The sequence below is a fragment of the Ursus americanus genome, chromosome 5 (assembly GCF_024610735.1).
Source record: "Ursus americanus isolate L20-20 chromosome 5, mUrsAme1.1.p, whole genome shotgun sequence".
Classification (NCBI taxonomy): Eukaryota; Metazoa; Chordata; class Mammalia; order Carnivora; family Ursidae; genus Ursus; species Ursus americanus.
In genome coordinates, this window is record NC_142131.1 from 1,610,974 (window position 1) to 1,899,331 (window position 288,358).

A 288,358-nucleotide genomic window follows, 5' to 3' on the forward strand; every position below is an offset into this window, starting at 1 on the left:
CCAGGGTGTTATAGATGACACCGTCAATAGTGTCATAGACCATATACGCCCAGGTCCCTGTCGCTTGGATTGGGACAGCTTAATGACTTCAATGGATATTTTGGAACACTTTGAAGAGGTATTTATTTGGAAACATTACTTCAGATTGTGTGTGTGTGTGTGTGTGTGCGTGTGTGTGTGCATGCAGGTGAGAGAGAGCTTGTGGGTGTGTGTGTACCTACTTGTATTCATTGTATTCATTGCTTTGAGAGTAAGTAGTCATGGCAAAGATCTCACAGGGGAATCCTTGCTGCCTTTTAAAAAGCTTGAGTTTCCTCCTATTAACTAATGAGTATTAGTCAGAACTGATCTTGTAGTCAGAACTCCCCTTGCTGTTTAAGAAACCGTCAGCATCTTTAATTGTAAAACTTAATTTGCGGTTCTGAAGTCTAAGATTCTAAAAGCACTACCATCATAGTCAGGTTTCTAGGTAATCGTATGTAGCTTTTTCCATTAATGTTAAGCCAAAATCCAAGACCAAAGGTAAAAATGCCACCTTAGGCATTAGAGAACGATGTAAACATAGTGGGCTGTCCTCTTTTTCTGTTTTTTGTTAATTCATTCTTCCCATGTTTGAATTTCTTTATTGAAACATTTGGTATTTTAGTCCAAATGTTTGTGGATTTTATCTTAAACACCTATAGTCTATACGACCCACTTCCATGTTGAATATCCGATAGGGCACAGGGCCACTGCACTGAGTTAGAGATTTAGATACTGGGTAACTTACCTCTTTGTATTTTGATCATATGCTTTATTCATGTCCATACAGTGGCAGTGAGATTTAGAATAGAGATCTAAACCTATCAGAATCACTGTAAGAATTATTATTAATAATAGTTATAATACATTTTAAATGAATATTAGTTTTTTACCCAGGGTTAACTTATGATACGTGAGTCCATCTGTGTTTCCTCAGTGGTAGCACCCGTCGCCTGTTCTCTTTCAGAATTGCTGTGTGATGCGCTACACTACTGCTGGCCAGCTCTGGAACATAATCTCGCCAAGAGAGTTTGTCGACTTCTCCTACACTGTGGGCTATGAGGAAGGGCTTCTGTCCTGTGGTAATGGTCTCCAAACCTCATACTTTCATTTGTTTTAAATATTTGAGTTTTCTTGGGTGGATGTTTCTGTGTGAGATATGTTTTTAGCCTTCACACTTGTTTTGTAATCACTAAGCTTTGCAAATGCTACATCCTAGGGATTCAAATAGCAACATCAAGAAGGGTTTTGAAACCTTCCTGGTAAGTTTTTATTCCCAGTTACGGGGTGCCCTCCAGGTCACAGCTAACAAACATGAATCACATGGCTGCCTCTGAGAGAGGGATGTAGTAAGTAGATTAAGTCACTCTCAGAACACAGCGTCTTAGTCACATCCATAGGAAAAGTAGACTTGGTATGTGTTAGAATATTTTTTATTCCTTAAGTTGTATACTTTTTCTTTTAAAAATGAAAAATACCGCTATTAGAAGCCTCCTGCTTTCTAAATTATATCTATAGGTAAATCAATCTTTTTTGTGTGTTTGGTATACACACAAGTTGAGTTGGCAGTTATAGGTAAATATCTACTTGTTTTCTCTTAACCAGCCAGTACCAAAGTTGGATGTGGCGTAGTGCCTTTAAGGAGGAGTGGTAGTACCGTAGTTTTGATTTTTGGGCCCCTGAGGCCTGGGTGCTACAGCCAAAATTCATTGCTTCCAAGGAGTTACCAAGATGACATACTGTTACCTATTCTGATTGGATTAGAACCTTCCCCATTACCTACCTTCTAGCCCTCTGTCAGAATTCTACTTGGTAATTATCTTTTTCATTCTTCCATGGTCACTCTTGGGGCTTAGTTTTCATCTACATGGATAAGAAGAAAAATATTTGAACAAGAAACCTGATAATATTACTTAATGAGAGTTGTTAGACTAATCTCAGTCACTGCTAAGGCATTATTTTAAAATTTCCTTGTAGGGCTAAGTGTTGACTGGAGTGAAAAGAGACCAGAATTTATTCGTGGATATAACCATCCCTGTGGTTGGTTTTGTGTTCCGCTTAAAGACAGTCCATACCAGAGCCTTTTGACAGGCTACATTCAGACGGATCTGCGTGGGATGATCCCTCAGTCTGCGGTAGATACAGCCATGGCAAGCACTTTAATCAACTTCTATGGTGATTTACAAAAGGCCCTACAAAAGGCATAATACGTTTAAACTTGTAGTACGGTAGTCCTCGAATCAACTTTTTCTCTCAACTGCACGGCCTGTGAATGTCATCTTTTCTTCTTTTCTGTGTAGCCTATAGAAAAATTTGAGATGATTTGTTGGTTTATTTTATTCCTAAAGTAAATAGTTACCTAAGAGAGGACATTGCCGTTTTCTTAGACAGTGATCTGCACACTGTTCGGTACAGCAGTATGTCTAAGCGTGGAGAGTATGACAGATGTCCATGAAGAAGGAGGTATTCTTCTTTGACCTGAACTCTTAAGAAACCGAATATTGCCTCAGTATGAATATTTTGGCTACTTGGAAATTAGAGAAAGCACAAGCTTCATGCTGTTAGTTAGAATCATCTGTTTTAGAGCTTTATGAACATTTTATAAGTTTTAACTATTTTTGGAAGTTAAATATTAGTGCTTTACTTTTGGTATGCTCTATGAGTTTGCCAATATCTTGGACTAAAGAAAAAGCTCTTTATGTTTTATAAAGGTGAACTTCATTATCAGTTGACTTGTACTACTTTAAGTATTGAAAAAATCAGAAATAGAAAAAGTATAGATACAGTAAGTATAGATACAATTCAAATACAATTGTTTTGATACCTAGATAACATTATTTTGTGGATATCTTTAAAAATGTATTTGTATCTTTCTGTGCGTTTATTTCAGAAGGCTTAAAAAGCATTTATGCTTGGATAAGACAATACAAAGAACTGCCAAATATGTGCTGGGGACACCACATTGATTGCATTGTGTGAACTGGTTGGTGGTATCCTAATTCACCAACAGCAAATTGTCTAGAAATCAAATTCAGTGAGTGTTTTTGTTACCGTTTTTTTTTTAAAGATAAGCCCTCGAGAAATAGCTTTTAATTATGAGAAGTATCCGATATTCTGTAGGAAAATAATCAGATTTTCAGTCTTTCTTATTTGATCCATGTTCACATTTCAGTTTTAAAGTATAACTCGACCCATCAAGTATTACTAACTACATCATAAACATTCACAGTTGTGACGGAACTTCAGTCTGGAACTTTAACAAATACATTCATAGATTTGTCCACATGTCTGCATGAGTCATTTTATAACTAGCATGGACTATAATAGGTCCCTTGATTCTGTGGCTGCCTTAAATGAAATTCCTGAATGATTTTAACATTCCAGATGATTCTTTGGCTTTTGAATAACCACCTGGTTTACTTCTACAATGAGACCTTGAAGCAACTCAGTATATCCATGCAAATTTGTTTGTGTTCGGGCACACGTCCTGAAATCTGTCTTCCTGTTCAGTGTCAGTTCTTTATGTGGTACTTACTGTTTCCATTGTTTTGTTTCTTCTTCTTCTTTTTTTTTTTTTTAATTAATATGGGTTTTTTTATATTCTAGTATTCTGTCTAGGATGGTGAAATGCCAGCAGATGTCCAATTATAGGGTGCCCAGATTGGGTGAGGGATTTGTGATAAGATTGCCTGAGCTGGGTGCTCTTGCTGCCTAAGCTGGGTACCCCTAAAGAAAATAAACTGTCCACTCAGTGACTCTCATGTTCTCTTTGTTTTTTTCCACTTACACCTCCAATTAGTGATTACGTAATCCACTATTGAATTGGACCCATTGCACATAAAAGGACCCTCATGGAAAAATTTTTGTTTTAATATTGAGTCATATGATAGATTGAAAAATAATATTTGAATCACCTGAAATTTATATGCAGCTTCTAGATGGCACTTTAGACCTGCTGCGCACTTTTTTTTAAAAAAGAGCTTTATTGAGGTATAATTTGCATGCTGTACAACTTAACTGGTTGTAAGTATACAATCCAGTAATTTTTGAATACATTTATAGTTGTGCGGTCATCACCACAGTCCAGTTTTAGAACATCTCTGTCAACCAAAAGACCCCTTTTGCCTGTTTGCAGACTCCTAGCTCACCAAAGTTTAGCACAGTTGCCAATATACAGAAGATGAAAAAGAGTAGAGTAGGTTTTATCTGGTTTTGTTTTTAAGAGTAGAGGCATATTTGATTCTAAGCTCAGGCCTTTTGTGGTAATGTATTAAATATGTTATCTCAAATACCGTAATTATACAAAAATTTAATGATATGGGTTGGGATTTATATTAACATATAATTGAGTCTGCTGTTTCTGTAGCAGTGTTATAGAATAGAAAAATAATGTGAGCCATATACTATGTAATTTAAAATTTTCTAGCAATCACATTAAAAAGATAAAAAGAAACAGCTGGTGTTAATTTTAATGATATAGTTTATTTAACTCAGTAGATCCCAAATATTCCCATTTCACCATGCAATCATTGTAAACACTCATTAAGATAGTTTACATACGTCTTCTGTACTAATTCTTTGAAATCTGGTGTGTATTTTACTAATTAGGATTAGCACATTTTAAGTGTGCATTATCCACATCAGGTCAGTGGCCTGCATTGAATAGCACAGATCTGCAGTATATGTATTAATTCATCTTTTTATAATATGAAGTAATGATTTTCATGGAATTACTTAAATACAAAATGTTTTCTGGTCTCTGGAGCCTTCAGTGCTTGCTAAATGGGGACTTCTGAATGTTAGAAATAAATCAGTTTGTAGTTGTTAATAAAATAAAAATAATAGCCAAAAGAGCTTTTCTTTTAAAGATAATTAACTTTTCATAGGGCAGTGAATGAAACAAAAATGTAATCTGCCTTGTTAGGTGGTTGATGATTTTCTCTAGCTTATAGCTAGTTTGCATTAGAAACCTATTTACACAGGAAATGTTGGCATAGTACTGTTTCCAGTACACATTACCTATTTTTTTAAGGACATTAGTTTCATACAAAAAATCATAATTTATCATAAGTGATACTTTTGCATGAATTTTTAGTTTGTATTGATAACTCTTGATTAACCCTTGAAGTTTAACGCAATATTTAGCAGAAATAATTGCAGGAACTTCATGTCTGCAGTGATGTTAATACGAACTGCTAGAGTGTCTTCATTTACCGTTCATCGAGGTTGGATGTATTTGAAATTGTAGATTTCTACGTGTAAAACATCTCCCAGTAAAAATAATTTTCTTTCTTTTTCTCCTTCCTCCTCCTTTCTTTACTAACTGAAGGGCGTATTATCAGCACTCAGTTTGAATTAAATTCACATCTCAAACTAAAAACTCTGTAATTGAGGTTGCCTCTGGAGAAGAAAGGAACACATTGCACAATGTAAGCCCTTAATTGTCTATTGAGCTTTTAGGTATGAGTAATTTCCTTTGATGTAGATAAGAGCTTTACCTGTTGACTCAAGAGCACACTGGTGCCCCTTGAATCAGTGGTTAAAATCCAGATCCTTTTACTTACATGGATACTGCAGCTCTCTCCACCTTATGGGTAAATTGTGAAACCCAGAGAAGTTAGGGGACTTTACCAGGTTTCCATCAGAATGTGTGTTGGATAATCACTCGTCTGGTGTATCTCCCTTGCCTTTCTTACTTAACAGCTTCTAGAAGATGGGATCTGAGCATACAAGAAACATAGGAAGTTGGAATTTTAATTTCTTCATTATTTTGTTGTTTCCAAAGATTTTACATGTATAAATAAAAGTTCATCTCGTACAATTCAATAAAAGCTATACTATATATAGATTTTATTTTTTAAAAAGTTTATAATTCTTTTATGAGTCAATATGTAAAACTTGAACCTTTAATAAACTAAAAGCATGTTTTAATATAAATAAACTGTATTTTTAAATTACTATGAAAAATATCAGAATAAATTACTAGACACTCTTATCCTCATTGATATGGTCTGTTTAAGTTGCTTTAACCTTCAGTACTGAAAAACAGTTTCATATATGTGAACTTAAAATATGTAATTTAACTTCCTATATTCTTACAAAAGAAAAATATAAACTGGAAAATAAGGATTAATAACTCACATGCTAATCTCTCACCAAAGTCTCATATAATATTAGCCCAAATACTGCTGAATTTTGATTTGCTATTACATAGCCAGGATGATGATGAATGTGTTCTTCCCTTATTACAGTAACATATACACACAGGGTTTGTTGTGCACATATTTAAATAACTATGCTAACTTGATTAGGAATTGTGATCATTTCATTTGAAGTTGAAGAAAGCTGGAAGTGATGACACAAAGAGACTCGATCTGTTACCGGAAAGTAATTATGGATGCTGTGGGCAGGATGCAGTAGAAGATATGACTATTAAATGGTTTAAACAAACTGAGTTATTTTTCTCATTTAATAACGAATCTGGAGATAGGTAATTTAGTGTTTTATCAGCTCAAAGATGTCCAGGCCAGAGCTTCTGCAGTTCTTACCTTTCTCTCATAATGATAAGGTGATTAGCCCTGAAAATTACATGCGCATTCAAGTCAAGAAGCAAGGGAAGGCTTGGTGCCACTCATTGGTCCTTTTATCAGGAAAGCAAAAGCTTTCCCAGAAGCCTCCACTTGCTTTCCTTTCCAGTAGTCTCTGCCACATGACCACCCCTTGCTCAAAGAGTGGTTGGGGAGGCAAGCATGAGAATTTCCAGACTCTTGAACAGAGGGATGGTGATGGATGATTCTTTGGGTGGTCAACCAGAGCATCTCTTAGTGGATCAGCTCTGGGAAGTGGGTAGAAGGCTCCTTCAGATGTCCATAGGAAAGTGACAGACTACCAAAATAGAAATGAAAATAGCAAAGTAGTCATTCGCTTCATGAAAAATTTATTGGAACTCTTTTACGTGGCAGACACTACGTAGCTTTCCGTAGAAGCAATGGCGCTTCCTCTGTACATTGTTAATTAATGGCTGGTGTCACATGGCATTCAACATGAATGACCTTTGTTTCTATTACCCTGTAATATTTTCAGAATACGTAATAGAATTATTATATTACGGAAACTATAATAATAGAATATGTTATTTTATTCCTCTGGAGCAAAGGGTCCACTTCAGATGAAGGCTTTCTATAGTTATCAGATGACAGGAAATTGCCGGAAAACACAAACTGCACATGTGTCCCAGGAGGTGGAGGGTGGAGCTGTGCTACCTGTGTTAGCAGCTGTACAGGTAATTGGGGGCTGTACTGTTCTGCTGGTAAAAATAATGGTGGAAGCATAGAGTAAAAGTACTTAAACTAGGCTTTTTATTCCTTATTTAGATAGTATTCTTTTTCAGGAGCTTTACCTTCCTACTTAGGTTTCGCTTTTGTGACATCCCTTAAATACAAAGCAGCTGGTTTTTTATTAAAGGAAGTGGTCCAGAGATTGTACTAAACCAGGTCGAAATAAAAATATGTTTATATAGTTAAAAACGGACTTGCATATGGAAGAGGTTTTTATTTTTCTTTAGCATTTCCCTCAGTTGAGACATCATTGTTTAGGATAAGTGTGTCTTCTCGACAAAGCAAGGATTTTGGACCTAATATGGTAGCAAGCTACAGTTCTGAGAGTAAGCCCCTTCCCCTCAAATATTTCACACAGATGCTTGCTCACTGATTGAGCGGCCAAGCTCAAGACTTGCAGTGCTCTTTACAACTCATGCAATTGGCTTCCTAAGAGTGAACGTGCACTTTTTGCCTCTCATTCTCAGGTCCTGTAGGTTTGCAAGCCTCCTCATGAAGTGACCACTAAATACCACTTGGCCCAGGAACTCCCAACTCCACATCAGCATTATTTCCTTAGGATAGCTTTTCCCCAACACAGAAAAGGCTTTATGTAGTACTACTGAGAAAAGAAAAAGAATTGAGACTGAATCATTATGCAGCTATCATAAATGTGTGTGGAGATTATTTAGAAATGGTTGTGCTTTAAGGACACGTTGGTACAAAAAGTTACAATACGATGACAAGTCTTCGTATTGTAAAAAAAGTAAACTAATGCTAGAGAAAAAACAATAGTGCTGGTCTTTGGAAGGTGTATTATAGTGATTTTCTACTTTTCTGTATTTTTAAATTTTTATAGTGAAAAATCAGTTTTTCTATGAAGGATTGCATTTAACTTTTATCCAGTGAACTGACTGCAGCAGTGAGAGCACTAGGCTAGGAGATGGGCCACCCAGATCTGTTCTCTTCCTTGCCACTAAGTGTGACCTCCGATAAGTCATGACCTCCCTGGGTGTCACCTCTCTTTAATGAAATGAGCTTGCTGGATTAAATGATGAATCAGGTCCCCTTTTAATTTTAATGATTTTATGACTTCCATGACATCACCGTATAGGGTTTAAGGATGCTATGAAACTCACAGTATAATTTTATCTCGGAGGATGGAAAAACGATTCAACTCACGATGTCACATGTAAGGAAAATGTCCACCATGTCACGCTCGGATAGTAGCAGCGCTTCAAGTCACAGAATGCAAACTTTTGGTGGCTCTTCGATGATTTATTGTCACACCGTACATGCAAACTGCTTTACAGATCCCGCAGCAGTCGGGTATGCGCTGCTTTCGGCATGCTCTGACACAGCTGGGCGCACTTAACACAGAGTAACATTGGCCCTCGTGAAGGTCAGTTTCAACAGCCTACCAACATCCATTTTGCCCCATGTCACATATTCTTTTACGTTCCTAGGAAACACCAAGAAATGGGCATGTTTAGTCCCTTACGCAGGTTATCCAACCTGAGTCCAAGAAGCAGAGTTGCCTGTGGCTCTCGTGCCGTCTGCCCTAGGCTCTGGGCAGCTGAGAGCGCCGAGGACTCTGTCCCATCTGTGGAAGCAGGGACCCACGGTCAGTCACTGCCACTGAAGAATAGGGAGGCTCCATCAAAAGCAAATGGGCATGATTTTGATGAATTCTCTACAAACATTTTCTGTATTTACATTACGGCCTAGGTCAGCCTACATGTTTATCTAAAAAATATTGTAATAGATCTCTGTATGAAGGAGTCGATAGCACCATTTTGACAAATTTTAAAATGAGAAGTTCACAGCTCCTTTTTCAGTACTTTTCAGTCAGACATTGGGAAGGTGGCCTGTGACCTTGGCTGTGTACACTGAAATTTTTATACTTCTTCTTTGTCCCCCAATCCTACATGCACTTGTTTCTAGTTAATGACCAGCAGTCTAAACTACTGGACACGTAGGTTCCCTGTATATGATGGTATTCCATCAATCAAATCCTCCATGCTTCTCTGAGCTTATGTCCCGTTAGTCCAGGAAACTTTTCAACAACCTGCAAGTACAAATTTTTCCTCTAGGATAAACGAGGAGAGACATACCAGCTCATTTCACAAGCCTGAAAAACCCTGGTAGGAAGTATTCCTTTCTCAGTGCCTGCTAACGTGGGTTTTCTGTGCACTCACAGTAGCTCTTAGCTTCTCTTTGTATCTCTTAAGACGGTATCTGTCTCTGCTTCTTTTCCAAGACTTGGATCATAGTCAGCTTTGTCCCTTCTTTGTCCCAACCTTTGTTGTTTCATTGGCCCTGAGGAGTCATGCAGCCATTCACTAATCACACAGTATCTGAGACAAGCAAAGTGGTAGGACTACTAAAAGGATGTAATCTGACTCCAGTTGGTAAATACTTTTTAAAGATAAGTTTCTTGAAGATGGATGTCAAATACTGCCTGCAGTGAGTGATAAAGGGATTTATAGAAGGCTGTGTAAAGAGGCAAAAGGGAGGGAGAGGTAGAAGAGAGGCCTTGACAGGACCAGCGTGATGTTTGGGGAAAGCAGTTGTGAAAATTTCACATTCTGTTGTCTGAGACCTAACTTTTTATTATAAGTTATCTCGAAGTCTAAACTTTCAGGTGTGATTCTATCCCAGTGGGGATCACCCTTTCCAGTCTAATAACTTAAAGGTCAAAATAACTGTCATAGAAGGAAGCGTGACGTGGGCCTCTACTGGCAAAACTTCAGCAAGTGGTTAGGTCATTTTCTAGAGTTCCAGGGAGTTATTCAGATATTGGAGTTTTGCAAAGTTTACTCAGAAATCACTCTGATTGTTGACTCTGCTTTGTCAGTGGAGACCTCGCCAGTGCAGTTTTTGCTTTAGTGACAGAGGCTTTGCCTCAACGGATGACTTGAAAAAATGTCTTTGATATATTGGGCGATTTTTATTCTATTTAGGAATGCACTGAATTGGCCAAACTCCATATAGGAGATTACAGAGGGCTAGATGCTCTGAGGAAATGGTGCACACTTATCTACCCAGAACAAGAAAGGAGTTCTAATTTAAACTTTGCCCAAGATCCAAGACTTTCCTGCAGACTAGTAACATTTCCCTATAGAGTCTAGTCCTTCACACTGGTGCTGCTCCTTCACCACTGGGCCTGGCATTTCTCCACTCTGTAGATTTCTCAGGCAAACCTGCCCCCTTTTTCCTCCCTCCCTGCAAAGATTCTCCCCATCCTTCAAATCCAGCCTGTGTTCCCATGAAGCTTTCCTAGATCAACATTAAAGGCAGAAGGGAGTTTCTCCTTTCCATCCCTAGGGGACTTGACTGCCTGCTTAGATTTAGCAAAGGCTATGTATATACACCTGTTCTCTCCCAACTACAAAGCTCACTCCGAGAGGGGAGCAGTGGGCTTAATTCATCTCTGAACTCCTCCATCGTACATAACTGTTTCTCCGTGAAAGTTTACTAGGAAACTGGGTGCCTGCAATGTCCTGGGAAGCTTCGAAACTGGCACATCATTTTCTTAAAGCATGCTTGTGACGTAGGCCTGATACCCCCTAAACTAGCACTACTGTTTAATGTCTGGTTCTGAGAGGAAACTTAGCTATTGACTTTGGTCTATTCATTTTTAAGGGAAGCAGGTGACCCAATTATTGAAATGTAGAAATGTGAATTTAAGTCTTAACAACTGCCTTCAAGCTCTGACTGATCAATAAAAATGAGCAGGTGGGAGCATGAAATCCTAATCTTTTTATCTCTTTCCTCTCCTGTTCCAGTAAAGTCTCCTTACACACAGGAACCATGAGGAAGGAGCAGACAATTCATCCTTTTCCCCCCTGAGTTCTATAGTGTATCCCAGTGGCCCATCCTATTATAATCACTGCAGCAGTTTAAAGAAAACAGCATATTATTTAGTTAGAGTCATGATATCATTTTAGATGTTCCTAATAATAAGCTGTTAATAGGTTTTCTATGCAATACCTCATTTGTAAACTTTTGGCTACAGATGTTCAAGGTCAACAAAGGTCATACATGCCTACATTTCTCGATATCTGGGTTACCTGCTTCCCCTAAGGCAGATATTGTGGAATGAATCATTTCTCTGTGACAGAAATAGACTAAGAGAAGGGCCCTTCTTGGATTTCTAAATGTGTAAGAAAAGTAAAAGCAAGCATTTATTCAAGGCCCTCTCTTTTTGAAGAAATGAAGTATCTCTCAGAAGATCATGGAGATTGGGCGGATTGGAAAGTAGCTTCCTTACATAAAAGAATTGGCTGTTTGCCCGCCTCTGAGCTATTGATGAGCCCGCCATTGTCACTGAAAGCCACATAATAAAGCATATTACTTCTTTAAAATGATTAAATGAAAATGCAGTTGATATAAATTATCTAAGAACATTCTGGAAGATTCAAAAACAAAGCGCTCTCTTATTTCTTAGTTTACTAAAGTAACATCTGAAGATTGACTTGAATGTGAGCAAATATCAGTGCAAGATCATTTACAGGATTTTAAATATAAGGATCACATTTCTAAAACATGCTCAAAATGCTAGAAATCTTTTTAATCCCTCTCTCTTAACCAGGTCAATTCATACTCTAAATTTCTTTTTTCAGGAATGATACAATTTGGAATTTTTAGTGCTGTAGGGATATTTCACTGTTAAGTTGTACGTACAGCACAGTTACCACGAGACCATCTGCAAAAGAAACAAAGCTCTCCTAGCTTCCTCTGGGAATAAGAACCTTAAGCTAAGTGCAGGAAACCATGGGAATCTATATTCCTAGATATCAGCAAAAAACCATGGCGTGCCATGGAAGCATGAAAGACCAGGGTCATCAGTTTTTGTTTTTTCTGTAAAGAGTCAGATAAACCTTTTAGGCTTTGCTGGGCCATCCGGTTCAGTCTCTGTTGAAACTTCTCAACTCTGTCCTAGTAGTGTGAAAGCAACCAGACAATATTATAAATAAATGAGCATGGTCGTGTTCTAATAAAAACTTTATTTATAAAAAACAGGCCTCTGGTGTATTTGGTCTGTGAACCATAGTTTGCCTGATTCCTCAAAATTGTTCTTTGCAGATTTAAATTTATTTCCTTGGGTAATGATGTGGAAATTGCTTCTTAAAAAATGTACATATAAGTTTGATATATGTATCATAAAAACCATAGATAAAAGAATGATTGATATTCAAATAAGAAAGTATAAACAGTAACTTCTAACTCATGTACTAATAATAATACCTTTTGCCTGATACCCTTAGTTCACTGGGCATAAGGAATTACTTAACCCCCTGTCTGCTGTTCCCACTCAGTGAACTCACAAGAAATTTTAAAATTTCAAGGGAAACACACTACTGTTATGTTGTTTGGGTTTAACTATTTAATAAATGGACATGTTAGATAATTTTTTTGGCTTTGGGAGGACCATGAAAATAATACTGAGACTAAGGGTGTATGAATAGAAACACCCCGAGAACTTCTAATGCACTTAGTACCCTTGACAATAAAAGGTGAACAAAATCATCACTCACGAATGTGCGTTACTGTCAGGTGCTGCGTGATAGGCGATAAAATGGGTCAGGTTAGCAGGAGGCAGTTACAAGATGACAGTTTTCAATTTATAGTCATACCTACTTATATCTTTTACAAACCAGATGAACTACTAGACATGGTTCAAGGAAAGGACAAAGAAAGGACCAACCTAGTAAATTTTTATCCACAACTGACTGTCAGACTGAGAGCACTTAGGAAAAACCTCAGCTTTCAAAAATTCTAATGTGGAGCCTATTGTATTTGAGTGCCCCCAAATAATCTTTTAAATGGAAAAGAAAGACTATTTTTAACTGGCTGAAGATTCAATATCTGTCATTTTTAACAATGAGTCATAGCAAAGATTACACAGATGTAAACATTCCATATTCATGGGTTTTCCAGGTCAATCTTCAAAATGTGCTGAAAACAACTATTAAGAACAAGCATGATTCTGTAGCCTTAGCATTGCTGTTTAGTTTCAAACTGAATTCTGGGCCACCAAGGGCCCCTCATTTCTCCAACAAGTCTTGGATTCTCCTTCCAGGGTCTTAGAAGATCTCACAAGCCAAGAGGGCAGCCTGACGGCCAGAGGATGGAACAAAACATTGATGTGGGACAAATGGTAGCAAACCAAGACATTGGAAAGAGTAACTGGTGGAGTTCCATTTTTTCATTACTGAATAACGGCAATATACCAATATTCAAATAGCATCACTTTCAGTCAGAGCATGAGAAGAGGTTTCTTTCCATTTGGCTCATCTGAGCTCAACCAGGTCAGACACCTGGAGTCTTCTGAGCAATGTCTGATTCCTTCGAAGGAGTCAGATGGTCCGCTCTCATTCAAGGCTTCCATCTTGCTCTAGGTGGACCTCTGGGCCAGGTGACAGGGAAAAGGCTGAGTCTCGAAGGAAGTTAGAATCATGCAATCAAATCCTCTAGAGTATATCACAAGCATTTATGAAAATTGGAATTTTGAACAAGCCAACATAAATTAGTCAAGTTTGTTATTGCTCTCCAAGATAAGTATATAAATGGCTGGGCTTTGTGAGCTGAGATTATATTATCTGATCTCAGGCGATATCTGAAAGGAGTAATAATGACAAACACCGGCCCTTAGTAGATCAGAATGTAGAAAGAGGAAATGCTGAACTTGGTAACCATGGTGGGTAGCGGATATCTCTCCAGTGGTCTTTTTTTTCCCTTATGTGTCAAGGAGCCAGAAACTCACCCTGAGTTGTGCCAGGGGAAGAAAAGGACTTTGAAAAGAATGTATAGAAAATCATTGGGTACATTTCTGCTTATCGTATGTTTATGAATATTATAATGCTAATATTGTGTTTACATGCACATAAATGTTTTTAAAAAACACAGACGACATACATAGAGTCTAGCCATTAAGCAGTATTTAACCACTAAATCCTCAGATGTTAGCAATGACCCTAATGAGGAACATATCCATGATGAACATTAAGGAAATTGGAATATGACCTAATAGACAGTAATTGCAAGGATATTACAAATCCTATTTTGTAGGCAAATGTCTGGAAACTTTGCACCATCTAAAGTAGACCTACATAACCAGACTGAATGCTCTGCAATGACAAGTAAATTACATAATGGCATTGTAGTTATGTAAATGACTCTGCTCAGTATATTTATTTCAATTTTATGTGGAGTCAACCTTCATCCAGAAAAACCGAGTGCTGATTAACTTCGTTGACTTTTCTTTTTTTTTTCTTTTTTCATTTGCTTTGCAAGAACAATCCTAAAACTGAATAAATGGTTTACTAATTTTATTCTTCGCCTTTCTGGCATTTACTTCTGTTTTCCAATTTGAAATGCAACCAGATGCTTCTGTGAATTATGAAACAAAATGGTTCTCTCTGAATCTTCAGTCTGTAGGCAACCCACCAGCAGTTACCTTGCATGTGAAACTGGAAATAGGGGTTGCTAGACATTCTAAATTACAAAAATATGTTTAAAATACTATGTAATTGAGGTCACAGTAAAAGGCAAGCTATTCCTTTCTTTTTTAAGTTTGCCACTAAAAATGGCTATAGAACCTTGAGGATTATTCTAAAATAGCAGTATGTAAGAAAATTCTAAGCTTTTTGAATCCATGTATAATGGCAGTGTTGATTAAATCGTTCTAAGGAAATCTAAAAAAAAATGCCTGCCAGTGGTCATTCCCATTTTGGGGGTTATGGGATGATATCATCATCCTCAACGTATAATCCTTATCATGCAAATTTATGTTTCAGTAGATTTGTAGAAAGAAAGATTGCCTGTTAAAAAATGATGCCCAGCTTAGTCCAGCCCTACAAAATCCTATTAACATTTTTTGTGCAGTCCCTCCTGAAGGGGGACCCATGGTTTGCTCACAGTAAATTTTCATACACAAGAATACTATTGAGTATGGCAGTACTCAGGAGACTCTAGCCGGTAGTCAAGATTCCAGGGCCCAAAGAGCGATTTGAGGGACTGTAGCCAACAGACAATTTTGCAATTGCCCAGGAAAGTACTGTTTTCTAAAAGTCGTGTTGGGAAACATCCCTTTGAAGCACACGATTAAGCAGATGTGGCCAAGAGTTTTTACGTATTTCAGTCTATGACACTCTGAGCCATCTTCTCTTTGGCCTCCTACCAGCTCATCCATGGGAAACTGAGGCAGCTCAAATCCAAGCATAGAAATCCACGTGTCACTTTGCTTAAGAAGTACCGCAGAACCGTTTTGCTCCAAAACTCAGCCACTGTCACATGTGGCTGTCGAGCACTTGATGTACTAAAAGTGTAACATGTACTCCTGGTTTTGAAAACAGTGTCAAAATTCAAAATATCTCAAGTTTTCACATTGATTATACACTGGAATAACAGCACTTGCTCTAGGTGATACCTTCCACAATCATATTATTCTAATTTCTACCCTATTTATGTATTTGTGGGACAAATGAGCTCTTAAAGTTTGAAAAAAACCACTGGGATTCCAATTAGACTTTTTAAAATGGGGAAATAATTCAAGATTGTCTTTTTTCATGGCTCCTGCTACGCGGGGCCCAGCGGCGCAGTCAGGACTGAGGGGGAAAGGACAGGACAACTGCCCTCGGTTGGAGCAGTGTGGGGGGGGCCGGAAGGGGCAGGATGTACTGATCTCCCACTAACTGCCACTTCTGAGAAGACCCATTTCCCTCTCTGCTTTCCTTTTCCAATATACGGGACACTTACCCTGCATGTCTGTGAAGTCTCGTTAGGAAAAGTACACGGGGCAATTGATCTTCTTACATGGAAATGTTGATGCTTAGTGAAAAAGGCAGTCTTAAAGGTTAAAAATAGTGAGCCCTTTACAACTACAAATATGGAAATTCTGAGATAGGATAAAGAGGGAAGGAAAGAAATGGGGAAAGAGGATAAGTATCCTCTGCAAGCTAATAAAAATAAATCAAAACAAAAAATATTCTTTTGAGCCCAGATGAGGGGCTTTTTCCTCTATGTTGGTTACCTGCCAGGCCCCTACCTTGTTTTCTTCTCACGAGAATAGTGTAGTAAAGGAAGATTTGCACTTGGAAAGCAGAATGTCTCCCAAAGTCCAGTAGCCCCCAGGAAACGGAGATTTAATTTCGTTTTCCAATTTCATAGTTTTGAGGAAGAGCCAAAAGAAGATCTTTTTTGATGAGGATTTTTCTGTGACAGTCATTTTTACTGCCCATCGTTTTGGTCTTTGAGAATAATTCCTTTTTTAAAACTGAGGACACTTAAAATGTGATGCATAATTTGATAAAAACGTTCACTTCAACTCAAACTAGAAATAAATATGAGGTACTTGGAATTTAACTGTGTTTCCTATAGGGGAAAAGTGTTCATATGAAAATCAAAGAAAAATACTTTGAAAAAAATCATGGTGAAGTATTAGGTCTAATGTTATAGCTTCTCATGAGTCTGATTTGAAACCAGTGCTTTCTTTTCATTTTTTAAGGTAAATAAAACCTTGCACTGTCCTAAATTTCTTGGCATGGTAACTAAAACCTACACTGTAAAATTTGAGGACTTCTACTCCAAGTATGAAAAAAAAAGATATACCAGATTTTCAGAAATATCTTTAGTTCATAAGCAATATATCTAGGTAACCATCAATTGAAGGAAAAAAGGACTTTCATAAACAAAAGTTTCCTTATTCTAGTAAAGTCAATAATGAACGATCTTATAACGGGATATTATTTTCACTCTATTCAGACATTTTGTCACCAGCCTGTGGGGTAGATTTTTCTAAATATTTTAAACTTGGTAATTGTAGAGTTTATCCAGAAAAATGTCACTGTCTTTAAAGTTGTACAAACTCACGAATAAATCCAATTTTATCTGAAGATGACAAGCAGTCAACCTTTGTGAGTGTAAGTCCAGTTCTTAGCTCCTTTTCTTCCCTCAATTTCTTTAGCCCACCTTAAGTGTTGTCCATGAGAAAGAAATTGTATTAGCAGGGGAAGGAAGGAATACATCCCTCAGCAGGAGTTTGTAAAATATTTTCTCCAAGATTGTAAAATGGCAGGATTTTGTGATCGAACATTTTTGGTTATTAGTAATATAGTAGGTATAAATAAGAACAAAATAAGAAAGCATTCTCTACACAAGCTTTAAGGGCATTTTGTTTCATTGCCCTTAAGTATGCTTCAATTTCTTACCATTATAAGTGGGATTTTTTTTTTTTGTATGTATCATAAAACTGTAGCCTGTAATTATCTCCTTGTAAACAGTCTGAACACATTGGACAGTTTGAGCACGTTGAAAAGTATGATTTTGTGAATGCCAGGGGGACACGTCTTAGAGCACTACCTAATATCAGTTAAGCAAGAGTCCAAAGGAATTACTGCTTTATGAAGAAATCCAAAAGATGTATGATGACTAGGTTTTCAAAGCAAAAACAATTACTAGTTACTTTAATGTGTGCTACTGGTCCCTGAACATGTATGTTTTTAAATGTTATGTTGTGTTTACTTGCAATTTCAAATTCAACTCCTCGGCATTAGGTATCCATTACATACCATAGAAGACACTATTTTTTTCATAAAGCAGTCACATGCATGAAATTAGGATTACCAACTGATAGATTTTTTTTTTTTTTCTGCACCTAAAAAAACAGAATCACTATGGTGCATACCATGCTTCCATACCTTCCTTGCTGAAGGACAAAATGCATAAAGTGCCAGAATTTGGCTTCAGATTGGAAAGAAGCCACATCAATACTCTGGCAGGATTGCATCATTCTGCTGAGCTCCAAATCCCAGAGCCGGGTTTTCTTGCCCTTCTTTGGGGGCTGCTGCTTCCTCCATGGTCTTCAGCTTCTCCTCTACTAGGCCCTCCTCTATTTCCGGGTCAGCCACCTTTACGCCATCCTCTAGTGCCTTGGGCACCACGTTGGTGGCATTGGTAGCATTTCTATCAGCATCTTTAACTTCCCCTATGGCCTGTACCTTCATCAGCTTGGCCTCTGCCCCCTCAACTGCCACTTGGGCCCCACCTCCTTGAACTTTCTCTCCTTCTGAAATAGATTTAACATCTTCACTGCCATCCTGGGTCAGAGACGGTGCTTGGCTGGCCTTCTGGCTGTCTTGGATGCTGCTGTGGCTGCTGCTGGCGCTTCCCAGCCGGGAAGAGGCCACGACGGCTTTCACTGCTGCCTGATTGGAAACAGAAAAGCATCAGGTGTTACTTTCACTTAAAATCCCGAATCAGAGCTCAATCTCAGCTTTGCATTTAGAGACTTTGTTTTATCTGTTTTATCTGTTCAAAGTATTCCAAGATGGTTGAATGAAAACTTGGAGAATGAACAGCAAAATCTTTTTAATTTCAAGCCTACTGTATTTAATCATCTGGACAAGTGAAAGCTTGGATAAATGTGTTTGCCCCTGGATTACTTGTTTTCAAATACTTTGGACTTTGTTTCCCAAAGTATTTATTTCATGGAACACTAGTATTACGAAACAAACAAAAGAATTCCACGGTCATGTTTGTTTGAGAAGTCTTGCGTTAAGTCAAGGTTATTTAATCCATGGTATTTCAAATCAGTTTGACCACACAATCCCTAAGGTTTATTTAGTCTTTATCAGCCTGTCAGTGATGGCTGAATAGAACATTATTTTTGACCCTCAGTTGTTCTCCTAAATCCTCTGCAGATATAGTCAGTCCTAAACACCATTATGTAAGAGAAAACCATCTAATATATATGCCACATATATTCTATATGAAGATATATTTTGGATATGTCTTATATATATCTATCATGTGAATTATATTTTGGATATATCTTATATATCTATATGATATGAATTACAGTTGACCCTTGAACAACATGAGTCTGAATTGCAAGGGTCCACTTGTGTGCAGATTTTTTTCAATAGACACATTGAAAAATTTTTTGGAGATCTGAACAATTTGAAACCACTCACAAAGTATGTAGCCTAGAAATACCCAAAACATTAAGAAAAAGTTAGGTATTATTGTAAGAATACAGCACATAATACACAAAACAACCAAAATATGTTTTAATCGACTGCTACCGGTAATGCTTCCAGTCAACAGTAGGCTATTAGTGATTAGGTCTTTGGGGAGTCAAAGTTACAGGTAGATTAACTGTGTTGAGGAATTGGTGTCCCTAACCCCAGCATTGTTCAAAGGTTAGTTGTATTTTAATTTTTATCAAGTATGGGCATTTATTTACATTACAAAATACAGTTTTTTAAAAAGTTTCCCAATTTTCACACATTCAGAAAGAAGGTAACTTTCTGAATAAGTTTCAGTTTCCTGAGCAATGCTGTTCAAGCAGTTCAGTCGTAATTAAGTAAGAAGCAGTGATAATATATTTGGTGAGTAAATCTCAACCTACAATACATTTCCCTTTATTAACAGCGAATTCTTATGAGAGAATAACATGACCTTCAGTTGGGATTTCAAGGCAGGATTTTCCCTAGTACCACAGGAAGTGAATAATATTATTAGATGAAGAATAGTGGAATCATCTTTAATAGTTCAAGCTAAGAGAGAGATTTTTTTAAAAAACAAAACACAAAACGAAACAGCAAAACAAAGCAGATCTTACCTTAAGCTTGCGCCGGGCATTGAACTCTTGGAGCTTCTTTTGGGCAGTATCCATGTGCACAAAATTGGCTGCTTTACCTGTGACCCATGGGTGCTGCAGAGCTTGGAAGGTAGTCAGCCGTTTCTTAGGATCCAAAACAATTAGTTTTCTGACCTGAAATGATAAAGAACCACAGATTTCTTAGGGAGATTTTTATGGTGACCCAGGCTTGCCCCTCAAGGGCACTTCTAGGTCTTATTCTATTTGCCTAGCAGTACCACTAATTATACATTAAAAAAAAAAGTTTTTAAGCCCTCAGTGGTCACTGTAAGGACAGTCTCAGGTGGCAGTGGCTGAGGGGGTCTGAGAAGACAGTCGTGTGTGCCACCTGAGAGGCCAGAGAGGCACGCGGCTTTCCAAGGGAGGTCAAAGAAACAGGTTCTTGGTTGCCTGTGGACTGGAAGCTCTTTGAAGGAGAAAGAGCGTCTGAATAATTCTAGGCTGCACTTAGCACCACTTAGAATTCAGAACTTCAGATGCATCTCAGTGGGGATGGAATCATTGTGCATTCATCACGCTTTCTGTGGGGATTTTTTTAAAAGATTTTATTTATTTGTCAGAGAGAGAGAGAGACGGTGAGCAGGGGGAGCCGCAGGCAGAGGGAGAAGCAGACTCCCCACTGAGCAGGGAGCCCCATGAGGGACTTGATCCCAGGACCCTGAGATCATGACCTGAACCAAAGGCAGACGCTTAACCGACTGAGCCCCCCAGGCATCCTATCTGTGGGGATTAAATGGCAACAAAGGGATAGTACCATAGGCTTTATGCTTATTCCATGGCTCTGTGATAAAATTCATTCTAATAACTTGAAGGTTTTGAAGGAATAAGCCAAGTGCTAGAGTAAAAGGGTGTCAGTGGTTTAGGGCCGTGATTTGCTTAAAGGATTAAATTCAACCCAAGGCAGATCATTCTGGGAGGTTGACCCCTGCCAATGAACAGATAATAAACTGCCAGGGAGATCAACAACTGAAGTAATCCCTGGCCCTGGGCTCAGAAGGAGTGACCTGGAATGAGGTAGAGACTGTTTAGAATTAGGAGGCATGTTCCAGCCCTAGTTACATCTCTTCCCTACTTTTGTGACTCTGGACAAAGACTGACATATGAATTGAGTGCCTACGGACAGTCTCCTACACCCTTTTCTTACATGCTCTCTTTTCCACTTTAAATCCTTTGTAAATACTTTCTTATGTACATATAAAAATGTTTCAAAACTTGTGTAATTCTTTCCAGAACCTTACCAGCTTGGAACTATTAGCTCCAATCCACAAATGAGGGATGGAAGGGAGCTCAGAAAGACTTAGTGCCTTAACTAAGGTTAGACAATTTATAACTGGTTGGAGGCCCTATTCTAACTCTAGTCTGTCCTCCCTCAGAGCTCATTTCGTGGCCACTACACCGCAATTCCTCCAAGATCAGTCCGCCCCTCTGGCCTTCATCTGCCCATGTGGCACATGGGGACTTGGGTGGTGTAAGGCCCAAGGTCTTTTCTAACTCTGCTAAGCTAGGAAGAACTGAATGCAGGCTAGTGCAATCGGTCAGTAAGTCAAATGAAGAACAGGTATCTGGTTCTCCTCTTCTTTTCTGTGAAACTTGCAAAGAAATGTGTGTTTGGGGTATAGAGAGACAGAATCTGTAGAGGGCAGAGATGTGAGGCTGCTTAGGTTAAAAATCTGAGAGGAGGTGGTGGGAGGTACAGATGATTAAGGAAAAAGAATGCACAGCAGTAAATAAATATCTGATTGCAGTCAGAGCTGTCACCTGTGGGATACATGTCCTAATAATTTCATATAAATGGTACCTAATCCTTAACAACAGTTCACAATGAGATCTTTTCCTCCCATTTTCCAATCATCTTCATTTTCCTCATTACCATCCTCCTCCTTGTGAAAATACAAAGAATTTACTGAAAGTCAGTATGTGCCCCCAAATTCCCACCTGTCAACATGAATCTTTACATTTGAAGATATCGATGCACCGAACTGCTGAACTTGCTGAAGGTCAGTGACCTTGCCAAGATTCAACCCCAAGCCCTGCCATGACCCTACAGCTCCCTTACAACACGAGCCCACCACTCATCGGCACTGTTTCCCTGCTGAGTTCAGAATGGATGTGGGTGCTGGTGATAAGTACACATCTGTGGTACTCAGGGATTCCTTTCGTGCTGAAGTTTTATAAATGTATTAGCCCAAAGGTAAGATTTAGCTGAATGAAGGAATATCACAGCTAACCCTCTTACCCACTTCATTTTATTAGCGATGAAAAGAAATGGAAGGAGGGGTATATAAAGAACTGTTAAATGTTAGTTGGTGGCAGTCAGTTAACCTGCATTATAGCCCCTAAGTCTCCACTGAGAGAAAGGTACTGGGATCATCCCAGAAAAAGAAAACTAAAGCAGACAGATTAGATAACAAGCCCCAGGTCACGCCTCTAGGTTATGAGGAAGAGGGCCCTTGAATCCAGGTATGTCTGACTTTAAAAATCCACAGTCTACTTCCTGATTCATCGTTTCATTCAAAAAAATGCTACTGAATCTGTACTATATGCCCAAATGTTACTAAGATCTGGGCACGCATGCCTCGACCTCTCCCACCCAGACCTTACGATCTAAGTAAGGAAGCTCTTTCCACAAGTAAATGTAAGTTGCAACCATCGTGAAAGAGTAAGTCCGGAGGGCAACAGAACAATGTGGCAGAAGGAACGAAGCAACTGTGGGAAGGAAGGACTGCTGAAGTGGGGCAGACAAGGCCACCGGAGGGTCTCAAGTGGCAACTAGGGCTTGACAATAAGAGTTACCCACGCAAGAGGAGTGTGCGTGTGTGTGTGTGTGTGAGAGAGATGGTGGGGAGTGAGAGGGAGGAAGGCAGGAGGGAAGAACAGTACAAAGCAGAGGAAAGAGAAGCAAACTATATCCTGAGCTACCCTGATGAGGGACTGGTAAGTCCGGTGCCCTGGAGTGAAGACCGTCAGAGGCCAGTGCTGTGAAATAGATGGCATGGGCAAGGCGACAGATTCCTGACCAGACCAGGCAGTGCTGTATAGATCTGCTTACAGATTTTGGATTTTATCTTAAGAGCCTCAAAGCAGGAGAGTGATAGGATGTGATTTATTTATTAGGTCCTTCCCCTGGATCCTGTGTGGAGAATGTACCTGTACGGGGCACAGAGGTGGCAGGAAGGCCACAGGGTAGGGTGTGGCAGTGGTCCCGCAGGAGAGGACAGGGCTGGCCGGGGCAGTGATGGTGAAGTGGAGGGAAGTGGATTCAAGAAGGGTTCAGGAGTGTGGGGCCTGGCTTGAGAGAGGAGTTGGGAGGATGGCTCCACACATCGGACACACTGCCTCTCTGCCTGGTCATACTGAACAGTCAGTTCCATGAAAGAGCATGGATGGGAAGGAGGAAACGTTTGGAGGAAAAAGAGCATTGGCTGGAAACCTGGATCACTCCCACTGGGAAGCTGTGTGACTCTGGACAATCATTTCAACCTCTCTGGGCTTCAGCACCCTCAACTTTATTATTTTTTTACTTACTTATTTAAGAGAAAGAGAGAGAGCATGTGCGCACAAGTGGGGGGAAAGGCAGAGGGAGAGGGAGAAGCAGACTCCCTGTTGAGCAGGGAGCCTGAGGACACAGGGCTCGATCCCAGGACCCTAAGATCATGACCTGAGCTGAAGGTAGACACTTAACCGACTGAGTGACCCAGGTGCCCCCAGCATCCTCAACTTTGAAATGAAGTAAAGACTAGATGACTCATAAGACCCCTTGGGTAGCTAGCCTTCTGTGGTTTAAGAGTCAGCTTTTAGTTATTTCTGTGTAGTTTTTCTCTAGACAGCTGATGGTTAATACTTTCATTGCATGCAAGTATCCCCTTTATTTTAGAACAGGGAGACCATCTCACCAGAATGTATGCCTTTCCTTTATGCAAACTTCAATATTAGCTTAAGCAAGAACCCAAGTAAAACAAGCGAAAAACCAAACAAAATGAACTATCAGTAAAGTGTAACTTTTTTATGATGGCAGTAAGGTATGATGATGGGCCTTGTGCTATTATTGGGATATTTCAGTAAGTTTGAACCTGTCAAGATGCAATGTTGTTTTATTTGAAGTATAATCAAATCTAGGTAATCTAGGCAAGCCATGTTAAAATGGAATTCTAAATTATGTTTGAACTCACCCAGTATAGTTGGCTTCAAAAGCAAGATTCTACACTGACTAGGTAGTAAAATCTCACTAATTAACACTGCAGTAATTTTCAGTTTGTGATATTCAGCAAGCGATGAGTCAAGCATATCTGTTTTTCATTATGTACAAGGAAATGCATTAGTGTGCATTGTTTTATTAAAAATACAATTATTAAAAGGTACAAATTTTAAAAAGGACACTGCCCATTAATTAGCTAAAAAGGAATGTCAAGATTTTAGCTCATTTTGTTTTGGTCACACTTACCAGGTCCTTGGCATTTAGAGATACTTCATCCCACCAGGGGGAGATAAAGTAGTATTCACAATTCAGAATTCTCCTGAACATGAACTGATCACCTCTTTCATCATAGAATGGTTCGAATCCACAAAGTCTAGAAGGACAAAAGAGAGGGAATAAAATGTCTTTAGAAGCTTAAATGTATTTCATCAATTTTTTGCAGAAATTCCAGACTGCCCTTTTCACACGTTCCTGTTACAAATGCACGAGTGTGTAACTGCCTTGTTACAACTCACTTTTGACTGTATAAATACACAATCATGTCCTCTGGAAGTAAGAACAGATACCAAACCAATTTAGAATTTCTACAAAGAGTCTATAATAACATCAATAATTATGACACAAAACAACAAGGATAATAGCTAACATTATTACAGGCACCATGCTAATGATTTCCTGTGCAATTTTTTTCACCAGGAATTGAAAAGACAGATTGATTAGAGTTCCAATTTACTAGCAAGTGGAAGAATCAGGATTTTTTTCCGAGCTTTTTAAGGATTATTTATTTATTTATTTATTTTTGTGAGAGAGAGAGAGCATGCTCGAGCACGGGTGGGGGAGGGGAAGAGTGAGAGGGAGAAGCAGACTCCCCACTGAGCAAAGAACCCAGTGTGGGACTCGATCTCAGGACCCTGAGATCATGACCCAAGCTGAAGGCAGACGCTTAACCAACTGAGCCACCAGGCACCCAAGAATTAGGATTTTGAGAATAAAGAGATTAAGAGGTAGACAGAAAAGATTTTTCAGTCATGTTTATTCAGCCTTATTCACTGAATTCCTCCATAGAAATGAGTCGAATATTAGATTTCCATCCCACTCCAGTTTGGATTTCAGAGTGAACAAAGACAGGAAGTAAGACTATTGTCAGGAAATGGCCTTTTAAAACTTGACACAGTAAACACATGCGGCCAACAGAGACAAGCAGCCAGCATCAGCGCAGCCTCGTGTGTGACCCTCACTTCTGTCCGTCTTAAAGACCCATGCTCACCTTCACTTTCCACTAGGGGTCATCCTACAAATGAATGGGGAAGAGGGAGAAGGGAAATCGAGAACCATCTCTGGCATCCTAAAGGGAGAGAGGAAAAGTGAGTTGCTGTCTGGGCCCACCAAAAGCCTCCACTGTTCACAGACAGGTACAGGTTCTGATATCACTAAGGACGGAAAGGAGACTATAAAAAATAAGTCACCCACGGCACGTGTTACACTCGACAAAAAAATGGGGGAAAAAGAACGAACATGTTAAGAAACATTCTCCCAAAGCCTTCCTTCGAGCTGGTCTGGTGGGTGCAGAGCATGAAATGTTTGAGTGTATTCTAATGCAGTGGGTTTCTAGAGAGAAGCACTTTCTCACATCGTTTGCGCAGGAAACATCCTATTGGGAGAGTCTTTGTCTCTTTTAAATATTCTGGAGCCAGCCAGGAAGAGACCGGGCTTGGCAGTGCTGAGTCTCAGACGAAGTGCACCCTCTTGTCCCACTGTGGCGGGCTGCAGAGACTTCTGCTCCCACACACGGAGAGAAGGGAGCCCACGTCCACACCTTCACCCGGAGGTAGCTCAGCCTTCCGAGGCCCAACGGTGCCACCCACAACACTAGAAAAATATAGCTTATTGTTGGTTAGTCATGGAGAAAGTAGCCAATGTTCCAGGCTTAGTTTAAGAAACTCTTACGTTTCCCCTTCTGGAAATCTAGAAAGGAAAAGGAAATTTCAGAAGGTACAGTACTCAAACGCCTTTCTCACTTTTCAAACACGCCTGTGAATCTGTGCACTGGTGGGACAGAAGTAAAAAGTTGATGTCACATCAGCCCGAGATGCTAGAAATGGAAGCAATGGACACAGAGCAACACACACACACAGTGCAAAAAGCCTTCAGAAATGGAAATATCTGAATGATGACAATGACAGTTTAGGAGGATATTAGGCGTATACAGAAGTGTGAATGTATACTAAGGGGACCTCCAAGCCATGGGGCAGAACTGTAGTGCTGAAAGCTGAAAGAGAGAGTTTGAATCTCCGATGTTATCTGATTCTGACTCTGACCTGAGCGTTGCAATAGTTGCTTTTGTCTGCAGGTACAAAGGGTTTAGGTCTAAAAGGTAGAGGGGTCAGAATTTCTGTGCGAAACAACAAAATGGCTTTCATTTCCAGTCTACTGTCATCCTTAGAAATAGCAAGGTCATAGCACACAACAGCCTTATGGAACTTTTAATAATAATAAAGGAGATACATAGGTCCAATGGCACGATCTTGGAGAAGTATCCCAGTGAACCTCGCCTGCACTTCATCAATTATTAATGAACTACAGATTAACTAAAACAACCCTGGGCTTCGGGGCTGACAGAAGTGAGGCCAGCACTAAAGGACGTTAGCTGTAAACAGCACTGATAATATATTTTCATTTGGGAGCTACCACCGCGCACTTTGAACGAACAACTACTAATCAATGACCTTAAGTGAACCAGGGGAAAGGACCTTGACTGACATTTTTTTTTTTAAAGTAGGCTCCACATCCAGTGTGGGGCCCAATGTGGGGCCTGAACTCACAACCCAGAGATCAAGACCTCAGCTGAGATCAAGAGCTGGATGCATAACCAACTGAGCCACCCAGGAGCCCCAGGACTTTGGCACACTTTTAAAATTATATTCAGGGCCGTGATAAGATGTTTCTCCAACAATCACATTTTTTTCTCTTCATCGGCCCTGGTCAGTGACCACATCATGGCATTTTACCCCTTCCATATTTCAGGTTCTCAGGGTGAATGTGATGGAGTTTCTCCATCTCTCTGAGCTCTTGTACATCCTTAATGCTTCACCACCCCCATCCCCAATCACATTTCAACATGAAATTGCAATTGGTTGGTCACACCGACATTTTAGTGGCAAATCTGATTTCTTATTTTCGTGGTTCAGTTTTTCATTTAATATCACTGAATATGATATGCCACCTACCTAATTCAGGAGCCAACATTCTCTTCCCAGTATAAAAGTGATCTCAAATGTAAGCTGAAAGAATTCCATGATGTGGCCTCGGGAATTCATTTTAATGAATTAAGCACTTACTATGGCAAACACATTATCTTAACAGTTTTGCACTTTCATAAGAAAAAACATGGTTCTCTACCGCTCCAAATGCTTTTCAAGCTTTAGTATATTCTGGATACACAAGGAATTCAACGCTGAAACTACCTTTTTTGTTTTGTTTTGTTTCGTTTTTAAGATTTTACTTATTTATTTGTCAGAGAGAGAGAGGGAGAGAGCACAAGCAGAGGGAGCAGCCGGTAGAGGAGAGGGAGAAGCGGACTCCCTGCAGAGCAGGGAGCCAGATGCAGGACTCATGACCTGAGCTGAAGGCAGAAGCTTAACCAACTGAGCCAAACAGGTGTCCCTGAAACTATCTTTTGACATATTACATAGTAGCAGATGGCTATTTACTGGGTTGCTTGTTAAACTTTTTGTCTTGGTTACAGATGACTGAATATACCCAGGTGAAAGTAGAGTTTACTAATTTGTTTGGGGGTACCCTAGTTACCTTCTTCTAACCCTTATTTACCTAAACACTGCACTTTCTAAGATCCCTATTAAATTAAAAAAAAAATCTAAAACCTCTTTCTGCTACAGACTGAATTGTGTCTCCCTAAAATTCCTATGATGAGAAGTCCTCAGGTGATGGAATCTGGAGATGAGGCCTTTGGGAGGTAACTAGGGTTCGATGTGGTCATGAGGGTGGGCCAACTTCATCCTTAGAAGAATAGATACCAAAGAGCTTACATTCTTTCTCTGCCCTATGGGGAAAGAGTAAGAAGGCAGATGTCTGCCAGCCAGGAAGAGAGCTCTCAGCAGGACTAGACCTCCTGTGCCCTGACCTCAGACTTACAGCCTCTGCAATGTGAGGAATGAATGTCTGTTGTTGGAGCCCCCCAGCCCGCGGCAGTTTGTTATGGCAGCCTGACCGACTAAGCCACCTTCTTTTATGTCCTGTAAAATCTCTTTATGGATTTGAATATCACAGGTTCCAACAAGTAACTGTGCAGTACCCTCCAAATGGCAACCAAACCTACTTGTCTGGAATTAAGCTCTGGAACTCATTGATATCTTGCTTCTGTGGCTGCTCTTCGGCAGTCTTCCCAGACACTCCTCCATCCTTGCTTATCTCCCTTATGTTCCTGGGCAGTTCCATCATCTCTTTGGCAAATTTCCTGAAACCCGTGTTTATTAGTAGACAGGAGCTCAGGAAGGACTTCGGATACCAGAGAATGAGAGATTGAGCTCATCTTTTTTCTACCAGAAAAAGGTTTCTCTGAGTTTACGATATTAAACTCAATGTCCTTCAGGACTTAACAGAGACAGAAAACAAAATGATAGCCAAATTGCATTAAAAACACTGCTGACAAGAAATGTACCAGTCTGGAATTGCTTAGGAGAATAAATAGCCGTTTGCCCTTTAAAAGGGGCTAATACTGTATTTTGACGAGATGCAACTAAGTAAAACAAGAGCAAGGTTAACAGATGGACTTGAGTTTCACACTCATTACTATCATCAAACGGTGAATTGTTCCCCAAATCTGCTATACATCGCACTGCAGAATGAGGCGCAGAAAAGCCCTGGACAGAAGGTCTGGCCCCAAGAAAATCAGAGGAGAAAAAGCGATGCTTACTTTCAGAAAAGTCTATCACTAATTACATTTAGTATATTGTACAGAAATTACAAAAGTCAAAAAGTACTCTTGCTTTTTATGAGGACTCTAAGTACCTACGAAATATTACAGCAAAGGCAACAGTACTCATAGAGATGCTTTTCTTCACTTACAAGATGTAGGTGATTATTCCTACAGACCACATGTCCACCTCAGGTCCATAGGCACAGCCTCTAAGAATTTCAGGTGCTGCAGAAAGAATGGATATTGTGTTAAATCGGACTTAATATTTAACATTTACATCTCAATAACAAGCAACAGGTAAGAAATTAATTAACACAAAGTTCAGAACAGTTTTGTAATCAATTTTGTCTCCCCAAACCAAAGTAGGAGACTACAAATTCTTAACATCGATTTTAGTGGGAGAAATTAAAATCTGTGTTTGGGCGTGCATAAAAGTAAAGCTATTAACTTTGATAGTCCACATTAGAACATCATTCCAATTAGATAGATCTGTTGTAAAAGATCCCTTACTTCAAAGGGAGCTTTGTATGCAGAGAAGAAAGAAAGACAAGTTCAGCGGAGTAGGGGAAACATGCACAGTGATGCTACCTTGAGATCTAGACCTGCTTGGAGCACGGGGCATCCATGCATGTGTGTATTTGACCGTGTGCAGGGCAGGGAGGAGGGTGGATGGTGGGAAGGACTGAGAAGCCTCGAGGGCTGGGAGGCTGAAACAAGAGTTGGAAGGGATCCTGGCACACGCCCTAGCACTGAGAACTACACGTAGTCACCAGAGAGCAGCTGTCCCCAGTCAGTTTGCGATTATGAACAGAGAAAGGGGCCTCCTCTGTGCACAGTGAGCCTGCTCCTATTAGCCCTGCTCACCACTGTGAAAATGGAAGGTCTTCTCAGCCATGAAACAGCCCTACAGTATAGGATGATGGGATCTGTTCTGTTGGAAGTTATGTTGGAGCTGTGAAAATGGGAGAGTTAACTGGGTCCAATCGTTTGCACCGAGAATTGGAGGTGTTATTTGTTTGCCTGACAAGGAAGAAAAAAAAAAAAAAAAAAGAAGTGAGAGCTTTACAATCCATGCAGAAATAAGGCTCAGACCTATAGCCCAGAGCGGCCTTTTCCTATTTTGAACAAAAGTGCTGTAGATGTCAGTGGGGTCCCTGAGGAAGGAGCTGATTGATGGATGGTGAGGGCTCCTTGAGGGAGGCTTTGGGGATGGGGGCAGCACAGTCCTTCCAGCCGGAAGTGGGAGAGCAAGGGAGCTGGATCCCCTGTCTATGCAGGCTGGGCAGGTCATACTCAGTGTAGACTGTCAAAGTGAGCTCTGGAAGGAAGCAATCCTCCTGGGACTTTGGATGTGATTTAGGAGAAGGAACACAGTGGATTTCCCACTGACGTCTTCCCATACTACTACCCCCCCTCCCACCCTTTTGCAATCAGGATATTCCTCCCCATAGATACTGTGTCACATAAAATACAAGAGGTGAAGAGCCCATATGGTGAAATGAGAGTGTGCAGTGTAACACTCCAAGCAGCCATTCAGCAAGACGAACCCTCTAAAGCACGGTATCTGGGGCCAGGAAGTTTTTCTCATCTATAGGCACATTATTCCTAGAAATTTTTCCTCTTAGGATTTAATTAGCATAATTAAGAAAAATGCACGCTCATTGCCAACACCGTTCACTCTGTCGGGTTAGCTTTTCTTTTCCATGGCAATCTGGCCCCATGCGTGGTTCCTTTGGGCCCCAACACTGAACTCCCACTTGCAAATGCTTTGCTGATCAGAGTTCAAAGGAAAGTCGGGTTGGCCGCCACTGTCAGGAGGGCGTCTGCTGCTGTCTGTGCCACGGGGAGGTACTCCACTCAGGCAGCCAAACGCATGCACACTTAGTGCTGTCAGCCCTTCCCCACTCAGGTCTTCACGCAAGTCCCACACGGACGTTTAAACATACAGAACTATGTCAGGGACAGTGTTTTACATTTTCTGGGACTTGTTTTTACCTCTACAATCGAAGTGAATTGGATCAGCTGGTGATTTCGAGTTTACTCTGAGTTTTAAGCTGCTAACCACTGTGGTATTAGCAGAGGGATCGTTAGGGACAGTTTACGCAAGAAGAGAGAACCGGCAGTCTACTTCCAGAACCTGCCACACTCCCACTCCTCCCTTGGGAGCGCCTACTATGTGTGCTGCCCCGTGGGCTCCTGTCCCGCTGGCTCTGGCTCGGGCACAATCAGCCCTCCCCTCCCGCGCTGTCCGGAGATCAGCACGCTGTTGCAAAGGCCAGGTGCTTTTTCTGGCCCTTTTTTCCAGCTCCCGGGCTAAGGCCCCAAATGAAGTGAATACCACGGAACAAAATTCTTTCTGAATCCACTTTATGGGGCATGTGGGTTTCTTACCTGACATGGCAATATCTGACCTCCCTTCCCAGCACAGGGTGCAGCCTTACCCTCCAGAGGCCATTTGGTTCCTTGTAAGTCATTCTTAGGCTGCAATGTGGGCAAACTTGTGGTGTGAAAAGCTAAACTTTCCCCGGGGAGGTTAACTGAGACAAAAGGAGTATAGACTGTTTTTGCTTTCCATATTACATTTCTCTTAAAAGGAACTTATAATATTTACTAATCATTATACAAAATTTAGGGAAAACAAACTCTAAGCACCTAGACTCAATCAGATCCCATTCACAGTAACCTTTAAATATTTGCTAGTTAACGTGACCTTGACTTTAGGACCAGCAGAACATACTTTTGTAATGTATCTGAACCCTTTCCAAGAGCGAAAGATTTCTAGAATAAATTGCAGGCTCCAGCATACCAGCACGTCAAGTCTCCTAGGTATCAAATGTTCTTGTGGTAGATTCTACAAATTTGTGATTTTCTTAAGGTGAGAAATAGTTGATTACTTCCAACTTAGTTCAAGAAAAGACATCAGTTGGTTGGCCTTCTAATGCTATAAGCACTTCCATCTGTCCTTCCCGTCTTTTCTCCCCTCATTGCCCAAACAAACAAACAAACAAAATGAAGTAGGGGACAAAACCATTTCAAGGTGTGATCCAGTTTTTAAAAAGGTATTTAAAATAATTTAGAATTATCTTTTCTAAAGTAGTAAATAATCCTTTATTGATTTTTCTGGCTGTCTTCTAAGTGGGTTCAAGTTTTCTGCCACTTCCTAAACTTACTTATCCTTCATGTTATTGCTCATTAACACTAAATGCTAGGGAGCTCCCAGGACACTTCATACTCTAAGCTCCAACACAGAATAATTTTGGTAAATGGTCTTAGAATGGCCAAGATACCAGACTTTACTTTTTAAAAAGCAATTTTAACTGAATTTAAAATTTATATTAAAAATTCAAACTTTAGTGATGTTTATTTATCAATATCCCACTCAGATCTCAGAGTGCTGATTTTTTGATAAGATCATGGTACCATTAAAACACCTAGAAACTGAGAGTCCATCTACAGACTGGGATGAATTTCATTTTCTTAAATAAATTCACTGTAACCAGTTCTAGGAATGATCCTACATAAAAAGCATGGGGTATGCCCTATGGCACACGATAGGAACCACTGATGCTAGGTTTCCCCACTTTTCCGAAAGCTGTAGGAGAAAAGCAGAGGGATGACTCTGGTCACTGACTGTACCTTCGTTTTGTCAATTCCTCCTGACCTATTGAGTTAAAACTACAGAGTGGCATTCTTCACCAGAAGACTTCCTTCCAACCACTGTTAGCTGTTTTGAGAAAGACAAATCCAAAGGAGAGTCAAGTCAATGAAGTCCACAGGTTCATTCATTCACTCATTAACCAAATCATGAACTATTTATTTATTGAGTACCTGCTGTATGACGGACACTGCCTCAGGTGGTGCTGGGGGAGTAATGGGGAGTTCAAGAGAACAAGTGTCTGCCATCATGGAGCTGACAGTTTGGTGGGGGAGGAAGACACTGATCCAGAAAGCCACACGAAGAAATGCAAAGTGGTAAATGGAAGGACTTGGAGGAAGGGTGTCTCTAATAGAGGGCTGACCTGCTCAGAAAGATCAGGGAAGGTGAGCAGAGAAAGTAAAGTTTAAACTGAGATGTGAAGGGCTAGAGAACTTAACCAGGCAGAGGCAGAGGGCAGTGCATGAGGGAAGAGAGCAAACTGGGTTGGCTGGAGCAAGCAAACAGGCAGAGACTTGATGGCAGGCAGGAGCAAGGGGGCTCGACGAACTGGGGCAGCCAGGTGGCGGGAGCCCAGCCCTGCGCACAGCCAGGTCTCAGTGAGATGAGCCCCCGAGAGGCAGCTTGAGGCCAGACCGCAGATTCCAGTAGGTCACGGCTTTTGTGTGTTTTTAAGTTCTCTCTAATGGTTTTGTCTTAGTGATTCCCAACATATGGGAAAAAAAAATCTATTTCATCCTAAAGCCTGAATCTGACTTTGTGGAATTACACCCCCTCCTACAGCTGAGGGAAAACCCCTGTGGGGCTTTTCACTGTAGAGCCTTGTCTCTGGAGACCACAAAAGTCCACGGCATCTAGAAGTCCCTCTAAACTTTGCCTCTGAGGAGTGAGCACTGCAGAAGGAGGAGAAAGAGGGATTTATCTGAAGCAGACGTGCAGTGTTTGGAAATTGTCTCCCCTCACTGTTCTGAACGTGGCTAGGAACCCAGAGGAGAGGGCAGTCAGGGCAGCCTCCTGTAGGCAGCAGTGCCCACAGCCGGAGACACTCTACACCGTGCCTTCCTCAGCACCTGTACAGCGTGTGGTCCTTTGTCAAGGTGTCGCATACATTTGGTGAGAACGGGGCACAACATTTTAAGCTCTGTCAAGTGCGGTATTGGCTTTGACAGCACAGAAGACAGGCAACGTCCCAGTGCAGTTTGCTAAGCGTTGTAACGAAGGTGTGAATCAGACTGGGATTCAGTTGACATGTTCCAGAAAGGGGGTTGCCTCTGGCTAGGAGCAGCCTTGTCAGTTCACCACAGTGAATCTCAGAGGAGTTCCATGCCACCATGTCATGGTGTGCAAGGTCGAGAAGGGCTGAGGAGGCATTCGGGGTGTCCGTTGCTTTGGTTATCTATGACTTGCTAGTGTAGAGCAAGAAAGAAGTTTGAAGGATATTTTAAACCCAAGTGATACACTGTGTGTTCTAACACATCTTTTCCATTTTCCTGGGCTCTTGATCTTTTACACCACAAATACCAGTCAATCCAACTCGCACTTAACATTTTTCATTGAAGCTGTTTAAAACAGTCTTCCTTGCCTCACAGATTGCATGATATTTCTCTTCATATAAATCTTAAAATGGGTGAAGAATGATAACCTGTTTATTTTCCTCACCTTATTTTTTTAATAATACCCTGAAGAGAAAATCAAATATTTGAGAATACCTAAGTACTTTTGGAAGAGGAAAAAATAAACACAACCTATTTTTATTACCCAGGGAAAGCTTCATTTCTATGAAATTCACTTTTCTACGATCCTGCAGAGCCCTCCCCGCTTAGAGTAACCACCGTTTGTTCCGGATCTTAGACTGAGTCTCCCGCTCACTTTAGAGTTGTGATGGATGCTGGCCCGGGAGTAGCAAAGAGGTGTTCGTTGTTGAAAAGTTCCCTTTCTATTTTTGTGAGATGAGATGGAATATCAGTAAATAAACCCAGCTCATCCTAAGATTAATATCACACAAGATTCTCTTTTGGATATGGGGATACAAAGTGATGGCCGTGGACTCTGAACTCTGTTAAGTATGGCAAATACTACGTTTTTCTCTAAAGGAGCTAAAATCTTACTGATAATTATCACTAATAATTCTTTTGAAATATTTTTATTTTATGCATATCCTTTCTGCAACAACATTCTAAAACGGAATACTTTGTGGGTGTTCAGGGCCCAAAGAATACATTTTAAGCAAGTCTCCTACCCACTTGTCATCAGTCACCCTTCCTGTGACCGCTTCTCCCCTACATTCCGCCCTCACATGTGTAATAATAGAGCAAGTCCTCGGCGCTGTGAATTCTCTGGCACGGCTGGGTCTGTTCTTGAAGTAGTCGCTTCCGGTCATGAAGAGGTAAGCACAGAAAGTGATTATGGTGCGGGGGCCCAGAAGCCAGGGATGACCAGCACATTAAAAGACTGCTTCTAAAGCAAAGAGAACATGAAAAGTGGGAGGATGATGTTGGTGACAATCTCCTTAGACTCAATTTTATAGGCCAGGCCAGAAGACATTTGGTTAACTTGGATTGGACTAAGGGCTTGCCACAAGCCTCAACGCAGCTTTACACACGAAACATACAGACAGACCGTGTGGTAATACCGGTAATGCCATACACCACACCTCTGCTGGGTGATGCAGAAAGGAGCAGGACTCTTTCTCCCCTTCCCTGCCAATGGCCCTGAATCCTGAGACACGAGTGGGTCAGCCTCTGGGGCCGTTTCTGAGGCCAGGGAGGCAGCCCCTCCTACTGCGAGAGCTTCGGATGTTGGAATATTGTTTTGTACATTGTGCCCCGTATCTGTGCCTTGCTGCGTCCATTCATAACTCCTCACTCCCCCTTTGATGCCGCTTCCTTCACTACTGATGTTCTATGAATAATAAATGTGGTTCCTTCTCTCCCGCTTGCTGATGGGATGTTGCCCTGGGATCAGTCTGGGTTGTTTCTTCTTCTGCGCTGCGCATGTTGGAGAGTCTCGTGACTTCACACAGCATCTGTATGCTGGCAGGGCCTACGTTTCTATCAACAGCCATGTCCCTGCTCCTGAACTTCAAACATATATATCCTTCTGCCTACGTATCACTTCCACCTGGATCTCTCGCAGGCCCCCAAATCAAATATCAAATGTCAAAATCAACAACCCCTTTGCTCCCAAAGTCCTCCCCATCTCAGTGAATGTGAACTCTATCCTTCCAGCTGGAGCTCTTTGATCCTCTCTCCCACCTATTATTTCTCCCCTTGTCACTGCACTCCACCCAACTGCCTCCTTTCTGGACCTACAGACACCTAGGTGTGTTCCTGCCGTGGGGTTGGTGTGTTCTGTCCCCTGTACCCGGAATGTTCTTTCTGTAGAATCCACATGGTCTGCTCTCTCCCTTATCTCTTTCAAGTCTTTGTTCTTCTGCTCCCTTCTTCAGTGAAGCCTTAGCAGATCAACCTGTTTGTGGCAGCCCAGGCTCCCAGCACTTCCTATCCTCTTGCCCAACTCCATAGAAATCATGACCTCTTTCTATATATTGACACATTCATTTTGTTTATTATTTGTCTTTTCCCACTAAAATGCACCACCCGTAAAGAAGAGTTTTGTTTGTTGGTTTGTTTCATTGCTATATCCCTAGCACCTAGAATAGTGCCTGGTGCATAGAAGTTCAATAAATATTTATTAAATGAAAAAAGGACTGAGTATCTATGCAACTAAAGTTCCACAGAATACACTTTGTTTAGGTCAGTACCAAACCAATACAAATACCCCGCGAGGCTTATCTTCCTCTAGATTTAAAACTTCCAAGACAGCTTAAAATAAGCCTGCACTCCACCAGCAGAGTCCCTGTCCTCTGCAAGGTCAAGAACAAGATGAGCTATGGCCTTTCCTCACCACTCCTTTGTCTGTCTCCAGCCCACTTTTTTCCTCTGCCTGGCACCTGATCATTCGGATCAAGTGTTGTATGCGTGCCTGGGACAAGCATATGGTGGCTGGTCACACAGCCTATCTCAGGGAGAAAGAAGGACCATGGTCACGAAAGGGAGCTGGACCCGGGCACGCTTTCCCCACCTGCTCAGCACCCTCTGCTTGCTCTCACATCCCCTGCTCTTTCTCATCGTCAGCTAGCCCCATAGGAACCCCACGTACACACACCAGCCTGTCAAGCATTAAGTTACAGGCCACGCAATTCACATTGTACTATGTACTCTTCCGTTTTTCTTAAGTTCACTATAAAAATGAAGTCATCGTTGTGGGTATTTCATTAATTCTCATCCCTCAGATTACCAATATAATACTCTTATTTCATCTTAGCTCTTCAGTCCTCTAGAAGTGAACACAAATACATCTTTTATGAAACTATTATGAAAGCTTATATTTTAGATTATTAGATTTACTTCTTTTACTTCACTTAAATTTTCCTACATTGGTCATATTAGTGTGTGTTCATGTAGACAGAAATCTCTTCTGTCTGACTCCAGGCTGCTGAGAAATTGTCTTTAATTTTGGTATAGGGAACATAAGAAGCTATTTCTTTAAAACATAACAATGTGGGAACAACATAGAAATATCACTCTTATGTGACCCTGGCAAATGCCAACAGAAAATAAATTCTGAACAGCTTCTAGACCCTGCAAATAGAATTTGAGTAGACTGGTAGAAATATGAACATATATGGTTTAATTAACTAAGCTTATGAATTAGAAATTAGTATTAGACAGAAACACTCTTTTATCTCACCCTTTACCATACATACTGTTTTCTTTTCTACTCTGACAGCTTGTCCTTCCTTTCTGTGTTTGACATGCGTAGGGTGAACGACCACAGACTTCAAGCCTTAAATAGCTAAACCAGTCAAGACATTTTGGTTGTATACATCGTGGCCCATTTATTAGGAGCCATGACCTAATGGATTTTTTTTTTTTTTTGCTTTTGCATTTTTATTTTTTGGGTTTTTGTTTTGTTTTGTTTTGTTTTTTGTTGTTGTTGTGTTTTTTTTTTTTTAGGACCTATTTCTTTTCCCAAAAACAAGATGTGGAGAATCTTTTCATGGTTATTTCAGAGCACTACTCATTGATTTAATTTATCTGGATCACAGATTTTAATTTTCTGGCCTGGAGTTTATTTTCAACTGGGCACATTTCCCAGGAAGTAATGAGTATTTGCTGAAACACACAGCATCTGTGATTTTTCTTTTGCAATTCACTTATAGGAGAACCCTCTGTTATTAATAGCCTGGGGCAAAGGTTCTATGAATGAAACTGAATGGGTGGCTTTTCACTTGTGTATTTCCTGACAAATGACAGACGGTATAATATAAACACCCACTCCCTCAAAAGATGTAACTGAGAAAGCCTTGCAGTAAAGGTAGAAACTAGACCCAGTGTACATGAGGGTAACTGACCTGGGATGTAATCACCCTTAAAACAAGCAAGGAAACGAGCTCACACCTCTTCCTCTCCGTCAATTCTATGGGCTTCAGATACCTTTTCAAGTCAAATGTAAAGTCTCTGTGTATGTCATGCTTCCTGTAGGATGACAGTGATTGCCACCAGTCTTGCACTTGGGTCTCATTTCCAACTCATTCTATCAATGGGCAGTTTCCTCCCCACCTAAGTATTCTCAGAGGAGACCCACCAAACCCATGACAGTACTTATAAGGTGTGTGGGGAGAAAGGCTAGAACCGAGGGACCCTCAAAGGGGCTTTGGCCTGGCCTATAAACAGTCTGTTTATAAGAAAAATGAATAGAAATATTATTGTATTAATTTTTTTTAAAAAAAGTTTAAACTCTGCATCTTTCCTCTGTTCTAGGTCATCCACCCCCTGTGCCCCGGTGTTACCGTAACTTCCGTTTTTCCCTAACTCAGACTTTCCAGTGTTTTCTGTCTTACTACACACAGGTGTATTGTTAACATTCTGCCTCCAATTCTACTCCCATTGAGTAAAATTTAGTGTATTTCCTTCACGTCCAGAGTATGTATGAATAAATACATGTTTATTTATAGATAATTTGGACCCTGATCTTGTAATTAAATACATCAAACTTACTTGTTTTTGACTTCCAAGCCTGCCTCAGCCTACAGAACAGTAATTCCATGCATATGCATAGCACTTCAGAGCCTACAGAGCACTTCTATCTTCCCCCTCTCAATCCTTCCTCCCTCTACCCCCTGCTTCCTTTCTGCTTTCTCGGCCTTTTCCTATAATATAGCAAATTACTGCTTCCCGGTGAGCCCCTACCTACAGCACAGCAGAAGGATTGTCTGGATCACATTCAACCACTTAATCCCCTCCTTCCCCATTACGTAGCCTCTAGGGTGATGTGGGTATCTGCAGAGAAAATAAGTAGTAAACGGAAAATAAGCCTCCATTATTAGATGGCATTGTCTGTAAGATGGGCCTGTTTATGGGAACGACAAGAGTCTGAAATAGTATTTTTATAATCATTTTACATTTAAAAAATAAACGACTGGATGTAGAACAGATCGAACACATTATTCTGAGAAGCTGTTTATGGGAGTAACAGCACCCTGTGTGTAGATTTCTGACATCAGAAGGACAGGAAAGAGAATTTATAATAGCTGTTTAATTTGTCTTCTATTGAACTCTTTTCCCCCTCCAATCCATCTGTCATAATGTCATTATCAAGATATCTGTAAGATACATATTTTATTTTAAAATATAACTACCCTGATTAAAAACCTTTGCTGGATCACTATTATCTCCCAAAGCAAGTCTGAATTCCTTAGCCTGATTTATAGATTATTTAAAAATATGGTCCATCCTATGTTTCCAAGTCCATCCGTACCCCCTGTACCAAAGACTATATATACTGCAGTTGTGTAAAATGACAAAGTAACCAACAGTCCTTGAACTTGCCAGATGCTACCACTCCTCAATGACTTTTCTCTTCCTTTGCCTGCTTACAAAGAACACCTCGTAGCTACCTCTTGACTTGTTGAACTCCTACTCAACCCTCATAGTCCAGCTCAAATGCCCTCCTCTGTAAAATTCTTCCCTCCTCCCTGTATCCTTAAGTCTTCAGCTCAGACAAATACAGAACTTAATCATAACAAACTTTGATTTATTGTGTATGGGTATTTCTTCTTTAATAGCCCATGAAATCCTGGAAGGACAAGACCATATGGTGTTCACTCTTGTAATTTCAGTGTCTAACATGGGCTTCAGTGCTCTAACATTCAATCTTCATTTTATCAGTGAGTGAATCATTCACTCATAGAATGAGTATTCTGTAATGCTGTAAGAAAGAACTCCTCATCACTTATCAAAGCCACTGAAAGGATGCTACTGTAAGCTCTTCCTGAACTTCCCATTTCGGGGCTGCTAATTCTCAGAGAATTTCTCCAACCAACCTATCTTTTTGGAATACTGTGTGTTTGCTATTAGATAATGATTACTAAACTGCCCATCAGCTTTTTTTCTTTTGGGAAATCCTTACTTTGTTTTATCATTCTTTCATCAATTCTCTTTCAATGTTTCTATCGATTGGTCAGCAGTTAGTACTCACAAATGGGCAACCCCACCTGGCATGTGGTACTAAATTTGGGGTTCTTTTTTCCTTCATAGCCTTGGAGGTAGGGAGGCATGAAAGAAATACAGGAAGACAATAAATAAGGACATATGAATTAGAGAAAGGGGAAATATCTATGGAACCTTTAGAAGGAAATGGTCATGGACAGGTTGTCAGCTAACAGTTCTAAGGAAAAAATATAAAAACAAAATGAAACAGGAGGATGCCTACAGGGAACATGGTGTGGTTCAACGGGTTTTTTTCCTAGGAATGGGAATCCTACTCTTAAGTGTGTGGTAGAGCAAGTGAGCTGGCTAATGCAATACTCATACTTAGTAAAAGAACCCTGAATTCATTTGGGGTACCAACATGTCCAGCCAAAGGACACACTGCCAGCCTTTCTGGCAGTGTGGAGGCTGTAGCTGAGGACAGGCCAATAAGATATAAGTGGAAGTGACATGGAGTGTTAGCAAGTCTATTTAACAGTGAAAAAGTATATCCCCCCCCCTTCCTGTCACATAGAATGCAGAATTAATGGGTGATTTCAAGCAGCCATTTCGGACTCTGAGGATGCATTCTAAAGAATGCTAGAGCCAGGCAGAAAAGGTCTGGATCCCTGGTACCGAGACCTGCAGAGCCATAGCTGGAGAAACCACCAGAACTGCCTTTCTCTAGACTTCTAACATGAGAGAAATCAACCTCTATCTTGTTTAAGCTACAGTTACTTGGAGTTTTCTGAATTTACTCCTAATTGATAAACTACTCTTGTTGTCAAGAAGTTTAAGATCCAGAACGAGAGTATTTGGCACAATGTAAATATTTAATAGAAAAATAGGCATACTTAATTCTGAGTAATTATTAGGTTAATGGACAATTGAGGTACAAGGAAATAGTATTTTAGATTCACTAGGGAAGCTAATTAGTTGAAAGCAAAATTAGAAAATGTTTATGTGACTATGGAAACATGGAGAAAGATGAAGAAGAATGCATAAGTCTATTAATACTGATTACACACACTTGGATTTTTACTTCTTACAATGATCAAGTAACACTTTGAGATTTAAAACACTAAAATAAAAAACATTTTAGGGGCACCTTGCTCACTCAGCATGTGACTCTTGATCTTGGGGTCGTGAGACTGAGCCCCACATTGGATTTAGAGATTACTTAAAAATAAAATCTTTAAAAAAAATATTTTAAGCTACAAGTAATAACTGATAAACATTTCTATGAAGGAAAATTACATTGATTTTATCTATATTGCTTTTTTGAAGAGGGAATTCTATAAATCTGTTTTCAGGCCCTTGTCTACCTGGATTTTCATCTCTGACCCATAACAACCAGATATGGAATCTTGGGAAAGTCATAGTCTGGAACTCAAAATGAGAATGTTGGTAAGTGAACTTTAATTCTGTGAATTTAATCATACATTCTCTTCAGTGGATATCTAATTGTGCCTTCTACAGTCTGATTTCTATGAATTCAAAAGCTGCTAAAATGAGTGAGTTACGTGGTTCTCGGGTGTGAGGACTGTCACACAGTCCATCTCTAGAGACTGGGGGACCCTGGTGGGGAACCCCATCTGAAGCCCTTGTCTTAGTAAGGTTAGGTGAGTGACATCAATGAGGACTAGGGACTACCCCATTCTCCCTGATGCCCTATATGCCCTCTGAATTAATGACACACTCTCTCCTCACACACCCTCCCAAATAAAAGCAAATAAGGAAAGTGACTGAGGGCTCATGGCTCTATTTCTAACCAGAAACAAAGCTGTTTCCCTGCCTTCTTTCTTGGTGACTGTCCTTCTACTCCTAAGTGGGTTTAAGAGTAGCTACTGCCCAAAAGACACGTGCAGAGCATCCAGTCCTTGCCTCCTCGGGCTCCCACTTTCCCTGTTAAGATGGGTGCCCCAAAACCAACATCACTGAACCCTTCATGCAGAAAAAGAGGTGGTCTGAGTATCATTTACATGTGCCTTCCTCATGGAGACTTGCATCACATTGTAAGCATTTTAAAGATGTATTTATTTATTTTCATTTTTTAGAGACAGAGAAGTGGAGGGAGAGGCAGAAGGAGAGGGAGGGGGAAAATCTCAAGTACGTTCCCTGATGTGCGTGGAGCCAGAGCCCGACACGGGGCTCAATCCCACGAACCTGAGCCGAAATCAAGAGTCAGACCAATGACCAACTGTGCCACCCAGGCGTCCCCCACATTGTAAGCATTTTAAATACAGATATTAGGAGTTAAAAAATTAGATCACTAAATAAAAATAGATTTCACATAACAATAAAAGTAAATATCAGTATTAAAGAGCATACCGCAGTACCCTGGGGTTCCACACACTGTCTTCATGAGTACTTGATGTTCCACAATTTTAGAGAGTCCAAAATCAGCTAACAACACAAGAGAAAAATTTAATGAAACAAGTCTTTTCTCAGCTTTTATAAGATGACAGAGTACTTCTGTTATTCAAAATCAAATGGACTCATTTGTTTTTGTATCTGATGATGGAGGAATGAAGAAGGGGACCAGTCACCTGGGAGAAGAAACTGAAAAATAATAATTCGAATCTTGCTTTAAACTGGAGAAAAATATGATTCCTAAGTACGTTTTGTGCTCTCCTCTATAATTTCCAGCTTTTAGCAAATAAACTATTTGTTCTTGAAGTAACAGTTGCGATAGATATATTTTGTATAATGTTAACTCTGAGATTTACGAAACAGTAACTCTAAAATACAATATAGAATTAGGGATACAGAATTAGTAATCCATGGGGAGAAATCAAAATACAAAAATTATGCTTTCGTGGATGTCAAAGACATGAACAGAAATATCAAAAGGCTCATTCTGCTTCAAAATAATCTCATTCCTTAGTGTATCTGATGGATACGGATTTACTCTCATATGAGGAACAGAACGCTTGTTTTGCAAGAATCCTCTTTATTTATTCCTCAGAATATTACTGAGGTAAAACATTACCCAAAGCTGCTACCATTATAGTCTGTTTGCTGGGCTACTTCTCTCTCACTCAGGGAACATCAGGAAACATTCAAGGCCATTCTTCAAGAGGGGCAGGTGCAGAACTGATGCCATTTTAGACTTCAAAGATAAACACACATTGCCACCGAGGTGCTGATCCCTATCAGGGAAAGCAGCAGGAAGTCCTTCAGAAAGAAAGCCTCTCCTGTCTAAATTAGTATCTATCCATCCATTTAAAGAAATTTCTTTAAATATAAAATCTTTGAAAGTGATGTCAAAGGAAATGGAAGTCTCCCTGCTGTTCCCTGCCTTTCAGGAGTGATTACAAGAACAAGCTGGCTGCCTAGCAGGACTTCCGTATTTTTTCTTTGGGTTCTTGCATTCATAAGGCACATTATGTTGTCTGGCTCTTCCATGATATGTATAACTTAATTTTCAAAGGTGTTAACACTTCTAATGCGGTGCACTTATCACAGTAACATTATACAGGCCCGCGCCAAAAGAACAACATCTTTCAGAGGATTTAACACAGATTCTGCTATGGAGAATTCCTGTAAAATAAGTTCTGTTATTATTATTTGCAAATGAAAAGACAGGGGAAGTAACATTTAATATACTTTTTTCTAAAATGCTGATTTAAAGAACTCTTTGAGTAGATTGGAATTTCACAAATTCACCTTTGTAGTTCTTCAAAATGCTTATTGGGAGAAAAAACAAGGTTCCTGGAGTCAAGTAAAACTTGGGAAAAGCCTCACGATACACTAATTTAGATGTTAGTTTACACATTAGCATTTTTAGAGTTCTGGGAAGTCCTGCAGAAATAAAAAATCTTGCTTAAGTTGGCATTTCCTAACTGGTTTGACCAACCTTTGCACTTCCACAAACACTCCCATCTCCCCCAAAGGGAATTAGAGTATTTACTCTTGTTCGCTCAGCTGAGGAACCAGTGTTCTGTGGCCTGCGCTCCGGGAAATACAGACCTCAATTCATCTCTGTTCATATGAACAAGTGACTCAGATCCTAAATTCACTGATACATACTAAGCATTTTGTGTTGAAGTCCTTGAATATCTAAAATTAAGCTCCAACTAATTTATGGAATAAAAGTAACAAAAAAGTGTTTCGTTATCTGTGATTTTCTTCTATATAAACTTACGTACGAAATACACCATCACCTTCTGAAGCCCCTGTCATTTCTAAGAGCTATGTTTCCTTTGTGTCCAGAACTTCTAGGCACTGATTCCAAATGAATATATCAGGAAAGGACTCAGACTTCCAAAACAAGGCATTATTCCTTTACAAACACCGAATATCCAAGGAAATTAAATGGAGGCAAAACTGGATGGAACAATATTTTAAAATTCTATGGAATAAACTTCTTCTGCTCTGGGAAAGGGGTCATAAGACTTCAGGAAATGTCCTCACCGATTTTGAGTGGTGCATCGGGGGCTGGAGTTGCATAGAGAAGATTCTCTGGTTTGAGATCACGATGGACAATCCCATTTTCATGTAGGTACTAAATAGAGAAATAACGGAGTAACATTCCAGTAACTGTATTTATGGTCCCAACATTTATGTTTAATCTTTTCAGAATCAGAATAATCTTTACTATGTTATGTGATTCCACAACACACACATAAGATGATTTAAAAATAAACACCATAAAGGAAAATAAGTTTTGTACTATACATAATTCAAGAACAGCTTATATACAGTTACCTAAAAGTGAAATGCAGTTTAAAGTGTATAAAACCAATTGCCAGAAATAAAATATTTACTCCTCAGAGAATATTAGTTGCAGTTCTCTTTATGCGTATTACCATATAAGTTCAAATCCGCTAATTATTATTATAATAAAGTCAAGGTTCTGTGTATTGAAATTTGTCTGGTTTATTATCTGAATAAAGCATAATTGTATGTGTCATTTTAGAAGCTTACAACCATAACAAAGACTTAATAATTATTGCTTGAACAGGCATTTAGATGTGAGTAATTATTATAGAGGACTATCCTTAATATGATAAATATTGTTTAAAGATGATAAACGCTCTCACAGGTTCTTCTGAGGATTAGTAAACCCAACCGTCAATATAGAGTCACATATTTGAGATGATCTTAAAGATCGCTTCAGGCAACTCATTTTATTATATTTTAAATTATTTTGTAAATCATGTGTTATCACACATGTAACACACTCTTACTGTGAATGTGGAAGTCTTACCTGATCCTGCTTCCCCTAGTCTCAGATCCCTCTCCAAAAGTAATCACTCATCACTTTGAAATGGCTTGAACGTTTTTCTATGAATTCACAAATACGAATATATGTATGCAAGGAAATACTCCTGATTTTTCCCTTTACTTACATAAATGTATGACTAATATTAATTTTTTACACTGCTTTTTTTTATTTAACAATATCTCTTTGAAACCTTTCCCACAAATCACTACAGCTTATTCTATTTAACACTTGTGTCCATTTTGCTGAATGCATCGTAATTTATTTTGCTAATCCCTTTTTGATAGACATTCAAGTTTTTAAAAATTAATAATAATGCAGCAATAAACCTTCTAGCACTTGGATATTTGGGTGTTTTTGCTTGTGTTCCTCTAGGACAGATAGCTGGAAGCAGGTCTGGTGGGGTCAAAAGGTCGATTTAAAATTTTTAAACTCCATCCATATTAACTCACACAAACAGTGTGGTCATGTTTTCCAAACATCTTTACCAAATCTGCACTTTTTTTTTTTTTAAGAATTTATTTATTTATTCGGCAGAGATAGAGACAGCCAGCGAGAGAGGGAACACAAGCAGGGGGAGTGGGAGAGGAAGAAGCAGGCTCATAGCGGAGGAGCCTGATGTGGGGCTCGATCCCGTAACACCGGGATCACGCCCTGAGCCGAAGGCAGACGCCTAACCGCTGTGCCACCCAGGCGCCCCCCAAATCTGCACTTTTAACTTCTGCTGAGCTGCAGTGTAAACACTGTATCTTAGGTTTGGTTTAATTTGTCTTTCTCTGTTTACTGGTACAGGATATGCTTTTCGGTTTTCCTCTTCTGTAAACTGCGCATTTATATCCTTTGCCCATTTAAGAGAAAAAATTGCCAGGGTACCTCAGTTTTTCTCCTTTCCTAACTCCTAGGGGAAGGGTGGGAATCTTTTTTTCTATGCCGAGTAAGAGAAGGTGGATAGCTTCAGGGTCACAATTTGTGGTGCTTGACACGTCTCACTTAGTGACTGGGGAAACAGGAACTGATATCCAGCTCACTCGTGAAAAACAGAGGTGGTTAGAACAGGGGAGTAAGAAGAGAGGGCCTCAGTGAGATTCAGCTGCCCTCAAAGAAGAGCTGAACAAGTGTGCGCATTTCTCACACGTTCAACGTGGGCTGTGCAGAAGGGAACCACGCGAGTCTCCCTGAAGAATGTTTTGTGCTGGGGGTGATGCCATCTCGTCTCAGCATTGCAGGAAGCAGAACATGAGGGGGGTGGCACAGGTGGTTGAGGAATCACTGACTCCTCAGAGTACCTGAAGAGAGAGAACTGGCCTGCAGCGGGTCTCTGCAGAGCCATCGATGGTGTCCCACAGGAAAGAACATCAGGCATTTGTCACCAGCCACACCCAGAGACCACAGACGCCAGACTGTAACTGCACCAGTCTGGGAAGACCTTTGCTAACCCTCCCCCTCCTTCCCCTCTCCTCACGGTCACCCTCACAACAACCCTCGAAGGAGCACGATCAGTTGGTGGATAAAGAGGAAGAGAAGAAACTAACAAGTATTCCTATCCCCTCTGTTTACAAATTATAGATCTCTAAGGTCTACGTTGGGGGAAGTTGGATGACTCTAAAATTTTGGCCTTTTTCTTACCCAAGAGTGACTGGAAAAGCTATGGAAATGGCTTGAAATTTTGTTCATGAAGGAGAGGAATGGATTCACAGAGTTGATTTGCCAGGACAACTGTGAGACAAAAGAAAGTTGCTTTTGTTACCAGGTCGAGCTCACTCCTTCTAGTGGATAATTATCACGTGTAGACAATAATATCATAAATGCCCAACACACTTACTGTGTTCCAAGCACTATTATAAACATCTCGCACCTATCAACTCGTTTAGTCCTCGTAGCAGCTCTGTGAGGTAAATCATATCAATGCTTGCTCTGCAGATGAGAAAGCTGAGGCACAAAGAGGCCAGAGACATGCGCAATGTCACAACCAGACACACGGAGTTGGGATTCAGACATAGGCACGTGGCAGTGGAACCACGGCCTTGCCCATTAGACGACTCCCAAGCGGGTGCTTGATTGTGTAGGGTGGGCATGAGAGGAGAATCATAGTGAAGGAGAGGAGAGGAGAATGATAAAGGAGTGGGAAGGTCATGGGAAGGGGAGGATCGGGGAGAAGGCAGAGGGCCATGCTCAGCCTTAGTGACACCCAGGGAAAACCCACCAGACCCCTGAGAAGGAAGATGCTATAACTTGCAGAAGCTGAGTTTGAAGGCAAAAATGCAAGTTTCTCATATAGTTGTTTTGGGAACATACCTAAGAACTGCAGTTTGGGATCAATGGAAAATATTGATCTCCCCCACTCCCAATCTAACCCAATTAAGAAGCTCCATTGCTTTGGGAAGAAAATGACACCAAAAATAGCAACACAATAACAACAAATGAGATAAACTTACAAGCGCTGGTTTAGCAAAGTACTAATTATATAAAGATTCTCATTAAATACTGTTCTGGCTTTCTCGAAGAGAAATGGTAGTTTTGTGTTCTAAGTCCAAATTAAAACAAAACAAAACAAAACAAAACAAAACGACACCATTTGGCACTCTGTAGAGGAGAGCTAGACCAGATAACAGAAGAAAAATTTTAGAAAAAATAATAGATTTAGGAGCTATGCACTAACAAAGGAACAAATTTAAAAACAAAATAAAGTGATGGAATACTGAAGGTCATGGGCTTAAAAATATAGGCAGGAATCATTTGCTATAAACTACTTGGTGTAGAAAGATTATGAAAAGTCGAGATATAATCATGTACACGTGTGGTAGGAGGCATTTAAATGTACTGACTGACAAAATGGCAGGAGTCACTATTTTATTTTTGTTTAAATCCACTGATTGCCTTTAACCAATAGTTAGTATTTTTAACTTTTACATTGTCTCAAGTCAGGAAGCCAAGCAAAAAGGAAAACGTGGAATATGATCTTTTGTCTTCCCCCAAGAAGATACAATTGTTAGAAGCAGCAACACTTTGAAAGCACCAGTTCTCAAACTTCTTGGTCTTAGGACCCCTTTATAGTAAAAAAAAAAAAAAAAAAAATATTGAGAATCTCCAAGAGCTTTTGCTTATATGAATTATATCTAACATTAGTTACTATGTTAGTAGTTAAAACCAAGAAATAAAAAAATTACTAATTTATCTAAAAAAACAATAAATTCATGACATATTGACATAAACATTTTCTAATAAAAATATATTTTCTAAAACAAAAAAATTAATGATTGCTGTGCTATTGTTTTAAAGTTTTTCAAATCTCTTTAGTTTCTGGTTTAATAGAAGACAGCTGGATTCTCCCATCTGCTTCTGCACTGTCTACTGGAAAATCACACATGATGCGCACTCTGAAAAATTCCACCGCACTTTCACAAGTGAAGGGAAATGCTTTCATATCATGACAAAATAGTTTTGACCTCACGGACCCTCTAAAAGGGAGGTCTCAGAGACCCTCCAGGAATTCTTAAACTATATTTTGAAAACTTTTGTCTTAGAGCATCTGAAGACATAAAAAGGGCAATTTAAGAGCTGAATAATACGCACAGTGCCCTTTATTTTCAAAGTGGGTTTTAAATGAAATACACACCTCTAATCTCATCGAGAATTAACCTTATCTGACCACATCAAGATCACTATCCACGGAAAAGTAAAAGAAAAGAAATCGAGGGAGAAAACGCCCCTCAAAATTGTGTACTCAAGGGAAATTGTGCAAAGACATTTTATAATATTGTATCAGTCATATAGAACTGATTAAAAAATACCCAATTATGGAGAAAAAGAGCCCATCAAGATATTCTTGATCTTAGCTACAGTTTACTTAAATCATGGATACAAATAGACAAAAGGGTGGGAAAAATTGAGAAATGAGATAATTGCATATTCTAGAATAAACTAAGTGTTGAAAGTAATCATAATTAAAGTAAACAAAGGCAAGCAATAACATTAAAAATTAAACACCACTTTGGAAGACCTCTAAAACCTAACAATTTAATGGAGAAAGAAATAATAAATCTGACAACTCCAGCACCTAGTGAATCTTGACTAATCATAACCTTTATTAATCAAGTATTAAAGAACAACAGCATGAGAGGCGCTGTGGGGGAATACCCCCCAAGTACACCTATATTAGCCGTGCGACCTGAAAACCATCTGTCTGCCCTGCAACTCCCAGTTTCCCCATCTGTAGCACCCACTTCAAAGGTCGTACTGAGAATCAGAGGTGAGGCATGGAGGCACTCAGCATGGAGTGGATATTCTGTTCTATAAACAGTAGCTGCTGGGACTCTATCACTGTTGTTCCATGTCTCTTGTACAATAAATTACAATCAGAAATCCTTTGAGACTTGCTCTTTCCTGAAGTATCAAAGGACACTTTGATCAGAAAATATTTGCTTTTTATTTCATCACATTTTCCTCTTCTGTTTTGGTGGCCAAAAACTCAATGCACAAGCAGTTTCAATTACAATTAACTAGCCTGGTTTGGATACATTTACTTCTCCCTCTCTGCTTTTTAAAAAATTCCCTTTTCCACTTTAATAGCTTTATTTTGTATGTGTTCTTCACTTAATCTGCCACAACTCCTTTTCCCAAGAAGATGCATTATAAATTATAGAGTAACAGAATGTATTCTGTATTAGTCTTCTTCACCCTGGAAATAGGTCTAAGGGAAATACGAACTGAAATTACAATATTTGTGTTCAGAATTTCCAAGAACATTTAGAAGATATAAAAGGAAAAAAGTATATGGCGATTAGGATTTGAAACATTCTTACTATACCTTTTCTCCATTAGAAGACAAGGAATTACTATGATAAACAGTATTTGTCACTGATAAAGAGTTGCATTTCCAAGCCCATCGTTCTGCTTATGGTCCATTCTCCTCCTCTGGCTCTTCTCCAGGAGCCATCCCAAGCGCTGCTTGGGATCCTATTTCACCCCCCCCCCCATTCACAGGCACTGCCCCATCACTTCTGCCTTTTCTCCCACTTCTCTCTTGCTATTCCCTCTTTCTGCCCTTTCATCATATACATAGCTCTAGACTGGGTAGTATCACCACCAAAAAGAAAAAGGAGAAAGAAAACAACCATCACCTCCATAGTCTCCCAAATACACACATTCCCGTCCTGCTCTCGCTGCCCGCAACTATTTCCTACTCTTCTAGGTCTCCACTCAGAGCTTCCATTTTCTTCCCTCTCCTTTTTCTTCAACACATTAGAATTGTATTTTGGACCCCATCAAACCCAAGACACACTTTCTGACTCTTTATTTGACCAGTTTGGCCTCTGAGCACATGGTCTTATCTCTCATTTGGACTCCCATTTCCTGGGGCTCTTGCCACACTGGCCACCTGGTGCTCCTCGCTCTTTGTTCTCCCCTCAGTCTCCTCCCCCAGCCTCTCGTCTCTGACTTGCTCAGCACCTTCTGCTTTTCCTTGGTTTCCAGAGTGAGTTCACTGAAAGCCACAAATAAAGGTATTCTTCAAGCTCAACATCTCAAAAACTAAACTCATTATTTACCCTAAATCTACTCCTGCACCTGTATTTCCAAACTCAACAAATGACATCATCCATTTGACTAAGGCAGAAACCTGGGTTTACCCAACTCCTCCATCTCCTTTACCAACACATCCAATCCATGATCTATGACCATAGGTAGCTGTCCCTCCTTAGTGCCTCATGCATCTACCTGCCCTTTGTTCCCACTTAACTGCTCTTACCTTAAGCCAGGCCACAAACATGTTTCCCTATTAATTACTCTGATGACTAGCTTTAATTACCAGCTTCCCAACTTCCAGGGTTGTTCCCCTGCAGCCCATGCTCCACAGTGGCATGAGAATAATTTTTTAAAAGTGCAAATTTGGTCATATCATGCAGCTGCTTAAAATCTGCAGCATCTTTCCATTGCTTTGGTCATGCAGGGCAGCAACAGTGTCGTATTTGATTTTGTATCCCTTGAGAGTCACAAACTCTCTAGGGGTCAGGAAGATACCCTGAAAGAATGAAGGAAGTTGGCAGAGTGTAAAATAAAAGGAAGACATTGGGAAGTCCCAGGGACTGCATCTGTCCCTAGGAAGCATGGCCCTTTAAGAGGCAAAGGAGACTCAGATTGAGCCAGCCGTTGTCCCACAGGAATGCAGGCCCTACGTTGTTAGCTCTTCTGATTTTTCAAGGCAAGACAGAAATTCAGATTTTCTGATGTAAAATATTACAAATTTTAAATGTTGGCACTGAAATTGAAAATTTTAAAAGCCTGAACGTGGTATAACAAAACACCCTGCAGTCTGTGATTCCTGCTTTGGAATTTAAAACAGGCCTTGGCACTCAGTAGACGCTCAATAAACATCTGGGAAGTATGTGAATAAATACGCGGATTTTTTTCTGACTCTGTTTCTTAAATTAGATCTTTACTAAGACTGTGCCGGTAGCCTTCTCTTTGGCTATGAACTCTCCCTGAGCTTGTCTATTCCCTTCCCTCCAGCTACTTCTTATAGCCCCCAAAAGTACACATGTGTATAAGCAAATCGTGTGATAGGGTTATAATTAATTTTAACTTTTTCTTCTATGAAATTTAACTATAAAAATGATATATTATTTAGGCAATGAATTTTTAAAAACATAAATTTTATCTAGGTGGCAGGCATTTCATGTTGGCTTATTTTGAATACCAGGCATCTGCTCTGAATGACGTGCTCTGAAGAGGAATAGTTACACCGAGTTGGTAACTAAAGACATGAAGCCACTATATTGCTAGCAGTTTAAGACTGTAAACAGTACTCCATGATAGTATCCTAAGAGGATGTCCTAGTTCAAACTGTTGTTTTCTTAAGCTCCAGGACCTATCTCCACCTGCCCAGGTCTCATTTCCAGCTGGCTGTATCACGGAAACCTTAAGTTCAACATGTCCAAAACTGAACTTTTGGCCTTCTTCCAGCCCTGTTCTTTCCGTTCTTCCCACCTCAAAATGTAATGCCTCGGTGAACTCAAGTGTTCAAGTCAGAAACTGTTTCTCTCCTCTCCCCCAGTGCCTCCATCCTACTCACAGCAGAGTATTGTGAATTCCAATTTCAAAATGTCTCCAGAATCGCCCTGCCTCTCTCCGTGGCATTGCCATGATCTTAGCTAGACCACCACAGTGGTCCCTTAACTCTCTTTTATTTCCAACATGGCCCCACCTTCGACCTATTCTCCACACAGCAACATAGGAAATCGGGCCATTTCTTCTCCTTGGGAAGCTCTTCAGTGGTTTCCCATTACTTTACCTCAGCTTTTGAGGCATTGGTCATCTGGCTCCTGCCTTCCCCACCAGCCTCATATTCTGCTACTTTCCCCTCTCTTGCTCTGTTCTACTCATACTGACTTTCTTTCAATTCCTCCCAAGCCCAAATTTTATTCCCACTTCAGCATCCTTCTCTGGTTGCCCCTCCTCCTGGAATGCTTCTATACCTTTTTTTTTTCTTTCTTTCTTCCTTTCTTCCTTCCTTTCTTTCTTTCTTTCTTTCTTTCTTTCTTTCTTTCTTTCTTTCTTTTTTTTTCTTTTTCTTTTTCTTTTTCTTTTTCTTTTTCTTTTTTCCCAGCCAGCCCTCCTCATCCTCAGGACTCAACTTATAATGTCAGTTCTTAGGGAGGTTGTATCTGTCCTTCCAAACTAACATATGTGCCCACCCTTATATGCTCTCATGGGTGCCTCCTATTTTTCTTTACAGAATGTCTGTTTCTTTGCAAGCTTTATGTTTAGGATGCCTCCCTCACTAGACTAAAAACCCATGAAGACAAGGAAATTTTTATCTGGTTCCTCAGATATTTAGTTTCTTGTACAGTGCCTGGCACTAAGTATGTACTCAACATATAGTTTAGAATGATCAATAAATAACTCAGTTTTCCTATAGGCATATATGTTGTTCTACTTTTGAATCATTAACTTATAGATACTCAAAGAATGGTGGTAATCTACAAATGATATTCTTTTGCCATTATTAATCTGTAATAGAAGTTCAAATTCTCATGCTTACATTGTAGCAATAAATTTCCACAGCAACATCACTTCATAAATTTAACTGAAATAAGGCTCAGCATCTGTGTGCTTATGAAACATACGATACTTATTGGATAATAATACTTAGCCACTTCAAAGGTGCTATGAGATTTACAGCATCACTCTGAGAAAAGCCAAAACCCAGTAAGAACATTTTAACTCTAAGATCAGGCAAAAGGGTTTCATTCTCATAATGACATCTTGAATAATTATATAGTTTTTGTTCTTCTGTAGTAGCGTTGATAGTTATGGCTGAATTAATTTCTTCACATCCTTTGAAGGTGATCTGAATATCCAACACAACATATGCCTCAGGGGAGTTTGGGCAAGGAGAGTCGAAAATTCATCTGTTAGTTTTCTCTTCAGTTTCCTTCATATCTCAAACATTCATAAGTTGTACTTGCCAGTGTAAGAAAATGGAACTGAGTAGCGATTTGGCCAGCTATAAGGACATGTTAACGAACAATGGGCAAGCCGAAGTCCTTTGTTTGTAAATGAGGGCACCATGCTGGGCCCTCCCTCCAGTGATTCCCTTGAAGAGCACTGAGCCTGCTGCTGTCCCCGAGTAAGGTTCCCATGCAAGCATCTCTGCTTTAGATTTGGGGTGTGGCTTACAAGTGTCTAGATAAAGCAAAGCTGGGGGTTTTGGAGTAGCGATGGAGTAGCTAGAGTAGCAATGTCATGGGGAAAGGAAAGAGGATACCAACAGAGAGGATAATTAGTAATGCCACTGGGTAGGAAACCTGGGGTATCAGGTTAGGGCACTTGATAGGCAAAGAGGTCATGAAAAATAGACTCCAGTTCTTGTTTCTGATTTTGGTATGAGTCTCCTGGTGTGCAAAGTCAGAGTGAGGTAACAGGGGTACTTTCAACAGGCTAGAAATTCATATTCCTGTCTATACATAAATATATGTGCATGTTATAAAAGTCTACTAAGTACATATTTGTAAGAATGGTCTACATACTACTAGTGGGAAGTATAATTTTATCTATACTATTTTGCTTAGATTCAAGCAAAAATCTAAAACATTCACTCAAGACTTCAATGAAACACCATTTCTTTCAAGAGCACTTATTAAGTAAATGATTATCATTTTAAATTATGCATTATGCAAAATATCAATGGAAAAAGTAATGTGTCCTGATTTAAATAGACAAGTCTCATGCTAAGAGAGTACAAAAAAGAAAACTGAAGTAATGTACATGTAATCAACAAAGAAATTCATATATAAAATGTTTTTGTGTATAAGATCAAAGAAAGTGCATGCTGTGGGACAACTTTCTGAGGGGCTGTTGAGAATGTTTAGAGACGGTAGGCATGTGATAATTTCATTCTCTTATTTCTAATGTATATGGTCAGATTTTGGGAAAGATGAGATTTTAGGAATGGGGGCTATGAAATGGGTTGACGGGTTAAATGGAGGTCATATTCAAGAGATAATACATCACTTGGAAAAAGGTCCAAAAATCATCTGCAGTTACAGAGAAAGAAGCAGCAAATGCATTGTTGTAATGAGAAGGAAGACAGCAGGTTGGAGCACAAAGGAAACACAGGAGCTCCTGAGACTGAATGCTCTGGTCAAGAGATGATAAGACATGATAAGAGTAGGAAAAAACAAATGTTGGAGAGGATGTGGAGAAAGGGGATCCCTCCTACATTGTTGGTGGGAGTGCAAGTTGGTATAGCCACTTTGGAAAACAGTGTGGAGGTCCCTTAAAAAGTTAAAAATTGAGCTACCCTATGACCCAGCCATTGCACTACTGGGTATTTATCCCAAAGATACAGACATAGTGAAGAGAAGGGCCATATGCACCCCAATGTTCATAGCAGCATTGTCCACAATAGCTAATTCGTGGAAGGAACTGAGATGCCCTTCAACAGATGACTGGATTAAGAAGTTGTGGTCCATATATACAATGGAATATTACTCAGCCATCAAAAAGAGCGATTTCTCAACATTTGCTGCAACATGGACGGGACTGGAGGAGATAATGTTAAGTGAAATAAGTCAAGCAGAGAAAGACAATTATCATATGATTTCTCTCATCTATGGAACATAAGAAATAGGAAGATTGGTAGGGGAGGAAACGGATAAAGAAAGGGGGGTAATCAGAAGGGGGAATGAACCATGAGAGACTGTGGACTCTGGGAAACAAACTGAGGGCTTCAGAGGGGAGGGGCGAGGGGGACTGGGATAGGCTGGTGATGGGTAGTAAGGAGGGCACGTATTGCGTGGTGCACTGGGTGTTACACAAGTAATGAATTATGGAACTTTACATCAAAAACTGGGGATGTACTGTATGGTGACAAACATAATATAATAAAAATATTATTATAAAAAAATAAAATACCCTTTCCTTATTAAAAAAAAAAAAGAGTCCACAGAGAAGCTGAATGAGCAGGACTGAGGATAAATGCAGGAAAGTACTCTAGGCTCAGGCACAGGGATGAACTTCCTCACAAGGAAGAGGGGGTTGGAAATATTATTATAAAAGATGACTGTACTTCAGATTACCATACATGCTTTATACATTAACAAGTCAAGAGTAGATATTTGAGGATATATTACAGAAAGAAAGTTTCCGGATGCAAGTAAAATGTACATCGAATATGGCAAAGAGTGAAAATCTATACATTTTTCTTGGAAAATATTTATATCCACAGATATATAAATGGCTCCTAAATCACATATGCATTAAAGTAGAAAGTAGAATTAAAAAAGGAGGAAGAAAAAAAATGCCCAACATATCTTACCATTTGGTCTTTCAAAAAAAATGCAATCACCAAAAGCTCAAACTCTCTTTTAAACAGACAAAGATAATACTGCTGCTCTGAATTCAGGGGGTGTCTAGACATGTAATTAAACTCTCTCTATGGTCCTAACAAAAACCGTGTCATTGTGTAATGAAAGCTACTGCATAGTAATTTAGTTTAATTACAGCTATGCTGTGTTCAATGGGCTGTGTGTGGCTAATTGATAATGTCTCGGGAGTTGGTAGGAGGAAGTTTGAATCTCTTTAAAAATCTAACAGGACAAAGAAGAACCAGTCATTAAAAAAAGAAAACGGTATTCTGACTATAGCGCTCCTTCAGGAAGAAAAATTAAACTGCATGAATTTGTTCTTCTCTGCTCCTCGGAAAATCCAGAATCAATACTTATAAATTTAAGAACTTCAAAGTGAATACTCTACCTTTGTGTCATATCTGCTTTGGAGACCTACCACTACCACTGCCTTCATGATTGACCTGTACTCTTTAATGCCTTCAGAATTATCAACAGAGTATACGGGAAAAGCAGTAGGTGACTACTATCTCCCATGACCAGATCAACAGGCACGGTTAGGACTGGCTGGCGGTGAGATCTATGGTAAGCCTCGATCTGTAGAGCATCCCAGGACCAGAGGAATCTACCTTCGGCAAAGTAGCCAAGTGCCGGGGCTTCTCATTTATTAGCCAATTGCCTACATTCACATTTATTTCAGAGTCATCTTTGATGCCTCCTTCTCTCTCACTAGTCTTGGCCATTTAGCCATAATTCCACTTCCAAAATACATCTCACATCTATTCTTTTCATTTACACTGTTACCACTAAGTACATAGTCCTATATATTCTCTACTGGCACTATTAACATTTGTCTCCCAACCACCTCCACCCACATCCCCACACCTAGGTCACATTTCTAAAACACAGATTAACTCATGTCAATCCTCTAGCTTTAAAAAAAAAATATGGTTTTGATTTGAATTTCCCTGATGGCTAGTGATGTTGAACATTTTTTCATGTGTCTGTTAGCCATCTGTATATCTTGTTTGGAGAAGTGTATGTTCATGTCTTCTGCCCATTTATTGACTGAAATAAGTCAAGGAGAGAAAGACAATTGTCATATGGTTTCACTCATATGTGGAACATGAGGAATAGTGCAGAGGACCACAGGGGAAGGGAGGGAAAACTGGGAATGGGAAGAAATCAGAGAGGGAGAAAAACCATGAGAGACTCTGGACTCCAGGAAACAAACTGAGGGTCACAGAAGGGATGGGGGTGGGGTATGGGGTAACTGGGTGATGGGTATTAAGGAGGGCATGTGTGGCGATGAGCACTGGGTATTATACGCAACCAATGAATCGTTGAACACTACATCCAAAACTAATGATGTGCTTACTAGATGCTTGCTAACTGAACATAATAAAAAAATAATAATTTTAAAAAATAATAAAAAATAAAAACAAAAACATTCGGGGTGCCTGGTGGCTCAGCTGCTTGAATGTCTGACTCTTGATTTTGGCTCAGGTTATGATCTCAGGGTCATGCTGGGCTCTGCACTAGGCAGAGAGTCTGCTTGGGATTCTCCCTCTTCCTTTCCCTCTGCCCCTCCCCACTCCAGGCTTTCTCTCTAAAATCAATCTTTAAAAATAAATAAACATTATAAAAACAAAAACCATCCAGGCTTAAGGGCTCCTCATTGCCTATAAGTTAAAGTCTCATATTTTCAGTATGAAAATAAAGGCCCTTCAAAATTTGCCCCCAACTTCTGACTGTGCATGATCTTGGGACAATTCTTAACATACACTAACCACATAGACTTACTTACTATTCCTGAATCACGCCACACATATTCCCAATTGGCTCCAAGATAATAATAATCTTTCATGTGCCAAACTGTATTTTCTAAAGATTCTTGCAACAGTATTACATATCCAAAGCTCTTCCAGGATCTTGCCACTTCCCACCCAGAAGCGAAATCTAATTCCCTCTCCCCTGAATTTGGTCTGTGACTTGCTAGAACCAACAGAATGCAATGGAAGTGACCGTGTATGATTTCTGAGGTTAGCAGATAAAAGCCAATGCAGCTTCTACCTTGTGTGCTATATACTCGTTTTTAGATCCCTAAATTGCCACATAAGAAGTCTTAGGATTCTAAGGCTGTGATGCTTTAAGAATATTGGGCAACACGGACAAGCTACGTTATCAGTGTTCCAGGTGACAGTCAGCTCTGTAACCTTATCAATATCCAGAACGATGCTGAAGTCCTGTATGGCAGACATTTCAAGTGACAGGCATGTGAGTGAAGACACCTCTAAATGATTCCTGTTTCCTGCCATCAAGCCACTAAACATTTGAGTCTTCTCAGCCCAAACTCCAGACATGATGGAACAGAGACAGTCATTATTTCCACCATGTCCTGCCCAAAGTCCTGACGCAGAGAAAATGTGAGCACAAAAAAGTGGTTGTTACAAGCTGGTAGGTTTGGGGACCAATTGTTAACACAACAACAGCACCTGGAACACATCATAACCCAGATTACATACCACTTCCTCTGTGAGATTCTCCCTCTGATATTTTCCTCTAATCCCATAAGCAAAATAAGTATCATTTTCTCTGCTCCTCCCAGTAGCATTTTCTTCATATCCCTGTAATACTCTGATATTATTATCATCACAGTTAATTGTGTACTTGTCTATCAAAGTAAGAGATAAACTCCTTGAGAGCAGGGATTATTTTATTCACCTTTGTACCCACAGACTCTAGGCAAAGGGTCTGGTATATTTTTCATAAATGTTTGTGAGAAAAATGTGTGAAAGAAGAAGTGAATGAATGAATGATCAGAATTGTGGGTTGAATTAGGCTCTATGACAGGCATCAACGAACAGACACAAAATCCCAGGGAATAGCTAGAACTCATTCTTAGGTCTAGCACATATTGGCACTTTATTTAACAAATAAATAAATAAAATGGTGGAAGTACTGAGTTGAGACAGGAAACAGCTCCTAATACCTCTGGATTAGAATAAACGTCCTATGTCCATCCAGTTCATAATGTTGTGTGGCTCTGTGTTCAAGAAACTTAGTGAATTCAACTCATCCTGCTCTTTGTTTAAGGCAGTATCAATATAGCTGCCCTTGGCCAGCGGGCTAGAGAGTGAATACAACATAAACCAATCAGTTCGATGCTATAGTGTATGACCAAATCTACTCTAGTACTGTAGGTATGCTAGTGATCAATTAGGCTGTGTATGTGTAATGAAGTCCTTATTTTGCCTTCACTTTTGAAAGTTATTTTCATTGAGTTTAAAATATCAGGCTGCTTTTTTTTCTTACAATACTTTGATGTCTTTTACTTACATTATTTCTGATGAAAATTTAAAGTCATCCTTATCTTTGTTCTTCTGATGTAATGTGTCCTTTCTCTGGCTACTTTTATAGTATTTTACTTTAGTTTTAAGAAAATTGAATATGCTGTGCCTTGGTATCATATTCTTCATATTTCTTGTGCTGGAGATTTGTTAAGATTCTTGGATGTGTGGCTTTACAAGGTTCATTAAATATGGAATAATTTGCATATTATTTCTTCAAATATAATTCTAACTCCCATCATTCTTCAATGACTCCAATTACATACATGTAGTTATATATGTAGTGTGTATATACATGTGTGCATATATATGTATACGTGTGTATGTGTGTGTGTGTGTGTGTGTGTGTGTGTGTGTATTTGAAGTTGTTCCAAAGCTTACTTATGTTTTGTTCATTTTGTTTTCAGCCTTTTTTCTCTGTGTTCCACCTTGGATAGTTTTTAATACTATGTCTTCAAGTTCACTTTCTTTTATTTCAGAAATGTCTAGTCTGCTGTTCATTACATCTAGTACACTTTTCATCTCAGCTACTGTAGTTTTCATCTCCAGATGTCTAATTTCAGTCTTTTTAAAAATAGTTCCCACATATATATTTCACATCCTCACTCTTTCCTCTACCTTCTTGAGTATATGGAATACAGTAGTAACAACTGTTTTAATGTCTCTCTATACTATTTATTTCATTTGTGTCACTTCTATGGCTATTTCTTTTGATTCATTTTTTTCCTCTGCTTTCATCCAGTCTCACTCTGGATGTGCTTACTGCATGCACTTCTCATAGTTTTGACTGGGTAAAAGACACTGATTTTATCATGTTGGGTGCTGGACAAATACAGATGTATTTGTGATCTTTTTTAGTTCTTTTCTGAATGCTGTTAAGTTGTACTACTTGTAAATAGTTTGATCCTTTTGAGGCTTGCTTTCAAACTTTGTTAAAACTGTCTACTCTGCCTACTGGAAACACAAACTCTTCCCATCCCTACGTGAGCTGCAAGCATTGTTCCCTCTAATCTGTGTTTCTTTCCCTGGCCTTAGGTAGTTTCCTCAAATGCATGTGCTGATCAGAACTCACCAGAAGATCTGGGGGGAAGGGTATCTGCAGCTTTCCAGAGATTTCTCTCACAGCAGCTCTCTCCTCTCAGGCACTCTGCTCTGTGAACTTCAGTCTCCTTGGCCTTCCAGACTCTATTCTATCTCAACCTAGGGAGACTGTGGGGCTCCTCTTCGTTTCTCCTCTCTACATGGCAGCCTGGAAACTCTCTCCAGGCAATTGTAAGGCTCATTATTATTTGTGCTCCCTTTTTCAAGGATCACTGTCCTGGGCTGCCTGATGTCCAATGTCTGAAAACCATGTTGCTAAGTTTTTGTTTTTTTGCTTCAGGGAGAGTGTATATTAGTCTCTTTTATTCCATCTTGTCCAGAAGCAGACATTACCACCATTACTGCAGAGATTTTAAATGTTTTCTAAATAATATTCTACTTGATATCTAGAATTGGAATTATCCTCAATATTTGAGACCATTTTGAATCTATTACTGCTACTGGTATACCAGTTAATGCAGCTAAAGGTGTTACGGAAAGAAAAAATGACAAATGTGAGAAGCTCTGCACTTAGTTCAATGTTGATCAAAATTTCTACGGTATTCATTTATAAGTTTCTGAGGTTTCCTATAGTAAAGAAAAAATAATTTCAGCTTGCTACTTGGTTAGAAAGAGTTTCTTCCCTTTTTGTGAGCCCATGGGAGTGCTTGAGAGAAGTGCCAGATGTGAAGTGCAGCCAAAGTCTCTTATATAGAGATATAAAGGATAAAAATCACATTAAATAAGTTAGAGAGGCAATAGTGCTTGGCTTAGAGATAATCCTCTGGAAAATTCTTAAATCTATAAAATAGTTGAATCAATGTTTTAACCATTAAAGGCCATATTTCCTTTCAAGTAAAGATGAAGTGCTTATTTATTATATTCTACTCTTTATACAATGTTTACATAATTTATTATTTCTAAATCTTTTAAGATTAATAAAAAATGAACATTTACCAAAACAGGAAATAATTTTTAATAGTTTCCACATATGATGTAGATGTATTGATATGAGGAATTAAATAGAAGATTATTCATTTTCAGATACTAGTATCAACAGTCCATCTAGTAATTACAGTATTTCAGTGATGCTCCAGAAAATTATAAAATAAATAAAATTTGCCTATATATGGTAATTGCTCAGAGATTTTCTATGCTTTATGACAATTACAAAATCTCTTGATCTTCAGAGATAAAAGTGATCAAATGACGTATCGTGTTCTGTGACATTTCATTTTAAGAAAATACAATTTTATCAAACCTCTGAAGGCATCAATGTGTTGAAGTTACTTCTAAGACTTAAGTAGCCTGAACTCATCTATACTTTAAAAAATATCAAGCGCCTACATTAGAATATTAAGTCTTATTAAAGAAGGTTTCAGATTATAATAAATTTAGATAATCAAGGTGTTTTACAGGCAAATTCTTTTAAAGCCCTCTCTGAAGGATTACTCAAAGAATCCAAGAGCCAGTCCAGACTTTAAGAGATGATTTAGAATGGGAATCTCAAACTCAAATACTGCTAAAGGAGGGGCAGATAACATGAGAGTGAAGTGGGCAAAACTCCATTGATATTTAAATATTTTTATTTAATAACTTCTCTATAGCACTTACTATGTGACAGGCACTGTTCCAAGTGATTTACTAAATATATCAATCCTATTATATCCTGCATGTATTATATTAATCCTTCATATAATATTAGTATATATAATTTCCATTATCTCCATTTTACACATAAAGAACAGCCCACTTAAATAACATGCTGAAGTTCATACGGGTAGTAGCAGTTTAGGATTCGAATCCAGAGTCTGGCCTGGAATCTGTGCTCTTACTCACTAGGCTGGGAAACAGTGGATTATGGTAAATGGAGACAGTATATCCCACCTCCAAAGTTTTTCACACTATTTGAAAGCACTGGAAGCTACTATTTAAGAGTCAACCTGGTTATCAGCAGGCTCTGGAGCCGTGTATGCCAGGTAAGACCAGTCTGAATAATCAGCCCATGAGTGCTGCATTATATTGTGACCCTCAAAACACGGGCATAAAAGGGCAACTACTTGTAAAGAAATACAATAATTAAATGGAAGTTGAATTCGGCTAGAAAGAATTGAGTAAGAAGTCTTCTACCCAATTTCTTACTATTGACTCACATCAGGGAGGTTTACCTTTTGATGTTACCATCGTCTGGATATTGATAAAGTTACCGAGCTGACCGCACCTGGAACACTTACATCTGCGGAGCTATTATTATTCCCACCTACACTTGTCCTAAAAAGAATGGAATATGCATTTGCACATATTCTTAATTTATTTGAGACAGATTTAATTTTTTAATTATAGCATGTAAAGTGATTCTCGTTATGTCAAATATGTGGTTTTCAAGAGATGAATCCAAGAGTAAAAAAGCACAGGCAAGCATAAAGAGGTACACCAGCTGCAAAGCACCTGTGTCTTTAAAAAAGTGTGAATTTTTTCCTGCTATGTGATCTTTAAAACGGATGTACCTCACTTGTCTCGTTTCACTGCTGGCCCTTGCGTTCTTGCCATGCTAAGGCCTCTGTCTGCTCCTCTGTGTCTCTGGCTTTGGGTCCTACAGAGTCTACAGCAGTTACTGTAGAGGAAAGCAGACAGCAGAGGACTTGAGAGCATAAACTCTTAAGTCATCTTTGGTTTTGTGTTCTAGTCCTGATTCTGCCATGAGCCAGCTGTATGATCTTAGAGAAGCTGCTTAATCTTTCTGAGTTGCAGTTTCTTTATCTGTGAAATTAATATGAGACAGCCTCGTAAGTAGGAAGATTAAGGGAAATGAAGTACATGAAGCTTTTAGCTAAAGCTTGGTCCACAGTAAGTACTGAATAACACGTGGTAATGATGGCTGGTTTACTATTACTGAGGTAGCCCTGTGTGTTCCAATTACATTCCTCTCAAGATTCTTCTTTCAGTTTTCTAGCAAAATCTAGCATAAGCATTTAGCCTCTTTACTAAATGGCCTATTAAATGGATAAACAGAAGGTATGAACACTGTGAATGGGTGTGTAATAAGGCTCTTTCTCAATGATATTCAACTTAAAATAAGGTGGTATTTCTGGAATTCTGCAGGATCCAGAGCCATTAAACCTGCTAGGTTTCTGTAACAATAACTTTATAGGCAAAAGTTAGGAAGATAATTTAAAAGTTAGAGACGCTTTGGATGAATTGCAATATTCAATGGAATATTTCGAAGGATAAATCACACAGATGGTCAGAACCCATGACACGTTCAACATATTACTCATAAAAAACATAAGTGTTTCAACGTTAAAGTGTGAGGAGTAGAAACCAAGACTAGACTGTAAAATGTAGGTGTGAGAAATTTTGTTTTCAACATGGAGTTTTTCCTGTATCTATCAGCATGTCAAGGTCTAAGAAATTAGGTATCTTTTCCAAAACAGAGAGAAATACGCCACGTGTATTTATTTAAATTTTAAAATACGTTATATTCCATGAAAAGTGCTCTCCTGGAAAACTGGATTAGCGTTATCATTTTTGAAAGTAATGTGATTTTTGAAAGTAATGTGATTTAACAGTTTATTGAATTATTAAATGAATTAGAAGTCCAGTTGTCTTTTAGAAACCATGGATATAAGGCCAGTTCTAAAATATTCCCAGCACTCAAAATGTTGGGATCCTAAACAAGATTTTGTAAACAATTGGATTCAAGTCAACGAATATGTATTGTGTTTGTTATGTGCTATGAATACAAAGGGGCGTAAGGGGTTTGTGTGTGTGTTTGTAAGGGGAGGTAAACGGCAGAGGAAAAGGATGACAGATACAGATGAATAGATCATTCCTAGCCTAGAGATAATCTGCCTCTTTCAGGAGACAGGCTCATGTACAACTAACCAAAATACAGGGTGGCTACTGTTATACACCAATGGTGGAAAATGCATGGGAGTGCAGGGAAGAAGCAGATTTGCTGAAATTCTGAACTTACATCTCCCAGGAAGAAAAAAAGATAAAAAGAAAAACAAATCTATGCTTCAGAATTTATTAAAGGTGAATGGAGGAGGGGGAAGAACCTTAGATTAAGGTTCAGAAGTTCCCTAAGAGGGGCGCCTGGGTAGCACAGCGGTTAAGCGTCTGCCTTCGGCTCAGGGCGTGATCCCGGCGTTATGGGATCGAGCCCCACATCAGGCTCCTCCGCTATGAGCCTGCTTCTTCCTCTCCCACTCCCCCTGCTTGTGTTCCCTCTCTCGCTGGCTGTCTCTATCTCCGTCGAATAAATAAATAAAATCTTAAAAAAAAAAAAAAAAAGAAGTTCCCTAAGAAATGGGGGAATGAAGCATGAGAGACTATGGACTCTGAGAAACAAACTGATGGCTTCAGAGGGGAGGGGGTGAGGAACTGGGATAGGCTGGTGATGGGTAGTAAGGAGGGCGCGTATTGCATGGTGCACTGGGTGTTATACACAACTAATGAATCATCGAACTTTACATCAAAAACCAGGGATGTACTGTATGGTGACTAACATAATATAATAAAAAAACATTAAAAAAAAGTACATATATATAAATTAAAAAAAAAAAAGAAGTTCCCTAAGAAATGGGCCAGAGAGTCATAGAAACTGAAATAGCTCAAATGTTCCATCTGATTTGAGTTAAAGAGATAAGTAGAGAAAATTATCCAAAGCCTACAAGATTGCTTAAGTTAGTGGACTTTTGTACAGACTGGAACTTAAAAGACCCAGAGTCCCAAAGGTTGATAAAGAAGACTTGTATACATGCCTGGCAATGTGGTCAAACCTAGACTGGGAGTTTTGTACAGCTGTGCAAAAGCCAATTTCTCTGAGCTTTGGTTGGTACATAATTGTAAAATGGGGGAAATGCTATAGCTGCTTTCCTCACAGGAAACAAGCTGTGGAAACTGACACGCACCTGCTCAAGTTATGGACCTTCAAGGATAAAGAAGGGATTCTTAGACCCGTAGGCAGAAAAAAAAAGTAGACCATCTCTAAGAAGGGAAATATAAAGTTGGTGTCAGATTTTTGCAAGGCAGGTTTCAGTGCAAAGAGACTACAGAGGAATGCATACTGACTGTTGAAGTTAGAACAAAGTGTCCTGCACTATATATATAGTATGTATAAAAGTATGCAAGTATAATGTGGCCATAAAAGTCATGAAAGAACTCAGGGGATATATTGCTGCTACAACTTTCTGGAAACAGGAAAAACAAACAAGCAAAAAGACTCAAAGAAAACAAACAAATAAACAAAAAATCTCACATAAGAGATAAAGAGAATAAATGAATAAATAAATGAATAAATTCAGCTACATAAGAAAAAAAGAAAAAGAAATGTGGTAAAGGGCTGGTAATGGGCATCAAGTCCATTAAAATGTAAAACCCAAACAAGCAAATTAGATGCAGAATATAAATGATATGAACCTTACCAATGTAAAACAGAGAAATGACAAGAAAGAATTTGAAGGTGGAGGTCAATAGAAGAACTCTATGTACATTAATTTCCTTATTTTTCTCAGTGGAAAGTATACTGCTTAAGTTTAATGAAATATAAAATTGAGGTTGAAGGATGTTTTTTAAAGTTATAAAAGGAAAATCACCAGAAGAACTAAAAATATAAATGCATACACAAGCTCACTAAGCTTACATCGAGATATGGAAGCAACCTAAGTGTCCTTCCAGAGCTGGATGGATAAAGATGTGATGTGTGTGTGTGTGTGTGTGTGTGTATAAATAAAATGAAATATTACTCAGCCATACAAAGACTGAGCTCTTGCCATTTGTGACAACATGGATGGACACAGAGCATATTATGCTAAGTGAAATAAGTGAGACAGAAAAAGACAAAGACCATATGATTTCACTTATATGTAGAATCTAAAAAAAACCCAAACAAACTGGTGGCTGTGAAAGGACAGGGGGTTGGAGGAACAGGTGAAATAAGTGAAGGGGATTAATAGGTCCAAAGCTCCAGTTATAAAATAAGTCAGTCACGGGGATGAAGGCACAGCATAGGGAATACAGTCAATAATACTGCTCCCCTGAGTCGAGCTGGATAGGTACCAGACCAGCCTGAACATCCACGGAATCAGCCTGTGACGCACGAAGATACATCTGGATCTCTACAAATGAACATCTCCAGCGCTGAGTATTGAGGTACGAAGCGGGGAGCCGTGAAACCGCGCACAGATATCGGAAGATAAACGGAAGGGGGAGGGAGCCACCGCATTCAGGTGCCGGGAAGCAGTAGCCACCTGCATGGGGGAGCGGGCGGACTTACGGACCGGCACCCGCGAGAGAGCAGACTGGGACCGTGAGCGGGCAACGCGCGCCACCAGACTGAAACGGAGCTCCGGTGTGCTCACTGGAACCACACTGAGACCGAGAGCTCCGGGAGCGTGCAGGGGCGGCTGGCGGCGTTAGAAACACAAAGGACAGAGACGAGCCGGCCCTGGAAGTGAGGGCAGGGACGCCGGGTGTGGGGCGCACATCCCGGGACGCTGCAGGGTTGAGCAGCACCGACAGAAACAGAGTTAAAGTGGCCAGAACATCAGTGGAGAACGGTCCGCGATCCCTCTGTTCTGAGACAGAGGCTGAAATCCGGCCGCTGCTGCTCTGACTCTCAGAAGAGGCACAGCAAACCGCCAGGGAAAGCCGCGAGAGAACAAAAGCCTGGAAATACCGGCTCACAGTGTACCCATCCCCATTCCCCCTCGCAGGGGACACGGAGACTCTACCCAAACAGGGTTGCCTGAGTATCGGCGCGGCAGGCCCCTCCCCCAGAAGGCAGGCTGAAAAATCAAGAAGCCCACATCCCTAAGATCCCTATAAAACAAGGGCGCACGCCCTGGTCCCGGTCAATAATTTGGGCTCGGGACAACCCCGCAACCTCTCCTCTTCAGAATAACGAGAAGGAGAAATCTCCCCCAGCAAAGAAAAGACAATGAGTCTGTGGCCTCTGCCACAGAACTAATGGATATGGATATAACCAAATTATCAGAAATGGAATTCAGAGTAACAATGGTCAAGATGATGTGTGGACTTGAAAAAAGTATTAACGAAAATGTTAATGAGAATATAGAATCTCTAAGGGCGGTACTGAGAGCGAATCTGGCAGAAATTAAAAATTCTATGAGCCAAATGCAGTCAAAAATAGAGGCTCTGACGGCCAGGGTGAATGAGACAGAAGAACGTATTAGCAAATTGGAGGATGGGTTAGTAGAAGAGAAAGCTAAAATAGAATCTGGACTTAAAAAAATCCATGCTGAAGAATGTAGGTTTAGGGAGATTACTGACTCAATGAAACGTTCCAATGTCAGAATCACTGGCATCCCTGAGGGGGTGGAGAAAAACAGAGGTCTAGAAGAGATATTTGAACAAATTGTAGCTGAAAACTTCCCTAATCTAGCAAGGGAAACAAACAGTCGTGTCCAAGAGGCGGAGAGGACCCCTCCCAAGCTCAACCAAGACAAACCTACATCACGTCACGTCATAGTGCATTTGGCAAATATTAGATCCAGGGATACAGTATTGAAAGGGGCCAGGGCAAAGAAATCTCTCACGTACCAAGGCAAAGGTATCAGAATTACATCAGACCTGTCTACACAGACCTGGAATGACAGAAAGGGTTGGGGGGGGGCATTTTTAAAGCTCTTTCAGCGAAAAACATGCAGCCAAGGATCCTTTATCCAGCAAGGCTGTCATTCAGAATTGACAGAGAAATAAAGACCTTCCAGAATCACCAGTCATTGAACAATTTCGTAACCACGAAACCAGCCCTACAGGAGATATTAAGGGGGGTTCTATAAAAGTAAAAAGGCCCCAAGAGTGATACAGAACAGAAAGTCACAATCGATAGAAACAAAGACTTTACTGGCAACATGGCATCATTAAAATCATATCTCTCAATAATCAGTCTCAATGTAAATGGCCTGAATGCTCCCATAATGCCACAGGGTTGCATATTGGATAAAAAGACATGACCCATCCATTTGCTGTCTACAAGGGACTAATTTTGAATCTAAAGATACATTCAGACTGAAAGTAAAGGGATGGAATACCATCTTTCAGGCCAAAGGACCTCAAAAGAAAGCTGGGGTAGCAATTCTCATATCAGACAGATTAGATTTTAAACTAAAGACTATAGTTAGAGACACAGAAGGGCACTATATTATTCTTAAAGGATGTATCCAACAAGTGGATATGACAATTATAAACATCTATGCCCCCAACAGGGGAGCAGCAAGATACACAAGCCAGCTCTTAATCACAATAAAGAGACATATAGATAAAAATACACTAATAGTAGGGGACCTCAACACTACATTATCAGCAATAGACAGAACACCCATGCAGAAAATCGACAAAGAAACAAGGGCTTTGAATGCCATACTCGATGAGTTGGACCTCATAGATATATATAGAACACTAGACCCCAGAACCAAACAATACTCATTCTATTCTAATGCCCATGGAACATTCTCAAGAAGAGACCATGTTCTGGGTCACAAAACAGGTCTCAACTGATACCAAAAGACTAAAATTATTCCCTGCATATTCTCAGACCACAACGCTCTGAAATTGGAACTCAATCACCAAGGAAAAATTTGGAAGAAACTCAAACACTTGGAGACTAAGAACCATCCTGCTCAGGAATGATTCGATAAACAGGAAATCAGAAATCAATTTAAACAATTTATGGAGACCATCGAGAATGAAAACACAACAGTCCAAACCCTATGGGATACAGCAAAGGCAGTCCTAAGGGGGAAATACATAGCCATCCAAGCCTCACTCAAAAGAATAGATAAATCTAAAATGCAGTTTTTATATTCTCACCTCAAGAAGCTGGAACAGCAACAGAGGGACAGGCCTAATCCACGCACGAGGAAGCAGTTGACCAAGATTAGAGCAGACATCAATGAATTAGAAACCAGGAGTAGAGTAGAGCAGATCAACAGAACTAGAAGCTGGTTCTTTGAGAGAATCAATAAAATTGACAGACCACTGGCAAGACTTATCCAAAAGAATAGAGAAAGGACCCAAATTAATAAAAGTATGAATGAAAAAGAAGAGGTCACAACCAACACCAATGAAATTGAAGGATTATTAGAAACTTTTATCAACAGCCTTATGCCAATAAATTAAGCAATCTGGAAGAGATGGAGGCCTTCCTGGAAACCTATAAACCACCAGGACTGAAACAGGAAGAAATTGATTTTTTAAACAGGCCAATTAATTATGAAGAGATTGAGTCGGTGATAAACAACCTTCCAAAAAACAAAACTCCAGGCCCGGACGGTTTTCCTGGGGATTTCTACCAAACATTCAAAGAAGAAATAATACCTATTCTCCTAAAGCTATTTCAAAAAATAGAAACAGAAGGAAAGCTACCAAACTCATTCTATGAGGCCAATATTACCTTGATCCCCAAACCAGGCAAAGACCCCATCAAAAAGGAGAATTACAGACTGATTTCCCTAATGAATATGGACGCCAAAATCCTCAACAAGATCCTGGCTAATAGAATCCAACAGTACATTAAAAGGATTATCCATCATGACCAAGTGGAATTCATCCCTGGGATGCAAGCGTGGTTCAACATTCACAAATCTATTGGTGTCTTAGATTTTATTCAGAAGGAAAAATTCAGAAATCATATGATTCTCTCAATAGATGCAGAAAAAGCATTTGACAAAATACAGCATCCTTTCCTGATTAAAACTCTTCAGAGTGTAGGGATAGAGGGTACATTCCTCAATCCCATAAAAACCATCTATGAAAAGCCTACAGCAAATATCATTCTCAATGGGGAAAAGCTGGAAGCCTTTCCCTTAAGATCAGGAACACGACAAGGATGCCCACTCTCGCCGCTATTATTCAACATAGTACTAGAAGTCCTTGCAACAGCAATAAGACAACAAAAAGGGATAAAAGGTATCCAAATCGGCAAAGAAGAAGTCAAAATGTCTCTCTTCGCAGATGACATGATACTCTATATGGAAAACCCAAAAGAATCCACTCCCAAACTATTAGAAGTTATAGAGCAATTCAGTAATGTGGCGAGATACAAAATCAATGCTCAGAAATCAGTTGCATTTCTATACACGAATAATGAGACTGAAGAAAGAGAAATTAGGAAATCCATGCCATTTACAATAGCACCAAAAACCATACGTTACCTTGGAATTAACTTAACCAGAGACGTAAAGGAACTATATTCTAGAAACTATAAATCACTCTTGAAAGACATTGAGGAAGACACAAAAAGAAGGAAAAATATTCCATGCTCATGGATCGGAAGAATTAACATAGTTAAAATGTCCATGCTACCCAGAGCAATCTACACTTTCAATGCTATCCCGATCAAAATACCAAGGACATTTTTCAAAGAACTGGAACAAATAGTCCTTAAATTTGTATGGAACCAGAAAAGGCCCTGAATCGCCAAGGAACTGTAGAAAAGGAAAAACAAAGCTGGGGGCATCAAAATGCCAGATTTCGAGCTGTACTACAAAGCTGTGATCACAAAGACAGCATGGTACTGGCACAAAAACAGACACATAGACCAATGGAACAGAATAGAGAACCCAGAAATGGACCCTCGGCTCTTTGGGCAACTAATCTTTGATAAAGCAGGAAAAAACACCCAGTGGAAAAAAGCCAGTCTCTTCAATAAATAGTGCTGGGAAAACTGGACAGCTACATGCAAAAGAATGAAACTTGACCACTATCTCACACCATACACAAAGTTAAACTCCAAATGGTTGAAAGAGCTCGATGTGAGACAGGAATCCATCAAAATCCTAGAGGAGAACATAGGCAGCAACCTCTAGGACATCGGCCAAAGCAACCTTTTTCATGACACATCGCCAAAGGCAAGAGAAACAAAAGATAAAATGAACTTGTGGGACTTCATCAAGATAAAAAGCTTCTGCACAGCCAAGGAAACAGTCAAAAAAACTAAGAGGCAGTCCACAGAATGGGAGAATATATTTGCAAATGATACTACAGTTAAAAGACTGGTATCCAAGATCTACAAAGAACTTCTCAAATTCAATATGTGAGAAACAAATAAACAAATCATAAAATGGGCAGAAGATATGAACAGACACATTTCCAATGATGACATACAAATGGCTAACAGACACATGAAAAAATGTTCAAAATCATTAGCCATCAGGGAAATTCAAATCAAAACCACACTAAGATACCACCTTATGCCAGTTAGAATGGCAAAAAGACAAGGCAGGAAACAACAATTGTTGGAGAGGATGTGGAGAAAGGGGATCCCTCTTACAATGTTGGTGGGAATGCAAGTTGGTACAGCCACTCTGGAAAACAGTGTGGAGGTCCCTTAAAAAGTTAAAAATTGAGCTACCCTATGACCCAGCCATTGCACTACTGGGTATTTACCCCAATGATACAGACGTAGTGAAGAGAAGGGCCATATGCACCCCAATGTTCATAGCAGCTCTGTCCACAACAGCTAAATCGTGGAAGGAGCCGAGATGCCCTTTGACAGATGACTGGATTAAGAAGTTGTGGTCCATATATACAATGGAATATTACTCAGCTATCAAAAAGAACGATTTCTCAACATTTGCTGCAACATGGACGGCACTGGAGGAGATAATGCTAAGTGAAGTAAGTCTAGCAGAGAAAGACAACTATCATATGATTTCTCTCATCTTTGGAACATAAGAACTAGGATGATCGGTAGGAGAAGAAAGGGATAAAGAATGGGGGGGTAATCAGAAGGGGGAATGAACCATGAGAGACTATGGACTCTGGGAAACAAACTGAGGGCTTCAGAGGGGAGGGTGTTGGGGGAATGGGATAGACCGGTGATGGGTAGTAAGGAGGGCACGTATTGCATGGTGCACTGGGTGTTATACGCAACTGATGAATCATCGAGCCTTACGTCAGAAATGAGGGATGTACTGTATGGTGACTAACATAATATAATAAAAAACATTAAAATAAAAAAAAAGGCAAACTCATACTACTGACAGGATTGTAGACTGGTAAAGCCTTGCAGTGTAGCAGCATCCATAAAATGTATAAAATGAATATATTTTTTGTCTCATAGAAGCCACTTCTTAGAATGTATCTTAAAGAAATATTTTTATTTGTGTGTAAATATGCCCACAAGGATATTTATAACAATATACTTTTTAAAATTGGAAAAAAGTTACATAACTATCTAGAACCTGGATAATTTATAGAACCCATAGTATGAAATAAATTACCCTGTAGGAATTAAAAGAATGAAAAAGATCCATATGCACTAAAATGTGGTAGATGGAATTATGGCTCCTAAGAAGACTCCATGCTCTCATCTTTAGGACTATGAACATGCTATGTAACATGGCAAAAGGAACTTTGCTGATGTAGTTAGGGTTACTAATCACTTTGGCCTTAAAATATAGAGATTATCCTGGATTATCCAGATGGGCTCAGTGTAACTGCATGAACCTTTAAAAGCAGAAAGGGAAGGCAGAAGAGTAAGTCAAAGAGAGTCAAAGTATGAAAAGCATCTGATGCGAGGAGGAGTTAAGATGGCGGAGGAGTAGGGGACCCCTTTTTCAGCCGGTCCCGAGTCGAGCTGGATAGGTACCAGACCAGCCTAAATAACCACGGAATCAGCCTGAGACGCAGGATGATGCATCTGGATCTCTACAAATGAACATCTCCAGCGCTGAGTATTGAGGTACCAAGAGGGGAGCTGTAAACCTTGCACGGATATCGGAAGATAAACGGAAGGGGGAGGGAGCCGCCGCGTTTGGGCGCCGGGAAGCGGCAGCCACCTGCACGGGGGAGCGGGCGGACACACAGAGGGCACCCGCGAGAGAGCGGACTGAGACCGGTGAGCCGTGAACGCGCGCGCCACCAGGCATCTCCCGGAACACTGGAATCCCGGTGTGCTCACGGGATCCAGACTGAGACCGGGAACTCCCGGAGCGCGCGCGGGGCAGCTGGCGGCTGGCGGGCCACCTGCACGGGGGAGCGGGCGGACTCGCGGTCGGCACCCGCGAAACAGCAGACTGAGACCCTGAACCGGGTGCGCGCGCCACCAGGCTTCTCACGAAACTCCGGAATCGAGGTGTGCTCACCGGGCATAGACTGAGACCGGGAGACCCGGGAGCGCGCGGGGCAGCCGGTGGCTGGCGGAATTAGAAACACAAAGGACAGAGACGCGCCGGCCCTGGAAGTGAGGGCAGGGACGCCGGGTGTGGGGCTCACATCCCGGGACGCTGCAGGGTTGAGCAGCACCAACAGTAACAGAGTTAAAGTGGCCAGAACATCAGTGGAGAACGGGCCGCAATCCCTCTGTTCTGTGACAATGCAGCCTCTGCTGCTCTGACCCTCAGAAGAGGCATAGCCGGCCGCCAGGGAAAGCCGCGCGAGAACAAAAGCCTGGAAATACCGGCTCAGAGAGTGCCCATCCCCATCCCCCCTCGCAGGGGACATGGAGACTCTAACCAAACAGGTTTGCCTGAGTATCGGCGCGGCAGGCCCCTCCCCCAGAACACAGAAGGCAGGCTGAAAAATCAAGAAGCCCACAACCGGAGGCGCCTGGGTGGCGCCGTCATTGAGCGCCTGTCTTCGGCTTAGGGCGTGATCCCGGCGTTCCGGAAAGGAGTCCCTCATCGGGCTCCTCCGCTGGGAGCCTGCTTCTTCCTCTCTCACCCCCCTGCTTCTGTTTCGTTCTTGCTGTCTGTCTCCCTCTCTCAGATAAGTTAATAAATAAAATCTTTAAAGAAGAAGCCCACATCTCTAAGATCCCTATAAAACAAGGGGCACGGCCTGGGACCCAGTCAATAATTTTGGGCTCTGGAAACCCCGCAACCTCTCTTCATCAGAATGACAAGAAGGAGAAGCCCCCCCCAGCAAAGAAAAGACAGTGAGTCAGTGGCCTCTGCCACAGAAGTAACGGATATGGATGTAACCAAATTATCAGAAATGGAATTCAGAGTAACAATGGTCAAGATAATGAGTAGACTTGAAAAAAGTATTCAGGAAAATATTACTGAGAATATACAATCCCTAAGGGCGGAAATGAGAGCGAATTTGACAGAAATTAAAAATTCTATGAGCCAAATGCAGGCAAAACTAGAGGCTCTGATGGCCAGGGTCACGGAAGCGGAGGAAAGGGTTAGTGAATTGGAGGATGGGTTAATAGAGGAAAAAATAAAAATAGAAGATGGTCTTAAAAAAATCCACGCCCACGAATGTTGGCTACGGGAGATTACTGACTCAACGAAATGATCCAATGTTAGAATCATCGGCATCCCCGAGGGGGTGGAGAAAAACAGAGGTCTAGAAGAGATATTTGAACAAATTGTAGCTGAAAACTTCCCTAATCTAGCAAGGGAAACAAACATTCGTGTCCAAGAGGCAGAGAGGACCCCTCCCAAGCTCAACCATGACAGACCTACACCACGTCACGTCATAGTGCAATTCGCAAATATGAGATCCAAGGAAACAGTATTGAAAGCGGCCAGGGCAAAGAAATTTCTCACGTACCAAGGCAAAGGCATCAGAATTACATCAGACCTGTCTACACAGACCTGGAATGAGAGAAAGGGTTGGGGGAGCATTTTTAAAGCTCTTTCAGAGAAAAACATGCAGCCAAGGATCCTTTATCCAGCAAGGCTGTCATTCAGAATGGATGGAGAAATAAAGACATTTCAGAATCGACAGTCACTAGCCAATTTCGTAACCACGAAACCAGCCCTACAGGAGGTATTACGGGGGTTTCTATAAAAGTAAAAAGGCCCCAAGAGTGATACAAAACAGAAAGTCACAGCCAATACAAACAAAGACTTTACTGACAACATGGCAGAATTAAAAGCATATCTCTCAGTACTCAGCCTGAACATTAATGGTTTAAATTCTGGCTTCAAACGCCACAGGGTTGCAGATTGGATAAAAAGAAATGACCCATCCATTTGCTGTCTACAAGAGACTCATTTCGAACCCAAAGATGCATTCAGACTGAGAGTAAGGGGATGGAGTACCATCTTTCACGCAAATGGACCTCAAAAGAAAGCTGGGGTAGCAATTCTCATATCAGATAAATTGGATTTTAAACTACAGACTATAGTTAGAGATGCAGAAGGGCACTATATTATTCTTAAAGGAAGTATTCAACAAGTGGATATGACAATTATAAATATATATGCCCCCAACAGGGGAGCAGCAAGATACACAAGCCAACTCTTAACCAGAATAAAGAGACATATAGATAAAAATACATTAATAGTAGGGGACCTCAACACTCCACTCTCAGAAATAGACAGAACACCCTGGCAAAAACTAAGCAAAGAATCAAAGGCTTTGAATGCCATACTTGACAAGTTGGACCTCATAGATATATATAGAACACTACACCCCAGAACCAAAGAATACTCATTCTATTCTAATGCCCATGGAACATTTTCAAGAATAGACCATGTTCTGGGACACAAAACAGGTCTCAGCCGATACCAAAAGATTGAAATTATCCCCTGCATATTCTCAGACCACAACGCTCTGAAATTGGAACTCAACCACAAGGAAAAATTTGGAAGAAACTCAAACACTTGGAGACTAAGAACCATCCTGCTCAGGAATGACTCGATAAACCAGGAAATCAAAAATCAAATTAAACAATTTATGGAGACCAATGAGAATGAATATACAACAGTCCAAAACCTATGGGATACTGCAAAGGCAGTCCTAAGGGGGAAATACATAGCCATCCAAGCCTCACTCAAAAGAATAGAAAAATCTAAAATGCAGGTTTTATATTCTCACCTCAAGAAGCTGGAACAGCAACAGAGGGACAGGCCTAATCCACGCACAAGGAAGCAGTTGACCAAATTTAAAGCTGAAATCAATCAAGCAGAAACCAGAAGTACAGTAGAGCAGATCAACAGGACTAGAAGCTGGTTCTTGGAGAGAATCAATAAAATTGACAGACCGCTGGCAAGACTTATCCAAAAGAAAAGAGAAAGGACCCAAATTATTAAAATTATGAATGAAAAAGGAGAGGTCATGACGAACACCATTGAAATTGGAAGGATTATTAGAAATTTTTATCAACAGCTATATGCCAATAAACTAAGCAATCTGGAAGAGATGGAATCCTTCCTGGAAACCTATAAACTACCAAGATTGAAAAAGGAAGAAATTGATTTCTTAAACAGGCCAATTAATTATGAAGAAATTGAGTCAGTGATAAACAACCTTCCAAATAACAAAACTCCAGGCCCAGACGGTTTTCCTGGGGAATTCTACCAAACATTCAAAGAAGAAATAATACCTATTCTCCTAAAGCTATTTCAAAAAATAGAAACAGAAGGAAAGCTACCAAACTCATTCTATGAGGCCAATATTACCTTGATCCCCAAACCAGGCAAAGACCCCCTCAAAAAGGAGAATTACAGACCGATTTCCCTAATGAATATGGACGCCAAAATCCTCAACAAGATACTTGCTAATAGAATCCAACAGTTCATTAAAAGGATTATCCACCACGATCAAGTGGGATTCATACCTGGGATGCAAGCTTGGTTCAATATTCGCAAATCAATCAGCGTGATACATCATATCAACAAGAAAAGACTCAAGAACCATATGATCCTCTCAATCGATGCCGAAAAAGCATTTGACAAAATACAGCATCCTTTCCTGATTAAAACCCTTCAGAGTGTAGGAATAGAAAGTACATTTCTCAATCTCATAAAAGCCATCTATGAAAAGCCTACTGCAAATATTATTCTCAATGGGGAAAAGCTGGAAGCCTTTCCCTTAAGATCAGGAACACGACAAGGATGCCCACTCTCGCCACTATTATTCAACATAGTACTAGAAGTCCTTGCAACAGCAATCAGACAACAAAAAGGGATCAAAGGTATTCAAATCGGCAAAGAAGAAGTCAAAATGTCTCTCTTCGCAGACGACATGATACTCTATATGGAAAACCCAAAAGAAGCCACTCCCAAACTATTAGAAGTTATAGAGCAATTCAGTAACGTGGCGGGATACAAAATCAATGCTCAGAAATCAGTTGCATTTCTGTACACGAATAACGAGAACGAAGAAAGAGAAATCAGGGAATCCATCCCATTTACAATAGCACCAAAAACCATACGTTACCTTGGAATTAACTTAACCAGAGACGTAAAGGACCTTTATTCTAGAAACTATAAATCACTCTTAAAAGACATTGAGGAAGACATAAAAAGATGGAAAGATATTCCATGCTCATGGATCGGAAGAATTAACATAGTTAAAATGTCCATGCTACCCAGAGCAATCTACACTTTCAATGCTATCCCGATCAAAATACCGAGAACGTTTTTCAAAGAACTGGAACAAATAGTCCTTAAATTTGTATGGAACCAGAAAAGACCCCGAATCTCCAAGGAACTGTTGAAAAGGAAAAACAAAGCTGGGGGCATCACAATGCCGGATTTCGAGCTGTACTACAAAGCTGTGATCACAAAGACAGCATGGTACTGGCACAAAAACAGACACATAGACCAATGGAACAGAATAGAGAGCCCAGAAATGGACCCTCAGCTCTTTGGGCAACTAATATTTGATAAAGCAGGAAAAAACATCCGGTGGGAAAAAGACAGTCTCTTCAATAAATGGTGCTGGGAAAATTGGACAGCTACATGCAAAAGAATGAAACTTGACCACTATCTCACACCATATACAAAAATAAACTCCAAATGGATGAAAGACCTCGATGTGAGACAGGAATCCATCAAAATTCTAGAGGAGAACATAGGCAGCAACCTCTACGACATCAGCCAAAGCAACCTTTTTCATGACACATCGCCAAAGGCAAGAGAAACAAAAGATAAAATGAATTTATGGGACTTCATCAAGATTAAAAGTTTCTGCACATCCAAGGAAACAGTCAGAAAAACTAAGAGGCAGCCCACGGAATGGGAGAATATATTTGCAAATGACACTACAGATAAAGGACTGGTATCCAAGATCTACAAAGAACTTCTCAAACTCAATACACGAGAAACAAATAAACAAATCAAAAAATGGGCAGAAGATATGAACAGACACTTTTCCAATGAAGACATACAAATGGCTAACAGACACATGAAAAAATGTTCAAAATCATTAGCCATCAAGGAAATTCAAATCAAAACCACACTGAGATACCACCTTACGCCAGTTAGAATGGCAAAAATAGACAAGGCAAGAAACAACAATTGTTGGAGAGGATGTGGAGAAAGGGGATCCCTCCTACATTGTTGGTGGGAATGCAAGTTGGTACAGCCACTCTGGAAAACCGTGTGGAGGTCCCTTAAAAAGTTAAAAATTGAGCTACCCTATGATCCAGCCATTGCACTACTGGGTGTTTACCCCAAAGATACAGACGTAGTGAAGAGAAGGGCCATATGCACCCCAATGTTCATAGCAGCAATGTCCACAATAGCTAAATCGTGGAAGGAGCCGAGATGCCCTGCAACAGATGACTGGATTAAGAAGTTGTGGTCCATATATACAATGGAATATTACTCAGCCATCAGAAAGAATGAGTTCTCAACATTTGCTACAACATGGACGGCACTGGAGGAGATAATGCTTAGTGAAATAAGTCAAGCAGAGAAAGACAACTATCATATGATTTCTCTCATCTATGGAACATAAGAACTAGAATGATCAGTAGGGGAAGAAAGGGATAAAGAACGGGGGGGTAATCAGAAGGGGGAATGAAACATGAGAGACTGTGGACTACGAGAAACAAACTGAGGGCTACAGAGGGGGTGGGGTGGGGGAATGGGATAGACCAGTGATGGGTAGTAAGGAGGGCACATATTGCATGGTGCACTGGGTGTTTTACACAACTAATGAATCATCGAGCCTTACATCGAAAACCGGGGATGTACTGTATGGTGACTAACATAATATAATAAAAAATCATTATTAATAAATAAAAAAAAAATACACTTAAAAAAAAAAAAAAAGCATCTGATGCGGCATTGCAGGCTTGAAGATGGAGAAGGTCCAGGGTCAAGCAACCACAAGGAACTGGATTCTGCCAACAAATCCAATGTGCCTGGAAGCAGATTCTTCCACAGAGCCTCCAGAAAGAAATGCAGCCCTGCTCATCCCTTGATTTTGCAATGGAGAGAATCTAGTCATGTCCTGCCTAACTTCTGACCTACTAGAACTAGGAGATACATAGGTGGTGTGTCGTGCTTTTAAGTTTGTGGTACTTTGTTATGCAGTGATAGCAAACTAATCTATACAAAGAAAGATTTCTAAGACATATTGTTAAGGGAAACAAAATAAGAGAGCAACATGAAAAAAGAAACGTATCTGAGTCTACAGTATATTTGTATTTTTATGTGCCACGATGCCACACACAGTCTCAGCCACGGCCGTCATTCCTCCTTTTTGATTGCTGATCATTGTCTGAGCTTGTTTTCTACGGTACAGCAAACAGTTTTGAAAACCTTTGAAAATACTTGTTGTAGCTAATGCTTTGAAGTAGCATTATTGATTTCCTAACATAAAAACCAGGAGGGAAAAAAACAGGAGAAAAGAATAAAAGGAAGAGCATGAAACACAGAATAAGTGCTACACATTAAAAAACAAACAAACTAAAACACTTGTCAGTAAATGAGTCTCTGAAAGGCCTAAAAACCAATGACATTCAAATTTATCCATGTGTCTGGGTCAACCTTTGGACTCCTGATTTACTTTCCCATGGAAACCACGTTTGGGGTTGATTAGATTAAATGCATTATGTTAGAAAACTCATGCATCACACACTGATTATTAAGAGTAGGTTGGTCTCGGTGTAACAGGCAGAATGCTAAGAATGACCACGCTATGGAGTTAGCCCCTATATTCAATGCTCTCCCCTGTGAGTGTGGGTGGAATCTATGAATACAATGAGGTAGCATTCCTATGATTTTATTAACTTAAATGTCAAAAGGGAGATTATTCAAGTAGGCTTAATCAAATCTCATGTGCCCTTGAAAAGCTGAGAGTTTTCTCTGGCCTGGAGCAGAAAAGAAAATCAGGGAGTCAAAGCACCCTAGCTGGCTTTGAAGACGGAGGGAGGTGTGTGCCGAGAAATGCAGGGAGCCTTTGGGAGGTCCCGGCTGAAAAGCAGTAAGGACACAGGGGCCTCAGTCATACAACCACACTTCAGTGAACTTAGCCGACAACCTGAACAAGCGTGGGAGCAAGTTCCTCCCAGAGCCTACAGAGAAGAGCCCACACGACTAACATTTTGATTTCCGCTTTGTGAGACTCTAAGCCAAGAACCCATTAGAGCCCACTGGACTTCAGACCTACAGACCTGGGAGAGAATGAGTTGTTTTAAGCTGTTAAATTTGTGGTAATTTGTTAGTAATAGAAAACTAATACACTGAGTATTTTGCAGTAATGGACTAACGAACATAAACTTCTGGCACACAAGTGCCATGTGTTTCTTAATGACTCCACAGTGATAGGGGCTAAATATATGCGCAATAAACATTTGTAGGTTGTTTGGTCAGCTGGTGAATGAGTGCATGAGTAAATAAATGAACGAAGATCTTTGGTCATTCAAATCATCCAACAAATGTTTACAGAATACCCAACATGTATCAGGAAACATTCCTATTACATATTGGCGTGGGGTTCGATCCCAGGACCCTGAGATCATGACCTGAACCCAAGGCAGATGCTTAACCCACTGAGTCACCCAGGCGTCCCATATATTCTAGTTTCAGACAAGAATTCAAAGTTCCAGACACTAGAGTTTCTCATATTGGAGGAACAGAAGGTCACTGAAGCACCATGAATGAAAGTTCATGGAGAGAGAGGACCATAAGGTCAGCAAGGAGGCTTTCCAGGCAGGACTGTGAGGGTCACACATAGAGGGTGGTGAGTCTGATGGGGGGACAGCGGAGGGTTAAGTGGGGAAATGCTATGGTATAATGTACGCTTTTCTCTTATAAATCAGGAAGGATCCCAATGTTCAAGCAAAGTCCTTTAAATATCACAAAGTAACTGTCAGGAAAACTGATGACTACAGAGATGACAATACAATAATCTCCAACATGTAGGTGTGCTGTATCAAATTTAGAGCTGAAATTCTTTTTTTTTTTTTTTAAGATTTTATTTATTTATTCAACAGAGATAGAGACAGCCAGCGAGAGAGGGAACACAAGCAGGGGGAGTGGGAGAGGAAGAAGCAGGCTCATAGTGGAAGAGCCTGATGTGGGGCTCGATCCCACAACGCCAGGATCACGCCCTGAGCCGAAGGCAGACGCTTAACCGCTGTGCCACCCAGGCGCCCCTAGAGCTGAAATTCTTATTATACTCTCAGTTCAATGTATACAGCCACATAAAGAAAACAAAGACAGTGTAATGTGACTCACCCTTGTCTACATCCCAAGTTATATATGTAAACTATTCATTTTCCTGGTGGACATCATTTGTCAATATCATTATGCAACATATATACATTTATATATATATATATATATATATATTTTTTTTTTCCTCCCCAAGATTCATCTATTCACTTGAGAGACAGTGAGAGAGCAAGTGCGAGTGGGGAGTGGGGGAAGGTGAGGAGGAGCAGTGGGAGAGGGACAAGCCAACTCCATGCTGAATGGAGAGCCCAACATGGGGCTGATCCCATGAGCCTGAGATCATGACCTGAACCAAAACCAAGAGTTGGATGCTTAACTGACTGAGCCACCCAAGCACCCTGCCACTTATATATATCTTTTTTTTTTTTTTAATTAATAATGATTTTTTATTATATTATGTTAGTCACCATATAGTACATCCCCGGTTTTCGATGTAAGGCTCGATGATTCATTAGTTGTGTATAACACCCAGTGCACCATGCAATATGTGCCCTCCTTACTACCCATCACTGGTCTATCCCATTCCCCCACCCCACCCCCTCTGTAGCCCTCAGTTTGTTTCTCGTAGTCCACAGTCTCTCATGTTTCATTCCCCCTTCTGATTACCCCCCCGTTCTTTATCCCTTTCTTCCCCTACTGATCATTCTAGTTCTTATGTTCCATAGATGAGAGAAATCATATGATAGTTGTCTTTCTCTGCTTGACTTATTTCACTAAGCATTATCTCCTCCAGTGCCGTCCATGTTGTAGCAAATGTTGAGAACTCATTCTTTCTGATGGCTGAGTAATATTCCATTGTATATATGGACCACAACTTCTTAATCCAGTCATCTGTTGCAGGGCATCTCGGCTCCTTCCACGATTTAGCTATTGTGGACATTGCTGCTATGAACATTGGGGTGCATATGGCCCTTCTCTTCACTACGTCTGTATCTTTGGGGTAAACACCCAGTAGTGCAATGGCTGGATCATAGGGAAGCTCAATTTTTAACTTTTTAAGGGACCTCCACACGGTTTTCCAGAGTGGCTGTACCAACTTGCATTCCCACCAACAATGTAGGAGGGATCCCCTTTCTCCACATCCTCTCCAACAATTGTTGTTTCTTGCCTTGTCTATTTTTGCCATTCTAACTGGCGTAAGGTGGTATCTCAGTGTGGTTTTGATTTGAATTTCCTTGATGGCTAATGATTTTGAACATTTTTTCATGTGTCTGTTAGCCATTTGTATGTCTTCATTGGAAAAGTGTCTGTTCATATCTTCTGCCCATTTTTTGATTTGTTTATTTGTTTCTCGTGTATTGAGTTTGAGAAGTTCTTTGTAGATCTTGGATACCAGTCCTTTATCTGTAGTGTCATTTGCAAATATATTCTCCCATTCCGTGGGCTGCCCCTTAGTTTTTCTGACTGTTTCCTTGGATGTGCAGAAACTTTTAATCTTGATGAAGTCCCATAAATTCATTTTATCTTTTGTTTCTCTTGCCTTTGGGGATGTGTCATGAAAAAGGTTGCTTTGGCTGATGTCGTAGAGGTTGCTGCCTATGTTCTCCTCTAGAATTTTGATGGATTCCTGTCTCACATCGAGGTCTTTCATCCATTTGGAGTTTATTTTTGGGTATGGTGTGAGATAGTGGTCAAGTTTCATTCTTTTGCATGTAGCTGTCCAATTTTCCCAGCACCATTTATTGAAGAGACTGTCTTTTTCCCACCGGATGTTTTTTCCTGCTTTATCAAATATTAGTTGCCCAAAGAGCTGAGGGTCCATTTCTGGGCCCTCTATTCTGTTCCATTGGTCTATGTGTCTGTTTTTGTGCCAGTACCATGCTGTCTTTGTGATCACAGCTTTGTAGTACAGCTCGAAATCCGGCATTGTGATGCCCCCAGCTTTGTTTTTCCTTTTCAACAGTTCCTTGGAGATTCGGGGTCTTTTCTGGTTCCATACAAATTTAAGGACTATTTGTTCCAGTTCTTTGAAAAACGTTCTCGGTATTTTGATCGGGATAGCATTGAAAGTGTAGATTGCTCTGGGTAGCATGGACATTTTAACTATGTTAATTCTTCCGATCCATGAGCATGGAATATCTTTCCATCTTTTTATGTCTTCCTCAATGTCTTTTAAGAGTGATTTATAGTTTCTAGAATAAAGGTCCTTTACGTCTCTGGTTAAGTTAATTCCAAGGTAACGTATGGTTTTTGGTGCTATTGTAAATGGGATGGATTCCCTGATTTCTCTTTCTTCGTTCTCGTTATTCGTGTACAGAAATGCAACTGATTTCTGAGCATTGATTTTGTATCCCGCCACGTTACTGAATTGCTCTATAACTTCTAATAGTTTGGGAGTGGCTTCTTTTGGGTTTTCCATATAGAGTATCATGTCGTCTGCGAAGAGAGACATTTTGACTTCTTCTTTGCCGATTTGAATACCTTTGATCCCTTTTTGTTGTCTGATTGCTGTTGCAAGGACTTCTAGTACTATGTTGAATAATAGTGGCGAGAGTGGGCATCCTTGTCGTGTTCCTGATCTTAGGGGAAAGGCTTCCAGCTTTTCCCCATTGAGAATAATATTTGCAGTAGGCTTTTCATAGATGGCTTTTATGAGATTGAGAAATGTACCTTCTATTCCTACACTCTGAAGGGTTTTAATCAGGAAAGGATGCTGTATTTTGTCAAATGCTTTTTCAGCATCGATTGAGAGGATCATATGGTTCTTGAGTCTTTTCTTGTTGATATGATGTATCACGCTGATTGATTTGCGAATATTGAACCAAGCTTGCATCCCAGGTATGAATCCCACTTGATCGTGGTGGATAATCCTTTTAATGAACTGTTGGATTCTATTAGCAAGTATCTTGTTGAGGATTTTGGCGTCCATATTCATTAGGGAAATCGGTCTGTAATTCTCCTTTTTGAGGGGGTCTTTGCCTGGTTTGGGGATCAAGGTAATATTGGCCTCATAGAATGAGTTTGGTAGCTTTCCTTCTGTTTCTATTTTTTGAAATAGCTTTAGGAGAATAGGTATTATTTCTTCTTTGAATGTGACCCAGTCAATAATTTTGGGCTCTGGAAACCCCGCAACCTCTCTTCATCAGAATGACAAGAAGGAGAAGCCCCCCCGAGCAAAGAAAAGACAGTGAGTCAGTGGCCTCTGCCACAGAAGTAACGGATATAGATGTAACCAAATTATGAGAAATGGAATTCAGAGTAACAATGGTCAAGATAATGAGTAGACTTGAAAAAAGTATTCAGGAAAATATTACTGAGAATATACAATCCCTAAGGGCGGAAATGAGAGCGAATTTGACAGAAATTAAAAATTCTATGAGCCAAATGCAGGCAAAACTAGAGGCTCTGACGGCCAGAGTCACGGAAGCGGAGGAAAGGGTTAGTGAATTGGAGGATGGGTTAATAGAGGAAAAAATAAAAATAGAAGATGGTCTTAAAAAAATCCACGCCCACGAATGTTGGCTACGGGAGATTACTGACTCAACGAAACGATCCAATGTTAGAATCATCGGCATCCCCGAGGGGGTGGAGAAAAACAGAGGTCTAGAAGAGATATTTGAACAAATTGTAGCTGAAAACTTCCCTAATCTAGCAAGGGAAACAAACATTCGTGTCCAAGAGGCAGAGAGGACCCCTCCCAAGCTCAACCATGACAGACCTACACCACGTCACGTCATAGTACAATTCGCAAATATGAGATCCAAGGAAACAGTATTGAAAGCGGCCAGGGCAAAGAAATTTCTCACGTACCAAGGCAAAGGCATCAGAATTACATCAGACCTGTCTACACAGACCTGGAATGAGAGAAAGGGTTGGGGGAGCATTTTTAAAGCTCTTTCAGAGAAAAACATGCAGCCAAGGATCCTTTATCCAGCAAGGCTGTCATTCAGAATTGATGGAGAAATAAAGACATTTCAGAATCGACAGTCACTAGCCAATTTCATAACCACGAAACCAGCCCTACAGGAGGTATTACGGGGGGTTCTATAAAAGTAAAAAGGCCCCAAGAGTGATACAAAACAGAAAGTCACAGCCAATACAAACAAAGACTTTACTGACAACATGGCAGAATTAAAAGCATATCTCTCAGTACTCAGCGTTAACATTAATGGTTTAAATTCTGGTTTCAAACGCCACAGGGTTGCAGATTGGATAAAAAGAAATGACCCATCCATTTGCTGTCTACAAGAGACTCATTTCGAACCCAAAGATGCATTCAGACTGAGAGTAAGGGGATGGAGTACCATCTTTCACGCAAATGGACCTCAAAAGAAAGCTGGGGTAGCAATTCTCATATCAGATAAATTGGATTTTAAACTACAGACTATAGTTAGAGATGCAGAAGGGCACTATATTATTCTTAAAGGAAGTATTCAACAAGTGGATATGACAATTATAAATATATATGCCCCCAACAGGGGAGCAGCAAGATACACAAGCCAACTCTTAACCAGAATAAAGAGACATATAGATAAAAATACATTAATAGTAGGGGACCTCAACACTCCACTCTCAGAAATAGACAGAACACCCTGGCAAAAACTAAGCAAAGAATCAAAGGCTTTGAATGCCATACTCGACGAGTTGGACCTCTTAGATATATATAGAACACTACATCCCAGAACCAAAGAATACTCATTCTATTCTAATGCCCATGGAACATTTTCAAGAATAGACCATGTTCTGGGACACAAAACAGGTCTCAGCCGATACCAAAAGATTGAAATTATCCCCTGCATATTCTCAGACCACAACGCTCTGAAATTGGAACTCAACCACAAGGAAAAATTTGGAAGAAACTCAAACACTTGGAGACTAAGAACCATCCTGCTCAGGAATGACTCGATAAACCAGGAAATCAAAAATCGAATTAAACAATTTATGGAGACCAACGAGAATGAAAACACAACGGTCCAAAACCTATGGGATACTGCAAAGGCAGTCCTAAGGGGGAAATACATAGCCATCCAAGCCTCACTCAAAAGAATAGAAAAATCTAAAATGCAGTTTTTATATTCTCACCTCAAGAAGCTGGAACAGCAACAGAGGGACAGGCCTAATCCACGCACAAGGAAGCAGTTGACCAAAATTAAAGCTGAAATCAATCAAGCAGAAACCAGAAGTACAGTAGAGCAGATCAACAGGACTAGAAGCTGGTTCTTGGAGAGAATCAATAAAATTGACAGACCACTGGCAAGACTTATCCAAAAGAAAAGAGAAAGGACCCAGATTATTAAAATTATGAATGAAAAAGGAGAGGTCACGACGAACACCATTGAAATTGGAAGGATTATTAGAAATTTTTATCAACAGCTATATGCCAATAAACTAAGCAATCTGGAAGAGATGGAATCCTTCCTGGAAACCTATAAACTACCAAGATTGAAAAAGGAAGAAATTGATTTCTTAAACAGGCCAATTAATTATGAAGAAATTGAGTCAGTGATAAACAACCTTCCAAATAACAAAACTCCAGGCCCAGACGGTTTTCCTGGGGAATTCTACCACTTATATATATCTTTTAAAACACTTGGATGTCCTATTAATAAAATCTGAGCTTTGATTATTTTTAAGCATGCAGTGTATAGGTAAGCAGTTCTCTACTTAACCTACCAACTGCTTAAACATAGTGGGCAAAGACCTGACATTCCAGGAAAATTTTACAGATTGATAATATATAGGGAAGTATTTCCTTCAAAAAAAAAAATGAGCAGATAGGCCTCTGTAAACTTTAAGTAAAATTATCTGGAGAAAATACCAAGATTCAGAAACCATGGAAGATTAGTATTAAATATATAGCATGTGAAATACATTAGAATTATACCATACTTCTTTCATGAGCTAAAAATAAAGAGGATATAGCACAGAGGGACCTTAAATTACATTTACAAAAGGTAGAATGATAAAGTGGGACACTGGAATGAGGAAGGTATTCTTGGCCTAGGTCAAAAAAACACTTTGAAACCACTAATAGTTACTGAAAACTTTCTTTAAATTAGGCAAAAAAGTTAACAAGAATTGTTAGGGTGTCTAGCACTGCATACATTGCAATGGTGTCTACATTTCTTTAAGTCTCTGGATGGTCATGATTCTCTGAAATTTACAAGGTAAAGAGAGGTGAGAATGGAAGGAAGGACGAAGGGAGAGAGGTTGAAAGAGAGAGAGAAAGAAAAACAGATTAAGGGGAAGGTTCCACGTAGATGGATCGGAACTTGTGTACAAGTATTTTTCTTTTCTGTCGTCACAATATCTGGGTTTCCAGCTGGCATTTAGTATTTTGGAGCAAGTGCTACGGATGAATGTTTGTGTCCCCAAGAATTCAAATGCTGAAGTCCTAGTCCTCAGTGTGGTGGTATTTGGAGGTGAAGCCTTTGAAAGTAATTAGATCTAAGGTCTTGAGGGTGGAGCCCCATGATGGGATTAGTGCCCTTTTAAGAAGATGAAGAGACCAGAGCTCATTCTCTTCCTCACCTGAGGATACAGAAAGAAGGCAGCAGTCTGAAAAACAGGAACAGAGAGCCCTTACCAAAAATCTGACCATGCCGGCACCCTGATCTGGAATTCCCAGCCTCCAGAACTGTGAGAAATAAATATTTATTGTTTAAGCCACTCAATCTATGGTATCCTGTTATAGCAGCCAAAATAGGTTGAGATAGCCAGGACTACTCAACACTTAAGAACTGCCCTGCCCAAATGACACTAGTGTCCCCATTGTCCCCATTGAGAAATTCTGCATCTCAAAGTAAGGGTACTTGAGTAAACTGGACTTCAGTGAACATTCCGTATTCAGGAGCTAAACACTTGAGGTGGGATGGAAGACAGTGATTAAAATAAGAAAATCCAGTTAACCTTCTGTTTCTATGACTGGTGTAATGTACGTAGGCTATTATCTAGGCCTGTGCCTGTATGTTATTTGACATCTTCGTTGAATTATGTATTTCTCACTTACTAGGCAGGTAAAAATATTTTGTAAAACTTTTGCAGAATTTGTTTCTCAATTATTTAATAATAATAAAATCAAAATTCCATGTTCAAAGAGTGAAATTAACAGAATATTATAATATTCCTAAATGTTCTCCTTCCAGAAATAAAAAAAAATATTCTACCTACTTGAGAGAATTATTCATGTGTTTCAACACAACTTCCGAATTGGCCATTACCAAAATAAAAATTCATTTTTATGGGGCAAAGACATTACAAGTAGTAGATTCACAATGCACCATATAACATAAAATAGAACTTCACACCTTCAAGACTGGGACTACTTTAGGTTTGGGCAGAGAACTAATACCAGAGAGCAAGGAAATAAATTTCATGGTCCCATCCCCATCCTCCAATAAACAAACAATGGAAGAATAACAGAGAAATGGTTAACTAGAGTCTAACCGTAGTCACTCTACCATCCTTGGAGAGAAGCACATTTACAAAGAAAAGATAACTGTTCACCTTCAAAGCACAATACTTTGATATTTTCCACACAATCATTCTTTCTTAAAAGGGGATCACTGTCAAAGGAATCTTTCCAGCCGTGAGTCCTTACCTTGTAGCCTGTAGTAGGTAGAGGCTATCGTACATAAATTATATCGATGTAAAGAAGAGACTGTCCTCCTAGAGACCCCATTGTGGGTGGTAGAATTCTTTGCTCAGTTTTTTTTCTGAATTTCAGCTTTTCAGAGCATTGAGTATTAGAGGAACAGAATATATATATATATATATATGGGCAATACGGTGTCACAGGAATGGAAAATAGGCCAAGTTACCGATTAGAGTAAGGTTTGTTTAAAATAAAAAAGGTACCGTGATAATATGATAATATCCTTCCCCTTATGGTCTGCTTATACACACCTGTTTGGAATAAGCATTTCTAAACATAATTAAAACTTATGTTACCTTACTTAAAACTGTATTCCCTTATAGCTTGAATTCCCATCTTTTTCTCTTTCTCTTGATTCACATTACTCTTCATAGGTCATCTATAGACACAGAAACAATACATGCCTTTCCTGACCTTGTAAGGGTACTGTGAGTACTTCTCTATCATTACATTGTTTCCTTTTTTGTGCTTTTTTTGGATACTGCTGTCATTAACTAGACAATATTTCCCACCCTTTCTTGAGATTATCCAATTCTCCTGTTCCAAAGTCAATGAATCTATGAATCTCATGCTGTAATCAACAGAAACCTGCCAGAATAGCTATAAATGAATCTGTAAAGACTATCACCCGAGGTCGTCAAACACGAATCAGATGTCATGTCCATAACACTAAAATGGGCTTTTGTAATAGTGAAAACACTCACCTCAATCCTGAGAAGAAAGATAATTTAGATGTTCTTTTTTAAAATCCTCTTTGCCTTGAGGTGCCTGGGTGGCCCAGGTAAGTGTCCCAGTTAAGTCCCAGGTTCTGGGATCGAGAGCCCCACGTCCTCCAGCTCCCTGCTCTGCCGGAAGCCTGCTTCTCCTTCTGCCACTCCCCCTGCTTGTGCTCTTTGTCAAATAAATAAATAAAATCTTAAAAAAAAAAAATCCTCTTTGTCTTGTTAATTCTTCCAGGCAGGGACTGTCTCATATTTACCTTTCTATAGCTCTCCTGGGGACCTCCAATGAGTGCTGTACGCAGTGAATACAATCACCCTGCTCTAAAGGCTTTGGCTGGTCTCTTAAAATGTTTGTTATTTTTGCTGTTGTTCTATTCATCATTAGTTCTCAGCTAGATGAGAGGGAAACAGGAAAGGTCGAAACACAGGTCATCGGAGGAGCTGTGAGACTGGATGGAAGAAAGCGGAATAATATCTCACAGAGCAAGTGCGCAGAGGCGAGAAGAGAGCTAAGTTAACGCAAGTGAGAGAGTTTTGTGAGAACTTCTTATTAAACCTCTAAACTGCTCTTCTGCATGCTCCCTGCTCTAGATTATTTTTCATTATCTCCACGTCTTCACATACGTAACATTCATTAATATCGACCAGGAAAATTCAAGGGGAATTCTGAGCTTAGTTGGTTAGCACATTTCATTCATATAATCACAACCCATGTCCCTTCAGATGTTTTTCAACTCTTGACTTGACTTTGCCATATCTTCCTAACTGGCCTCACTGCTTTTGGACTTCATGCTGCCATCAGGTCTCCTTTTACTGTGAAGAAGTTTCCCCAGAGCCCACAGGCAGACTGCCCATCAGAGCTCATTGAGAGGTTAGGGGGAAGATGGTTTAAAAGTGTCAAATAATATAAAGTTGATAATGTGTGTATTACCCATTAAACCTATAAATGTTATCAAGCATAGTACTTGGTATTAAATATAGACAATCATTTATTTCAATGCTGCTGTACTTGTTTTGATTTCATTGACTTCTAGAACCATGCAATGCACATTAGTAAAGACTGAACATTTTAGATGACCATGAATAGCAACAGGAACTTTGAGAATTTATTTTTGTTTTCAAATAAATTCCTGTACCATTTATTAAGTTATTGTCTCTCAACTGTAAATCACCCTTCTATAATCCACTTTGTGAAGCTGACACGAATTAGAAGCCACTTTTCCTTCTTCTGCTGGCTTCCTGTTTGGCTCTGCCATTAGACGGCACTAGAGAGAGAGGGGAAGGCTGGGAGAGCGTGAACGGACTTCTTGCTCAGTCCTATTTGCTTTCTGTGCCTACCTTTCTGCTTGTTATTCCCATGCACCCTAAAGACACGTTTTCACCCTGCAGTGCAGATCATTCTGGTAGTAGCTGCTGATTGCAGATTTTCCAATGCTCGCAGAACCAACCAGGTTCCTCTCTGGCAACACCAGCACTAGCTGGCTAGACTACCAATCTCATCAATGAGCTCAACGGTTTGAGTGCCAGCTTTGGGGGCAATTCCTTTAGGTCAGAGACTAGATACCAGCACAGCCAAGCAGTGAGCCTTCATCACACCTCCTTTTAAATGTCTACGTTTTAATCATCTCCCACTCTTTGTTTTGTTCGCCCCAGTCTGAGGGGAGGTTGCTTCCTGCGATGCTACCTCCGTGGTACCTAAGCTTAGTATTACACTTTTGCCTTTCCAGTTCTTCAACATCTAGTCATCAATTCTTTATCAATTGACTCTTTAATATGGTAAATCTCTTCTTTTTTAGGGGAAGCTACAGGTTTTAAAAATTTTTTACCAAAAGAAGCCTGTACTATTTCATCTTTTCCTGCATCCTTATAATCACGTCCACATCCTGTTTTACTTCAATCTTGAGATGCCATATTGGTGTCCATAACTTTCAAGGTTTGGATGCTTTTGTTTGCAACTCTTCACCCCCATTATCACAATCTTTTAAAAAATTCTAACCCAAAATCTATGTGCTACGGTAGTAGACATATTTAAGTTCTTCAACCATTTCCTTCTATTTTATTAAATTCAATATATACTCTATATGTACAAGTTTCTCCAGGCTCTCAAGTCATGACTTTGAAATTAAGACATACCTAAGAGAACTATGACTAGCAAAAGATGGAAAGTGGCATCAGGAGCGGAGAAAAAAGGGAGATAGCGATTTTTTTTTGGAAACAGAGGAACAGTAGGATATCGGGGGGACAAGAAAAGAACAGGAGGTGGTGGCAACAGTAAGAGATGTCAGAGGTGATGGAATATTCCCTGGCTATGTTTTTTAAGTAAATGGAAAAGGAGGGCTTTAAGGTTTGGCATTGTGCTTTATGACAGATAAGGACATGATGAACCTTCCAGAATGTCCAGATTGACCTATACCATCTAATTTGGGACTACCTGGAATTCATTTCAGGAAGATAGAATACTCAAGAAGGCTTAATGATCTGCCGTCAAAGACTAACTGGATGAATTCAAACTTAAGGAGGGAAACATCTTTCAAATTCACTTAAAAGCTTTCAAAAATTCTATTTAAAGCTAAAAAGCAGAAGGAGCAAGATTATAGTCAGACAAATACTGTGAAATATTTGGGGCAAGAATTAGGGTGAAGTGGGGAGGAAGGGAAGGATTGCCAGATTTGTTACCTAAGGGGTATAATTATCCCCATAACATATTTCCCAAGAACTTTTCAATCTTTAAGCTTTCTCCTTCTGTGCTTTCAAAACCCAGCCTAGATATAGTCTCCTGAGTGTGTTATCCAGAGGAAATGTGAGATGTATCACTGATTACTTTGAGTTCCCAACTGTCCTATTTTTAAAGCTATCTATAGCTATGTAGTTGACAATAAAATATTTCATAAATGTCAACCACTTCCCACAAGTTTTAAATTGCTTGCTTTCTACCTGTGGAACACTTAAGGAAATGACTTTAATTTTTTTTTTCCCCTCTAAGTTAATCCATAGTTGTAGCAATCAGAGAAGATTTGGTTTTTATAAAACTTCTTTCAAAGAGTGACTTTAATGTGGTAATTTATTTTTTTGCTCTTACTTATTTCTCTTTATTTTTCATTTTTTTGTTATTTGTTTTAAGTTTTTTTTTTAATTCCAGTTAGTTAACATACAGTGTAATATTAGTTTCAGGTATACAATACAGTGATTCAACACTTCCATACATCACCTGGTTCACCTGGTGCTCATCACAGCAAAGGTACTCTTAATCCCTTTCACCTGTTTCCCCCATCCCCGTCCATCCACCCTCCCCAGTAACCAACAGTTTGTTCTCTATAGTTAAGAGTCTGTTTCTCGGTCTGCCTCTCTCTTTTTTTTCCCCCTTTGGTCGGTAACCTACTTATTAAACTGAAACTTTCTGAGTAGGTAGAATAACAATTTTCTTTTTGTTTTAAATTGAGTAGACTACTCAATCCATCTTTGCAAATCTGGAATAGAGTTGAAGTCTAGTCCCTCTTTTCTATGTGGGGTACCCTATCTGGGGCATCCCTGTTGGGGGCCCTTTTATTCCTTAATTGGTGTAACTCCAATAGGTGGAAGAGTCTGATGCGGAAAGCATTCATTTCTCATTCACTGAATGAGGACAGAGCTCTCCCAGTCAGCAACCTGAGGTATCACTAAATTGAAGCATGCCCACTGTGATAAGCCAAAAGAATCAAGAGCTGACCTAAATGGATGGAGGCAACCAGAAAGAACATATTGAAGAAGGTGCATTTTGAATGCCAGGAAAAGAATTAAATGATAGTAAGTTAGCAGAAAAGAATCTCATGAACGGGAGCAAGTTATGAAGAAAGCTTTGTTCATATGAAATGAGTAGAAAAATGATAACAAGGATGTTTCACTAAACGTATCAGTATCTAGAAAGACAAAACGGTTAATAGTGACTTCCTATTTTGATAAATTTTCAGTTACTTATTTGGTAACTGAGCAGTGACTACCGTCAGTTGTTTCTGATTTTAGTACTTAGCTGGGGAGCAGACATCTGTGTATAGATTTACAACATCTAATACACCTTTACATGAATGTACTGAGTCCAAAGTTGTTTATCCTTTTCCCTTCATCTTATTTAGTCTTTCCCACAACTCTGTTAGATTGAATATTATGCGTATTTTCCATGAGGAAACTGAGGCTCAAAGATAACTTAGTGACTCGGGCCAAGCTCACATATCTAGAAACTGAACCCTGCTCTGTCTGACTCCCAAAGTAATCTTAACTGTTACACTAGCTGCCTGCTGATTTGGGTAAAGTGATGGTGGGCCACTGCCAGCACGTTTACTTAACTAGATAATCTATTGCATGTGGTAATGAAGAATGAAGTTTTTAAATGCGTACTTAAGAAAGGCATAAAATGGCCATTATTGAACTCAGAAGTGACAAGATGAAAATAGGGACTGCAAAAGAAAATTCTAGACTTATATCTTTAAGCCAGGGACTGGAAGCAACTAGAAGTGGTATTGTTTTGTTTGTTTGGTTTCGTTTAATAAAGCACATCAGGAGCAGTCACGGCATGGCAGGGAGCAGGACTAGGTTCATGGGCAGTAGAAGGAAGACCCAACTAAAGTTGGGAAGGTGGATATGAGGGGAGAAGAGTTAAAAATCATTCCCAGGGGCACCTGGGTGGCGCGGTCGTTAAGCGTCTGCCTTCAGCTCAGGGCATGATCCTGGCGTTATTGGATCGAGCCCCACATCAGGCTCCTCTGCTATGAGCCTGCTTCTTCCTCTCCCACTCCCCCTGCTGTGTTCCCTCTCTCGCTGGCTGTCTCTATCTCTGTTAAATAAATAAATAAAATCTTTAAAAAAAAAAAAATCATTCCCAAATTGGCAAGCTTAGGAAACCAGGGATGGTAACTATACTGTTTGATGAAAAATCTGGAACGGAGTGGTTATTTAAGGTATAATAAGAGTATGAATTTGAAATTCAATATTCATATAATCAGGGGTTGCACTATATATTTAGAGTAAAATTTCAGGGCAGCCTCTCCAGCTTTTCTCCACCCCCAATTCAAATTTTTTATACCCCACCATAGCAAAAAGACCAAAACACTTTTATAGGAAGGAATAATTTGGAAAGACTGGGCTATAAAGCCAACTGAACTTGGTGTTGATAGCGCAATCATGGATTTGATTAGACCATAGATCTACTCTCTCTAGCAGTCCTATGCAGATTGTGGAGACTGTTTTTTTCCTTTTCATCGGTGATAGATAAGCTAGTTAGATGTTAGAGTCCCTCCTTTCCTTCCTTCTTCTCTCCCTCTCTCCCTTCTCTCTTCCCTCCTTCCTGTTTTAGTTGGGGGTAAAATTCACAGGACATGTGCTTTTGTCACTATGGCTGGTTTCTCAAGATACTGAATGATGATTTTAGTTATATAATTGACTGTAAACAATGGAATATATCTTAATTCTGGGTATATTTTATACATTTGTCTCTTTAACCCTGATAAACATTTCCCCTTGGGCTTCATTCCTGTTTGTTCAGAGAATAATTTGTTCCGACTTCATATTCAATAAATGAATCACCAACGTGTTCCAGCAGATATTAGACACCATTGAATATATGGGAAGGTTTTCACCAGCAGAGTTTGTTTCATCTAGGCAAATTTTTCCTTATTAATTCAATCCAACAAGCTTCTCAAAATTATATTTTTGTGTAAATGTGAGTGCATGTTTCCACCATTAACTTACAAAACTTTATTCTCCTTAAAAGCATTAACTTATATTTCTTCCTTAAAAAAAATTGTCAGAATTTTTCACTTGAATTCCCTTATTTCTTGTCTTGAAAGAAAAATCAATAACCTCTATGCTCCCAGATCTATATTTATCACGTTCCACCTTCCTCCACTTCCCTGCCAAACAACAAAAACAATAAACAAACTCAAGAAATGGAAAGAGAGAAGGACCATAAGCCCCAAAGTCTGATTTGATTTCATAATAATGGGAAATTACTTGAACAGATGTATGGCATTATATAGGAGAACTGCATCTTTCAGAGTGGGAGCAATCAAGAGAAAATATAAATGTATTCAACATACTGTCTCCAGAGTATTTCATACTATTTTGCTGTAAATGTTACGGCTGGTCACAGACATGCACTTGTTAAGGGACGATGCTGTACAAGGAAAAGGTTACCAAGAGTTATGCTATTGCTGTCAATTCACACTTACGGCAACTGCCTCCAGGATTTGTTTAACAGCATCTGCAGCGTCTCGCTCACTGTAATATCCCTTCTCCACAATCCTAAAAAAAACCAGGAAATGCTTCTCAGACACATGCATTCAGGGCAGTGGATGTTAAGAGAAGTTAACTGAATTAATGTAAACGTGCCAGAATTAATGCTGGGGGAAATACTTCTACAAACTGATACTCTAGAAACCTTGGGTTTCTTTAGGAAAATGAAACACATTTATTTTGCCTGGGCTTGAACTGGCCATCCTGAGGACAAAAAAATTCTTTTTAAACCCTGTACTGGGAATCGTGTTAAACATATACCAAGCAGGCAACATACCATGAACCATCCCATGTAATTGTCACACAGTGTCAATAATTATTAAGTCATGGTCAGTGTTGTTTTATCTATCCACTCAATTATTTCCCATCCTCTTTTTTATTTTAAAGCAAATATCAGGCATCACATAATTTCATTCATAAATAAGGAGTTTGTCTCTAAAAATATAAAGGACCTTTCAAAATTCGTAACTACAATGCCATTATTATGCCTATAAATTACAATTCCTTAATATTTTCAAATACACAGTGTTTCAAATTTCCAATTGTCTTGGACATGTTGAAATTTGTTTGTTTGAATCTGCATCCAAATAAGGTGCACACAATTTGACTGGTATTTGTGTCTCTTATCCTCCTTTTACCTGTAGCTCCCTGCTCCTTACCCCTCCCCTCTCCTCTCTCTCCATCTGGCTTTCTGTTCCAAATAAATGACTTGCTCTTTTTGCATGGAGTAGATGAGGAAACTTTCTTTTCCTTTAAGGAATCTTTCTTTTATTTTTTTATTTTTTTTTTAAAGATTTTATTTATTTATTTGACAGAGATAGCCAGCGAGAGAGGGAACACAAGCAGGGGGAGTGGGAGAGGAAGAAGCAGGCTCATAGTGGAGGAGCCTGATGTGGGGCTCGATCCCACAACGCCGGGATCACGCCCTGAGCCGAAGGCAGGCGCTTAACCGCTGTGCCACCCAGGCGCCCCAGGAATCTTTCTTTTAACTTAAGTCTTTTCCATTTTAATTTCAGTAATGTTTTCCTCAGTTAGAATGCTTTGTTTTCTTCCACGGCTTTGGTTTTTCTTTTTGAGGGGTGTGCAATTAGACACATCATGAGTTTTTCTACTTTTGATTTCTATTGTTCTTTCTTCTATAATTTTCTTAATTTTAGTATTAAGTAATATTAACTTTAATATTCTGTAGATCATGTTATACTTTCATCTGTTTGTGGGCATATCCTCCTGACATGCTGATTTTCTGTGCTCTTATAATCATTTTGTATTGCAGTTGATGGAGACACCTGTCTGTTGCTGCTTATTTTTAAGCAAAGTTGGTTTTCTTAACCTTTTTGATAGAGTGATAGGTCAGACTATCTTTTCTAGTTTCATGGCCCCTGACTGATTGTTTTCATGAAGCATTCAAAATTATGACCTCAAACTTTCTAAGATCTCTTTTCTATCTGGAACTTCATTCCCTTGCCTCTACGCATCTCTGCTCTGGTTACTGGAGTCTCTTCTCAGCAGTTTCTCCTCATGTACACAAGGGGGCTTCAGATATTAGTTTCAGGAGTTCACAGGGTCTTGACTGCATTTGTCTCTTCAGACCTTACTGTGGGTGCAGCCCTTGTGCTTCCCAGAAATTTGGAAGGCAAAAAGCCCTCACAATTTCAGCTGTTCTTGTATTGGCCCATTCTGCTTCTCAGTGATTTGGAGGCTTTGGAGATTTGAGTGTTCTCCTATTCTCGGGTTCATCAATGACCTCTTGCTTCCTCTAACATAGATGCCAATACCATGGGGCTCTTGCAATCATCATTAGTTTGTCCTCATTTACTTGTTTTCTAGGCTCCATGGGGAAGCCTTGTCACCTGGTTTTGTTATAGATATTGTCTGTGAGATTCTGACAAATATCTTGTATAGGGATATTTGGGACAACTGGAAAACCACACTGTTGCTGTTTCTATCTTCCCAAAGTTTCAAGAGAAAACACATTTTTGACAGCACTGAAGATTACCAACTTGCATAAAATGTTTTCAGCTGACAAAAAGTTTATGGTGAAGACATGTCTGAAAAAGGTCAATTTAAAACATATAAGAAACAAAACTTAAACATTTTTTTATAGTTTTGCATTGAAATTTTTTAGACTGTTAATATTTTAAGTAGCATATTTATTTCTCAGAAAGTTATCTTCCTTTCTTCTTTTTTTTAATGTTGTGGTAAGAAGTAAGTTCTTGAGGCAGCTGGAATTAAAAATCTATAAAAGCTGGAATTAAAAATCTATAAAATCTTTCCAAAATAGAGGATGGATGATGCAGAAAAGCAGAAAAAAACAGAAATAAATTAAATAATATATAAGAAGATACCTTTATGACCATAATTATCAAGATTCAAAAAATTATATTGATGCAAAAATTTCAATTATTTTTTCTATTCAATTATTCAGAACATTGTCAAGAAACACAAACCCATCATCTTTTCAAAGGATGAAAGATGGAATATCTTTCCTCACCTTTTTACTCATTGGATACCTGTTCTGTACACATTTCAAATAAAATGTGAAAGTGGGTAACAATATTCAGGGAATCATTATTATTCAGTTCTTGAAAATCAATTTTCAGATAATATTTCCTTTCAAGATCACAAATTCTTCCAATTCACGAATAAGTTACATAGACTACTTACTAAACATTTAATTGAAATAATTACTTGTACTATACTTTCTGAACATATTAAAATTAAGCATGAGAGAAGAGGAAAAGAAGGACTACTGTGTCAGGGTAAGTTGAGAACTTTGGCTACTATTACACAATCCTCTGCATTTTGTTCTAAATGTGGATTTTGTGATATGTCCATCAACCAATTCAAATGTAATCGGTGTCTCCTCTGTGTGTGGCACCTGCACTCTCAGCAGCTTGGCTGTCTCCAGTCCTGTTAACAGAGGGAGTTGTTACAAAGATGGTGGAAAGGAATGGCCAATAGTTAACTTTCTTTCCACCTCCCTTTCTTCCCAGAAGAGGATAAAATCAGTTACCTCCTGCCCTGCAAAAAACAGTGTGGATTTTCCCCATGGCCACTTACCAAGGCTAGAGCTTTATTGCAACCGTTTTGTGGTACCCCCCTAGGGGGTGCTCCTCATGGCTTAGTCTAGGCAAGCACTACTCCTTGGGGTTGTATAGAGCCAACTTGCACAACCACGTGCAGCCTCCCTGATGAGAAATCCTCCTTGTCTATCAAATACAGGAGTTCTTATGAACATCATTACCTCTTAGAGAGGCAATGCTTCACACACTAGAAATTCCTCCCTATATTTTGATTTATTATGACTTCTCAAGCTTTGGCCCAAATATGATGTTTATACATTTTCATTTGGGAATAATTTAGAGTTCAATGCTTGTGTTCAGAATATGACCTTGTGTGTGAATATCTAGGGACTGGCTGGATAAAGGACTGAATTTTGGGGGGACCTGTTTTCAGGTGTGAGAGAGGGAAGAGTAGTGGGTATAAGAATAGTTCATGGAAATCTCATTAATTTTCCACAGTATAAGTTAAATTAGTAAGATATTTCAGCTTGTTAATATAAAGGATGCATTCTAACAGATATGTCCATTCATTCATTTATTTAATAAATATTATGGAATGACTGTTATGTGCTGGGCATTTAGAAGTGAACCAGACATGGCCTCTGCACTCATGGGGTTTCTCTTGGTATAAGCAGACAGACAACAATCGACACACTGTGCTAAATGCTGTGGCAGAGGTATTAGAAAATGACCCGAGAGCTCAGAGAGAGGACCAGTGATCTATTCTGGAGGCTGTGCAGGGTGGGAAAAGGATTCCGGAAGTAGCTATATCTCAGCTCAGACCTCAAGGGTGTACAGAAGTTTTCTAGTTGCAGAAAGGGTGGGGGCTGAGAGTGAGGTAGGTGTGGAGGAGCAGTGACTGGAGAGGAAGAAGACTGTTCTAAGAAAAAGGACCAACACTGTAGTGAGAATTAGAGAGTGCAGAGGGCATAGTGATAGTCAACCAATATTTCTGTCTAACATGAGCCAGGTATTTGCTGAATCTGTAAAGAATAAGATTTGGGTCCTGCCCCAGATGAGACTGCGGGTAGTACAGAAATTATTAACAAAACATCACCACGGATGTACTACATGTTATACTGAGGTTTGTACAGCCAAAGGATTTACAAATTCTCTTGTCAAGAAGGTCTCTAGAGCAGATATGTGGGACAGGAGCATAGAATGCAGGTGCCTTCCCCACCCCATCCCCAGGAGCTACACTTGCCACAGCTTAGCCCTACTATTAGGACTTAACCGTGCCTCTTCCAGGCTCCTTCTGCTCCAAGGGATTTTGTTCCCAGTTGATTTGTTCATCAGAGTGTTACAGAGTTAGGTTTCTGCAACTCAAAACATTCAACTTTGAGTATTTTATCAGTTGCGCTACCAACCAGGACATTCATGGGTGACTAGAAAGATCAGTAACAGTGAACTTCTCAAGTTGCAAAGGCAGGTTTATAATCTACGGCTAAGACTGCAAGTGAAGACATCAGTGACCAAGCAAAGGAAAATGAAGTCTTGCAATCCTTTTCATTTAGGCATGACTACAGTAGGTGTGTTTGGCCAAGGCCTTCTGCAGGTTATTGTGGGAAAATTCTTAGCCTTCTCACTAGATTGTTTCACCCACAGGGCCTACCTCCAAGCCTTGCTCATAGTGGGCAGTCAATAAATATTTGTAGAATCAATACTAACTGCCAAGTGAATGGGTGACAGAGGAATTTCAGACCATGGACATGTGAGCAACTTCTTTGCCTGTGTTCCTTCTCATGGGAAACAATGCCCCGGACAGGGAAGTGACGCTCACTACAAGAACCTGGCTATCAATCCAGAGGGAGAGCAGCCATACAGAAGCTCCCAAAGCAAATGCACCAAGTAGAGAGGGTGTTGCTGGTCTTAGGAATACATTCAGTTAGTACCTAGATATTATTGTAATAACATGGTCTTTTTAGAAACTTATTTTGAAAAAAATCAAAGTGATTCAAATTCAGCAAAATACAGCAAGCATTTCTTTCACGAGGCAACACGTAACGATTTCTACATAAAATTTAATTGGAATTTAAAAAAAAAACAAGTTGCCACGTATATATAGCCAAGGGTTTATAGCTTGACATAAAATATACTAATGCCTTCAATTTGTTGGAGCAATGAAATATTCAATCATTGTAAGGGTTTTAGAGCTGTAGAAAAAGGACACTTTTGGTTGATAGTTTGGTTTTTATATTTAAACATACTTATTGCTCTATTTCCCCTTAGATTTAGCAAACTAATCTTCCTTTTCATGCTCTATAAAATAATAAGAAAGCAGTTAAGATGTTACCAGCATCTTAAGATTGTTTTCAAAGGTCCAGGGCCATGAAGTTTGCTGCTGTGCGGCACAATTTCTCATCGTTCCTCTGTGAACTGGGCTAGAAGACTCGGGGGTAAAAACAAAATCTCTCCTAGGACTTTAATCACAACAGGACCCAAAAACCTACCCTGAGCTCTCGTTTGCATAGGTTCCTCAGTCACTAACAGGCCTAGCTGACATCTGCAGATCTGGGAAGGAAGTACAACGGGGATAGGTTCCCAGGCTGTGATTCTGGCTTGCACAGGCCTTCTTCGTCCTGGACGGTGCCTTTACTGCCACCGTTGGCCGGCCGTGTGGGAGTGCGTGCCCCTCCTCCCCACAGTTGGAACTGGTTTCCTTCTCAACATTTTAAAATTGCAGGGCAAAGCAGCACAGGCAATGCCTATTTCTCTCCACGGATCTGCCAGAAAATAAGACTTTTGTGCATTTGTTGCTGTCACCTTAATTGCTGCAAATTGAATTGAGCACATCTCCAGCTTGGCAGTTAGCACCGGCGATGCAGCTGAAGAGCTCTAATCTGATCATACCCTGAGGCCCTCAGACTTCCTGGCACGGAGATTAGAAGCCCTACTTCTCCCCCCACCAGTGATAGCTTTTTCTCAAATGGAGGTGCTATTAGATGACTATAGGTTTTTGCAAGAAAGATACTGGTCTGATGACAATGTGTACTGAAGGATCAAACGACATAGGTTAAAAGCCCCAAACAGGAGTTTCAGGAACCAAGTCTTAAGGGCTGCCAGTACATCAATCCTCAGTCACATACATTAAAGTGAATTCTGCTGTACCTTGTGTAAATCTATCAGTCCTTTATAAGCCTCATTCACTGCCTTTTCACATTTCATTGATGGCATCTTAGCCTATATTGATGCTTTTTCTAAGAGCTCTCCTGAAGAGTGTTAAATTCATATGCTTAAAAAATAGTTTCAAAGACACTAGTGACACTGTTAAATTTGAAAGCCAGGGAGAGAGTGAGGGAGTTGTGCATGCTGGTCGGGGAGGTGACAGTGCAGGAGAAAGGGGAGGTCAAATCAAACTACAGACCTGGGAATGGGCCTAAGGGAGCCCTGGCCCAATTCTCTTATACTGTAAATGAAAAGCCTGACTCAAAGATGTAATACACATTGTCCAAGAGCACAGTGTTTATTCAGTCATTCATTTGACAAATATCTAGCAATTGCTTGCTTTCTGTCTAGAACAGCTTCTAAAACAGAGACTAAGGAACTCATTTCTAGTCCTGCCAAAGTGCTCTGCTTTTGGATATCCCTTTACCCTTCCCTCTATCCGTTACTCGCTAATTTCTGATTTCTCACTTAAAATTCAGCTAAAATATTCTATTCCTCCCTGAAGCCATTTCTGCCTTAGAAGACCCCCTGATTTTGCGCCAAAAGGACTGTGTTTATATCCCAATTATACCATGTATCATCCCCACATGAAGACTTATGCCAAATCTGTGGCCAACCTCTAGCAAATATGAAGTATCTTATGATATGTCTTTTGTGTACAGATTCTTATTTTTATTTCCTTTTTAGTTCCTTGACCTCATTTATTTATTTATTTTTTATCTTGTGATATTGTGGTTGCTTCTGTAAGCCCTAACACATTTTGGGGAGATGATGGTAGTATTGAAAGATAGTATTAGGGTCCACATAGCATTTTTACTCTCCCTCTTCAAGACTAGGAGCCCACTGAAGGTAAAGGCAATGTGCTCTGGTTGGCGTAGTGGTGAGAAGGGAATAAAGGTGGGTGATGAAGCCAGAACACTAGGCTGAGGCCAGATTACCTTGTTTCGTGTGCTATGCTTAAAAGAACTGACTTTTAGGGAGTAGGTTTTTGGGCTGATCTGATCAAATCAGTGCTTTAAACATAGAGGGATGGAAGACAGTGAAATTAATGCCAGTTAGGAGTCTGTGGCAATGGGAAAGACAATGTGAAGGTTCAAAAGGGCACAGGCAGTGGGAAAGGGGAGAGAGAATGGATCTGAAAGCTGCTCAGAGAAAGAGTTCTGGGGAGGGGGCTGGGCAGAGTGAGAGGAAGGGGGAGAATTCAATGCTGACCAGCTCAGATGTTAAGTCAACTCAGAGGTAGGAGGAGGAAGCAAGATTGAGAGTGGAGGGAAAACCAAAGATACAGATGTAGTGAAGAGAAGGGCCATATGAGCCCCAATGTTCATAGCAGCACTGTCCACAATAGCTAAATTGTGGAAGGAGCCAAGATGCCCTTCAACAGATGACTGGACTAAGAAGATGTGGTCCATATATACAATGGAATATTACTCAGCCATCAGAAAGAACGATTACCCAACATTTGCAGCAACATGGACGGGACTGGAGGAGATTATGCTAAGTGAAATAAGTCAAGCAGAGAAAGACAATTACCATATGGTTTCACTCATTAATGGAACATAAGAAATAGCAGGAAGATCAGTGGGAGAAGGAACAGAAGAATGAACGGGGGGGGGGGGCGTAAACAGAAGGGGGATGAACCATGAGAGACTATGGACTCTGGGAAACAAACTGAGGGCTTCAGAGGGGAAGGGGGTGGGGGAATGGGATAGGCTGGTGATGGGTATTAAGGAGGGCACATATTGCATGGAGCACTGGGTGTTATACGCATATAATGAATTATGGAACACTACATCAAAAACTAAGGATGTACTGTATGGTGACGAACATAACATAATAAAAAATTATTATAAAAAAAAGAGAGTGGAGGGAAGAATGCTGAGTTCATTTGAGGACATACTGATCTAGAGGTGCCTATGGCATGTGCAGGTGAAAATGTCTAGCAGATTGTTGAAAATACAGTTTTCATCTCTGCTGAGACAACAGTCAACAATGTGGTTGATACCACAGGAGAGTGTCCAATTTACCTACAGAGAACGTAGGAAGAACTTTAGGAAAAGGTGGACATTTAAAGGATGTAAAAAAGAAAAGGAACTCAGGAAAAAGATTAAGAAGGAGAAAACCAGGGGCATGTGGGTGGCTCAGTCAGTTAAGTACCTGCCTTCTGCTCAGATCATGATCCCAGGGTTCTGGGATGGAGCCCTACTCCCTGCTCAGTGGGGAGTCTACTTCTCCCTCTGTCTCCCCCTCCCTTGTGCTCATGCTCGCTCTCTCTCAAAAAAATTAATAAAGTCTTTAAAAAAAGGGAGAAAACTGAAAAGGTAGAATAAAATCCAAGGGAAAAAGAGACAATGTCAAAGACTACATGAAAGATATGGAGAGGTTTAGCCAACAGTGTAAAATACCACAGACCAGACTCTGCAAAAACATACAACCTCCAGCCTCAGTAGATGCTTTGCGTTCCTCAAAAATCCTTATTTTTGCCCTAGTCTGTTCTCACATTCCCATTTACAAACTTCACCACTTCTTCCCACAAGCGCCTAGTCCATTGTCCCCCAGCCATTGTTAGGAGGTAAATTTCTCTTTTCCAACAATATTGTTAAAATAGAGACTAATAAGTCTGAACTACTTAAACCTCTTTCACTCTCCCCTCCCCCAGCACACTCCCATTCCCAGCCCTAAGCAACCATAGCTTTGCTTTCTGTCTCTATAGATTTGACCCTTCCTGAAATTCATATAAATGGAAACATACAATATGTAGTCTTTCCTGTTTGTTTGTTTGTTTTTACTTAGCATAATGTTCTTGAGGTTCATCCATATCAAAGGAACATTCCTTTTCATGGGTGAATGGAATCGTACATTTTGTTTCTTCATCTGCCAGTTTATGTACAGTTAAGTTATTTTCTCTCCTGGAACACAAGCGCTCCACGTGTAGGCATCCACCCAAGCCTGCTGTGCTGCCCCTGTGGAATTTGCAGAGTGAAGGGAAATAACACAAACTAGCTGATGTCCATGATGCTTGCTGTGCCATGAGCAGTCAAATCCTTCGTCTCTGACCCAGGAGTCTCATACCTTTTTCCAACACCCACGAAAGTGTAACAGGCTAATTTACTAGTTTGTAAGTAGAGCAGAATTATATCCCAGCCCCAAGAGTAAGTCCTCTTTGTTCTTCTTTTGCAACATTGTTGTGACTACTCTAGGTCCTTTGAGCCTTCTGTCTCTTGAATCTTTCTGCTTCTGAAGAAGAGAGAACTTTTTCTATTTTAAACAAACCCTTTTATCTGACTCCAAATCTTATTCCCTCTGTCTTCCCTGGGATATTGTTCCAAATATAAGTCCCTCTCACACAGATTTTCCTACCTCTCCAGCTTGTGGGCTCCTTCCTGCCAGCAAATTAATGTGTTCCCAGTGTGCCAGCTTAAAATACTTAATAAGCCTCCAATTATCCTGTGTCTCCTACTACTATCTCACTTTTATCCTTTCCTTTATAGCCCAGCTTCTAGAAAGACTAGAAATTTAGTCCAAATCAAAGTATATGTTTTCTTTACATACAGCCAGATAAAACTGCATAAATGAGAAGATGTATTTAAATTTTCAATGGTTGAAAAACAATTATATACATATTAATATTTAAGTTAAGCCAACACTCAAGTAAGACAAAGTGTTACATTACTAATTTGAAGTTTTATTTTAAGTATTAAGAGTGTTTGCATTTGCTCACATAGCAGCAGCATGACATGGTAGAATAATCATATGCTTTGGAGTCTGACATACTTGAGTCCAATCTCATTTAATTATTGTCGTAGACCAAATATAAGCTGAGTGACCTAAAAGTAGTTAATGGACCTCTCTGGTCCTGGTTATCTGGTCTATAAAATGTATATATCAAGACCTACCTTGTACATGTGTTACTGTGAGGATTAAATGAGATCATGGTTAGTAAAATGCCCCGCCACTGCCAGGACCCCAGCAGGCACTCAAAAATGGCCCTCGTTATAGTGACTAATTATCCTTTTTAGACAACCAGATTTTATAGATCTTCACTTTAAACAAGTACATCAATGACCAATTTTTGACACAACAGTCTATAAATTCAGATGTACTCTGCATTTGGTTAATCTCAATACTAACCATGGCACAACTCTACGGAGACTGGGCAAGAAAAAACCCTAAGTTCTGTTTCTGGATTTTTTTCAAACGGCAATGTCCTGAAAATTCCATTTCCACCAACAGTAGGAGACCTGAAATGCTGAAGTAGAGATGACTCTAAGGACTGATACACTAAGACTCCGTCAGATGATTAATAGGCTAAATGCATAGTCCCCAAACATAACCACTACCTCTCTTGCTTTTGGACCACTTGCAGTTTTTACAAAGAATATTTTCAGCTTGGAAAACTGAAAAAAAAAAGTTTGTAGTCAAATAGACCTGAGTTTCAAGCCTGCCTTTATGACTTAATTTCCTCAGTTTATTCTCTTGAAAAAAATAGAATAATACCTCAAAACACATGAAGAGTGATTGAGTGGGGCTAAATATATAGCTTTGCATAGGACCAACAAATACACCATGATTCTCCATAAATAAAATAAACAATAGTTTACTCTCTTGGAAATGATTTGAAAGGGACTAACTGGATTCAATAAGAAAGACAGCGAGGCTGCATGAGGAAGCAGAGCTAGACCAGAAGACAGTCTGGCTGCCTGATTTGGGAAGATCATTTACCTTTCCTCATTCTCAGTTGCCATATCTGTAAAGTGGGGACAATGCTTTTCATCCTCCCTACCCCAAAGGATTGCTATAAAAGAGGAAAACATAGTGTCTGGGAAAGGACTTTAAAAACCAAATATATTGATTTTTTGTTCTCAGCAACAGTGGGGGAGACAAGCCTCTAGGAAAGAACAATGAAAACAAGCTAAATAACATATTTTTTTAAAAATATATTTGAAGACATCAGAGAGTTACCAAGGAAGTGAAGGCTTCAGGAGCCAAGATCCAGGAGAGAAGAAAAACCCAGCAAAGCAAACTTAACACTGGATGCCTCTGCTTTCCCTTTAAGGCATTTACTGACTCGACATCAGTAGCAAACAGGCTGAGAAGACGAACAAAGCTTCTGGCCATCTCACAGGATGGAGGGAACAGAAGTTGGCATTTAGGGTCTGTCAAGAAAGGGGGCCCTGGAACAATCTCCTGACTTAAATTGGAACCCTTAAAGAGCAAAACGCTATGAGTAAGAGTTGACAAGAAATAGATCTGCCTTCAGGAACCCCAGCTTTGAATCAACCCAATATCTGATTGGATTAAAGTGATCTGCTCCTTACCTTAACTGCCTGCAAAAGAAAATCTGCTTTTTTGGAAGGTTACAACATTTCAAGCCTCATACTCCAAAATCTTTTATGCATAATGTTTGGCATTTGAACAAGCATAATCAGACAAGCAAAAACCCAAGGAGAAAACAGAAAAAAGACAAGTTAAAAAGCCATAATATATTCTGATACTGGAGTCAGACAAAAGTCAGGAGAAAAAATACTTCTTCAAAATTTTAATCAGATCAGTGTAAGGCTACTGCTAAATAGCTGCTTTAAAATACAATCATTTTCTGAAAAAAAAATTTGAAAACTTACTCTTAAAGCAAACAACCTCACATTGTATCCACTTAAAAAATGCAGTGAATTTCTAAGAATTATGATGAGATCGAGAAGGATGAAACAGAAAAGCTCTAGAGCTTCCTTTTTCCCATGATATCATAACTTTGTAAAGGGCTTTGGGGAGATTTTCTTGGACACAAAAAATCACTGACTTTATTCCAAAAATTTTAATCAATTGTCCTATGCAACTTACTATTTATATTCAACATGAAACAGCAGATTCCACTTGGATTTCTACTATGCTTATCACTAATTTTAGAAGCAACATGGAATAGATTTTTTGCTAATAAAATACAACCATTTTGACTATAAAAGACTAACATAATTATTTCTTCATCAATTGCTCCATTAGTTCATTCATTAGAAACTATTAACATCATCATTAAAACAGGAATGGATTTTGATCACAATTAAATAAATTTAGTTTTGACCTAAGTACAGGAAAAAGAGACCATATTATGATTTTTAACTCTCAAGAAAGAAAGCAATACATGGATAATAATGCAGGATATATTTTAGGCTTGATACAATTTTAAAGATAACTATAGAATTAAGTAACCTAATGGAGAAACCAAGTTCAAAGCAGATATGGCAACAGATATGTGGACAACAATATTTGAGGGGAAAAAGTCTATGATCTAAGACCGCTAAGAGTTTATAAGTGATTGAGTGCTTTACTGGCTGTCTGCCATTCTTTAGATATCTTCGGTTAAATCTGAACATTTCATCCATTTATCTCTGTAAATGAAATTTATCAACAATATTTAGTTTTTCATTTTTATCTAGAGCTGAATTAACTCCATGCCATCACATCAACCAGACTACAAGATGAGAGAACCAGAATCTTTTCAAGAAAAAAAGGCTGGAGAGGGACAGAAAGAGACTTGCTTCAAAAATAATTCAAACAAATAGAGGTAAGTAGGTAAATAGTAAGTGCTATTGGTAGATGACAGCTTTAGTGTGACATTCCTGTCCTGCAGTTATTTACAATTGAAGAACATAGTGTTTCTCTCTGATAGACCACAATTAGCAGAGACATATGTTAGTTCTCTTTTAGAGAGACCCTCATGGCTCCAAAGGCATCAGGATCTAACTATAAATTGACCCCGTTAATGCCTAAAGAAGAAATATGTCTACGAAAGAGTTAGCTATAGAGGTGTGGAAAAAGAAGCCATATCTGGCCAATTCCTTTTTTTTTAATAATAATTTTTTATTATATTATGTTAGTCACCATACAGTACATCCCTAGTTTCTGATGTAAAGTTCCATGATTCATTACTTGCATATAACACCCAGTGCACCATGCAATACATGCCCTCCTTAATACCCATCACCGGCCTAGCCCATTCCCCCACCCCCGTCCCCTCTGAAGCCCTCAGTTTGTTTCCTAGAGTCCACAGTCTCTCATGCTTCATTCCCCCTTCTGTTTCCCGCCCCTTCATTCTTCCCTTCCTTCTCCTACCCATCTTCCTGATATCTGGCCAATTCTGGTAACATTCAAGCAAATTAGACCAGAAGAGTCTTCACTAAGCACAAAGGGAACATGATGATCTTAGAACAAAACTATTCTTCTGGTGGATCAGTGTCTCGGGTTTCTTAGCAGCGTAGAATCCCTTCAAATTTGTTCTGAGTTTCAGAGAGGTAAGCAAATCGCTCTAGCTTAAGTATTTGCCCTTTAAGTCAGGATCTGGACCCATGAATCCAAATGACTATCAGCCAGCGCCACAGAAGGACGTCTTCAGGCCGCTGAGATCCACTTCCCAAAGTTGACTCATTTATTTGTAAAGTATGGATAGACTTAAAATGTTACAATCTTTAATGTCTGATAATTCATATAACTTGTTCTGAGAAAATGTCAATGTATATATGAGCAAAATCATGTATCTGCTGAAGATACGTGTGTAGCGCCAATCAAACGGGACCACTTTTACTCCGCGCTATCAGAAGATCCGAATCTGCACCGGGGAACACTAAAAACAGACAGAACCTTTGAAAACTAACACGAATACCTTTGGAAGCTCTTGAAGCAGGCAGCAAGCTGAACCAGGTAGAGCTGGGGTGGGGAGGAAGGGTAGGAGTGCTTCTTCCCAGACACATTCTAACCCTATCCCCTGCAGATCTTTCTCCTTGGAGTCCATTCATTATAGCAGTTGCTCATTCATTCAGCAAACATTTATTGAGAACTGACTGTGCTGCAGGCACTCAGGCTTTATCAGCAGTTCCCTCAATCTTTCTCCTGTCTTCTTTCTGCACCCCACTTCTCTCTTAACCAACAAAAACTTTGTTATCAGTGCACAGCTTCTAACCATTTCTAAAATGTACCTACTTAGTCACTCTGTCTTCTTCCAATTCCATTCTTTTTTGATTACCTCAATGAGCACAGCAAAGGGCTGCACTTAAAACTGAAAGGTTCTGTCTCTTGTACATAATGTTTGCCTATATTACGCTCTACCAGATTTCCAGACCTGCTCCCTGGCATCCTCAAACTCTGCCTTGAGTGATGAGCATATGACCAGACAACTAAAATTGGCTATAATTGGATATAACAGAACACGTTTTACTCTGCATCTTAGAACTCTAAACAGCCTAATAGAGAAAGTAGGCCTAAAAATAATTAGTTGAAGAATATTGATTTTTATGAGCTTTTGAATCCTAACAGAGAATACTATTATTACATGTTTAACTTCCTACAATTTTCATCAAATATTTTCTCATGAAATATTCTCATAAATGCTACCATTTAGCTTAAATTTAGAATGACTCTAGAAATCTGTTTTTATTGGGAAAGTAAATGTTTGCAACTGATATTACAGTGTTTCATTTTTTACTCACTAAGCAACACAAATTTTCACCTACCCACATCATAGCAAGTAACACACTCTCTCTATTCTGTACTCCTCTTATGACTTATTTTAGTAGAATTTATCAAGTGGCATGATATGTCATTATGAAAATTGTCAGGAGAAATTTCCCTTTGATACCTTTTGGTGCCTGGAAGCAAAAACTGTCTCTGGTTAGATTTCTAGAACCAACTCACCTGTCAAACAGTTCTCCTCCTGTGACCAGTTCCAGGACCAGACTGATTTCTGTAGGGGTTTCAAAGATCTCTTTCAGTTTTATCTGGGAAAAGATAGTAAAAAATAAATCATAAATTCCTTATTTTCAACTTTCTAGGAAAAAGCTAACGCTATGACTACAACAACACTCTCTGTAATAGTAATACATTGGACCATCGTCAATAAAGGTCTCACATTCTGATAACAAGCAGCCATCTGTCACTCTCTGGTTGTTTTTATCAGTTACCTCATTTCCTTAAAAGTCCTTTTGAGTTTTTATGTTTATCCTTTTGACAGCTAAAAGATACCTGTCTTAGAAACACTTCCTAAATTTTGCCAAAACATCACAATTTCTGAATTGTTACAGAATTAAAAAACAAAAGCAAGAAACAAAACTTCTTGAACTATTTGAAAGCATCATGGTTCCTCGTGATGTAAATGCTTCTTTCTCCTGAACAGGAACCTGGTTTGGGGTTTGAAGCAGAACAGGACCAGGTTAAAGTCTATCTATGGAAAGGTTATCTCTCAACAGCAAAAAAGTTGCTGGTGGATAAAGGGATCCTCAGAAAAGTAGCAATGGCATTGATTTGATTGATTATAACAGGGTTTTCATCATATTCAGATAATCCATCCAATTTTGGATATTTTCCTCAATATACTGGAGAATCTAGTGACCAGAACTGATCTATATTTGGGGAAAATTCCACACTGGCTTTTCGTTGAAAGGAAAAGATGGATAATGTAAAAGTGGTGATTGTATGTGGCAATTTTTATTTATTACTTACCCAAAGCTCCTTCCCCCTACTTAATTGTAAACAGACTTTGTTTAGGGAAGCAAGGTGCCTAGCCTCAAATTACAGATCATTATTGGTCTAAGCTGTTTACTATAGTTCTGTTCCCCAATTTTCCAGTCTCCTGCAGTGAAGAGTGATGGTCTTGTGGCCAGCTCTGGCCAATAAAATCTGGAGAGAATTCTGCTGCAGCTGTAAGTTCTGGAAAAGCCTCTCCTCTTCTCTTCATACCCTGTTGGTGAGGCCTTTCTGATTCTTTCTCTCTAGAGTACAGGCCTGAAGACTTGTGAAGACTGTGGAGCAGCCATTTAGGACTGTGAGGGAAAAGCATTGAGTGTGGAAGACGTCTAGGTCCTGAATGGCATCACTGAGGAGCTGAACCAATGCTAGCAACAGCCTGCCTTCTGATTATAACATAAAGAAAATACTTGTTTAGACTACCATATTCAAGTTTTCTGTTATTTATAGCTGCCTGCATTGCTAACGCATACGTTAAGTTTTAAGCACTTTGCTTGGAGCCTAAGTACTGCAGGTTAGTCATCCTCCTGGACGCTGCAATTTTCTCAAAGAAATGAGTAAAATATTTTCTTTAAGTAGTTGGCTCAATTCAAGTTATGGACTGGAAAATGATTTTGCTCTTTTCACTTCATTGGCTCAAGAAAGCTTTTGCCAGACCTTTCCCTCAGCGCCTTTGTCTGGACATAGCCTAGAGCACAGCTTCTGAGGACATTTTATTTTTCCCATTCAAGTACATCATTTATTTGAATCTTCACATTGTTTCTGAAGTAGATATTCTCTCAAAGGAGACTGAAATGACTTTGGAAAGCAATGCATTTTCTTCACAGGCTTTTTCAGCAATGGCATATTAATAAGATAGACACACAAAAGGGAAAAGCCAGTGTTTTATTAGAGTGAAACAAAACTCTTCAATTTTTAGTTATCCTTTCATGCATGAAAACAAAAATGATATATATGGCTGATCAGTCCATTTTGAAACTCTTTCGAGTGGTATTATTTTTAAGATTGATTCAACTAAAGAATTGAAAAATGTGATCAGACTAGGACAGGAGGTAGGCCACGGTGGCTACTGATTGGTGGTAGAAGTATCTCCTTCTCGTTATCAGCACCGGCAGCAAAGAACAAAAATCCCAGTCTACAACTTTGAAGATTATTTGCAATAGTAGATTAAAAACCACTTACAATGTTTGGATGTGAGAGGCGAAGAAGAACTCCTATCTCAGTTCTTACGATTTTTTTGTCCACCTAGAAGGCAAAATGAAAGAGAGAAACTGAAAAGAAACTCCCACCTTAGAAATGCCTTAACTGTAGCAGAGAATCAGAAATGGCAATAACCACCTGGGTGAATCAGGTAATTGGCAGACAGGCTCATTCTTAAGCTTTTGTGTGTCTTTCCTCCCCCCCCCCCAACGCCTTTTCAGTTGTATGTCTTCCTTCTCTGCTTCAGACATAAAGTAGAACTAGTTACAAATGTGGATCACAACTTGTCAAACCTCTTGCATGGCCCTATTTCAAAAATCACTGCTCTCACCACTGAGGCACAGGTTCATATCAACCTGTTTCCTCCTCCTCTTCTTTTCTTTTGTGAATCCCTGTCCCAAACCCACTGGAGCTGTCAATCACTTCACCTGCCTTTCTCACACAGAGGTGGGCATATCACGCAGCCGAATCAATCAGAATTCTCTTCCCTGGCCACCATGATTGGGTCAGAGATATCTGCCAGACCTGAGTCATCCCAATCAGGGCCCTCCCCAGAAATTTTGCTCAAATAATCAAGAAAGAGGTATTCTCTTTTTCTCTGAAATTGTGACAGCAAAAGAGGATAGAGTCTGCCACTACCAGTGACCGTTTTTAATACTCTACTTGTATCAAACGAAAGATCTGTGAAAAAGATAGGCATTGCTAGAACAGGCAGATGACACTGACAGATCTCTGCCAAAGAGTTCTTGCCTCATGCTCTAGTTCAGTTTCTGCAGATGCTTATGAAGAAAAAATGTGGATACAGATTACCTTGATTTTTTTAATCATTTTTATTATTTTTTCCAGCTTTACTGAAGTATAACTGGTACCCAAAAAAATCACACATAATTAATGTATATAATTTGGTGAGTTTGGACATATGTATATGCTTGTGATCACCACAAGGTAATCACATAACCTCCAAAAGTTTCTTGAGTCCTTTTGTGCTGCGTGTGTGTGTGTGTGTGTGTTTGTGGTAAGAACACTTAAAATGAGATCTACCTTCTTAACAAATATTTAAACACACAAGACTTTATTGTTAACTATAGGCATTATGTTGTAAAAGAGATCTCTGGCGCTTACTCATATTGTACAACTGTAACTTTATAACCCTTTAACAACTCCCCATCTTCCCCTTCACTCATCCACTGGTAACCATGATTTTGTATTTACTTCTATGAGTTGGACTATTGTAGATGCCTCATATAGGAGGAATCATGCAGTGGATGTTTCTATCACAATCTTCTCTTCAGGTGAATAAGGATTTCCTCACTATTACAAAATAAATCTATTTTTCATTATTACATAATGTTTTTAAAAATTTTAAAATGGTGCATGAAAAGCCAATCCGAAGAGAATACGCTGAGTGACAAAACCCGGACTACAAGTCAGAGCGATGCCAACCAAGGAAACCAAGAGCAGGTAGATTTGAAAAGGAGAAGCTGACAAAAGAGAAATGGACAGATAAACGAGTGATGTGTCATGACAAGACAAGACTGAGGTCAGTAAGTCTTCCCCAGAGAGAAACTCAGGGTCACTTGCTATCTTTTTGAAATGAAGTCTGAGTTCCTAGATGGTCCTGCTTTGGGAAGTGATTCCTCCACAGGTATCACATCTTGAAGGTCACACAGGTGTGCACCTTCACGCCACAGCATCTCACATCTTTCCAATATTCCTCTTGTTCCAGAAATTAGTGTTTCATTCCCGCTTCTGACTTCCCCCTCCAAGCCCCTGGGAAGGCCAAGAGAGGGACTGAGCCCTGACCTTGCCACTCAGAATCAGGGATGTTTTTCTAGAAAATAACTGTCAAGTCCACCACAAAAGTCATTGGGCAGCTATGCGAACAGTCATTATTGCAACCTGAAATTAGTCTCCAAGTGCTACTATAACTAGCATCTTCAGAAGCATCAACAGATGGATTTAACACGTCAATATTACAAAACTGAAACCCATAAAACTACCTTCACTATTTACAAAATACCTTGAAGAATGGTAGTTTTTTGTTACTAACAATTTACAATTATAAAATATATAACGTTTATTACTAAAATTCTAAGTTAGGGGATGTATTTAGCCTAGGTTCCCCAGCAAACCGATGTGAGGCAAGGATCAACATGCTGGTGTTTTATTTGGAAGGTGCAGTTAGAGCAGGGACACAGGGACATCCAGCAAGGTGACACAATGCAGTCAGCACACTGGCTACTGTGTCCCAATGAGTTGTAAAGAAACAGCAGGTCATACGGGCAGTTGCATCCACCTGGCACACAGTACTTGTCCCGAGGAGCTGTACCAGGCCATCATGCCTTGAAGAAGTTCATAGGAAGGAGAGAGAATTCACCTGCCTTGGAACCTACTTCTCCTGTTGCCCACAGGTGAAATCTGGCCCTGCGGTGGTAATTTTCCAGACTCTTAGGCTGCACATACAGTCTCTTCGGCAGTTGTGATGCCATAGTCCTCCTCATGAGGTGTTATATCTCATTCAAATCTAGAAGCGGCTGGAAGGGTCAGAAGTTTCAGGTGTGTGTCCGGTTGGCCAAACTGCACGCAGTGGACAGAGCGGGCAATCCAGCTCTCCCGAGTCCGGAAGACTGGTAGACAGAAGGACTCTGAGGAAGCCCAAAGGAGTTGGTCCAGTCACAGTGCCTTCTTGAGTGTTTATCTGTCATAGAGTAAGCCAGATTGACAAGCAGGGATTACAGTGCTGCCTCTCTAAATTTACGGAATTTTACTGCTAATCATTAAGGGCTTTGTCTTCCACTTATATTGTTTTATTGTTCTAGTTGCCAACTTGAAATGGATTGGGCACATGGGGTTTTTCTTAAAACCTATTTTGGCTCCTCTATTTAAATTGCCCTAAAGATTCAAAGAAATATCTACTTTCATCCTCATAAAATCACCTTTGAAACATCCAATTTTAATGGCTTTTGAAATACTTTCTTTTTTTTTTTTTTTAAAGATTTTATTTATTTATGTGACAGAGACAGCCAGTGAGAGAGGGAACACAGCAGGGGGAGTGGGAGAGGAAGAAACAGGCTCCCAGCGGAGGAGCCCGATGTGGGACTCGATCCCGGAACACCGGGATCACGCCCTGAGCCGAAGGCAGACGCTTAACGACTGCGCTACCCAGGCGCCCCTGAGATACTTTCAATATAAAACATAATTTTGGAAGATTATACATAAGAAAAAATTAATAAAACAATTAAAGTGGTTATTATACAGATGTGTATAGTTTTCAAAACTTCACAGAACTCAAGTCTTTCCTTAATATTGAAAGAAATCCCAATTTTACTATCTTTCTCCATGTGGGGAAGAAAAAGAAATGGGTAAAAGGCATAATTCTAGAGCAACATCAAAGAAAAAGGCTCCAGCACTGGAACAGAGTTAATCAAACATGGACCCTTCATTAAGATAGACAGCAGATACACTCCTGTGCTGGGGATGAGAAGGTTGTAGAAAAGAAGGGGGAAAGGATTGAAAAATATGTGAAGAAGAGATAATGAGGACTTAGGGAAAGAAAAGGAAACGAGTTTCTGCACTGTGGGAATGATGCATGAAGGCAGAGGTGGTAAAGAAATTGAGGAGAAAAAGAGGATTTTTTAACACCAGATTTCTGGTGGACTTGAGGCACCTGGGCATCTCAGATGTGGACTCTGGGATTTTACTTATTTTCTTTTTAAAGATTTTTTACTTATCTGTTAGAGATAGAGACAGCCAGCGAGAGAGGGAACACAAGCAGGGGGAGTGGGAGAGGAAGAAGCAGGCTCATAGCGGAGGAGCCTGACGTGGGGCTCGATCCCACAACGCCGGGATCATGCCCTGAGCCGAAGGCAGACGCTTAACCGCTGTGCCACCCAGGCGCCCCGGACTCTGGGATTTTAAATACTCTTGGTGAGTTGGGGTAACCTGTATGAGTAGAGACTACTACTCTGCTTCTAGGATTCAGTCAAGTACATTTCCACATCAAATGCTCAGGCTCATCTCATGTTCTTTGTGGGGATTGAGACCATAAGTCTTGTCGCTCTATTCCTTCTCTGGCTTCTTAGGCTCCTTTGTGGTTTGAGCAATGACAGAAGAACATAATGTGAAGTACAGAATTGTGCTCCTCAACCACTTTGTGGAAAAAGGCAAAATACAAATTATTAGTGAATAAATAAATAAGCAGACAAGTGTCTTTTAATTTTCACAATTCTCTTCTGCAGAGCTTTGCTTAATTTAGCATCCTGTTTTCTGACATATCAACAAGTATATGTTGGCACTAACATGCTTGGTGAAAAGACTTGACAGCTGGCACTTTGTTAAATTCAAGAATGACAGTCTTAGCCTACAAGGATCTAAAAACTAAGAACTACTGTTTGAACATGCAAAAATAAAATGTGGTACACAGATAAAAATACTGAGGCTGGTATCTTCAATAACTATGGAATTTTAACCAAGTTAAAATTATTCCCTTTATATTTTTGACCTAATGGAAACCTGGACATCTCATGATACCTTACTTTTTTCATCATCTTCTCAAGCAGTGTCTTATTTTTGTCCCAATAGGAAATGTACCACAGGGTCTGGAAAGATAGGTGTCCTTCTTGTTCCCCATTGCTATACCTAAACCATTTCTCCTCCTTTGTCCCCCTAAAATCTCAGCTGTTTTGAAATGTCTGCCATCAGCCAACATGACTTGCAACCTTTTTTTGTTTTCGTTATCTTCCTATCTCGTTATTCATCCAATACTGAAGATTTCAGCATGTTTCAGCATCTTTATTTCAACCACTGATCCTGTCATCATTCTTAACAACTTCAACTTTCACGTGAATGATCCTATCAACATCCTTGCCTCTAGTTTCTTTGCCATTTCTTCAAATCTAACGATTTCTTCCTCCACTCTTAGTAAACCATTCCCATGGTCATATCCCAGGCTTTATCATTACCATCAGTTACACCACTTCAAAAATACTGATTTGAAACCTCACACTCTCTGCTTTCTACCTCTTGTCTTTTCAGCTCTTACATAAATTCCATGGTCCATTAGGAAAAGCACTGATCTGCATAGTCTCCCAACTCCTTTGCCTTATCTTTTTCTGTTGGACTTGCCAGGTAAAACCCTTAAATTCGTTAAACTCAACTTTTCTTTTACTCCACGTCTGTGTCTGAACTGGTGTCTGGAATAAAATGTACAACAATCGACTGGTCTCATTTTTAATTTATGACCCCAAATCTCAAGGGAGCCTCAGCTCCCCACTCTGCAACAGAACACTTTACACTTTCTCTCCTCTAATATCCAATACTCCCTCCTCCCTTCACTCTCCTATCACAGCCTTGCTTCTAATCCACTGAGAAGGTATAAACAATACAAAGAGAACACAATCTTCTCATCATCCAATCTGTCAATCTATATACATCTGTATCCAGTTAATTTCATCCATTTATTCCACAAATATTTTTGAGCACCCACTACATGCAGATGTTATTTTGGGCATGAGGATACAGCAGTGAACAAAACAGATAAACTTCCTAGGAATTTTATGTCCTAAGAAGCTTCTGTTCTAGTGAAGATAAAAAGAAAAGAAGAAGTAAATAAATAAAAGGTCCAGAGTTGATAAATACTAAGGAAGGAAAAAAAAGGTAAAGGACATGGGGTGGTGAAGGATGCTATTTGAGATGGATGGTTAGGAAAGGTCTCTCTGACAAGGTAACAAGGTACATAGCCACTTGGAGTTGAGGAAGGGGTGTTTCAGACACAGAAACAGCAAACACAAAGGCCCTCAGCTATGAGTGACAGCAAGGAGGCCAAAGCAAAGTGACAGAGGAGGAAAGTAGTAGATGATGATGGAACCTCCTCATGACCAGGAGTCAGGTTATAAAGAGCCGTGTCAACCAGGTAAGAACTTGGCATTTTAGTACAGGAGAGGTCAGACACAACTGGAAGGTTTTGAGAAATGAATGACAGGATCTTAGTTAAGTTTTAAAAGGATACTCTGAGGTCAGCCTGGGTGTCTCAGTCAGTTAAGCATCTGACTTTTGATTTTGGTTCAGGTCATGACCTCAGGGTTCTGTGACTGAGTCTCACATAGGGCTCCACACAGTGTGGGGCCTTGAGATTTTTCTCTCTCCCTCTTCTTCTGCCCCTCTCCCCGCCCTCTCTTAAAAAAAAAAAAAAGATGCTCTGAATCTTACAGAGGTGAGGATAATGGAAAGAGTCAAAGCAGGGACATGCAATAACAAGTCAGAGCAGTTATTCCAGGGAGAGATTGTGGAGGTTTGGTAGGGATGACAGAGGTATGAAGCAGATGGATAATTTTAAGGAAGAGAAAACAGTATTTGCAGATGGACCGGCTATGGGATGTAAGAGAAAGTAAAGTGTAAAAGTTGACTACAAGTTTTTCAGCTTCAGAAATGGGAAACATAAAATTGCCGCTTCCTGAGGAGGGAAAACTAGGGGAGCAGGTTCCGAAAGATGCTCGCAACATTCTGGCCCTGTCCGTGGTACTGAACTCACCTACTAGCTGTCCTCTTTCATTCCAGCTCACTAATCATCCAACTCATCTCTGAAGAAGCCAAAATCTTTTCCATTTCTGGGCCTTTTCACTTTGTACTAGATAGTCTTCTTTCTTGAACGCTCTTCTCCCTGATCCTTCAGTGTGAGTTTGGACCCAGTAGAGAGGAGAATGAAAGGGGCAGCGGCACACTGGAGGTGATGGTTCAGGGGTGGAGGCAGTGATGAGCATTGGACATGATGGGATGGGACAGGAAGGAGATATTAACTGTAGAGGAACCAATATCTTATTTTACATTTAACAGTGACTAGCATAATACCACCCTTGTTCTCACCAGTACGGGAAGACAAACTCTAATAAAGCATGTCAATCAAATAAGCTTGGTTTTGAAAACTGTGAAACTCATTTTTTGATAGTTCTGTTAATAGCCGCCTCCTACTCCCTGTAGACTCTTAACTGGCAGGGCAAAAAGGAGAGAAGTAGAGCTTTCCAATGGAGGAGGAGCCCGAGGATAGGAATAGAGTTTAGGCAAGACAAGAACGGCTCTGTGAAGTTCAAACCAGAAAGAAAGATGCTTATATTTAAGAACGTGAAGTCTCTATAGTCAAGTAGATTCAGAACAGGGCAGCCTCCTTCAAGGGAGGTACCTCGCTCCCTCATTCCTACAGTCTAAAATCTAAGCCTTTCTGCTCACAGATGCCAGAAATTCTTTCACAAGGAACAGCCTTTTATTTTACAGTGAATGAAACAGGCTTAAAATATTCCTGGGAGAGATGACAAGCTGAACAAGTTTATACAAAAGATTTGGCTCATGCTAGACTCTCACTAGAAACAGATTTGGCTTACCACAGAAAAGAACGGAGAAAACACCATATATAAAGTAGAAAAGACTTCACATCTTTCACCAGCTCTTTTCCCATTATTGCATCTTTGTATCTCTCCCTGGGATTAAGAATATATGGGGGCAAACCTGATTTAATACCTCTTATCCTTAAAGAGACCTCATCCCTCTGTGCCTCACCTCTCTTCCTGCATTCAAGGCATTTCTCTGCTTCCCACCACAGAAAAACTCTCCAGAGTTGTCTCTGCTTTCTTTCTCCACTTCCTCCACCCACCCCCTTGTATTTGTCAGTGCAACCCAGTCTGGCTTCATCCCAAGAACTCCTCCAAACTGCTCTTATAGAAAAAAAATCAGTAGCCTCCTTGGAGGAGCACTTGGAGCCAAACTACTCATCTTATCCTGTCAGCAGCATTTGATATATTTGATCACTCCATTCTTCAAATAAAATTGATTATTCCATGTCACCATTCTGGTCTGGTTTTTCTTCTACTTTAAAGGCTGCAGAAGTATTGAAATACTTCCTAACTAATCTCTCTGCTTGGATTCTTACCCTTTACAATCATTCCCTCTGCACACAAGCCAGAGTGATGTCTTTATAAATCAGATCATGTCACTCTCCAACTCAAATGGCTTTACTGGCATTCATTGTGCTTAGAATAAATGCAAACTCTTTACCACGGACCATAAAACTCTGGGCGGCTTAGCCTCGCCCTTTTGATCTGATGTCATTTTTCTCTCTACACAGGTCCTTCAAGCACTAGACCAGACTCCAAAGCCTTTGCACTTGCTACTTCCTCTTTCACAAGACCTTCTGACTTCTCAGAGAGTACCTGAGAGGCCTTCCCTGGACACTCCATCAAAAGTGACTACACATACATACACATTTATACATACACCATGAATCATATCACTCTAATCTATTTATAACATTTATAATATCTATGTTATCATTTAATTACTAATCATTTTTTCTTTTTTTAAATTTACATTCAATTAGCCAACATACAGTAACAGAACACAAGCTCTATGACACCAGGGTTTTGTCCATTTTCTACACATCAGTATTCCCAGCATTGTTTACCAATGCCTGGTATACAATAATCTGTTGAATGAATGAATGAATGAATGAATGAATGAATGAATGAAGGATGAAGCTAGTGTTTGCATACAAGAGATGGGTGGCTCAAAGAAAAGATCCCTGGTTTCACAGCTTTGGTTAGTTGAGATTAGAATTGCTTAGTCCGTTCTCTTGTCATTCGAATCTATATGCCATTTTTTGTTGTGTTATTGATACTAATAGAGTGGAGAATGCCTTGCCCCCAAGGTAAATGAGGAATGTTCCAAGAAATAATAAGTAAGAGTAAAAGCTTTGGTGGAGTCACTGCAGCAGAGAGTGATGTTTCATGTCTGCTCCTCTTCGCCACTATAGGATACAGAGCTTGTCAAGCTGCCAAAAGGAGGCCTGTTCTTCAAACAGCACAGCATGCCTTTATTTGGGTGATCAATGCTTTGTATTAAACACAATGAGAGAAAAGATTAAAAGAAGAGGAAATGATGAAAATCAGAAACTGGTAGCCACGTGAGCTGGAGTGCACTATGCGCTCCTGAAGGAGAAGCTGGGAGGTCCTTGGGACGGGCCGCAGAGAAGTAGAGGGATGTGACTGCAAATTCTCTGCTTTGTCTCTGTGCCTGCTGGGGGACAGTTCAAAGGAAAGCTTTGCTGGGTCCTTACTCCCCTAGATTCCCTGATAAGGGCACGTCAACACCAGCACAGTCAGATCCATGCAAAAAAGAAGTTGATACCCTGTGATAAAAAAAGGAATGGAATGTCAGCCTCCCAAATTCTCTTTTTGGGGGCATGTTGCCAGGGCTGGAAGAAAATAAAGAGGTAGTATAAATTTTTAGAGAAGTATCATAGCCACAGTAAAAAAAAAATGTGAAATATAAAACATAAGAGTGAGGAACAAACCCACCATTGTAACACAGCCATTATTAGCATTTTCGTTCATTTTCTTTCAACTTTTTAAACTCTGAGTGTTTCTTTACATACTCAAATATGGAGAGATAGTTTTGTTTAATTTTCATGAAAAATACCATAAAATTTCATGGATACCTATCATTCACAAGCAGAATATAAAATACTTTCCTAATGCTCCAGTGTCATCAATGACTATTTTTATCACTAGATACTTAGGATTTCTTAAAATTTGCTACTAATATGAATAATTCTGTAATGAACGTCCATGGTTGTACTTTACTTTAAAATGCAACTTGAATTCTAATTCTGCCATTTACAGTCCTTGATAAAATCACTTATCTTGTCTGAGGATTATTTCAATTTCTTCATAGATAAAATAGAGATAATAACTGCTATCCACAATTGTTGTGGATCATTATTGTAAGGAGGAAATGAAAATATATGTGAAATCTCCTGGCTCATGGTAGATGTACAGTGCTTTTCCTGAAAGGATTTTCTAAAAGTAAGGTAAATATTTGCTAGTGTTCTATTTTTAATTTTCTGTGTTTTCCCATAAAAATTACTGTAATTGAAACAAACTAAATTTAGAAATATTGGGATTTATGAAAGTGCCAGTCCTACTAAGGAAAAATAAATTTGAATATGGTTTAGTTCCCCTTTTCTTCTAAAAGTGAAAGACAACTTCATCAAAATCCTAAACTATAGCCAATATAATCTTCTTATTTGAAGGTGATCAAAGAGGGGAACTGATATCTGTTTGCATTTATATTTAAATGCTTTCCTTCACCTTTTATGAAGATTGGAATAAGAACTGCACTACTTTGGTTAAGCTCCACAGAGATTTTAATACCAGTTTCTTACATTTATTAACCACTATTGACTTCTGAGGTCACATCTGAGTTATTACAGACCTGGGTATCAGCAATGTCCTAATTCTAATTTCTATTAGAAATTAACAAACTGCATCATTCCCTTTTAGTGCTGAGATAGGGAAACTGAAGGAATGCATAAAGACCTGCTTTCTGTTCCTTTCCCTACTTCTGTTCTTGCTAGGAGCTGCACCCCCACCTTGCACACACCTCAACACATGTAATGTAAGAAAAGGAGTTAATGATTTCTCTAGAACAGATAACACCTAAGCAAGACCCAGGTGAGAAGAACTGGATGCAGCTATCATATACATATTTCAGATCACCAGCACTGGACATCTCAATGTCAAGGCCCCCAGGCTCCAAGGCAGAGGGCCCTCTTGGGCCCTCATCCTTGTTCTAGGTGGTTCTTGGAGGCCTGAGAAGACATGTACATCATGATTCTCAATAAAGAAACTCCAGGCCCCAAACGAAGACGAGACTTCCTCCTTTCCTTTCTGAGTCTCCCAGACACTGTGCCTGCATTCTCTCTATATCTTCAATAAACTCTGCTTTCACCTCTTGCTTGCTCACATTTGATTTCTATCCTGCACACAGCCAGGGACCCTCTTGGCTCATTCTGCAGGACCTCTCCAGGTCCCCGGACCCAGCCTGTCAGCATCAGTACCTTTTAGTGGTTTTTATGTGGTCAAGGCAGTGCTTTTCAAAGTACTTTTAAAATTACCAAGAAGGCATGGAAACACAAAGTTTAGTTTTGATTTTGTATTCTTTTTAATTGGGCAGCAACAATTCAGGTGAAAAATTCCCAAACCATGTGAAGTGAGGGGTAGGACTCTGTATACTCTAGAGGCTCTGAAATATCCATTTAATCCTAAAACTAAGTGATCATCTATTGGTTATAAAACTGACTAGTTAGGCATTCAAAAAGCTTGTGACTTTGTAATCAGCCAAATAACAAAAACAAAAAATACTCTTATAAACATTACTACTTTAAATGACCCCAAAAGCAATATAATCATGCTCTGGGGCTGGAATTATAAAGAGATAGCAGAAATCTTAATGCTTTAAGGTTTGGGAAAAAACACCATTGTTGATATTGCTCCAGCAGTATTCTTCCTCTGGATTTGCCTCCCTTGCTGACAAATCATCTTAACATAAGTGAACCCCAGATCCTTACTTTTCTGAAGAGACCAGATGCTTCTAGAAATCTGAAGCTCAAGTGTGTCAGCCCAGTTCTACTCAACATCTTTTTTTTTAGAGTGATGTGCACATCTTCCATCTACTCCCATTAGCTTGTCCTTAAGTCTGTTCTGGGTTACACGGCTCAGAGTTTAAAGGTCCCATGCATGAGTAATTGGGTGGACATGCACAACTTTCCATGATAATGCCCTAGCATTGTTTGTTTTCTGATACTTTCCAGGACCGTCAGGGTTCAGAGAAGGAGTAGATCCATGCACTGGGCTGGTCTCTGATTTTGCGCTGCCTGGCTGGTCTGGACCTGTCCCTGAATATCTGACCATTATGTGACCCTATGATGTATCCCCAGCTGTCTATAACTGATGGGGCCCTCACCTGGTCAGGGGTATAGTGCACTCAGCAGCTAGTGACGGCTGTGGCGCATGGGTACTTCATCCTCACTGGAGAGACCATGACCCCATGGGTTACTTAAGCAAGCATGGAAAGAACAGGGCAAGGGAGAAACAGCTCTGAGACAGATAAACTTACACTGAATATCTACCCTAAAGACACTCTTTTAAACTGATAGAGACTCTTAAATGAGGAAAAACTATGATTTCTTTGACTGGAAATTTTAAGTATTTTCCCCCAGATATCCAGGGCACCAGTCTTAGAAAGAATTTTAATTGTCATAGGAAATAGAGGATACCCTAAATTTTTTTGGCAGATAAAAATGTGATAGGTAAATTTTGATACTCATCCACATTCCCCTTCATAAAAATGTCAAAATTTAAAAGATGATGATGGTGATCTTGGATCTGTTTTATCAATGCAAAAAAATCATTCACAGCTTACAGTACTTTATTATGTATGACCCCCGACACTGATCACAATACCCAAATGTGTCCTCATGTTACTATGGAAAAATAGTTCTAGACTATTATCTAAAAAAAAAAAAAAAAAATCTTCCCAATGACAGCTTGGTATGTTGTGGGGAAAAAAAGCACTGTAGATGTAACAACCTATTTGATACATTTTTCAGAATTCTGCGGTAGAGATAAATATGAGAAGCTTTAACTGAATTTATCTTGTGATGCTGACACTTGCAGCAGAGAAGAAACTGGAATTCCATACACATAGCCATGCCTGGGGTCACTGCATCCCATCTACCACTGAGACAAAGTGCAAAGATTGATATCAAGCATTACACACTCCCCAGCTATTCCCCTTTCTTTGTTAGTGAATATTGTGTGCTGAAACTCATTAAACTAAACTTTTAACAGCATTTGGAAAAGAAGTATGTTGCTTGTGTTCTCTGCACATAGGGAGTATTATTTACCTTTGTTTCAGTGTGACTTAGACATGCACTCAGTGTCTCTGCCAACAAAGGCTTTCATCCTTTACCAGCTTAGCAAGGAGCAATATCCAGTTTCAGTCTCAGATCTAGACCATGATCATTCCTACCTTTTTTTGTCTTTTTTTTTTTTTTTTGGTCTTTTTTTCTATCAGGACCCAGCTGGTATAAATAGAAAGGACCCAGATTTGGGACTCAAAAGTACTGGGTTCAAATTCTATATGCTATTGTTACTTTGGACATGTCTCTTTTCTAAAACTCCCACAGGGCACTTTGTGTTAACAGGTGAATGGGGCCACACAGTGTCATTAAATGAGAGCACCATTCTTATCAGCATTATACTCCTTTACTGTTAAAACTACTGAAGTGGCATAGGGCGATTTGAGGATGCTTACTAAAAAAAAAAAAAAAATCGATAATTCAGTACTGAAAATTATTTGGATCTCTTCTAATTAATATCCTCTGCACATAGTCATTCATTTCCTCTCTTTTTGCAGATTAGTGGTTTTGGATTTCCACAACTTGATCCTTTTTCTTTTTAGCCTTCTTTCTCCCCTCTCTTCTTTTTTTTTTTTTTTTTAGAAGATTTTATTTATTTATTTGACAGAGAGAGAGGCCATGAGAGAGGGAACACAAGGAGGGGGAGTGGTAGAGGGAGAAGCAGGCTTCCCACCGAGCAGGGAGCCCGATGCGGGGCTCGATCCCAGGACCCAGGGATCATGACCTGAGCCGAAGGCAGACGCTTAACGACTGAGCCACCCAGGCGCCCCTCTCCCCCATCTTCTTACATTGTCTGGATGGATGCAGCTTTGACCGTCATTCTACATCATACCATAAATATAAAAATCAAAATTTATTGAAATGTTTTTCTCTGTTAATACTAATACTATAGCTTCTCCCCTTCCTCGTAAGCTATGAATCCCGTTTGCTTTGTGGCTGGTAGGCTGTGCTCCTTTGGGCTCTCTCAGCAATCTGGCTGTGTGTGGTCCATTGGGTATCACTCCCCAGCTCTGATCATCCGACCTCAGCTTCTCTCAACTTCCATGCTCCCGGCACCTCTCCTCTGGTTACAAGGCCTTTCCCATTCAACTCTCTGAGAAGTTTCTAGTCTCTTTCTTCTACTAGGATATGGCAACATCAGCTCTTCCTGTAAGATTTCCTGTTTCTGGCTAGCTATGCATCTCCTTTTTCTGCTCCACAGCCTCCATATAAAGGGTGAAGATCACTTTAGACCAAGCTGCCCACTATTTATAAAAGCACTAGAGGTTTAAATGTGATCATCTGAGTAGATGGTGTCACTGCAAAATGTGTTTCCTTTCGGGCAACAGCACCTGAGCATGAGCCTAAATTCTCAGTCTCTCTTTCTCCCCCACCTCTCACCACCCTTCACAGCAGCTTGACTGAATACGGTGTTTATTTTTAAAAAGGCAACAAAATACTGATGAGAGATCAACATAATGAGAGGACAGATAAGCAAGCTGGATTGTGACATATTCCAGCAGCATTTCTATCAACAAAGAAAACAAATCAAACTGCAACAAATAATTCTCTGCAAGAATGTTCAGACTTCCAAGTGGATCTCTGAATGGTAAAGCATACAAATCAGGCCAAGTTTTTAGCATTCCACCCCACTACCTTTTTCTCTTGTAGACACATACTTGTCACAAACTGAATAGAAATATCCCTGTTCCTATTCCAGGAAACCTGGCTTAATAGTTCCTATGAAAATCAATAGGTTTCAATGACAGAATGCTTGAAGAAGTTTCACTTCACTTGACACAGCTTGTTATCTGCAAGCTACTTTCCTTAATGTGTTCTGGGACATCAATTGGGCCCAAAAAGTCTATTTGAGCTACTGATTTATATTCTCCTTTCCATCACTGACCAAAGGTGACCTTGACTTCACTTTTACAGCACATCCATGAGTGGTTAAAAGTGGCTATGGCAACATTTAATAGATGCATATCTTTAACCCAGATGGACCCCAGACATCTCTCTTACATACATCACAGCAAATGAAAAATGAATGGCCCATGGTCAGTTTTCTGTGTTCCCAGAGGCTAGGGAGAAAGAGACTAGAGCAGATAATCCTCAGTTTACCCATTGGGATAAATGGTATTATCTCTATTTTAGAATGGAGGAACCTAGAAATGTCCCCTAATGGAGATGATCCGAAGATTCACCTACCAAGAATTTGGGAGAAGGCCTGTGTATATTCTGTAACTTAATCTAGAACAACCTTTCAAATTCTCCTGCAAATCATAGTTATACACTCAAAGAGTTAACTCATAAGAATATAAGGAAAAATGAATAGATATTAAATACTAAATCATAGAATGATTAGCAAATCACAATGGGTGTTTCTTCAACTAATTGAGAAGAAGATAAAAGGCCTTTTTCATCCTTTAGCATTTATGGAAATTCATAAAAGTCAAAGGCATTTTCTAGTAAATTATTCAACAAAAATCCTTACAGAAATTGATAGGTAACTTTACATTCTAATAACTAAAATATGACAAAATTTAGACCTGAAACAGCTTCTACACTGTGGATCTATCACACTGCTCCAACGCGAAGAACCAGAATAGAGCCATGAGGTTGAAAGCGTTCTAAAACTAGCAATCATGAGCATCTAAGATTTGTTTCTGTAGGAGGTCACAGGATCAGAAATTTTTATTTAGCGCCACATTAAATTTGATTGATAATGGTAGCAAAATATATACCCATTTTTAGCATAGATTTCAAAAGCACTCTAAAAACAATATAATTAATCTTATTCATACAGAATGGCACAGTGTGTCGGGTGCTGCTTACTGCTCAGTTTTAAATGAAGCTAATGAGGACATCAGAATTGCATAGAATGAACTGGGTACTATCATAACATAAAGTGTCTGTGTGGACCCTTTATAATTAATAATAAGAATAATGTTCCCGTTTATAACAAGCTTCCTGGGTATTGAGAAACATTTTACACAAATTATCTCACTTTAAATCTTTACTAGGACACCATGAGCTAGATGTTCTTAAAGACATTTTACAGATGAAGAAACTAAGATGGAGAGACTTATACAATTTGTTGTAAAGCCACACAAGTAGTAAGCGGCGGAAGTGATTCTGAACTCCATCTGTCTGGCTCCAGAGCCCATAATCTCACCCCACAGCTGCGCAGCCATTAAGGAGAGTCAGAATACCTATACGTGCTGAACTGGCACGCTGAGATTGGCTCTCAGACTCACAAATTCTGAATTTGCATACCGAGATTAATTCTTAAGACTCAGTACTGGGTATTTCATGAACGGGCATGGATTTTAGAGTAAGCTGAATGCAATCTCTTCTAAGAGCTGAGCCACATAGCTAAAAATTCCATCTCAATTCTAGAATTGAAATATTTGTCTCCAAAATTCCAGGGACACTATAAATGATTAGTGAGCATAATTCTCTTGAATCCCAATCAGTTCTTCCTCAATAGGAGCCATACTGATAGGGCTGAAGTGTGATTATTTAGATACACCCTGAAGTATGTACTCCTCAGGAAGAAAGGTAAAAGCAGGTGACTAACTCCAGAACTAGTAACTACATGATCGCCGTGCCATTCTTCAAAAGTTGTGATCCCATTTAACTCAGCAAAATTCAGTCCAAACTGAAGCTTCCATCTGCTTAATTTGTTCAAACTCTGACACTTTCTTGAATCTGTTTTTCCCATTTTGCTCAGTTTTAAGTTCAGCATGTTCAAAACCCACGTTATATCAGTAAAAAGGTTCCGTCTTCGCAGTTGTGCCAGGCCGGTGCGGCCAGAGTGGCAACGGCAGAAGCCGCACCGCGTCCCGACGGCCGCGGCTGCGAGCCCGAGTGACGCGCTGCAGGCTGAGCAGCGGACTGAAGGGCAGATTGCCGAAGTCAAGGATGGTGATGGAACTACAACAACAAAGGGACTGGGAACTGTGATGAGGTCTCTGGGGCAGAATCCCCAGCAGCAGAGTTACAGGATGTGACTAATGAAGATGATGATGGTATCGGCACAACTGACTTCCCGGAACTTCTGACAATGATGGTAAGAAAAACGAAAGACACAGACAATGAAGAAGAAATTAGAGAAGCATTCCGTGTGTTTGATTAGGATGGCAATGGCTGTATTAGGGCAGCAGAACTTTGCCACATGGTGACAAACATGGGAGAGAAGTTAACGGATGAAGAGGTTGATGAAATCATCAGGGAAGCAGATATGGATGGTGACAGCCAAGTAAACTATGAAAGGTTTGTACAAAAGATGACAGCAAAGTGAAGACGCTGTAGAGAATGTGTTCAGTTTATTTGCCTTTTCTCTGTTTGTAACTTATCTGTAAAAGGTTTCCCCCGGCTGTCAAAAAATACACGTGTAGTAATTAGAACTTCATTCCTCCATGTTTTCTTCCCTTATCTTACTGTTATTGTCCTGAAACCTTATTTTAGAAAATTGATCAAGTAACATGTTGCATGTGGCTTACTCTGGGTGTATCTAAGCCCTTCTGCACATCTGAACTTAGATAGAGTTGGTCAAATGAGGAAACATCTGGGTTATGCCTTTTTTTTTTTTTTTTTAAAGATTTCATCCATCCATTTGACAGAGACAGAGATAGCCAGCGAGAGAGGGAACACAAGCAGGGGGAGTGGGAGAGGAAGAAGCAGGCCCACAGCGGAGGAGCCTGATGTGGGGCTCGATCCCGCAATGCCGGGATCACGCCCTGAGCCGAAGGCAGACGCCCAACCGCTGTGCCACCCAGGCGCCCCTGGGTTATGCCTTTTTAACTAGTTTTCTTTGGGAACTGTCAGCATGTTGTTAAGTGTGGCGTTGTAACTCTGCGTGGACTATGGACAGTCAACAATGTGCGCTTAAAAGTTGCACTATTGCAAAACGGGTGATTATCCAGGTATGCATACACTAGTTTTTTGTACTGCTGGTCCTGTACCAGAAGCATTGTCTCTTATCGTTACTTGCTTTTAAACTTTGTTTTAGCCACTTAAAGAAAATCTGCTTAAGGCACAGTTTGCCTCAAATCCATTCCAAGCTGTATATTTGTTTTCCAATAAAAAAAATTACAATTTACCGCCCCCCCAAAAGTTTCCGTCTTCTAAATCACGGGTTGTCCTAATAGCTGAGTCTGTTACAACCCTTTAATGCCCCCAAGTTGTTTATCTGAGGAAGTAGCTTAGTAAGTCCTTTTCCCTACTTCACTTTCTTTTAAATATCACATGAAATGAAGAGGATAAAGGGCCCATGAAGGAAGGAAAAAAAAGTTAGCCTTGTTCCCCTCTCCCTTGATTCATGTTCACGGTACAAGTTCCACTGATATCTGCCAGTCACTTAGCTCGTATATGTAAGGCGATAAAGAATGTACAGGACACCAAAATGACACTGCCTGTGAGTCTGTACTTGTTTCAAAATTAAAGTTACAAAACACACCACCTTTTTCCTGAGAGGAGAGTGTGGATGCCACTCCAAGTACGAGGACCATGAATACTAGTGGAAAAAAATTAAACAAATACGTGATTACGAAAGCCTTTCATTTTCCTCTCTTGTTTACTTTTACTGTCCTCAAAGCTTCATCTTTATTAATGACACAATGAGATGAACAGATATTGCTTCTGGAAACGTCCAGGTTTTTCAGTAGGGTTAAGTCGGTTCAACTATTTTCTGGCACTTCAATACATCTATAAATAGAGAGAGTCACTGGTGTTTATCATAACATTTAGAAACTGCAAGATTTTGAAATGCTGTTTGAATGCCCAGAAGAAACGCTAAGTTATGATAAACAGGATGTCAGTGTTGAAGTAGGTTTTAACCCACATTTTTGGTTACGAGAATTTTCATATATACTGAAACGTTGAAATACCAGCATGGATGCTAGTATATTGTCCTATATTTAATAATTGTTGATTTTTGCCATATTTTCTTTCTCTCCTCATATGTACACACACATGCACATACTTTTTTGTTGCTTAACTATCTGAAAGTAAGTTGCAGGCATTATAACGTTGGTTAATATGTATTTTAATGTATACTAATTCTATGAAATGTAGTTATCTATATATAAAGTACATTGTATTATATCATATATAAAATATATGACAATTAAAAATATTTTTAATTACACATTAATTTCCCATAAAGATATGTTATTAGTCAAAATACTCAATTGTCTAAACATGACAATTTGTGTTTCTTATCAGTATTAACTCTGTCCTGTACCTGACGACCAAAGAGATATGGATTTCTCCATACGGGCTGGTGCTTTAGTCTGTCTTCCTACGGGTAAATTAGAGTCATTGTCTATCACCCAGACATGTGAGTGCCTAATGGATTCTCAGTGACGAACTGGGAGTAAGTCTCTTATTGCCAATGTAAACTAAATCCTTCCTCAAATATCAAGTATGAGAAAGGTACATAATATTGCCACAGAATAAAATTTGGGTAAACTATCTTGAAAAAGTATTTAAAAAGAGCCTGGGAAACAGGATTATTGTTATCAAATAACTGACTGTAAAAAGAGATGGGAAATCTTTCTTGGACTTAAAGATGTTCATATATGAATTTAATCACCTATAAACCGGATGAGTTTTCTTAGGTTTATTAACTTTCTTGAATGTGACATAAGTTTCACTCATCTTCAGATAAAATATTGAATGGCATATTATGAAATTCACCTTGGAAGTCGTGTCTTATAGATAGTATTATGGGTAGAACTGTGTCTCTTCAAAAAAGATATGTTGAAGTCCTAACCAGCAGTACTTTTGAAAGTGACCTGATTTGGAAATTGAGTTGTTGTAGATATAAGTTCATTTAAGATGAGGTCATAGTAGAGTAGGGTCAGCCCCTAATCCAATAGGAATGGTGTCGTTCTAAGAAGAGGAAAATCTGGACACAGACAATGCACAGAGGGGAGATGAAATGCAGACACATAGGGAGAAGGTGGCCACATGACAATGGAGGCAGAGATTAGAGTGATACATCTGCAAGGCAAGCTTCTGTCACCAGGAGCTAGGAGACAGGCATGGAACAAGGTCTCCCTGAGCACTCCCAGGAAGAATCAACCCTGCCAAAACCTTGATTTCAGACTTCTGGCTTCAGAACTGTAAGAGAATTAATCTCTATTGTTTTAAGCCTCCTAGTTTGTGGTATTTTATTACACCAAACCCAGGAAATTCTCAGAGATAGATGATAATAGAGGACAGAAAGATAGATAGATAGATAGATAGATAGATAGATAGATAGATAGATAGATAGATAGACAGACAGGCAATCTTTCAGACCTTTTAGGTTTAGGTCTAGTCATAAAATGAGGACTTGAATTATCCCGTTAGGTATATAGTGTCCCAAAGTTATTAGTTGAACCTTGTAAAATTGCCATTTTTGTAGGTAAAAAAAAATGATTTAAGAGAGGCAGTTTTATGTGGCTCAATCTAATAAATAGATTGCATAAATAATTCAATTTCTAAAGTCCCCTTTACCCTGAAAGAGCAGATCTTTAACTGAATTCACTAGGAAAATACTTTGTTTTCCTTGCATTGCTTTTCTTCTGTAAAGAGATTCGTAGGCTTCATTCATTTCATTTAGATAAGGAAGTTCCGTCTTCATGAACTGTATGAAATCAAACACTGGAGGCAATTGCTTTTTGAGACTTTGTCTCCTCTTTCTCTCATTTACACATCTCTGTGCATGGTTTATTCTGGAGACAATGCTGGAGATTCCGTCCAATTCACGTTCAAAGCTTGGGTTTCTCCAGGGGATTTTCTCTCATCCCATTTGGCCCAGCAGTAACTGTGTTTGACAACATCTGCCTTACCGCACCGCTCTGCAGCTCCATCTGACACTTGGTTCCTGTCCACGTTTTCTTCCCGCCTGTCTTCTGAGGAAGATGTTTCCATAACAGAGGTGGAGAAGAGAAAACGGCAAGGGCAAACCAGAGCTTTACATTCCCAATGAATGAGTCACAAACCCACCAAATGTCTTCACCTGCCTCTTATTCCAATTCAACCAAAGATTTTTGACAGAAACCAGTATTTTCTAAACCAGCCCTTTGTCCTTTGGGATTCTGAGCATTCATATGCCATTTCTGAGTGTTTCTTCTCCTAGACATTCGTTCAGCTAGTCCCTTTCAAAGTTTCTCAACTATGAAAACAAAACAACCACTCACAAATTTTACTGATAATTTTTTTAACCAGCAAGAAACAATACAATCAAGTCCAAAAACATCTCTTGTGTGACCACTGCTAAAGCATGCCAACTTATTTTCATAAAAAGTAGATATTTACTTGGAAGTTCCATTTCATTAAATTTTAATAATTCTTAGTTCCAATAAAAGTTACGACTATCAGAAACTGATTTAAGAGAAAATTCCAAACCTTATCAATCAAAAGATTCCTCTACATTCTGGAGTAACTTAAATCATTGCCTATAACCAAATAAGAAATACAGAATATAGGATTTATAGTAGCAACTGTCACTTAAATTATTAAATTATTCTTCAATTAAACTGTCTTTGTTAGTTTGTTCTGGCTTTAAATTTTAACAGATTGTTTCAAAATGTCATTCTACTTCTACTCAGTTGAAAACCCCATGCCATTATTCTATTCTTCATTATATGAGATTCTAAAGTTTCCCTGTGCCAGACCATACATAAACAACTGGTGATATTAGAAAAAAAAAAAATCCCTTGGTTTAGAGAGGTATCATTTGATTTCAAAATTTATGATACTTCTCTTCTCAGCATACTTTACAGCTGGGTTTTGAGAAGTATATATATTTCACATCTGTGTTCACATAGAATTTGAGAAAGGAAGAATGTGCTATCAAAGAATACGTGGTGTTCTGTGGTTTTATAAAGGGAAACCGTTTCAAGGCAGAGAGTAGCACTGCACTGCAGAGACACACACTCTCTGGCATTCAGGGACTGCCGTCAATGCTGGTGTTAGATGCTGCCATTTCTATCGTGGACTCTCACCTGCTGCACTTCTTACTCATTGGAGACGAGCCTGAGTAACTTTGCCCCCTCGCCTCACCTACGAGTATATGGCAAAAAGAAGCAATATGAAAACCCAATCCTTCCTTCTTGTTCAAATAGAGACTTCTTAAATGAGCAGGCTCAGTCCTAGAAAGAACAGCATTTGTCTAGTTGCACTTCACTGAAGCAAACCCAACATTTGAAAATCAAATTAGAAGCCGATGACTCCTTTCACAGGTACATCTATTTGTGTTTCATTTAGGTATTTTTTTAAATAGCAAGCGTGTCTAGTATATTAACCTGTGATTGGAAGTTCTGTATCTGTACACATATAAAGCTGAAAACATGACCGGTATACAAAGTACACCAGGTCTACCAGCCAGCTCTAAATGTTTCTTCCTACCACACTTCTCCCCACAACCATATTCAGTCCGAGATCCAGTCACTTTCAAAGAGTCACACAGTTTCCGTCAGAGAACAACCCATTTGGCTGCACTCTCAAACTCAATATTTAAGTGAGTTAGCTGCACACAGTTCTCTGGCCTCTTTGTCTTGTAAATCAGGGCTCCCGGCTTCTCCAGGTCACAGATCCCTTAGAGATGCTGTTATATAATGAAATAAACTTACTGTTTTCTTTAACACTTTGAGAGCATAAGGCTTCTGCGTCCCCTTCTGTTTGCATCTGTACACAATGGATGTAGCACCCCTTGAGGGGGAAAAAGACAAAAAGAAAATGTTATGCTCTGGACATGAAATCAAGGGGAAAGCTTGAAAATAAGTCTCTCCTGCAGTTACCCTCATAACTGACAAGTGTTTATAAGTTCTACTATAGGACCAGCCCAAACGTATTTTTTTTCTCAACTGAATACTGTTTGCTCAGAAAAATTCTAAGTTTTTCAGTCTGTTCTCTTCCTCCTGGCCCATCCCTAGCCAAGTAACATGCCCAGGGCTGCTGCATTTGGTAGGCTCTGAAATAACCTGGGTCCTCAGGTGAACATAGTTTTTGGGTGACATCCACCAAATTTCAGAGTCCCTGAACTTTCCTAAAGGTATGTGTCTGGATCAAGGAGAGGGTTTAAGTTCAGCACGGCGCTGTAAGGGTCAGGACAGCGAGCACTACTTGGCAAGGAACAGGGGACCTTCTGAATTTACACCAATTCATTTGGTGCCCTGGCATTCTCCCAGTGCCAACATTAGCCCCACAGAGATTCTGGCTCTTTCATCTTGGTGAACACTGCCACCATTTATTTACAAAATAATTATGTGAGATATCCAGGGGAAAATCTTATAGAAATGGTTAAAGATGTAGAGAGGAAAAATAGATCTACCTTTCTATAAAAAACTCAAAAGAAGTACAGAATGTTTTTTACCTGTATGGGGGAATGGCAAGAAGGGACTTAGTAGCTGTCTTCATACATGTGTGAGGTTACTAAAAGAAGAACATTAAAGAGCAGAGAGCGTGGTCCTGATGGTCCCTCTCCTCACACAACAGCAGGACAATGAAATAGAGACAAAAGAAGCCCACAGACCAAGCAGGCTTAAGTTACAACCTCAGAAAGAGAACTTTAGATAAATCTTAAAAAAAGATCAGTTGAAGTAAATCTGTCACACTTTGAAAATTAGGCCAAAGGAACTCTTATGACATATTCAATCCTGTGGTTCTGAAATTCTAAGTGAGCAGAAAAGAATTCTAAAATCAAACATATTCCTAGCTGCCCATTCGCAATCTGTTTTTAACAGTCAGGAGAAGACAGGAACTGGTGGTATATGTGCTAACAGAGAAAAAAAATTTCAATACATTTTTTATAAACTTTGGTAAGACATAACATATACACAAAGAAATAAAGAGTTTTAGAAATGGAATAAATGGAGGTAAATATAAAATTCAACTTTATTTTTAGTTGTCCAAAAGATATATCTAAAGCAAAACTACTGACAACGCATTGTGTTCATAGCATATGTAAAGGTAAAATGTATGCCAATAGCACAAAGAATGAGGGGAGAAATTGGGAAAATAATATTGGGTTCTTATACTACATGTTAAGCATTATGAGATTAGTTAACAGTAGACTTTGATTAAGTAAAGATTTATACTGTATAATCTAGGGCAATGAATAATTTAAAAAATCAATAATAAAAAAATTATGAAGCTAGAATAGAATAATCAAAAATGAAACGTGAGGGAGGAAGAAACAAAATAAAAGACTAAAAAATAAAATAGCTAAAAGTATGGTGGATTAATGTGATTAATCTGATCACATTCGTAATTACATTAAATATAAACTTTTATAAACACATTAATTAAAATAGAGATCATCAGATTGGATTGAAAAACCAAGATCAAATTATATGCTGCATACAATAAGACCATTTAAATATAAAGGCAAAAATAGGTTAAAAATAAAATTATAGAAAAGAGATACCATGTAAATACTAATGAAAAGAAAACAGAAATAACTATATCAATAACATGTCAACCAGACTTCAGAATAAGTATAAAGATACATTACTTAATTATGAAGGGGTCACTTTCCCAGAATGAGACGTAGCAAATGTAAATGTGTATGCGCCTAACAACAGCGCTTCAAAGTACATGAACCCAAAGCAACAGAACTGATAGGAGAAAAAGACAAATCCACAAACACAACTGGAGACTTCAACACACCCTCCCAGCGACTGACAGAACAAGTAGACGAATTGTTACCAAGGATAGAAGACATGAATATTATTAACTAAGCCAACCTAATTGATATTGAGAAAAAACTACAAAAAAATAGCAGAATATACATTTTCTTCTAAGTTAGAAGATTTACATCCAGACTTAGTATAAAGCTACAGTAATCAAGAGAGCAGTGCTGGAGAAAAAATAAACATGAAAAAAATGGAATGAAAAAAAGAATCCAGAAATAGTCCTAAACATATAGGGCCTGTTGGCAAAAAGGCGATTTGGTGGAGAAAGGGTATTCTTTCCAACTATAAATAGCGTTGGAACAACTGGATACCCATATGCAAAAAACAAACAAATAAGTAAAACAATACAGAACAAAACCTTTACTTAAACTCACACTGTACCAAAAAATTCTCAAAATGAATCACATATAAATATAAAACCTAGAAATCTAAAACTTGACCCAAAAAAATGGAAGAAAATTTTGTGATCTTCAGTTAAGCAATGATTTCTTACATACAGAACCAAATGCACAATGAATCAAAGAACAAATAAATAAATTGGACTTAATCTAAATTAAGAATGTCTGCTCTTTGAAATCCATGATAGGGAGAAAATTTTTACAAATCACATATCTGATAAGGCACTTGTATATAATTACAGAAACTCAAAACCCAACAATAAAAAATAATGGATTTAAAAATGAACTAAAGATTTGAACATATACTTCATCAAAGAAATATATCGATGGCAAAAAGCACAAAGAAAGAAGCTCCATGTCATTAGTCATTAGGGAAATGAAATTAAAACCACCACCAAATACAACTACATACTTAGTGGAATGCCTTAAAGAAACGAGAGAGGGAGAGAACCGTGGACTGGCCAGGACCGCAGAGCCAACACTCACACACTTTGGAGGGAAGGCAAAATGGTACAGCCACTCTGAAAAACAGCTTGGCACTTTCTTATAAAATTAAGAATACCATACAATCCATCCATCTCACTCTTAGGTATTTGCCCAAGTTAGATGAAAGCTATGTTCACTCACAAACGTGAAAACACAACTTTAGAGCAGTTTCTTAGTAATCATCAAACACTGCACACTCCAACATCCCTCAACTGAGAAACGGATTAACAATCTGTGACACATCCATATAGGGGATACAACCCAGAAATAAGGAGTGAACTAGGGTGCACACAACAACTTGGATGGTTCTCTAATACCCTAAGTGAAAGAAGCCAGGTTCAAAAGACAGTGTTACTCATTTACAGAATATTCTTGCAAAGACAAGACTATAGGGACAGAAAATAGATCAGTGCTCAGGGATGAGGGAGGGACTGACTACAAATGAGTATCAGAGAATTTTTTGGCAGGATGAAACTTGCATATTTTGCTTGTGGAGGTGTTTATACAACTATATACATTTGTTAAAATAGGTAGAAATGTATAATAAAATTTACTGTATGTAATTATACCTTGACAAAAATACAGTGAAAAACCTTTCCAAGAAAACCATATTGTTCAAAGGTAAGATTTTTTTAAAAATTACCAAAATGCAGCCTATAACATTCAACCTAGTCTATTTTTACTTAATAGTACCTGATGACATTTAAAAAAAAAGAAGAAAGGAAAAGAAAAAAAAAAAAGAAATACAAGGGAAAGTGATTTGCAGACACTGAAGAAAACTAAAGCTCTAATTTCCATTTTTATAACAATTGAAAAATTAATATACTCAAAATTCATGTAAATATATTAAATATCCTCTATTGCTTGATTTCCTTATCACATTAAATTACCTGTCAATAATTTCAGTATATAAATCATTGTCTTAGTAAAAGCCTTCCCAAAATTTTTAACAAAATACCTTCTTAACTGATCAACCTCAGGATACCCTTATGCTTTTAGAAATAACTTAAAAAATGTTTTTAAATTTTTTAATATTTTTGTATATGAGGAATCCACTAAGAGAGTCCAATTTTATTTTGCTAAGTAATGGACTTGTTAATATTAACAGATCTTTTAAATTTTTCCACATTCATTGAGTTATAATTGACACGTAACATTGTGTAAATTTAAGGTGTACAATGTAATGATTTGATATATGTATGTATTGCAAAACAGTACTACAGTAAGACTAGTTAACACATCTATCACCTCACATAGTTACAATTTTAGGAATAACTTTTTAGAGGATGAAAAGTTTAAGTTAAAAAAATAGAACAGCCAAATTAATTTATATGAAAATAACATTTCAGTAATTTCTCTAAAATATAACCCATGTTCTTTGCTGAAATAAAATAATTAGCTTAAAGAAACCATGTTTCAGCATGTTTATATAAAAATAAAAGTTATTTTACACATTAACAGTAAATTTTTAATACACAAAGGACATTTGTTATAATACTGTATCCACATTTCAAAATAGATCATATACAGAGAGAATCACCATAAAATTTTCTGATATAAAGGAAGCAAGGAGATTATAGTCGAGGATATTATATTCATGGAATTATTCAACAGGAAAAAAATAAGCCTCACTACTCACATCTATTCATTTACAATATATTCTTTAACAAAAAAGGCCAAGAAATAAATAAATTATTCCATTTAGAATCTTTTCTGGTATGATTTTGTTAAGAAAGAAAGTCAATATCCTTTTGGAGTCCGAGCTTGACTTCTACTTTCACATTGGTTTTCTTTAACAGAATTTTTTTTAAAAGGTATCTATTTGTTTGTTTGTTTTTGAGAGAGAGAGAGAGAGAGAGAGAGACAGAATGCCTACCCACGGGTGGGGGGACGCAGGGGAGGGAGAAGGAGAGAAAGAATCTCTAGCAGACTCCCCACTGATCGCAGAGCCCCACTTGAGCTTGATCTCATGACCCTGTGATCATGACCTCAGCTGAAATCAAAAGTCAGAGGCTTAATCGACCGAGTCACCCAGCTGCCCCTAAAAATTGTATTTTGAAGTAATCTCCACACCCAATGTGAGGCTCAAAGTCACAACCTCGACACCAAGAGTTGCACGCTCCACCAACCGAGCCACTCAGGAGCCCCTTTAACAGAAATTTTGGAAAAAAATATTTTTTAGCTCTAGCCTTGTCTAATATGGCTGGTTATTAAGAAACAAAGTTAAAGGCAAAAAGTTAAAAATGTAAACTACCATGTTCCATTGCAAAGAAAGATAAGAAAGTATTCAAACCCATAATGTGTTCATAAACACCATGTACATTATATGTACTTGATAATCATAATGCTATGTATATGCTATTATACACACACTATAGATATATTATATATATATAATGTATCATACACACATTATATATATTATATATAATATATACATATATAATATATAATGTATCACACACATTATATATATAATATATACGTATATAATATATAATGTATCATGCACACATTACATATATATTATATATATAATATATGCATATATAATATATAATGTATCATACTCACACACATTATTGCCCCTGTAAAGCTGTTAAGAAGCTTGATATTGGTACCCAGGTGCATGTCAAACTTGAGATGTGGGGAAAAGCTCCAGATACAATATTTATGTATTTGTCTGAGAACACTTCAAGTACAGAGCCCCTTGCTCCTACCTTTAGGAGTACTTAGTACAGAACAGGGGGCTTGTATCTTGTAATTCACGTGTACACGCTCCTCATAGCCAACACTGTCAGCTGGATTCACATTAATGTTTTAGGGAATTAGGATGAAAATGCATAATGTTAAGGTAATTTAGAATTACGGGCATTCTTCCATTAAGAGGCTAACAATCAGTAATTGGCTTTCTGGGGAACTGGGACATTTGTGATTTGGGGGTTGAAGTAATAGAGCTTGGCTTCACTTGCCATCAAACCTACAACTTGCTCTTTGGATACAAGAGAACTTCAGATACAGACTCTCTTAAAACACAGAAGTCTGGAAGGACTGATGACTGCTCTGTTGCTTGGCCCCAGGTATGTCTCTGTAATGATATGCTTCATAGCCACGGAAAATTGTCTCTGCTAAGTGTATTAAGCCTCATAAGTTATGAAACAGTTTCATTTTTTTTTAATGGGAAGGGTCTTGAAATGGTCAAAGAATCTTATTATCTTTCTCTAACATTGAAGGTGCTTGGTTAACGAATAGAGTTATGTCAAAATATTAATCACTTTTTTAAACATTTCGATGCATTTATTTCTTGGTTTGTTTTGTTTTGCACCTGATTTTTAAAATTTTTTATTTTCAATATGTGTATGTGCTTGCAGGAAAGCTCCTCCTAATGCTCATTATGGAAAGGTTTAAGAACAAGGCTGTAATTCATACGAACTGTCAATCATATGCTGAAAACATAATGTGCACAACTCTATACGGCATTGTATTTCTTCTACGTGATTGACTTGCTATTATTTAACAAGCCTATTCTTTTCATTGATTTTTTTTTTTAGATTAGATGAATTGTTAAAGAAGACTGGTTATAACCTCAAAATGGATTCTTCCTGGGGGTGAAAGTAGAGTCATATTCAGAAACAGGAGCCTGAAAAAAATCAAAGTCTCTAAATGTTTAATGTCAGCACACATCCTGCCCTGTTCCAGTGACAGTTTTTCATTGTTTCATTCTCCCTCCCTGTCAGTTGCAACTCCTCAGTGTTCTTCAAGACTTTAGTGTTTCAAGATGTGCTTTGGTCACCAACGACAAAAATAAAATCTGAACCTTAAACCAACAAAGAACAGGAAAAACTGCTGAAATGATTTAATTACTGATTTGGCATTTTCAATCCACAACTTGAAGAATGGCTAACCTTTAGAATTTAGAAAGTTGTTATTAGACCTGGAAGTTTTCCAAGTCAATTAAATTCCACAGTCCTAAAGTAAATCTCAAAAATTTCATGTCAAGGAATGACAGTAAACCCCAGATTTTAAGAAGTGCTCAAGGCCCAGGGTTTAATAAGATTGGGTTCAGCATTTCAGTCTATCCGTAACTACACTCTCCGTTCCCTGCTTGCTGAATCCTGCAGAGGTCAAGGGCAAGCACCCCACCTCAGGCATCAGGGTTATAACCCAGCTTCCTACGTGGGGACTTATATGGATCATAACTCTCCCTGACAGACTCGCACTTGTTGTTTCACCCTGATTCCCGCTTGCTCTATACCCACTCCTTTATGTCTAATTCTTGACCAATATACTCCCTTCTTCAAGATCTACACTGGCAAGTGCTTAACTCTTCAAACCATGAACGACTACACTCTCTGCTTGGTGAGCCTCCAGTTTCTCACAGCCCTGCTTCCCTAGTTAACAATTTCTTTTAGTTGCCTGACAGCACCTAGCTGTGACTTTGTTCCTACTCCAGGATCTCTGCAATGACTGGCTTAAATATGACTCCTTTTGTTTAAAAAATTTAACAAAGCCCCTGCCCTAAGAGAAAGTAAGTGCTTAAGAAGCTTTGGAATCCAAATGCTGCATTTTAGTACAATAAAGCAAACAAAAATAGTTTCAAAGTATCAGGTTGTCTTATACATTTGTTCTCAATCAGAAAGTAATGTAACAGTAAATACTGTGGACATAAAGGGTCTTAACACTCAGTCCTTCCCTTTGTTTGCTTTAAAATATTTACTCCCTCATATGTTAGCCATTAGAATCAATAAACCACACGCCTTACGAAGACTTTAAATTATTTTTCTTTTCTCTGAACTTCCTGTCAACCATTTCATGCTACCATACATTCTGAGGACCGCTATGGCTCTTCTTTTTTTCACCTTTCTCCTCCATTCCCAGACCCATTCCCTTCTATTCCATATCATCTACTATAATATATCTACTATATTTATATGTATCCATCTAATCCAACTTTTGTACCTTCACTTAGCTTAATGTACTATTGTTTTTGTATACTATTGGTCATATGTATTTTTTCCAATTTATTGAAATATGATTGACATATAACATTGTGTAACTTTAAGGTGTACGACCTGTTGGTGTGATACACTTACATACTGTGAAATGATTACCACACCAGGGTGAGTTTAACACTTCTATCACCTCACATAACTACCATTTCTTTTCGGTGGTGAGAATATTTAAGATTTACTCTCTTTGCAACTTTCAAGCACATAATATTGTTAAATACAATCACCATGCAGTACATTAGGTCCTCAGAACTCACTCATCTGATAACTGAAAGGTTGTACCCTCTGGCCAATATCTCCCCATTTCCCCCATCTGGCAACCACCATTCTACTCTATTCTAGGAGTTCAGCTATTTTTAGATACCACATTATCAGTGATATACATAATATGTATCTTTCTCTGACTTATTTCATTAGCATAATGCCCTCAAGGTCCATCTACGTTGTTGCAAATGGCAGGATGTCCTTCTCTCTTCATGGCTAAATACAGAAGTAAATAAATAAATAAACATCTTCTTTATCCATTCAGCTGTTGATGGGCACTTAGGTTTTGTTTCCATATCTTGGCGATTGTGACTAATGCTGCAGTGAACACGGGAGTGCATATTATCTCTTCAAGATCCTGATTTTGTTTCCTTTGTACACATACCTAGAAGTGGGATTGGTGGACCATATGGTAATTCTATTTTTAACTTTTCAAGGAACCTCATACTGTTTTCCACAGTTGCTACACCAATCTACATTCCCACCAACAGTGCATGAGGGTTCCCTTTCCTCCACATCCTTGCCAACACTTATCTTTTACCTTCCTGATGACAGCAATTCTAATAAGCACGAAGTGATGTCACATCGTGGCTTTGATTTGCATTTCCCGGATGATTAATGATGTTGAGCATCTTTTCATGTACCTATTAGCCATCTGGATGTCTTCTTTGGAAAAATGTCTATTCGGTTCCTCTGTTCATTTTTAAATTGGATTCTTTGTTTTTTGCCTTTTAATTCAAGTCATTAGTTCATTATTAATGATAAGGTTGGGTTCAAGTCATCCATATTGCTATTTGTTTCTTTTGTTCTTTGTGATTTTTTTCTATACTTTCCTTCTATCTTTTGGATTTAGTATTTTAGTATTTCCAGTATTATATTTTATACTTCTCTTGGCCTTTAGGGTATACCTCATTGTTTTATTTTTTTAAGGGTTGCTCTCAGGATTCCAGTATATATCCTTAACTTATCATAGTCCGCTCATAAGTCTGTTTAATACTGTAAAATATAAAAATCTCAACACAGTAACTCCATTTACCACCTTCCCTTTCTTCTCTATCCTTTGGGCTACTGTTGTCATACATTTTATTTCTACAATGATTTTACTTTGCTTCAAATGGTTAGATGTTTTAAAAGATATTAAAGGGAAGAATGAAAAAGAGTCTTTTACATTACCTACATTCACCTATTTCCAATGGTCTTCATTTCTTCCTACAAATCTGAATTTCCATCTGGCATTATTTTCCTTCAGTCAGTCCAAAGATCTTAGCATTACTGGTGGTTTGTGTGCTGACAATAGATTGCACAGTGTTCATTTATTTTAAAGTGTCTTTATTTTACTGTCATTTTTGAGAGATTTTTTTTCACTAGATGTAGAATTCTGGGTTGACAGGTTTTGTTTTGTTTTGTTTTGTTTTAGGACTTTAAAAGTGTTCCACTATCTTCTTTTTCTTTTTTTTTAAGATTTCTTTTGAGGGAGAAGGAGAGAGAGAGCTCACACAAGCGCGGAGAGGGACAGAGGCTGTGGGAGAGAATCTCAAGCAGACGCCACACTGAGCACAGAGCCTGGTGTGGGGCTCAATCTCACGACCCTGAGATCGTGACCTGAGTGAAAATCAAGAGTCAGACCCTTAACTGACTGAGCCACTCAGGTGCCCCATGGTTCACTATCTTCTAACTTCCATTTTTTTCCTGATGAGGTATTAGCCATAGTTTATATCATTGTTCCCTGTATATATCATGTCATCTTTGGTTGCTTTAAAGATTTTATCTTTAGGGGCACCTGGGTGGCACAGCGGTTAAGCGTCTGCCTTCGGCTCAGGGCGTGATCCCGGCGTTATGGGATCGAGCCCCACATCGGGATCCTCCGCTATGAGCCTGCTTCTTCCTCTCCCACTCCCCCTGCTTGTGTTCCCTCTCTTGCTGGCTGTCTCTATCTCTGTCAAATAAATAAATAAAATCTTTAAAAAAAAAAAAAGATTTTATCTTTACCTTTGGTTTCTGGCTTTTGGCTATGTGCCAAGGTTTTGTTTTCATTTATTATGCTTGCTACTCAATAAGCTTCTTGAATCTGCAATGTTCTTTACCGAATTAGGAAATAGTTCACCTACTGTTTCTCTAAACTTTTTTCTGCCCATTTTTTTCTCTCCTCTCCCTCTGGGACATGTACTGCATGTATAGTAGCCTTCTTGATATTTTCCCACGAATTACAGAGGCTCTGTTCCTTTTTACCAATTGTTATTCTGTTCTTCAAATTGGATCATTTTGATTGATTTGTCCTCAAGTTCACTGACCCCTTCTTCTGTAGCCTCCAATCCAGTCTTAAGCCAATGAATTTTTAATTCAATATAACGTACTTTCTAATTTGAAAATTTCCATTAGGCTCTTTTTTATAGTTTCCATTTCTGTGCTGAGATCCTCTGTATGTTTACTCATTACGCACTTATTTTATTTCATATTCCTGAATGTTTGTACCATAGTTGTTTTATACTCCTTATCTGCTTATTCCAACATCCGGGTCATCTCCAAAGTCTGTGTTATTGACTATTTTTCCCCCCTTGATTATAGATCCATATTCCTACTTCTTTAAATGTCTAGGTTGGTTTTTTTTTTTTTTTTGATTCTGTGATAGGCATTTTTAAATGATATGCACTAGGGAGTCTGGGTTACATCATCTTTTTTTTTAAGATTTATTTATTTATTTATTTATTTGAGAGAGTGCACACATGAATGGGGGCAGGGGAAGAGGGAGAGGGAAAGAGAGAATCTCAAGCAGACTCTGTGCCCAGCATGGAGCCCAATGTGGGGGTCGATCTCATGACCCCAAGATCATGACCCAAGCCAAAATCAAGAGTTGGATGCTTAACCAACTGAACCACTCAGGTGACCCTGTATTATCTTCTTTTTAAGAAGAGTTGCCTTTTTCAGTGGCAGGCAGTTGAACTGTGGATAAATCTTTTTAATCCTGTCCAGTTTGGTTTTATTTGTTGCTAGAGCAAACCTATTTGATTTTTGTTCTTGGTCCAATGTCATGGTCTTTGCTCTGGGGGTGTGGCCTATACTCCCAAGGTGTCACCCTGTTCAGATTTCAAACAAATATCTGAGGTGCTCAGCGAAGTCTCTCCACCTTGGCGTGGCCACAGATCCAATGTCTTCTAACAGTACATGCGTATCTTTCCTCTGATAGCTCTGTGGCTCCTGCTTAGTCTCACTGAACCTCACCATATATTAACCCCAGTTAGAGAACCATGGTGAATGTGGTACTCACCTTGTATTTCCCTTCTCTCAGGAACCGAAGTCCTATATGGCCCACTGTTCACTGCCTAAAAACAATTGTGCCATGCATTATGGTAATTTACGTAAGTGTAAGTGTAGTTCCTCTTACTCCATCATTGCCAGAGCAGAACACCTCCTACAGTCTTTAATTTTTGTCTATTTATCAACTTTGAATCAGACATTATTGTTGCAAAAAAGAAAAACTATATTTATTCTTTATGTATTTATTAATAGTGCATTACAAATGTTGACAAAGCATGTGATCGAAGGAGATTAGTGAGTGACAAGTCTATAAGAGAAGAATTAAGAAATTGCTTTTGGCATTCCAGGCAGCTTTCAAACATCAATAGCTTCTGTTATTGTTTCTGAAGAAGAAAGGAATTTTGAGGCATGAGATATAATTTTATTACGTCAAAACACTATGGCCAAGATTTTTTCCTGTTGAATAGATGATCAAATAGACATATTTTAGGACAAAATAACTAATCCATTTTAGATCACAGGCCTTGAGACTGCTCTAAAGGATCCATGTGGCTGGAAGCTGTACCAGATGGTCGCTACAGACAAGGAGGAGATTTCATCTCTCCCAGCTGTGACTTAGTCTGTCACTGGCATTTGGCAACATCTAGCATCTAACACTATGAAACTGTCAGGATTAGATATCAATACGATCACTCCTTCAACAAGTGGCTTAGCAGGGGCAGGGCTGGGAGCTTATTTAACACATAGATGTTTGACCTACAAAGGGTTTTAAAAAATGTTGAATGTCTTGCCAACATATAAATATTGAGGGATTTCTTTTAAAAAATTCAGATTTCCAGCTTCTCTTGAATCTGGCAACACTAATTTTTAAATTGTGTCTAGTAGTAGTTGATATGACCTAAGGAGCAAATGATTTTTAGAGAGGACCTGTGGTCCCTTAACAGCTTTATGCATTTATACCACTGCCCAGATCCTGTGGCACACATGTTCGCCTCTCCCGACCTAATGAACATTCAGGAAATAGGAATAGCTGGTAACCAGAGCAGATGAATGTTTAAAGGCTCCTTTCCAGAGATGTAGGTGGGATTATCAATTCCTAGAACATATTCTATTTCTCTGCTTTAAAATTCAGTTTAGTGGTTTAAAGTCCTCAATTATTATTCCAATTCACTGTATCAAAGTCACCATTGATTTTAAGAGGCAACATTATGCTATGATCACTAAAAAAAAAAAAAGAAAAGAAAAGAAAAAGAAGAGCTGTTTTTGTTTAACTGTGACAGCCCATGAATTGAAGAATGCATCTTGATGGCAGAGGTGTTGAAATGTGGAAAACTGTGCATTTTAATATCAATCAAAAATGGTAATTTCATATATGAATAGCACACACATGAACAGAATGCTTTCTAGTTTACAAATCAATTTCAGTCTCTTCATTATTTCCATCCTCACTGCCATTGTCTTTTAAATAGGCTCCAGGCCTCTAGTCTCATTCCCTTCAGTCCTCCTCCAGTCCACTAGCAGGACAATCTTTCTAGAACAGAAATCTGCCTGTCTGTCCTCTATGCTCACTATCCCTTTGACAGGGAGAAGGACCCAGTTTTCTCAGCACGTCACGTGAGATCGTTTGGCATCTGGTCCTTCTCTTTTCTGTTTTCACCTTCTCTTGCCCTCCCCTTTGTATTTAGCAAAACCAAATTCACCGAGTCTTGGTTTCAGTCACCTCTTCCAATTTTCTGGCTAACCAGATTTTAGTCGTTCTTTAATTCAGCACAATCATCACCTCTTATGGGATGCCTTCCATAGCACACATACTACATCTTTTCATTTCATTCTGGAGTCATTTGAAGCTAACATGGTCCACTTCTCTGCCTAATATTTGCCTTGTGATTTACCTGCATGCATGCCTGTCTAGACCAGAGCTTGCAAATGGCCATCTCATAAGTGGATTCCACCCTTCACAGATACGCTTTGCCTACAAAACGCTTAGACCATTTTTGTAATTAGATGTTTACCTTAAAAATACGGATATTTCACATTTTAAGAAAACCAAGCCTAGATACAAGAGACTAACATTCCTGGATAACCACAACCAGCTGAAGCTGGCAGAGACTGCCCCATCGAGACTAGACATGCTTTCTATAGTGTGTCAGGAAACCCATCAGTCCCCCTGGTTTGTAATATGTCCTTTCACTCATTTACAATACAGGCCTAGACTCAGTAAGCATCAGAGTGTGCAACTTTGGATATAAACTGTGTGCTCCTTGCATTAAGCAAATATCCTATTGATCTGTGTCCCCTGGTACCCAGCCCAAAGCCTGATATATATAGTTGGAGTTCAAGAAATATTTCATGTATTGAATTGACTAACCTGATATGATAATCACAACAGTCTACCAAAGAGGCAAGGTAGGTATTATGATTTACGGTTGATAAAGAAACTACAGTTTGGGAAGTTAATGTCTTGCTTAAAAAGACATAATTCATATGAAGTAAAGTTAAGACTGAACCGAAATCTCTGCTCCATGTCACAGGATTTAGCCCTAAGACACCCAGTCTTTTGTGCCTACCTATCTGGAAAGGTCATGAAACCTGCACAGTGTTTCAATGAATAAATTAATTACTACATTCTCTATGTCCCTACCTTCACAGAACTTACTGTGCATTGCTGTGTATTACAGTTAATTGTGTGCACGTGTCCCCCTAATGTGACTTGAGGATGAAGGCCTATGACTAGCCAGTACTGCTCATACAGCAGACCTGTAACACTGGCTTGGAGGATTTAGAGGAATTGAACGAATGACTCTCTGTCCTTTGTTATTTCTGTCATAACAATGCCTTAAATCCCACACAAAAGGAGCGAAGGGAAGAGGGGAAGAAGAAGAAAAAAAAAAGCAGAAAGGAAAGAATGGAGAGTATTGTTAGAAAAGAAGAAAAATTAAAATTCAGTCAAGAATCCACTTATACCTAATTACTGTTTCCCATCTCTATCAACAGTATTTGTCATGATAAAATAGATAAATTCATTCTATTTCTAATGCATTTAGGATTTAAAAGTTTTGCTTACATTATTGTCCTATTTACTCTTTCAGATATTTGTATCTGTTTCCGCCAGGTCACTGCCACCTCTCTTTGTTAATGGTATCATGTGTTTCATTAATGCTGGATGATTTGTTTCATTAGTGACATTTCATGACAACGTAAGAGTCAATCTTACGATGAGAAGTGACGCTGCTCTTGTGGACAGTGGTGTCTAAGTTGAACTGACTCTAAGGGATAGCACAGGTTGGTATTTATACAGTCTGTTGGGGGGGGGGTTCCTCCCCTCAAAAAACTTATAATGTCTTCGTCCCTCTTCTACTTAGGTAATACAGTTCATATGGGGAAAAAATTACTATTATTCATAGTTATGTTAAGGCAATCAACCTAAAAGAGTCTTATGATCCATAAGCAGTACTCAATGAACCTCATCTACCCGTCCTAGTAAACAGGAACCATATTTGGGGTTTTACTATCTGACAACTTCTGGGCCTGGCGCAGGGATACTACCCAGCCATGTGGAGCATGGGAACTATGAATTCAGCTAGCCATATAGTTTGCCAACTTTAAATCCAAATATAGAAAGCTGATCACCTTTTTTCCAGCTATTACTTAGTAAGCCATTTTGTGTCATAAATAACATACTTCCTCCTAATGTAGTTACTAAATTAAGTAATACACTTACATAAACCAGTCATTACTATTTATACTTATCTTCTTGCCATAAATGAAAAGCTAGGGTTTGAAGGGATTAAGTCACTGTGTCAACTGAATCAAGTGCTTCAGTTCTCTCTGCATGTCGTACAAATCTGCCCTTGCTTCTTAGCAACCTACTGTCATAGCCTTCACTAAAAGATACCCTTTCAATACTTTTCATGCTTTTTTCAATATACTATTCCACTGGTTTTAATATTGTGGATTCTGGGTTTATTTGAAAACAAATGTAATTTTGCATTCAGACAATATAGGGCATCTTGTTTAGAGATTAAGGATTTCAAAGGGGCAACAGCAAAGCTTGAAACCAAGTATAGAGCTCCCTGAGTGCAGGAACCCACACGGCTGTACAGCTCACAAGCCCATGAAGCTGGCCTTGATCAGAGGGAAATCATTTGGCCTCTTTGACCCTCAGATTGCTCATCCACAAAAATGACCCAGTCACACTTGCCTTATCCCTCTCATGGTCGTTGTACGGATCACAATGAGATAATAAGTTCAAATGCTTTTGTAGACCCCAAAACACTTGAGAATACGTAAGTTTGTTTTATAAAGTTACTGACTGATGGACATGATTCTTTTTCATTTATTTAACAAATATTGTAAAACACTTCCTACAGGCTCAAGCTTGAAACAAAAGAGTACGTTCATTCTCTTATGAAAATGCAAATTCTTTCTTAAGACAGCTTTACCGTGATTTTACATCAATTGTGTACTTTGGGAAGTTACCAATAAAATACCCCTGAAACAAGAGTCTACCAAATAGATCTGCCTAAATGCAAGTGGATGCCTTAAAACTAACCTGAACCGTTTCAAGTTACTATGTACTGTAACTCTGAAATTTTACATTCATTTTCTGGCACATCCAGGTCCTGCCTCAGCCTGCCTCCAGTTTTACAAGCATCCCTAGTTTCTGGGTATAAATCCTCCTAGCATGTTAACTTATCAAATGCATTAATAGGCTCTATTTATTCCTTCTTGCTGATATCAGAATTTATAAAGAGAGAAGACTAACGTTTCCTCAATTCTGAGTTCTTGTGTCTTTTTGGCAGAATTTCCTATATCCTGTGGGAAGAGGGTTTTTTTGTGGTTTTTGTTTTTGTGTTGTTGTTGTTGTTTCAATGTCTCTTCTGTAACTTTCCTGCATTTTGCTTTTGGGGCAAAAGCAAAGGAGACAAACCTAAACTAGCTAGAAATTTCAAAATGAATTCCTGATGTTTTTGATCCTCAAAACACAAAACATACCAGGATCCAATTAAAAATGACTCAATTTGTAGTGTGGAAGTGATTATCTTTACTTTTTGTTCTCGTCTTTGCGCTCGTTCAGCCTTCCAGGGAACACTTAAATAGCTTTGGAATAGGTTAGAATATTACTATTCCTATTCCTGAAAATGTAATGTTAATTAAAATTATAGATTCCTTGCTTCTAGTGATTTATCAATGCCAGTAAAGCACTGAGACACTACAGGTTCTGAACTCTTTTTTCTTTTAATAATACAACCATGATGTAACCTAAGAAAACTATTTTCTTTTTCTATTTTAAAACAAGTAATTTAAACAAATAATGGAATTCTCTGGTTGAAGATGACACTATCTATGGCTGTAGAGGAACCTTTGCTGTGCATCTTCACGCTTTTATCTCATTATCCATTTAAAGCTAACGGTGTACAGAGCTGGAGGAAGATCAATCACTTAACTTCAGAGTTAAAAGAAAAAGCCACCTCGGGTGTCCTAATCTTCAAAGAAAAAGCAAAGGAAAAGGAGGTTACAACTGAGAATGTATTTTCAAAGTCAGAATGGGCCCCTTGGGCAAATGTCTGAGGGGTGAGACTAAATGACTGGGAAGCGCAAAGTGGGACAGCAGCAATCACCAAGTACCCTGAACTGAAACCACAGAAAAGGAACTGAGCAGATGCCCTCTCTTCTCTAGGGGACTGGCGACATCTCCTGCCCTGTTCCTGGTGGAGTGGGAATGGCCAAAGGAGGTCGCGGAAAAGGAATCAGAGTATTAGGCGACATGCCAGGGCACTGATGTGATTAGGAATGATTGGAAATCCCTTAGGGGAATGTCAATTTCCTCTTATTATCAGTAATGTTTGCTTAGGGTCATAAAATAATTTGAGTTGGCCTAAAATGCAATCTTTAATGGTTAAAATGTAGTGGTCTATTCTGCTTCCTGCATTAATTAGAAATGGCATCTAATTATTGCCTAATGAGGCAAACGAAATGATAAGCTCCTTTGTGCCCTCTTTAACTTTAATCCTAGGCTGCTGAGCTGCTTCCTGAGGAGAGCAGTAAAGCATGTGTAACTTACACCAACGAAAAGGATCTTGCCTATGGCATTACAGCCCCTGCAACCATTCAGATGGCAATCAAAATTATGTACTAGATGAAGCTGCCACTGGCTGCAGGCTGGGAAAAACAGGATGAGCCTTTTCAACGAAACAGGCTAGCATTTGTCTAAACATCACCAAACAGAAATTATTTTCTCTACACTAACATTTATTTAGCTCCTCCTATGCATCTTGGGGGGAAAAGGATTACTGAGTTTAAGATTTAGAGAAAAAGAGACAAGGATGAGGTAATAATGAGTTCCTTCATATGTAAAAAATGGAAATCATAATCAACAACTAAGGTTGTCATGAGGATTAAATTAAGTATTTTATGTGAAAGATCCTAGCACAGTGTCAGGCACAAAAATGGAGCTAAATGAATTTGAATTTCCTCCTGTATCTGAAGACTGTATTCCTCCCAACTGAAGACTACCCTAGTCAGATAGACACAGACTCAGTAATAAAGCAGAGTCCCTGTTCTGTTCACCACCTTACAATGTTAATATTTCAAATTAATCTGAACAAATCAATAGTCATTAAATTGAACAAGGCAAACAGTACATAAAATTAAAGTAACTCACTATTTCTCTCCTTAATCAATTGAAAAGCTAATGCTAGCAAAACTGCTAATTATCTGGCGAACAGTGACTTTTCTCTTTGACTACTAATTCTGAGGAAGAATTAAAAATTTTCAATTAATAATTTTCTTCTTAAAGAACTCTGGCCAAAAGGTCACCCAAATGTATATTCAATTCATGAGGTATGGAAGAATGTCCCAGCTGATCCAGCAATAAACAAGATAACAAAATGTTTATCAGGATACGAAGTGTCGGGAACAGAAAAAGCCATGCGGAGCCATATATGTTATCCATTTTTCTTATCATTCTGTAATTGCACTCCCTTATCATTGATAAAATACTTTTTTATATCAAATCCATCTATTTTGGAAATGACATTTCTTCATCTAGATTGATATCACTTCATCAAAATGTTAAGATTGAAAAAGCTCTTTCAAGTTGTTTGTAGAATTTCTGGTTCTTTTTAAGAATTGCTGGTTCTTTTTAAACACAAATTCTTCCATATTGGTAAATGTCAATTTTCCCCATTTGTATATCGTTCATTATGAAGATGGAAATAGTGATTTCAACATATTGACATTAACAAGACATTTATTTGATGATCTTAATGCTTTTCAACCACACTCAAGAACAGAAAAAAAAACACAAGAGTATATTAGAGTATATCACTTATCGATAAGTACTAATTAATTAATTCATTAGCTTCTGTATATTTTTAACTATCAGCTTTTTAAAGTGTTCAAAATACAAAAGTATTCTGAAAAGATGATGGAACATATTTGTTCCTTTTCTGAATTAAAGGCACTATCAAACTTAGTGGCCAATTATAAAGCAATTTTTGGAATGTAAAATGTGTATTATGGGGCACATGAGCAATAACTTATGTTCACCAGAAGAATATAAAGCAATACAGCCTTGTGAATACAATGAAGAAGACCAATACTTTATATTCAGTAATGGGCTTCACTACTATAAAGTTGGGTTATGATATACTATTTATATATCATATAAATGGATTTGTAGATTCACGATCGCAAAAATGTGTTAGAACTGTACTAAAATGGCTTTCCATTATGTGGATTTTGATATGCTATTGGTCAAATCTTATCTGGATTTGGACAATGATGGCAAAGGTGAGCCTTCATGAGTAGTTTCAAGAGCATCAAAAGGTATCACTGCCTTCCTCGAAATTACACAATCTGGGGGCACGTGGGTGGCTCAGCTGGTAAAGTGTCCGACTCTTGATTTCGGCTCAGGTCATGATCTCAGGGTCCTGGGATCAAGGCCCACATCGGGCTCTATGCTTAGTGGGGAGTGTGCTTGAGGATTGTCTCTCTCCCTCTCCCTCTGCCCTTCCCCCAGCTCCTGCTCTCCCTCTCTCTCTCTCTCTCAAATAGATAAATCTTTTTAAAAAATTACACAATCTGAAACTAGCCAAATCCTACATTTAAGAAATTCCACTGTAGATACTGACTATATCTCACATATTAAATAGATGCATTCCTCAAAATAACACAATTGTTTAATACTGGATTACTTTATGTGTTAATTTTTATTATATCTTTGAGGAGTGGTTTCTATAGGGAAAAAATCGTACTGGGGGGAAAAAGACACACACTTAAGAATTCTATATTTACTACAAGGAAGATTCTGCTCCTATCATTTTATATGGCCATACAATTACTGCAAGAAATTACTTTTTAAAAAAGGACAATTAATTCATATAATTTCACATAACACTTTAAAGAGCACACATTAAAGTCAGGTCCCATTTTACTGTTTTCCCCTCTGACTTCAGTACAGTGAAATATCCAAGTAGCACATAGTTACGGCTGTAATCTGTGCATTTTGTAGAAATCCTTACAGAAGAAATTCACTTAAAGAGGATGTTTTGTATAGTTTAAATGGTAAAGAACAAATAGCCAGCATGTATTGCGCCTTACATTCCAGGCACTGTACTGGCTACTTTGCATACACCATTTCATAACAATAACCTATTGGAGGAGATGAAACAACTAAGGTTCAGAGAAATAAAGTAATTTGACCAAGGTCACAAAGCAAGTATGTGGTGGGGAGGAAGAATCTGATGACTTGCATTATTGATATTTTTAAGAAAAGTCACGTGGCTATTTCTATTTCTTAAGTACAATGACAGATTAGTTGAAAACAAAGACTTTCTAACATACCTTTCAGTAGAAGGGAAAAGCATTTCAAGTTTTAATTCTGTTAATGAAGAGATCCCATCTCTCTTGATTCTCTTACTTAGTCAAAATGTCCTTCTTGAGTCTCTACCTAGGTATGCTGCTAGAAGACCGAGCGACATAAGGAAGAAGCTCGGAGAAAATGCAATGGTAGCTTAAAGAAAAGTGATGAATTAGGGAAAGCTTCATAGAGGAAGTATCATTTGACTACCTTTGAGGGTAGGAAAAACTTACCAGAAAGAGATGACGGCAAAGGCCATTCTGGGCAAAGGAAGTGAACTCAGTGGCTGGGATTGAAGACTCAGTCCCAGACAGAAAGAACAGTGAGAGCTCTTAGGCTGGCTTTTCCATGACATGGATGAGGAAGCAGTGTTATGTGAAATAAGATGAGGCCAGAGTATAGACAGTTAAATGCTATGATTGGGAATATGCTATCAATCGCTTAGGCAGAGGGAAGTTACTGAGGTTTCTGAGCACGGGAGCAATAAGATCAGTGCTGTAGGAGGATAAGGGATGAGGGGTATATTGGTGGGAGAGGGACCAAAATCCAGGAGACTGCTGGGGAAGCCATTACAGGAGCAGAAGTATGGAGGAGACAGGTGGAAGCCATGGTAGTAGGAAAGGAGAGAAGGGGAATTTGTAAGACAGATTTCAAGTCATCTCTAGGAATGATTAGAAGTGGGAGGAGACAAAGACAGCTGAATAAAGAAGTCAGTGATGATTAGATTTGAGCCTGAGCTATTGGAAGAATGGTGAACAAAGGAGAAAGAATAAGAAGGAGGTTTTAAATCGGGTTCTGATATATGGAGTTTAAAACTAAAAATCCAGTCAATATGTTCAGAGTGGAAAAATTTGCAAATCATGTGACTACAGTTAATGGCTGATGCCACAAAACAGGGTAAGTGTAAAGAGAGAAGAGCTTTCATGAATACCCTCCAAACAAGACGGAGTGATCAAGGGAAGAAAGAAAACTTTCTTTTTCTTTTTTTTTTTTTTTTTTAAGATTTTATTTATTTATTCGACAGACAGAGACAGCCAGCGAGAGAGGGAACACAAGCAGGGGGAGTGGGAGAGGAAGAAGCAGGCTCATAGTGGAGGAGCCTGATGTGGGGCTCGATCCCATAACGTCAGGATCACGCCCTGAGCCGAAGGCAGACGCTTAACCGCTGTGCCACCCAGGAGCCCCAGAAAGAAAACTTTCTGAAAGCAGCAATGTTAAAGTTGCATAACTAGACCTTTATTAAAATTATCTATGCTAAGTAGCTAGAGTTAAGTTAATGGCTCTCAACTGGGGGTGATTTTGTCCCCACCACGTGAGCTTTCTAAATCTCTACAGACATTTTTGTTGTCAAAACCGAGCGAAGCAGTGTTTTCTACTGGCTTCTAGTAAGTAGAGGACAGGGATGTTCCTACAATGCACAGAATGACACCCATCTCCCCCCAAAGAACTGCTGGCCCAACACATCAGTAGTGCTAGGGTTGAGAAATCCTGGCTTAGGATGAGACTTACCCAATACAGACTTGTAAAGTTGTTTAGGCAGACAGTTGTGTAGGAGGGCAACAATTGTCATTTGTTTAGGCAGACTAGAAGGGACATCCATCTGGTGTAATAAAAGTTTTCAAATCCTCCATACTTAGTCTAAGTTAAAGTTGAGCTTTAAATTTGCAAAGAAGTTAGTTTTTTTTTTAAAGAGTAATTAATTAATTAATTATAGAGAGAGTGAGTGTGTGTGTACTCATATGCTTATGAGTTACTCTAGATCAGGCATTGTACTACGCCCCTTACATGGATTATCTCATCTAATTCTCAGGACAAGCTTATGAGCTAGCTATTTTATGCCCGTGTACAGATGAAAAGATTAAAGCCCAGAGAGGTTACTTACTTGCTCAAGGTCATACAGTTAGTAAGAGGTAAGGCTAGAACTTGAATCCAGTTGTCTCTAGTGTTAGAGCCACTGCCTGTAACCACCATGGTATCTGGCTTATTGGGTAATTCCTCAAAGCCACAACCTCTGGGTGTCTATGAGGAGTCCACTTTGGTCTTAAAGTCCTGGCACCCAGCTGCATGAGAAGCATTTGTGCAATGCTGCAGGCTGCATCACCTTGCAATGAAATACAAGTATTTCCTGGAATGAACAAGTTCTTTGTACCCAAACTCATAACTTAAAAACCAAGGAATCTGCTTTGCTTTAAAGAGAAAGAACTAACAGTTTTAGGGCAGAAATCCATCTCATATTTTTAGTTCTTTGACTTTTCCAAAAAACAGTGTAATTTTTAATCTGGCTTTCTACATATACCAAGAGAATCGGCCGTACAAAATGCCAGAGAAACAAAAAACAAAAACAAAATAGCAACAACACAACCCCAACTCACTGCTGCTGAAGACTGAGAAGCTGACAAATCATCCACATTGATTCACTGCTGGAATGAAACCAAAGACGACAGCAAACACAGCTGTTTTAATATTTACAATTAGCAGGCTTTGAGAAACTTCCCAAGAAAAGCAGGGAATCCTTCAACTTTCTTTTGAATGACAGCTCTGCCACGTGAACAGAGGGTATGATGCTAACTCTGCAAAGCCTGGATATTCCTGGACACATTCTGTGGGGTTCACAGATTGTTCAGAACAGACTAGCCTCTGAACCATTATGTAGTCTTTCCACCCTCTCCTGCACTATTTTTCCTTCCAAACAGAGCATGGTTTAACATATCACCTGTTTAGAGATTTTCCATACAAAGCTCAATTCTCCTTCCAACAAAAATCACAGAGGCACAAGGCATGCTGTATGGTATGCCAATACCAGCACTCCCTCAGCAAGTCTTCTCCAAAGCCAGCAACGGTGCAGGTGCTGGCTGCCGCGTGGCAGCAGGCAGCCCCCTCCACAAGTCAATTTTAGAAAATCTGAGGAAGAGGAACTAGAATAATTTTTTTTTTCTTTTTGTCTTGGACCTAATTCCAACCTTATGCCAGCTAAACCGACGCCACATTTCCTCACCATAGCAGAGAGGGTAAGCAAGGTGTGGAAGGGGAGATCTCAAGTTTTCACCTTCGCCCAGGCGATGCTCTGATTAGACTGATGACTGCCGGATTCTTTAGTAACATTCTCTCTGCACATAAACTTCACAATTTAAGTTCAACTGTATTTTAATGTCATTCTTAGAATTGGTATGTATGAGAATCTCAAATGCTTGTGAGAGTAATGCTCACCACTGCTGTCAGAGGAACACAGCTAAGGGGACTCATCACTACCCACAGACCAGAACACTAGACAGAGCTTCCCAAATGAATACAAAAAACTGTTTTATGTCATTGAAAAGGGAGTATGTTTACAATGACTTAAAACAGTTCAACTACTATTAAAAAAAAAAAAAAGGCCATTACACTTTTTGTAGTTCCCTAGATCTTTAAGTGACAGTGTCAGAATATATTCTTAATTTTAAAGCTATAATGTGTTCAGTAGGTCAGAGATTACTGGAACATAAAAAGTAATACTAGCTATCATTGTTGAGAAGTTCCTATGCACTAAGTGCCAGGCCTGGCACCCTGTAAGCCATCTTCCACACTGCTGTCAAAGTAACTTTGAGCCACAAAGATGATCGTGTCATACCCCTTTTAAAATCTTTCAGTAACTCCCTACTATCAATGGATAAAATCTAAATTCCTTAGCATGACATATAAGACCATCTATCAATTGGCTCCTGCCTACCTCTTTTGCTATTAGTGCCTATAAGAACTTTGAGCCTTACTGAACTTCTGGCAACACCCTGGCACCCCTCGCTATGTAGCACAGTATAATTTATGTATATTAAAAGCATATTTATACATAAAACAATTCATTTATAATGATACTTTAATTTCCAAAGATGTTCACCAAACACATTAGAATAGATGCTTACTGGGGGTGGAGGCAGGGAGGAAGGATGGCTGGTGGAGGGGGAGTAAAGCACTAAAACCAGAGGAACCTTGCACGGCCTGGAATATAGGACGCCATGACTGAGGAGTGTGGTTAACTCAAACCTGCACCAAAAGCAAGGAAGCTGGTTATGTCTTGTTAGACTAAGTACCATGTATGAACCAGGAGGGATACTCAGGAAGGTGTCAGTAAACACTCCCCAGGTTGTGAACAGCAGGTCACACAAGACTGAACCCCGTCCTGTACCCCTATTCTTAATCTAAGAAACTGTTTATTTCCAAGCACTTCCAAGATTGCCCATTTATTTTTCTGCAAGTCAAGGCACCAGCCCATTAGATATCCTTTACTCAGCCTCTGCCCTCAACTCCAAATGGCACTGAGGCCACCTCTGGTCATGGAGATGGAATAAATCTCAAGTCCTAAGTCCCATAACCAGCTTATATTTATTTCAAGCTCACTTTTTAAAAATGAGAAAAGTTAAATGGAACAGAGATTTTAAAGAGATGATGGTGGTGATTGAAGAGCACTGAATGCAGAAAGAGCAAGTTGGAGTAGACAAAACCACCTACCTATAGCAAGGAGCATGGAGACCACAGGTACCCCCAGGGGAAGAACTACCACCACTAAGCAGGCAGTAAACAGCTCAGGACCAAGGTCAACACAAGAAGGGCCAAAAGTCAAAGCTCATGCCTTGATCTGGCTTTAAGTTAAGGAGCTTTAGCCTCAATGAGTTTTTATGAGGATAGTTAATTGCAGCAAAAAATGGGCTCACATTCCCTCCAAGAGTAACCAGGGGCCCCACAGAGGGAATGGAGTGTTGGCCCCAGACCCTGAAGAGTTCCACACAAATGCAGGCCTTTGATCATGCTGCCCTCTCTGCCCTTCATCCAGGAGAATTGATAAGACCATTCAGGTGGCAATTGATTTGGTGTGGATGCTTATTAACAATAGAGTATTTTCAAGTTGCCAAGCCCTGAAATTGTTAACCTATGTGTCCTCACAATGCCCTGAACGAACAGCTGTCAGCCTTGTGACACAGTGCCACTCTTCTGTGTGTGCTTATTTGTCTGAACTCACAAGACTCAAAGATCCTCAGGTTCAAGGGTCAAGTCTTATTCATCCATGTCTCTGGCATGGATCACAGGCACCCAGGAAGAACAGTACATTTTTGTTTTATAAAGAAGTGAATCAGTTGATGAAGTTAAACAAATATAACCATTACACAGATAAACCCCATGTGTCAAGTAGAAGGTCAACACTGTCTCAATTATATTTTTCACCGACAGTTAAACAAATGTTACTTTCAAATTACTGGATATTTAATTTTCCCTTTCCTTTCAAATAACTAACCGGGTTTCATTTCGAGGTTATAGTAGGCATTTTTAATGAGTTCAATAACGAGGGTTAGAGCCCAGATGATTAGTTATTATTTCCCATTGTATAAATGATTCCAGGAATATTTTACATAATCGACTTTTGCTAAAACCTGAGTCAAGCAAACTGAACATCTCTAAACACATCATGTTCTCCCACTGCACTGCAATTCAATTCCCAAGATGTTGTGCTCTTACTCTGGATTGATCTTCAAAGAGAATGACTCTGAAAATTAAATTGTAAATTTAATCAGCAAACTATGTGACCTATAGATAAAGATCCATAAATAAATAATAACTACAGTAAAATAAATGATTATTTTAGAAGGAACACAGATTATTTTATAAAGCAAAATATTCTTCTGTAACTACTATTATCACCCGCTTATCTTATAATTCTATATGTTTGGATTTTTAAACCCTGGGTTTTTAATAATTAAAGTATACTTAGTAAATAGGACAGAATGTGGTCTATAAATATAAAATTCTTTAGGATTTCCTTTAGGTCTAAAGTCAATGGTAGTTTGAAGGTTTAAAGATGCTAAGGCTTTACAATGTAAGAATATTCATTCTTCAGTAAGCATCCTCACCTAATTCAAATGCCAATTGAATAATTATATCAAAAGCTCTTCAGAATAAATGATCCTTAACTGAACAAAGAGACTTCTCTCTTTCTCTTATGAAAATCAATTAAATGTAACATTTTTGCAAGTGAATTGCAGAAAGAAAAATAAGCAATAGAAGAAAGAGCATGCAAAAAAATCACAAAACACCTACAATGGCTTGCACTTTCAGCCCAGGTCTAAAAATGAATCTAAATCTGTAAATAGAACCAAGTTTATGTAAAGAGAGGTTCTGCAGTCTAGTTAAATCAGGGTTCTCAAAATGTAGTAGGATTAAGGGAGCTGGACACAATGGAACCAAATCTTTTTGAATTGGGAGAATTCAATTCATTTGCTTATTGTATGCTTTTCAGACTCAGGTACCCTATGAAAGCTGCATTTGTCAAGAAAATTCATCTTACCTAGGTCCTTTCTCATACCCCTTTCAAAGGGAAATAATGACTCTTCCTCAGGGACATTCTGATCCTAGGCATGGTTAGAACAGTCAGGACTCATGGTTCCTGTGGCCACTCCAGGAAGTTTCACCAACACCCAAATGGGAGCAGACCAGCAGTCATCACCAGAATCTCTCTTGGTTAATTCCTACTGTTTGAAGTTAATTAAATGTACACATTTATACTAATTGTGACTGTTTAGTAGGTAAATACCCATGTAAATCATTCTATACGATGAGAGGCATTACTCTCAGAAAAGTTTGTTGTTGCCATTCCCCAGTAAATAATCTTTTCCACCATTGCTAGGAAGAAATCCTGCCTGAGATATGTGGCAGCAAATCACATTTGTGGTCAAGATGACCTGGTGGGTGGAGGCAAGCCATACCTCTTACAAATGGCATCAGAACAACTGCTGATTAGAAGAAAAATTGGCCACAAAGCCATTAAATCCTTTTCCAGTGTGTGGATTTTGGTTATCATCAGTTCAAACTGAAAATTAGCAAACTGCAAATTTTCCCAGTGGTAAATAAAAATTCTCATCTAAAATCATGGTCACTGAGTTTACTTATGAACACAAGGACAGACTTTTTTTATGCACTTTGGCTCTCGGGGTTCTTGTTGTTTTTCCTATAATTTAACTGTAATTTCGATGCACATGCATTCCTCTAAACTTAATTTAAATACGTAGTTCAAATTTTTATCAGGAGCATTCTTAGGACATGCTAAAAAGTCATGTTAAAATGACCTCATGTACTTTTTATTCCAATATTTATAATCCGTATTTTTCATAACATCTCTCTCAAGTTAATCTAAAATAATTAAATTAAAAATTTAAAGGGGTCAACTCCTTAAAGTGATGTTCAAGTTTGGCAGTTTCTGTGAAACACGCAAAAGAAAAAAAAAATCATTTGTTCAATAGAAAAAGTCAGTTGTATTATTTTCTTCAGCAATTTATCTATGACATCTTTCACTATAATATCAAGGACCAAGAAACAGACATTGAATTAAATATTTTAACAAAGTAGAAGGAAGTAAGGCATTTAACATTTTTTCTTTGAAAAAAAAAAAAGGTTGAACAAAAGGACTATCACTCCAAAAATTATCTACACTTTTTATCTATGACTTAATTTTTACTAAAACGTTGTCTATCCCACTAGGTGCTTTCTTCAAAACAACAATTCTAGAATTTCAAAATAACTTAAATAGGTAGAGGAAGAGGCAAGGTCACATTCCCAGACAAGGCAAAGCTTCAGATTACCAAGAAGGGAAAATGTAATAAACATCTTCATCTGCAGCCTGTCTAAATGTACTCTTTGGCTCTTGCATGTTTTACTTCCATTAAGGGCAGCAATTCTATCTTGTTTAACAAATCTTATGAACGAAGCGCTCCCATGATTCAGACATCAGCATACAATTTGTCTATCATTTCTATGATTTCAGCTTACTTCATTGCCTCATGCTTTGTCTCATTTCTCATGCTCTTTTCTTATTTTCTTTAGGTGAAAAAATGGAGAAAATGACAAGGAAGGCAGGAAGTGCAAAGAGAAGGGGCCTGGGTAAGAGCCCAGCTCTGGCTGCACCCCCCCCCCCCATGCCTACAGGCTTGTTCGGTGGTGGACCCCATGAGAAGTTCAGCACACATACAATTTCAAAATATGTAACAAAAAAGAAAAACCTGCATTGTATCAAATATGGGGCCTATGATTTGGAGGAATAGAAGGCTTTTAAAAAAATGTGTGAATGGGAGGTAATAACCTTGCAGATGTCATTTGTTTCCAGACTCTTGTTTTGCAGCAAATGGAACAGCACTGACTAATAGAAGCAAAATGCTAGTTAGCAAATGCTGGCCACGTGTGATTCAAAATGCCTAGTAGCCACATTTTAAAAAGTAAAAAGGAACAGGTGAAGTTAATGTTAATAATAATCAGAATGCAACTAATGTATCCAAAAACATGTCCAAAATATGTCCAATATAAACTGACTATATCCAAAATATTGTCATTTCAATATGTAGTCATATAAAATTATTGAGATAACTTACATTTTTTGTCCTCGTAGTAGGTCTTAAAAGTTAGTATGTGTTTAAGCAAGTACACTTAACAGCACACCTCAAGGCAGACCAGCCACATTTCAGGTGCTCGGGAGCAGCGGCCGTTACTGTATCAGACACCACAGGTCTGGGACATAAGGAGGAACTCAGACTCCACCACTGTCACTAAATATTTTGCCCTTTACAATGAATTCCTTTAATTTTTTTTTTTTAGAGAATAATAAAATTAGGCATTGCCACAATGTCTGGAAGGCTGTTCATTCCTCAGTTCATGTCTTTACTTATGCTGCTGCCTGCAACACCCTCCTCTCCTCTCACCTTTTCAAGCCATACCCATCCTCAAGTCACTCCTCAAAACTCCACCCCTCCTCACGGCCTCCCACAAACACTCCAGTTGCAGTCTTTCCCTTCTGCTCTCCCTGTCCCCACACAGCTGCTGGCCTTCATTAGAGCCTCAGAGATTGCATATTAAATAAATGAAAGTCATTTGTGTCAGTTTCTCTTAGCATTTGATTTGGGACTGCCTTCCACTGTAAATATAAATAGGCACTTCCCGTTCCTAAATTGAATGTTATTTCCCATAAAGCAAAGTCTATACCCAGTTTCTTACAATTACTATAATCTCTCCTCTTCCAAGCAACAGAGGAGATCTTTTCTAGTCTTAGGGAAGAATAGGAATCCCTAAAAGCAGAAGAGAGCCCTCTTTCAAACTCCTCTTGCAGTTGACGATGTATTTTCCCAAATATTTTAAATGTACTTTTTGTCCTGTCAGGCCTTATCCATTTTCTTCTTCTCACGTTACATTACTTTTCTTCAATGTCCTCTCTTCTCCCTCCTTGGAACTGTTACTCCAACCGGGAGTTTTCTTTCTCCTGTGTGAAAATACTGCCGGTCAACAGAACTACAGGAGTCTCATGAAATGAGGGACAGCCGCCAAGCACGGAACCGCCTCTGCTAGGGGCCTGAACTAGTAGCTGGGATGAAAGCAAGCTCTGTCCTGACTCTCCACATGATCCACAATAGGACTTTTCTCTCCTCTTCCCAAACAACTTCAGTACATTCACACACATTTGATCATAAACCTGGTCACTCACAGGAGGGAAGGATCAATAATACTAAATGTCGTGAACTAAAATGTGCTTACGGGGCCCGCATTTAGAAAGCTGCTACTGATTCTAGTAAGAATGATTTCCTTGGAGTAGTACAGGTAGGGAAAAAGAAAGGTTGAAGAGGGATGAGGATAAAATGGAAGGTGAAAAAGCAGAGACCAATTGCCAACTACGGTTTTTTAGGAAGTTAGCTGTTAAGGCCCCCTTCAGCCACCACCCCTCTGAAGCACAGGAGGATGGCGCAGTGCCAAAGGGGGTTGTAGCACGATCTTGCTCTCCACTTCACTCCAGGCTGTGCTCTGCAATCCATTCCTTGCACAGCTGATTTCACTTGGCTCTAGACCTTTCTACTACCCACTTTGAGCTTCATCCTCCCATTTCATCTTTGCCTTACCTTTTTCTTTTTGTAAGATTTATTTATTTGGGGGGTGCAGGGGGAGAGGCAGAGGGACAGGAAGAGAGAGAATCTTAAGCAGGCTCCAGACCCAGCACAGAGCTAGATGCAGGGCTCGATCTCAAAACCCTGAGATCATGACCTGAGCTGGAGCCAAGGGTCAGATGCTCAACCAACTGAGCCACCCAGGCATCCCCTCATCTTCGTCTTATCTTTTAGATTTCTCTCTTGGCAACATTTTCTTAGCTACAGTCTTGGCTTGACCTTAACAATAATTTACACTTTTTTAAACTGGCTTACACGAAGTCAGGTGAGCTCTGCTTCCATCCAGCATGGCCTTAGAACTCCTGCCCACCCCCCACCCAACTCTGCTTCCACAGACAATGCCCCATCTGCACAACTAGGACCTGTGAGTGTAACAAGGCAGATGGAAGGAAAAAGAGAGGCAATGTAATTCTCTCAATGGATACAGCATGATCATAGCTGAGTTCTCCAGCTATTCTGAGAACTCTGCAAAAGAGATCATTCAAAGTAATCTAAATAAAGTGTATTCTGCATTAATTATATTTCAGTGAAAAAGTATATTGGTCTTATCGCAAATTATTTCCTTTTATTATTTTATTATTCTTGGTTTATATGGGTTCCAATTTGATAATGCACATTTATAATCTTTATTTATTTAGAACTTATGCATACAATTTAAATGGCCAATAAGAACTTAAAAAATAAAAGCCTATTGAAATATATATATACATCCTTTCCCAATTGTAAAAAGTCCTAGTAGAGAGGCATAGAATGCTATTAATTGAGATTCCTACTTCTCAGTATAGAGAAACTTAAAATAAAATTAGTATTATCCCCTTAGTAGTGTGCTTCAATTCAGAGGCACTACCAATTGTAAGCCACACAAGAAAGAAAAGCTACCAATTATAATTGTAAGATGCCCTTTATTATAAAATATATCCCAATTTCATAGATGTTAAAATATGTAAAGCCTGTGCGTGTGCCTAATTATTGATGAACTATACTATTTCTTAATGGAGATAATAAAAGAAGTAGAGATAAGAGGCACCAAATTCAATCAGCAACGTACGCATGTCAGTGGAGATGACTGCTTGAAACCAAGAGGAACCAGCACCTGTAGGATGATGTCTGGCAGCTACAACATTCAGATGTCTGTGTTGACACAAGTGGAAAAATGAGATCTACTTCTCAGATCTATTTATCAGAACCACCAGCGCCAGAGCCAGGGTGAAGAGAGTGAGCATTCACCTTGGGTGCAAAATTGAAAGTGGCAACAAAAACAATAATCAAGATTAATAATATTTTCATGCAGTACTTAGAGTCAATGCAAAAAAATCCATGCTGAACAAAATATTAGAATTTTTAATAAAAATAGAATCCAGTAGAGCTGTTTCCTTCTGCCTCAGGCTTCAATATGGCTTGACAGGACACTGAGAACCACTCATGTGTCAAATGGATTTAAATTAAAATCTATTTCAAATGGGTGTAACAAAGTATACTTAACTATTTTTCCACATTTTAGCCTGACTTTGGAATACTACTGACTTTGCCCAGAAGAGACTTCAGAAATTATGAATCTAATTACTAAGTTGCCTACATAATCAAGTACTGAAAATTAATTGTATGGTGTCCATAACGATACTAAATTCTTTGGAAAAAGAAGAGAATGTTTCACTGTTTTCAGTTGGGTTATAAAGGTTTTTTTTAATTCAATTTTTAAGTGTGATTATAAGTAACTCATTTTTTACAATGGGATTCTAACTGAGCAAATTTTCAAGAAATTGAAATTCTGGTGTATCAGAAAAATGTCTGAATCTTTTGTAACCTAAAGAAGCTTAAGAGCAAGTTCAAAACTCCACCAGACAAAGGAACCAAATGCAGTTTTTTGGCCAATCTTAAATAATTATGAGAAAGGCTCCTTAGGATTTTCCTTTGTAGAACCTCATAAAGGTTCTAATCAATACCAACTCCAATGAATATAAGTGTTTTCTTGATTTATGCCATATCTGTGTCTAAAATGTATTGATTCAGAACTGAATAACTGATAATCTATTCAGTACTATGCACAGAGCCAGAACTGCAGGTACTGAATCAGAATTCTCTAGACCTGCAAGCTTTGGGCCCATCACGAACAGAATTTCCCAAGGGTCTGCAGTAGTACCCTAACAGAGCCAATATCCTACAGGCTTTGTTCTTTAAATTTCCACTCATTCATTTATTGTTACCTTTTCAGCCCAGTCCAACTTCTTTCAAGCCATGGGTTATTCATCTACCTATGCTAATTTATAGAGTTGTCTTATTTATATGCATAGTTGACAAATTTTTGGTAGAAGACACTTATTTGATAAAAGTCACAGAATGCAAATGCAAACTTGAATAAATGAAAAAAAGCAACCGACAGTAGAGCTTAGAGTTAGTTATGTGTCCCTTTTTAAATGATTTGCTGAGCCAGGAATTCTTGTTTAGGATATCTATACATGAAGACCATCCATAGAAACTTTCCTATTTTCCTGAGAGACGGGCTGCAAGGGTGGTTTTAACAGAATTGTCTTCACTAGACTTAAACATTCCCTCACATTTCCTGAAGGGAAGCCTACCTCCTTGTAAAGGAAACTTATGTTGAGCTGCCAGATGCTTCTTTCTCCATCACAGGTAATGAACACATACTGATATTTGCCATACCGCAGGGTGGAGGTGGGACATTGAGACTGTGCCAAAAAAGCTGCTAATTTTCTAGAGGAAGGTATGTGGGCTGCTACCTGTTTTTTTTTTTTTTTTTTTTTAAGATTTTATTTATTTATTTGACAGAGAGAGACAGCCAGCGAGAGAGGGAACACAAGCAGGGGGAGTGGGAGAGGAAGAAGCAGGCTCCCAGCGGAGGAGCCTGATGTGGGGCTCGACCCCATAAGGCCGGGATCACGCCCTGAGCTGAAGGCAGACGCTTAACCGCTGCGCCACCCAGGCGCCCCGCCTGTTTTGTTTTTAGCAGGTTAATTGTAAGAAAATTTATAAGAGTATTATCTTTCTTTCTTCTTCTTTTTTTTTTTTTTTTTTTAAGATTTTACCCATTTATTTGTCAGAGAGAGAGAGCACAAGTAGGGGGAGAGGCCGGCAGAGGGAGAAGCAGGCTCCCCACTGAGCAAGGAGTCCAATGTGGGACTCAATTCCAGGCCCCTGGGAGCAGGACCTGAGCCGAAGGCAGACACTTAACCAACTGAGCCACCCAGGGGTGCCGAGTTTTATCTTTCTAAATAAAAGCAGCTTTGAGGCCATACCATTATTGATTATTATATTATTAATTAATAAAATCACTAAAAGTAAAGTCACACTAAAAAAGACAAGTACTGCATGGTATCATTTATATGTGGAATCTTTAATTTAAAAAATAATAATACTCATAGACACAGAGTATAAAAGTGGTCACCAGGGGCTGGGGAGCAGCGGAATAAGGAAAGGTTGGTAGAAGGGTACAAACTTTCAGCTGTAAGATAAATAACACTGAGGACCTAATGTATAATATGTTGACTATAGTTGATAGCACTGTATTATATAACTAAAATTTGCTAAGAGAGTAGAACTTAAACGTTCTCACTAAAGAAAAGGAAGGTAAATATGTGAGGTATGAATGTGTTTATTAATTAGATGGGGGAAATCTTTTCACAATATATACGATACAAAAATGCAATAAACCATTCCTATGTGAAGGAGGTCACTATGGTCAACTATATAGTAAACCCAAGACTGATAACAGAATTAGAATTCACAGATAATCCAAAACTCTTAATTTTAGTTGTGTTCTTCAATCTTTTTTTTTAAACCCTATGGCCAAAAATCCAAAAAAACCACCTGTCGGTTTGAGTTGTCCTTAGCTCCACCTGTCCCCCTAACAAGAAGACAACAGTTGGAAGAAGAAAGAGAAGCCCAGCATCTGAATTATTTTAGAATATTGTAGACTTCTCCCAGAAATAATTTCCAAGATATACTTTGGAATTAAAGGGCAAATAAAGACAGTACTCTTTCCCATGTGTTCCATAATTCCACGGTAGCTCTAGTAAGCACTTCTCTAAAATGCATTTGCCTTATTATGGGAAGAGCTTTTACTGATACAGACTTGGAATGATCTCATCTTGCACACTGCCATTAATTATGGTTTTCAGTGACCCCAAGCTGGAGGCTAAAGGATAAACTGTTAAAATTTTAAGTAATCATTTTAGGTCTAGAGTTCTTGAACTTAACTTAAACCAAAATTCCATATGCTTCACTTTCAGCTTTATAGTAATAGTATACTGACAATTGCAGATTCGGAAGTGAGCATGGTGGTGCATCTAAATGAGAAATCTGTTGAATATGGAAGGACCTGGAAAACAGTCATGCTTTTAAAGATGTTTATTGTTGGACCTCCCTACTGTAACCGTCTCCCTTTTGCACAGTTCCACTCATCTGCAGATATTCTGGCTTCCTTTTCTATTTTAAAGTCTTAAAAGGAAGATATGGGGGAAAAGCCAATTTGGGAGAATTATAGAGTTAAATTTAAAAGCGAGAACAACTGCAAATAAGCCCTACTAAACCACAGCAGCTGGCAATATGTTTTTAATTTGAAATTTAAATCTGTGCAGACTTTCAAAGTCACAAATTTCCAAAATGAAATTTGCCTCTTAATGTTTTATTTGAAGAATTACTTCCCTGTATAGATATCAGAGCTGTACGACAATCAGCTTTTTATCACTTTGTATTCAAAGTGAAAAATGTAAGTTTCATGCACTGAACATAGCAGCATCTGCAGCAATTTCATAATTAGTTATAATAATTATAGCTTGACTTTTTAAAATTTGCTCATGAAGAATGCAACCTGCTTTGGGAAAAATAAAAAAAGGAAGTAAAGTTCGATGATTCATTAGTTGCGTATAACACCCAGTGCACCATGAAATACGTGCCCTCCTCACTACCCATCACCAGTCAGAAACCAGGGATGTACTGTATGGTGACTAACATAGTATAATAAAAAAACATTAAAATAAAAAAAATTAAAAAAATAATCTTATAGACCTAAATTACAGCTCTACAATAAACTGAAAATAGAGTATCATTTATAGAAAAATAAAATAAAAATAAAATTAAAAAAAAGGAAGAAAAACCTCTAGTTTGGGGAAATGAAACTCAAGCACCAAGGGACTCTGCCACAGGGCATATTCAATATCATGCAGATGCATGCCCCTCAGCCCCACTGGATTCTCTCCAAAACACTACGAATTAGCAATATTTGCAACAAAATACAAAACAATGTGCATCGGTTTGTGTGTTTCTGTAGCTTAGTGCGAGTATTCATCAGATATCACCATCTTGCTTTGAACCTGAATGATATCTATCTCAATCATGACTCTGGAAACCATAAGGTGAAACTAAAAGAGGGAGAATATTTGTGGCATCCTGAATCTTTGAAGTTGCTCCTTGTAATTTAATATCTCACATGAATGCCAGGTAAAAAAGGAATACAAAAAATACCTGTGCTATTTAAAATCAGGCATGTATGTATGTAATGTATGTATGTATGTAGAAAATAACTAGAAGGTATAGTGCAAAACTAAATGTGAAGGAATTAGGTTTTTTCCCCCCAAATTTACCAACTACAAATTACATCTTTAACATCATGAGATTTGTAGTTTTAAAAGCCCATAAGTCATCTATATAGTTCTTAATTTTCCTACTAGAGTGTAAAGGGCTACCATTTCTATTTCCTTCATGGCATCAAAACAACTGTGTGCACCCTATATGTACTTGTTTTACACATGAGTGAATGAATCAGTGAGTGAATAAATGTATAAATACAAACCAATGAACAAACTTTCCAGCACTTTCAAGAAAGTAAATCATTTAAGAAAATTAGAACAACAACACAAGGACATCTAACATGACCTAATCTTCCATGAGCATAGTATTTAAGTTAAAAGGTCTAAAGACCCTGAAATAAACATTTTCCCAGGGAAGCCCACTCAACAGGAACTGAAGTATCCTGTCAATCACAACGGCATCTTAGTCCTCTGAGTGTCCCAGAACCCAGAACAGTGTGTGGCACATGCCACTTCTCCATACATTTTTATGGCAATAAAGACTAAATGTGGTGGCAATGATGTATCAGCTGTATTAACTTCAACAAAAATCAAACCCTTGCTCTGTGAGCTCTTCGAATCCAAAATTATTTCAAATATAGGAAGCCTGTAGGTCATTAATGGCCAAATTTAAAGGCAGGTACATTGCTGCACTTAAGCATTAAATTCCACAAAAATCAATTATAAGATATACTTCAAATATATTTTAATGATCCAAATGCATAATTATCAAAAGGCTAAGGAAGGACACAGAATTTTCAGACTATATTATTAAGGAGAGAAAAAAATACATATTTTTCTAAAGTTACCATATTATTTGTACCATTAAAATAACGACAGCAGTTGCTCCACATCTTCAGTTATACACATATGCACATACCTTGTAGAGCAGCATTTTATTTCTTTAATAATCTGTGGCTGATATTGTACAGTACGAAAACATAAATTTTAAAGGAACTTAGATAAATTCAAACATGATAAGGATATAGAAGGTTTTTGAAAGTCAACCAGTTTCAGACACGCTATAACCTCTGAGGGTGACATCATGGAGGTAATTATGTGGAGTCGCTGTCCCTGGTGCTATTGTTAAGACCAACTGCTTACACCCACCCAACATGACCTAGGTTATGCATTTATAGTTAGATGGGAATAAAATTCACTGCAAATGTGCCTGTTTCTTTATTCTCACATCAACCACAGATTTTGATGCAGGGTGTTAGAAATATAAATATATACCCACTGTGGCTTCTGTATTTTCTTTTCTTCAGTACCTGCAAGTTATTATAACTCGTGTTTTGTGTAATGTTTAAATAAGATTCCTTATAAAATAGCATGTTTAAAAAAAAACACCCAAATCTCGAACAATCGAAAAGTATTACTTCAAAGGTAGAAGAAAAACACTGAAAAGCAGCAGAAGACCTATGCACAGGTTTGAAAATATAGACTGATTAAAACCTTAATAGAGACTTCAGATACTATCAGGCAACAAGGACCTGAGAAGACATGTGGGACATTTCCACTTGCTTTGGTTAACATTAAAGAAAAGTGATGCAGTGTGCCTACAGACATCAAGAAAGAAATTGTGATTTTACATGGAAAAAAGATCAACAGTCATTTCTCAGCCTTTCTGCCATTATTTCATTTAAATTGTATTTAGTGCATTTTTTTCTGATCACAAACGTAGTATGATTCTTACTGAATATTCAAAGAATGCATAAAAGCATAAGGAAGAAAATAATTTAATTAGGGAAGATAACCATTTAACCCAGATTTTTCAAACTGTCATTACTTTTTGACCACACAATGAACATAGCTCCTATATTCAACCATCAAATCCAATGCATATTTCTATTATATAATTTAACATGGATAAGCGATTCTTTAAAAGTTTTGAGCTTATTTCACTTATAATCTTCAATCTCATGTATATAGAAACCACAAGAACATGCATTTTAAGATTCTTGCCTTAGAATTCTGTCCTTAGAATAAGAAGCCATTTTCTTAATTTAAATGACATTTGGACTATAAGCCCAAGTTTCATGAAAGAATCCAAATTTTCATATGTGGTTCCTGAAGTTTTAGATATTCTTTTATATAAATCTCTGGCAGAAGAGCAATGTTAGACCCTAATGATGACAGCAGGGGCTTTTGGTCCATTACCATTCCTTCACAGCATGTCTCCCACCTCCTATCATCTCTGCTGATACCACCACTGAACCCCACCTGGCACCCACGCATGTGCAAATCGCAAGTGTGGGTGAGTTAATACTCCCTAATGACTGTCTGTAACCAAGTCAAGAGCCAGGGGACAAATTCTTCCCCTGTGCTCTGCTCCCATCCTTGCCTATGATGGACAGCCCTGAGAAGGATTCCCAGCGGACAGTCTGATGGAATTGAGTAATCAGTTACATTTAGTGCTTGCCAGCACAATAACACACTGGCTCTCCTTCATTTTCTAGTTCATTTCTCTTGTCCCTCACTCCCAATGCCTGGGATTTAATTCCCTAAGTAAGTGATAGTTCATAAGAATTTTGCCTAAGGTTCTGATTTCTGGCCAGGGACCATTTTATGGCAAGAAGGTACAAAAATGTTTGCATGATCATGGGAATCACTAGGCTTCCTATTAAGATTAGAAGCAAGTGGCCTAAGATACAGCATAGGGAATACAGTGATATTGTAATATTATAATAGCGTTGTATGGTGACAGATGGTATCTATACTTGTGGTGAGCATAGCATAACATGCAGAGATGTTGAATCACTATTTTGTACACCTAAAACCAAAGTAACACTGTATGTCAACTATACTCAAAAAATTTTTTTAATTAGAGAAACAGGTAGAATAATGGCATAATGAAATGGCCAGTTATAGGATCATCTTAGGTATTGGCTCAGGGAAAATTTTATGGGGTTTGAGAATGGGGTAATCTATTCTCCAATACAAGGTTTATGTATTGAACCAATGGCATATATGTGATACAGTACAGGTCTGGAATTCACAGGCCTGAGAATCTAGGGATAGAAGTAGGATTGGCCCTTCTTACCAATACTCCCAATGATCCACTTGTGGAATCTGTACTTCCTGTCTCCACAACCTTAGACTATGCCAGGGCAGAATAATGAGTTCCCAAGGAGATAACCGCTTCCACCAGGAGACATAGTAATGTCTCTACAAAACAGACTCCTGATGCTTGAGGCTCAACAGGCAAACAAATGAGTTACTGTAATATCAGGGATAATCAACCCTTACCATCAAAAGGCACTACAGTTTCTGCGACACAGTGGGGGTGAGGAGGAGTACAAATATGGGATGATTCACAGGCATCTCACGGTGCCTCTGTGATAACAGTGAGCAAATGTAGCAGCTATAGAACAAGAAAAACAAGGCATCCAAAGGTTGAAATCTCTCAGGGATAAAGATGTGCAACTATTCAACAGGCAAACAACCAAGATTGGGTGTCTTGTTATCTAAGAGTAAGAAAACATCTAGAATTCATGGTGACGGAAATTTACAGTGAATATCAACTACAGCTTTGAGATTACTTGCAATAATGGAGACCATTACTTATCTCATTAATACCCTTGCCTTAAGTCCTTTAGACACTGTGACAGGTTACTACCTTGAAGGGGCTAGTGTGACTGATTAGAAGAAATGAGGAGGACATCTTGTATTCATAAAAAATAAAGGCCCTGTATGAAAGCTGGATACTTTACCTCATGCCTGTGTTTCAGCCTCTCCTCTCCCACCACGAGCTTCCCTGCTGGCACTGGACTAGTAGACTCCACTCAGCACCCACATATGTGCAACCCAGCACTGTGAGGTAGTTAACGCCCTCTGCATGGACCTCTGACCAACAGAAGACAAGAGCTGACAAGTAACTATGAAGGGCTCAAGACGCATTTAGCGCTCCTGCGGGATAACCGCTAAGACTGAGCAATCGGTTGTATGCAGCGGCAGACTGCTCAGTAATCAGAAATGCGGCCTTTCATTGGCTCTCCCTCCATTTCTGCCTTGATCTCCTTGTAACCCATTCCTGCTCTTTGAGACTGCACTCCCTAATAAAGCAGATAAACCCTTCACCCCATGCTCTGCTATAAGGGGAAGGGAGACTAAGAGAGCTTGTCACCAAAATAAATAAAGTATTTTCAAATCAACACAAAAAAGGCAGACAACATAATAGAAAACTGGACAAATGGTCTGACTACAGACCTCATGAAAGAGGAAATCTAAACAGGCAATAGTTACATGAGATAGTGCTCACTTATCATTAGTAGTCATAAAAAGGCACATTAAAATAATTGAGGCAAAGTCTCAAAACAGTGTGTTTGGCAAAGATGTAAAGCAATGAAGACTCTCATACAATACTGGTGGGAGTATCAGTACATATAATCTCTTTGGGAAAAACACCGTTATCTAATAAAGTTAAAATGTGTATCCCCTCTAGGCATGAATTTCACTTCTGCGCACGAGTGCCAGCTTCCAAAGCAAGATGTGCAGAGCATCATTATCTGCAGTAGCCAAAACCTAGAAACAGCCCCACCTTCCATGAACAGTAGAACAGAAAAATAAACAACAGAATACTACACGGCAGTGAAAATAAATAGCTATAACCATACTTAAAACATGACCAAACCTTAAAAATTTAATTTGAGCAAAAGAAACAGACCAAAATGGTATTCACTGCATAATTTCATTTATACGAAATTCAAAACAGGCAAAACTAAACTATATTAATTAGGAATGTGTACCTGATGTAAAACTATCAAGGAAAGCAAGGGCGTTGATTACCATAGAAAGGAAGGGGACAGGGCTGGGAAAAAGCATGTAAGAACCTCCTGAGTGCTGGCCATTTCCCATTTTTCTGTGTCTGTGGGTTTGTTTATTTGTTTGCTTTTACCAAAAGAAGGTTAAACTGCAATTTTTAATTTGCTTTTTATATGAGATAGTCACTTTCTAAACATTATATCATCTCTAACAGCCAATAAATGCTATAGATGTTTGAAAGACAAACTATTATAGAAGCATCTAAGCCTTCCATCACTTTTTAAAAGTGTTAAAACACAAAATAGAATGTGAATATATTTTGACATTTTGTCAAAACAATATGACTTTCACAGTAAATATATGTTTTTAAAACAGAACTTTTCTTTATATCTAATAACTCTTTCCATCGCCACCGGCAGTATTAAAACTCAGAATAAATGAAATCTAAATTATTCAAGATTTCATATCAACTATGATTGAACTATTTCATATCAAGTATGAAAGCTGCATCTTGTGCTTAAATATTAACCAAAGCTTTTTGTCGGTGTCCTCTAAACTCTATTAACTACTATAATCACTCAATTCCACACCAACTTTCTCTGGGACTTTGTTCCTAACCTGTCTCACCTGGCTTGATTCATCCATTCTACCCCCTTTAGCACGCTTTGAATACTCTGAGCAGCATTCAGGTTTTTTCCTAGTGACCTGTTTACATTAGGAGAGAGGGAAAGTGCAGTGGTCTTCTGCCTGCAGGGACCTCTAGGAATCTGACATAAAGAACATTTTAAAAGTCAAAGAAGGTTCAATGAGGCCATTCTTATAAAAAGATACTAATACCCCCACCAACTAGCAATATTTTAACCAGGGGTTGAAGAGTTCATGGAATTTGACTACCCATGACTTCTAAAAAAGTCTCAGAAACACACATAAAGGCTAAATGCTTTTGCTGAGAAAAAAGAGAGGGAGACAGAATGATAAGCATCAGGAAAGGCTGAACTTGTCCAAAAATTCTGGAAACTTTACCTTCAAAGAGGTCCAACACTTAAGGAATCAAAAATGAATTTCAGTAGCACTTCCCTGGTTTTCCTTTCTAATGTGCATCAATTCGCAAGCACCTAATAGGATGAGATTAAATTCTAGCGTTCTCTACTTGGATAGCTATTAGAAATACCACTAAAAGTGGCAGCAGAAAGTCATCCCATAAAATGAAGTTTTAGATCACTGTTAGGTACCTAGCAAATAGCATGCAGTTTGAGTCCTAATGAACTGGGTTTGAGTTGTGGCTTTGAAACTGAACAGACATGTGATATGGGGCAAATTTCTTGAACATTCTGAGTATCATCTGTAACGGGGGCCACAAAGCACTGTTAAGTGGAATAAGGTATGTAAAATCTTACATAATTTATAAAAGTATACTACATCAATTTTCACAAATTATTATGTTAATTTAATTTTATATTTACTATTCCTATCATATGGACACATTATATGAATACTATTTGTCAACTATATATCATCAAATAAAAACTCTCGATCTGGTATTTTGAGATGCCAAATGACACAGATCTGTGATACTGGACCAAGGTTTTACCCTCTGTGAGCTCCATTTCTTCATCTTTATAAGAAGAAAATACTAAGAATGACCTCAAAAGAGCTGTCATGATGACTAAATGAGATGATATATGCTGGTATATACAGAACCTAGACTCCTCTGACTCTTAGATGTCACCATCATTATTGGAATATGGATTTCATTGCATTTTGCATACCTCTGCTTTTTCTTACAGCAGAGTGTCCCCAGCTTGATAACATATCCTTTGTAGTTTGGTCACATATCAGCCTGGGCTGTGACAGATTCTGGCTAGTGTTCCGTTTATCCCAAGCTAGGTCGATGGCAGCATCATAGCAATGCTGCTAACAGTGAGTCAGAGTGATGAAGCATCCTCCCCGACAGACTATGAAACTCTTATCATGGGTTTACCTTATCAGAAAAATGTATGACCACATGTAAATGCCAACAACAATTCCCCGAAGACTGTCCTGCCATCACAGGGGCACCTACACTATGACAGAGCAGACATCTACCTGCTGATGAAAACAGTTACTTTGTCATTTGACCGGAACAGCCTTGACGAGGTACAGAAACAACCCATCATTAGGGGACTACCATAAAAATAGATGAATATGCCACTTTACTCTAAGAGTACAGCAGAGTTAGAACTGCATTCATGAAAAAAAGAGAACAGACATGAAGAATTATCTACATGAAAAAGCATGAGTTTTGAATGCATCCACTGAGCCATGCCTACAGCACGGCAGGTGACATCAGTATGCACGGGAACCTCAGTTTTGGCAGGATTTTTAAGTGTGCTTATAGAAGATGTTTTAGAAAAGCTAACAGGTATCATCTTGCTAACAGCACATGACACATTATGTTAATGAACAATTAAGTTAGTAAAGTACCAGGGCATTCTGATATTCATGAAAATCACATTGGCAACCTGTGAATTGTGTAAAGCACATCGGAGACTAGGAAAAGTACAAATAGTCATTATAATTCACATAGAAATACATGGATATCTCAGATGTGTTGTGTGTATGTATTTCATTTCCCAAATTGTAAATTAGCTGTTCATTAGTATATTTCTTTCTGAATATTCTGCATAGCACAGTACTTTTTTTTCCCTTCTGGGGTACCATGATCATTTCAGGACAATTTTCATTTGCTTTGGTTCTTTGGATTAGGGTTTTATTTTTATGCTCCAGCCAAAAGAACAGTATGTGATAAAGCTCTTATTTTAGTGACAGACATTCCATATGTACCATGCATGAAATGTTAAAAAATCATAAATCATCCAACATATCCAAGCTTGTGACATATGACAGATACAGAGTCCACTGACATACAGTTAGACATGCAAGTTTGTGAGAAAGTGAGTTTGTGGTAGTTCTTTTGGGAAATCTCTTTTTCATGGCTTAAAAAAAGGTAGAGAAATCATGAACAAGAGAAGAGTAGAAATTAGGTGGGCAACAAAAATCTGATTACACTCCTGTTTATTTCCCACACAGATCACTAATATGTTTAACTTCCAAATTAGCAAAAACAACATCAGGAAGAAGAGTTATCGTCCTCAGTGTCTCTCCCTGCCTTGGAACCCTTTTGCTTGTTAGGAGCCTTTAAACCTAAACAGTTCTCTTCCCACAGCACTTTAGGAAAGAAGCACTTGCAGGCCTAAACTAAGTATGCTCATGGAATGAGGGTGGGAGGTGAGCAGGTAGGGCTATTTGAGGTCAGGGCTCTGCCCAGATCTAATGAGGGCTTCTGTCCACCTGGTACAGGATCTGCACGTATAGGCTCTCAATGTTAGAAGAACCCAAATCTGTAGTAATAAGTGAGAAATGGGAAGATTCTGAGCAACGGGTATGTTGAGGAGACTAGACGACTTTTTAGTTTCTCATTAATTCATCTTTATATTTCTCATATTACCCAACAAAGGGCCTTGTCATACCAATAAAGGTCTTTCGAACAAATATATTGATTAATGTTTATTTGACAAATCCACATTTACAGTATATATAAATTAGACAATATGTCAAAGCCAAATATGAAATGTTTGTTGACTACAATCATATAGCGTAAATGTTGAAAATTTTCTGGCTTACAAAGTTATAAGTGAGATATAAGGTGTATCATTTAAATAATTGATTGTGATGATAATAGGTTTAAAGAGGGGAGACTACAATTTTCATTTAATTGTAACCTTGTTATTAATTTAATTAATTAGATATTAATGTTTAACCATATTTGAAATGCCATACTTATTTTATGAAAGCCTCACAAATTAAATTTTAAACATCATGACACAATTCCAAGTGAAACACACTAGCAAAAAGAGGAAACAACCTTAATGCTCAGGAGAACACGTACAAGTCATTAAAGCAGTTTATATTTTTTTTAAAGTAGTTTATATGTAGTTTAAAGCTACATACTCTAACAGTTTAAAATTGAATTACCGTATTTCACCAGTTCCAAGCTGTACTATTTTTCACATTTTACGATATGAAATAAGGTTGCTTTTTTTTTTTTTTTAAGATTTTATTTATTTGACAGAGAGAGAGAGAGCACAAGCAGGGGGAGCAGCAGAGGGAGAGGGAGAAGCTGGCTCTCTGCTGAGCAGAATGTGGCTCGATCCCAACACCCTGGGATCATGTCCTGAGCCGAACGCAGACACTTAACCGACTGAGCCACCCAGGCGCCCTGGAATAGGGTTGCTTCTTACAATTGATTGCATCACAAAATTTCTGTTGTTTAGGCAGTAGGCATGCTTCTGTTGCCATTGACTAAGCATAAAAAAAACTGTTATTCCTTATGGCACACCCGAACAGCTGCAATTCTGTAACACTGCACTCAACAAACCACTTAAGAATTACCTGAAAACTGAGTATTAATCTTGATTGTTATCTGCAAACCTTCCATTCACCTTCTGGACAGATCAATGAAGTGCCAACATGAGGTGCCTGGGTGTCTCACTCCATTAAGCATCCACCTTGGGCTCAGGTGATGAGCTCTGGGTCAGGCTCCCCGCTCAGCAGGGAGTCCGCTTCTCCTCCCTCTGGCCCTCCCCCCACTAGTGCTCTCTCTCCCTCTCTCTCAAATAAATAAATAAATAAAATCTTAAAAATAAAATAAAATAAAATAAAATAAAATAAAATAAAATAAAATAAAATAAAATAAAATAAAATAAAATAATAAAATAAAATAGAAAGTGACAACATTAAAAGTGACACAATGGGTACCAGTAGCTTGGAAAAATATATTGGACATAATAATAGAGCATTCTTTTTTCTTTAAAGATTTTATTTATTTTATTATTTTAGAGAGAGCAGGGGAGGAGCAGAGGGAGAGGGAGAGGGACAGAGGGAATCTCAAACAGACTCCACGCTAAGTGGAGAGCCTGACACAGGGCTCAATCTCACAAGCCCGAGATCATGACCTGAGCAGAAACCAAGAGTTGGATGCTTAACTTACTGAGACACCCAGGTGCCCCAATAATGGAGCATTCCTTAAAGATGTGCTCTTTCAGCAATACTCTGAATGGCACAGAGGATGATACTGTTTAGAAAAACACATGCATCAGTAACTGACTCAACCAATGATTCAAGAATTAAACTCTGAGGGGCGCCTGGGTGGCTCAGTCGTTAAGCGTCTGCCTTCAGCTCAGGGCCTGATCCCAGGGTCCTGGGATCGAGCCCCACATCAGGCTCCTCCGCTGGGAGACTGCTCTCTCTCCCACTCCCCCTGCTTGTGTTCCCTCTCTCGCTGGATGTCTCTCTCTGTCAAATAAATAAATAAAATCTTAAAAAAAAAAATTAAACTCTGAATGTGAAGAGGTGTTAGGAATTTCTGAACTAGTTAATTTTTCTTGTATTTTCCTTTCTATATACACAGAGTAATTAGTGATAAAAATCTACATCTAAATAAGTCTAAAAGAGCTCTTTCAATAAGAAGGTCAGTTTAATTAGCAATGTTTTTTTTCCATCTTAGTGATACAAAAATATTGATGATTTGAGCATGGTAGATGTATATGCAAATATAAAGACATCTCAAAAGCATATTGTTGAAGAAAAAAGTATGTTACAAAAATTTATATACAGTGTGATCTTATTCTTATAAAAAGAACTCACATAAAATTATAACCTATATTTTTGTAGCTACATATATAAATGCCAGTCAAAATATAAAAAATGAACTGAAAAGAAACACACAAAGCTAATTAATTAATTATTAATTTCTAATTAATAGAAATTAATTCAGGCCAGGTAGAGATACAAGAAACAGAATTAGGGATCATAGAGAAATGTGATTTAACTTGATCATTCATAAAGTTCTACTTCTAAACTGGGAAATATACTCTTACATTACTGTATTGTTTTCAAATCCTATATACCTAGAAAAACTGGCCAAAAGCAAATATACACAAATATTAACCAGTAGTTAATTACCAGTGGCTAATGGGAATATCAGTCTTCTTTATTTTCAACTTGGAACTTTTTCAATTTTCACATTAACCCCCATATTTTCAAAAGTAAAATAACATTAGGGAATTAATTACACACATGCATTTTAAAATGTCAGATAAAACAATCAAGTATGAACTTGATTATGCATCTTTCTATCAGAACCATCCAATAGTGTGAGCCAAACCGTTCTGTATATGCTTTGTCCCTTGACTCTCTCTTTGGAGAAAAAAAAATGCAATGAAGAAAAAAATGTAATAAATTTCTTGTCAATTTTAAATAGCAGCTATTTGGGAGAAGCAGCCATTCTTTCATCTTCTGTTCTTGATTCATGTAAGTTGTAAACATGACTTTAAACCCTGTGAACTTGACTTCTCAGACAAAGTGTTTTATCCTTATCACTTTTTTTTTTTTTTAAGATTTTATTTATTTATTTGACAGAGAGAGACAGCCAGCGAGAGAGGGAACACAAGCAGGGGGAGTGGGAGAGGAAGAAGCAGGCTCCCAGCGGAGCAGGAAGCCCTACGTGGGGTTCGATCCCAGGACCCGGGGATCATGCCCTGGGCCAAAGGCAGACGCTTAATGACTGAGCCACCCAGGCACCCCTATCCTTATAATAGATAATCGTCTCATGTTCCAAAATGGTTTCTCTAAGTTATTTAATGAATAAGCTTAACCTCTTTCTCCTTAAATGCTATTCTCCTCTTCCTTATAGAGAAAGATAACTAAGAGAAAGATGTGTGCTTTTACAGTTCAGCATGGAAACAGGGCTTATGAAAGACTTACCACAGATCTGGGGGATGGGGTGCAGCAGGAAATAGCAATCCTTTGTTAAACGTATTGTTATCAGTTAGGTTTGGGATGCCGGAAAGAAAAATTATTCCAGCTCTTTCAAGCTAAAAAGCCAATACAGCAAACTAGGAGTCTGCAAAATCATTGGCAGGACTGAAATAGCAGGCTTTAGGCTATACCACAAGTAGTGAATCTCAGAAAAGACCAGAGAACTGTCCCACATGTCAGCATTGGGAATTTTTGGTTTCTAGACCCGTGGATCCGGAAGCCATTGATGCCTCCACCTTAATATCTCTCAACACCAACCAAACTAGTACCTTGGCCATAGAATGCAGTTATAGACAAACAAAACTTCTCTACAACTTAACTTGCCAACATCAACAATACAGCAAAAACACTGCCCCCACTTTACTTTCTTCTTCCAGATCTTATTTGAGTGTATATAAATGACAAGACCAAATCAAACAACATCCAGAAACTCAGGAAAGTCTAAAGAAGATTCCAAGAACGTTCCAGTCCTGCCAACTATTAGTATCATAGCAACAATACTACCAATACCAATATTGAATTAATATTCTGAAGAAGTATATCCAAGCACTCTGAATTTTGTTCTGTTTTAATTAAAATTCTCAGAGGTCCATAGTGAGGTAGTGTTTCCTCTCTAGCTTGCTTCCTTTCTGGTTTTGGTCTCTGCCAATTTGCATGTAGAGCTCGCTGTGTCACAGTTACCATCTGCTTAAATAACCCACATCTCAGAGATTTACACGGCTGCACGTGTCGCAGCAAACCTTTCAGTTTGGAGATCTAGGTCAGTCAGTCTAGATTTTTAACAGAACAGTTGGCTTTCCTATAGAAATAACTGTATTTAGAATTCTAGAGTGTTCTTTTTCTTTGTCAAGTTATTGATCATCTGCATGTACTTTAATTATAATAAGGCAGCATGATAGAGGGGAAGAAGCACGAGCATTAAAGACAAGACCTTCGGTAGGTGTTTTAAAACCTGGTTAATAACTAGGTTATGTAACTGGCAGACTTATTTTGGGTCTCAAAAACCAGGAAAAGAATTTGCACTACTGAATTCTTTTTCTGCCTTTTAAGGTACAGTAATGCTTGTCCACTGACTTCAGAATGCTTCTTCCTATCAAGCCTGTAATTTACCGGAGCTGATTTTTAAAACTAAGAGGTTATCACTACTACCTGATAATCTATCAGAAGAATCACTTAAGAGGTTGCTGTGTTTCAAAATGGGCCCCCTTACTGTGATGTCTGGGGAATGTTTTTATTCCAATAGTAAACCACAAACAGATAGACGAAAACACACATTTTGAGAGAGTTCTTCTGCTCTTTCTGAAAATTGCCTTCTCATGTCTTTGTTTACAAGCTGCACAAATACAAATGACAATTCTGTTTCGTTACCATCTGACCTCCGTAATACCCACTCTGTAACACTCCCTTCTTCTGTATGACCCCCTCCAGCTCAGTCACCAATTAAATTTAGTCAGGAGTGGCTCTATCATTCATTAAACACAGCCATTCCTAATTACATTCAACAATTCAAACAGCATTTCTGGAGTGCCTATCCAAGTGCCAGACCTAGTGGTAGGAACAAAAGACACAAGGATGAATATCACATAATTCTCGTCCTCAGGGCACTCAAAATGTGCTGGAGAACGCACAAACACAAACACTCAGTACGCAATACACAAAGTGCACATGTTCGCGTGTGCACTGCAAGCAAAGATAGCGTAACGGTGAGTTCTGTACCTGCAGTATAAAAAATAAAGTTCTTCACAAGCTCTTAAAGATACGCAATTGATTAACAGGAGTCAGGATTTGCTGAATTAATTGTGCTCTGACACAACGCGGAATAATTGTATTCTTTAACTGTTTCTATTATATGAAAGAAAAAAACCACTTTCAGAGAAATTTTTACTTCCCCCTCCCTCTGGCTCCTCCATGCTTGGTTTGCGCATCCTTCAGTACGCAGCATCTGGCTTTATCACAGATGGATTTGATGGCTCAGGGCTGGAGCTGACTGGCAGAGGCAGCTACAGCTAAGATCTGCAGAAGAGGTCCCAGTGTTGCTATGGTGACAGAGCTCAAGCTTCCAAGTGGCTCAGTCAGGCTGTGTCATATTGAACCACAGTTATCGGGCAGGGAACCCAGGTCTCTCTGAAGCCTAGCCTGGCCTCACTCATCTTTCCCAGTAGTACCCATTATTCCACCCTGAGTTCTCAAGTCAATACACATAATCAATTCAAGCCTATGACTGAATTTGTTTCAAACAAAGGGAATTTAGAGTGCAAACTAGACTCATTTCAGGTAAATGACATGAATTATCTCTGAGTGTTGCTAAACTCCAAGGGGTGCCATTCATACTAAGGCTGTGCTCCAGGGGGCACCATTCACTAGAATATTCTCTGAGGGTTGTCCCCAGAGTCTATACTGAGGTACTCAACTGCCATTGAGTTAGTGTCTTAAGACATTTACAATTCTTTCTAGAACCTCTAAGGTCACTTTCTTTCCCATGAAAGCAGACCTAAGATATATTTAAATATAGTTACCTATACATAAAAAAGTATTTTTAAAATTTTCATAATCACTTTGAAACCATTCCTTTTTTAATCCTTCTCATTTCTTTGACAAGTAAAGAACTGAGTAGGTTTTTTTGCAAGATGTGGAGGCCCAGTTTAAGATGCCTGGTAAGTCACAATAAATACTCAAAAAATATTTGTATATTTAGTTTTCTTAACTATTCATTTATATAAGCCTAACAGGATCTCTGTTTATGATATTATAATGCAATTCAACAAATAAATCGTATATGTATTTGAATGCACAAAGCATGTTACTTCTAAACTTTTCATTAAGATAAAGGTTTTAGTAATTGTGAATGGCCATTCCCAAATTATTCTGAACTATTTAAGCTTCACTAGTAAAAAAAAAAAATAAGCCCAACTCTCCAAATTTCATAGTGAAATTCATTATTGCATAAATCTATAAAATGCAATGATTACTACATGGGTTTGAGTCAATATCCTTTTCCTACACAAGAGCAGGCACTCCCAAGTGTCCAGGGGTATGGAAGTGACTCCAAAGCTCCAAGCATCCTTTCTTGAACACTGTGTTAAGTACTGTAATTATTCATATAGGAGGGAAGCAAAAGCAAAACTGCCCTCATGGACTTATCATTTCAGGTGGGAGAAATAAACCATACACAGGAATGACCTAAAAACATTATTACAGCTATTGAAACATTAAGTAACAGAATAAGTTGATTCTTTAAGTTCTAAGATGGAAGAGTTTCACCACATATTGGCTTTTCCTCTTTCTTTGAGTTATACCACATCTTAAAATTATTAAGTAATTATTACCTATAAATATCAAACATTGCTCATGGCAGTACTGAGTTTTAAATTTTTCTAGGTTCAGAGTTTTTATACATATATACAAACTTATAACACATTCTAAATTCTCACCACTATGAAGCAGTTCACAGTCTATTGGTCCTCTAAGCATCAATAAATGTTGTGACATTATAAAATGTATGAAATGGTACATGTAGTGTAGAAGCTAGAATTGGGAGACACGAAAAGTTGTGTTAACATAAATGCAGAGAAGAAAAATGTACCTGACTTTCATAACTGGCATTTAAAATTTTATCATTTGGTTTTATTAACATCTAAAAACTACCTTGATTTCAAGTTAGTGCTGACTGTTCACCCTTTCAGGGCTACTGAGATTTATGATTTCTTACCAAAACTGAAGTCACTGTAAATCTTATTATGGGGAAAACTTGAGAGGGAGGTAAAAAGGGAAATAAAAATAAAATGGCTTCAAGTCTGTTGAAATTGCAACAGGCAACTGGCTGAGTGAAACATTACTTTTAATCCCAGAAAATCAGTCGCAAGGAGTCTCTGTGATGTATTACGCTCCTAATGCTTTATGACATAGCATACCCACATGTCACTATTTAATTCAATGGATATTTTTCAGCCAGTTGCAACAAGAGCAAGCCAAAGACTTATTCTAGCTTCTATGAGATTCTAGTTTAAGTGGTTGAGAGCCTGTGGCCTCCAAAAGCCACGCCCAGCACCCCTAGGATTCAAATACCTCATTATTCATGGAGCTTCATATGTTGTATGTGTAAATCCAGTTTCTCAAAGTTAATCATTCATCTGTTAAAATCTTAATGAAAGTTAAAAAGATAAAAGCTAACTTTCCAATAGTATATATATTTTGGGCTAAACGAACATACCTCCTGGGAAACTGCAATTAAATCAAGTGGAGATTTTTCATTTAAAATTATTAATTTCAACCCAGCAAAATACTGTGGCAAAAGACCAGAAACATACATGCTTAATTTTAAAATCAAATTGCTTATAGCATTTGAAGGTTAAAAGGGACCAAACTCTTATAATTGTGAAGAACCACAAGTAAATGATAATAGAAAAATGGTCAAAAGTCATATATTTTTTTAGAAATGCAGTAAGGATTTTTCAGAATTAACTTCCCTAATGTTTACCCAGGTTTATCGTAGAGAAGTTATTACCATGACCTAACTCAGTAAGGAAGGGTGGGATCAAGATGATAGAATAAGAACTCATTGAGACCTCCCATCCCACTCTGAACCCATACAAAATGGCACAAACATACTTGAAAAATGAAAAATTCATAAAGCTGGTGGAAAACAAGATGTGACCTAAGTGAACAGAAATACTTAAATGACAGAATTCAGACTGCTATAAAAAAAAGATGGAGGACAGTTGCAAGAGAACTAAAACTGGGGTTAAAGAGCAGAGAGTGGTTATACTGACCGTTAGAAGGGTAGAGGTGGCCCAGGAAACTAAGGGTGGCTGGATGCATCACCAATCATGTGCTCACCCACAGCCAAACATGTCTCTCCAAAACCCCCCAGCCTCACCTTTGCCCAGAAGAAGTAACCAGGGGTGCCTGAATCCAGGGTGACCTGAGTAGGCCTGGCCAAGCAAAGTCCCGAGCTGCCCCCCTGCCCCCCACAGCCTAGAAATGGGACACCTCATCCCCAAGCATCTCCTGCCACTTTTTCACAATCACTGGTGGGAAAGCTCAAGGTGTTGTAATCAGGTCTGCCACTCACAAACAAAGGTGAAAACACAACATAATATTTACCATATGAAAGAGAGGTGCAAATAAACAGAGAAGCGAGCAACCCAGTGAATAGAAAATAAAGCAAAAGAAAGTAACATATTTAGTAGAACACATCACCCACCACATAATTTAGCAGTATCCTACACCACACATACATACAAAATGAACAAGAGATCTCAGAAATGAAAAGAAATAATAATTTAAAATTAAAAACTGGATAGGATAAGGAACAAAAGAGCTGCAACTGAAAAGTAAATTAGTTCCAGGAAAAAGAAGTGTATGTATCTGTGAAACACTTGCATGAGAATGTTCATAGTAGCTTTTTTTAAATTATAGTCCATATGTCCAACAAGAGTTTGGATAAGCAAACTGTAGTATGTTCATTCAGTGGCATACTTGTCAGAAAGGAACAAGCTTTTGAGACAGACATCATCATGAAAAGAAACTCACAGACATAGTGAGTGAAAGAAACCAGACACAAAAGTGTATATGCTATCTAATTTCATTTTATATAAAGTCCAAAAATGGTGACAGAGCTATCAAAATAATGGTTGTCTCTGGTGGAGGGTAAGGATTGCCTGGAAAGGGGCTTAAGAGAACTTTTTGCAATTATGGAACTGTATCTTGATCAATGTTAAACACCTGGGATCGGTGCATTTTTAAATATATAAATTATACCTCAATAAAAAGGAGAGTGAAGACGTGAGCTGGAAAACTGAGCAAGAAAAGTATACCAAAGTGCATCAAAAAAGGAAAAGAAAATGAGAGCCTGAAAGAAAAACACAGAAATCTAGAGGATAGATATAAATCTTGAGACATTTATTCGGTAGTACCAGAAACAGAGAACAGATAAAACAGACTGGAGGAAATGCTTCAGTAATTTATAACACTTCTCAAATCTAAATAAAGACATTAGCCCTCACAATCAAAGAGAGGAGAGAGATCAGAGGAGGATAAGCAGACATAGATCATAATCTGGAAACACCAAAGAATAAAGAAAAAATAATACACTAAGCTTCCAGTATAAACATTGAAGAAACCAAAACTAAATATTAGGTTTAAGCAGAATTCTCAATAATATTTGATACAAGAGGACAGTGAACTATATATTTAAAGTTATGACATATACTATCCTAAACTTAAAGTTCTCTATTCCTAAATTGTAATTCATATGTAAGCACAAAATAAAGACCTTTCCAGGTATGCAAAACTCAAAGTTTTTGCACTATCTGAAAGAATTTCTACAGAAGCTACTAAAGTAAAATAAAAACCAAAATAAGTGGAATATTGAACACAGTTATAGTAGTAAGTAAGGAAAACAGTAACATGTATGGGTAAGTACAAATAAGGATAAATTATAAATTTTAAAAATTGCAATAATAATCGGGAATTTAAATCCCAAGAGCTATCAATATGGGAAGTGTCAAAGAAAGGAAGAAGAAAAAGTGCTCTCAGATTCTGGTCTTGCTCTGCAGAGAATATAGCTACTGAGTAACTGAGAAATATGAGTTCAAATGTTTAAATGTTGGTTAAAAAGGAAGGTGTTCCTCTAGAAGGATGGAAAATGCGAATATAATTTCCAATCATCATCAGCTCAAGTTTGATCACAGTGCCCATGTTTTGCCTGGCCGATCCAGTACTTTTTTTTTTTTAAACCAAATTAGTGGCCAACACTTTAAAAAAGGGGCTATTTACTTAAAATCCAGATGGCTTGGCAAGTCTATTTTTTTAAAAGGGAGAGAGGGGAGAAGAAACAAATAAGGAATAAAAAAGGGGACATTAACAATAGTTAAGAGATTTATAAAAATGATAAAAGAACACTGTGAGGAGCTCTACATAATAACTTTGAAAATCTAGGCAAATAATCTCTTTAAGAATATATATTATCAAAACTGGCACAAAATAAATCAGAAACATTAAAAAGTTCAAAAACAATAGAAGAGATGGAAAAACATCTAGCCCCAAAAAAGGTAGCTGTTAAAACAGTTTAATGAGTTACTTTCTACATCCCTTCAAGGAGGAGATAATTCTCAGATTATAGCAATTGTTCCATAGTGTGGAAAAGTGAAAAAACTATTGTAATCATTTATAACGTAATCATTTTATAATAAACTCCTATGCCAAAGCCAGGCAGATCAATAAAAAAACATAAAGTCAATCTTAACTTACAAACATGCAGTAAAAATTCTAAATAAAAATAATAGCAAATCGATTCCATCATGACCAAGTAGGTCATTTACCTAGGAATGCAATGGTGTTTCAATGCTAAAAAATATACCAATGCAATTCACTACAATAATGGACAAAAGGAAGGGGAAAAAAACCCCATTGGAGGACCTCAAGCAATAAAATCCAATACCCATTTCCAATTAAAACAAAAATAAAACTTGTAGTAAACTAAGGATACACGGAAACATTCTTGACTCAATATGAAGCTACAAGTAAACGAGAGCAATCATCGTATTTACCGGTGAAAACTAAAGCCAGGAATAAGAGAAAGTACCTTTATCTCTTCTTTCATTCTACGATGTACTAGACTTTTTCATCAAATTGGCTTATAAATCAAGAAAAAGGTAAAAGAATGATACAATATTTAAAAGGAAGTAAATTCATTTCAAGGTGGAGACTGATCGCTGCCTACGCAATCATACCTCCTCTTTCACCTTTAGTAGAACAATTACGGTTTTGCCCAACAGCTAGAGAAACATTAAAAAGTTCTCTCACACGTAGTGTTGGCAAGGATCTGAGGAAACAGGCACTCCCATATTGGAGAGTGTAAACCAGTGTAACCCTTTTGGAGGGCTATTTTCTCTTATGTGTTAAAATTTTAAGTGTGCATAGATGTTGATCCACAGATCTTTCTTAAGAGAATTCACCCTAGACACATCCTCATATACAGGCATAGAGACATATAAGAAAAAATTCACTACGATGTTGTTGGTCATAGCATATGACATTTGGAAACAACCTAAACACTCATCAGAAAGGGAACAGTTAAATAAAATAAATAAATTTCCATGCTAGTCACTCATCCATTTACAAATATTTTTTTAATACCAATAATGTGCAAGCCACTGTTCTAGGTCCTGGGGATATATCAGTGAACAAACTCTGAAAATAAATTCTACATTCCAGTGGAGAAAGACAGAAAATGAAGAAACAAATCTACTACATGCCAGCAAGTAGTAAGTGTTACAAAGAAAAATAAAGCAGGTTAAGAAGGGACAAAGTGATTGATAGAGCTAAGGAGACAGAAACAGAGATGAGAGAGACAGAGGGGGAGAGAGAGAGAGAGAGAGAAAACGGGAGGGAGGGAGGGGGTGAGAGTGAGAGACAGAGAGAGACACTGCAAGAGAGGATGCAGGAGCTGGAGAGGAACCAGACAAGGAGTTTCTGATGAGACTATATTTGGTGGAGACTTGAATAAAGCAAGGAAATAAGGCAAGAAAATTTCTAGGAGTAGATCCTTTCAGTCAGAAGACAGATGAGACTGTGTTCATCGTGTTCTAGAAACATCAAAAACAGCCAGGCTGGAAAGGAGTGAGCACGGAGGAGAATAAGATGAGGTGGCCATACTCCATGAATTATATCAGGTAAGGACTTTGAATTTTATTCTAAACTGGTAAGATACCATGCAGCTGTTAAAATTAATGTCATTAGTATATATGGCCTGATACAGAGAGTCTGTAGTATACACGGATTAACAAAAAAGTTGCAGAATAATACACGCCTATAGCGCCTTTTATATTAAAAACACAGAGATTTCCCTGATGATGAGTGATGCTGAATGTCTCATACGTCTGTTGGCCATCTGTAAGTCTTCTTTGGAAAAATGTCTACTCGGGTCCTCTGTCCATTTTTAATTGGGTTATGTGGTTATGGTACTGAGTCGTATGAGTTCTTTATATATTTTGAATACTAACCCCTTATTAGATACATCACTTGCAAATATCTTCTCCCATTCATTACAGGTTCCCTTTTCATTTTGTCAATGGTTTCCTTAGAATCAAAACCACAATGAGTATCACCTCATATCAGTCAGAATGGCTAGTATCAAAAAGACAATAAACAAGTGTTGGCAAGGATGTGGAGAAAAGGGAAGCCTTGCATACTGTTGGTAGGAATACAAATTGGTGTAGCCACTGTGGAAAACAGCATGGAGGTACCCCAAACAATTAAAAATAGAAATACCATACAATCCAGTAATTCCACTGCTGGATATTTACCTGAAGAATACAAAAACACTAATTTGAAACGATATATCACTGCTATGTTTTTAGCAGCATTATTTATAAGAGCCAAGATATGGAAGAAACCTAAGCATCCATCGACAGATGAATGAATAAAGATGTGGTTGTCTACGTACAAATATATATATATATATATATATATATATATATATATATATATATATATATATATATATATATATATACACACACACATACATATTATATATATGAAATGAAACCTTGCCACTTATGACAACGTGGATGGATCTAGAATATTATGTTAAGTAAAGTAAGTCAGACAGAGAAAGACAAATACTATATGATTTCACTTATATGTTGAATCTAGAAAACAAATGAATGAACAAACAAACAGATTCATAAATACAAAGAACAAACTGGTGGTTGCCCAAAGAGAGAGGGATAGAGAGATGGGCAAAATAGGTGAAGGAGATTAAGAGAAAGTTATAAAATAAATAAGTCACAGGGATGAAAAGTACAGCAGAGAGAATAAGTCAATAATACTGCCATAACTTTGTGTGGTGACTACACTTGTTGTAGTAAGCACTGTGTAATGTACAGAATTGTCGAATCACTGTACTGTATACCTGAAAAGAATATAACATTGTAAGCTAACTATAATTTAGAAGCAATAATAAAAATAAAAGACATAAAACAAAGCAAAATGTACATATATACATGTACAAACACATTTTTTTAAAAAAGGCAGAAGGATACAATGCAAAGAGGCAACGCTGATTTCTATGGGGAGGGCTCTGGAGTGGGGCAAGTGCGAAAAGGAATTTTGGTAACCTATCAATATTTAATTTCTTTATGATGAGAATGAATACACGTGCTATTTGTTAAATTAAGAATTAGATAAAGAAAAATAATCTTTAGCCATACAGCAAACCTCTGCATCCCTATCAAATGAATGTTACTACACTCTCCTCCAGATGAACTTTTTGAAATCTTATAAGTAAATTTCTATATAAATGGTACATGAGTATGATAATTACTCATAAAGACTGCCTTTTTCTGGACAACCCTGTTTTTGTATTTGTGTTGTGTGTGTGTTTACATACATATATGTATTTACATACATTATACATATATAATGAAAATTACACACATACACACGCATATACATGCATGTATATATAATGAAAATCTTGAATGACTACTGGTGCAGAGATCCAGGTGTAAATTTATTTACACAATAACATATCCAACATGACAAAAGCTTCTAGGCTTATAGAAGGGTGAGTCATAGTAAGGCAGCCCTTCCTAAGGACTCCTGACTCAGGGAAGCACAGAAATAGACATGGTACTTGTGTCCCTGCCTGGAAAGACAATCCTTTAGAGGGATACTGATGACTAAGTTGAAACCGCAGTCCCTTAAGTCATACCTGAGTGAATCAGCGAGGAAAGGTTATGTACATAGCCTAATGATTGGGTGTGAATGGCCCTAGCAAATTAATTTTCTTATTGCCAAGTATTTCATAAATACTGTGTATAGAGACAAGGATTATACAGAGAAATTACTTAAAACTGTTTTTAAAGATTGTATTCATTTATTTGAGAAAGAGAGCACAAGTGGAGGGTGAGGAGGGGCAGAGGCAGAGGGAGAAGCAGACTCCCCGCTGAGCAAGGAGCCTGACATGGGGCTCGATCCCAGGACCCTGGGATGATGACCTGAGCCGAAGGCAGACGCTTAACCGACTGAGCCACCCAGGTGCCCCTAAAACTTTTTAAAACCATGGCTTCTTTAAAAGTTTTCTATGGACTCTGTAGATAAACCCGTAACTTGCCCTTTCTAACAAAGCCATCTTTCCTATTAGAGAAACTTATTTTAATTCCTTCAAACTGGCACTCAGACACTTTGCATCTTTGTTGAAATACTTGAACACATTTTATTCACAACATTTCCAAATAATTATCTTAATTGCAAAAAGTCAAATATGTAACATTACCTAATTTCTAATTTGCAATCATTGGCATAGTTCACGACATGAATATGTTAAAGCAAGTGTAAGTTTATGTGAACTTGTGTGAGCTGTCATCCTTCAAGACTGTGGTCCCAAAATATATCTTTCAAATCTAGATTCCTGCCCCTTAACAGTTGTATGTCCTTGGAAAATTTATTTAACCTCTTAGCACTTCAGTTTTCTCACCTACAAAATGGGGAGATAAAATCTACCTCTTGGGTTATTATTGTGGGTATCACATTTTGTTTGTGAGAATCACAATTATGCTAAGTGATTAGTTAATATTTTTGAAAATGCTTAAAACAATTATAGGCAGGTATATGTTGGTCCCCTTCATGATAGCATAACATAAATGAAGGAGGGAGAAGAAGGAAAGGAGCGGGAATAGGAGGAAGAAAGCAAGAGTGGACCATAAAATACTTTTAAAAGGCCCAGTGAAGAATTTGGCTAGTGAACTCTTTGACAGAATTAAAGGAAAGAAACACAGAATCCTGTTGGGACACAAGCTTCCATCACATCTCTGGATATCTGACCTTCACGGCAAATTACCCATATTTTAAATTAATTTGAAAGCAATACACACACACACACACACACACACACACACACACACACACACACACACCCTTACTTAAAACTGTCTATGGGCCAGACATGATGATTGGGAATAGGATCATAGGGCAAAAAAGACCTATCCCATGCCGTCTAAGGGTTTGTGGGTTGGGTGATACTCACAGAAGACTTCTCAGGATACATAAAAAGACTATTTAAGAATGCAGAGAGAAAGATGATGTTCCATTCAATGAGCATTAAAAAAACTCCAATAACATGTGGATGATGGTGTCCATTTAGTTCTGTCTTTGCTGAAGCCTCAAAAACAGACCTTAGATGAACTTTTTGGCATATTTAGAGGTAGGAAATATTGGGAACTAAGCAAGAGAAGTCTGGTAGGAAAACTTGGAAACTATGCAAGAGACGGGAGTATGATGATTGGGGGGGGTGGGTGGAAATGAAGCAAGAACAAAGTATAAGCCCAGTCAAAATGTAAGATGTGATTTTAGCAAAACCTAGGGTGACAAACAGCTGGGATCAGGGGTGTCTGTTGTAAGTGCTTTCATGGTACCCACAATGCAAGTCTTGGCCAGACAGATTTCGGCAGCCACCAATCTCAAAAGCAAACCAAACCAGCCACTGCACAGCAAGGACCCAGGAAGGTCCACAAGATGAGGATTGGTTATGGGGACACATAACATATGTGTCCCCATTTGTCCTGCTAGGAGATCACATAAGCCCCATCACCCATACAATCAGATGCTACTTTAGAGAGGAAAAGTGAGAGAGGAAGAAATATAAAAAATTGAAATTGAATATTCACTTGGTAAAGATCGAACTGTCCAAAATAAGTTACTTAAGTCAGAAGATAATGTGATACAATAAGTCAAGTTTAAGGTTTGCCTTCTCATTCTCCGCATTCAAACCCCATTCAAACCCTTCATAAACCCCACTATTCAATGCAGAGCAGCTCAGAGAGAGGACATTAGGTATCTCCATCTTCTTAGCACATATGCATGCAGTGCGCAAATTTATAGTTTCAATGCACACAAACATAAAAAAGCATTTCTTCCAAGTTATCACTATTGGTAAACATTAAAATACTTTTAAACTAAATTCCCCATACCTTAATTTCATTTTATTCCTTCTAGTCATATATCTCTTCATCATCAAATAAACCTTCTCTGCTTTTAGATTTTGTATTTGCTGCTTTTTATTATTTGTAAGTTACATCCTTTCCAAAACTGATGTAATTCAAGTTGTATGTATTTAGCTTTTATAACCTTTTCTTTTAAATAAATCTCTGCATTCCCTTAATTCTATTCTTTATCCTGCTCCACATTTATTTTTTATACCTTTCAGGTTTAGAAATAGCTAAAAAGGAATGCTGGGTTAGTGATGTCTCATTTAATAGAAGCAGAAATTATCCTTGACATGCCACACATCACATAACCAGCCTTCCCAGCTATTAAATCACAACATAAATGTATGTAATATGATTTCCACTATACAATTTCTTTCCTTCCTCCTTAATGTTTTCAGAGTTAGATTTGAGTTTGGCTGCCCCAAAACCAACCACACAAAAGGTCAAAAGAACTTACCTTTTTTTCCCATTAATTTCCTGCTAATGTTAAGATTTCTGTGTACAAGGTAGCTGTTTACACAGTAAAACTGAGTGGGGCTTACGTGGGAAATCTCTGTAACTTCCTCGGACTCTTACTTAGAACCTAACACTGCTCTAAAAAAATTAAATCTTAAAAGAAAACTGGGCAGGAATCATTCATGGGCTGGAAACTCGGGATGCTGCCAGAGTGAAAACTCCCAGCTTCTCATTATTCCCACTGAAATAGGTTTCAGCTTCGCTTTTCTTCCAAAAGGATGAACCCGTGTATATCTTATTCCAAAATGAAGCCAAGAAACCCCTTTTCTACCCTAGCTCTATCACAAACACACCTCCATCCTTATTTGAACAATAATTAAGATCTCTCAAAGTGGCTGTCAAGGGATTAGCCATTAAAATACATCTTAGCAGGAAACAGAAAATCAGTACTATATTCATTAGAAGTAAACATATAAAAGGAGAATCACTGATCCCCAGTGGATCTAATATTTTCACAAGTCTGGAAGTTCCATTTACTGGAAGCATAGTAAAAATAATGAGCAGTAAAGGGCCCACCTGTAGCCTCCACCAGGCACTGCCTCACAGTGAAAATTCACTGAGCCTAATTATACCAATCTGCCTGTTGAGTGTGGAATCCCCACAAGACTTCTCTTGGAAACCAATGACAACCTCAAGTATAAAGCAGGGAATACTGAGGAAAAGTCATTCCTACTCATCAGTACCATTTGTTACATATACAAAAAATTACACAGAGGTCTATAACTTTCCAGATTGATTAGAACATGCATACATATTCATCATCATTCTCACTAACACGTCCTAAGTCAAAGGCAGTATATACATCATACTGGTGGTGATGGTGTTAGAACTGTTATTCTGAGGCTGCTGTGCTTGTAACGTGGGGTATTCAATTCTATCAACCCCTGTGTCCTTCAAAACCAAGATCATCAATGTGGAAGGAAGGAAACACAGATGTAAAGTACGAAAGATGAACTAGGAACCACACAGTCCTGAATTATAATGAGAAGCATTAGTTTCAATTTATGTATATATAATGGAAAAGCCTAGAAAAAGTGGCAAATCCTGTCACAATTTCCAGGGCCCATATTATGGTCTTGAAATACCATTTCCCAATAAAAGAAACCAGGACTTCCTGGAGAAATGGTTGACCCCAGGTGGAGGGCAGGAAATACACACGGAGAGACTAGACTATCTTTACAAACTAGGTAGCAAGAAAAGATTCAGAGACTAGTAGGATCATGTTGAAAGGATTCAGGAGCTAACTTGAAGAGGATCTCACTGGCCAAAAACATGGGAATGAAGGTAATAGCTGGGAGAGCATGCAGAATTAAAAGAGAAGAGGACCTAGGTTTTGGAAAATGTCAATATTTAATGGCCAAGTAGAGAATATTCCAGTAGAGAAGTAACAGACTAAGAGGCAAGAGGGAAAGAAAACAGAGAGGATGTTATGGCATGGGAACCAATGGAAAACGTTTCAAGGACAGAGTGGTCATCAACATCAAATACTCTAAGAATTCAAATAAAGTGAGAATTGAAATACATCCAGTGGATTTAGCACTTTGGCACCCTTGGAGCTATGGCATATGGCGAAACCAAAGGATATCAAGAAGATATATAAACAAAATGTCATAGGGCTAGACATGGGATTTGCACAGTAAGACATCTCTGACACAAGTATGATGTGATCTGGTATGTGTGTTGATGGGGGCAGCAGTGAAATATTTACAGAGAAAATAAGGCCAACTATGCTAATCTGTTAAGAAAGCCTAAGAAATAGCAAGACAGTAATTCGTAAGAGTAAAAACCACTGGTAGTTAAACTCAAGTCTGGATGTTTCAACTACACCAGCAATATGGAATATTTTGAGGATTTACAGAGATCCTAAACATGCTTTTAAATAGAGTTCACGAGTGTGAAGGTGAAAAAGCCTGGGTTTGAAGAATGGAGTAACTTCAATTCAGGATAAATATAGTAAGGAAAAAGTTCCTTGTGGGTGCACGACTATGTTTCTGTCTGTGTGTGTGTGCACACATGCGTGCGTGTGTGTTGAATATATTTCTTTAGGAAAGCTACTACCCTCCTTTTCAAACCCTTAGTGTGTCAACTCTGGACTGTCGTATTGCAAAAGATTGCTAACCACTGGTCTCCTTGCCTCCAGTTTGTCTACACTTCCATCCATGCTGCCAAAAGATGTCTAATTTACTCTTGCTAATCATGCTGCACTAGTGTCAGTCCCACTAATACATCTCTGATGGCTCCCATCACCTACCAAAGACATTTTAAAGGAAGAAGAACATAAAGTACACTTAGAGAACCAAAAGTACCTAACTAAACATGAGTCATATCAATTCATCTTGCTTTTCCAAACAAAAATTAAATACATATTCTGAAATATGGTTTGGTAACCAGATGTCGAGATAAAGGTAACAGCCAGCCAGTAGGCTACATGAGACATGGAACCATGCAATATTCATCTGGGATTCTCGAAAGATTGTTATATTGGACCTGGCAGATAGCAGGACATTAATAAATGATACTTATTTAGCAATTAATTAAGTCAAATATTTATTGGGCATATCACTGTTCCAGGGGTGTTTCTGGTGCTTGTGCTATAGCAGTATATATGACAGGCAAGACCCTTACCTTCATGGAGCTTATAGTCTCACAGCGGTAGACAAGCAAAACAAACAAAACAAACAAACAAGGAAATTTCAGGTAATTTAAGTATTAAAATGAAACCAAAACTAGATAAAGGTGATAGAGGGTAAATGGGGAGAAAGAGATTGATACAGATTAGGTGGTCAGGGAATCCTCACTGATGAGGGGACATTTGTGCTGAGAGATAAATAGCAAGACAGCCTACTACACAACCTGGTAGCAAAGACGTCCAGAGAGATGGGCAAAGACCCCATGGCAGTTCCAAGGAACAGAAAGGATGATGTGCCAAGGGCAACGTGAATCAGGAAGAGAAAGGTAAGAGGCAGACAGAGTCTACAGTCTGTTGGGTTTTGAGGGCCACAGAAGTTTGGAATGTATTCTGAGCACACTGAAAAGCAACCTGGGAATCTTACAGGTACGAAGCAGAATCATTTGGTCTCGTTTACATTTTTTAAAGCTTACTTTGTGTGAAACACAGATCGTAGAGAGTCCATAAAAATTGGAGTATCAGTAAAGGTATTACTGCAGCAATCCAGCTGAGATATGGGAAGCTGGACTATGTTAGGGTGGAGATAGAAACAGAGAGGCACCGGTGATGGAGTTTGGACAAGCAGCCAAGTGTGGGAATGGTACAGCAGGAAAGAGATGCAGTAGTAAACTAAGGTGGCAACACAAAAATAACAGTGGAAAAATAAACAACAGTATTTCCGAAAGAGCTCAAGTTATTGACTGTCTGCCTGACAGCCTTCATCAACCACTCCTTCTGTGCCCTGTCCCAACTCCCATCTTTCCTTTATTTTCCCCATTCCATGCAACTCTATCTAAAAGGTCAGGGTCCAGTGATAATTATATGTAATATAATTTAAAAAATCACTACTGCCTTAGGACCACTAGCTGTATTTATGAAATCTGTTTTACATAATAGGCATGGGAAACTAAGTCAAATACCATTTCCACCAAGTAAGAAAAGAAAATCACCTGATGTAGTCAAGATCCACCCTTGAAAGTGTAGCTTTAAAGATGGTGACATTGACCTATAATCTGTTTTTGTTGTCTTACTGACTACTTCACTACTTCTCTTTCTCTTTAATTTGTCTGCCTTCTGGCTTAGTATGAGTCACTTATATTAGAAACAGCCCAGCTAGGGTGCTAAATTATTATTTTCTGCCTTGCAGAAAGACTTACCCTAATGGGAACTTCTACAGTAAAGAGAAAGCAATAATATAAATCAAACAAACCATAAGCATTTGCCTGTGGGATAAATGTATTCACCTTTAATAAACAGTGAGTCAGAAGGAAGAAAACAGTGATAATTGCAAAGCATTCATTTTGAAGTGCTTTTTCATTCCTCCTCAAAAGGACATGACCTAAGAGGGGAAATTATTCACAATGGTAACACATTATTAGAATAAAGTATATATAAATTTCATTACTAATGGTACCTGCCCTACTGCATGACCCATTTCATTGTTATTGATGGAATATGAAAAGCCGCACGAAAGCAAGTTAAGTGGGTCATTATTTACCTTTTAGTTTATGCTTACCCATCGGACCAAGATGGACTTAAAACTGCTTAACTAAACTTTAGACAGGTTTCTTCCTGACTACGGACCCCTGAGCTCCCTTTTCCTAAAGGATTTACTTTAGAACACTTAAAATTAATAATTTTTTCTCTGCCCCTTTGGGATAAAATCTACTATAACCCAGGATGTCTTTCTCCAGGATGTGAGAGCTATCCCTTTGAAATGTAACCATTGAGAAAGACAGAATTCCTATCCCCTAGTCTCTGCGGAAAAATAGAAGCCTAATGTCCATAAGCACTGATTAGCAAACACAGATGACCTAATCACAATGACCAACCTCTCCACTAATGTCCTCTAGTACTTTTCCACTAGCTCACCCCTGCACTGAAAAACTCTCGTGCCTTTTGTTTCAGTAGAGTTGAGTTCAAGCTCTCTTTCTTATTACAATAGTCTCTGTTCCCTAATGCAATTGTCTTAAAATCTTCCTTGCCTATTTAACTGATTTGGTACAATTTTTCTTTTACACATCAAGGTAGAAGGAAGAATTAAATTGGGTCTCCACAGCCCATGAAGATATGCTGGTGGAGTGAGGGAGCTCAGGAATCCATAGAAGATGCTAATGAATGGACACAAAGATGAGCCCGCAGATGTAAGGGGCTGAACTGTGAAACTAGAGACAAAGGCCTACATTTAATGCCTCACACTATATGCTTTGAAAAAAGGAAGAGATACATTATACAAGTTTTGCTCTGGACAACAGTTAAGCATGTGGAGGGAAGAAGTACTTTCAAGAAGAGCACAGTGCCAGTCACTCAGATTGAAACATATTCCAGTCCCAATGAGCCTAAGCTGGTTCATAAGAGGAGAGGATCTGTAAGAAAAAGTAAGTCATGGGGGGGGGGGCGCCTGGGTGGCACAGCGGTTAAGCGTCTGCCTTCAGCTCAGGGCGTGATCCCGGCGTTCTGGGTTCGAGCCCCACATCTGGCTCCTACGCTATGAGCCTGCTTCTTCCTCTCCCACTCCCCCTGCTTGTGTTCCCTCTCTCGCTGGCTGTCTCTATCTCTGTCGAATAAATAAATAAAAAATCTTAAAAAAAAAAAAAAAGAAAGAAAAGAAAAAGTAAGTCATGGGATAAAACCTTTTACTCAAGGAACAAGAGGCAAATTCTTCTTGTGATCAGTACATAAACTGGGAGAGAACATAACACAAGTAGGATTAGAGGGCATTCCTTTCTGCATGGTAAATGTGGGAATCAAATAGAAAAAAATGACTCACTCCCATTATTAGAAGCCCAGAAAAGACCTCACTTACTCTAATGACATGAGGAGTAATTTTTCAGAAGCAGAAGATGAAATCCCAAGGATGATGAAGTAAGGAAAATGAAGACAATTACTGTTGTGATTGCTTGTGACAAATGGTTACAGGTTTTGGAAGAATCAGGGAAACCTTCACTATGTATGACAAACAAACCAAACCAGAGAATTAAGAGGAGTTTATCAGATGAACAAGTCTGAGAAAGGGCATTCTAGGAAAAGTGAAAATGAATTTTAGGATGCAGATGTCAAAAATTGAGTGTTAGAATGGCAGTCAGTTTATGTATCCAGAAATGCAGGCAGGGATCCATGACTGAGATGATCAGATTTTCATTAGAAAGATAATTCTGACTTTATGAGGAGAGTGGAGGAAGAAACACATTCCAGGATCAGGATACATGTTAAGGTACCACTGAAATAGTCCAGGTAACATGTTGAGGGCTTAAAAAATTATTGACAGTAGGAATGTAGAGAAGTTTCTGAATTTGAAGGATCTTTAAAGGTTGTGAAATGAGGGAATGAACTGGGAAAGAAGGAGAAAACAGAGCTTAGGAAGAGACTGAGAACTCGGTGGTATAAGAGCAGGTATTCAGGGAGAGAAGCAAGGGTTTTTCTAAGTAAGATAAAATAGACTGGAGAATCAGGCTTACAGCTCAGAAGAAAGGGGCTGCAGATACATATTTGAGACAAGAATACTGAATTATAACTAAAAGCGTTGACACTTACAAGATCACCCAGCAAAGGTTGTAGAGGAAGACAAGGGGCTGAGGATGGAGCCTTGGGGGAGGCCCATTCTTTGGGAGTAGACTAAGAAAGAGAAGCCAGTGAAAAAGGCAGAGAAGGGCTGGTAAACTATGAAGGAGATTTTACCAGAGGACATGGCATGAGTGGAACCGAAGGAAAATGTCTCCAAAAGTATCATATGATTAAAGCTATCAAATGCCAGAAAGAAATCAACTAATATAAGGATTAAAAAATAATTGTTGAATATGGCTAATAAAAGACATTAATGTTTGAGCTTTAGAGACCTGGTGGGACAGAATCAAGACTGACCTGGGTAGAGAAGAGAATGGAATACCAAAATGAGGAGAAATAAGTGGACTGACTTCTCCCTCAAGAATGTTAGCCATAAAATAAAAAAGAGATACATTTATTTTGTCTACTGCAAATCTTTTCAGATATTACTTATGATGATATTAAAAGAATTTATAGGCAGTGTACAAGTGTATATAATGGATATGCTCTTGCAAAATGGCTTATAAATTGAAACATTTTCTGCTTAATTCATCTAAAGGTTTCAGAAATACTTTGTCACTTTTGATCTTCAATCGGCACTGCTTCTTAACAACGGTTTTATATCTTTCTACTTTTAGGTTGTTAATGAACTATAAAAATCCACTTTCACACCCCGAAGGAGTTCACCCTTAAATGAATGTCACAGGAAATCCTTTGCTAACATGAAGTCCTTTTGAAATACTTTTAATTAGTTTTGTACAGTGGAAACTTTGTAAATCCCATTTTCTTGATGCAAACCAGAACATTAGGAGATCGCACATAGAGCTATACTATTAAAAAAAAATTACACCATCTTCTAATCACATGGAGCAATGCATGTGGGTGACCATTACAACCTGGTGAAGAGAATTCAAGGCAGTGCACATTTACCCACACCCCATCTTCCAAAGACAGCAGATCCCTGTCATTTCCAATGGATTATTGGAGACTTGCCTGTATAGCCTTCAATATTCTTCCCATGGATACAATGAGTTCTGTAAGAATATCCTTCAGGGGCTCCTGGGTGGCTCAGGCATTAAGTGTCTGCCTTCGGCTCAGGTCCTGGGATAGAGTCCCAACATCAGGCTCCCTGCTCAGCGGGAAGCCTGCTTCTCCCTCCCCCACTCTCCCTGCTTGTGATCCCTCTCTCACTGTCTCTCTCTCTCTCTCTGTCAAATAAATACATAAAATCTTAAAAGAAGAAGAAGGAGGAGGAGGAGGAGGAGGAGGAGGAGGAGGAGGAGGAGGAGGAGGAGGAGGAGGAGGAGGAGGAGGAAGAGGAGGAGGAGGAGGAGGAGGAGGAGGAGGAGGAGGAGGAGGAGGAGGAGGAGGAGATTCTTTAGGATACTTGGGTGAAAACCATTTTTTGCCTATATTTCAAATTATACTTAGAGAATCCATTAATTTTGTATCATTCCTGCAACTTTTCCCTGGACTGCGCTCAATTTTTAAAGAATAATTCAGTTCTCATATTTAGAGACTACTGAAGGTGATAGTAATTAAATATTAAATTTTTGGCAAATAAGTCTTAAACTGTATGGCAAACACTCAGATAAGGCAGTGAGAGATACTGAGATTAATACAACATGTTATAATATACCCTCTGAGATGTATATACTCTTCTATCTAAAGGAAGGTGATGAAGACACACTCTTTTTGCCTCTAGAAGTTCTTGTTCTATGACTGTTATCTCCTTTTACTTCACTGGGGAAGGGGAAGAGAAGTGGTGAGGGTACAAACAGTATAGTCCTAAAATGACTTGCCACTGGACAAATCAAGAAAAGCACTAAATTAATTAATTAACAGTTTCAAAAATAATTTTATAAAATTTTTAGAAAAGCACTAAAGTATAAATCCCTCTCTTTCTTTCCTATATTTGGGGCTGACAGTTTTACATAAATTTCATACCATATGCTGAGGTTTACTTCCTTATGGGTTTTTCCTAGGTTCCCCTTCCCATAACTTGAGATGCTTGCTTTTCTTAGCCAGCTTAAAGGCCTGGATATGGATTTCAGGATTTTTTTTTAAACATTAGACAAAAAGTAAACAACTTCTACCACATTAGCAAAATTTCACAACAAAAAGGCTAAGTAAGACTGCTACATTATTCTGGCATTTATGTTTGAATATTACATAAAGTCTTTTCCAGTTCTGAGAGTCAATTACCACATTTATTATTGACATCAGTAAGAAAAGGCTTGATTTCCTTAGGGCCTCCATGTAACTACTGCCTCATTTGAAAAAAAAAAACAAAACGAAGTTTTAATAATTATAGGTTCATAGGAAATTGCAAAAATATTAGAGTTTCCCCCAATGGTTACATTTCACCCAGTTTCATCCAGTTTCCTCCAATGGTTACATTTTACATAATTATAGTACAAAATCAAAACCAGGAAGCTATTACTGCTGCAGTGTGTGTGTGTGTGTGTGTGTGTGTGTGTGTGTGTGTGCACACGTGCACACATGGTTCTATGCCTTTTAATCATATGTGTTCCCTCATCTAACCACCACAATCGAGATATAAACTATTCCATCACCACAAAGATCTCACTCATGTTCCCCTTTCTGGTCACACCCAATCTCGCTCCCTCCAATCACCTCCACCCCAAACCCCTGGCAACAACTAATCTGTTCTTTACTTCTGTAATTTTGTCATTTCAAGACTGTTATGTAAATGGAATCAAACAGTATACAACCTTTGAGACTGGCTTATTGACTTAGCATATGGCTGGGAAGGTCCATCGAAGTAGTTTCATGTATAGTTTGTTATTTTTATTGTTGAGTAGTGGCCATTGTATGGATGCAAGAATGGCTCATTTTTATAAAACATGCCATTAGATTTTGTGATCAATTAGTCAATATCAAAATATATACAGCTGTATATAGAGTATGTGTGTTTGTATGTGTTCAAAAGATGAGGAAACTTACCTCGAGGAAATGTTTTTAATCTTTATACCATTAGCCTTAAAATTGTTTGCTGCAATACTGCTGATTCCAACCCATTATCCACAATCCAAAAATACACTGGGGGAGGCTGGTATTTTAAGCAGTGTAAAACAGTGTTGTGGTAACTAGGAAATGAGCATTTAATTAGAACATCATCACAGACTCCAAATCATAAGTCAATGATACAATGAATCCATAATGCAAAGCTTCTGAGACTACAAAAATAAATAGTGGAGACTTCACAAGTACAATTTGGGGCTTTGGGGATACAAACACACAACTCAGTTCTTGCTTCCACTCCCAAGTCAGGCTGAGCTAAGGTTGCTGCAGAGATTGTTACTCTGAGCATCCGCAATAAAGATCTTAAGTAACTTGAGATAATGGCTTTTTACTTTTTTTTAAAGATTTTACTTATTTATTTGACAGAGAGAGAGAGCAGAAGCAAGGCAGAGCAGCAGGCAGAGGGAGAAGCAGCGCCTCCCCCCCCCGCCGCCTCTGCTCCTGCTGAGCAGGGAGCCCAATGTGGGGCTCGATCCCAGGACCCTGGGATAATGACCTGAGCTGAAGGCAGACGCTTAACCGACTGAGCCACCCAGACGCCCCAAGATAATGGCTTTTTAAAGGCTCCAGTGCATTTACTCAAACTCTGACCAAGCTTAAGTTGTCAGCAAAGATAAATAGTTTGGTAAACTCTACCAAGAAATACACAGAAAATTAGAAAATCAGAAAATCAGCCTACTCCACACAAAAATAAACTTGCTGGGCATGAGTCCAAGAAAACCCACTAAGTTATAATAAAGACTGCTGCAAACATTTTCTGTTTGTAAGGAGAAGTATAATTGCTTGATACTTAGAAGTTTTCCATTCATAGCTCACCGAAGTGAGCAGATCCAAAGAGAATGATGATGGCATGGGATGGGGCAGACCAAAGTTATTTGTAAGATACAGGAACCAGGTCTCCATGGTCATCAATAGCAGCACAGATAATATTCAACTATGTTAGGACTTTAATAAGGCCTATCATAAATGTACTTCAATCACACCAAGGGATTCCAATAATTGGCCCCAGTTTAAAAGACACATAAAACCACTCTGCTGATTTTTTAAAAAGTTCCAAGTAAAGACTGGACAAAGTTCAGCTTTAGGAACATTGAGGGTTTTTTTGTTTTTGTTTCTGTTTTTAAGATTTATTTACTTTTGAGAGAGGAGAGGGGCAGAGGAGAGAGACTCTTAAGCAGACTCCACACTGAGTACGCAGCCTGACTCGGGGCTCAACAAGGGGCTCGATCTCGCCACCCTGCAATCAGGACCTGAGCCAAAACCAAGAGTTAGATGTTTAAATGACTGCGCCACCCACAGGCCCCAGGAACATTGAGATTCTGTTGGATTCTTTTGCAGTTACTGTGCTCACTTCAATGCCATTTCCAAGAGGTGTTTCATGTTTCTCTCCAGCACTTGATGTGGGACCCATCAAGGTCAGCACAATTGCACAGGGTATGAAAACAGCACCCAAGAACCACAACAACCCCAAGAGAAAACCCAGGGAACGGAAAGCAGTTCCCTTCATTATCCAATGAAGTGCACAACTGATTAGTTTCATTTTTTTTTTAATCACTTTCACCCAAAGAAATACAGGTGCCAAAACTGATGCCAAAGCATTAGCAGAGACAATCCCTTGCCTTGTGGACGCTGGCAATTTTAAGTGAAAATCTAAATACTAAAAATAGATGAGAGGAGCACATATATTTATATGAATGAATTTCTGTGACTCCTGAGAGAAACTGACCTCTTGGTTCTTCAGTTACTTTAACATGCTAATTTCTTCATATCTTACATAAACACCATCTCTGCCACACTTCAAAATTTGTATTTGGCTATTAATGTCAGTTCATGTTATTACAGAGCAGGAAGGAGTTAAATGAGTTTAACAGTTCTGTGTTTTATCAAGGGGGTTAACCCTGCTCACAATCTCGGAAAGGATTCTGAGCAGAGACCAAGGATCCTCTTACAACCCATACTGCAATGACCGCATTGCAGCAGTCTCAGCTGGGTCTACCCACAATGACCTGCCTTTGGGTCCCACACGCCCTTGACCTTAACCCCATTTCCTTTCAGCTTCCCGCATTGTATCAGACTCATGGAATGAGTTAATATGAAGCAGCAATGCAGCTTGTTATATCCCAGGAGGCAGAATTATGGCCCCTGCCCTGAACTTCGAAAACAGACCTTGACTACATTTGAGAACAAAATCCGAGTCATTGCCACCTCCACGTGCAGCAGTAATCTAGAGAAAGATCATTTCCTCTGGGCTTCTATTTTTCATAAGTCAGATTCAATCTTCAGATCTTAAACTATGATAGTATTACCAGGGTTCTGAGTACTATAAGACTTCTGGAATGTTTTCTAGGTGAAAAGAAAATATTTACATATAACATAACAAGCAATTTATGATTTAAATAACTGAAATTTATTTGGGAATGATTTAAATAATGAATTGACCGACCTGTCATTATGTAGCTAAATGGAGCTGATGATGACAAAAGTCTTGTCTGAGATGAAGAAATACCAGTGTGAATATATGAATATCAAATGAGAAAATTAAAATGGAAATTTCTGGCATACTCATTTTTGAAAAATGAAAAAAATACATGTATAAGATCTATTCAATAGTTTTTCAGTAGCTAAATCTTTTTAATCTTCCATAAAATGGAATCAATAAAATCAAGATCATAGAATTGTAGTTAAGCATTTTTAGCAAATGTGCCATGTTCATTCTGTTCTTTTTTTCTTTTTTTGTATTGTGTTTCCTTTTGTCAATGTTGAAACTGTTGGCTATTTTGATATTGCACTGTGGTCCCCTTTCCTGGCTCTTTTTAATGAAAAGCAAATAAGAGACTATAAACAGGATTGGAGTTCACCAGGTGACAGGACTTAAGACCAAATGCTGGCCATCTGTTGTGGCAAAACAGCCCGACCCTGTCCAGAATTGGAACGGTCTCTCCTCCCAGGCTCCAGGGGCAAGTGGGGTGGCCAGCACCTGCTGTTGGGTTTGAGAAGCCTGTTCAGAAGAAGAGGATCATCTCATGGCCCTGAGGCTTTTCCCATGTGCAGCTGCCAGAACCCAAAGGTGCTTCTGGAGGAAGGTGAAAGGCAGGAGCTGTAGATCTAGCAGGAGAGGCACACTGGAGTATCACCTATGCAGAAAATGGAACCCACCCCCACGTCAGAGACTGAGGCATTAACTAACGTGAATGTGTGTGCATGTGTCTGGTTACTTAATTAGCTGAGGCCAAATGACCTAAAAAAATAAGTCTCTGTAGACAAGAATTCGGGCTTGATGAAAATAAGAAAGCTAATACAAATGCAAATACAATTTATAGCCTGAGCCTCTATCTCTTTATGTATCGTCCATGCAGAGCTGTCACCAATACATGTAGAATCACTGGCTATAACTAAGTCATTGTCAGACTGGTGAAAATTTGTAAACTACTGGAATAATTTTTCTACTTCATGCAATGCTACATCAATAGCTATCATTAAATTAGGGACAAATTTCTTACCCAGTCCTTATTTTGAAAATCAGTAGGATCAGAGATTTTAAAAATTCCTTCAGAAAACACGTAGTGAGTGACATAAAATTTGGCCAAAGTTTTTCCAACAACGTCTTTCTGTTAACATTACAATTAACTTACTATTGCAACATTATTATTACTGTATTAGTTACTAGCCCATTGATAAAAATGCCATTATAGATTTTTTTTTTTAACAGGAGAAAATCAACTTTAATAGCATACATACGGGGAATCCACACAGACAAATTCCAAAGACAGTGTGGCAACATGATGCTTATATGAGCTAAGGGGGAGGGTAAGGGATCTCAGGATCCAAAGGGGATAGAGACCACTAGCAGGAAGGTAAAAGGCGATGTTCAGAAAACAAAGGTTGCCCTATGATGCAGATAAGCTCCTTAGGTAAAGAGGAATCTCAGTTAATAGGTCTCTTCCTGATACTAGCAGGCAGCTGAGAGGAGGTAAAGAGCTTTTTCTGAATCTGCTGGGTTTTGATTGCTTTTAACTCAAAAAAATGTCTATGCCAAATAAGTACTATGTGGAAGTCTTTACTGGGCTCTATTAGGCTCATAGGATTTTGTTCTATTAACTCCACTAGTAACCACTGGTTCCCCAAAAGTGGTTTTAATTTAAAGTTGGTCAAATAGAGAAATCCAGGGAACATATATAAGAAAACATTCATATATATGAATGTATCATGAGAGCCTAAATAAGGAAGCAGTCTTATTTGTGTTCTTCCACACTTCCCCACATGAAACAAAAATATATAAGAAGGCACTCACTCTTCCATGGTTTCCGATATGCTGTACTATTTACAGCATGCGTCCTATATCTCCATGTACAGATTGCACTTCAGCGGCCAACAATCAGAGTCCCCACATAAATTAACTGAAGAAGCCAAGACAAATGACTTTGACAAGGTTTAAAATACATCTCCAAATAGATACGTTCTTGGAAAGTGTATGAGTACAGACTCGGGGAGTAACTCCCAGAGTTGCCGTGAACATGATGGTGCCTTGGCATCCCATAACTCTGCCCTGGCCCAGATGCCTTCTGTCATGCTAGCACAACTCAAAAAGAAATACAGACATAAAGAAAAAGAAAATGTACACAGATGCATGAATTTGGACTCATAATTATTCCCTGCTCTGTTCCATCAAATCTGAGTTCATTAGCAGCAAGGAGGCATGAACACTGAAGCCCTAAGAAACACGTCAGTGAACCCCAAACTCAATAGTGCAAAGTCACATACTTAAAACACATGACATGAACTGGAAAAGTACAAGCTTCCTCAATGTACTTATGTACCAGGAAACTTTCATCAGTGAATTCATATCGAAACGTCCCTTCCATCACAGCTATGTATCCCATTCTTACGTATTTAGATTTGACATTTAGAAGCATTAGAGGAGGGAAAGGCTAGGCAGAAAGGAGAAAAATAAGAAGGAAAATCAGAAAATTAAAGAAAAACAGGCACTAGAAAAATCACAGAAAAAAGTTAAAGCCCTCTCAAACTGAACCCTCTTAGCTGTGTGGTTGGTGTTTGTTTTTTTTTTAATGTATTTTAAAAAGAAAATGAAGAGAAGACTGTAATAACCCAGCCCTGCCTTCCTTCTGACCTTGTAATGTAGTGGGCATGGCAAACACAGTGAACACGCCTTTTTAGGTAGTTCCCTTCTGCCATGGTCTTGGAAGTCTCTATATTACCATCAGTACACTTGTTCATTTCCCAGATCAACTTGGATACCCACGCAGGCCTGACCTCTCCTAGACTAAATGACCCTGGAGAAAGAGTTCAAGAAAGATATCTATTCCTCTAGAATGAAGCGTAGAATGAATTGGATATCACTTTTTTCGTCAAAAGCCTTTGTGCAAAGTACAACAGATTGTTGAAGAATAAAACATAATCAGACTGTTCACAAGTCTTTCCACCAGTAATAGAACAATCACTTCATGAAATGCATCAACAAGAAGGGAAAATACAAAATGCAGCTACCCCCATTATAGTTCTTAAAGATACAGAAATGCCCTTCACTCTTGAAACTCAAGTTTTATCTGAGTACTGCAAGCAACACTCAAGAATGTGCAAGAAGTTACTTACAAAGCCAAGGCGGTTGTTTGCTGGACAAAAGTCACACTTCACTGAGGGGTTAAGTGCTAGATAAAGAGTATGAAAAACCTGAGAAGACTCAAGGATTGGGTTCAAAACTGAGTATAGCCTGGCACAGGAACTGAAGGTCAGAGTGAAAAATAAAGTGGAAGTCAGGGCATAGGATAATGGTGATGGAGCACGGAAAACTCAAAGAGAGATGGTAAAGTGGGATCCAGGTGAGAATAGAAAGGATGAAGAATGACACAGATATGAGGAAGGAAAATGAACGCTGAAGGGATGGAGACACTATATGAAGGAGAAGCAGCGCCCTGGGAGGTGGAGTTGAACCTCCAGTATGTGGGCATGCTTCTAGGAATACAAGGTAGGCCCATAATGATCCCATAGGCAATGATAATGGATAACAAAATATAATCTGTTATCAGTTAACCTTAAAGTCACCAACTTCGGTCTTCTACTATTTTGAGGCCATTATCAAAAACAAATCTGATTTTTTAAAGTCTGTGGAGAAAATCTTCCTTCTTTGAAGAAGTGCATCGTACCTTCACTCAGGTAGGACCAGGCAAAAGGACTCTCTCCCCTGGCTCTTTGCAAACCCCTAGGTGGTGTAGTCACACCATCCCTCTGAAATGTGAAAGCACGCTGAATCACCTCTGTCACGTCCTGATTATCAAATTTGTGTGCATGACCGACTTGCTCATAATTTCATATCTTAGGTATTTTGTCTGGGACCTAGTAAATCTGACATGGAATTCACTTCAGAAGAGGTAATATGATAGTTTTAAGAGTATAAGCTTTGGAGCAGACAGATAACCTGACAGTCCTGGGCCACGGACACTTAACTGCCTGTGTGACATAAACAGTTACTGCTCTCCCCAGGCGTCTCCTTCCTTGGGTTAACAATACCTACCTAGCACGTGATTGTGAGGGTTGAAGACAATAAGGATGATGTGCCCAACTCATGGTACACACCTGTTAAAGATCAGCTGCCATTACTGTGTGTGATTTTGTACACTCAATGAAACAACATATAAATGTTTTTATATTTTATACGAATTATATAAAGGCATATTAAAAATCAATCAACAATAAATATATTCCTAAAATAGGCCCTAAAATAAAGTAATTGTTTGGGGAGATAAATAATTAGGTGAAAACAGTTACACACACATATATAAATACAAAAAGAACTAAGCACAATGCGAATAGTGATCATTGGGTAATAGGGATTAAAAGTAATTTTTATTGTCTGCCTTTTGCTTATATCATTTCCAAAATTTCTACACTCAAAATGAATTTATTATTTTATAGTTATTCAGACATTTAATATATTTAAATATATTTTATTTATAGTAAATATGGTACATATGTTCATATATTTTATTACATATAAAATACAATAATATTTAAAAGAAGATGTGGTATGGGGCATCTGGGTGGTTCAGTCAGTTAAGTATCTGCCTTCGGCTCAGGTCATGATCCCAGGGTTCTGGGATCAACCCCCGTGTTGGGTTCCCTGCCCAGTGGGAGTCTACTTCTCCCTCTGCCTCTCTCCCCACTCATGCTCTCTATCTCTCTCTCTCTCAAATAAATACATAAAATCTTTAAGAAAAAAAAAGATGAGGTATATACATATACAATGGAATATTACTCATCCATTAAAAAGAATAAAATCTTGCCATTTGCAATGATGTAAATAGAACTAGAGGGTATTATGTTAAGTCAAGTAAGTCAGAGAAAGAAAATGCCATATGATTTCATTCATATGTGAAATTTAAGAAACAAAACAGATGAACATAGGGGAAGGGAAAGAAAAAAAATAAGAGGAAAAGAGAGAGGGAGGCAAATGATAAGAGACTCAACTCTAGGGAACAAACTGAGGGCTGCTGGAGGGGATGTGGGTGGGAGGATGGGGTAACTGGGTGATGGGCATTAAGGAGGGCACTTGATGTAGTGAGCACAGGGGTGTTGTATGCAACTGAAGAATCACTAAATTCTACCTCTGGAACTAAGAATATACTACATGTTAATTAAATTGAATTGAAATAAAAAAAATTTTAAATAATAATATTTAGATCATTCATTTTGTAATCTGGGAAAAAAGTTTTCAAGGTTAGCTCTTTTCAGTTTTCAGGCTATTGTCTCAAGCAGTGCAGATAATTTTGGGGTTGTCTCTGTCCTTGGGAGGAAGAAGTCTTTTAAGTTCTGTAAGGTTGGGCTTTATCCCAACTCTATGACCAAGGGCAGCTTTAAAGTCTCTTTTTCTTTTGTATGGTGAGGAAAAGAAATTAATATGCCCACTTTTTCACCCCTGCATACACAAACTGTTGAATTCAATTAAAACTGGTTATTTTAAAACAGTAATCTCTTCAGATAAAATTAGAACCTTTATAATCAAATCAGACTTTTTTAAAGACTTATTTGAGAGAGAGAGCATGTGAGTGTGCCGGGGGAGGGGCAGAGGGAGAGGGAGAGAATCTCAGGCAGACTCCCCAGGGAGTGCAGAGCCTGAACTCCATCTCACGACTGGAGAGCATGACCCGAGCCAAAACCAAGAGTTGGATGCTTGACTGTGCTATCCAGGTGCCCCTCTAATTGAATGAGACTTTAAATTTTGATTTGTTTTTCAAAAGTATTTTTACTTGTTCACAACATCTATGCAAACAGGTTAGGGTGGCCCCTACCCTATATAGGAAGCAGCTCTAAGGACCTGGAAGGGATCCAAGATATAGCTCATAAGCTCAGGACATGCAGGTGACAATCGTTTCTGTCTTTCATACTCCACTCCCCTCCAGGCAAATGTATCTACCCATAACATGATTTGATCCCTGGGCATGGTCTTTGGCCAGGACTTAAGCCACATCTAGACTCTAGACCATCTCTAGACCACAGGACATTATGATAGGTTATAGTCTGAGAGCACATCTCAGCTGTTTGATCTCATAATATATCATCACAAACAGAAGGAATTTAAGCAGAGTTAAGAGGAAATATTTTTCTCTTCTTAGAGTCAGGCTTGACATATACCAAGCACTACTGGGAGTAAAGTAATGCACTGGGCACTGTGAGAGAACAGTAAAACAAAATAAAACAAAAGCGGGTTGCTTTCAGAGCATAACCTGTTCTTTTCTTTTCTTTTTCTTGTTTTCTATGGATTTAAATAATGTCTTTCCCATGGAAAGGTACAGTGATAACATGAGGCTTACTGTGCCCATGACACAGAACGTGCTCAATCTCACTGGCTGGTTCTCCACAGTGAGAAAATCTCCAAAGGGCAGCAAACATTTTAAAGCTATTACAATTTAATGTCTGCCAAGGGAAAGTGATGGCTCCGAGCAAATATAAAGATCATTAACCCACGACTTAACAACCATTCATTTATCTAAAAATGTTTGTCAGTCAACATTATTGAACTTCCACTTAGTGAAGACACAAAGTGTGATGCCAAAAGAGGCTTATAATTTAACAGAGGAAGAGGACCACGCATTAATACATTTAAGAGCACAAGCAACAGAAACATACAAATAAAACTGCCCATAATTATAGTAAAGTCCTTCTTCCTAGTCATTGATTAATCCAATGTTTTCCAAAATGCATTCGTGAAATACTAGTCCAGTGAGATACCCTTTAGGGGAACCAAAAATGTCCTTCATCAAGTAAGTTTTAGAAACAGTTAAAAACCACAATCTCAAGCACATTAAAGAATGAAAAGCCTGGAACAATGACTAATATAACATTTCTCAAATTCATTTAATCACAGAAGCCTTCTTTGGTCTTACAGTTATTAACATCTATAATCATTAGTTTTATGTGCCAGTTTGGCTAGGCTATTACTCAATTAAATACTAGTCTTGATGTTGATGTGAAGTATTCTGTAGATCTCATTAAAGCCACAATCAGGTGACACTGAGTCTAAGAGATTATCCTTAGTGATCTGGGTGGGCTTCATCCAATCAGTTGAAAAGCCTTATGAACAAAACTGAGGATCCCCTGAGGAAGAAATTCCACCTCAAGACTACAGCATCAGCTCCTGTCCAGCAGTTTCTAGTTTGCCTATTTACTTGTGTTAGGGATTTCAGGCTTGGCAGCCTCCACACCACGTAAACCAATGCCCTCAAATAAATAAATTCAATAAGTAAATAGGTAAATAAAATTTAATATTGATAATATTTAAATAAATTAAATATAAGTGTACGTGCATGTGTGTGTCTATGTGTTTTAGTTGCTGGTTCTGCTTCTCTGGTGGACCTCTGACAAGTAAAACACCCCAAGAACTAATGTTTCATATAACTTTCTTCACGGCACACAAAGTATTCCCAGCTTCTACAGCAATAAAATCCTATCTCCGCGCATAATTGTAATCACACACCAGGAGCCGTATGTACATCAGAACTCCACATAATTTAAGGGATATAATAAATATTGTTAGTTGCTGCTCAGCGTATTTCCTACCAGTACCCAACAACCACACACAAGTTGGAACTGCTAAAGTCCTGTAAGTAGACCCTGATTGGCCTAAAGCAAACACTGTAATCTCTTCCCCTTTGTCACTGTGACTTGTCTAGGTATAGTGATAACAACAGGCTTAAGTCAATTAGTGCACAGACATTCCCCTGGCTAGACTGATTGGTTCTGCTTATTTAATGATAGAAGGAAGTGAAGAGCCTACTGGACTGGATGATGAAGACTGGTTGCCTACATCAGAACTAAAACTGCTGCATTTTGCTACCATGAGAGATGCTGGCATAAGGACAAAGGCAACACATGTAGGAAGGAGGGCAAAGTTGAAAGAAATGCAGAGACATAAATCTGGGCCCAAGTCAAGCCATATGTAAAATCTGAACAATCTCTGTTACTTGAGCCAATAAACCCATTGTTTCAGACAATCTGAGTCGGGTTTCTTTTGGTGCTTCAATATGTATTTGTTAAATTATACTTGCATATAACAGCATCTTAACTAATGAAAGGAAACATAAAAGAGGTAAGAATTAGGAATATAAAAATACAAAAAGCCCTATTTGGGGATAGAGATAAAGTGGGAAGGACAGCAAAAGAGGGAAAAAAGAAGTCTGCTAAATAATTAATACAAGCCTCATGCTAACCAACTGTTCTGAGCATATGTAAGAATATGTGTGTATGGATGAACACTGAACATCAGGGCTCCTTAAACATCTTAGAAAATCTGATGAAAGCTATGGTTGGTTGCCTCAGAAAAATGCTTATACACATAAAATTTAGCTTGCAATTTCCAGAGCTTCATGTAGTCCTAAAACACAGGCACAGAGAGGTCTATGGATTGAAGTTAGAAGTTAGGAATCCCTGCTCTACATGGTGCCAGGAAAAACCAGCAACCGTGATGGCTCTCTATCAACAGAGATAGAAGAAAAAACTTAAAACATGGTTGAGCCAAACACAGGTTATACAAATTACAATTATTTGTGAGGATCGTTTACTCCTGGGATTGATAACATTACTCACATGATAGGACATACACACCCAATAGAAGTTTTGTGGTAAATTGTATTTACATGAGTAAACTTTGTCCATGAATGCTCAGCATCTCACCACACAGAAAGCATTGTCATCTTACCACTTTAAAAAAAAAAGCAAGGAGGGTGGCTCAGTTGGTTAAGCATCCGCCTTTGGCTGAGGTCATAATCTCAGGATCCACTGATCAAGACCAGCCTGTGATCCCTCCTCAGCAGGGATTCTGCTTCTCCCCGCCTCCTCTCCACCCCACTCCCCCAATTGTGCTCTTTCTGTCTCTCAAAAAAAAAAAAAAAAAAAAAAAAAGGCAGGGGAAAATTTGTGATCAACAGATTCACAGGCAGTTCAGTAGTTTAAACAGTGAGATCAGTGAATCCGTTTGGGAGGCAGAACGCAACCGTCACTTTTAATGGAAGAATGAGGATAAGAACCAGATCGAAGGGGCCCAAGTAGAAGCTGTTTGAAGGGAATAAGGAAATAGCAGTGCTGACTCATGTCAGAGAAGGGAGACCAAGAAAGGAAGCAAAGATATGGCATTAACTGCTATTAGAGTGTGCAGCACCTCAACACAGGCTTAGATGTAGGCAGGTGAACAAGAGAAATAAGACACTGTCGCAATTTTCCCTGTTATTGATAATGAAAACTTCTGCCATTTCTTTCAACAATCAATAAAAATATTTTTTCTTATCAGCTAAAGAATTGAAAACCTAACCTGCCAGCCTACCACTGTAGTCAGCAAAATTATTAGGGTAAGGAAAAAAAGACAAGAATATTTATCCAATGCGGGGCACCTGGGTGCCTCAGTGGTTAAGTGTCTGCCTTTGGCTCAGGTCATGATCCCAGAGTCCTGGGATCGAGCCCCATACTGGGCTCCCTGCTCCACTGGGAGCCTGCTTCTTCCTCTCCCACTCCCCTTGCCTGTGTTCCCTCTCTCGCTGGCTGTCTCTCTCTCTGTCAAATAAATAAATAAAATCTTGAAAAAAAAAAAAAGAATATCCAATGCAAATCAGGTGTCATTAGCATTTATTAGAATTAAAAATAAACACCCAATAAATCTCTCCTATAAATACATTTTAGAGTCAATAGTGTCAATAAGAAAATAGGCTTGGTCTCATGACGTGTGGTGACACAAAAACACCTCCATATAATTTTTCCACTTCTTAAGTACTGCTAAATATTGGGGTATCATATTAATCAATCCATCCGCTCAAACATTCAATTCCCTGGAGTTAGGAAGAACAAATAAAGGTGATCTATTTTATGTTATAGTTTTTCTTTTTTTAAATTAAAGTATAATTGACATATAATATCCTATTTATTTCAGGGATATAGCATAGTGATTTGATATTTTTATACATTACAAAATGATCCTCACTATAAATCTAGTTACCATCTGTCACTATACAAAGTCATACAATATCACTGACTATATTCCCTATGCTGTACATTGCATCCCCATGACTTATTTATTTTCTAACTGGAAATTTGTACCTCTTTATCCCCTTCACTTATTTTGCCCATACCCATCCCACCCTCTGGCAACCACCAATTTATTTTCTGTATTTGTGAGTCTATTTGTCTTGCTTGTTTTGTGTTTTAGATTCCATATGTAAGTGAAATCATACGGTATTTATATTTTTCTGACTTATTTCATTTGGCATAATACCTTCTAGGTCCACCCATGTTGTCATGAATGGCAAGATTTCATTCTTTTTATGGTTGAGTAGTATGCCACTGTATATTTAAATATATATATACACCACTCCTCTCTAGCTATTCATCTACCAAGGGACACTTAGGTTGCTTCTGCATCTTGGCTATTGCAAAAAATGCTGCAATGAACATAGGTGTGCATGTATCCCTTCAAACTGGTGTTTATGTCATATTATATCATAATATAGACAGTCTTTTTAAAGTGGGTGGGGCATAGAATTTTGACCAGTTTCTACAACTACTTGTATAAGAATGAAAATCTTAGTCCCATATTATTCATGAACAGGAACACGATGCACTCTAACATGCATGCTAGGATCTTAAATGTGATCTCAATACATTTAGGGACTGAAGTTTTTTACAAGGTAAGCAAATACTGTTCAAAATGTGAAAGAAATCAAGTATAAAATGTTACCCAATCTTTAATAGTTTTGTTCATTTTAATTTTTAAAACTGTATCCTCTGCAAAAAAAAAAAAAAAAAAAGCAAACACAAGACACAAGATAGGAAGTAGTGCAAATTTAAAAATCACAATCTGTAACAGCTTCTTGGAGATAAGAAATTTTGTATTCTGAACTAACTAAGGAAGCTTTTGGAGGAAGAGCCGGTATTGGTTTCGGCCCAGGTTTCAGCAGAAGGCACGTGTGAGGAAAGGAAAAGTGTGTCACAGAGTCCAGTGCAGACATCAAGGTTCAGGTTCCATTTGCACTACTAAGCAGCACTGGAGCGCTGAGGAAGACATGTGCCCTCTCTGTGCTTCAATTTCTTCACCTGCACAAAGTAACAGAGGGCTGGTTGATTTCTAAGGTGTTCTCTACTCCACATTCCTGCAAATCTAAGTCAAAATCCTACAATGACGTAGACGTACACACATCATAGTTAGGTAGATCCAGACACAGGAGACAGTCACAGTACCGCGGGGTTTTCACAACTTGAGGCTTGACATACTAACCCCATTTTTGAGCACAGGAGGGAACCATTATCTTTGTACCTCTTCTCATCTCTCTTGTCCTCATCTCCAATATGCTTCATTGTCTAAGCACAAAAGTCCAGGGACAGCTTCTTCTCCCAGATTCAAAGCTCCTCACTGTCTAGTGCATTCCCAGTTGCATGATCTATAGCTGCATTATATTTTTACAAGAATCTTGGAAAATGACTTGGGATGTTCAATTACTATATATATATATATACACACACACACACACACACGCTCACATACAGTATAGTATAAATACATATATGTATAAATACATATACATATGTATGCTATACTATACACACATAAATACTATGTATAGTATAAATACATATACTATATATAAGTATATATAAGTATAAATACTATATATATATAAATTTATTGTATTAAATAATAAGTTACAAAGATTCCTTACAGAAGAACTACAAATAATATATGTAGATACTATTCCTGCCAGGACGTGGGGCTTCATCACACTCCCTCCCAAGAGTGGGTTAGACTCAGTGACCTAGTTCCAAAGACTAGATAGAAAAGGGAAAGGGATAAACAGTAACTGTATAGTGGAGAAACCTGACAAACACATGGGGGACCAAGTAATGAAGGTTACTATCACCAGTGATATCATGTACCCTGATACAATGTGACAAGAAAGGCACTTCACCTCTACGGTATTCTTTCCAAAAATGTATAATCCCAGTTAATCATGTGGGAAAACATGAGGCAAATCCAGATTGGGGGGCATTCTACAGGATACCTGCCAGTAATCCCCAAGACTGTCATGGTCATGAAAAGCAAGGAAAGATTGAGAAGCTGTCACGTATAAGAGAAGGCAGGGAAAACATGACAGCTAAAACCAGTGCTGCTGTCTGGATAAGATCCAGCACATCAATGGAAAACCTGGTGAAATCTAAATAAAGTCTAGAGTTAAGAATTTTAGAAAATTATTATTATTCAAATTAAAAATACATATCATCACACTATGCGCACAGCTTTTTGTGTTTAATACAGCCATATAATTTACTTTTAAATCTTTGCAATAATCCTGTGAGAAAGGCACTAGTATTCTCATTCTACAGATGAAGAAAGTGAAGCTCATTACAATTTAAAACATTTATTAACAACAGACATGCACAGGCACCAGACAATTCACAGCAGCCACTAAAGAAATGCATGATGAAACCAGAAGACAGTCTTTATTTTACCATTTGGGTACCACGTTAGAGAAATAAATTTTTAGGTGTGACTAATAGTGACATCATTTAAATGTAAGAAGTCTCTTCAATGTGCTATGTTTTTCTTTATAGGTATACGCAGACTACAGACTGCTTTAAAATACTCCTACTGTATACATTTTTTAATATCATTAAGTGATTTCCAGGATTCTATCCTTTATTTCTGAATCACAGTTAAGTTGCAGTAATTCTGGGTCTGCTTATTTAACTTTCCAGTGAAGAATGCATTATTCCGAATAAAAAATTAATGAATCCATGACAAAGAGTTAAAGTTAGTGCAAATAAGACCTCAAAGCTACAAAATGATTAATATTTTCTAATTTTAACATCCTTCTTATAAGCAAAGCACTGTAAGAATTATACAGAAAGACCCACCTACAGGAACTATTTTAAACTACCCCAATTATTCTTTTGTTTGCAGATATAAAAAACCTAAGGTTATATACCAAACGTTCTCTTCAGTATGTGAAATACAAAGAACAATAGTCAAATATTTACAAATACTAAGATCTCTTTTCTTGGATCGTCTCACGCTCGTGTGAAGCCATGCAGTAAGCATCCACTGTTTCAGTGTTGCGTGTTAGCTGCTCATTGCCTAAGAAACATGAATCGTATTCTGAGAATTTACAATTTGCAATATGAAACCGACACCAACTATCAGAGCAGGCAACCTAGTGCTAAAGAAACACTGTAGAGGTTAATAAATTCAGTAAGACCAAGTGAAATGATGATAAACTGGCCCTCAACAAATCGTAAGCATCACAGGTTTCTCAAGGAAATTGTATTTGGATAGCAGGTGAAAACGTGCTTCCAGACCCAGAAGAAGACTGGGTTCTTAGTCCTGAGAAAGGTGCCCAAGTGACTGTGTGCATTGTGCCAGAACGCTGATCCAAGTCCCGATGGAAACATATGATACTCAAGATGGGCCAAGTTTTATTTTTTAATAGCTGAGCTTCCAGCTGGCAACAAAAAAATCCCTGTGCCAGCTGCTGAGGAAATAATGTGCTGGGAGCTGGCAGGCACTGGCCCCTGGAAAGCCAACAGGTACGGATACGCGGGGGAGACCAAGGTGCTAGTGCCTAGATGGCAGAGGAGAGGGAGAAAGAGTGTCACCACAGAATCACAGAACAAGTGTCCCAGGCCAGGGTCCAGTGGGGCACAGTGTGCTAGGAAGCCCTCTTATACATATAATAAGAGCAGCGCAGAGCCAGCTCCAGCCATCCTACATAAACCAAACGTGGGGGCTACAGTCCCTGTGCAGTCAGTCTTTGGACTACATCCTCCAACATCTGGCAGAAAAACAATGGTAGGCATTTGGGAAAGGAAAGGCACATCATTTTCCTCAAACTCTACTTGCCACATTAGTATAAATGAACTCAGGTTTCTAAAACACAGAAGCAGACTCTGAGGTTATGATATCAAAGTCAGACAGATATCAAAGTGGAGAAGGGCACAGGGTATCTTAGCTTGGGCCGCCAGAACAAAATATCATAGACTAGGTGGCTTCAACAACAGAAATGTATTTCCTCACAGTTCTGGAAGCTAGAAGTTTAAGATCAGGGGCCAGCACGATTGGGTTCTGGTGAGAACTCTCCTCCTGGACATCTGCCTTCTTGCTGATTCCTCACATGACAGAGAGACAGAGACAGAGAGTATAGGCACAGATCCCATGAGGAGGACTGAACCCTCATGACCTTGTCTAACTTTAATTATCTCCAATATTGTCATGTTGGAAGTTAGAGCCTGGACCTACAAATTTTTGGGGGGAAACGGATATTCAGTCCATAACGAGAGTAGATTGGAGAAAAATGGGAGGGACCTGGGCTTTGGTGGGACAATGGGAGCATGGAGAAATCAGACAGGGACAGAGAGGTGCTTGTGGGTTGAGGTGTAAATGGACCCTGAAAACAAGAAGTACACCAGGGTGAAGGGTGGCCTGTCCTCTGCCCTTCAGCCCCGTCTCTGCCCCTCTTCCCCCTACACACAGTTTTTCTTTCACCATAAGCCCTGGCCACTGTTGTCAAAATAGAGATGGAGATACACAAATTTTCCAGAATAATTATTTCAACAGTGCATATAAATCATGAACATAAAGTTAATGACCCTACTTGGAAGTTATGTCCAGGAATTATTTATATTTCTGATTAAAGCATTAGACATCTCAATAGATGATTTTACAATAACAATCCCAAATAAAGACAGACACAGGGAAGAATATTCACGTTCTTACCTCCTTCACAACCCTCTCCTTAGCTCTTCCTTCTTCTCCTGGCTCAGGCAGGGCCCATGCTATAAGACTATGTTACAGGATATCACTAATTGATTACACAGCCACAAACAAGTTGTAAGTCAAGCTTTTTAAAAAGAATGATTCCTTTCAAAAACAAAACTAGAGGAGTGGGGAAAGCCAGGAAGCATCCCTTCCTGCTAAACCCTGTCCTAGATATATCACAGTTGCTGTCAGCATCTGTATTATCCGCTGATGGAAGTAAAAATGAGCAAATATAATTGTACATACATGTTTCTAACAAGAGATGAGGCATTTAAAAAGCACAGAAGAGGGGCGCCTGGGTGGCACAGCGGTTAAGCGTCTGCCTTCGGCTCAGGGCGTGATCCTGGCATTATGGGATCGAGCCCCACATCAGGCTCCTCCACTATGAGCCTGCTTCTTCCTCTCCCACTCCCCCTGCTTGTGTTCCCTCTCTCGCTGGCTGTCTCTATCTCTGTTGGATAAATAAATAAAATCTTCAAAAAAAAATAAAAAAATAAAAAGCATAGAATAAGAATAGAAATTGTTCAAGGAACTTCCGACACATTTACAAAGGCTTTGAAGCTTAGAGCCCTACTTTATTCCAAAACCTGCTCTGTCTCCTGAGCACACAGTAAAGATCTAAGGTCATCATCCAGAGAATTCAACTGGAAGAGACACAGATGCACAGATGCTTGTGGCTATCAGGGACTTTAGAGGTAAATGATCTAATCATAGGAAGTCACACTATTCCATCATTTAGAGATGAGGTCCTTTAAGACAGTACACTGACCAAAGACCAGAGCCCCTTGGGTTCAAAAGGGCTTTCAATTGCAGAAGCCCCTGTGGTGCAACTCATTCACTTACCCAAAAATGTTTACTGAGTGCTTACTACGTGCCAAGCATTGCACTAAACTCTGGGGACACAGCAGTGAACAAGGGGACAAAGGCCCAGCCCACAACAGTTTACACTCTAAAGAGAGGGACATGGGCATTGAATAAGTAATTTCATAGTGTGCTGGCTTAGCAGAGGGCTACAAAGGGAAAACATCTTGAAGAAGCGAGATTTAAGCTCCGCCCATTTTTTCTGCTGCTATTCACCTAACTCCTCCAACATCGGTGCATTCCTATATTTAAGCACTCACTATTCCACAAACATTTATGAAGCACTCATGGGGGGCAGGTAAGGGGGCTGATGACTAAGAATTGACTTAGTAGTGGAGATAAAAGACGGTTAAGATAAGGGTTCCTCCGCCCAAGGGACAGAGGCTCTGGTGGTGAAGATCACAAAGCATCTACCTGTAAGACAATGCACATATGAAGTGGTATGAGAGCAGGGAGGCAGCAGAAACCTCCTGCCTGGGGGCAGGATGACTGCCCTGGAGGGATTAGAAGGACAAGGGCATTTCAGGCCAAGAGAGTTTCATGCACAACACCAAAGAGATACGAAGAGAAGATCTGTGAGAGGTCCTTGAGGCCAAGACAGGCATAGTGGAAAGAGAACAAGCACCAGAGACTGACAAACCTGCACTTGAATCCTCTCCCTAGCTGTATGAGCTTGAACAAGCTGCTTGAACATTCTGAGCCTCAGGTTTCTCATCTGAAAAATGGTGCTGGTGTGATCATCTTACTGCATTATTGAAATAAGTAGCAATGAACATAAGACAGTAAACCACAAGCACCAAACACTCCATGCTGGTAATCAGGAAGAGAAGTGAGGGGGAATGAGACTGGCAGGCAAGTTGGGATCAGACTGCTAAAAAGGACCAAGTAAGCTAGACTGAGTTTTTTCCCCTATAGATACATATAGGAATCATTATCCCCTACCTCCCACCTCATGTCCTGTCTGGGGAATAAATAGTATGAAGCTTATGTGTCCGTTTCAGAGCTAATGTTTCTACATATGTGGTCTCATTCCATCCTCATAGCATCCTCGAGGAGGATACACTTCATTTTATACATAAGGCTAAATGAAGGTCAGGGCTAGGCCTAAAAGCACAGAGCCATCAAGCAGCAATTGGCTCCTGCCTGTTTTCCTGCCCACATCCTGCACCATCTAGTTCACTTCTTGTCTCAGCCCCTCCCTTAGTCAGCCCCTCCTCACCCTTCACTTTCATGACTCAACTGTTCAGAGCGGCCTTCTTGATGCCCAGCCTTGAAGCCCTCCTAAGTAGCTGCCTTGTCCACCTCTCTCCTTGGGCTCTGGTTCCCTGAGGATCAGCTCCCTCCACCACTTGCCAGCTCAAACCTGGACTGGCGCTCTGCTGCCCCCTCCTGGCTTGGGCCGGAACCTCAACAGCTCCCCAGGTGCTCTGCTCAGTCCTAATATTTCATTTCCTCAGTATCTCAGGATTTGAAAGAACTGTACTGGTTTGACACAGAGTATCCTGATACTTTCCTCAGCTTTCTATTTCACTAACATGTCATACATATACATGAAAAGCTCTGTAAAACCATAGTTTTAGTTTGCTTCTAGTTACAGTTTATGCTCATGAGAGCTTCTGAAGAGTTTACCTCACTGAATATTATTAGCTGACATGCTCACGTTGAGGGAAAAAGGAGAGGAAGGACCGAAAGTCCCTTGGGAGCCACTAAAAATGTTTCCACTCACACAAGAAATCTTCAGAAGCCTATTATGATTGAACACTTTAGGCCAGGCTGATTTATTGAATTACATAATGTGAATTTGGTCACATTTAATATTATAGTCTATTTTTCCAGTGGTTATCCTAACAGGGAACCTTGGGGAAAAAAAAAAAGATTCACGTGAACAAATAGAAAATAGGAATACTTACATACTGTCAAAGATTAAACTTGGACTGACTAGTTGTCACACCTAAAGAACAATTTTGCATGTTTATTAGAGCCCCTAATGAAAGGTTGTCACCTACTAAGTTAAAATAGTCACTAACTAGCTGTCCCCCAGTACAAGTGAGGCACACCAAGATAAAAAATTTCAGTGAAGGCTAAAATGCAAGGAAAAGTCCCTATTAAACAGTTCACAAGTACTTAAAGTAGGGAGAAATCATTCAAATGCTGCACTGTAGGTAGCAAAAAATATGTGCTCACGATGAACAGATTTGCAATCGCCTACTCTTCTTTGTTCTGGTTTGTAATATTAGTCAAGCTCTGTCTATAATCATGACATAAATCAAAGGAAGTACACTTTCAACAAAGACTGCTACTACAAACTAGTAGAGAAAAAAGGAACATATGTCATATCCATTACCTTTCTAGAAGACCACTCCAACCAGAGGGTTGTCCAAGTCTGGCCTTTTTTATCTTTTAAAAATATTTCCGTATTTTTGCACTTGGTGAATTTTTCAACCATGTGACCCCGAAGCATAACTTAAGAAGTAATTAAGTAACAACAGTGCATTTGTTGATAGGGTTAAACTCAGCATCCTGGCACTACTAATGACCGCAAGTCTGCAGCACTGCCCACCAAACACTTCAGCTGCCTAAGACAGCAGTTGGCAAAATTTATCATGAAGTAGGTATATTAAAATTGAGGTTCTTGGGGCACCTAGGTGGCTCAGTCAGTTAAGTGTCTGCCTTTGGCTTGGGTCAAGATCCCGGGGTCCTGGGATCAAGCCCCATGTCAGGCTCTCTGCTCTGCGGGGAGCCTGCTTCTCCTTCTCCCTCTGCCTGACGCTCCTCCTGCTTGTGCTCTCTCTCTGTCTCTCTTTCTGTCAAATAAATAAATTTTAAAAATCTTAAAAAATAAAATAAAAAATAAAATTGAGGTTCTTGCAAATAATATGAACTTGGGATTCAACAATAAACAAAAACAAAATTCATTCAACCCTCTGCTTGATGGGCAAGTGGTATTCTTTTTCTCTTTTTCTGTTCTCTGCTATATGACTTCTTTGGTTACAATTGCAGTTAAGTTCTTATCAAAACCTTTTATCAGGTAGTCTTAAAATGCATAACAAGTGCATATATGTACCCACTTCCTCTTTCTGCATAAAGACACAACTTGCCATATGATTTCTTTTGTTCGCTTTTTTATCTATATATCGGCTTTATAATCATTTTCAAGAAGTAGAATGTTATTTAAATAGAAATAAAGAAACTTACTTAGTATCCACTCATAACTACCATTCTTTGATCCAATAATCATCCAACAAAATGTTTTTGTTTTTGTTTTTGTTTAAAGATTTTATTTACTTATGTGACAGAGAGACAGCCAGCGAGAGAGGGAACACAAGCAGGGGGAGTGGGAGAGGAAGAAGCAGGCTCCTAGCGGAGGAGCCTGATGTGGGGCTCGATCCCAGAACACCGGGATCACGCCCTGAGCCGAAGGCAGACGCTTCACAACTGAGCCACCCAAGCGCCCCAACAAAATGTTTTTACGAACATGCTCCCAAGTTATGCATATTTATGCACCTGCAGATGCTGTACATGTGCTACTGAACCAATCTATAATGTGCTTTTTAAAACATCCAAAAACAAAAATTAAAAGCAAAAATTAGAAGAATTTTTAAAAATAGATTCTCTAATACTTTTTCCAGGGAACCCTAGATGTGGGCATCCCACTTTAGTCAAAATATCAGTGACTGATTTTATTTAGTTCTTAAGTCTATTCAGAATAAAAAAGAAGAATTCTATTTTTTCAAAATATTATTTAAACACAGTCCCAATTTAAAGGACATTAATTAGTCCATCTGAGATATATGCATAGCATATAGAAGGATTAGTCAACATGCGGCTAACATATTAGTCAACAGGAAAATTAATTAATTAAACTTTACTAGTTAGAGGTGAATCTTTTATCAATAGTTTACTTAGCATATTATTTTCTAACTGTCACTTCAACTACAATAGAAGGATCTGAAACCTATTTCATTATCAAATAAAAAATAAATTACCCTCCAAGAAATAATCTCTGAATGTGAGCACTGATTTTCAAAAACACAAACGATGAAGAGAGCTAGCCAACTTGCTACACAGGTAAGAACTGTAACTGTTCCAGTTTCAACAGATGCAGAATAAGGATGAGTATGCATTTAAAGCTTATGGCCAGAGCACCTGGGTGGCTCAGTCGGTTAAGCGTCTGCCTTTGGCTCAGGTCATGATCCCAGGATCCTGGGATGGAGTCCAGCATCCGGCTCCCTACTTAGCCTCCCTACCCCTGCCCCCTGCTTGTACTCTCTATCTCTCTCTCACGTTCTCTCTCATGCTCTCTCTCTCAAATAAATAAAATATTTTAAAAAAAATAATAAAGCTTATGCCCACCTGAAAAACTAGTATCAGGTTGACATTTTCAAAGTGAAAGGGAGATTCAAGGTAGTTTCTTGAATAAATGAAGCCTTGGTATCATTTTAACCTGAAATTCTCATGTAACTGAAGAGGAGTAGAATTTTAACTTGACTGTTCTAGGTCAGAATTTGGCAAACCACAGGCCAAGAGCCTAATATGGCAGTCACTAGTTTGTATAGTCTGCAACCTAAAAATAGCTTTTACGTTTTTTAATGGTTTTTAAAAATCAGAAAAGAAGAATATTTTGTGATGTGAAAATTGTAGGAAATTCAAATTTAATGGTCATCAATGAAAGTTTTATTGGAACACAGCCATGTGCATTTGTTTCTGTGTTGTCTATGGTTGTTTTCACTCAGCCATCACAGAGTTGAATTGCCACAGAGACCATATGGCCCACAAAACCTAAAATATTAACTGTCTATTCCTTTATAGGCTCTTTACCAGGTCTAGGTAACTGATCCCAATCACTTCAATCCTACTTCCCCTTTCTTATCTCATCATAGGCTGTGGGAGGTGTTTTCCTTCCCTTTCCTTCTTTCCTTCCTTCCTTCCTTTCCTTCCTTTCCCTCCCTTCCTCCCTTCCTTTTTAACAAACAGGGTAAGTTCTCTCTTACCCTCCCCCATGGTTTAAGGATTAACGTCAAGTTCTGAGTCCCACAACATCAACCCAAGATGCAGCTGCTTCTATAGCCACCCTTTGCTCTCATAATGGTTACTTTCTCTTTATCTACAATTTTGGTTTTCAACTGATATAGACAGTCATTTTGTTTTTACAGGCTCTCTTTGGCCTGACATCAACTTACCCTCCCAACCTTAACTGCTATGACAATGTTCATGTTTTATGAAGTCTGCAAAATAAAATGTGTATCCTGTATTTTTCTGCCAATCTTTGCCTTTTCTTAGAATAAAACTCCCCACCTGGTAGGTCCTTCACCAAAGCTCTTCCTGTTAAAATTCAGCTGAATTTCAAGGTCCACCCCTTCCACGAAGACACCTCAATCCTCCCAATCAGAATTATCACTCCATTTTTAGACTGTGATGACTGTCTGATCTCTACCTCTCATTAGTTTTACTTATTATTTATCTCATATTAAATTTATTGTTGTAAATTATACAGTGAACTACACATCTGGAAGTCAATATTCATTCATATTCCAGACCCCTTGGCCCCGCCACACACACTACCAACATACATTGCCCAGTTCATAGTTATACAAAAGGTCAGACTTGGAACAGAAAGGACTTTAGGTGGCACAAAGACATCGAATTAAATAACAAAGAATCAAAAAATGAGACCATTATTCTCCTTTCAGTTTTTCTGATTCTATCACAAAGAAATCCTCAGTTTGTGTTACTATGGTTTTAACTCTGCTAATCTTTGATAATCTCCCTTTTTAAAAAAGACGGAACAATCCTCAGGCTCAGAGCCTTCTGCAGGAAAACATCTGTAGCCCCAGTTTAATAAAAATACTTTGTTTTTACTGTAATTTATTTTTATAATTTGCTTCTATTTACGGCATGAATACAATAATGAAATTTAATTTCTATGTAATGAAAATAAGTATTCTCAATAAGTAAATTTAGGTTAACAAAATGGGGTAATTTAAACAAAAATATTAAGCAAATTATAGCACAGGTGGAATGTACATTTGACACAAATATTAATGGCATTACATAGAAATGGGAGAAACATTTGGTTGTAGCAGATACTCAATAAAATCAAATGATTTCAATCCATCAACCTCCTTCTTGTTAACCTTCTACATAACTAAAAGAAAATCATGTCGAAGACTAGTTTCAAGCTTCTGAACCAGTTGTTCTTAACAGAAGGGGGAGGGGGTAACATGTGACAATGTCTAGAGACATTTCTGGTTTTCATAACTTGGGGATTTGGGGGGAGGGCTGCTTCTGTCATCTAGTGGGTAGAGGCTAGGGATACTATTAAACATCCTACAGTGCACAGGAGAGCTCCCACAGAAAGAATTATCTGGCCCTAAAAGTCTGTGGTGCCAAGGTTAAGAAACCCTGCTCTAAGAGAAAAGAGAAAGCTCTATATGTAAGATGCTTTGCCCGTTGTAATAAATCACCCTCTGTCCAGCACTGCTCCTTTCCTTATTTGCTCTTTGCCACTGATATGATTACAGAGGAAAATCTTCCACCCAAACCTTCCACTATTTTATATCATCCATATACCCCCAATTAGCAATAAGATTTAAAAATGGACTGTACTGAAGAGTCCATACCCTTTATGTGCTCACACTATACTATATTTAGATCTAACTTCCGAATTAAACCATGGGAGTTATGAGATTTTCAGATGTTCCATTACCAAAGAGGAAAAAAAAAAAAAGACTAATGTAATTTGAGTAAAACCTTGAATCTAGCTGCTACTGATTTTATGATTTCACCAAAGTTACTCTTTGGTCTGATTTATATGGTTCATTGACTCAATATATTTTGCAGAATAAACCTGACCTTGAAATTTTAAAAATACAATTTTTAGTAGTTCTATGAGCTATGTTAGCTTTCTCAAAAGGGAGTCTAAAGAAAACTACTTTTAAAGCTAGCCAAAACAAAACAAAACAAAACAAACAAAAAACATTAAGATAAAAAATAACTAGTAGCTGAAACAGCTACCACTCAGCACTTTATGCTCAAAAGTATTACTGCAAACACTAATCCATACATATATTCTGAGGGTAAAGTGTTTACAAGAAAGTTCTTTGAAGCTATTTTGTGGTTAGTGTTTTGTTTCTCTTTCTGTCTTTCTTTTTTACTCAAGTGAAGTTCTCTAGAACGGTTTAGAACCAAATAGCACCTGTGTCTTTTTTTTTTTTTTTTTCAAATTAGGAGTTATTTTTACCCTCGTAACAGTATTTAAACATGGAAAAATAGTGTGTTCTAAAGTAATGATCTTATCATACTCATCACCTAATTTTAAGGCTCTTTACAATGAGCAGATTTCCAAATTTAACATTTACTATGTATTAACGTTAGTGGTTGGTATAGCTTGGAGGTATTTCATGCCTTTACGTTGAAGTTAATTTAACTCCTAATTCTGAGATGCCCGTGGCAAAATGATAATGAAGGTGAAACCGAATCCTTCTCATTTCAGAGCCACAAAGCTCTCTGCCAACAGAAAAGCAGCATTATTTTCAACACCTACTAGCTATAGAGGTGATAATTATCAGGACTCCCACTGCAAAGAAAGAAAACCAGCACACATGAAATTATGGTCACACAAATTTTAGGGAGAAGATAAACAAGTCACCAGATTTCCCTTTCCCTGGGGTCATGCCCACTGTACCTGGCCCACTTCATTAGCATTCACTCGCTCTCTTTAAAATCATTTGTTGAGCACCTGCCCACTACTGAGCTCTGTACTAGGCACTGAGCACATGATAGTGAACCAGCCAAATCCACAGACCGCCTTTTGGGAGCGTATAGTCAGTGTTCAAGCATGTGCAGCCAGGTGTCTATTCTCCCACTTGCAATCCCACCATGCTCCTGAGCCAACTGCCTGAGAAAGAATCAAATGCCCAGAGAACAACAGAGGGGCCAAACAGTTATATTTTTGATTCCTAGTTATATGCCCAAAAGAGCTTAAGATATTAAGTGCAATGTGGGTAGCAGGAGATCCACAACCAGCAGCATATTCTAGATAGGCTGTGGGGTCCTAAAGGACAGTGTGGGGGGAAAACCAAGGGTATGAAAGTGGCTCAGGAAGGGTCTCGAACAAAGACAGGGAAGGAGAAAGAGAAGATCTGATTCCTCACAGCCAGGAGCACTAGTTGGAGCCCTGCTGTTAGTGGCTCAGGAAGGGTCTCGAACAAAGACAGAGAAGGAGAAAGAGAAGATCTGATTCCTCACAGCCAGGAGCACTAGTTGGAGCCCTGCTGTTAGAAAATGCACACTTTTCCTGTTTCCTTACAGGAAGTATCTGCAGCCCATTACCCAGGGCCAGAGCTAAGTGTTACCAAGTGAAATATACAAGTGTTCAGGCCTCTGAATTCCTCCCCTATACAGTGAAGGTGCTGCTGGCCCAGCCTCCTGCCCCCTTAGCCATTTCAGAGTACAGTGTACCCAGCAGGTCTTGGGGAGACACTAGAGTTTTTCCAAAATGTTTGGAACAGGAAATCCAATGAGGACTTGAAGGGAAAGACAGGATAACTTTTCTCTACAGAGTTGTGCAAATGGAGACCACTCAGTGTTACCAGTTGGTCTGCAGGGCATTTTTCAAAAGGGGTCTGCCTCATATTTTAATCTGGCATACACAGATTTATAGCCTAAAACAGCATTTTCATACTGAGTCACAACACATTAGTGAGATATGAAATCACATGGATTCAGCCAATATTTTAATGAAATAGAATAAAATCAAACAGCATAAAATAGGAAATATTAGAGTGCATTGTTGGTAATAAGAATAACATTGTTTTATGAAACTTGTTTTCATTCTAAACACACACACTGTTTCTATTTTATACACACCTATGTCTCACTATCTAAATCTATTTGGTTCCTAAGTTGATAATACATATAGCAAGGGATCCTATGAAACTCTGCTTTAATTCCTTTGCCAGATAAATGTACCCTTTTAAATTGTGGATCAGGTTTGGGGGGAGGGGTAGTGGTGACTGAAATTCACTAGCTTAAAGAAACTGTAGTTCAGTAGAATGGAAATTTTTTAAAAATTTTATTCCAAGATAATTTAACACACTCTTCTTTTGTACTAATTATCTTTCATTTGGTTTCCCTTAACTTTTGTGTGTGGGAATACATCTAGTTTTGCATACATGCTTTCACTCTCATGCTACAGAGAGAAACAAAAGGTGGGAAATAACTGAAAACAGGACTTGGGTTTGGATGTACAAGGCCAAATCCCCACCACAGGCAGCCCGGGCCAAATCCTGTCCATCCCTGTGCCAAACTACTGGACAGAATCTGGACTAGAGGCAGGCTGTTTTCTCCCTTAGAAAAGCCGTTAAAATGCCAATTTCTCAAATCACTGGGCAAAGGACCAACTACTCTCTAGGACAGGGAGCATTGCATAGGATCATGGCCAATTCATGTTTATAAGCAGAACTGAATTTGTTAAGGCATCACAATTTTTGTAAACTTTTTGACAAACTCTATAAACAAAGCAGTATTTTCAAATGTGATTTTAGAAAAGTTAAATTAGTTTGCCTGATACTCTTTAAATAATCTTCCTTACCCCCACCCCCACCCCTCACCCCATATCCTGCAAATATATATATTTTATATAGAATAGAATAGAATAGAATAGAATAGAATAGAATAGAATAGAATAGAGCTATCACATGCCCTTGGGCTACCTGTGAAACAGTGCTGCCAGCACTATACAGGGGCTTCAACTGGCTTTCACTGCACTCCCTAAAATTCCCAAACATATCCTCAGTGTGTGCTGCCCTAATAGTCATATGTCCAATCTTCTTTAATGCGGGAGTCACTAGCCTAATACAGATAATTTTAACAGAGGAATGACTACTCACAAGTTAACTTAATCCAGTGGGGATTGTCTATACCCTGGAACCAACCAAAATGACACTTCACACCAACACCTTCGTTCTCTTAGCATCTTAATGACAACTGTGTAACTAATGAATTAAATGTGGTGGCCTTAGAGTCACCACTGACGGGCAGACTTGGCCCAAGACTGAGAGTTTAGAGAGTAAAGACTTGAAACCAATTCACTGAGTCTCAACTTTATCCCTAGTGGAGGAAGGAAGAAGACTTCTGTCAGTCTATAGCTATAATTATAATTCTGCTGTATTCTCTGGCTATATAGATTCTTAGTAATTATATCTGTAACATTAGTTGCTTTATGTTTTAGGTTTATTTTGTGGGAAAAAAAATGATCATGAAGTGACATTTCTCAGTCTCAGCCAAATGGAGTAAGCAGGCACCTCCCAATACTGCCATCTACAGAGAACTCACCTGATACATAGGACTAGTGGAAAGCAGCAAAAGAGAGAATTTTTAGTTTTCTCAAAATATTTTAATTCTGTGATTTGCAAGATAATGAAACAACTAGATAGCAGAGTGAGAATCTTAGCAATATATAACTGATTTATATTTGTCTTCCAAAATTTAATGGAAAATATAGCACAAAGCTTTTTGTAAAAATAAATTTCAAATTCCTCAGGCTTTCCCTAGGAAGTCTACCATCTCATAGACATGTACAACTGGCAGTTTATTTTTTTCTAACTACTTTTCCATTCCTCAAATTAAAGAAATTTCTTGAGTTTCCTGATGGCAAAGCTTATTCATAAAGATAATATGTGCTAATGAGAAGTCCGAGTCAATTAAGCATCTGGGGCAAACGTTACTCAGAAAGCAGTTAGATTTGGTGGTGGGACAGTCCCTTTAGTACCAGCAGACACTTCCTCTACTTGGTGGCAGTTTCTAAAACACCAAGTAAATAATTGTAAGTAGATTAGCTCTTTAATCAGAAATTTACACTGCTCCACTGCAGCTCACCATACAATTATAGTAAGGTTCGAACCTGAAAAAAGGAGACACTTCATTTATTTCGAACCTACTAGCGAAGGCATATAATAGCACATCTTCAGATGAACACTGAAAATTTTGATCAAAGTAGGATATTTATGTATATACTATTCAATGCCCAAGAATTCTGGAACATTTTTTAAAAGATTTATTTATTTATTTACTTACTTATTTACTTATTTATTTATTTATTTAATTTGAGAGAGAGAGAAAGGACATGAGCGAGTTGGGGGTGGGGGCAGAGGGAGAGGGAGAATCTCAAGCAGCTTCCCCACTGAGCACAGAGCCCATGGCAGGTCACAGTCCTAGGACCCTGAGAACCTGACCTTAGATGAAGTCAAGAGTTGGATGCTTAACCAACTAAGCCACTCAGATGCCCTGTTTTTAAACAATGACAAACAACTACATTTTCATTCAGAAGTTTTGCCTTTCTTACACACCTTCTATATCAACAAGCCATTAACAGTAGTGGCAAACTGGGGGGTGAAGTGACCCTTAACACCTTCCCACCAAGTACCAACATCCATAATCCTGCACTATGGTCTCCAATGGCATTAAAAAAAAAAAAATGGCTCTTAGCTAAACTCTTCCAACAAAAAGAGAATAGAAAATGAAATTACAAAGTATTAAGTACAGAAGCTTGAACTTGTCAACGATTGAAATTACATTTTCAGATTCCCTACCATAAACAGCCTGGATCTAAAAATGAGTGTTGTAAGGAATTCTCCTTACCTACCAATAACAGAAGGGAAAAGGAAGAAGGGAAAGAAAAAATAATTTTCTACGTTTAAAAATATGAGAACATATGGCATCATCCACATGGCAAAACTGCTCTCTACCTGTTTGGATCTTCAGAGGAGGGATGAGGGACATTTCTGCAACCCCAGAGAGAGAGCTTTTTGCATACATAATTTAAATAAATCACTCCAGCATGAAAGAAGAGCAGAATTCTTCTAATTACCATTGCCTAGACCCCATGTGCTGCTTTTTCTTTAAAGCCACACTAGTTCATTATTCTGCCTTCAACTCTCTTAAATGATTCATTCCCCCCTTTCACTCCTGAGCAGACTCTCCAGGGAAGCTAGTATTTAAGTTTAATTTCTAGTGCCACTTGCTTTGGAGAGTTTGATGAGACGAAAGGGGAAGAATCTAATTTAATAATTCTGTCATGGTTTGGAGGGGCACCTTCCTCCCCTACCCCAAAAAATAACTAGACAAACAAGACCCTCTGGCAAGATATAATTGTGAGCAAAGACACCAATCGGGAAACAAGGGCCCACGTGTGGTGGGAGCTGTCACCCAAGGGAAGTGGCAGCCGGCGAGGAGGAGGGAGCGAGGGTGGGAGAGTCAGGCTGCTGCTCGCAGCTGCACCGGCCTGGGCGCTCGGAGAGAGACCAGACTCCCAACTTGAACGTGCTTAACTCCCTCCTAAACACTAGGCGGGGAGAAATCAAAAGAACAAGGAGGCTACACTGGCTCCCGCATCCCCGAGCAGTCCCTGCGAAAGGGACTGCCCCCGGTGCGCGCAGCGGGCTTCCCCCAGAAGCCCGAGCCCGCGCGCAGTACGCGCGGCTCCACCACGTCCAGGGCGCCCCCGCCTTACCGTCCCAGCTCCGATTCCACCTCGAAGAAATCGCTCAAAGCATCCCTGTTGGAACCTTCGATCCAGTAATCCGGGACGAGGCTCCCAGCCCCCGGGGCCACACTGGCGGTGACCGAAGAGCAGGACGAGGCGGAGCACGAGGGCACCGTGACTTTGAGCATCTTCGCGGCGGGACTCCGGAAGCCGCCACCGCTGTCGCCGCCGCTGCCGGAGCGAGAAGCCCCGCCGCCCGCTGCCGCCTGCAAACGCAGGAGCGAGAGGTGGCGTCCTTCACACACACGCACACACCCACCGCCGCCGCTGCCGTCTCCCCCGGCGCCTCCCCCGGCGCCCTAGGCTGCGCGCTGGCTGCGGCTCCCCTCCTGCACACTCGGAAGGGAGGGAGGGCAGGAGGATGGGTGGAGTAGGGGGCAAGGAACTGGGAGAGGGTGTGAAGGGAGAACCCAGTCGCCTCCAGCCGGAGAGGAGAGGCGGAGGCACTGCAAAGGAGAGAGATTCCCTCCCCTTTCGCTCCCTCCCTCCCCACCTCTCCTCCTCCCTCCTCCGAGCCTTTCCAGCCCCCTCCCTTTTTTCCTTTCTCCCTCCCAGGCTGTGGCTGCCGCGGTGCCGGCTTGGGCGGCTCCGGATGCAGGAGCTTGGGGAAAGCACGAGGACCAGAGCATCATCCCACGCGCCCTCCTGCGGGAGCCGGGAGCCTGGAAGGCACCGCGTGCGGTGGAACGCTCGCTCCAGGAGTGGCGGGCGCCCAGCGCGCTCTGGGAGCACATGGGTCTGGACCACCTAGCAGAAGGTTGAGAGAGGGACCTGGCTGCTGTTGGCGCTACTCATCCTTCCCGGAGCGCGTCTAGGTGGCGAGTCCCTCCCACCTATTACCAGCTAACCAGCCATCCCCTGTTCATCCCTCTGTCAAAGCTTATATTGGCAGCTGGGGAGGGTGCCCTGTAGTCACTGATTTCCCAGAGCTCCTGTGCCCGGCCCCAGTGACAGCTGGAGGGGAAGGAAGCACCTGGGTCCTCACTGACCTGACTCACCTTTGAGTGAAGTCTTCAGTTGGAAGAGACGCTGCTGTGCTGCCGCAGGCACCGCCTCCTTTAGCACTGTTGGAGCTCCTGAAAGGGCAGGTGTTTGCTGTGTCCGGTTCACTCTCAACCTCTAAAGCCTAGAACAGAAAGGACCCAGAGAATTACAGGTCTGAAAGGGCCCTGCGGAAGCCTTAAGGCAGGACCTGTCACCATTCATGACAGAGAAGATTGCTACATTTAACGCTCTTTACTCTTCCAAGGAGATGTGTCCCATCACAAGCATTCCAATGTCTGTCAACCTTCAGGCTATTCTTCTAAGTACTGGTTAAATGTATATCGTTTATATTTCTACCCTTGAACTTTTTTCTTTCTGGATTTCAGCAAAGACAAACAACAATCAGTCATATTCTGTAATAAACATATATAAAAATAGTTATTTCATCAACCTCATTTCTGGCTAAATAACTCTAGACCCTTTCTTTAACCTTACTTCACAGGTGTTACTTTCAGAATTTTTTTTTAACTTTCCTCCAACATGCAATAAACTCTTCTCACATGTCCCCATTCCTGATAACACCAATAAAGAAAGTCTAATATTCTCCTCTAATTTATTGATTTCTGACTCTTAAGAGTTTTCATGCTATCTTGGTGAACTACCCCCCCAAACCCATAAAAAACAAAACCCAAAAATTAACCAATTAGTGATAGGAATATGATCCTTAGTTGACAGGAAAGAAAAAATAAATATAAAAACTATCCTTCACAGGTAATCTTATGAAGATGAGCACATGCTCAATCTACAAATGGCCTAAAAAATAGCAAGTATATGTAGATTCATACAAATTCAGTGAAATACTGAATTACTTGGTGAAAGACTGAAAATGCTCACACAACATTACTTTTCAGAGAATGAATTCACTAATTTTCATGTTAGAAAATCAAGTTCCTAGTCAAACCAAGCTAATAAAGCTCTAAAGTAAATTCTGGTTCTCCTGAAGTAAGTTTCCCGTGGCTTGCACTGACTGGTGGAGGACGGGCATGGGGTAGCTGCTAGGACATTTCTATTCACACTCCTTTGAGGCACATTCTGAAGTGGCAGCACTGCATGTATGTACTTGTCTGTTGTGAGCAATTCTTTCACAACATAAGTCCAAAGCAAGCATATTACATTGAAAGAGATGATAAGTCTTTTTACTCTTGCTATTTTAGGGAACAATAGACAGAGAAACACCACTTCATGGTATAGAGGAGATTGCAGAATTGGTATTTACATTCAACACCGGTTTAGTCATTTGATCCCTATGCTTTTCAAAACTGACTTTTGTAAAAGTGCTATTAACTGATGTTTCAAAAGAGGGTATCTGGTTTAATAAATCAGTTTATGTTTATTTAAACATAGAAGATGAAAATAAATATTTTAAGACAAGTGGAACAGGATTGAATCCATATGATTTATCTTCAGTCCTTACAAAATATCATCTAAAATGATCGGAAGAAGAACAAAAGCATATATCCACAAAAAGAAAGAAAGAAAATCAACTAAATCCCAGAATCTAAGAACAGACAGACAAATGGTAACTGACTTAGAAGACTGAATATACCTGAAACCCAGATTTAAAATGGGAGAAGCCAATGAGAAAAAATCTAATTCTTACCACAAAATTCCAGAAATGCTCAGGAATTGAGTACCAGATCCTTCTAAAGTTGGAACAGAAAGTAAGACATTAGTTGAAGGCTGTTATAAGAAATTCTTAGGCCCCTATGTTTCTTCTTCCACCATTCACAGCCAAAAACACACTTCCCAAACCCTGGGAAAAGAGAAGAGATTGAATCTTTGAAAATGTTGTACAGAAAATGAAATATGTTTTACATCACAAGGTACAGCTCAGACCATATTGAAAACAGAGGGATTCATGAAACTCTACATAACAAAATATAAGATTTCCAGGTCCATTAGGCTCCCAGAATGTTGAAAAACAGGCATATATCTATCATATCCCCAACCATACAAGAAATTAAAGGATTCTTCACTAAGAAAACTAAATAATCCAAGGAGTTAAGGACCTATGGATACTGACAATTAGGATACTCCCCGACAACAAAAATCCTGATTTTTCTCAAAACCTTACAGTGAAGCCTATCATTGAACAGGCTCAGGAATCCAAAGCTTCTAATTGCCTATTTTTTGTCTCACTCAAACATGCATGGATAAGGTTCCATTCTGATATGGCAGAGTAGCTGGCATGACTAAACCTCCTGCATATAACAATTATAATCTCTGGATTAAATATAAAAAGGGTTCTTGAAATGTGCAAAAGATCCACCAAAATCAGAAAACTGAAAATGATGTAACCCACAAAAGAAAGGAACTTTTCTGAATTAGATGCACATTTATTTCGCTTTTCCTCTAAGGGCTCCAGAAGCGACACAACTCTTAGTAGCTTGAGGTATCAGAAAACAGAATTCAGGGCTGGCAGAGAGGCTAGAAATTGAGGAGGAAATTCCAGAAAGAAGGCAACACAGAGAAAGAATCCAACAATCTACATATAAACTGTGCTCAAATACTAGGCTAATCTCTGAGCTATGCATGTGTGGGGAAACTCCAAGGAACTCAGCAGAAAGCACAAAGCAATAACTGGAAGGTTGAAATGCTGAGAAAAAAATTTAGCTGTTCCTTACCTCAGGAGAGAAACATGGTTTGGAGTATGAGTTTCACCAAGTTTAAGTGTGTGTTACAAGAAAGGAAAAAAAAAAAGTCTTTTGGAAAAAGATAACAGAATCCAGAATCTCTGCAAGGAATTATTTGACAATCCAATATACAATTTATTTTTTTTTTAAGATTTTATTTATCTATTCGACAGAGATAGAGACAGCCAGCGAGAGAGGGAACACAAGCAGGGGGAGTGGGAGAGGAAGAAGCAGGCTCCTAGCGGAGAAGCCTGACGTGGGGCTCGATCCCACAATGCCAGGATCACGCCCTGAGCCGAAGGCAGACGCTTAACCGCTGTGCCACCCAGGCGCCCCAGACAATCCAATATACAATTAAAAAAAAAATACTAGATATGTGAAGTGGTAGAAAAATGTGAACCACAGTCAAAAGAAATATCAATCAACAGAAACCAACACCAAGATGATTTAGATAGATTGGTATTCATAGACATAGGATTTAAAACAGCTATTATAAATATGTTCCGATAATTTTTTAAAAAGATAATCACAATGCATGTTACTATTAGAGAAATGGAAACTACTCAAAAGAAAAAAATTGGAAATTAAAAAGATGAATGGGCAAACTAAATTTTTTTGAAATTAAAAAAAAATCACTCAAAGAACTTACAGAAGAGTGCAGGTTACAGAGGAAATAGTGGGTGAACCTGAAGATAGACTATGATATCTAACCTCCAAAATAGTCCCCCGCCATCATCTCCTGATAATCATGCCTTTCTGAGTTCACCTACCACACTGAATGACCTATGTATCAAACAGAACATGGTAGAAGTAAGGGAATCTGACTTCCACAGTCATAAAAGCATTACAAAATCTGCCTTGATCTCTTGGATTGCTCATTCCAAGGGAAGCCAACTTCCATGGGATTCTCAAACAGTTCCATGGAGATGGTAACCAATTTACTAGCCATGTGAGTCAGCCACCATAGACGTAAATTCTCCCAGTCCCAAACAAACCATCAAATGACTACAACCCCAGCCAACATCTGACAACAACTTCATAAGAGACCTGAGCTGAACCACACAACAATTCAGAATTTCAGATAATTCAGGATTCTGAATTCATAGAAACTGTAGGAGATAAATGATTACTGCTGCTATTAGTCACTAAATTTTGGAGTAATTTATTTTGCAGCAATAGAAAATTAATAATAGCATAGCTATAGAAATTATCCAATCTAGATAACAATAACAACAGAGAATGAAAGCAAAAACTTGGGGAAAAAAGGAGGGGTGGGGAAACAAGTCTCAGTGAATTATAGGACAATATCAAGATACCTTACATATCACTGGGTTCCCAGGACACAGAAAGAAAGGACTGGGGCAGAAAACTTATTTGAAAAAAATGGCTGAGATTTCCCCAAATTTTGGTAAACAACATCAACTTACAGATTCAAGAATTCCAGAAACCCAAACAGAATAAGTAGAAATAAAATCACACCTAGGCCCATCTAAGTCAAATGCTTAAAAACAATAGATAAAAAACAAACAAACAAACAAAAACAAAACACAACCCCCCCCCAACACAGTTTTGAAAGCATCCCCTGCTGGGGGAATGGGGGAGAAATAGAGAGAAAGAGAGAAGTAAGTATATTATATATTATAAGGAAGTAATAATACAAATGACAGATGACTTCTCATCAAAAATAATGTAGGCCAAAAACAATGGAATGATATCTCTAAAGTTATTTAACTTTGAAGATATGTAACTTCTAAAAAAAACCCAAAACCAAAAAAACCCTAGATTCAGCATATCATACTAAAGGAATTTTTTTTTTTTTTTTGAGGGAGGTAGGGGGCAGAGAGAGAGGGAGAGAGAGAATCTTAAGCAGGCTCCATGCCCAGCGCAGAGCCTGATATAGGGCTCAGTCTCACAACCCTGAGATCATGACCTGAGCCAAAATCAAGTTGGACACTTAACTGACTGAGCCACCCAGGCACCCCTAAAGAAATATTTTTAGGCTGAAGGGAAATAAACAAAATGAAGGGGCACCTGGGTGGCTCAGTTGTTAAGTGTCTACCTTCGGCTCAGGGCATGATCCCAAGGTCCTGGGATTGAGCCCCACGTCAGGCTCCCTGCTGCACTTGGAGTCTGCTTCTTCTTCTCCCACTCCCCCTGCTTGTGCTCCCTCTCTTGCTGGCTGTCTCTCTCTCTCTCTGTCAAGTAAGTAAGTAAGTAAATAAATAAATAAATCTATCTTTATAAATAAATAAACAAACAAATAAATAAATAAATAAATAAATAAAATGAAAACTCGGATACACAGAAGGGAATGAAGATAGTAGAAATGGGATATACATGTAAATAGAAAAAGCTCTAGTTCTTATTCTCCCTTTTATTTAAAAGACAACTCATGGTTTAAAGCAAAAATTATAATATTGAATTTTGTGGGTTATAATATATATAGAAGTAAAATATGATACAAAATACTACATATAAATCCTTCTATATAATATTGAGGAAAAGGCAAAATTAGGTGACAGAATGCAGATCAGTGGTTCTCAGAGGCCAAGACAGGGTAGACAACTGACTGAAAATGGGTTTGAGGGGATTTGGGAGTGACAGAAAATTTTATATCAAGATTTTGATGGTGATTATATGATTTTATTAAGCGATTTGTCAAAACTCTTTAATTATACTTTAAAAATTGATGTATTTTATTATATGCAAACTGCATCTAATAAAGACAATTAAAATTTATAGTAGCTATGTAGCCAATTCTTTAACTTAGCCAAATCGAAAGTCCATAAATATTGGAAAGGAAGAAGTTAAACTGTTGTCATTTATAAATGACTTGATTTTTTATGCAGAAAATCCTAGGATTTGACTTAGACTACTAAAATTATTAAGTGAATTTAAAAAGGTCACAGGGTATAAGATCAAAATAAAACAATCAACTGTATTTTTAAATATTAGCAGGAAACAACTAGAAAATGGAATAGAATAAAAAAGCATAAAATACTTAATCCTCTATGGCATAATCTACCCAATACTGCTAAAAGAAATAAAGAGAAAGATATACTATGTTCATTGACTGAAAGACTCAATATTGTTAACATGTCAATTATCCCCTAATTGGTGTATAGGCTAATTTTAGTAGTCTTTGTAGAAATTGAAAAGTCTATTTTAAAATGTGTAAAGAAATATAAAATACTTGGAACACAAAAACAATTCTGAAAAAGAACAAAGCTGGAGGTCTCACTTTTTTTTAATTCAAAACTTGCAATAAAGCTACAGAGATGAAATCTCACAGAAATGAAAACAGTATAGTATTGGTGTAAAGACAAAAAGAATAGGTCACCAGAACCGAATAGGGAGTTCAGTATATACATGTGGAAAGGAAAAGTCTTTTCAGTAAATGGTACCAGAAAACTGGATAAATATATAGGGAAAAACGAACCTCAATCTTTTCCTTGTACCACAAAAAAAAAGTTAATTTAAGATGGATAAATCTATGCATATAAGCTAAAACTACAGTAGCACTTCTAAAAGAAAATACTGAAGAATATCTTCAGGAACTTACTATAGATAAAAATATCTTAGACAAGACACTGTGGGCTCTAAACATAAGAGAAAAAATTTTAAAATGGAATTTATCAAATTTTAAAACTTCTGCACATCAAGAGACAAAATTAAGAAAATACAAACACAAGCCACAAACTGGGAGGCAATATTCTTAATACAAATATCTGACAAAGACTATGTATCTGGAATACATAAAGAATTCTTAAAAATCAATACAAAGATTAAATAAAAACAATTAAAAGACTTCTGGTTTCTGCTCAGGATGTGCAGAACTGCAAAGAGCACTGATCCAATCCTTATAATACAACAAAAAGCCAAAATGCAAGGTCAAGATGTTCTTACCCCTTGACAGTACTGAGGTCACAGAACACCAAGTAGTCTAAAATCTTAGGACAGAGAGGTGTCCATAGGAAAGGTGGCAGTTGCTTACCTGTGGCAAACATCGCCACAAAACAGTAAAAATTATTTATGAAGAATTAACAAATTGGGGGATGTTGAATGTGGGCTTACAACAGAATGTGAAACCCCTGGGAGCAACATATATAGGAGGAGTTCACATCTTCTTGCAGGCTTTTCTCCACAGACTCTACTGGGCACACAAACAAATGGGTGAGAGTCCTGAGAAAGCAGGCCTCATGGTGCAGACCTAGAGGAAAAGAACAGCAGCTACTAGGAGGGGGTGGGAAACCAGCCATGACCTTCAACCTTATCTTCCCTATAGCATTAGTCTGCAGGAAAAGGGAGGCAACAAACATTATCACCTTTAGGCACTGGCACAAACCCACAAGGAAGGGAACAGAAAAATCCCTCTTCCCTGAAGGGAGAGGCAGGAATGTGTCCTGAACACAGAACTACAAATGGTGAAAAGACTAGAGCTCTAAGAGGGTCACATCCCCAAGAAACAGGGCCTACCTAAGACTAAAATTCAATCAGAACAGAGAATGTCCCCTCTGCTCCCCACCACCAAGCTAACAAGCATCAAGTAACAAGTAAGAGTGGAGTACTTCAAGAGCACAGACACAGACCTTCTTTATGGCATAGTGTAACTGGAAGACCTAAAGCTATTGGTGGGGCAGACAGAGAGAAAAATGCCGAGAAAAACCAGCAAAAGATATTGGTAGACAAATATAAAACATGTGCAGTGAGGCTAAGCATAGCATGAGCAAACTGCAAATCCAACCAAAATCCTCACTAGATTAACTGAAACTCCCACACTAAATGCCTAGTAGAAGGGAAGGCATACCTATTTATAGACATAAAATCTATTTACCACAGTTTCCACTGTCCAAAACAAGATGCACAACTTTCAACGCAAAATTATGAGGCAAAAAAAGCATCAAGAAATAAACATACTGCTAAGAAACAAAACTATAAACTGAACCAGACTCAGATATGATGGGCATGTTAAAGTTATCTAACCAAGACATAAAAATAACTATGATTATTATGTTAACAATTCTAATGGAAAGGGTGAAAACTTTTAAGATCAGTGGGAAATTTCAGCAAAGAAATGGGATCCAAGAGAAAAAATCAGAAGGAATCTCAAGAAACAACCCCCCCCACAGTAATATAAATGAAGAATATCTTCAACACACATACCAGCAGATATATCACTGGTTAAACAAATAGTGAATTTATAGATAGGTGGATAGAAATTACCCAAACTGAAGCACAGAATACAGCATCCAAGACCTGTGGGACAATTTTATACAGTCTAATGTATGCCTAAATAGAAAGGAGAAGAAAGAAAGAGAGAACAGGGAAAAAACCATATGAAGCAGAAACAGCTATGAATTTTCCAAAATTAGTAACAGACATCAAACTACAGGTCCAAGAAACTTACAGAAATATCAAATATTATATACATATATATTTGTATTACATACGTGTGTATATACATTATAATATACCACTGATGCATATGATATTTAATCTGCTGAGAACGAAAGACAAAGAGAAAATGTGGAGATAGTCAGGAAAAAGACACATTGCATACAGAGAAAAAAAATGATAAGAATTACAGTAAACTTCTTGTCAGACAAGAAAGATGACAATGTAGTGAAATCTTTTTTCCTGTTATTTCTATAATGGTATGTTTTCTAAACAGTTTTCTTGAAGTATAATTGACATAAACTAAATATTTAAAATGTACAATTTTATAAGCTTTGACATATGTATATACCTGCCAAACCATCACCACAATCGATATAGCAAACATATCCATCCCCTTCAATCCTGGTGCTCCTTTGTAATCTCTCCCTTCCATCTCTCCTTGCCATCCCCCAACCCAAGTAACCACTGATCTGCTTTTTGGTGCTATAAGAAGTTCACATTTTCTGGGGTTTTATATAAATGAAATTACAGTATTCATTATGTTTTTATCCAGCTTGCTTTTTAAAGAAACTAATATAAAGATGTGTTTTTAAAAACTATATAGTGTCACAAAGCTTAGTACTCTGCTTTATTTATTTCTACTTTCAATTTCCACCTCTCAGAAGACAGCCTCGCCTAAATTTCCCAGATTTCCAAACAATTGCAGACCTCTTTTCTTTAGCTAGCTAATCTGGCTTCTCTTGCCTCATTCATCTTTCCTAACACTTTCTGGCTTTGAAAAACAACGATCTTAGCATCCATCTCAAGAAATTAGAAACAACAACAATAAATTATATGCAAAAAAAGGGAAATAAACTAAAAAGAGGGGATAGGAGGGGAAATTAACAAGGTAGAAAACAAATATATCATAGAAGTACTCAGAAACCCCAAATTTAGTTCTTTAAAAGGACCAATGAAATTGATGAACTTCTGGACATATGATCAATAGAAAGAGAAGAGACACAAGTAACCCATATTGGGAATAAAACAGGGGAAATTACCACAAATTTGGTACATATTTAAAGAGTTATAAGAGGATATGGAAATAGGAAAATCTGGCCAGCTCTATATTTATTAAAGAAATTGAATCTCTAATGACAACACACACACAAACTTAAGACCCAGATGGGTTCACTGGTAAATTCTGCATTTTAAGAAAAAAAGAACATCAATCTTACACACACTATTCCAGAAAATTTTTAAAAAATAGTAATTCTTTAAAAAAAAAAAAGATGTATTTATTTGAGAGAGAGAGTGTGTGTGCATGCACAACCCGGGGGTGGGGGGAGGGGCACAGGGAGAGGAGAAGAGAAGCAGATTCCCTGCTAAGCAGGGAGCCTGATGCAAGCCAAAGGCAGACGCGTAACTGACTGAGCCACCCAGACACCCCAGAAAGAATAATTCTTAACTTACTTTTTGAATTCAGGATCCGTTGGTTTACAAGAAAGGTATTACAAGGAAAAAAAAATTTCAGGCCAATATTGCTCATGGACTGAATTTTTACAAATTAATCAATTATTATAGTACAATAAATTATACTATATCATGACCTACTCTGGTTTATTCCAGGAACTCAATGTTAGCTTAATATTCTAAAATCAACCATATATTTCACCCACATCAGCAGACAGAGGAAGAAAAAGCATGTGGCCATCTCAGTATATGCAGAAAAAAGTGGTAGAAGTCAAGTCCACTAATTATAAAAACCAAAAAGACACTTAACAAACTAGGCATAGAATCTGCAGCAAAAATCAGACTTAAAGGTGAAATGTAAAAATTTCCCTCTGAAATCAGAAATGACGAAAACATACTCTCCACCACCACTTCTACTTTTATTTAGTATTGTACAGTAGGACTTAACCAATGCAATATGGCAAGATTGGAAGGAAGGAAGGAAGGAAGGAAGGAAGGAAGGAAGGAAGGAAGGAAGGAAGAAGTATTGAAAAGAAAGAAAAGATCTGTTATTTATAGATGATAGGATTACTTATGTTGAAAATCCAAAAGAATCTATAAATTATTAGAATTGAAGAGCTTATAGTCAATGAATACAAAGTCATGCAAAATTCAGTATAAAATTGTATTTCTGTATATTAGCAAGGAATAACTAGAAAAGAAAAATTTTAACTTTACTCTTCAGCAATAAAAATAATAAACTATTAACACACACAGAAACATGAGTCTGAAAAACATTAAGCTGAATGAAAGAAGTCAGACTCCAAAAATAGTACGTATTGTATGATTCCATTTATTTGAAATTCTAGAAGAAAAAGTGAAGGTAAAATGACCCACATGGAGATATATGTTAGTGCTATGAACACTGACATTTCTGGGAAGAATAACCAACTTATCTACAGAGGAATAACAATTAGAATTTTATCACAGTTTTCATAGTAACAGTGGATGCGCAAAGACAATGAAGCAATCACTACAAAGTTCAAAGAAAAACTGACTTCAGGGGTGCCTGTGTGGCTTGGTTGGTTAAGTGTCCGACTCTTGATTTGAGTTCAGGTCATGATCTCAGTGTTGTGAGATCAAGTCCCACCTCAGGCTCTGTGTCGGGCTCCATGCTGGGCGTGGAGCCTGCTTAAGATTCTCCCCCCGCCCACCTCTCACTCTCTCTCCCCCTCTCGAAAGAAAGAAAGAAAGAAAGAAAGAAAGAAAGAAAGAAAGAAAGAAAGAAAGAAAGAAAGAAAGAAAGAAAGAAAGATTTTGAATCTATATGCCATGCCTAAGTTAACTAGCATTTCAAGTGAAGCAAAATAACAGACATTTCCAAATATTTAGGGACTCAAAAGATTTACCATCCATTCATCCTCTCAGAAATAATCACGATAGGATGAACTGCGACAGAACGTTTTATATGTGCAAGACAGCGACACAGAATACAAGAAAGAATGCTAAATGAACAAAACACTAAGTTTTAGAAGTTATTGGTACAAATAAAATAATGTGGGTTTATATAATACATCAGTCTAGAAGCATGAGAAGCAGCAGAGGACAGAAGTTAAGAGCAGAAAATATAAAAGTAGACAACAAATCCCATCCTTTCCAAGCAAAGAAGAGATACTGATTAATCAGACATTAATAGCAAGTTAGAACGTTAATGGACAAGTTATAAGGTTAATACATATTCAAAAATGTAAGGATAAAAATGAGAAGAATAGAAAGTCTTTATAGTTTTCAAACAAAGTCAGGGGAAGAAACAGGACAACAGAAGTTTGATAGACAAAAGATAGAGGGATGAAAAGAAATAGAACAGCATTATAAAATAGTTAAATTGGCAGTCTAGTGAATGCTGTGGTGCACTGTCAAGGATGCCTCACTCAAAGTTAGCTCCTTCCCAGGAAGCAGCTTGCATCCACTTACTCATCCCATACTTTTTCCCTCAATTTAGGACACCTCTGAAGGTCCCAACTTTAGAGCTCCCTGCAGGACTGGTTGAAACCTCTGGGACAAATTCATCATAGTTAAACTTCTCCTTTTGCTCTGTATTTTCCCTATTCCCTCAAAGGCATTATTCCTGATTGCTCCCCAATACATTTTGTGCATGCTTATCTCTGTCTTCTCTATCCCAACAAACGTTTCCAAGAGGACCTGATTTCAGAGAGGTTGTGCTAAGTGGTTCAAGGAAGCAGACTTTAAAGATGGAATTTTGGTAGCCAAATCACTCACCAGCTGCTTAACAACGAAGATCCCATTATTAGTAGTGAATGGAATATAGTAGCTCCTGGCACACCGTGGCAACATATTCTGATTACATATTGTTGCATAACAAATAATTCCAAAGCTTAGTGGCTTAAAATAACTATTTCATTATTTCTCATGATTCTGTGGGCTCTGTTGGGCAGTTCTCCAGCTTCGATGAGGTCAACTGGGGTTGCAGTCATCAAGGAGCTTAATTGAGCTCATTGACATGGTTGGAAGCTTCATTCACAGGCTTCAACTGCGAGATCACCTGGGTCTGGTGATCAAAATACCTACAAGTGGGCTTTTTCACAGCATGGCAGCTGGGTTCCAAGAGAGAACATCCCAAGAACAAGTGTTCCAAAAGAGAGGATGTAGAAACTGCTAGGTCAATTAAAGCATAGGCGAAAGGCATCACTCATTCCATATTCTATTGATCAGAGCAATAACTAGCATAAGCCAGATTCAAGGGGAGAGGAAATAGGACGTGTGACATATACATGTGGGATGCCATGGAACTGGGGTCATCTTAGGAGACTAGCTATTGCATAGTAGAACTGTTAAAATTCCTCTAGTGGTGAGCTGAGATGGGATCATAGTAGAAGGAAAAGCACTGATGGGTGCAATGTCTCAATCTTCAACGGGTCTGAGAAAAGTCATAATTATAAGGACAATGGAATCAGACAAATTTTGTTGAGTGCAACCAAGCACTGGAGAAAGAAAATAAAAGACACCGATAATTAATCACCAATTTAAGGCAAAGTGGGAAAGATCAGAGGGTCTCCATGGCAGCTTTCAAAGAGAACCTCACCTCCTACATCAGGACAACAGAAAGAGTTGTGAATCAGGTACAGGACTTAATTATAAAGATCGCTAGCTACAGAGAAAGATAATTCTCCATCCTGGAAAGTCTGCTATACCAAAGTCAGGCCCTTTATCAAAATGAGTGGGACTCTGAGTCTTGGTATGGAACCATGTTGGTGGATGCACTGGAGAAACTGGAAACCTCAGATTTCCCTGGAGCATCTGGCCCATAAAAGTGGCCCACCTCTCCCTAATAAAGGCATGTCCCTTGCTTGGAGATGATACAGAGGCCACTGTCTTACAAGATGGTAAGCATCCCACTCAGCACCTATCCTCTCACCATCCCCCCAGTCTCCAGACCAATAATGAGGGTCAAGTAACAACATAACACAACATATCAGGGAAGTGCTGGGGTTGCTATACCAGGAAAGGGACTACAGTGTGAAGGAGCTGTAGGACATAGCCAACATGGAGTGGTACAAATTTGGATCCTGAAGTTTCTAAATCAAGGAAGTCAGAACATAAAATCGCATAAGGAAGAATTTATGAGCATGGGAACTGCTCCTATTGATACTGTATTTAAGCTCCCAGATGGAAATCTGTGTGTTGAGCCATAAGGAAAATTATCATTATTCAAAAAGACAAATCATACAGAACAAGTTTTCTTTTCGAACTGCAGTAAAATAAGAAACTAACAAAAAAATTGCAAAAAGAGTCATGCACTTGTAAATTTTTAAACACCACTCAGATAAAAATAAAATTGAAATTACAATTATAATTTAAATACTTTATAATGAGTAAAAATGAAAGCACTAATTATAATAATCTCTGTAATGTAGTCAAAATAGTACTCACAGAAATATTCATAATTTTAAATGCATGTATTAATAAACAACAAAGATTGAAAAATAAATGAGTGAAGATTATGTAACTGTATGCTGAACTAGCAGAAATTGATAGGATGCAAATATAATACAAATTTATTTATTTTTCCACTATCCTCTTAAATCCATTCTACAGTCTTATTCTTCCCCTCTCAGATAAAATATTGAGAAAAGGTCTTAGCTTTCCTGGTTAATTTTAAACCGTAAAAAAAACAAAAACAAAAACAAAAAACTTCTAGTCACTTCTAATAACTATTACAGTTTTTTTTTAAATAATTAAACTGTCCATTTTAGTGAAACAGTCTACACTGGGATTTTAGTTAATGCTTCACTTTTCTCCTCCCCAGCTCAGGTTCATTTCAGGCTGAAATTCTGCAGAAGAGCATAGGGTGTGTGTGGGAACTTCTGTCCTTGCTTTGTCAGCTCCTCCTACTCAAACCTACACTTTCAGCTGTGATATTAGGACCCTCCAGGGCTGGAATTAGGAAGGGTCAGAGATGGATGAGGGGGTAAAGGAGAATAAAGGTCCAACTTGATAGGGGAGGGGTGTTTTGATGTGAGAGTGCTCTCTGGGTTTGCTGAATTTTCATCCCTGGCCTCATGGGGTATTTTTGTGGGTTTTGTAGAGATTTCTTCACCAGGAACATCCAATTTTAACTCTGTTGATGTGGGCAGAGCTCTTTTTCTGGCTTGGCCATTTAAGATTTTGCCCTCAGAGTCAGTATCTAAGGTTTCCTCCAGCCTCTTTTTGGTCCATTCATCCAAATCGTTCCCATTTTTATGACTCACATCTGTCTAGGAAAACACATGCCTCTCTTCAACCATAGCGGAAGCAGGCACCTCTCTTTGCTCTTCCCCAGGAAGATAGCTCTAGCCACATACTTTCTGCTTTTCATTTTCTATAAATGCAGAACAAAAACTGTTCCTTTGCCCCATCAAACACCAGGGGCAAAAGGGGAAGGCAGGGATATAAAATTCTACAAGAGGGTCTCTTAAAGTCTAACTTGTCTAGACATCAAGAGTAACATCAGTGCCATCCATTCACCCCATACACTAAACGTGGAGGGAAGTGTGGCTGGATAACATCGCCAAGTGACAACGGTTCCTCACAATATCTTCCTTTCCCTGGCTCTCCAACTTCAATCCTTTTATCCCCTCAAGTTGGGTTTAGGGCCAAGGGTCATAAAACTGCTTTTCAGCTAGTTCTTTTTTTTTTTTCTTTTTTTTTTTTTTAAAGATTTTATTTATTTATTTGACAGAGATAGAGACAGCCAGCCAGAGAGGGAACACAAGCAGGGGGAGTGGGAGAGGAAGAAGCAGGCTCATAGTGGAGGAGCCTGACGTGGGGCTCGATTCCGTAACGCCGGGATCACGCCCTGAGCCAAAGGCAGACGCTTAACCGCTGTGCCACCCAGGCGCCCCTCAGCTAGTTCTTTTGTCATTGGTACAAAAGACATGAACTATTCCTTCATTTAGAAATATAGGGCTTCTTGTCCCCTATTATTTTGCTTTTGACCTTTCGGTTTCAGACAAAATGAGACAACACATATCTGATTTATTCATCCTGTCACACATAAACTTAAGAAACCAGAAAAGACTGACAAAATAGACCAAAAAAAAGTTAAAGAATTAATAAATACAAAAGTAGAAACTGACTAAATAAAATGAAAACATTAAGTACAATGAGTGAAATCAAAAGTTAATTCTTGGAAAATCCCATAAAACTGAACATCTGGCAATTAGACTGAAAAGAAAATTAGAGAAGACTGGCAACCAACATTATCAGTGGAATAGGAAGATAAAATTACATTGAACAGGGTAAGAATTATAACAAAATATTATGGCTATCCTTATGCCACAAATTTAGAAAACTAGGTGAAGTGTATCACTTCACAGAAAAGTATATATTATTACAATTAATTCAAGAAGTATAAAAATAGGAATGGATGTATTAGTAGTGAAGAAATAAACAAGGCAATCTAAATCTACTCTTTGAAGGACTGTAGGTCCAGGTAATTTAATAGAAGAAACTATCAAACTTCAAATAGCAGATATTTTCTACATTACAAATAAACTGTTCCAGAGCAAAAAAAAATATATATATGAAAATGTTAGTAAACCATTCTATGAGAATAGCAATACTCTACTATCAACAAAGGACAAAAGTATACCAAAAAAAGAGAAATGTAATCTAACCTCTTCTCATGAGCATGGATATCATATCATGGAAATCAAAACAAGAAGTAAATATTAACATTCTAAACCCGGCAGAAAATTAAAGAATACATCATAACCAAATAGAAGTTATCTTAGATATTTGCAAAAATCAGAGAAAAGGTACTTTCCTGGGTCTGTGTGTATATGTGTGTTCCCTGTGTCTGTGTGTGTGTGTGTGTGTGTGAAATAAGGAGGCGGAAATTTCATTACATTAAGAGATTCAGAAAATAGAATATTACTCCCCTGACCACTTATTCTATAACCAATACCGTATTATACAAAATCCAGATATTGTCCCACTTGTTGCAGTCCTTCGCCCATGAGATTCTATTTCGTTTTTTCCTGTATCTGAACTAATATTGACCCCTTTCCTCCGCACTGTATGTGAAGTAGACAGAGCTCTGTCGAACCTCTTCTGAAGCAGCTGTGATTGGCAGTAAGCCTAACTAGTTCTTACTCCATTACTGTATTCACAATGGTGAAAGGGTCATTCCTCTCTGTTCTTTGGTAGAAACGGGAGAGGGAACCTCTTGAAATGTATGCTTATAAGGAAGAGTCTAACGAGGGTTTCCCAGAACACCTGGCTAAATTTTAGAAAATAAATGTATAGATCATTATTAGCAGACTAAGGAAACAATCCATTCGATTATATTCAATCTTCTTTAATGACTCAAAAAATTAGGAAGCAGAAGCTAAAAGGAAATACCCCCAATTAATAAAGGGTGCTTGTATGAAATCCACAGGAAATATGAGAAGCATTCTAACTAAAGACACAAGAAAAAGATAGCTGTTAGAGCAATGCTGAATGTAATGAAGGCATAGGAGAAAGAAAAAACCATCAATATGAGAAACAGAAATAAAGCCAGCATATTTCTTTTTACAAATGATATCCAGTGAAAAAATAGATCTCATTAAGAAATACAAAACACCTGGAAAATAAAATCCAAAAGACTATACGTATATCTATTTATCTATCTAATCTCCTCTTTCGTATGAAAGAGAAGATGCTCCAGCAGAGCAAAAAAACATCTGAAAGACTATCAATGATCAGGACTTCTTTTTTTTTATAATAATGTTTTCTTATTACATTATGTTCGTCACCATACAGTACATCCCTGGTTTCTGATGCAAAGTTCGATGATTCATTAGTTGCGTATAACACCCAGTGCACCATGACATACGTGCCCTCCTTACTGCCCATCACCAGTCTATCCCATTCCCCCACCCCTCTCCCCTCTGAAGCCCTCAGTTTGTTTCTCAGGACTTCTAAATAGATATGAATACATGTGATGAAGCCTATTCGAATTAAAACAGGAGAGTTTCAGAATAGGGAAATAAGTCAATAAAATTGAATAGGGTACATAAGCAGACTCACATATATGTAAGACTTTAAATTTATGATTAGGTTGGCCTTTTAATCAGTGGGAAAAGATTGTGTATTTACTAATTTGTAGGAAAGTAGCTATCATATGAAGAAAGTAAAACAAGATACTATTTATTCCTCATATTATTTACTAAAACAAATTCCAAATGGTTTAAAGCACTAAACATTAAGCAAAAATATAAATGTGTTAGAGAAAAATACAGAATACTTTTAAAGTGTTGGGGTAGTAAACATCCTCTCAAGTGAGATCCCCAACCCAGAAACCATCAAGTATACGTGACAGATTTCTCTCAAAAAACTTTAAAACTCTGTATAATTGGGGGAGGGAAACATAAAAAAGATAAAATACACATGGTGGAAATAAATTACTCTAACACATTTAGCAGACAAGGTATTAATAACCAGAATGTATAAAGACAGTTATAAATAATTTAGTAAAAGGCAAACAATTCAACACTAAAATGAGTAAAAGATGCCAGATGGCAATTCTCAAAAAGAGAACAAAATAGCCAGCAAACATAAAGGATAGTCAGTCTTGCTGGCAATTGTGTGTTTGTGTGTGTGTGTGTGTGTGTGTGTGTGTGTGGTTTTTCACTTATCAGATGGCATTAACTGTCAAATATGGGAAAGATATAGGGAAACTGACACATTCACGTGCAGTAGAGAAAAGTCCTTCTAAAGTCTTTCGGGAAGGCAATTAGGAAATATATATATTTTAAATCTTAAATCACTTTAGGCTAGCAGTTCTGCTTCTAGAAATACATTTTCAAAAAAATACTTTCTCAAGTGTCCAATGATATATTCAAGGCTATCCATAACTTTATTGTCTGTATTTGTGTAAAACTGGAAATAATGAAATGCCCGCCAGTAGGAAAGTTGTGTGTGATACATAAAAAGAATGACTTATACACACATGTATATGTATATGTAACATACATGTATATATACAAGTTCAAATAGTAGGATGACTCCCTTTGTGTTAAAAATTAGAAAGCAAATATACACACATACATGAATGCATGGGCAAGGACAGAAGGATGCCTGTCAGACTCTTGACAATGTCACCAACCGGGAAAGGAAAGTAGGAGCAGCACACTAGATGGGTCATTTCAGGGTTTGGTCTTAATAATTCAGAATTTTAAAAATTTTTTACCACGAGATTATCTTCATGCACTGGTGGGGTAATTAAAAAGACAAAACAATCAGAGCAGTGAAGTAGCAAATGATTTTCCTTTTTGGTCCCTGGCCACATCTGTTTGTAATGAACAAGCTGACCCCAGTTTGGTCACTCCATTCACTTTGGGCATTTATTAGTTATGCTTTGAGACAGGGACAAAATTTCAATGCACGCAGAGGCAAAGCAGCAGCATATTTCTCAAAGCAAATTATTCACCACAACAATCATCTCAAAAGCCTTAATTTTAGATATAGATTTACCTACCTTCCACACTTTCCCCCACTGGAATTTAGAATTTTTCTTCCTGTAACTTCTAGTTGCTAAGCAACATTTCCTTCTTTGTGGAGCTGGGTTGGCACATTAACTTTTCATCAGTGTGATCTTTCTCTTTTCATCCTAATCATCACACACACACACAGAGTTTTCTAGAGTTCTTCCATGGTCACAGTGCTCATTCATTCACTTTCTCCTTAAGAAATTAAAGGAAGGCACATGTTGTGATGAGCACTAGGTGTTATACATAACTAATGAATCGCTGAACACTACATCAAAAACTAATGATGTACTATATACAGTGGCTAACTGAACATAATAAAAGAAAAAGAGAAATTAAAATCTTAACTTTTTTTTATTGTTGCAAACTCATAACCAAAAGAATGAAAAAAGGATTCCCCTTCCCTCTTCTAAATGGATAGCCACATCAGAGATGGCTTTCCAAAGACTGAGAAAAGGACTGGTTTGGGAATTAGAGTTTGGGGATGAAGTTTTAGGTCTAATCTACTACTTTAGGGGATGGCTTTCAGATGGTTAAGGCCTCTTATAATTTCATTTAGCAAATATTTATTGAGCTACTACTATGCCCCCTATAATGTTCGGGATATTGAGAATGCACTGGTCAATGCAAATAGTCACCACCCTCAATCAGGTTACATTCAGAGGGTGTCCCTGACTCTAGCCTGTTCAAGCTGCTCTGGCTTCCAGCAATGGCTTCCTCTAAATGATGGCTGTCAGGGAGGGAGGGTTTGTAAGGGTGTGTGCAAAGCCTTATGCCCTACCTGGGTTCTGAAGGAGTGATAGGGTACAGGATGTTTTCCTACTGTTGCCAACAGAGTCTGAGAACTAGCAGCAGAAAGCCTCAAGCAAGGATCTGAGCCCTGGGATTCCGTGAGATTCTGGCCTCTGAGGAGCTTCGGTACCTCTGGAAGAGTTTTAGTACTTCTCCCAGGCCCTGGAGCAGCCACTAGGGATACACATGTGAGGAATGCTCATGTGGGCAGAATAGCATCTTCTCTTGCTATGGATAAAGACTGCCTGGACTTAAGTCCTGGTACCATTGTTTCCTAGTTGTAAAAGCTTGGGCAAGCTTCCTAACTCCTCTTTCATAAAATGGAGATAACAGTGCATAGATCAAAGAGTTGTTATAATAGGAATATTTAATTGCATAAATTGCTTAGGATAGGACCTAAAGCAATGCATGGTCAAGACAATGCTGACTTCTATCTCTTCAGGCTGACACTAATTGTGGAGCTAAGAGTGGAAAGAGGCTTCCTTAGGAATAAGCCATGCTTGTCTATCAACTCACATGCCCCCACCATTTTGTTGGTGATACTGGTATCTCTAGTACCCATCGAGGTCAACCTGAGTTCTGAAGGCAATAAAAACCAGTGCCCAAAGGGCCCATCACCAGATGAGGAAGAAGCAAGCACAGCTTGTGGCTCCCAGCAAAAAGGTAGATCTCAGGGATGAGAATTTCTGATGGGAAAAGGCTATACATTTAACACCATCAACAACAAACTAAGAAGAGCACTTAAGGACATTTAGTCACAGCTTTAAAACATACTTACTGGAAATGAAAAGCAGAGTTTTTAATTTTTAAAAAAATGCAATGCGTTAGATGCAAAGAAGAACAAAATGGGCAGTGCTGAATTATTGGCACAAAAAATCAAAGTATAGAAATGTTTTAAAATGGAGCAAAAATTTAAAAAAATAGAAATCCTGAGGGAAGATAGAAGTGATTTGGAGAACACATGAGAGTCCAAATTAACAAATGATAGATGATGCAGAAAAGAAAGAAACAAGGGAAAAGAGGCCATAATTAGATACTAGGGAAAAATTCCTTGGCTTCAAGAAAGATTTGATTCTGCAGGTTAGAAGTGCTCACTGAATTTGAACAGGACTGACTTATAAAAGACAACATCTATGCATATTATGATGAAATGCTTGAATCCCAACAATAAAAAGAAGAAAATATTATAAGCTTCTAGACAAAAAGTATTAGTTACAAAGGAAAAAGAACAGACTGACATCAGATTTCTTGCCTGTGATCCCAGAAAGTAGATGGCATTTAAATAACATTGACAGGCTAGTGAGAGAAAAAACTGCAGACTGATAAGCAAGGACTCATAGGAGGTTTTACGCACATCTCTCCTGAGAAGAAATACTCAGAACGCAAATCTTAGCATAAGCAAAGGAGAAGAAGATAGAAAACGATGATGAGAAATGAACGTTACAATATACGGAAAGTGACTTGAAATAATAAAGGACTGAAATAAAATGGCATTCTCTGAAATAAACAAAATAATATTTTTTTAGTTTTAATAGAATTAAAACACAAAATAATTGCACCAAAACTTTTTATGTTGAAAATGGAAAAAAAGGAGGAGAAGTAAAAGAATTCTAATCATAGCTTGGGAAAAGTAGGGAATTAGACCATTCACCTAATTCATCTCATGTGAGGGAGGAGGTGGGGATTAGATGTCCTTGGTTGGGGGGACTGTCCCCATTTGGACAGCACTCAGCTACTCAAAACAAGCAGTCTGGCTGAACAGAGGCTTGTTTTTCTCAGGTAAGAGAAGTTGGCCACAGGCTGTCTGGCACAGCTCCATGCTGCCAATGAGAGCCTAAATGCCTGCATTCCCACTCAGTCCCCTCCTTGTGGCTTTTGTCATCAGGATCACAAGACGGTTGCTCCCTGGCCATGATACCTGCATTTTAGGCAGGAAGAAGAGAAAGGGCAAAGGGCAAAAATACATGCCAGCTGAATATACATATTATCATTCCCCCTAAAGCCCCACCCAATAAATTTCTGCTTGTATATCATTAGCTACAGAACGGTCCCCCAGCCACTCCTAGTCAAAAGAAAGCATGGGAAATCAAGTTTGCAGCAACCCTCTCCCCCCAAAGAAATCTGCATTCTGATTAGCACAGAAAAAGAGAATATGATTAGGTAGGTAACTAGTAATGTCCCTAATGAGAACGGTCAGTATTTTGCTTTTATATCACAAGTGCAAATTTGTGTTTGAAACAGAAGGTGGGGCACCTGGGTGGCTCAGTGGGTTAAGCGTCTGCCTTTGGCTCAGGTCATGATCCCAGGGTCCTGGGATCGAGGCCGCATCGGGCTGCCTGCTCCATGGGGAGGTTGCTTCTCCCTCTCCCTCTGCCTGCAGTTCCCCCTGCTTGTGCTCACTCTCTCTGTCAAATAAATAAATAAGATCTTAAAAAAAGAAAAAAGAAACAGGAAGGTAACCTCTAGTGCAATTGAAACATGAAGTTGAATTTTCAACTTAATAAGAGGAAAAAGAGAATAAATTATAGTTTGGTCATACCAAGAGAAACAAGGAAAAGTAAAGGAGGAAACAATAAAATAAATAGTAAACATCAATAAGGCAGGAAATATACAAGTTCTTATTTTAAATATGAAAGGGCCAAATTACTCCAAATTTGTTTAGAAAAACAAAACCCCAACCTAGAGGGCATTACGCTAAGTAAACAGACAGAGAAAGACAGATACCATATGATTTTATTTATATGTGAAACCTAAAATGACAACCACCCCTCTGCCCCCAAAACCAAATTCATAAATCCAGAGAACAGATTGGTGGTTGCCAGAGGCAGAGGTAGGACAGGCAAAAAGGTTAAAGGTGGTCAAAAGGTACAAGCTTCCTGGGGATGTAAGGTACAGCATGGTGACTAGAGTAAATAATACTATATCATATATTTGAAATTTGCTAAGAGAGTAGATCTTAAAAGTTCTCATCACAAGAAAAAAGGTAACTATATGTGGTGCTCATTTCATAGTACAGTTGACCCTTAAACAATGCAGGGGCTAGGGGTGTTGAAAACCCATATATAACCTTTGACTTCCCCAAAGCTTAACTACTAACAGTCTACTTTTGCCTATAAAGAAGGCTTACCAATAAGAAACAGTTGATTAACACATATTTTGTATGTTATGTGTATTATACACTGTATTCCTCCAATAAAGTAAGTTAGAGAAAAAAATGTTATTAAGAAAATCACAAGGAAGAGAAAATACACTTACAGTACCTTAAAAAATCTGTGTATAAGTGGACTTACGCAGTTCAAATCTGTGTTGCTTAAAGGCCAATTGTATATATAAATATTGAATCATTACATTGTACACCTGAAACTAATATAATGTTATGTGTTAATTATATCTCAAAAATGAAAATGGGGCACCTAGGTGGCTCAGTCGATTAAGCGTCTTGCCTTTGGCTCAGGTCATGATCCCAGGGTCCTGGGATGGAGCCCCACATCAGGTTCCTTCATCAGCGGGGAGCCTGCTTCTCCCTCTGCCCCTCCCCCTGCCTGTACTCTCCCTCTCTCACTATCTCTCTCTCCCTCTGTCAAATAAAGAAATAAAATCATTAAAAAAAAAAAATGAAAACAAAAAACAAAACCCAAGTATGTGCTATTTTTAAGAAATATATCTAAAGCAATAAATTTTTAAATGACAGTAAGTGGTGCCTAGGTGGCTCAGCAGGTTAAGCATCTGACTCTTAGTTTCCACTCAGGTCATGACCTCAGGGCTGTGAGTTGGAACCCCCACCTCAGGCTCTGTGCAGAGTCTGCTTGAGATTCTCTCTCCTTCTCCCTTTCCCTCTTCTCCGTCGTCCTGTTCACACACTTTCTCTAAAAATAAATAAATAAAAATCTTTTTAAAAAATGTCAGTAAAGAAAATAGAGAAATAATTACTAGGTGAATATAAATACAAAGAGAGTGAAATATATACAAGACACAATTTAAAAATACAATCACTACTCAGCCAAGACGATGTAATAGCTATATACTTGTATCCATTAAACAACACAGTAATTAGAAACACATAGTGATAACTTTATAACAATAAAACCAAAAAAAATATAGGAGAAGACTTTAATATATCACTGAATGAGGCTGATTTTCTAGTAGTTATTGGGAATACTGAAATAGAACAGGCAAGCAGACAGGCAATTATAACATAGGGAAATAACTGCTATGACAGAAATGAATAAGAGTGTTCCTAACCCAATTCCTTTTCTATTGGATGCTACAACACAAAGAAGGTTAAATAAGGCTGGTTTCTGACTTCTAAGAGTTCATGATTAGGGCAGATGGTTCCATTCTGGGATATACTTTAAGGTCAACCTTTTCTGCTTCTAAAGTTTTTCCTGGTTTAAAATAAAGATTACTGAGTACATCATCAAAATAACCTGTGATAAACACCTAGGACCTTACTAATAGAACATTTTTTCAAAAAAGAAAATGTGATTTTTTTAGATCATTGATACCTTCATTAAATATTGTTTCTTTTTTTTCTTCATTTAATATTTTCAATGAAGGAATTATCTGAGCAAAAATATTCCATAATTAATCATTTTTCTCATTTACATATGAGTGTATAAGAACAGGTGTTCACAGGTCCTTCAAAACAATCTGTAGTTGCAGTTAAAATAACCACAGTTGCAGGATGAGAGTGTGGACAAATTACATCTGCTGCTGTAATGATCTGCTTGACTAACAGAGGTTCTCAGAGACCCCCGAGGTTGTGACTTCATCACTTAGGTCACTCACTGCTCCGTTATACTCTCGAGAAGGTTGACAATTTCTAATGCTCCTTTCCTCCTCCAAATTTAACCACTTTAAATTTTTTTCTGAACTTATTGATATATTTACTGTTATAGTTCTAAAGTTACTCAATTGTGATTCAAATGTGTAATAGTTACTAGAGTATATTGAGACTTTGAATTTTACAGAAAGAAAAGAACCTGTGAATTACCATAATCCAGTTTTTAAAAACAGTTCCTTGGTAAAATGTCAACATAGAAAGATGCTTATGTAATATATGCACAAAAGTACTTACAAAAGCCTCTGAGTGCAGCAATTAGATACGACCCTTAAAAAATAGGATGTGTTGTATTACATGAAGCAATTTCATCTCTGAATTTCATTTTTGTATTTATTCCCTCCTGAGTGCCTTACTTCTTGCAGTTCAGTGAACAATGAACTTTAAAACTCATTTGGACATCTTTCAAATCATTACTGAAAGTTTTCATTCTTTGAGTCTGACCCTGGCGAGCTGATAATTAACATCTACAACAGTGATTTTCAGTGAAAGTCATACCACATCCTGGGGAGAATTCCACAAATCTGTGGGGCCACTTTGGGTCAGTGCAGTGACTGGGGAGTGCTAACTGCATTTAGTGGACAGGGTAAGAGATGTTAGGGTCGCTCACACTCAAGAGCTGCCTTGCTTGAGCCCAACTTTCCAATACCTCACGGGATATTTATGCAACTGAAAGACCAATTTATAATTAGCTGAGCTTAAAATATTTGACATATAAACACATTTAAAATCTTTAAAGCATAATCACGAAGTATTTTCTCATGGTTTTAGTATTTTTCAAGAATGCAGCTATGCTGACCGTCATTTCGGGTAATCATTTTAGGGAGGGCAATGCTGTTTGTTGTTTTGAGTTGACAAAACAATACACCACCACTGGCCTGTATTCTTATTCTTAGTTCACATGCAAATATGTAACAAAAGAGATCAAGACTCTTCCTAACAGACTTAGAGTTGAATATTTTTAAATAAGCAAAGACATATGACATGTAGGAATCTTACTGAATTTACCAATAAAAGGATTTAAAAATTTTTCATATTAATACCTCCTATGTAATTTCTAATTGCAGCACAGGGTGAATCTAGGTTATAATATTGAATATTAAAACTACTCTTTGGGGATTATCAATTACTCTTTTTCCTGTCCCCAGAGTCTGCCACACAGCCTTTGGTGGCTCCTGGTGTTTCCGTTTCTTTCAGTCCATCCTCTCTTCCTGGCCTTCTAGTGACAGAGACTGAAGGTAATCGCCTGTAATTGTCTGATATGTTATCCCCACATCAACTGAAGTTAGTTCACTTTTATTGTATACATGTAAGTCCTGTCTTTTATTACCTATCCTAATTCTAGGTTTTTATGTCCCCTGTACCTTTGCTCTATGATTTCCTGTGTTCTTATATTTAAAGTGTTAGATCAACTTCTCTTACATCCAAATTTAGTCATTATGATAACATGCAAATATTTGTCTTCATTATGTTTTCTACTATAGTCATATTCAATATTTTTATATTGAAATATACATTGTTTTATTAACTATTTTCCATTTTTAACGGAGTTGGGCATTATACTGAGTTTTCAAATTATGCATTTTTGTTTTATTACCTCTAAATGTAATTAAACAATAGTGAATAAGGCATCTGATTCTATAGAATTGAGAGCCACAAATCTATGTGATTTCCCAAGGATCTGGTGGAGATGGTATGGGTGATTGCGATTGTGGTTATGGTTGTAGTTAACAACTATGGCAATGGTTATGATTATCTTAGGGTTATATACCAAAGTGAAACCATACCAGCTAAGTACTGCTAATTCACAAGCCTTGAGCAAAAAATTTTGTGAATTTACTTTTCATTTCACTTTCTCCATCCTCTTTCTTTAACTGTCCCTGCCAACATATTTTCTCCCTGGCCCCTTCTAAAGTGTTCGTACTTCCCAATCTCTTCCCCTGCCTTTACATGGGTGCTAGTCACCCTGCCTGGAATGCGCCTCCCCTACAGTCAGTTTTTCAGGGTTAAGCCAAACACCATACTAACAGAAAGCCTTCCCTAATCACCTGTATTGGAAGTAATTTTCTTTAAACTCCAAATTTCCATAGCAGTATTTTAAAGCAAATATATTTCTCTTTGTCAGTCTTTCTACTTTGTATTATGGCCATTCCTATACATGACCTAATTTGTCATAGGAGCTCATAAACTCTTTGAGGGTAAGATGTATGCTTTAATTTATCATCTCTCCACTATGTGCTTTGTTTGACCAAATAATAATCTATAATCCACCAGAAACCTGAATTCCTGGAAATTGTGGACATTAAGTAGCTGTTATTTTCAATATTACAGTTAGCTACTAGTCTTAAATTTAATTGGACTTAAGCTTGACATACATAATATATGCATACTATATAAAATCTCCAATGCAAAAAGATTTAAATGAAATTGAGAAGGAAAAATATAAACGTTTCATGACAAACACTAGGTCTTCTGATAACATTTTCATTGAAACTTAACTATGGTTCAAATTTCTAGAGGATGATTCCAATAACAAAAAAGGGATTGGTCCTATTAATATCACTGTGGAAAGATCACATGGTTAATAGACAGAATGGATATTTCACAAAGGAAGATGTTATTTGGATTAATGGGTAGGTGGAAACATTGAGTCTAGTTCTTTCTTTAGCAGAATGCTGTAACAAATTGTACTTGAATGCAGAGGCATCTATTTGAACAAATTCTCTTCACAGAATGTCAATGATTTTGTGTACTTCTAATTTCTCCTTGTCTTGAACTTCTGAGCCTCATAAAATAAAAATGACTTATTAGGAGAAAAAGCAATTAAAATCAGACCCTTAGTTTAATCTCACAAGTTTATAGTGGACCAGCCTTGGGAGAGTATAATCAGAGAAACGGTGAATGAGGAATCTCCAGGGGCTTCCACTTCAGGGACAACTTGGGGCCTTGAAAAACCCACTGTGAAGTAACAAACACAGATTCTGTAAGGTAAGGCATAATCAGTACTAATAATCAAGAGAATGTTCCCAAAACCTTTAATGGAAAACATGTTTAAAAAATTTAGTCACGTTATACTTTAATTTTTTATGCACACGTTATTTAAAATGCAAATTTCTCTCATAATCCCAAAAAATTAGGATTGCAACTCAGCTTTTTTTTTTTTTCCTATTTTGGATACTTTACTGCCATCTATATTTATAACCATAAAATTTGTAAACCTTTTTCTTGCCTTATTCAAATATTGAATATATCAGTCAGGGCCTAGTTGTGGGAACAGAACCCACAGTTATTTTAACAGAGTAAATTTAATTTAAGGAATTGGTTAAAGAGTTATTGGATGACTGAAAGGTAAAAGGGACCACTAAAGTAGCAGATGAAGGAATTACGGAAAGCAACCCCGACCTCCAGGGCTGGAGGAACAAAGAGAAAGGCTGAGGTTACAACTGACCAGCTCGTGCTGGTAGCCCAGGAGCTCAGAAGAGAGACCTGTGCAGCTGGGACTCAGGAATAGAAGGAAGGTACACTAAGGGGGCAGCTGCAAGCTGGCGCCGATACCTGTGAGACACAAATGAGGCCGGTTCTGCGAGGATGGAAAATAAACTGCCAGGGTGAAAAAAACTATTGCTGCCACGAGCAGGAAGCGAAACTGGAAGGAGCAAGTCCCCTTTGCTGCCTCTAGTTTTCCCTTCTGCCTCTTCTGCCCTAATTTGGCAGGGAGACAGATGGCAAAGAAGAAATGCAGCTGGCAAAGCTGTAGCCCCAGGATCACAGAGAGGCAGGTTTGAGGCTAAAAGGTAAAAGCTAATAAACAGAAAGTATCAGTAATTATACTTTTGTATCTTAATGGACATGCGTACTTTTAATGTTTTAATTCTTCATTATGATTATGTTATACCAAATGCAACCCCCCAAAAGGATTAGAATTGCAATTAAACTTTTCCATTAGTATCAAATTAATGAATTTATAAACTGTGATGCTTTTTCTTTTCTTTTTTTTTTTTTTTAAAGATTTTATTTATTTATTTGACAGAGATAGAGACAGCCAGCGAGAGAGGGAACACAGCAGGGGGAGTGGGAGAGGAAGAAGCAGGCTCATAGCGGAGGAGCCTGATGTGGGGCTCGATCCCACAACGCCGGGATCACGCCCTGAGCTGAAGCAGACGCTTAACCGCTGTGCCACCCAGGCGCCCCAAGAGAGAGGGGCAGAGGGAGAAGCATGTGATGCTTTTTCTTTGCCTTGTAACAAAGAATAGATTACTTACGTCATAATTGTATTCAAGTTGCCAATGAACTACTGGCAAACTATTTCATACGTTTGGTTTATGACACTGTGTTCGAATTTCTTGATTAAATTACAGCCTTATAATCAATTTCTACATATCGACTAATCTCCAAGATTTTTCTTCATATATTAGTACTAGTTATAAAAGAATATTATAAAAATTATGACATGAAATAACATAACTTGAGGTCAATTAGGAAATGGTCTTTATAAATAGAAATATGTAAGTGTTTTGGGGAGCCTCGGTGGCTCAGTCATTAAGCATCTGCCTTCAGCTCAGGGCGTGATCCCGGCGTTATGAGATCGAGCCCCACATCAGCCTCCTCTGCTGGGAGCCTGCTTCTTCCTCTCCCACTCCCCTGCTTGTGTTCCCTCTCTGGCTGGCTCTCTCTCTCTCTCAAATAAATAAATAAAATCTTAAAAAAAAAAAAAGAAATATGTAAGTGTTTTATTTCCAACTTTGACTCAAACATATATGTATTTTTTTCTGTCAAGCTTTACGCTTTGGAATAAATAATAATAGAATTTATGGAATACCTACTTTGTGCCAGACGCCATCATACTCAATACATAAATAATCTTCATCCCAAATATTTGAGGGGTATAATATATTGTCATTTTATAACTAAAAGAACTAAGAATTTAAAAGCATAATTTCACTAAGGTCACACAATTAATTTATGGTTAACAATAATAAGCTTTGTTAGAATACCATTTACATCAATTGCATCGTAATTGATATTAGCTAACTATATAGCTTATTGGTAAGAGTCAAACTTGATTTCTTTATCTAGAATGCCATAATGCTTCTTTTGAGTAAGAATATGATCACCATTCATTACTCTCCATAATTCTCTCTGCACTCGTAACTATGTCCTTAGTTGTGGGTTGTGATGTATACTACTGGGAATGTGTAAGTTATGAGGAGTACCGCCTTATCCATAAATGATGTAATGATAGAGTTCAGAGTTAGAAGAAAACTTAATAATCAGCACCTAATCTATTAAGAAATCTCATAATACACTAAATGTATTAAGTAGTTGTTCTTCTTAGGCATGATGCTATGTGATTTACAGGCACTATCTCATTTAATCTTTATCACAATAGAATAAGTGAATATAGAAAGGTTGTTGGATACAAGATCAATGCACAAGATTTAATTATATTTCTACATATAAGTAACAACAACAAGAGAATAAAATAGCATCATTTACAATATTATCAAAACTCACCAAAGACCCAGGAATAGATTTAACATATAGTGGGTGAGATTTCTATACTCAAAATTACAAAACAGTATTGAAAGCAATTAAAGAAGAAATATATAAAACGGAATGATAAGCCATGCGTATGAATAGGAAAACTCCATAGTGTAAAGACATCAATGTCAATTTTCCTTAAATTAACCTATAGGTTCAGTTCAATCCCCATAAAAAACTCAACAGGTTATCTTTTTCATTTTTGTTTTTTACAAAAAATTAACAAGCTGATTTCAAAATCCACATAAAAATACAAAGAACTAGAAATAGTCAAAGCTATTTTAAAGAATCAAGGTGGAGGGGTGCCTGGGTGGCTCAGTTAGTTAAGCACCCAACTCTTGATTTCAGCTCAGGTCATGAATTGAGGTTGTGGGATTGAGCCCAACGTGGGGCTCTGCGCAGTGCAGAATCTGCTTGTCCCTCTCCCTCTGCTTCTCCCCCTGCTCATTCTCTCTCTCTCTCTCTCAAATAAATAAATAAATAAATAAATACAATCTTTAAAAAAAAATGAAGGTGGAGAAATTACAAAGAAAGATCAATATGTTTTAAAAGGCATATTACTTAAAACAATGCAGTAGCCACATAAAGATAAGCAAACTGACCAGTAGACTATAATACAGAGTGGGGGAAAAACCCATACTTGATTTGTTTTTTTGAAGATTTATTTATTTATATGAGAGGGAGTGGGAGGAGGGGGCAGAGGGAGAGGGAGAGAGAGTCTCAAGCAAACTCCACATTCAGCACAGAGCCCGAAGCAGAGCTCAATCTCAGGACCCTGAGATCACGACCTGAGGGGGAACCACGAGTTTGCTGCTCAAAGGACTGTGCTACTCAGGTGCCCCAAAACCATGCTTAATTTCTGGCAAAAATGACACTGCAGTCTTTTCAATATACAACAGTCAACTGGATATCCATATTAAGGAAAAAAAAAAAGATCCATCCTGACTCTACCTCACACCATACATAAAAGTAAATTTCAGATCGATTTTACATTTAAAAGTAAAAGGCAACAAAACAAAGATTTAAGAGAAAAACACAGTGAATACCTTTAAGGCTGCCAAGGAAGCAAATATTTCTTGAGTGGGACAAAAAGACAAAAAAATGGATATACTGGACTACATAAAAATACAACTTCTTCATCTATCAAGATACTATTTAAAAACGAGCTATAGAGTGGAGACAGCACATATATAAAACAACCTACATCCAGGAATATAAACAACTTCTTTATGATGTTTTCACATTTTCACTATATATGTTATACTTTAAGTTTTTTTTTTATTTTTTAATTTTTTATTTAAATTCAATTTAGTTAATATATACTGTATTATTAGTTTCAGGGACAGAATTTGTTGATTTGTCAGTTGCATATAATACCCAGTGCTCATTACATCAAGTGCCCTCCTTAATGCTCATCACCCAATTCCCCCATCCCCTCACCCACTCCCCCTCCAGCAACCCTCGGTTTGTTTCCTAGAGTTAAGAGTCTCTTATGGTTTGCCTCCCTCTCTGTTTTTATCTTATTTTATTTTTCCTTCCCTTCCCCTTTGTTTATCTGTTTCATTTCTTAAATTCCACATATGAGTGAAATGATATGGCATTTGTCTTTCTCTGAATGACTTAGTTCACTTCGCATAATATACTCTAGCTCCATCCATGTCATTGCAAATGGCAAGATTTCATTCTTTTTGGTAGCTGAGTAATATTCCATTATATATATATATATACACATATATATATACACATATATGTGTGTGTGTGTGTGTGTGTGTGTGTGTGTGTGTGTGTATTACATCTTCTTCACCCATTCACCTGTCAATGGACATCTGGGCTCTTTCCATATTTTGGCTATTGTGGACACTGCTGCTATAAACATTGGGGTACACATGCCCCTTCAAAACACTATGTTTCTATTCTTTGGATAAATACCTAGTAGTACAAATGCTAGGTTATAGGGTAATTCTATTTTTAACTTTCTGAGGAAACTCCATACTGTTTTCCAGAGTGGCTGTACCAGTCTGCATCCCCACCAACAGTGTAAGAGGGTTCCCCTTTCTCCACATCCTCACCAACATCTATTGTTTCCTGAGTTGTTCATTTTAGCCATTCTGACCCATGTGAGATGGCAACTCATTGTGATGTTTTGATTTGTATTTCCCTGATGCTGAGTGATGTTGAGTATTTTTTCATGTGTCTGTTGGCCATTTGTATGTTTCCTTTGGAGAAATGTCTGTTCATGTCTTCTGCCCATTTCTTGATTGGATTTTTGGGTTTTTGGATGTTGAGCTTGATAAATTCTTTATTAGATTTTGGATTCTAGCCCTTTATCTTATAAATCATTTGCAAATATCTTCTCCCATTCCATAGGTTGCCTTTTAGTTTTGTTGACTGTTTCCTTTGCTGTGCAAAAGCTTTTTATCCTAATGAAGTCCCAATGGTTTATTTTTGCATTGCCTTTGGAGATGTGTCTAGCAAGAGGTTCCTGTGGCCGAGGTCGAAGAGGTTGCTGCCTGTGTTCTCCTCCAGGATTTTGATGGATTCCTGTCTCACATTTAGGTCTTTCATCCATTCTGAGTTTATTTTTGTGTATGGTGTAAGAAAGTGGTCCAGTTTCATTCTTCTGCATTCTTCTGGCTGTCCAATTTTCCCAATACCATTTGTTAAAGAGACCATCTTTTTTCAGGACAAGAAAAAACTAAAGGAATTTTTATTTATTTATTTTTTTTATTTTTTTTTAAAGATTTTATTTATTTATTTGACAGAGATAGAGACAGCCAGCGAGAGAGGGAACACAAGCAGGGGGAGTGGGAGAGGAAGAAGCAGGCTCATAGCGGAGGAGCCTGATGTGGGGCTTGATCCCACAACGCCGGGATCACGCCCTGAGCCGAAGGCAGACGCTCAACCGCTGTGCCACCCAGGCGCCCCACTAAAGGAATTTTTAAACACTAAGCCAGCCCTACAAGAAATACTAAAGGGGATCCTTTGAGCAGAGAGAGAGCCCAAAAGTAACAAAGACCAGAAAGGAACAGAGAAAATCTACAGGACCAGCAACTTTACAGGTAATATAATGGCACTAAATTCACATCTTTCAAAAATTACTCTGAATGTAAATGGACTAAAGGATCCAATCAGAAGACCTAGGGTATCAGAATGGATAAAAAAACAAGCAAGACCCATCGATACGCTGCTGACTAATTTTAGACCCAAACACACCTACAGATTCAAAGTGAGGGAGCAGAGAGCCATTTATCATGCTAATGGACATCAAAAGAAAGCTGGGCTAGCCATACTTATATCAGACAAACTAGACTGTAAACCAAAGACTGTAGTAAGAGATGAAGAAGGATACTATATCATAATAAAGGGGACTATTCAACAAGAAGATCTAAGGTCTAACATTTTTAAACATTTATTCCCCTAACTTGGGAGCAGCCAAATATATAAACCAATTAATAACAAAATTAAAGAAACTCATTAACAATACAATAATAGTAGGGGACTTTAACACCCCACTCACAGCAATGGACAGATCCTCTAGGCAGAAGATCAACAAGAAAACAAGGGCTTTGAATGACACACTGGACCAGATGAACTTAACAGATATATTCAGAGCATTTCATCCTAAGGCAACAGAATACACATTCTTTTCGAGTGCACATGGAACATTCTCCAGAGTAAATCACATATTGGATCACAAATCAGGTATCAACTTGTACAAAAAGACTGAGATCATACATGCATATTTTCTGACCTCAATATATGAAACTTGAAGTCAACCACAAGAAGAAATTTGGAAGGACCACAAATACACAGAAGTTAAAAAACATCCTACTAAAGAATGAATGGGTCAACCAGGAAACTAAAGAAGAATTAAAAAAAATATACAGAAGCAAATAAAAATGAAAACATGGCAGTTCAAAACCTTTGGGGTGCAGCAAAGGTGGTTCTAACAGGGAAGTAGATACTAGTACAGGCCTTCCTCAAGAAGCAAGAGTCTCAAATACACAACCTAACCTTACACCTAAAAAAGCTGGAAAGAGAACAGCAAATAAAGCCTAAATCCAGCAGGTGGAGAGAAATAATAAAGATTAGAGCAGAAAACTTGAATTAAATTAAAAAAATCATATCCTTAGGCCTAACAACCCCTTTAATTCCATAAAAATAAAATAGGGGTTATGTACAAGTGTTTATTTTAATATCACTCTAAGCTTTAAGAACGTTGGAAGCAACTTAAATTTTAACTAACAGATGAAAGGTTAAACGTGTTGTGTTTATTCCCACCACAAAAGAATATGGCAATTAAAAAGAACATAATTGACTTTCTGACAGCTGATTCAGAGAGATTTGCAATGTGTATTATTAAGTGAGGAAATCCATGCAGAAATATATAAATTATTATTTCACATTTATGAAACGAACTATGTGTGTTTGTGTGCATGTGAGTATGTGTTGACATCAGCCTATCGGTAACACCGGGTATTGGGGTGGGTGGGTGTCGCAGAATAAAAAAAGGAAGAGAAAAAGTGTCTCACGCACACATATTCATAAGACTGCATTCTGAAAAAGAGGTTCAGTATTAGAAAAGAAAAAAGTCGGGGCGCCTGGGTGGCTCCGTCGTTGGGTGTCTGCCTTCGGCTCAGGGCGTGATCCCAGTGTTCTGGGATCGAGTCCTACATCAGGCTCCTCCACTGGGAGCCTGCTTCTTCCTCTCCCACTCCCCCTGCTTGTGTTTCCTCTCTCGCTGGCTGTCTCTGTCAAATAAATAAATAAAATCTTTAAAAAATATATTTAAAAAAGAAAAGAAAAGAAAAAAGTCAAATATGTTCTGCCCTCATACATGTGCAGTTGTAGCTGGGCATAAAGAGATAAACAAAAGATTGGTTGTTTAAATGTTAATGGGCTTCTCTCAGGGTGTGGAATTTCAGGCAAATTTTTAAACTTTATTTTTCATACATACATGCATTGTTTGAATTTTTATAATTTGTATTTGCTAATTATATAACCAAATCTATGATAAAGCTTTCTTCATTACAAAAATAAATCAATGGCAGGTAAAGAAATTGGTACTTTATAAGAAATATTAAAAGAACACTGATCAAGTGGCTACTGAATAATATGGGAAGATATTTAAAAACAAGATGTTACTAAAATACAGGAGCACAGTAACATGAAACGATTAGACTTAACTGTTAGGTTCTGTATTGATAAGAAGTAGATGGAATTGTTGATTAACTTGAGTTGTTTAAAATCAGATTTTCATTATAAATGTATGAGTAAATATTAAAAGAATAAAAACAGAAAATTGAATTTTCAAATCTGTAAAGGAGGGAAATGTAGAATAATAAAAACTCAATTATTCCAATACAAGGCAATAAAGAAAAAAAGAAAAGAAAAAGCATGGTAAACAGGAAGCATAAGCTAAGGTGTTGGAAATAAATCTGAACTTCCAATGTAACAGCATGAATCAGTCTTTTCTCCTTTACTAGAAAGAACTGTGTAATATTTGGCATCTGCCATTCAAAAGAAGCCATCACATTAGAATAATCTTGCAAGCCAAGCTATTGCCTTAAGCAAGGACCTTCCCACTTGCTTTATCTCCTTTAGTATCATCCCTGTGGAGAGAGGAGACTGGAGGGGTAAGGTGAGGAAATCCCATGCCTTTCTGCTTTTGGAGGAGAGAAAGAGAAGGAAAAGATAAAAGGAGGAAAGAGAGTGACATTATCAGGTATCTGCTCTATCTAGTATTGGCCCAGAGAAGAGGAAGTGTTGAACACTGAGGGCAGAGGAAGGCTCTTGCCTACACCTACTTGGCAGGATTTTGGTTTCAGTAGGAGGCTGCAATCTTAGGGCTCAGGATAAAGGCAGGAGTAGCTTTAGGCAAAATAAGCCACTTTTCTCTGCACAGACAAGTTAGAGTGTAAATTGAGTTTCATAGTCCTGTTTTATGATTCATCAAGTAAAAGTTTAAAGTGAGATTTAAAGAAAGGTTTTCCAAGTATATATTTTAGTTCTTAAAATATGGCTTACAGTCTTGAACAATCTTATTGACTCCCTGTTCCTTTTACATCTGGAGTCCCTTACTTCTACAGAAATCAAAATTTAGGTAACTTATTAAAGATCTGCCCTCTAGTTTTTAAAATGCTTTACAATTTGCTTTTGAGAAAAAGCCAGAAAATGTTTAGAGAAGATTGCCACATTAATCTAAGTTCTGGTTTGCACTCTTACATACTCTGCTTCTGATCACGTATAATACACGTTAATGCAGTGAAATTAAATCCTAGAAGGAATATCAAAGAGTATGCTGTCAAACATTTTAATTTTGACACTTAATTTTGGTATTTTTTTAATATAAACAGAACACTTTCAATTGTTCTTTCTCTTGTCAAATAAAAGAATAAATTACGATCTTTAGGTCTAATGACTTAATTACTGAACATCAATCATTTTCATTACTACCTACTATTTGTTACTGTTGAGAAGGCTAATTCTTATTATAGCTAAAAAAAATACAGTAAAATGTATCCCACTTCATGTAGTTTTTTTGACCTCTTCAACTAGGAGATCATTCTGTTCTGGTTTCATGATATATGTTTTTTTACTAGTGTCTTATCTCCCTCAAGAAGTAAATTTAACAAATTTTTTTACATCATCTTATATTTATTCATGATAAAATGTCATTTCATGAAAATATAAAAAAATAAAACTACTTATAATCCAACCACCTAAATATAATCATGCTTAGCAATCTGTTTTTCAGCCTTTCATATATTTTTACATGTATACATAAAATTTTGTATTGAAAGTAAGATTATCTTGCATATTTGAAAGCTCATTTTTCTAACTTCATATCTTTTTGATAACTCATCAATAAATAAATATACATCTCAGATATTCTATAATTTTCCCCTTAGGATAAATTGTTCACACTGAGATGGGTCAGCCAATGTGTTATTTTGGTATATTTTGATATCTATACGTTCTATATGGTTTTTATTCATTTATATAGGTTTCTAATATGTTTGATTTATATAAATTATGAGAATAGGTTATCATGTGGTGATGTCAGTTATCATTCTAAATATACCCAACGGTGCAGAAACCTACCTTTTAGGCTCTTTTCTTTTAGCTGTTAATTTGCATTTTCTTTTTATTAAGATTAAGGTTGAGCATCATTTTGTATGTTTAGAGGCTATTTAAATTTCCTACTTTGCCTAAATTACCTAATTACCTGTTCACCTCCTTTGCCCATTTAAATTGGATTACTGGCCATTTTTCCTTTTTTAATAAAAATTATATATATTTAAGGTGTACAACATGATGATTTAATATACGCACACACAGTGGAGTCATTACTACAGCCAAGTTAATTAATATAGTTACCTATTTTTTGTGATGAGAGCATCTGAAACCTACTCTCTGAGCAAATTTCCCAGAGTCAATACAATATTATTAACTATAGTCATCATGCTGTACATTAGATCTCCAGATTTATTCATTCTACGTAACTGCAGCTTTGTACCCTTGGTCAACATCTCCCCATCTTCCCCACCCTGCTAACCACCACTCTACTCTCTCCTTCTATATATTCTACTTTTTAGATTCCACATTTAAATGAGATGAGGCAGTTTTTTCTTTCTGTGTCCAGGGCCCATTCTTTTTTTTTTTTTTCATAGTTGTAGGATTTGTGTTTATTTCATTTTTTAAGTTTTTATTTAAATTCTACTTAGTTAACATATAGTGTCATATTAGTTTCAAGCGTAGAATTCAGTGATTCATCACTTACACATAACACCAGTGCTCATCACTACCAGTGCCCTCCTTAATATCCATCACCAATTTAACCCATCCCCTGCCCACCACCCCTCCAGGAACCCTCAGTTTGATCTCTATAGTTAAGAGTCTGTTACCTCGTTTGCCCCTCTTTTTTCCCCCCATATGTTCATCTGTTTTGTTTCTTAAATTTCACATAGGAGTGAAATCATATGATAATCATATGGTATTTGTTTTTCTCTGTCTTATTTCACTTAGCATAATAGACTCTAGCTCCATCCACATCATTGAAAATTGCAAGATTTCACTCTTTTTGATGGCTGAGTAATATTCCATTGTGTATCTATACCACATCTTCTTTATCCATTCAGCAGTTGATGAACATCTGGGCTCTTTCCATAATTTGGCTATTGTTGATAATGTTGCCATAAACATTGGGGTGAATCTACCCCTCCAAATCAGTATTTTTGTACCCTTTGGGTAAATACCTAGTAGTGCAATTGCTGGGTCATAGGGTAGTTCTATTTTTAACCTTTTGAGGAACGTCCATACTGTTTTCCAGAATGACTGCACCAGTTTGCATTCCCACCAACAGTGCAAGAGAAACTGACAGTTTCTCTGCATCCTTGCCAACATCTATTATTTCTTGTGTTGTTAACTTTAGTCATTCTGACTGGTGTGAAGTGATATCTCACTGTAGTTTTGATTTGTATTTCCCTGAAAATGAGTAATGTTGAGCATCTTTTCAACAAGAGCATCTTCTCTTAGCCATTTGTATGTCTTCTTTGGAAAAACGTCTATTCATGCCTTCTGTCCATTTTTTAATCAGATTATTCATTTTTCAGGCAAAATTTTCATGATTCTTAATATATAAAACTCAATCCTGTGAACTTTTTAAATTACTTTAATTTCTAAAAAGTTATACTATGGCTGACTGCCATTGCCTAACCAATATCTATTTTCCCTTTCTTAATTTAATAATCCTATCTTTGTTCAAAGTATCAATGTGTCCAGTGAAAAATACTCAGTCTCTCAGCCTCCCTTGAAGATGGGATAAGTGCTAACTCTTCTAATCATTCAGTTATAAAAACAGAAACACTTTTGTACTGACATTTAAGCAACAGAGCCAGAACATTCCCATTCCCTAAAAGAACTAATTTCCTGATTGGAAACTGAAATCAGCCATGTTTTATGCTCATCTGGTTATCACTTTATCTTACCTCTTATACAGGAAACAGTCAGCCAACGCATACTGAAACCCTGTAATATCACAAACAGACTTGTCTACCAGACTAGGCAGGTAACATAAATGTATAAATCCAGCCTAAATACAGTAGGATGAAGAAGTCTGTGATGAGCAGAAGAAAACATATGTACCCTAGGGCATTAATGTTTAATTTTAAAAGAGTTATTTTCAGGCCAAATAAATCAAGTTTATGGGCTTTATTTATAGCCATCAATTTGCAACCCTCAGTTTCCTCTGTGCTAAACATTGTACAATATGCTATGGAGTATACTGGATAGCTTAAGCATGGCTACTGCCCTCAAAAAGATTTTAATTTACTCTGGATGGTAAGATGAACAGTCATGAATTATGGTCAGCAACACAAAACAGTATATAATTATCTATTAAGGTGTCCAGTATTGACCATAAATATTGTAGGTGTTTTGAAAGATGGATGAGAATACAGGCTGGGAGAACTGGGAATATTTACGGGAGAGATAGTCTAATCTAGAGTACGAAGAACGGGCAGAGTTTGGATAGACAAAGAGCAATGTAAAACGTACTGGGAAGTCAGAAAGGGAACCCAGAATGAAGACACTTAAGATGGGATGAGCCTAGTGTGCTCATATGAAATGGTAGAGATGAACCTATGGAGAAAAATAAGCAAATATGTGGAAACGGTAGAATTAGGTTTGTATAGGTAGGGTGGGATCAGATTCCAGAGGACATCAGAATTCTAGACAGGATGAAAAACATAAGTTAGGAAAACAAAAGGATACTGAGGGTAAAAAATATGACACGAAGAAAGAAGCTTAATGAGAAAAGTACATCCAGGACGTTTAAGGAAAAAACAATGCATATCTCCCTCAGATAACTATACCATTCATTCATTCATTCATTCACTCACTCACTGACTAACGCATACAGTAAATAATTGATAAGCACCTATTAAGTCCCAGGAACTAAACTAGGTACTGGAGTTACAACCTTAAAAATGAAACAAAACCAAATCAAACCATGCAACTGCATTCTACAGACTGTGGTGAGAGGACCTCCAAATATCTAACAGTCTTCTTTTTGACGAGGGATCAACCTAATATCATGCAGTGAGAATATCCACTGAGAGAACATTTGATAAAGGTCTGGAAGTTCTGGTCAGCTACCAGAAAGGCAAGATATAAGCAATGGAAAGGAGAAAGCAAATATATTATTTGTTGATAACAAAGCTGTATTTCTAGAAACTGAAATAAGGGAATCTAATACTCTGGGTGGCTATAAAACTAATACTGAAAACCACCAGCCTTTCCATATATAAGCAACAGCCCATTATAAAATATAATGAATGGAAAAAATTCCAGTTAAAATTTAGAAATAAATTTAAAACTGTATGAAATCTATAGGAAGAAAATTATAAATCCTACTGAAAAAATATAAGAGAAACTTTAATAACTAGAAAGACATACTTGTTCTTGGTTAAGAAGAGTAAAAATTATATATGTGTCTCTTAAATTAGCTTGTAAATTTAACATGTTCACAACAGTGCCTGGTACCCAGTAAGAACTATGTAAGTGCCAGATAGATAAATAGATTAAATAAAGATGGATTTTTTTTTTTATGATGGGGATAGGGAGAGACAAGGTTCTTAATTTATATGAAAAAAGAAGTCAAGAAAATTCTCAAAAATAAGCTATAATTAAAAGTTTGATGTTAGCATAGGTTGAGTAAACCAAGTGAAAAATCTAGAAATAGACCAAAATGTCTACGGGAATTTAGTATATGATAAATGTGGCATTTCAAATCAGTGAGGGAATATGGATTACTTAAGAGATAAGAGTATAACATAAGAATGACCATCAGAAATGAATTAGGTTGTTGTAAGCCAACTTAGGTATGTGAAGCTAAGTTTCAGTAAATAATAATAGCCACTGACAACCTTTGAGAAGATGAATGTAGTTAGATATTCCTTTAATCAGAATGAAAGCAAGCTTACACACACACATACACACACCACACACACACATCACACATGTTAAATAAATGTCCAAGATGCTCTAACCACTACCTTGCATTGAAGATTCACATGAGCCAGACCAGAGCATTCCTGAGAAAGGATAATCAGCATACAACCAACCAAACTTTTAAACTAATGGTTGGATTCAGAACTACTTAGAGATTCAAAACTCAAGGTCTAGGATGCCTCAGTGGCTCAGTCAGTTAAGCATCTGCCTTCAGCTCAGGGCATGATCCCAGGGTCCAGGGCTCTAGTCCCTCATCGGGCTTCCTGCTCAGTGAGGCGTCTGCTTCTCCCTCTATACCTCCCCCTGCTCGTGATCTCTCTCTCTCTCTCTCTCAAATAAATAAATAAAATCTTAAAAAAAAAAAAAAAAGACTCAAGCTCTATTACGAAGGGTCCAGATTGGAACTTCAATGGATTCTTAAACCCTGCTCATGCATGGTTTGAGTGTTTCTAAAACCCTCTGACCCATCCATATATCGTAAATACCTTTAATTTCACCAGTGTTATTCCACTTCTAATTTTCATCAAATTAGTAGAAAGGTAACAATTTTCAACAGAAAACTTTTTAAAAAATTTATGACATTCAATATGCTGATTCGAACAGCAAGGCTGGATGGAGATGGGTATAATAGAAGAGCTTGTAGTTGGTTCTCAGGAGTAAGGGCTTTCTGATATAATGTTAGTTGACTTGCATTATAGCTCAATGTAAGTAACGCACATAATACTACAATATAAATGCTAACACATCTTCAGAGTAAATTGTAGACGTTGTGATGGCTGGATTCATGTGTCACTATACACCACAATACACCCAAGGGAAAGCATTATTTTTAATGTAAAATAAGGCAGATGAGGGCACCGAAAGAAAATATGAAAAACATTTTAAATTTTCTCTCCTACTCTCTCTCAGCAATCAAACAAAACCCAGAAGCAAGGAAAATAAGATACATTTTGACCCACCAAAAATAAAAAGTTTCACATAAACAAGTTCAAATGACAAATTAAAATTACGAAAAAGTTTCTGCAACACAAAAGATGATAGGAACTAACGCTATTAATATAATAAACTTGTATGAATCAACCATCCAAAAGAAAAATGAGCAGAGATTATGAATAGACAAATCACAGAAAGTAAAACTTACACAACATGTGAAAAGATGCTGAACCTTGTTTCTAATAAGAAAAATACATATTAAGGACGGCACATATTGCATGGTGCACTGGGTGTTATATGCAAATAATGAATCATGGAACATTGCATCGAAAACTGGGGATGTACTGTATGGTGACTAATATAACAAAATAAAAATTATTTAAAAAAATCAATGGGATAGAAAACAATAAAAACAAAAAAAAAGAGAAAAATACAAAATTAAATGAAATGAGATTTCAATTTTCAATCAGGTTGGAAAATACTTTAAGATTTGATAACACATGAAGTGTGTGTGGGGGGGAACCAGAGTGTCCATACATTGCCAATGGGACCATATACTGGCAAATTGGAAATGTCTATCAAAATATTAAGTATACATACTTTATGTCCCAGCCAGGACAATTCGGGAATTTGTTCTATAGATATACACTATCTATGTACAAAGAATTATGTACCAGAATATACATTATCACATTGTTTGTAGTACATAAAAGTGAAAACCAGCTAAACTTTCATCAATGGGGTTTATGTTAAATGCTGCTACAGTCATACAATAGTAGTCACCGCTGTTAAATACTGTGAATATTCCTAAAAACAAGCTCTCCTGTGTACATAATTAAGTGGAAAAAAAAGGATCAAAAAGTATCTATGATATTCAAACATTTGAGGAAAATTAAAAATTTAATATCTGCGTATATACACTGGTATAGAATAGAACATATCTGAAATGATTCGCAATAAATTAGCTGTGCTACAGTGGTTGCTTCTGGGGACAGAAAGAAGCTGGTCATGGACACAGACTTACCTTTACTATGTACCTTCGTACACTACTTTTTTTACTGTGTATTATTTATCACCCCTTCAAAGGAGTAAGGAAGGGGAAAATAGGAAGGAAGAAAAGGACAGAGGGATGGAAGAAGTGTTGATTTTAGAGTTTTATCAGGAGTGAACATTAAGATTTTTAAATTTGTCTGACAGCTGAAATATTCACTCTTCTAGCATTGCTCACAGTATGATTTTTGGATTGAGTGGTAAAATGAAAATATGGTCAGTTCTTTTTCCTTAAAGTCAAATGGGACTCTCTTCTGTGTGTCAATAAATGGAAGCACAAAAGTATGCAAGAATGCTCCATTTATGATTAATTTGGCTCTCTTGTTTTCTGTGCTGAATGGACACCAATGTACAGTCCATTGTAATGAATGGACATAGGACTTTCAAATGGAAAGTACATCAGTTCACTAATTTTGAGGAAAGGAAAAGCTAATCATTTCATAAACATTTTTTCTGAGTAGAAAGTAGTTCCTGGAATGGAAAGTTTACTTTTTTTTTTTTTTTTTTTTGGTCTGGAAAAAACAGGCAGTGAGTGTGCTGGGAATTTATCGTAGTGTGTCATATATCATCATGAAATGAGATTTATCTTCCTTGACATAAAATGACAGCAATTTGCTCTGTTGCCATGTTCTGTTTTTTTTCTGGGTAAGATTTAATCTTATTTCAAAGCTAAGCAAGTTGCTTATAATGAGAATAAGTGGATTAAAATAGATAATGGGAACCGAATAGAAAAACTTGCACCTCCTGTTGGATCCAAACTAATCTGTTAGAGCACAGCACCGTATGATGGAAAATTCTCTATCAAGAGAGCCTTAAAGGAGTTCCTTCCTTCAGTTGTGTCTGTATTTCACAATATAAAATTAATTAAAGTAATAATCTAGAAGGAACCTATGATGGTTTACCACGAGCTAGATCTCTGATTACAGGTATTCTCTCAGGGGATATCCAAATTAGTCAAAGAGATAGATGAATAAAATAAGACTTACACAATGGGACGGTTTCTAGTTGAAGAAGATATCTGAATATGTGCACTTATCTTCACTCCCAATTACAATCCCACTGAAACAACAGTAAAGGATAAAGTAAAATTTAATTTAAAAATTTAAAGGTTTAGGGGCACCTGGGTGGCTCAGTCAGTTAAACGTCTGTCTCTTTCTTGGTTTCAGCTCAGGTCATGATCTCAGGGTTTTAAGATCAAGCCCCATGTTGGGTTCCACGCTTAGCACAGAGTCTGCTTGTCCTTATCCCTCCCCCTCCGTTTCCCCCCCCCCAAATAAATAAAGAAAATCTTTATAAAAGATAAAAATAAAAACTTAAAGGTTTAAACCCACATGGAAGAAGAGAAGAGAAGAAATTATGGCAGTGAAATTTATTAAGATGAAACCCAGATGGATGAGTAATGAGTAACTTTGCAGACCCAAAACATCATAAACCTAAGATTATTCCAAAGGTCCCCATGTTGTTCAACACTGTCAGAACTCCCTGTTCAATCTGTCAGGACTACAATGCTGAAAAGCTGACAAGATACAGGCAACTCATATTCCACATTAGAGAGAATTCTTTTGACATTTAGCTTAATTTTTTTTCAAGTCAGAAGTACTGATTCCATTAAAATATCTTAATGGTTGTATATATCTTTTCAGGATGGATAGGTACATATTTATGTATGAAAACTAACATAAAAATTGGCAGCAAGAAACATTTACATGACTTATTCCTAGGTTCATAACATCCTTGCCTATTAACAGAATCAAGGCATATGTTTTATAAACTGTATTTCAAATGAAACTTGCACAACCCTAAAGATTAAACAATACCTCCTCTGCCCATGTCACTCAGAACCAATTGGGGGAAATAAAAGGTCAAAATGGAATTGTGAAATAAACTCACCAAGGTTTATACAGAAACCAGACATACTCACAGCTCATATGAGTATGAAACTGTCTCCCTCATAAAATGCTCATGAATAGGCCTTCTGGTTATATAAAATGATAGGCAGGAATTAGCATAGGACATGAATAGGTAGAAAGAAAATGGAACAGAGAAGTTCCTGCATTCTAAATTTGACTCTTCCTTGCCCATATTCTGAGCTGTAAATAAGTAACCACAAAACTGGTTTAAACAAGCTGCAATCAATCAATCAACATAGTCCTGGTCTCTATCCCCACTCTGAAAGTCAGCCAATCTGTACCCTTCATGCTTCCCCAAACTCTGTAAGGCTGGGTTTGGTTTTTTGTTTGTTTTGTTCAGAAAGACTGTGTCCTAAAAACATATTTCTATCTTCTTTAACAAGTACTACATTTAACTTAGTTTCAGACATATTTGTGGTGATCTCTTCCTACTTCCCACATTTTCTTCTACTGAAAGAATGGAATAAAAAGTCTGGAAGTAGCACTAAATAGATATTTAGATTTAGAATGTCTTAAACGTTGGATATCAAAAAGCCAAAAAAGTTGGACTTTTTAATAAGTGATATTTGGGTAGTTGGGAGCCACAGAGAAAAGGATAAAATTATATACCTCAACTAAACACCTGAGTAAATTCCAAATAAATCAAATATATAAACGTAAAACATAAAAATAAAAGCATATGGAAGAATTCCTTTATAACCTTGGACTTGAAAGGCCTTTTGAGGACTCAACATTTGAAAGCCATAAAACAACAACTAAATTTTAAAAAGGGGTATGACGGTGGCTCAGTCAGTTAAGTGTCTGACTCTTGATTTCAGCTCAGGTCATGATCTCAGGGTCCTGAGGCTGAGTCCCACACCTGTCTCTGTGCTCAGCAGGGAGTCTGTTTGAGATACTGTCTCTCCTTCTCCTTCTGTCCCTCCCCCTGCTCATGCTCTCTCTCAAATAAATAAATAATCTTTAAAAAATAAATAAATAAATAAATATAAAAATAACCTACTAACTGGCAAATATATACCAGATAAAACTCCAAACAAATGACACACTGGAAATAAATATCTGAAACTCATATCACAAGAGCCAATCTCTCTGATTATAGATATTTCTTAAACATAAATAGAAAAAGGTAAACAAATTTGTAGAAAATAGGTTAAAGGCAACAATAGAGTTCACGGAAAAATAAACACAAATAATTATTATACATATCAAATTGTTTAACCTGACTCATAAATGGAGAAAGGTACATTGAAATCACACTAAAATATAATTTCTCATTTATTACGTTGTCAGTTATCCAAATTGAGCAATACACTCTGGTGGCAAAGCTATGGGCAAAGTCACTCTATTGCTTAGGATTAAGAACTTGAACAATCTATCTTTAAAGACATCTGATCCTATTTGTTAAAATTATAAATGCATTTACCCTTTGACCTAAGCTACATGTCAAGGAATTAATCCTGAAGCTAAAACACTACATATACCAAAGACAATATGTATAAGGTTCTTCATTGCAACACTGTTAAAATAACAAACTATAGGGAGTAACCCAAGTATCCATTAGAAGGGGACTGGTTAAAGAAACTATGATACATTCATATACAGAAGTACTACTCAATAGTATATTAATGAGCAGGGAAAGATCTCAATGCTATGTTATTAGGTTAAAAAAAGCAAAATTCATAGCACTCAATATATTATGCTTATATTTGTATTAAAAAGAGGGACATAAAAATATACAGATTTATATTTGCTTGTCCTTTTAAAAAATTTGCTTGTCATTTTATTTATTTATATGTGCTTGTCATTAAAAAAAAACACTGGAAAGATAACACAAGAAACTAGTAAGATGGAGGAGAGAGGAAAGTGTGAAAGTGAATGGGGGCTGGGAGGGAACAATCATCTTCAGGGTGTATCTTTTTGTACTGTTTTGATTTTTGAGCCATATGAATACCCAAAAATTATTCAACATTTTAAAAATACAGAAAACTAGGGGCACAGTCAGTTGAGTGTCTGACTCTTGGTTTCAGCTCGGGTCGTGATCTTGGGGTCATGGGATCTAGCCCCGAGATGAGCTCTGTGCTCAGCCTGGAGTCTGCTTAAGATTCTCTTTTTCTCTCCCTCTGCCCATTCTGCTCATCTTCTCTCTCTCTCTCTCTCTCTCTCTCTCTCTCTCTCTCTTTCTCCCTAAAATAAATAAATAAATCTTTTTAAAAAATAACAATAAAAATACAGAAAACTATGGGTTTGTACCTAGGGCTATTACTATACCCTTTATTACTGGTGATCCATACCATAATAAAAATGTAACAATACATTCTCTGAGCTGTCAAAAAAATATGCAAAATGCTTACACTTCCAAGACTGGATCTAACAACATGTATCTCAGAACATGGATGGAAAAGCCCCTATGGTACATGAGCATCCCACCTGAGAAAATACTTAGAAAAGTTGGCGTTCTTGATGTATAAACCCCACATGATTGACATTTTCCCCCCTTCTCACATCAGTAACACAAAATGGAGGTATCTGTCTTCTTTTAGTGACTAACATACTTGGCTTACTGCTGTGTGTCAACAATGGCATTTTGTTCCTAGAATAAGCACTTGTAGCTATATCTTGGTCTGTGCTAAAATTGTGACCTTTATAGATTCTAATGTCACTTTGATTCTGGGGAAACTTGCAGTTTTAGAAAAGAAAATATGATACTCTCAAAGGCACTTATTACACATATTATACCATTGAATGCCATGAGGCTGGTTGGGCTTATGCTAGATAAATCATCTTTTCCAGGATTACATGTCATCTTCCCTGAATGAAAAGTCTGCCATATTCGTAACTGAAGCACATTAAAATTGGGAATGCAATGACACCTTCATATGGGGTTGGGAACTCTTTGAGACACATTAAGAACCTTAACCTTTTTAGAACATGACTGTTTTCTCAAACCTGCTCACAGCTGAGACGATGGCCATTAGAACTAAGTTCCGAAAAAACTGCACGGGAATTTTAAGGAAGAGTTTACATTCTCAATGGCAAAGACTGCTATGCCTATATACTTGGAAAATCAGAATTTACCAATAGTATCAAGCTATATACAATAGGAAATAAAATATTGCCAAATTATATCAGTGTGAGGGCTGGGACTTATTTACATGGACTGATAGCCATTTAGGGAATTCAGGAATAAAAATTATATATTTTACTGACTTGGGGCATAGTGATTTATTCATTTAGGATGAAAATACATATAAATGTTTCATGAACTGTAATCTTAAGGAAGTTTACCAGAAGCCTTTTCACCTGAATTATAAGCAAACAGTGCTTACTTTGTATGGCATTTAAGAAGATTCTGAGAAATGAAATCTGAAGAGTAAGAAGTAAGGAGTCTTGGGGCGCCTGGGTGGCATAGCGGTTAAGCTTCTGCCTTCGGCTCAGGGCGTGATCCCAGCGTTATGGGATCGAGCCCCACATCAGGCTCCTCCGCTAGGAGCCTGCTTCTTCCTCTCCCACTCCCCCTGCTTGTGTTCCCTCTCTCGCTGGCTGTCTCTATCTCTGTTGAATAAAAAAAAAAAAAAAGAAAGAAAGAAGTAAGGAGTCTTATGCTAGAGAACATTTCCAGTGTGCCATTCAGAGAGGGGGACTTCAAAGAGACCTGAGCAATCTTGCTGAGTTGGTGAGACAGGGTCAGAAATTCAAAGGCTAAGGTAACCAGAATTTGTGTGTGGTGGGGAGGGAGGTGGGGCGGATGGTGGAGGGAGGTGGAGACTGGAGAGCAATGAGTTTCATAGAGACCTCTAAGATCTACAGAGCGGTTCACTTGCTGTGTCTTTGGCCAAATAGTGATCTAAGCATGTATGTGAGCAAACTCCCCAAGTCTGGGGAAAGAACCATTGGAACGGAGTAAGCAAAAGAATTTCTATAGCTAAAAAAAGGGCTATAATTAGTGCTTGTTCTCACCAACCAAAATGAAAAACTTCCTATTAGATGGGTCCCTGGGTGGAGTCATCAGAAATTTATTGCTTTACTAGTGAGGCTAAATTAGTCCTAGACTAACCCTGCTCTAGGCCCAGTCTAATAAAGCTTTAAATCAAGCCTTTAAAGCAGCTTACTCTTTCTAAGTAACTTAACTGTGTCCCAGAAAAAACTTCAAAACTATTTAAAGAAATAATTTTTTGAGGAGTGCCTGGGTGGCTCAGTTGGTTAAGCATCTGCCTTCGGCTCAGGTCATGATCCCAGGGTCCTGGGATCGAGTCCCACATCAGGTTTCCTGCCCAGCAGGGAGCCTGCTTCTCCCTCTACCCCCTGCTCATGCTCTCTTTCACTATCTCTCTCTCAAATAAATAAAATCTTAAAAAATAAAAGAAACAAGCTTTTGAAAAGCCATCAACAAACAATGTAAAATTGAAAATGTCTAGTATCTTTTTTTAATTGAAATTCAATTAGCCAACATATAGTAGTTTCAGATGAAGAGTTCAGCAATTCATCAGTTGCATATCAGTGTTCATCACATCATGTGCCCTCCTTAATGCCTGTCACCCAGTTACCCCATCCTTCCACCCACCTCCCCTAAAATGTCTAGCATCTTATCTAAAATAGTCAGGCATGAAAGAGGGAGGAAAAAAAATGTCCCATAACAAGAAATAAGCTTAATTAATAGAAACAGAAATGTTAAAAATGATAAAATTAGGAGGAAAGTATATTAAAATAGCATATATATATATAGTGTGTGATATATATAACATACATAGGGATTATATGTAATATATATACCATAGGGATATAAATATATATAAAGAATATATATATGTTTATATGTATTTATACATTCAGAAGATATAAGAAAACATGAATATGGTATGTTTATGAAATGGAAGATATACAGGGAAATGCAAATCAAAACAACGAGATATCTCTTCACACCTGTCAGAATGGCTAAAATCGAAAACACAAAAAACAACAGGTGTTGGTGAGGCATTTGGACAAAAAGGAACCCTCATGCACTATTGGTGGGAATGCATACTGGTGCAGTCACCCTGGAAAACAGTATGGAGGTTCCTCAAAAGTTAAAACTAGAACTACCCTTGGGACGCCTGGGTGGCTCAGTCGGGTTAAGCATCTGCCTTCAGCTCAGGTCACGATCCCAGGGTCCTGGGATTGAGTCCCACATTGGGCTCCCTGCTCAGCAGGGAGCCTGCTTCTCCTTCTGCCCCTCCCCTGCTTGTGCGCTCGCTCACTCTCTCTCTGACAAATAAATAAAATCTTTAAAAAAAAAAATAGAACTACCCTACAATCCACCAACAGCACCACTTGGTATTTACCCAAAGAATACAAAAACATTAATTCAAAGAGGTACACGCACCCCAATGTTTACAGAAGCATTATTTACAATAGCCAAATTAGGGGAGCAACCCAAGTGTCCATCCACAGATGAATGGATAAAGAAGATGTGGTAAGTAAGAAACAGACTCTTAATTATACAGAACAAACGGATGGTTACCAGAGGGGAGGTGGGTGGGGGAATGGGTTAAATAGGTGATGGGGATTAAGGAGTGTACTTGTTGTGATGAGCACCATATGAAGTGTTGAGTCACTATACTGCATACCTAAAACTAATATTACACCGTATGTTAACTAACTGGAATTAAAATAAAAACTTAAAAAAAGACATCATGAAAAGAAGGAAAAGACATAAAGTG

At 38.5% G+C, this 288,358-nt stretch overlaps 2 protein-coding genes and 1 pseudogene across 3 annotated transcripts in view; 2 read left to right on the top strand and 1 right to left on the bottom strand.

Moving 5' to 3' along the window:
- The window catches only part of STARD4 (StAR related lipid transfer domain containing 4), an 18,055-nt gene extending 12,186 nt beyond the window's left edge, over nt 1–5,869 (top strand). For both annotated transcript variants that reach the window (XM_045777287.2, XM_045777286.2), the window contains exons 4-6: nt 1–118; nt 989–1,103; nt 1,999–5,869. The exon at nt 1–118 is cut by the window's left edge and continues 9 nt beyond it. In XM_045777287.2, the coding sequence (XP_045633243.1) occupies nt 1–118; nt 989–1,103; nt 1,999–2,228 (463 nt within the window). In that variant the 3' untranslated portion in view covers nt 2,229–5,869. The remainder of the gene's footprint in view (nt 119–988; nt 1,104–1,998) is intronic.
- A 6,457-nt stretch (nt 5,870–12,326) lies between these two features.
- On the bottom strand, nt 12,327–237,269 carry CAMK4 (calcium/calmodulin dependent protein kinase IV). The gene is made up of 11 exons (XM_045777285.2): nt 237,014–237,269; nt 136,086–136,164; nt 113,718–113,780; nt 111,708–111,790; nt 96,735–96,807; nt 44,739–44,829; nt 42,654–42,728; nt 29,285–29,360; nt 24,446–24,572; nt 19,966–20,118; nt 12,327–18,547 (listed from the first exon to the last, which is right to left on the bottom strand). Exons 1-11 carry the CDS (start codon nt 237,172–237,174, stop codon nt 18,107–18,109), a joined length of 1,422 nt encoding a protein of 473 aa, XP_045633241.2. The 5' UTR covers nt 237,175–237,269; the 3' UTR covers nt 12,327–18,106.
- On the top strand, nt 130,425–130,762 carry LOC123779314 (calmodulin pseudogene; annotated as a pseudogene).
- Nucleotides 237,270–288,358: the final 51,089 nt, after the last annotated feature.

Coding starts and splice junctions, on each gene's coding strand:
- CAMK4 (XM_045777285.2), bottom strand. CDS start 237,174: ATGCTCAAAGTCACGGTGCCCTCGTGCTCCGCCTCGTCCTGCTCTTCG. Junction 44,830..96,734: donor AAATCCTGGAGGCAGTTGCC/GTAAGTGTGAAT, acceptor TTCTCTATTTAG/TACCTACATGAAAATGGGAT. Junction 42,729..44,738: donor CGATGCACCACTCAAAATCG/GTGAGGACATTT, acceptor TTGTGTTGTTAG/CTGATTTTGGACTCTCTAAA.